We start from the raw sequence: 288,358 nt of genomic DNA on the forward strand, positions 1-288,358 counted from the left end.
TTTTAAAATAGGGCTCAATTGGCAATGTATGTTTTATAATAATAATCTTCATCTGTAAATTAACTAGAAACTAAAGATGTCAAATAATTGTAGTGGAGTAAAAACTATAGGCTAACTATAGGGGGTAGAAGTACAAAGTATAAAGGCATGACAAGTAAAAGTACCTCAAAATGTATTCAAGTTCAATACTTGAGTAAAAGTACTTTGTTTCTTTCCACCCCTACAAAGCGTTGTACTCGATCACCAACGCATCAATTTTGACAGCACAGGGCACGTTTGAAATGTGCAAATTCAGGAAACACACACACACACACACACACACACACACACACACACACACACACACACACACACACACACACACACACACACACACACACACACACACACACACACACACACACACACACACACACACACACACACACACACGTACGTTCTCTGTGGTGAAGAAGCTGTGTGTGTACACATGCTTTTTCACCACAACTTCCCCTTTTCTTCGTTCCACTTGCTCTTATGCTCAACTTCCTTTTCTTCTCCAACAGTCTCAGAAACACACACAGGCCCCTATACTTTGATTGAACTCAAAATGTTTGATTCTAGCTATAAAATACAATTGCTCATATATCTTATATGAGCGATTATTCATTTCTTAAATTATAATTAGTTAAAATGTAACACTTTTGTAGACTAAATGTCTCTGCAGTTTCACTCAATGAGTCATTGTAGCATTCAGTCACAACTCTCTTTTAACCATTATTTACCTACAGTGTAGCAACACACAAACACACACATTAAAAACTGGGAGTTGACCAGTGCAACAACAGTCTTAGAGTATTCTGTTGTACTGGGAGCTGACCAGTACAACCACAATCTGATGCTGTTGTGCTGGGAGCTGACCAGTACAACCACAGTATGTTACTGCTGTACTGGGAGCTGACCAGTACAACCACAGTCTGATGCTGTTGTACTGGGAGTTGACCAGTGCAACCACAGTCTGTTACTGTTGTACTGGGAGCTGGTCAATGTATAGGAAGGTACCTGTTGAAATGAATATCAAATATCTAAATACTGAATCAAGCAACTTAAAAACTGTCTAGGGTGCTCTCAGCCAGAGTAGACGTTAAAATTACGTGCTTGTTGCCGGAAGGTTCCCAGTTCGATTCCCTGGACCTGATCACATTTGAATATAAAGACAACTTTTAAGTGACATGACAAAACAGTGCAAGTGCAAGAATGTGTGTGTGTGTGTGTGTGTGTGCGTGCGTGCGTGCGTGCGTGCGTGCGTGTGTGCGTGTGTGCGTGTGTGTGTGTGTGTGTGTGTGTGTGGGGGCGGGCGGGCGGGCGGGCGGGCGTGTAATTTGCACATTTCAAACTGTAGCATGTGCTGTCACAGTTGATGCGTTGGTGATCGAGTACAGCGCTTTGTAGGGGTGGCGCATAAGAGCAAGCGGAACGAAGAAAAGGGGAAGTTGTGGTGACAACTGTGTGTGTGTGGGGGGGGGGGGGGGGGGGGGGGGGTCGGTGTGTGTTTCCTGAATTTGCACATTTCAAACTGTAGCATGTGCTGTCAAGATTGGTACGTTGGTGATTGAGTACAGCGCTTTGTAGGGGTGGAAAGTAACAAAGTACATTTACTCGAGTACTGTTTTTTTAATACATTATGAGTATAATACTTGAGTATTTTCATGCCTTTATACGTTATACATCTACCTCCTACATTTAAAAAGTAAATATTATAGTTTTTACTCCACCACAATTATTACAAAATGTCTTTAGTTTATAGTTAATTCTAGTTAATTTTAGTTAAGTTTACAGATGTAGATTAGTATTAAAGTGACAAGTTGAGCCCTTTTTAAAATTCTGTCCATTCCAAAATAGCCACTGTTTTAGAAAATGTTTTAACATTTTTGAAGCATCTGAGTTATTTTACTCTGGTACTTTAAATACATTTTGATAACAATACTTTTGTACTTCTAATCAATTACACTTTTGTATACCGGCCTTCTTGTTTAATTTAGGTTCATTTTCAGGTTTTTTGATAAGAGGAGAGTAATTGGGGCTCTCTCTGTCTTTACCCATCACCACTTTATGTGTATGCGTCATAGAGGTATAATATAATGGATGTGCGTTCCTGCCTAGTGCCTGTTTTTCCTTCGGTGTACAACAGTGTCGCGCAAGGAACACAGCTGACCTACAAGCCCACACCGCGTTGCATCAGCGACGCGTTGTGGGCTTGCAGATCGGCTGAGGCGGAGCTACATCGCACAGGGACAGAGAAGCAGACAGAGCTGAGCTCCTCTACATTACAGACGGACAATGCTACATAAAAACTTTCGCTGTTGCTGTCTTAAATGTAACTTTCAACTGAAGTTTTATGATGTTTCAACTTTATTATGTTTTAACATAAATAAAACTATAAAGTGACATCTAAAACATTCTGTTTAACTTGATTACATTTGAATATAATGAAAACTTTAAAGTGATATAAAAAACAGTAGGCCTACTACATACCTAGTGTGTGTGTGACTTTATTCCAGGTTTCTTGCATCAGCCTCTCTGGTAGATGTCTCTCTGTTCCTCCTCTGCACTGCTGGAAAAACTACTAATATAAATGCCACAATACTCTGTTAAAAGTCAAAGTCCCGTATTCAGAATTTCACTTGAGTATAAGTAGAAAGGTCCCGGCATCAGAGTATACTCATAGTACAAAAGTACTCTCTCTCTGATCTCTCTTCCTCCTCTGACACTGTTGAAAAGCTACGTAAATACAGACAATGATGTCAGTTCCTGATTGGTTAGGACAAGACCCGCCTCTAAAATGAACCTTTTTTCAACAGGCTTTGAGCTTGTAGATCGGCTATTTTCTACAATGATGGAGCTTGCACGAAAATAAATCCCATCCAATTCTTTACACCCGTAAACCTGTGATTTCACATTAAAATGCATTCTGATCTTCACACAAAAATAGGTGGTGACGTGGAATAGCATTAATGGTCTGTGTAGTTCATGAAGACACAAAATGTTTGGGATTCCAATTTTAACCAATCAGGAGAGAGATTTCATACAAGGATAAACAAGTCAAATTGGTAATGAAATAAATAAATGAGCATAATTTTTTTTATTGGAACACTATAAATGGGTACTCTCTCCTGGTTGGATGAAACTGGTGACCCAACTGCGGTGGTGGACAGTAGCTTGAGTAGTGTGCTCAAGTAAACCTTTTTTGAGTATCTGTAACTCACTTGGGTATTTATATGTTTTTGGATACTTTAAAAATTGTGCATTATGAATTAACCACTTATGCTGTATTTCGAAAATAGAGATGTGTTGTGAGCTTGTAGATCTGCTATTTTCACTATTATCTATTTGTTGAACATTACTGGAATATCTTTGAATTTCTTTTGAAAATGGGACAGTTTCTGTGTGTTATCAGTTAAACACCAAAAAAAAGTAAAGCTTATTGTGTAAAAGACAGGAAGTTGTTGGGAAGTACCCAAGTTATGAAATCCTAACTTGCACGTTGAACAGGAAACATCTGTCAGTTGTGTGGTGTGTGTGTGTGGTGTGTGTATGTGTATGTGTATGTGTATGTGTATGTGTATGTGTATGTGTATGTGTATGTGTATGTGTGTGCGCGTGTTAAACAGTCAATATTTTTCTCCCAATCTAGTCATTATGGCAGTGCTCTACTTCAGTGGCTCCCATTTTCCTCCCCCCTTGGAGTCCCCCTTCTTACATCTGACACAAGCTGAGACCCGCCACACGCACGCACGCACGCACGCACGCACGCACGCACGCACGCGCACACACACACACACACACACACACACACATATGCACACATACTATATACTTCTCATACACAGTACAATGAATAGTGAAAGTGCGTCGCATTGTGTAAAGAACTTCAATGCTAAACAACTACAAAAGAGGATCAGCTCATTGCCGTGTCCACAGACTCTTTCAAGAGGCACATGAAACACAGTCCCTTGTGAAGTACTGGATGAGTTGCCAGGCACAATTCCCAGATCTTACATTAAAAGCAAAATGTATTTGACCTTTTGTAACTATACGTATCTCTGTGACAGTAGTATGTTCATGCTGGCATAGGCTACCTGAAGAATGTGGTCCATGGACAGAAACAGTTCACTCAATGACCTGGTGACCTAAATATGACGCGTCAATGCAGTTGACAGCAGTTACTGGGAAGTAGGAGGTCAAGAAGTTCCACAGAAAAGGGAGTTAGAATCTCAAGAAGGGGAAGTGTACAGTGTCAATATTAGGAAATGTGCCCATGTAATAGCATGTGTCTGCTCACTCATACATAAGTTACAAATCAATATATCAGTTAACATGAGTTAGAAGGCTGGATAAAGTAAGATAATTTCACAAAAACACTCAAAAACGCTATGATCACTATATTTCAGTCATTATTTAAGAACATGTGTTCATGGACAATTGGTTGAGAAACACTAACTACCGAAAACACTAATCATATAGCCCAACAAAACAGTGGTCCCCTGGTTGATTCTTAGTCAGGGTGGTGGTCCCTGGCTCACAATCAGTTGAAAACCCCTGGGTTAGAGCGTTCAGACCGAGACACATCTTTAGAAATCAGATTTGAATCACATTTGAAACCACCTCTGAATGTGGCTCAAGTCGGATTTGTAAAAAAATAAACTCAAAGTCATAGGATTAACCGTTTTGGAGAAATCGAGGTCAGAGTCATGGTACTCAACAAGACACTTTGTTGTCAGGGAGACATCACGATAATCAACTCTGTCTGTCTGTCTGTCTGTCTGTCTGTCTGTTTCTCTGTCTCTCTGTCCATCTCTCTGTCTCTAAATCTTGAAGTATTTGTATTTGTATGGGGATCTTTTCAGATGAGGATCTGTGGGCAAATACATATCAATGAGACATGAAAAAGTTTGAGAACCTGTGGCAGTGGCTGCAGATTGTCTAAAGGCTGGCTGAGAGCCCTGGAACAGTCACAAGTCCAAGTTTGTTTCCTCAGAGCATTTGATTTAGTGTTAGAATCTAAAATAATCCCTTATCTAATCTAAAATCTCCCACTGAGATTGAACAGAGTTTGCAGAGTACAGAACTCAGCCCATCTGTATAAAACCCTGATGCACAACCTAAATTCCATCTGCTGTAATAAATAATAATACAATAGTGTATTTATGTAAAGTTATCCAAAAAGAGTAACTGTAGTTTCTGAATAGATCAAAGCATGGTAATTGGGGTCTTGTTTTTGTCTGTAGATAATCAATTTCCCAACATGTTGATGTTGGGATGAATACCATCAAAAGAAGCTCAATGTTCTCTCTCTCTCTCTCTCTCTCTCTCTCTCTCTCTCTCTCTCTCTCTCTCTCTCTCTCTCTCTCTCTCTCTCTCTCTCTCTCTCTCTCTCTCTCTCTCTCTCTCTCTCTCTCTCTCTCTCTCTCTCTCTCGTGCACACGCTCTCTCTCTCTCTCACGCACGCGCGCGCACACACAGAAATCTTTTATCATACTATAGTGACTTGTTTATCTTTAGTTCCTTATGCAGAGCCATGCTATCATTAGAGCACAGGTCTGTCTATTGACAGCCAGCCAGCTCTTAGATAAACAGACTTCAGATCACTCTTTCAGGGTAACTTTGCATACATATACATACACATTACACCCAAGGAGATGGCTCACTTTAGGCTTCTATCAGCCAAGCTCAGCTGGATAAAAGGAAATCGTTTCACCCGCCGCCCCTATTTACCTTTATTCTACAATCTTCCTGCACTTCCATGGGCATAATTGTACTGCGAGGTGGTCCTTTAAGCGTGACTGGGCTCAACAGCACCAATTGCACCATTAATGCACCATGGGGGTTCTGAGAAGAAATAGTAGAAATACTCTGTTACAAGTAAAAGTCCTGAAATTCTACTTGAGTAAAGAAAGGTATTTTCAAAGTACTCATTATGCAAAAAATACTTTCTAAAGGTTTTCAAATTTGGTCAAAATCTTTCAAAAATAGCTATTTACAAGCTCACATCACATCTCAACACATTGTGGGGTTGTAGATCGACTATTTTTTCATAATAGTTGTTACTGTAATAATAATCTAAATCTGCAAAGTAATAATAATAATATCTGGGATTCATATAGCGCTTTTCTAAGTACTCAGAGACGCTTTACATGTGTGTGGGGGCCAGGGGAGAGAAACATTTTTTTAGGAAAAATATAAGAATTAAAAGCAGTAGAACACTCAAAATAACAAGTTGAAATCAAAGTCAACTCGGGAAGGCTATTCTAAACAGGTGGGTTTTCAGGGCGGTTTTGAAGGTAGGTACCTGTCGCCCCAGGTACGGGGCCCGGTCTTGGGGCCCAGTCTTGGGGACCGGCGTCACTGGACCTGAGGGAGCGGGACGGGACATGTGACTCGAGGAGGGCATTGAGGGGGGGGGGGGGCAGTGCCATAGTTGCTGAGCAGTGGTGGAAAAATAACTCAAATGTTTTACTTAAGTAAAAGTATCAATACTGCAATGTAGAAGTACTCTGTTACAAGCAAAAGTCTGGTGTTCAAAGATTAAGTATTGGTATCAAAATGTACTTAAAGTACCAAAAGTAAAAGTACTAAAATGTTTGAAAATAGCAGATCTACAAGCTCACAACGCGTCGCGTTGTGAGACGCATTGTGAGACGCATTGTTAGTTTGTAGATCTGCTATTTTCAAATAGCCTATAGGTATAAAATAGGGCTAAAATGGTTAATGTGTGTTTTATAATATAATAATTTATATCTGCAAAGTAACTAATAACTAAAGTTGTCAAATAATTGGAATAGTGGAGTAAAAGTACAATATTAGCCTCTGAGATGTAATGGAGTAGAAGTAAAAGTACTGAAAATTGGAAATACTCCAGTAAAGTAAAAATTCCTCAAAATTGTACTTAAGTACAGTACTTGAGTAAATGTACTTAGTTAGTTTACACCACTGCTGGGAGCTGACCAACCACAGTCTGATATTGTTGTACTGAGAGCTGACCAAGTACATCTGATACTGTTGTACTGGGAGCTGACCAGTACAACCACAATCTGATGCTTGGTGTGAAGGACAAAGAGCCTTTGTGTGATGGGTTGTTATCAGTCCAAGGAGAAAAATAGTATACTTTAGTATATTAAAAATATAACGTAAGTGTACAAAGATTATTAAAAGTATACTTAAAGGTATATTTCACTTTCAAAAAAACGTTGGGTCATTTTACCTACCATGTTAGATTCATCAAAAACACCGTCCTTGGTTCTGGTGACTCACCCTGCCCTCCTAATACGCAAGGGGGCCGTGTTTTTTCGATAACTTTTTTCTTTTTTTTTATTTAATTTTTTTATCGTATTTAATTTTTTTAATTTTCAAAAAAATATTAAAAAGAAATGAAAAAAGTAATCGAAAAAACACGGCCCCCTCGCGTATTAGGAGGGCAGGATGAGTCACCAGAACCAAGGACGGGTGTTGTTGATGAATCTAACATGTTAAAAATGGAGTTTGAAGTTTTAATGGGTTTGTATAGGAAGGGGGCGTGTCTGATAAAATGAATATCAACTAGAAAAAGTGCTCCTCGGAGCACAACTCTCCGCTGTTGGGAATGTTGGGAATGTTCTATCTGTATAAGTGTCCTATCCGTCCTGTCTGTATAAGTGTCCTATCCCTCCTGTCTGTGTAAGTGTCCTATCCGTCCTGTCTGTGTAAGTGTCCTATCCAATTGTTACAGTATCCGCCATTTCTCAACCATTTCGTGATTGTTCCTGTCTTACCTCACTCTTACCAGACTTGTGTTGGGAATGTTGGGAATGTTCTAATTCTTATGTTCTAACTGTCCTATCCATCCTGTCTGTATAACTGTCCGATCCGTCCTGTCTGTATAAGTGTCCTATCCGTCTGTATAAGTGTCCTATCCGTCTTGTCTGTATAAGTGTCCTATCCGTCCTGTCTATGTAAGTGTCCTATCCCTCCTGTCTGTGTAAGTGTCCTATCCCTCCTGTCTGTATAAGTGTCCTATCCGTCCTGTCTGTATACTGTAAGTGTCCTATCCGTCCTGTCTGTATACTGTAAGTGTCCTATCCGTCCTGTCTGTGTAAGTGTCATATCCCTCCTGTCTATGTAAGTGTCCTATCCGTCCTGTCTGTGTAAGTGTTCTATCCGTCCTGTCTGTATAAGTGTCCTATCCGTCCTGTCTGTATAAGTGTCCTATCCGTCCTGTCTGTATAAGTGTCCTATCCGTCCTGTCTGTGTACTGTAAGTGTCCTATCCGTCTGTGTAAGTGTCATATCCCTCCTGTCTATATAAGTGTCCTATCTGTCCTATCTGCCAATTATGTATCAGCCATGCAGCCATTTCGTGATGGTTCCTGTCTTACCTCACTTTGACAGTGGCAAAGACACTGTCAAAGTGATGCCATGTATTTATACAGTATTTCACCGTATTGTCACGTGTCACGTGAGGTTTGACCAATCGGTGTGTCATATTTAGAAAGTGAAAACAAAACTCTCCTACGGAGAGTAACTACGGAGAGTAAATATCTAAATAATGAATCAAGCAACTTATAAACGGTCTGGGGGGCTCACAAAAGCCTGAGTAGAAGATAAAATGACCCAACGTTTTTTTGAAAGTGAAATATGCCTTTAACATTTATGTGCTTAATTTAAAGTATATTTAACCACATGAGGCCCCAGCATCCATATTCTGGTTGGAACATTAGCCAGAAATAGCAGATCTACAAGCTCACAGCGTTCTTCAAAACGCATAATTTAAGCATGATTGTTTTCAACTGGGAGTGTACACGAAAAGGTGAATTGTGTAAAACAGGGGTTTCCCAACTTTTTTTCCATGGAGTCCTCCTCCCACATCGCACACACGCACGCACGCACACACACACACACACACATGCACTTGTGTTTTTCAGGGCATGATTTATGATTTTGTGAAACATGTTTAAAGCCTTGGACCACCTCCAAACAGACAGGGCTTCACGCTGCCGCCCCTGTGGTCTTTGGCGTGCCGCCCGGACGGGAAACACTGCCTTTGTGTAATGGGTGGTGTTGTGTTATCGGTTATACACTGAACACAGGGGAATTGTGTAAAAAGACAGTTTGTTGGGAAGTAAGTACCCGAGTTCTGAAATCTTAACCGAAAGGAAACACCTTCAGGGGTCTATGGATGTCTTTCTCCCACTCTAGTCATTATGTCAGGGGCTCTGCTTAAGTGGTTCACAGCCTGTTTCACTTGGAGGCCCCTTCTTACATCTGACACACACACACGCGCGCGTGCGCACGCGCACACACACACACACACACACACACACACACACACACACACACACACACACACACACACACACACACACACACACACACACACACACACACACACACACACATAAAATACTTCTATACAGTATGACGAATAGCAGAACAGCAATGCGATGCAACATGTTGCGGCTATTTTAGCAAATTATATATATAATTAATGTAATATTTTGTATCATTTGACAGTATAATGCATTGGTTCTCAAAGTGGAGTCCTTGGGGGGTACCAGGGGTGTCCAGCAACATTTGTTAATAAAGTGTCACAATCATTTTAACCCCTTTATCGATATCTTATAGTTTGCTATTCAAAAATAGCAGATATACAAGCTTGAGCTTTTTGATCTGCTATTTTTGAAAAATCATGAAAATGTGTGCAAATCTTTAAATCTGTATTTTTTTTTTATCCCACGATTTTGTAACCCTTTTTTCACCTGATCCTGGGCGCTACACTCCCCTCACCAGCCTAGGGAGCCCAGGGCCGAGCTCATGCCTCCTTCAATGCATGAGAGCCAACTGACCTTCTTGTCACCTGACAGGGGGGAGGTTACCCGGTAGGACATAGCGCGTGGAAGGAACACGTTATTCCAACCAGTTCCCTTCCCCTCCATCAGGCGCCCCGGCTCAAGCTGTCATGGGGGAGGCGTTATAGCGACCAGGATTACTACATGTTTTTGTGAGGGTATTAAACTACCCTAGGAGACACAGAGAGAAATCTTTTTTTTTTAAAACAACACAAATCTTTGCTTCTGGGGGTCCCTGGCTCAAAACATTTTAAGATCGCGGCCAAATATATATACATTTGGGGGTCCTTGACACAAAAAAGTTTGAGAACCACTGGATATAATGACATGCCCAAAATAGGGATGACAGGTTGAAAGTGACAGCACCAGACAGGCAGAGAGGGGAGGCCGTCACAGTGGAAGAAATGAAGTTATGTGGAAGGAAGTAACCCAGGGCAGGGACGTCACAGGCTCTCAGAAGGTGGGGGGGATGGACTTTCGGTGGACTATACTCCTTATTTTACACTTTGGCTATTCAAAAATAGCAGATATACAAGCTCATAGCTCGGCACTCGGTGCCGCGCTATGAGCACAGTGAATGAGCACAGTGAATGGCCGTGACGGAGGCCCGGAGTTTGGGAAACACTGTATACAGTGTATAGGCTCCGTCACTGCTGGCCCCTTGCTGAACGGTCTTGGGGAGGCTGTAGTCCAATGTTTCCCACCTCGTGAAGGAGGGGGGATGGGGTTGAGGCCTGTTTGTCTTTTTTTTGCAGACTCAAAAATAGCCACAAAAAAAAAGCAGTACAAGTTCATAATGTGTCGAATCACAATGTAAGAGCTTGTAGATCTGCTATTTTTGCTTTCGTTGAACAACAAGAACTGTACAGGGGTCTAAGTGGTTAATAGTTACTTTTACTTTTGGTACTTTAGTATATTTTGATGCCAACACTTTTGTACTTTTACTCAAGTAACATTTTGAACACAGGCCTTTTACTTGTAACAGAGTATTTTTATATTGTGGTATTGCTACTTTTACTTAAAGGAGGGGTTCACCCAAAAAATGACTTATTTTCTATCAATTGCACACCCCATGAAGCCTTCAATTCAGGGATTTATTTATGTTTTTGTGATATTCCTAAGCCAATAATTTGATGACCATGTGTATTTCCGGTAGGAGACACAAATAATCTACTTTGTGTCTCCTACCGGATACATTAGCTGGTAGGAGACGGGAATCAAATTATTAGCTTAGGAATGCGACAAAAACAAAAATAAATCCCTGAATTGAAGGCTTGGGTGTGCAATTGATAGAAAATAAGTCATTTTTTGGGTGAACTCCTCCTTTAAGTCAAAATGTTCCAACCCACTGCAAATGAAAGCAACGAAAAGTATTAGCAAGAGCGTGTGACTAAATAACTAATACATTGGATCCATTGGAACACATGTTTTTAGTTTTTTTGGCCAACGTTTCCACCCGACAGCGACGATAATAGAGAGAGAGACGGCACGTCCGTGTTTATTTCCTCTGTGGCTCTTAGCTCTTGGCAATGGACACGGACTGTGTAATCATGAATGATAATGGCACTCTCGGCTTTGCATAATGTGAAAGGTAATGCTAATAGAAACTCACTGTGAAGGGGTTGAGACTGAGAGCGCCCCATTCGTTGCCAAGTTTGTTGAACAAAATCATCACATATTGACAAAAAATAAGTAAATAAAGTACACGAACCCTTCACAGTTCATCCAAAATAAAATGTATTCTGGCGCAACTGGTCCGGCCCTCGTTAACCCATTCAACCCGGAAACGCGTACTGTGTCATTTTAGATTTTTTTTTGCTATGACCATTATTTTATACTTTGGGCTATTAAAAAATAGCAGACCTACAAGCTCGTAGCTTGTAGATCTGCTATTTATTTAGAAAATTCATCACAATGAGTGAAAATCTTTGAATATATGTTTGTTTGTTCTTTTTTTTTTTTTTTTACGTCTGTTGCTATAATATCAATGGTACTCACACTTTTTTCATGTCAAGTTCCCCCAAAATGATATGTATGTGTCCATGGACCCCCCCCATCTCAAAATATTTTGTTCCAGGGACCCCTAGAAGCAAAGATTTGAGTAAAACATTGATATATTCAAAGATTTGCACACATTTTCACAATCAAAAATAGCAGATCTACAAGCTCAGTGCCGCACTATGAGCTTGTATATCTGCTATTTTTGAACAGCCAAAGAAATCTAAAATGCGTTCCCGGATTGAATGGGTTAAATCATGTTTTGCCCAATGTGGCCCTCGCCCCTCCGTATGAGTTTGACAGCCCTGGCAACACAGGGCTCAGGCACAGCCTGAGTGATACTTGACAGAGTGACACCCCTGTCACCAACCCTGTCAACGGCTTTTCAATCTCCGGGGGAGGTTTTCAAAGCCCTCTGACCCTGTAGCTGAAGTTACTGTTCTGATTTATTTCTGTCTATAGCGCAACATGTGAGGAAACCCAATTATTCTGTTATAGAACGCCACTGGAACTAACTCTCTCACCTACGGATGAGAAACACTAAATGTGGTTTGTTTCTCAATCACAGTGATCTGTCCAACGATATCTTTATGTAGAACAGTGGTTCCCAAACTTGCGGTCGGGACCCCCAGGGGGGTCCCCAAAGTATGTTGGGGGGTCTCCAGATGAGTAGCTTAATGTGCAACATTGTTCTCTCACTATACAGTAACCAACATACAGTATAAGGGCATACAGGGTATCTGCACACAATTTAAGGACCTTTAAGACCTTTTGAATACCAAATTGGCCAAATTGACAAATATTACGTAAGAATGAGGCAAACATTGAGACAGATAAATATTGTGAAAATAGCCGAACACACGCACACACACACACACACACACACACACGCGATAAGAAAGGGAGTTCCACCGTGCATCAGCTATAAAGGCATATTCGAAGCGCTCGAGTGGCGCAGTGGTAAAGTCCCTGTATTTAAACCCACCACCAGGGAGGTTGTTGGTTTGAATCCATCATGGTGCATCCGGCTGTCGAGCGTCTACACGAACAGAATTGGCCCGTGTTCGGGGGAGGGAAGCTGGGCGGGGAGGAGGGTGATATTGGTCATTGCATGTACTCCTATGGGCTGGGGCGGCACCTGTCAGCAGGGAATGTTAGGCGGGAGGAGTAGGACATAGGCTCTACGTCCTCCTGGTGGGGGCTCCTCACTGGCAGGTGAGTCAGTAGGATACGACATCAGTGACAACACAGAAATGTGTGGGGAGGAATCAATTAGCATAACGACTAAAATTGGGGAGAAAAAGGGGTCAAAATAATTGGCTACTAAAAAGGCATGTTCGGTGTTTCACAGTAGCACATCAGCAGAGGCAAGAAAAAGACATCACTGAAGCAGCTTGGATTTCAAGAAAATATGATGTTTTAATAATGCTCTACTGCCTTCTTTGCCTCTACACACACAATCGTTTTCATATAGCGTTGGTCACAGAAAGAGGTATATAGACGTAATGACCCGTGAGCCCTCATGACCCGTTGGGGAGTGATCAGCCTGCAGATCGTGAAGGCGGCCCGTGGACAAAAAGGATTACACCGTACGACAGAATGAATGACACCACAAGACATTAGAGATTACGCCCCTTATCTTCCATTCCAGCCCGTAGCAAGACAAGTGTCCATCCAGTGCACTCTGGTGTTGAAATAGCCTACTGACATGATGACTACTTAGCAAATACATGCCAATTCAGGGGTCTGCAACATTTTCCAGGCCAAGGACCCCTTAGCTGAGAGAGATGAAGCAGGGACCCCCCACTGCATATTATTGTATAATTTATGTCGCAGATTAAACCTTTTCATAGATTTCATAGATAGTGTCATACTTATTCGACTGCAGTATGATCAGTGTTGTGTAAATTCATGTTGTTTGTTTATTTACACATTATATAATGTGGATTTTCAGACATTTACCATTTAAACTCTAAATACTTAGTAAATTTCACCTTTGGTTCTGTACTTGGTGCGGCCTTTTTTCCCTGTACACCAAATCTCTTTCCCGAAAATATATACTCTACACTATAGCAATGATTACTATCAGAATATGGTTTTAACCTTATAACTTTTTTTTAAACAGTTCCTATCACACAAACATTTGGTGCCCCTCTAGCTCCTATAGTAAATATGGACCCTGTTGAAGACTCATGTTCTAATTTATAAATAGGTGGCCAAAGTTCAAGGGCACTGTGACCTGACAAAACATGTCCATTCCTTCAGTCTTCATTCACTAGATATACTTGTTGGTGGAGGCGTACAAACACACGTTTCTAGTTCTAAATAAAGATAGAGTTATTGCCTGCAATAGCATCAGCTGAGAGAACATAAAAACAGATAATAGAGAGGATGGATAACTTGCTTCATGCAATAGGCCGATGCTCCGAGTGGTGGTTTATGGATTCTATATTTCAGACAGTCAAACACTAGTCTTTATGGAAATGCCATAAAATTGATGCTCGAACAATGTACAAGTAAACAACGGGTCATTGTTTATGTTAGTCATAATTCAAACCATAAATTAATGGATGTTTACAAGTACTCTGCACAGAGCTTGTTTTTTTAATGGCTAGGGAGAAATGAATATAACACTAGCTTGTATCAAATAAAAGTCTGCCAAGTGTGACATCAAATAAATCACATCCCACTTTAGATTTTAGCACACAGTCCAGTAGACTTTCTAACTGTAACATTGACAAAAAAAAGCTAAAATGAAAATTGAAAGGGAAAGCATTCCCTTGGCAACAAACAACTCCAGAGACCATGAAAGGCCAGAGACCATGAAATGAACAACCCTGGAACAAATAGTAAGAGCGAGTACACGTTGGTGAGTGCTGATTTAAGCTTTCAGCTTCTTTCCACTTAAACTAAGAGCGGAGCGAAAGCAGCAGGTAGGAGGACTGGCTCATTCACCACCTTAACTCATTAACTGCCAGAGTAAAACATTTTTACTAACCTTTCAAGAGCCACAGAATATTTCGCTCCAGGGCGATCGTCACAAAAGACGGAGGAGTGTCTCTGCTTCCATCGGGGGGAAAAAGCGTGTCACCGGGTCTCTCCGTTCGTCAGTTATTGCCTGTTGAATATAGCTTGTTCTCGAAAAAAACGCAGGAAAAAAACAAGAAAGCAGAGAAAAATGTAATTGGACGGGGCTGAGTTTGTTGTGATGGCGTTATTTCCGGGTATACTCTTCTCCGGAAGTCATAGGATCACAGGTTGGCGAAGAGCGCCCTCTAGCGTTAACACTGACGTCAAACACGTCATTGGCGGTGCGGGCGTTGGACAACCTTTTTTGAACGTGGGGTTCAAGTTGAACCGTTCAACACTACCAGACAATTTACAGTGCAATTCATCCTCCAATCCACAAGTGAGTGCATCGCCGTGTCCTCTAGGGCAGTGGTTCAAACTGGGGGTCCCCCATTTATTTTGGGGGTCCCCAGATGATTAGCTTAATGTGCGACATTGTATAAGCGTATACAGGGTGTCTGCACATTTCTAAAGTTACAATTGAATGACTTTTACACCTTTTTAATACCAAATTGGCCAACATTACAGTACGTAAGAAAGAGGCAAAGATTGTGAAAATAGCCGATCTACAAGCTCACAACGCCTCGCACTGCGAGGCGCTGTGAGCTTGTAGTTTAGCTATTTTCACAATATTTATCTGTGGAACTAACTAAATGTAATGCCTACAATTCCAAGCGCTTGTCAGGGTGGGGGGGGGGTGGGGGGTCCCCAGTACAAATATGATTATTTTTGGGGGGTCGCGGCCTGAGAAGTTTGGAAACCCTTGCTCTAGGGCAGCGATTCCCAACCCACTTACACTTACCTTTAATGTCGCAGGGATGTTGTTGCTCTACTACGGACAGGAGCGGGCGGTCAGCTCACCATAACACCGGCCATTCAAAAAATGAACACACTTTGAATAAATACAAATTTAGCAAACTGCTTTTTGGTGACGTGGATCAATATTACTCCCCACAACGACACTTCGGTAAAAATATTTATTTTAATGTATTTATTTATGTATTTTTTTACATAGCTCTTTTCACGTAGCAAACCTCACTGAAGCGGACTGGCTCACGGACTGTGACGCGACACGTAACGACCGGCATGCAGGGCGATGCTGAAAGTGGTCCCCGTTGTTCACACTCACACAAACAGAATGATTTGGCACACTGAAGAAAGACGACATCTAGAAACTTATTTACACAAATAATAAATAAAAACATAAATAAAGTCCCAAGTAGGGATGCACCAATATGGCAATTCCTGGACCGATACCTTTTTTTTTTTTCATAACATTTTCGCAGATAGGCCTACCGATATTTTTGTTTGTTTGTTGATATTCATTCCCCCCTTCTGTGCCAGGGAAACAAATCTGTTGGAAAGTGTTCCTGAATCCGCACCAAGATAGCCAGCGCAGAATTGATGCATCACAACAACAGCTAAACATCGGCTAACTGCCATCGGTGAATGTCAACTTATTAGCCGATATGCCAATGAAAGTCAACGAGGCAAATATCGTCCGATATACGGCCGATATATTGGTGCATGCCTAGTCCCAAGACAACTCTGCTGTACAAGTACATACAGGATGTGACAAACTTCAAATCAATTATCTGCGAACGTTGACCCCGGTCGAGTGGCCGGAAGTCTCTCCCCCCAGCCGGTGTCACCGAAGATCCCGTTCAAGATTCAGTACGACATGGGGTCTTCACCGGCCGTTTTCTCAACCTTGTTCACTTCAAGGACCCCCAGCATTTGATCTTTTTTTTTTAAATTATCTCTGGGACCCCAATCCGCACTGTGAACCACATGTTTTACAGGTTTTTTTTATTTTGTTTTTTTTTTACTCTGAGTGTGTACAAATTGAACCGATTTGTTTCCATTTGTACACTCTCAGAGTTACAGACCCGTAAGGGTCCATTTGGACCCCTGGTGGTCCCTGGACATGACATTGAGAAACAGTAGAATACACAATTTACAGAGATGTACATACATGACATCTGACCTCTGCACACTTTCCTGATCTTTCCCTGTAAAGTATTGTTTCCCCCGACCGTCATGCCTGATTTGCCTCTTTGCCTCCACTGAATTGCCACCCAGGTGTGAAATGACACCAATTCATTTTCATTTTCTCCATGACAAGGCTTGGACTTTCCACTGAAGTGCTAAAGGCAGACACTATAGAAATTCTCAGATGTTGCATCTGTACAAAACAGAGAACAACAAGGTCACCCAGTGGCTGGTTACGACCGTAGTTCCTTTTCTCTGTGTCTGTTCGTAGTAAGGCAGGAATGCAGCGTCGCACGGCGGATTAGATCCCACACGATCAAACGTTTACCACCGGTACGATGGCAATGACCAGTAAAAAAAATGAAAACGGGACGGTTTCGACTCCCATTTCCTGCCAAAATGTTCCACTGGTATTGGCAGGTGTTTAGTGGCACCAAAGCGTACAGGTTGCAGAGAAAAAGAAGGGTGTCATCAGTAAAGAAGGTTATCGTCAGTAAAGAGGGTTATCATCAGTAAAGAAGGGTATCATCAGTAAAGAAGGGTATCATCAGATCAGTCTAGCGTTTTACGAGGCTGTCCAGTGAGTATTGTTCTCTGTGTCATTAAAGGAGCACTTCACCCATTTTCAATGTTATCTTCATATCATTGGGTCCTCACTACATTATAAGATGGGATACTTTCTGTCTACTCACTGTACGGACAGTTCAGAAACCTGCCTACCAATGGCATCATCGGTGGAAATTCCAAACTAATGGAAAGTACAGTCCTTCTCTTTATGGATGCAGTTGCCTACCGATGATGCCACTGGTAAACAGGTTTCTGAACTGTCCACAGTCCTCCTCTGAGACAGAGTGAGTAGACAGAAATGGTGTCATCTTATAATGAGCATTAGTGAGGATCAATTATACGAAGACAAGGTTTGAAATCTGTGAAGTGTTCCTTTAATGAAGAGGTCATGTTTGATCCAGGCATTGAAAAGACGACATCCAGAGCTGTGTACAAGGACTGAGGAGCAGAGGGCTCAAGTCCCACCGACCCGGGACACGAGACCAAGGAGCCAGACTGTGTGTTAGACACTGTAGTACCCTCTAGTGGTGTGGATCAATGCTATCTGACCTCCAGGCAGTCCAGGTACTCCTGGGCCAGTTCATAACAGAATCGATACTGCTCCTGAAACAAACACACACGACAAACAACCCAAATGTCACTCTGTGTACAAATGCTACATTCATAATTTAATGTTTACTTTTGTATTACATTTTTATTTAACCAGGTTAGTCTAATTGAGACAAAGCATAGAGTAGCAGTCAAACTTACAGCCAGGAAAATGCAAAAATAATAACATAAAAATATAGCTGCAAGCAGCGATAATACGGGGCCAGTGAGAGAGAGACAGACAGACATGGAAACTGGAGAGAGAGAGAGAGAGAGAGAGAGAGAGAGAGAGAGAGAGAGAGAGAGAGAGATGGAAACTGGAGAGAGAGAGAGAGAGAGAGAGAGAGAGAGAGAGAGAGAGAGAGAGAGCCATGGAAACGGAATAGATTGAAGAGAGACATGGAAACGGAATAGATTGATGAGAGAGAGAGAGATGGAAACAGAATGGATAGATTGGACATCTCAACCTATTGCCATTAACAGGAATCGAACTCTCAACCTTCGGACTAGGATAAGGATAATTCCTTTTAACAGGTCGTTCATGAAAGTCCTTGTGGTCTTGTTTCCAATGAGAACCTGTGAGCAATTAGGGGTTAAGAGTCTTGCTCAGGGACAAATTTCATTTCATCGACGCATATGCTGGGATGGCCTGGAATCGAACCTGGGGCAACCAGAGCCTCTGGTTCCCTAGGCGTGCTCACTAACCACCCAGCTATGGCCGCCCCATGATAGGCTAATAGGCTGCAACACTACCTGGGGCCTGTTCCTCAAAAGGGAATTAGAGCTTAAGCCTGGCTTTAACACCTATCCTGGCTTAATTTAGCCAGGATTAGGGCTGAATCGGTTCCTCAAAAGCTGAATTAGCTTGAAGATTAGTTTAGCCAGTTCACCCTGTCTAAGTTTAGCCTTGACCCGATTCCTCAAAAGAGAATTGAAGCAAGCCTACCTTAGTTACCATGGCAATTTAGCTGTGAAGTTAGCCTGGTCAGGAGCAGGCTAACAGCCAAGTTTACTTAATCCAGTGCCTTTGTTCTTCAAGTTTGTCCACAGTTAATTCAACACATGTGTTATATGGACTCATTTGAATGACCCTGCATTCAAATAAAATGAAATAAATACAATAAGATATAATCAAACTAATTATATTACTGAAATAGTGTGTGACCATGAATCATAATTGTTTCACAATGACTCATGTGATATGTCATTGTCACTCTGTTAACACTATAGTTCTATTGTTCATATTGTTGTTAGATGTTTGATAATATAACAGATTTTTTTTTCACTGAATGTAAGTCAATGAGGAGCATATTTTAAATTATCAATTTAGTCAATGGAGAAATTATTTTTTATTTCTTGTCCACCTTTGGAGTTACATCATGATGGCAAGGTAACTACACAACCCAAACCTCTACCAAAGTGGTCTTGCAAATGTGGGGTTATTGCGTGTCCCGCCCCCCCGTCGCCGTCCCCGTCGCCGTCCCCATCCCCGTCCCCCGTGTCCCGCTCATCCCGTCGCGGCCCCCAGTCGCGGTCAACCCGTCCCCCTCCCGTCCCGTGCGTCCCGTCGCGGCCCCCGTCGCGGTATACCCCCGGCCCGTCCCGTGCGTCCCGTCGCGGTACACCCCCAGTCCCGTGCGTCCCGTTGTCGTCCCGTCCCGTCGCGCGCGCACACACACACACACACACACACACACACACACACACACACACACACACACACACACACACACACACACACACACACACACACACACACACACTGTGTGTGCTTGCAATACTTTGCCACGCTTTCTCCCTGGATCTATTTATTGCGGTCGCGTTTCTCGCTTATAATACATTTTACTTCCTTGTATGATTTCATGAGCTGCTGCAATGCTGCTGTTCAGCCACAGAGAGGAACGCCGCTCTGGTTTTGGACTCCATGATTGGTCAAGTTCAAGGATTCTGCTATCGACTTTCATGGTCTTTTATAGAAATACGTGAAGCCTGGCTTCATTATCCTGGCTGGACATAGCCTGGCTTGACAAGGCCTAGCTCGACAAAGTCGCTCCTTTTCAGCCTGGCTTTGCTTCGAGGAACGGAATAAACGAGGCTTATATGGACCCGACTTTGTCAAGTCTGGATTTGGCTTAAGTCCAGGCTTAGTTTATTCACCTTTTGAGGAACAGGCCCCTATAGTGCTATAGCTTTGTCCAGGCTGATGTTGTCTGTTGAAGATCATAAACTCTTGCCTTCTGTCATGAACCAAGCCAACACTAAGATCACTCGTTCACAAACCATTTACCAATAGAGAAATTGTATGTCTCCTCGCTACCGAAAACAGTGAAAGCAGCCGATCTACAAGCTCAGAAACACATTGCTATCTGAAAAGTTTTGAGATTGTAGATCGGCTATTTTCAGAATGAAGTATGTCATACATTGAGAAATCGTACTCTCAAATAAGCATTTCAGGTTATCTTTACCATTTGCACATGTATTCATTGATACAGTCATGTTGTTTGCAATTCAACTTAAATTAAGTCTGCATCAAGTGAGGCTTGAACTGGCGACCTTGAGATTGTGAGGCACTCATTTAAGGGAGACGCCATTGGACCAACAGACAAGGAACTATGAAAAAGGAGATTACACAGATGATACAGTTTCACGCCAATAGCTGAAAAATCCTGGGTTTAAGTGTTTTTCAAACTGCTCAAAATTGCGGACAATCTACGGGCGGAGCTTACTGGTCAAAGCGATAGATGTGTTCCTCATGAGTCAAGGCACATGTGTAAGCAAGTTTCACGACTTTCGGCCAAACGAGGCATGACTTATGCCTGTTTAAAGTCTGCCTTTTCAAAAAATTGCTATAGCGCCCCCTTTTGGCCAATTGGAGTGAGATTGGTTTCAGTGATATTTGGAATGACCCTGTACATTTCTGCAAAGTTTCAAAGAAATGTGAGTCTGCATGTATGTTTTAGGCACAGATGAATAATTTTCATAAAACTGTAATAGTTAAAATCTATCTCCTCCTGGGATTTTTGAGCAATCTGCACGAAACATTTTACACATGAACTTTGGACCACTGCCTACAAAAATTTCCAACGGATTTTCCATAAGTGAAAAAATGCAGAAGTTAGGAGCCAATGACTGTTTTTCATATAATTCAAAATGGTGGGAGATCTAAAGGTCAGAGGTCAAAAGTCAGACCACGAAAGTTGTCGGGCATGAAGAGACGCATGTGTGTATCGAAGTTTCATGGTTGTAGGTCAAACAGGGCATGAGTTGTACCTGTTCAAAGTTGGCACTTTCAATTGAGTGCTATAGCGCCACCCTTTGACGAATGAGTGTGAGAATTATTTCTTGGTAGTTTTTCATGAGCATCTACCATATGGCCGAGTTTCGTAAAAAGCGTATGCACGGTTAAGCCAGAACTGGCAAAAACAAGTATTTTTCAAACTGCTCAAAATTGCGGAAAATCTAAGGGCGGAGCTTAATGGTCAAATCGATACGTGTGTTCCTCATGAGTCAAGGCACATGTGTAAGCAAGTTTCACGACTTTCGGCCAAACGAGGCATGACTTATGCCTGTTTAAAGTCTGCCTTTTCAAAAAATTGCTATAGCGCCCCCTTTTGGCCAATTGGAGTAAGATTGGTTTCAGTGATATTTGGAATGACCCTGTACATTTCTGCAAAGTTTCAAAGAAATGTGAGTCTGCATGTATGTTTTAGGCACAGATGAATAATTTTCATAAAACTGCAATAGTTAAAATCTATGGAATCCTGGGATTTTTTAGCAATTTGCACGAAACCTTTTACACATGAACGTTGGACCTCTGCCGACAAAACGATAGGAGTGGATTTTTTCTAAGTGAAAAAATGCAGAAGTTAGGAGCCAATGACTGTTTTTCATATAATTCAAAATGGTGGGAGATCTAAAGGTCAGAGGTCAAAAGTCAGAGTGTGAAAGTTGTTAAGCATGAGGAGACGCATATGTGTATCCAAGTTTCATGGCTGTAGGTCAAACAGGGCATGAATTGTACCTGGTCAAAGTTGGCATTTTCAATTGAGTGCTATAGCGCCACCTTTGGACGAAAGATTGTGAGAATTATTTTTTGATCGTTTTTCATGACCATCTACCATATGGCCGAGTTTCGTAAAAACCGACAGCGCGGTTCAGCCAGAACTGCGAAAAGTGGCAGAAGTGACAGAATAATGCGAATAACAATACGTGTCCAGAGCAGAGCTCTGGCCCCGTAAATAAACAAGCAACAGTGATCCTAGTTTCACGTGTAGTTACAAAAGAAAAGTGTGCGTGAAGCCAGCCAGTAATATTAATTCCGCTGGACAAATTAATAAATAAGATGGTAACTGTTTCTGTAGTTCCTCATGAATAAACATACAGTTACTCAGCCTACAAAGTGCTAACGAGGGCCAGTCCGCTCTCCTACAGAGAGCACAGATAGGTTCAGACTGTCTCGCACAATGCTTCAAATGCTTGCGTCTGTGCAACTTAAGCGCTGAAAATGACTTGGGAATAAAGCACATTTGTCCTTATGTAAATCAAATTAATTGAAGCATATACAATACTGTATACTGTATATAGCTTGCTGCTTAGCAGAAATGAAAATTCAAACATATATTTTAAAGATATTTAGAATGGAAATGGCAAACATGAAAACCTCCTGTTGTTAGCTTTCAGGAGACGTAGTTCCAGCCTCTATGTCGCATTCAGAGATTGTGGAATGGTTTGCGTGTGGAAACAGGATGTGACATGTATAGTAACAACCCGGTAGTACACTGCGGTTACATGGACATGACGCATGCACACCTGGCTACATTTTCAGCAGGATAATAATATTTTTTTACTCACCGTGTTTTCCACCATGTTTGGCTTTGAGTTGCGCAGCGTTTTGGCAGCGAAGAACACATCGACCACTCTGTGATGGCGAATCATTTCCAGGATCATGGTGCAGGCACAGAAAGTACCAGTTCTACCACCTCCGTTCCTGTTCCCAAACACACAAACAGAAAGGTCTGACTGACATGATACACATTCCATCCATGAGTAAGACGGCTCTTTCAGCTACACAGTGAAATGTCACACATTGACTGAGCTTTTATCAAACGCTGTCAGAAAAAGGCCAACTGTTCGACTTTAAAGATGAGTATATGAGCAATCTTGCTACCATAATTGACGGCCACAGTCATGGAGTGTACACGAGTGTATGGGCTCAATGGCCAAGCAGACACATGGCCCAACTAACTCCACATTTTCCCCCAAAATTCCTCAATATTCTGCCTGTCAAACCAGCTGCTTCGCATCCCATCACTGTACTTGCAGGATGTACAATTAATATCAAACGCATTATGCTCCAATACTTATGCAAATCACTTCGCCAACTCAAAATTCACGTCCGGGTGTTTCTTTTCACCAGCCAATCATCATGCACCTTCGTTGCCGAGCCCCAACAGCGCACCTCCCCCACACAGCACAAAGAACGACACAACAGATCTACAAGCTAACAACGCCTTGCGCGTCTACGTGTTGTTGCCTTGCAAATCCACAAGTGACCACCCTTTCACGTTGCCACGTCGCGCTGACGTACGCTAAACAAGCGCTGCCGTGCGCACTATGCGAACGACCCCAAAGGCGCGCAAAAATAAGCCGACCATTGCTTAGACACAAAGTCAGACCTGGCAACGCAGCCTACGCCAATCATGTGTGAGAGATCTACAAGCTATGGGGTAGAGACGCCGTGTGCCATGCACCGTATCTTACCAATAACGAAAGCGCTCACTCTGGTCCTGTCACGCTAAGAGCAGTTTCCAGACAATGGCATCGCAGAGAGCTTGCTGTAGTGTTTACATATATCTATGGCTGTAGCCATCAGTCAGTCGCAGCGACGACGGACAGGGCGCTGTGATAGTTGCCATGTAGCTAACGCTAACGTGGTTGTCATACCTGCAGCGGCTGTGCAATCACTTTGTCAACAATATTCGTGTGGTGAATGTTATTATTGCTGCTCCGTTAGTCCATTGTAGATGATGTATGTTGTGGTATGTAACGTAATGGCAGGACCGCCCCGTGCAACGCACGTTTAGGCTGCATTATGTAATTTCAGATAATTTCGGTCCGATTAGGGCAGTGGCTATCCCCCGCCCCCCCCCCCCCCCCCCCATTTTGTTTGACTCCGTTCCACAAGTCAATATTGTGAAAATAGCAGATCTACAAGCTCACAACCCTCACGTTGAGAGGCGTTGTGAGCTTGCAGATCGGCTATTTTCAACATGTTTGCCTCTTTCTTATATTATTTGACAATGTGCCCAATGTTTTATAGTATAGTTTGTTGACTACTTTTGTTGCAGTAATGGTCTTTTCCTTTACTTTAGCTTTTTCATTGTCTCCGCCAGGCCGAAAGCCATGGCGCCAGAGTATGTTTTACCCCCTGTCCGTCCGTCTGTGGATAGCTAATCTCCCGCATCGTTGGCTTGCTCGAAACTATGCACACACTCCCTGGATGCCAATTCAGAACCTCTGCCCCCATTTCAATACACGCCGTCTCCGTTTGTAGGTGTGTGTGTGCGCGCGCACACGGAAATTACTTCAACGCGCGTGTGTGTGTGTGTGTGTGTGTGTGTGTGTGTGTGTGTGTGTGTGTGTGCAGTACTGTGCGTCTTCTGATTATTAACACATTGCCTGCCAGAGTTTTTTCAGATTTTTAGCTGTTGTCTGCCAGGGTTTTGCCATGATTTTGGTACCTGTTCGCGTAGCCACAGATTTTTTTCCTCCAGTATGATTGATCCCCAGATGGTTTCTAATCACAGATGAGATTCAGGTGTGGTTTCACAAATGTCAACGAGGTCATTTTGACCTCGTTGACATGTGTTGTTTGATGTTTCAATATAGCTCAAAACCAGTAGTTTTAAACCAAAAAACAAAGTGAATTGTTTGTCCGTTTGAATTTTAACATTGAAGTGAATGGAGCAGCAAATCTTCGAACATTTTTAGCTCCTAATCTGTTCGTAATTCGACAAGGGTTGAAATTATAAAAAAATTAAAAAAAAAAAAAAAAAAAAAAAATTGAAAAAAAAATTTTTTTTTTTCCTTTTTTTCCATGACGTATATATACGTCTTTGGCGGACAACAGCTGATAATTAAAAGGCAGCCATTGTGTTAAAAGACGCATCCAACTCACCATTCGTGTGTCCACATGCACTGTTGTGCAAACACACAAAAACAGCCGCCATCTCCACACACATTCCTTGTGTGTGTGTGTGTGTACGCGCGCAACAACACACAAACGGCCGCCATTTTGACCAGATTGTACAGGGTCACACATTTCCGTATAACACCCGCCACCGAAAAGATGTATGATGACTCATTGTATTATTATTTGATTATTAGATAATGATTATACATGCCCCATGATTATTATAAGATCATATATCTTAATCAAATATTATAATCATATGATATAATTAATCATCATAACTTATTAATACTCATAATAAAATAACAATATTAAATAACAATATATTGCCCATTTCCCCCCAGCCATTTCGCCATTTAGATATGTATATATATATAGAGAGAGAGATAGATAGAGATAGAGATAGAGATAGAGATAGAGAGATAGACAGATAGATAGATAGATAGATAGATAGATAGATAGATAGATAGATAGATAGATAGATAGATATCCAGTAAAGTGCAGTACTTGAGCACATGTAGTTATTTACTCACCTCTGTAATTTCATTCATGACTCCCAGGATCCATTCTCTTTTGGACTCCTCTTAGGACATGCTTATGTCTCCTACAGACTACGATAGGCTACTTTACAGGTCACACTTGGACCATTGATAGGCAGGAGTAGGCAGCTTTAGCTTTGTAAAAGGTGTGAATGGGCCAGCCAATGTATCACTTCAGTAACGTCACTGGCGGCCGGCGGCTGTGTCTATTGTTGTCGGAGCAGAATTCATTTTCCTGGCAAATCTTCACTGACCGGGCCATGGCCCCACTAGCCCTCATGACGCTACGCCAGTGATCGGCGCTGCCAAGTGGTCTCTACGTGGGCGTGGGCGCTACGTGGGCGTGGACGCTACGTGGGCGTGGGCGCTAGATGTGAGGCCGGCGCAGCCGGCCGAACTTCTAGTATCTACAATACAGGAGTGGGGACTTCTAATACAGCGTGAGATGATGTCCCACAAACAGCCTCACTCCTGGACATTAAAGGTTCTCCACCTCCAGATATGGAACTGCAGACCGGTGGAACATGCATGTCTAGAGCCTAAAGATACTTATGAAACGATTAAAACCACAGCTTTGCGCTAACGGAAAGACATCCGAAAGACATTACCGTCAAAGTTGAACTAACACTACAGATTTAGCTGGGTAAAGGGGTAGGCTCTCCAATCTTAGATTGTTATATTGTCTACCAATGAAATGCACTGATAGAAAGCCTTTTTCAAAAGCAGTTTCTGGATTCCAAATGTAAGTGTGATTTATGGCATTAGAAAAATAACACAATGCTAGAGTCTGACGCCTTCTCAAACCATGTCAGCAGACCATTCAGGAGTTAAAGCCATGGTGCTGGTATCACTGTATGGGTGGTGGTGGTATCACTGTGTTTGTAGTGCTGGTATCACTGTATGGGTGGTGCTGGTATCATTGAGTGTTTGTGGTATCAGTGTATGGACTCACAGGCAGTGGACGATGGTGCGTCCCTCTCCACATTCCTCCTGCCAGTTGTGCACCTGGGCCAGCAGGCTGAGGAAGGCCTTCTTGGAGTCGGGAACGTCACGGTACGGTGACCAGCGCAGGAACTGGAAGTGACGCACCACCAGCTGACCTTCTTGCAGCTGGGGGACATTTCATTGATTAAACGGTGGACTTGCGGCTTCCATAAAACACATTAGACGCATTTCCAATGAATGCACATACCCGTGTGATGTTCTGAATGCGGAACAGGCGTATAATGACGTCATCGTCGGCCGTTCTGGACAGAAGCTCCACCGTCATCGGCCCAAACTGCTCAAGTCCTGGTTCAGGCCAGTACTGAAGACATGGCTGAGAGAGAGAGAGAGAGAGAGAGAGAGAGAGAGAGAGAGAGAGAGAGAGAGAGAGAGAGCAGCTCATCAGTGCTGAACACATGGCAGTGAAGAACAGAACAGAGGGATGAACAAACCAGAGGGTAAGGAGGACAAATCATGATGTCACACAGCTTGAGGGGGGACACAATGATGTCACAGCCAGCCATGAGGCACAGTAAAGACACCCGAGTATTGTGACAATTAGCTTAAATGACAGTGATTGCTTTCAAATGGCGGCGTGATTTAAATGAGCAAAACAACACTTGCCCCTAGTTTTTACTTATTCAACAGCATTACCATTAGCTCATTATAAATTAATGCGGTAGGGGAACCTTGGCTGTGGCTTGGAGGTGATGGAAACGGTTAGTCGGGTTGTGCCAGTGATGGAAAGAAACTAAACACCTTTACTTTAAGTAAAAATCTGAGTACTTATTCCATCACTTGAGGTTGGTGCACAACAAGACCACAGACTCCATTAAAGACAACTGTTAAGGGCTCCGTCTCCGGCCAGCCAATGGGAGGAACTCAGGGGGGAGCATTGACGTTGACATGCTAACAACGTTAGCGGTGACAGCCAGGAGAGGTGGGGGGTAGAGTACTTTGTCCACCACTGACGCAATGCGATGCTCTAGGGAGAGGAGCGCTCCAGAGTGTCTTTACAGTGTCTTCGAAATGCATGCATTATTCAATGTGTCATTTCTTTGTATAATATAAGGAATTTGTCTCATATGCCCTGTGCAATTTTGGTTTTAAGTCTAAAATAAACATTTTTTATTAATACGTTCCAATGTTCAATGCCAAAAACACAATTAAATTGTTAATCCCAATCATTTGTATGAAAATGTATCATCTATTAAAATGCCATGTTCGTGACAGTCGGAGTCCATAGAGAAGCAGTGGTGTGTTTGTGTCTCACCCAGGCAGAGTTGGACTGGTTGAGCTGGTTCAACATGACCACCGAGGTGCAGCCGTAGTCGAACACCAGCCTCCAGAAGTCTGTGGTGGTCCCTGGCAGGGGGTGGGGCGTCACCACGAAGGCGGCAGCTCGGTGGAAGCTGTCGGCGAGTGCGGCGTTGATGTAGTCGTTGCCTTCGCCCTCGGTGGCGACCAGAAAGGCCAGCGAGCGGTCGGGCGGCAGAACGTCCATGCTGCGGTTCTTCTCGCGGTTCCTGGGCATCAGAGAGACGCTGCACTCTTCCATGTCCAGGTGAGGAGTCACCGAGTTCAGCGTCTGACGCACGAAAACAGAGATCACGGTTAGTATGCCGCGTGCACACTGGCACCAACAAAGCTACAGGCTACCATTCATTTTCAATGGAAACTCACAACGCATCATGTTGCAACATGTGCGTGTGTTACCTGGAACTCTTCTCTGAGCTGTGTGGTGTTGCTCTGTGAATCCACCTTCAGCATGTCTTTATAGGTCAGAGCAAAGTCATTAACAGGGATGGCCGTCTCTCCACACAGACACGCCTCCAGGATGGCATCATGGATGAACACATACTGCTCCTAAAAGCACACAATCACAAACTTAATACATTCGTTTTTGCTATTCTAAATGCATAATTATTGTTAAAGGTAGGGTAAGGGATGTGCTTTGGTTCTGATAGTAATCATTGCTATAGATAGAGTGTTTGTTCAGTCACGCATGGGGTCTCACTGTCTCGCCAGCCCTTTAATTAACTGAAAAAACACATTTTCAGGTAGGCGACAACATTTCACCCAATCAGGAGAGAATATCCATTTATCAGCCTCATTGTCTCCGCCAGGAGACTATGTTTTCGTTCTCGTCCTTCCGTGTGTCCACCAAGCTAACATTGGTCAAGCTTCACGTGACACGTGACAATATGTTGAAAGGGTGTGCTTTGATTGGCTAGCGAGACGCATGATGAAATAGAGACCTAAAGATCATTTATATCTTTTGAAGTGAGGTAAGACAGGATTAATCAGGAACAGTACTGGCGGAGACCTGTGCTCCGAGGAGCACATTTTCTAGTTTTTATAGTGTTGCAGTTTCAATTTTGTCTGCTCATTTATTTGTGTCATCACTTCCAATTTAACTTGTTTAATCTGTATCCTGACTGAGTTCTCCATCCTGATTGTATAAAATTGGTATTTAATAAACATAACATTTATTTTCTGTTCATTAAAGAGCTGGAGAGACATGGAGACTGCTGTTACTGAACAAACACTCTATAGCAATGAGTACTATCAGAATACAGAGCTATTTCACACTTATTGTAACCAAAGAAAATCCCTTACCCTACATTTAACTGCCAATTTGGGAGGAGACATTTTCACAACTATATGCTGCGGCCCAAAAAGTCCAGTTTCAATGACCTGACCCCCCCTTGTGGCACGAAGCATTGGACTGGGTCACATATGGGCATGTTACGTCTGTGACGTAAGACAAACAATGTCACGTTTTGGACAATTCGCCCTGTTAACTTTGAAACGCGAAAGCACCAGAAGCACCATGACAATGGTAAAAACTATTAAAAAACAGCCAATGTACAAATTCACGACGCATCGCAACGTGGTAGGTCATAACAGCCAAAGAACATCCTGTAAATAAGCTGTTTTCGGCTAAGGGATGTGGCCTAGAGGGAAAAAAGGAGTGGCCCAAGTACAGACAACTGGGGGACAAGTATATAGTGTTTAAGTGGTTGATAAAGAAATATTGGGTCCTACACTCCAACGTCAATGCCAAATGAGGCCACCAGTGTTCTGAAAACAGTTGTCTGGTACAAACTAGAAAGGAAGGGAGACTTTATAGTTAGTCCTGCGGAGGAAATTCAGTTTCAGCTCCACCCACCTGGTGGCTGCTCAGATGGTTATGATGAGCGCCCGGGGGGAGCAGTCAGGGGTTTGCAAGCGCCTTGGTCAGGGACAATTTGACACACAGTTCCCTGACGCGAACCGGTGACCTACTGTTTCCCAGACAACCTCTCTTGGAGAGCAAACCTCCACCAGGAGTACTTACAGTGTACTGTCTGGCGCAGTAGTGTCAAACCGTCTCTCCCTCTCTCCATATCAATTGTCTATATGGCTATGTCATCATCAGTACTCCGGTCGGAAATATCAGGCTCCATAGCCCAGCGAGATGTTCATCCCATAGCCTGGAGGGGCGATGCATCTATTTCACTCTACTCACATTTGAATATCTGACCTTCTCCATGTTCTTTCTCTCTTCTTCCCTTTCCTGAAAACTACAAATTAATTTCACCCACTTCATTACATCTGTAAACATGTGATTTGACAATACGATTTAAGTAGATCTGACATGAATTCACAAAAAAAAGAAGGAAAAAAAAATGTTGGTGGTCACAGTCTGACATGTATAGCTAATGTTGTCACTGGTAGGAACACTTCTGCCAGCAGTGGCAGAAGTGTTACAGGAAGAGGACATGGGAATTGCCCTACTTGGGTCATTAGATGATGGCCCGGAGGAGCCAAGGGTCGTCCATCAGCCAGTGTGGCCACAACACTAACTTTACACGAGCTGATGCACATGACTGTGATTCCAGAATGTCTGTACCAAGTCCTGCACTCGTCTTGATTCTCTCTTCTGATGCAGATCCTCGACTAAGTGCACGACCATGTAAATGAGGCTATGGTTCTTTTCTCAGCTGAACCTGTTTCAAATCCGACATGCATGTCACCCCTCTTCTCTTTGGTCTTTCCTGTATCTATCTGAAATAAAGCATAAAAAACATTTATGTCAAGGATGTGTTTGCATCCTTGACTCTGACTCAACTTGGGACAAAGCGATGGGAGAGTCCTGGAAACAAATTATATTATTTTAGTTTTTTGTTTGCGTAGAATATGTGCCACTTCAGATCCACCTCTTTAACCCCTTCTCTCTCTCTTTCTCTAGGTCATCTTCGGGCGAGCCCTCCAGTGGCATATCCTGTCATCTCGATCCTTCATACATCTGGCCAGCTCACCAGTACTTTCCACCCCCATATTTTCAGTACACCCTCGCAATCGATGCCTGTGTGTTGGCTCCCATGGCACAGGCTTGCTGGCTGGGAGCTCCCTATACAGATACCCGTTTGTTAAGTGCTCATTCCAGTTGATGTTTAGTACCGCACGCAACGTTTTATGTAGCACCCATCCAGGGACGTCTGTAGGGAAGACTTCAGGGTCCATCATTTACAGCCGTATAGAACAGTCTCTACAGTCGCAGAGAAGCTGAGCTTAATATGGCGGGGGAGATTGGATTTCCACACACTGGCCACTTTCCTCACTTTTAGGTTTTGCTCTGTCGCCATGATAGTCTGGTCTTTAAGGGTGGGGGGTCTTGGGTTAGAACAGGCAGCTATCGTGGTCATATTTAGCCATAGCAGCAAAGGCACTAACATAATAACACATGTCCCCTGGAGGTTGTCTTGGGTTAGCAGTGTTTGACCTGCTTTACTTCTTCCTGCGGTTCTTGCGGGGCTGCAGCTTCCTCCGGTCGCCCTGTAAGGGCTTGGAACGTGCAGAGAAAGGAGTGGTTGATGATCCAAAGGGGCAAGGTGCAACAGTGCCGAAGGTTTCTGGGCTGCCAAAGTTAATGGGACCTGTGCCAGCACTCTGTCCAAAGGCAGGAGTAAACATCCCGCTAGCAGCAGCTCCAAAGTTAAAGCCGCCTGTCTGTGGTGGTGGGTTATTAGAAAGCGCCGTTTGAAACTGTGTGCCTGGAATGGAACCACTGAAGTTAAATCCGGAGGCTGGGCCAGCAGGGGTCTGTTGCGTCATAGCATTACTAAAGGAGAAGGGGTTTGTCTGTGCAGTCTGCGTTTGTGTGGCGGAGGCTGTAGTCGTCTGGGTGGACCCAAATATAAAGGGAGTTGGAGTCAGAACAGTGGTCGTCGTGGATGCTTCAGAAGATGACGTTCCACAAATGAAGTTGGGCTGGAGGGCAGGGGCTGTGGCTGCGATGGTTGTGGGGTTTTGATTGCCATTATCCACCTGGCTGAAGGTAAAGTGCTTCTGGGTGGCGGCAGTAAGAGCAGGCTGGAAGGTGCTGGTGGTGTTGGAAGAGGCACCAAATGTAAAGCTGTTACCGGGAAATGTTTGGGCAGCAGGGGCCATAGTGGCAGCAGGGACAGCTCCAAACTGAAAAGTACCACTGGTGACAGAGGGAGTTGCCAGAGTTGAGGTGCTGCTTGTCATGGATGGGGAGCCCCAGTTCCCAAACGGAGGTCTGACTGTGGGTTGAGGGACAGCGGTGGTCCTGGAGGTGGATGTTCCGCTGGTACCAGTCACTAAACCAGGGAACCCACCTAATACGGAGGCTGTACTGGCAGAAGTGGTTGTCGGGGCTGAAGCCACTGCAGATAGTCCAATGCCACTACTAGCTGGAGCACTGCCAAACAAGGGCTTGAAGGTTGGAACAGAGGGCTTGATGTTGGTGCCCACGAATGCCGGGGGGGCGCTAGTGGTGGCTCCAAAGTTAATCTTGTCACCAGCGGCCTGTAGAGGGTTAGTGGCAGTTGTTGCTGAGTCAGTGTTTGTAACTATGGGAGCAGTGGGAGGTTTGGAGTGGCCAGACACTCCAAACAGGCTTTTTGTTGCTATGGTGGGGTTGCTGCTGCTGGGAGTCTTGGTGGGCAGGCCCAGCACCGGGCTGAAAGTGAGGGCTGGCAGGGTGGGCTGAGAGGTGGAGGCCGAGCTGGGCTGTGGGGCATCCATGGTAGAGTAAGTGTTGGTAACTATGGGAGCAGTGGGAGGTGATGATGTGCAGGAGGCTGAAGAGGAGGTGGGTGTACTTAGATGGCTGCCCAATCTGATGAGGTTGCTGCTGCTGGGAATCTTCGTGGTCAGGCCCTGCACCTGGCCCAAAGCAGAACTCGGGCTGCTAGACGGCTGGCCGGGGCCAGACAGGGTGGGCTGGCTGAGGCCTGGCAGGATGAGCTGAGAGGTGGAAGCCGGTCTTGGCTGTGAGGCTTCCATGGTATTAGAGGTAGACTGTAGTATGGAACTACTCGGCTGTACATGGGTTGTAAATACAGGACCTGCTGTGGTGTTGACCACTGCAGTTGAGCTGGATGGAGTAAGGCTTTGCATCCGCAGAGCCTGTTGTCCCTGCAAGAGGAGATCAGCTGCAGGGGAGTTGGGGGCAGCCATAGTGTGAGCTGCGGCAGGGACAGCTATGAAGGGCAGGGCCGTGCTCAAACTGGTGGCTGGGCTGGGGTCTAGGTTGATGACTGGCATGGCTGCTGGGTTGATGACGGGTATGGGTGCTGCCACGTTGCTCAGGATGGAGGCTGTGGGCAGAGGGGTCGCCAGAAAGCTCGCCAGGGTGGTGCTGGCTTCTGCGGAGGAGGTAGTCTGAGAGGAGGGGACTGTCACGGCCGCGAGAGGCTTATTCTTCTTTGGTTCTGGAGCAGCTTCTTCCAGGTCTTTCTGGATCTTGCTGAAGGCAGCTCTCTTCTCCTGGTCCCAGTCTTCGTTGGTGATGCTGTATCCCAGCTCTGGGGGTGGAAGCAGAGAGATATGCTCCTCACCATGGCTGGCCACCAGCTGGACCTTGCGCTTCCGTCTGCCTTCACAGCTGGTCGGGCTTGACGGGACAGCAGCAAGAACCTGGGTGGCAGTGGCCACTTTGGAAATAGTGGGTTCAGTGTCTGTGGCCATTCTGCCTGACGTCTCTAAGGAAAGAGAGCTGGGAGAGGCTCTCTCAGGAGTTTGAGAGCAAATCGACACAGGGCTGGAGAGAGGGGAGGTGTGCGGCGAGACTCTCTTCAAAAGGAAGCCTTTAGAAGAGCTGTAGGAGCTGTGTATGGGGTTGCGGACTGAGCCATGGCCGACGGAGGAGATGCAAGATCTCTTCATGGCTGGCTTCTCCTCCTCTGCTGTGTAGTTTTTAAATTGAGATTGTACTTCATTAGACAGAAATGGCTCAAGGTCCGAATAATGTGCTCTTTCGTCCTCATCGTCAACCGCCTCTCTCTTGCGGCTTTCTTTGAGCCAGGCGTGCCGGACTGAGCCAGATGCACACCTGCTGATGATGGAGGATGTGCGAGGTCTCTTCATGGTGGGATTCTCCGGCATGTAGTCCAAGCCTCGCTTAAGCGTTCCCAGCTTGGAGATGAATTGGGATTGTACTATGTTGGGCAGAAAGGAAGAATGTGCGATTCCTTCACTGTCATTGCGTATTCTTTTGCTTTTCGTCTCCACTGTAAAGGTTTCACCATCGTCATCAACTGCCTCCCTCTTGCGCCTCTTTTCTTTGAGCACCATGAGGACTGTCTCCTTGGAGCAGGGATCTGAGGGGGCCATCAAGCCGTGGGAGGGGCTGTGGTCTGGCCTACAGATCTTCACCGTAACTGGGCTATTACTGGCATTGCGTATTCTTTTGCTTTTCGTCTCCACTTTAAAGGTTTCGTCATGGTCATCGACCGCTTCTCTCTTGCGGCTCTTCTCTGTGAGCACAGTTGGAACTGTCTCGTTGGAGCAGGGGTCTGAGGGAGAGGTGCCGTGGTCGGGCCTACTGATCTTCACTGTAACTGGGCTAGGGAGCACCGGGGAGCTGGGAGAACCGTGAATGAAGCTGTACCACTCGGCCGGAGGCAGGAGCCATGCAAATATGTTCCTTACAAGTCCCGCTGAGGAAGTGCCCGTTGTCTTCAGAGGATACTGGCGCTGAGGGGTGACGGGGATTTTTCTTGCAGTGCCGACATGTCCCCCAGACAATGACCGTTTTCTGTTGGGAGTTGGGACTACATGGTTCTGTTGGCTCACACTCTCTTGGGGTTGATCTCGATGGTGAACAGATCCGGAACTTCGACCGGTACCAGGACCTTCAGGTTTACTGATGTAGCTCCCCATGAGGATATCCCAAGGACTAAACAATAAAGGCTTTGTCGATATACACCGGTGGTCTCTCGAGGACTTGTACTCCTGAATCCGGGACAATGTGGGCCGCTTTGTTGCCACGCTTCTGGTTCTCCTTGGTGGTGGTGTGGGAAACGGGACTCCGTCCGCGGCCCCGACAGTCGACCAGCTCCGGAGCACGGCTGCAACGGTCAGTCCACGCCGTGGATCAGGGTTTAACCTGGCATACAGCGATGTGTCCGTTATGATGATAACACTCCCGAGGATAAAGCTGATGTAAAGAACTATATAGAAATATAATTCAAAGCTAGATAGAAAGTAATATGAAGTGCTTCTCTCAGGCAGAGAACAGACTGACAGAATTTGTACGTTGTGACCTTATTTGTACAATGTGACATCATTTGATGGCTCTGTGTGACAACATAGATGGCAAAGGATTACGTCACGCAAATGATTACATCACTTAAAGGAAAGGGAGGGGATTACTGTCTCCCCCCACCCACTAACCACTGGGGCGATCAGCGCAACATTAATTGTACATGCGTGCTGCCAGTAGGCCAAGGAAGTAGCTAGCAAAATAAAATAAAAATCTTAATGTTTATGGGGGTGGGGGGCAAGAAGCTTAAAGGACGACTTCACCCATTTTCCACCTACAATTGGTCCTATGCTCATTATAATATGGCACCATTTTTGTCTACTCACTCTGTATCTTAGAGGAGGGTCGTGGACAGTTCAGAAACAACGCCTACCAGTGACATCATCGATGTGGAATCCAAGCTGTGAAATGTGATCTTGTTTGAAAAAAGAAAATCTGCCTAACCACTATCACTGGTAGGCGGGTCTTAAGTGTCCACAGCCCTCCTCTGAGAACAAATAGATTTAGTTTTTTTTACCATTTTATCATGAACATTAGTTAGTTAGTAAGTTACCAATTATATGAATATATATTGAAAATGGGTGACGTTGTCCTTTAACCACTTCAACCCCAAATGGGTAACCAGAGTCCCTCAGGGCTCAATACTAGTGTCTTTTCTGTGCTCACAATGCGACGCATTGCGTCACATTGTGAGCTTTTCGATTGGCTATTTCTAGTGAAAGCTTTCCCCACAATACCGATGCTGGGGTTTAAGTCGTTAAGCTTGTATTAATTGTTCCATTTTGTGCACAGGTACAAGAGTAAAACTTATGTTTGTGTGGCTTCCATGAGACAATGTAGCAGCATGGGCAAGAATAATGAAGGTGAAGAAAACTAAAGGGCAAACAAAGATTCAGTAGTTTTATGCTAATAGGATAATAAAAAAAATAGCAGCGTAATGTATGTACAATGTACGTATAAGCTTGGCATATTATATATACCATAAGCATTTATCAGTAGCTACCACAGTACCTTATATAAACACCTTCACAGTACCTTCTATATGCAACAGTTTAGGTAGGAACAGTCAAGCGTTTTAAGGTGTAAAATAAAAGACATGAGAGGCAGTAGGTGTGAGAGACCCAGGGGGTTAGCGGTTTCTTCTCGCCTGGTTTTATTTTTATTCTTGTCAGATCATTCATGAATCATGTGCCTGATTGTACGCGGGAAGAAGCTTTTCAGCAGTCTGCTGCCAGTGGCCCCGAGGCTTCGTAGCTATTTTCCATGCGGCATCATCTGGAACAGTCCATGGTTGGGGTGGCTTAGGTCTTTGACAGTTCCGCAGGCTTTTGCTTGTCGTATAGCGCTTAGATGGAGGGAAGGTGCGCACTGATGCGCTCGACTGTGTGCACGACCCTTTGCATTGCCTTTCGGTCGAGGTCGGTACAGTTACCATACCAGGCAGTGAAGCTGAAGTGAATGCTCTCGACACAAAGTTCAGACATCTATCTGGACATGTGTGCTGGACTTCCTGTCAGACCGTCACCAGGCGGTGAAAATAGGCAGCATTACATGAGACATCTCTGAGCCTCAACGCGGGAGCCCCTCAGTGCTGCGTGCCGAGTCTCCTCTATGTACGCACACGACTGTGTGGCCACGCACAGCTCCAACATTGTCATCGAGTATGCTAATGGCACGATGGTGATGGGTCTGATCGTTGATGACGAAGAGTCGCTCCTACAGGGACGAGGTCAGATGACACAATGGTGTCAAGATAACAACCTCACCCTTAACAAGACTAAGTAGCGGACTGTGGCCTATACAGGAAGCTTGGCCAAGTCATTATAGGCAAATTCTAAAAATAGCCGATCTACAAGCTTGTTGACTGGCTATTTTGTAACTGACCCAAGACACACTTTTATCACCATTGTATAATAGTACCACTGTACTATTTGCAAACTGTTAATAAAGTATTCAATCAATCAATCCACACACACTCTCTCACACACACACACACACACACGCACGCACGCACGCACGCGCGCACGCGTGCACACACGTCAAGCTTCTAATCCATTAATAGCTGCTGCATTCAGAACAAACTGGAGGTTTACAAAGGACTTGTTACCAGTGCCAGACTAGTGCACACAGCTTTTACAGTTAGTCTCTAAGTTAGGAAGTCATGTAGAAAGGAAAGCTTTCATCTCTGTTATTTTCCTAAGCTGGTGTAAACAAATCTGCACAACTGTTCTAACGTGCATATCGTTGCTCAATTTATTCATTTTTTAAAAAACCCTTCTTCGTCATACGACCCAAAAGTAGCAAACATAGCCAATCTACAAGCTCACAATGCGTTGCATCGTGGCGCGTTGTGAGCTTGTAGATCGGCTATTTTTGCTATTTATTTTTGGGGCGGTGTAACCGCCCCCTATAAGTGAGGTTTGGACACTGACCAATCCTGCACCGTGATTGGCCAATAGTCTACAACGCAGTCTACAACGCTAACCCTTCCACAGTCAATGCATATCTATACTTTTGCAAAGTCAGCCAATCACATTACAGCTAGTGTCATCACCACTAGCTGTAATGTGATTGGCTGACTTTGCAAATTCAGGACTGTGATTGGCTAGCGAAACACATGACACATGTGCAGCCCTATGAATAGCAGTATGGACTTTAAAAAAACATTTAATGTTTTTTTTTAAGTGAATCACTTCCATCACTGTGATGACCACTGTGACCACACCGCCCACTTCACACTGGGTGTGATTTTTTAAGTGAAAGTGAAAGCCCAGAGGCAGCACAGCAGTTAAGAGTTACAGATTTACAGGTACAGAGTAGGGAAAGTACTGTCGTATACAGCAATACAATGGCAAGAAAAACAATAAGAAGCACCATCATTACAGAAGAACAGTATACAAGAGTATACACCTATATTCGTTGCTGTCCGGCAGAAACCAGCTAACTCCATTTTTTCCCTTTTGCATTTTTTTTCCATAAATCAGTGCTATTGAACACCCTTTACGTCTGTGTGTTGATTAAACACATTATTGAACTAATTGTGGAGTCTCGCCACGAGACCGCCTGACAGGTAAGCCCATAACCATGGGGAGGCAGGGAGAGAGAGACAGAGAGAGGACCAAAAGGCAGCACCACAGTCTAGGCTGCGTCATCGAGGGGCGGTACCTGCCACTCTACCTCCTCGATCAACTACAACTCGGCGCACCTGTGTGATGAGCAGGGCGTTGGCTACAAATACTCTCTGCTCTCTCACCCTCACTAGTATCAACCTCTCCATGGTGAAGGACGGGCAGCCAGGCGATAAGAAAAAGACTCCACTATTTCCCTTCCAAAGCTTGTGTGTTTGATAGTGAAAAGTCCGCTAAAATGTTGTCTCTTATATGTTGTAGGCACCGTATGGATCTTACTCAAGCCTCGCATGCAAAGGCAGAGCGAGGCCTATTGAAAGGGGAGAGGACTGCCCCTCTAAAGAAGTGATCCACTGTTTAAACAATGCTCTCTGAGCCTGAGGTGTGAGACAGAGCTCACTGCCCCCCCCCCCCCCCCCCTCTTGAATCTGTGTCGCACCATGCTGAATGATTGTTGCCCAAACTGAGCCCCAACCCTGGGAAGAACTTTTGTTGAACAATTATTCACAGTGCTAGATATTCACCTTATTATGATTTGAACGTTATGCAGTAACTCTGTGCCTTGTTATTTGAATAAAAACCCATGCTTGGGCTTGTACCACCACTGTCTGACTCTTGGCTTTGATCGATACCCCACACAATGAAAAGTATTAAAAAGTGCTTCTGACAAAACCAGCTAACTCCATTGGATCCTCAAACTTTCTGCTAAACCAGCTAAGTCCACCAAAGGGGGGTGGAGTTAGCTGGTTTAGCTGACTCCAGGCTCCACCCCCTTTTGAACTCCAACCTCATTGTGAGCTTGGAGGTCCATTCAGCAGCTCTTATCAATGATGAACAAAACCTCCTAACTCCACTTTTTGTTTTGTTTTTGTAATTTCCTGAAAAATTAAAAAAACATTTTGGAGTTGGTTTCTGCCGGACAGCAGAGATATACAACTATCCGGCACTATGCAGAAAAACAACAACAGCACAGTGTCCTCAGCGTTTCCCGCCCCAAAAGACATAAAGTGTCCATTACAATCAGTGCAATGGCAATCAAGTAAACTGTCCATTTCAATCAGTGCAATGCGGAAGAAAAGTGACAGTGTTCACCGTGCAATCAGTACAATAATCATACCCTAAAGGTGTCATTAGAAGTCCTTGATACGTTGATGATATCTAATGCTGACAATGACATCACTGGTTTCTGCAATGTTTGACAACGCTTTGGGGTAGTGGCAGTGGTGGAAAAAGTACTAAAATGTTTTACTTAACACATTGGGTGCCAGCATTTTTTCATAACAACTTACGTTGGGTGCCAGCATTCTCCCCATTGACTGCGCTTTGCTGTTTAAAGCTCTAGACTCCACGACCAGCAAATCCACGTAAAAAAAAGCATCCATTCATGTACAGCGCGAGGACCCTGGCTACAGCCTGGAACCATAACATTTCACTCGCGAGTTACAATGGGGGGGGGGGGTCGGGCATCGCGCATGACCGGTTTTCGCCACCGGAAACAGATTCGGAGATATAGGCGTTTTAAAGAAGGAAATAGAGAGGAAGCGGATGGGAGCCATGTTTTTGTTTCCGGTGATCCATTTGGCCTATCCTTCTTAGGATCACAATGGGTACTTCCAGAGCTGCTCCAGCCCCGCCCGTGTGGAGAAAAACGGAAAAAACAAAAAGACAGCAAAACCGAATACGCTTCGGTTTTGGCACTCCGCGTAATTGTTAGCAAAACCGAATACCCTTCGGTTTTGGCACCCCATGTGTTAAGTAAAAGTATCAATACTGCAATATAGAAATACTCTGTTACCAGTAAAAGTCCGGAATTCAAAATGTAGTTGAGTAAAAGTACAGAAGTATTGGCATCAACATGTACTTAAAGTACCAAAAGTAAAAGTAATCATTATGCAGAATGTCTCATTTCAAGTTTTCAAATGCATAAAAATCTTTTGAAAATAGCAGATCTACAAGCTCACAATGCGTCGCATCGCGACACATTGTGAACTTGTAGATCGGCTATATTCAAATGGCCGAAATGTATCTAGGGCTGAATTGGTTAATGTATGTTTTGTAATAATAATACAAATCTACAAAGTAACTACTAACTAACGTTTTCAAATAATTGTAGTGGAGTAAAAGTACAATATTTGCCTCTGAGATGTAGTGCTAGTGGGGTAGAAGTAAAAGTACAGAAAATTGGAAATACTCAAGTAAAGTACAAATGCCTCAACATTATACTGAAGCACAGTACTTGAGTACATGTACTTAATTACTTTCCGGTTGGATTATGGTGATTTTGGATGCGGGGACACAGCTTCAAAACGGTGTCTTATTGCAGCCCAGGAACAGGTGGAAGAGAGCAGTCCCATGAAATAATTAATTTGCCATCGCCGCAGGCTTACTAGGATTTTACACGATAGCTTTTGTAAAGGTTAGTCACATATCATTATAATACAAAACGCCATAAACGTGGGACTGAGGACTGTACATTGTCCTGCAAGTTGAACGAAGAAGTATGTCTGCAATGCATGAGACCATTACAGTACAATGAGAATTTTGGTATTAAAGCTCAATTATGTAATTTATTTTTAGTGACTAAAATGTTATCTTGTCCAATCTGTATGGTAGAGTATGTTAATGCAATATAAGTTATATAATTGCAGTGGTTGTATTTGGTCTCCCTGCTCTGCTATTGGGGCTTTCAGATCCTGTGTCTGGATTGGACACAACCTTGTTTCAGGTTTTAAAGATTACATTTCTCAGGCAGCAGGCAGGCTCTATTAGTTCAGTGGTAAAAAAAGAATCTGCGCTTGCACAGGAGACCAGGGTTCAAATCTAGGGTAGAAAAGGAAAGTACAGCTTTGACCTTTCACTCCCACATTCATTTTTCACTTCCAAATAAGTGATAATTGATAGATAGATAATTGTTAAACTGGACTTGTTTAAAACCAGTCTAGGCTCATGTTCTGAGGTCCCAATAGATGCCATTCTAAAACTTTGTCTAGCAGTGTTCCCCAGTCCAAAATCTCTGCAATCGATATGGCGAGTAAAATGCTGTTTGCACGTTTGACAAGAAATAAGTTAATGTCCTTATGAACAGACACTAATACATTGTACAGATTTTCAAAATACAAAATTATAGTCAGGAGAAAATACATGGACAAAAATATATTTGAGTAGCCAAAACAATATAAATATATAGTATACTGTATCTGTTACATAATTAAAATGCATCTTTTACCATGTTTTAATATTATTGTTATTGTTGTTATGTTGTGTTCGCACAGTATTGTGGACCTAACCACACCTTAATGTTACTGCCTATACCTGTATGCGTAGTGATAAATAAAACGTATCGATTCTTGATTTATTTTATTATCTCTAGGGGTGCAGTACGTTAGTCCGACAGCGCATTCCTCCGACAGCGCAGCGCTCCGACGTTTCCAATACTAAACCCGAACCAAACCCGCACCCTAACCCTAACCGCACGCGGATGCCACATAGTCGGAGAAAAGGTCTGTCGGATTAACGCATGCCTCCCATCTCTAGGGGCGGGGCTCTAAGGATTGCAGTGTCAGTCAGTCTGTCAAATACTTTGGTTCCAAACATGATCTCTCAAAATCTATGTGTGGATTTACATGAAACTTACTGAACACGTTCATGAAGCCTGGAGGATGAACCCTAACCATTTGAATACCCCATGACCTTTCCTCTAGCAGGTTTTTTTTTTTTTTACGGTACTTCATTTAATTTCAAGTTAAGCTCTGTGTAAATATACAGTCTATGGTAGTGGACACTGACCTCTGTCTGGATCATGTTGATGCGTCGGGAACAGAGGGTTTTGACACAGTTGTAGATGTCCACCACGCCTTCACATTCAGCCATGTCCAGCATGACGTCCAGAACGATGTAGCAGCCTGTCCGCCCCGCCCCCATGCTGGAGAGAACACAAAACGTTGACATGGTTCCATCGAGTGCTGGTCACCTCTTACATTCAGCCACACTACAATGGCTACGTTTGGAAATACTTGGGGCGAGGGGACCGGCTTTATCAATGATAAAAACAAAAAATAAACTGTGGTGGTTCTCAAAGTGTCCGTTAGTTGATATAGCATCAAAATAAGTTCAACCACTTTAACCCTATTTCATACTTTGGCTATTCAAAAATAGAAGTTCTATAAACTCACAGATTGCAAAAAAAATTTTTTTTAATAGTTTTGAATTGTTTTGATTATTTGTAACCACACAAATCTTCTCTTATCAAGGTCCCTGGCACAAACTATTTTCAGAAGGGGTTCCACAGCTAAGTATATCAATTTGGGCGTCTTTGACATAAACATGTTTGAGAACCACTGCACTACAATAAGTACAACTGCACTACAACTTTTCCAGTAACATCATTTTGTGAGATGGGGACCAGTATGGTCAACCGGCCCCCCAGAGAGACAGGGTGGTAGTGTGTGTGTGGTCAGGTACCAGAGAGACAGGGTGGTAGTGTGTGTGTGTGTGTGTGTGTGTGTGTGTGTGTGTGTGTGTGTGTGTGTGTGTGTGTGTGTGTGTGTGTGTGTGTGTGTGTGTGTGTGTGTGTGTGTGGTCAGGTACCAGAGAGACAGGGTGGGTGTGTGTGTGTGTGTGTGGTCAGGTACCAGAGAGACAGGGTGAGAGTGTGTGAATGAATGAATGAATGAATGAATGAATGAATTTTTATTTCCGTGTCTTGTCAAAAAGACCCATCCCTTACGGGATTATTAGACACCAAAACATAAATAAACAATATCAAATTCTCTTCATAGAAGACTGCACAAAGGGAAACGTTTGGCAAACACCCAAAACAAAACAAAAATAAATAAAATAAATTACACTTCACATGTATGTTCTTTTAGCCCGTCTGTCCCAGGCCCCTTCCAAATACTCTGCAAGTGCAAATACCCTGTGCTCAAAAATCCATGTAAGTCTCTGTGCGTCATCCAACCAAATCAAGTCCGGGTTTCTACACCTCTTAAATAATTTTTGACGCAAGTCATGATACAAAGGGCAATAAAAAACAAAATGGAACTCACTCTCAATATCCGCAATGTCACAATAAATAATGGTCAGGTAGCAGAGAGACAGGGTGGGAGTGTGTGTGTGGTCAGGTAGCAGAGAGACAGGGTGGGAGTGTGTGTGTGGTCAGGTACCAGAGAGACAGGGTGGGAGTGTGTGTGTGTGTGTGTGGTCAGGTAGCAGAGAGACAGGGTGGGAGTGTGTGTGTGGTCAGGTACCAGAGAGACAGGGTGGGAGTGTGTGTGTGGTCAGGTACCAGAGAGACAGGGTGGGAGTGTGTGTGTGGTCAGGTACCAGAGAGACAGGGTGGGAGTGTGTGTGTGGTCAGGTACCTGCAGTGCACCACCACAGGTCCGGCGTCGGGGGGCATGGAGCTCTTAACGCGCCGCAGGAAGGCCAGCAGTCCCGTGGCGTGGTAGGGAACGCCGTGCTCCGGCCAGGAGGTGAAATGGAACTGGCACACCTCGTGTTTGGCAGGGTAGCCTCTCTACACAAACAATTAAGAATGTCTCACTGAGATGCTATCATCAGGACAGGCTCAACAAATTAAAATGATATACCTAACAATGGCTGTTCGCTGAAAGAATGCCTCAAAATCCTGTTAAGTTGCCAAGTGGGACGCGCCTAAAATATTTAACTGCGACAAATTTTTACTCTCCATGTTACATAATAGAAATACCGGCAATGAATTCAGTTGCAGCTGCTTGCATGCTGTGTTTTGGAGGAGGAAAGTTGTACAGAGGGCACAGCTGGTGTAGTTGGCATTAGAACTGAGAGGTGGGTGGCATGGTCTAGGTTTAACAATACAGTGTGTGTGTGTGTGTGTGTGTGTGTGTGTGTGTGTGTGTGTGTGTGTGTCTCACCCTCTCCATAGCAAAGGTGCGGACGGTGTATTCTGCTAGAGTTTCAGTCTTCAGCAGCGTAATCTTGATGTCTCCATACAGTTCACTGTCATCAGGCCAGTACTTGCAGCACTTCATCTGGACACACACACACACACACACACACACACACACACACACACACACACACACACACACACACACACACACACACACACACACACACACACACACACACACACAGTATATTTGTGTGGACTTGTATTACTATACTTTTAAAGACCAAACATATTGTACAATTTGAGAAACAGAGATTGTGACCGTTTTCCTAGTCCTCAAAAGGAAAGGGGTTGTGTTGTGGTTAAAAAAAAAAGATTTTTCCGGTTAGGCTTACAATTAGGAGAGGTTTCAGGTTGGGGTTAAGGTTAGGATTAGACATTTAGACGTTAGGTCTTGGGGTTGGTGTTGGGGTTAGAGTTTTATACTTTGTTGTGCAGCTGATCTACAAACCTGTAGATCTGCTATCGGCAATTTTCCTCTATTTTCAATTACGTCCTCCCAAGTATAGTAATAAAAACCTGTGCGTGCGTGTGTGCGTGCAAGTGTGCGTGTGTGTGCGTGTGTATGTGCGTGGCTTGTCGAATAACGGGTTAAACAATGCTATTTTGATTTCACGTGTGAAAGACAAACAAACTACTTTCTGCTAAATCCAAAACTGATTTTGCTTTTCCGAGGGGAGCAGAGGTCTGGGGAGAGACTCCGGCACCACGGACAGCACCTAGCTCTTGGCCAACTGCTTGAAGGGACGTAAGTGCCAATTCGCCCACTGAATTGGCTCCAAGTGTTGACATCTGTGGTTTCATTTGATTGGAGATTGCTGTCATCTGCGCTCTGATCAGCCTTGGGTTATAAAAGCTGCTGCTTTCTCCTCAGAAAGAGCTCACCCTCCTCGGTGGAGTATAGATAAGGGGGCGTGCATCAGGGCTCTGACCTTGGAGCACCGTCATCAAAGTAACTGGTGATTACTCATGGCTCTCTGCTGGGACCGGAAAGACACTGTACCATCCACCAAGGAGAGCTACAACCGCTGCTCTGATATATCTACTGCATATAACAAATGATAAAGGGCAGCTCCATAAATACATGTTGCCTCCATCTATCTTCCCAGATGGGAGGTTTAGGTCAGAGGTACGTACCCTGCCCACCTCCACCAGCTTGGTGATCATGACGATGCTGAAGCAGTTCTCCTGCCACACCATTCTCCAGAAGTCATAGATCATCTCCTGCTTGGGACCTGTGGAGGAGGTGAAGGGGAAGGGGGAAGAACAGATAGAGGCGGAGATGCAGAAAGAAATGAAGGCAAAGAACGAGATGCAGACGAAGAAGGAGGCAGAGGCACAGGTAGACATGCAGGTGAAGAAATAGAGGTACAGAAGGAGGTGGAGGAACAGAAACCGAAGCAGATTCAGAAAGAGGAGGATGAAAATAAAGAGAAGGAGCAGACAGAGGAGAGGATGTGGGGGGTGGAGAGATGAGCCATAAGTCAGGGAAAATAGCAGCAATAACCATCAACACAGACACGCTGTAATCCATGCCAGAGAATAGAGTAACAAAGTGTCATTTGTGAACTATTGTCCATTCTGTGTTCTTCTCCTACTGGGAGAAATGTCATTTCAATATACCCACAAATCCTGAGATGTTGCGTAAACAAAGCCCTGCGTTGGCTCACCGAGGCGCGGTTCGCTGACACAAATCACAGTCCCCGGGGCAGATGACACTTTCATTGATTTCATTACACTGTGCCTCTGATAATATCACAAGGCTCTATCTCATACTGGCTGCTGAGCTGGTTATGCTATGTCTTTTTAATGATCAACATGTCCCTTCATTTTTAACACTTTTTGACACCCACACAGCTTCATAGGAACACTGTGTGACATCGCCTGGAACAGATTCACATGACCTTCACTGAAGGTCACACCTTATCAGTCCTGCTACATGATTGATGCTGACACGATGGGATCAATTCGTATTCTCTCACAAATGCACATCTTCCAACACACAGTGGCTTTGTTCCTATTAAAAGGAAGATAGTGGCCTGGACGGTTGGCATAATCGTCTGGGCACCTAGGCTGGTAATCCAGCTTTACGGCGCATCGCGGGTTCGACTCCCGATCCCGACGACCTTTGCTGCGTGTCAACCGCCCCATCTCTGTCCCCATTTCCAGTCAGCCTACTGTCCTGTCAAATAAAGGTATAAAACCCCAAAGATAAATCATAGAAAAAAATAAATGGAGGATAGTATCCTTCTTTATGACAATAAAAATAATAACTGCTAAAAATATCGGTCACTTTTTTTTTCACCAAAGTCTGTTCGGTTTCACAAAAGATTGTTCAGATTTACTTGTTATTTTCATCATTCAAAGAACCTCTTGGATGGTTATGATTATTAAGTTATGGCGTATAATAAAATCCTCTATACATACAGACTTTGAATGGCATTTTTACTGCCAAAATCTATTTTATGCTCTATTCTGAAGGGCTTCTTCAAACGGTGCTATTGCATCACAAAAAAAAACAAAGCTGGTGGAACAGTGAGGAGTAGCGGTGCCACACATTTACATTTACAGCTTAAATAACATCTGACAGCGAATCCAACCCAAAAACAGACACATCTGATTCACCGAAACACCCACAAGTAAAGCAACATTTGGGCCAACGGAGGGCTTTGATCTTAACAGTCTAAATCACTGTCAGAGAATCAAATTAGAGCAGCACTTGTTCTTCCTTGCATCATAATTATTTTCTACCTTTGTCTTAACAAGGCATGTGTTTGTGCCCCAGGCGAACCTTACAACGCTCTGTGAAGGCTGAGAGAGACACGGTGAAACAATCATAGCTGCCTTTTTAAAAGACTATAATACAATAGTATCAACATGGCAGCTACAGCTACAGTTTTGCCTATATGTGACCCAGTACAGTGGTTTTAGACACAAGTAGCCCATGGCCATTTTTCAGCTTTTTACAGATCATGTAAGTACATAATGTAAGCTTTCAAATGATTCATTCATTTAAATTGGAACACATTTGAATAAGATAATGCTCATTTGAATCTTGTTAAACCAGAATAGTCCAAGCTGAAAAAAATCCCTTCTAAAGAATTAGCACTTTTAGCACCTCTCAGGGCCTAGTAATGGGCGTGAACAATGGGTAATTTATTCAACCCCTAACCCCTCCTCTAATCACTCCCATGTTATCACCTTTCAGTCAGCTGTCAACTCGATAGAAACTTGATGCAACACAATAAAATATTGTCCACTGTTACAACACATAATTTTCACAAAATACTGCCATGGTTAGAAAACAGAATAGCCTAAAGACCAGACCAACTGAGGGCCCTTGAAATGTAAACGTTTGAGCACCAGACCCCCATAACTCTGAGAGTGTATAAATGGAACCAAATGGACCGTTAATGGTCCAAATGAACCCCTACGCCTCAAAATACGTAGGGGGGTCTCGGAGAATCGGGGGGGAAAAGCATGCCGTCGGGAGAATCCATTCCATTGTTGAGGGCAGTTGAATGTGGCTTGTTTTTGCCAAAAAGCAACAGAAAGAAGAGAACATTGATTTTTCTAAATCCTTTAACGTTAGATCGGACGGTGCTGGGTTTGTTGTGATCACGTTATTTCCGGGTCTACTGTCCTCCAGAAGTCATACGATCACTCATAGGTTGGCGAACAGCGCCCTCTAGCGTAAGCCATTGAAAACACCGCACACTCGTCAACTCGTCATTGGCAGTCGATGAGTTAAGCTCATTTGTGGCTTTTCATTACCCACGAATTGTGTCTCCATCTGTTGGAAGGGGACACATAATTAGCCTGGTTCCAAACCATAGACCCCGCCCACTCTCTGAGTGGACTGCCTCTTGGTCTGGTGTTGAAATGTGAGCCTGGGACTTTCTTCCATACCAAAAAGTACCGTCCAATGACAGTCGGAGGAGGGGGTGGGGTCTCACGACGAGCCAATCAGCGAATATCTGCTAAAACAAGCTGTGCGATGACGTCAGATGTTAGGCGGATCCGTGGATCTCTTGTGATTGGTTTAGGGAAATTCGAATCCCCGCCTTCCCCCTGGTAATCGCCGACACTGCAGCCAATGTCAGACTGAAGCTCCACGCAGGCTCAGGCTGATAATCAGGCTAGACACATATAACGGCGTAGTCTGGGGCTGTACCGTGGGCAAACGGCGAAGAGAGCAGACAGCAGGCTCCATGGATCAGTGTGCTCAAACACCATGACTGACTACTCCTTCTCTCCATGGGAAGTGTTCGTGGCGCACTCTCCTGTTTGGTAAATCACTGATATCACACATTATGTTCATTTCTTCGGCTGCAGCCGGGCCCGTCGTCGATACGTCACCAGAGGCTCCAAAGGAGAAACGGGACACTGATTGATCCCGGCGTCTGAGTCGATCCGTATGCATGGCACACCGCGCCGCTCCTTCAGACGCCGCAGCGCGCAAGGCTCTCGGGGCGAGGAGTGAAATTGGCGTTTCGCTGCCTCCTCGTTCCGTCTCCCTTCCTCGTCCAACTCTCTCCCACACCTTCATCCTGGACAGAATACAGAACGGGGCCCATGCAGAGCACCTGCTGCTCTCCTACACAGGAACATGTGGCTCCAGGCTCAACTCGTTGGATCGGCTTCTATGGGCCTTCTGCAGCAAGCAGCCCACAGAGAGGCAGACTATTCATATGCAAACACCCACCGTTGATGCATTTCACTGAAGACTGTACGACTTATGTTTAATAGTGTGCAGTGTGTGCGTGCGTGCGTTTGTGTGCAGTGCACGCACACATGACAAAGTAATACAGACAGATGGTGTGAGAGACAGAGGGAGAGGGGGGGTGATGTGTGAAAGTGTGTGTGAGAGAAAAGGAGACAATTTCATGACTACACGTTTTTTTTGTGAAGCAGCGAGGTTGCAACCAAAGACAAAAGACAGACAGAAATCAGAGGGGGATTACGCACTGAAGAAACACACCAACTGAATAAACAGAAGACTTCTTTAGCTGTGTTTATTTGTGTTTGGGAAATGTGTGTTCGTGCCTGTGGTTTGCGGGCGACATAATATAATACTTTATATAACTTTATAGACGCACCGCCGTCTCTCCTCTGCAGAAGAAAGACACCAAAGTAACCACTTCACACAGAGATGGTGTAACAGTGTTGGAACCAAGGGCCCAGCTTCCTGTTTTGAAATTGAGTCCATATAGGAAGTAAAAGTTCATATGACTATGAATGTATTGAATACCAAGGACCTCAATGGAAAGACCGCAAGGTCTTTTTTGGACGGACCTTTTAGACAAAGTATTTTAAATGTAATTGTGCTGTTTCAATTTCTTTTGCCTAATAAAATATTAAACTCAAATCAAATGAATGGCCTCGCCTGTAGGTTCGAAAGAATCTTTCTCCATTCAAGTGGGTGGGTTTTTGACGAACTTTAGACTTGATTTTTATACCTCAAAAACCAACAGCATTCATTCCCCGCCCCCGCTCTTGATTGACAAGCTACCCAACCAATAGCATTCTTTCCGGTTGCGCAGGATATGACGCAATATGATGCGATATAGAAACATGGCGGATTTGAAATTCCTGAACAATCGGTTTCATTTACGGTCTGTAGAAACCAATGGCGTCACTTTGTCCATTCATTTTTACAGTCTATGTTCGGAACTGACTGACAGTTGTCATCAGTTTTAACGTCTGGAAGACTCCCGCCCAGGACAGGCTTCAGACACGCCTCCTGCAGAAGACTTGGGTCCAGCTCTGAACCCATTTGATATGGCAAGTGGATAGCAGAGTTCAAAGCACAACTATAAACCAGTTCCGACCCCATAAGACCCCCCCCCCCCCCACCCGGGGGGGGGGGGGGGGGGGGGGGGGAGGGACCTTCCGCATGAAAGGGGAATGCTCCAGCCGCTACACTAGGGCAGACTGACTGACAGTTACAGTGAGTTATTACCGGACCGTTTCATGGGGGATGGAATAACGTGGCGGTAGTCAGGAGACAGTCAGGCGGAGTGTGACGAAACGTCGGCTCCCATGTTGTTTACATATTTATTATTCAAACGGCTCATTTCAATATCGACAGCCAGGGATTCGTGTGGAGAAGCAAGACGTGTCCACAAAAATACGAACAGTGGTGAAAAGAGTACTCGAATGTTTTACTAAAAGTACCAATACTGCAATGCAGGAATACTCTGTTACAAGTAAAAGTCCGGTATTCAAAATGTACTTGAGTAAAAAGTACAAAAGTATGGTCATCAAAATATACTTAAAGTACCAAAAGTAAAAGTACTCGTTATGCAGAATGTCCCGTTTGACAAATGTTTTGAAAATAGCAGATCTACAAGCTCTCAACGCGTCGCATCTACAATAGCCAAAGTTTAAATAGGGCCGAAGTGGTACATGTACTGTATGTTTTGTAATTATAAACCAAATCTACAAAGTAACTAGTAAAGTTTTCAGATTACTGTAGTAGTAAATGGGGGTCCGTGGCCTAATGCATATCAAACTGGGGGTCGTTGAAATGAATAAGGTTGGAAATCGATGTGTTATAATGTCCACATTCCGTGCGTGAGACTCACCTTGGGTGGCGATGAAGTGGTTGGATCGCTGGTAGCCCTGTATAAACGTTGACAGGAGGAGAGAGGAGAGAGGTTGGAGAGAACAGAATGAGCTTGTCAATAATGATAAAAAATCACAATATGAACACGGAGTCTGGGGCCTCTGACACTCATTCAGCATCAAGTCATGCCTCATTGGTCTAAGAGCTTCGGGGTCGGTGGAAGCATAATGTCTGCTGCACTTTTTTTAATAAAGAAAAAAAAAGTACAGCCCACAGAAACTAATCTGTGCTCTGCCATCGATGATTGCTTTTTTATCGAGCAGCCAAATGGTTTCCTTTTGTTGTGGTATCACACTTAAAATCATGAAAAGATGATCTTTGTCCCCGTCTGCGTCTGTGTGAGCCGGGGTCGTTATGAACAGAGTGAGAGAAGCTGCATGCCAATGCTGGCCTGGCGGTCAGCTCCCAGCATGCATCTGTGGCTCCCTGGTCAACCGTAAATAGACAGTGAGTGATCTGTTATTGTACCTGAGTGACTGACTGATTTGGCTGAACGTCAGTCCTTTCTCCTCAGCTCTGCTTAATCCATTCAATTCGGGAACGCATCTCTGTCATTTTAGATGTCTTTGGGCTGTTCAAAAAATAGCAGATCTACAAGCTCATAGCGCGGCACCGAGTGCCGCGCTATGAGCTTGCATATCTGCTATTTTTGAAAAATCGTGAATTTCTTTGGGGGTCCCTGGAACATAATGTTTTACAAATGTTTGCTTTAAAAATATATATACATTCAAAGGTTTGCAAAGAAATTCACGATTTTTAGAAAATAGCAGATCTACAAGCTCATAGCGCGGCAATTTTTGAATAGCCAAATAAATCTATTGATCTATATTGAATGGGTTAACAGCAGCTATGATGCAGTGTGATTTGTCCTTATTTGTGGCGACATAACCCTCTTCCAGGCAAAGCCTTGTGTAGTAAAATGTAAAGAAGTGCAGCAAGATTCATTCCTAGGCTAAAGCTCTGCATCGCTTTCCTGTGACGTGACTCCTGCATAGGCCTACACATAATACACACGTGTACCACAGACACAACATACGTCACACACTGACTATACTTATTTCATTACTGTACATATTCAGCCAGGCAGCCAACAAAAATGTCATTCTATAACTGTCATGGATATCAGAATAAAGTTGAGATGGACAGCCATTGCTATGGAAAAGTGCAGTGACCATGATTCCCATAAGCCTTTTGGTGCCGAACTCCCACAGACCAACGCGTTTTATGTGTGTTACCTTGGCAACCACGGTGCCAAACAGGAGGCAAGCGAGGACACAGAAAAAAATGATGGAAATGAAAAAGATAACATGCACAAGGCCACTGTACGCACTTGACACCACACAAGCAAATCAATTACATTCTAAGAAAGAAAGAATGTCTTCCAAAATGCTTTTTTTTCTCCTCCTTCCTTTATCTGCCAACACCCGCAGAATATAGAGTCAAAGAAAATCTATATTCACTTTGACACAAAAAAAATGTTTCAAATCTCCCAAAGGACTTAAACAAATACTTCACTGTTCTTCCAAGTTTATCTCAACTTATACCGTAGTCCTTCTTATATAGTAGGAGGAACTTTGATTGGATCAAACAAATAGTGCAATACCCAGAATGCTTCACTTAAGGGCCATTCACACTGAGCACTATAAATATAACTATACAAATATAGTTTTAAAAATCATTCTAAGTCAAGTGGATGGCAGAGTCCATGCCACAACTATAAAAAATACAATGGGGAACAATATAGTTATAGTGCTCAGTGTGAATGGCCCTTTAGAATAGGTCAGATTCTCAGTCACTGGTGGTCTCTCGCTTGGCCCAGGCAGTGTTGACGGCTGCCTGCGATTCCGCCTCTCGTTGCCATATTTTATGGGGAAATGTATTCTTGTGGAAAAAAACCAACAAAATCTGCACACCAGACTGCTGCTCCCATCGTGGATTTATTTATTGGCAACGCTTCGAGTCATGAGGCTCTTCCTCAGACCTTACTCACTTTGTTTATGTGTTCTAGTTCATACGAGACAAGGAAGTCGGGCTCCGTAGTTCACTTATACTCCAGTGACGTCACTAGCCATGGGACTTTAAAGCCAGTGGTGGAGTCACAGGGCGAACTTTCCGCCATACAGTATGTATTTCAATCATTACTCACACCCTCAGATACAGAGATTGAGTTGAGAAAACGGCAGAGTGCTCCTTTAAGTCAACCATATAAAGGTTTGTGCTAGCATGCGCCACTTTTGAATTGTGGTTACATGTCCGGCGATAACTTGCGACAGAACGCCTGCCCTGCTGTGCAGTTTATCGCCATTGGCTTTGAGCGAACTCGTCCTCTTATGCATGATGTGACCTAGTGGATTCTTCTACAGATGTATAGTGTGACCTAGTGGGTTCTTCTGTGTGGAGTCTCTCTGATTTATTCATTTGATTTATTTGGTTTATTTGATTTGCACAACATTTTGTGTATACATATACAGGACGTGTTCATTCTTTCCAAGGGACAGTTTAAGATTTAGTTGTTGTGCCGATGAGGTAGGAAACCCTAGGGGGGCTTATGTGAGAACCTCACCGTTTACATTACATATCATTTGATTTGTTTAAGATTAAAAGCATGCTCCCTAGGGTAGGTACCCTCACAAAAAACATGCAGTAATCCTGGTCACTATACTGCCTCCCCCCCTATACTGCCTCCCCAGGGTAGGTACCCTCACAAAAACATGCAGTAATCCTGGTCACTATACTGCCTCCCCCCTGATGGAGGGGAAAGGAACTGGTTGGAATAACGTGTTCCTTCCACGCGCTACGTCCAACCAGGGAAACTCCCCCCTGTCAGGTGACAAGAAGGTCAGTTGGCTCTCATGCATTGAAGGAGGCATGAGCTCAGCCCTGGCCTCCCTAGGTTGGCAGAGGGAAGGTAGTGCCCAGGATTACATAGACAAATTGGCACTGGGTGTAAAAAATGGGGTTACAAAATTGTGGGATAAAAATGTATAAAGAAAAAATATTAAAAGCAAAAGACAAACAAAAAAAACAAACAAAAAAAACAACAAAACAAAAAAAAGAAAAAAATATATAGACCAATTATTTGTTTACCAACATTGAGACTGAACACACAGGTGATTGTTTCATGCAATCAATTCCCAACATAGGGTGCGTTATGAAATACAGCAATGAGCGCAGTGGCCAATACCAACTAATAGGCGAGTGTGCTCCGGTGCGTCGTCTGTTAAGGGGTCTATATATACATATATATAGAAACATGATAAAGGGTCAAATGATAAATATAAAAGTACAAAACTGGGCATAAGAGACAAAAACTATGCCAGGCCTGATTCAGGATGCAACAACATCAACAACTAACTCCAGGTGAGGAGATAGATGTCCCCCATTAGAGCTGACGCACATGAAAGAAGGGAGGTAGAGAGCAGCCACAGCCAGTTCGTCTCAATTAAACTATTAAAGAATAGCAATGATCCAGAAGGCTCAGCAGCTCATATATAGCAGGAGGGAGGAAAGGACGGCGTGGAGAGCTGGCAGGGATACAGAGGGAGGCAATAGATGATCAGGGGGTAGATGGAGAGAGAAGAGAAGCCAAGTACTTACTTCCCTGTTTATCCGAATCTAAGAGACGCCAAAAGATGAGAACGGGGGAGGGGAGAGAAGAGAAAGAGAGAGAAGAGGGAAGGAGGGGGAGGAAACAAGAGCTAGTTAATGTGATCACAGAGCAGTGGGAGTTTTTTTCCCCGAACAGTGGCGTGAAGGGTCGCTGGGCGGCACGTGGACAAGCACGTCCACGTGCCGCCCAGCGACCCTTCACGCCACTGTTCGGGAAAAAAAAACATATTTTGTAATGCATCCGGGTCCCCATGGTTAACCCGTAGCGGATTCCCAACCGGCAGACTAGACCTGTTGTTGTCGAGGCCAGAGGTGGAAAGTAACTAAGTACATGTACTCAAGTACTGTACTTTCAAAATTCTTTCAAACATTTTAGTACTTTTAGTTTTGGTACTTTAACTTTATTTTGATGCCAATACTTTTGTACTGTAATATTTTGAACACAGGCCTTTTACTTGTAATAGAGCATTTTATACTGTGGTATTGGTACTTTTACTTAAGTAAAATATCTGAGTACTTCTTCCACCACTGGTCGAGGCACAATGGACCAGGAGAGATCGAAATAGAGAACCATCAAGAGCTACAGTGTATGACACACAATCCCATCATTATAAAAAACCTTCCCAAAAAGAGAATGCCTGGTGAGTCATAGCCCTAGAGCAGGGGTGGGCTATATTTCCACACTCACTCCAGAGGGTCACATTACCGTCGGGCAGACACCTCTTATCTCCATATCCTACCTTTTTTCGTAAATTAATGCCGTTACCATTCTATGTCCCACAAAAGTAGCAAAAGTAGCCGATCTACAAGTTCAAAACGCGTCGCAGTGCGACTCGTTTTGAGCTTGTAGATCGGCTATTTTTGTTATTTTTTAATTGGAATCCTGAAAAGTAACATTTTTATTTAATTTCACAAATGCATTTAGTTATACTTATGTTAACTTTATGAACTTAAATACAAATACATTGGACATAAAAAGACAATATAATTTTAATACTAGTCATTAAGCTACTAATGTAGACTGAAGTAATTAAAGTGGGTCATGTTTGCATCTTTGGAATTGTAACAGCTGAAATCAATAATGTATCAGTGTTCCCATATTAACCTGCGTTACCCGCATTAAGTGAAGGCGGGGGCCGCATGTGGACCCCGGGCCACCAGTTGCCCATGTATGCTCTATGAGTTTGGCTATTCAGGTGAGGAATCAAGTTGCCTGGAATACTCAGCAACGACAAATGTCCCACACTGTGTGTGTGTGTGTGTTCTCATTTGTTTTCTGCATGCAGCGAGGGCAAGGCTTCGCGCGTGCCTATTAGGGCACTGTTGCACTGGCAGCGCGCTTTGCACTTCACAGAGAGAGCTGATAAGAGAAGCAACAAGCCACCTGTGGAGAGAATCGTGTTCAAAAAGAGTCATGAATGTCACAGAGTTCTATGGTGAAGACAAACATCAACTCTCTTTCTTTAAGGTCACTGGAGGCTTTTATTTTCAAACATTTTCTGAATATATTAACGAGTGGTGTTTAGTGTTGAGTGGTTATTCATACATGCATAAACTATACCACACACTGCTACATAAACTATACCACACACTGCTACATAAACTATACCACACACTGCTACATAAACTATACCACACACTGCTACATAAACTAAACCACACACTGCTACATAAACTATACCACACACTGCTACATAAACTATACCAATGCTAACATCAGGCTAGGATGTTGAGACGAGAATGTTTTGTCTTTTGACTTGAGTCACGCATGTCTCGAATTTACATGTCTTGGGAAGGGCCAGCACCTGCCTACAAAATGTCCGACAATGTCCCAGTTTGGTCACAGCCGGAGACCCGAGTTACAGTTTCTTTCCTCTTAACATTTGGGAAATGGCAATGGTCTATCTACTGGGACCTAGGCAGCTTCCATTTTAGAGAATCATTGTGATGTAAGGTGGCAAACAAGTGTCCTACCTGCCATGACATGCAGGCAACGCTGTAGACAGCACGCTTAATGACGCCAGAGAGCTTTCATTCTAATGGATTGTCTCACTCTAAAGAGAGCGGGCACTGAACTGTTAAATAGCTCCTCTTCAAACCCTCTCCACCCACATAACGCTGCTACATCAGGCAACCAATCCAGTCCTCATTGTCCACCTTCCATCTGCTTTTGTCAAAGACACAATGGTGAAACTAAAGGCCCTAATACAGTATTCAGAGAGTAGAACAAGCCCTATCGAACCCCTTCGCTTTCACATCTATTATAAGCACTTGACTTGATGCATGCAGTGCTAAAACAGAGCAAGAGTTCTTAAAGAGAGGCTTTTCAGTGCCAACTCTGAATGACCTTTACTTTATGAGCTAACAGCAGATCTCAAAGTAAAAAAAGTGCTTGTTCTTCAGAACCTTTATAGGTCCAATCTGCTACGAAGCTGCTGTTATGTGACAGGTGCTACGCTCTGCCGCTGGGATTGGAGAGGCTTGCCGAGATCCTCACTGCGGTCGAACCGCTGGTGTGATCAAAACCAACAAAAGATGAGAGGATCAAGCCTGTTTTATTGGAGCCGAAGGTGGTGCCATGTGGCGTCGCGGCGCCTTAACAGAAGCGTTTTTGGTCACAAGGCATGGTTCTCCAAGCTTATTGGAACTTGAAGGATTTCCGGCCATCACTGAGAGGAATATGTATGTGCTAGCACATTTAAATTTGCTAGTAAGTTGGGTTAAAAAAAGTGTTTTTATTAGAAAAAAAAGTTAAAGCTCTATTATTCTGATCATTGCCATATGGAGAGTTTGTTCAGTAACAGGGGTCATTTTTGCTTTTGTTTTATCACTTCCAATTGTTTATCCTGTATGAGTTCTCTCCCCTGATTGGATGAAATTGGCATTGTGACCTGAAAATGTAAACTTATTTTCTGTTAACTTGTTACTGAATAAAAACTCTATAGCTATGGAAATAAATAACTTTGTATAACTTATGTGTAACAACAACTCTAGAACAATGCTGTGATGTGAAATCGTGAAATGACAACCCAGTGTGAGTGCTCTAATCAGGGTCTAGTAGAGACTGGGTCAATCACAGCTCTAATGGGGGTCTAGTAGAGACTGGGTCAATCACAGCTCTAATGGGGGTCTAGTAGAGACTGGGTCAAACACACCTCTAATGGGGGTCTAGTAGAGACTGGGTCAAACACAGCTCTAATGGGGGTCTAGTAGAGACTGGGTCAATCACAGCTCTAATGGGGGTCTAGTAGAGACTGGGTCAATCAGCTCTAATGGGGGTCTAGTAGAGACTGGGTCAAACACAGCTCTGACAGGGGTCTAGTAGAGACTGGGTCAATCACAGCTCTAATGGGGGTCTAGTAGAGACTGGGTCAAACACAGCTCTAATGGGGGTCTAGTAGAGACTGGGTCAAACACAGCTCTAATGGGGGTCTAGTAGAGACTGGGTCAAACACAGCTCTAATGGGGGTCTAGTAGAGACTGGGTCAATCAGCTCTAATGGGGGTCTAGTAGAGACTGGGTCAAACACAGCTCTAATGGGGGTCTAGTAGAGACTGGGTCAATCACAGCTCTGACAGGGGTCTAGTAGAGACTGGGTCAAACACAGCTCTGACAGGGGTCTAGTAGAGACTGGGTCAAACACAGCTCTGACAGGGGTCTAGTAGAGACTGGGTCAATCACAGCTCTAACGGGGGTCTAGTAGAGACTGGGTCAATCAGCTCTAATGGGGGTCTAGTAGAGACTGGGTCAAACACACCTCTAATGGGGGTCTAGTAGAGACTGGGTCAAACACAGCTCTAATGGGGGTCTAGTAGAGACTGGGTCAATCACAGCTCTAATGGGGGTCTAGTAGAGACTGGGTCAATCAGCTCTAATGGGGGTCTAGTAGAGACTGGGTCAAACACAGCTCTGACAGGGGTCTAGTAGAGACTGGGTCAATCACAGCTCTAATGGGGGTCTAGTAGAGACTGGGTCAAACACAGCTCTAATGGGGTCTAGTAGAGACTGGGTCAATCAGCTCTAATGGGGGTCTAGTAGAGACTGGGTCAAACACAGCTCTAATGGGGGTCTAGTAGAGACTGGGTCAAACACAGCTCTAATGGGGGGGGTCTAGTAGAGAATGGGTCAAACACAGCTCTAATGGGGGGGGTCTAGTAGAGACTGGGTCAAACACAGCTCTAATGGGGGTCAAGTAGGGGCCGTTGTTTGTTTTGGACACAGCAGACATGGATAAAGAACAAAGTGAAGGAGGTGGAGGTTAAAGAGACTTACATCGATGTAGTTGGCATTGACGTAGTCAGAGTCAGAGTTGGGGTCTGCCAGCAAAGAGTGCAGTTTGACTCGATGACGATCGTCTGAAATGCATGAAGAAAGAACACGTTAGCGCTCATGGATAACTTAATAGACGACTTCACCCATTTTCAACCTATCTTCATATAATTGGTCCCCACTAATGCTCCTTATAATATGGCACCATGTTTGTCTATTCAGTCTGTGTCTCAGAGGAGGGCTATGGACAGTTCAGAGACCCGCCGACCAGTGACATCGATGGGGAATCCAAGCTCATAGAAACTGCAGGCTTTCTTTTCCTGGAAAGTTAGCATGCTATAATGGAGGCCATTGTTCTTGCGTAAAAACAAATCTAAATAAAACATTGGAAATCTAAAAAACAAAACATGCCTAACGATGATGTCACTGGTAGGCGGGTTTCTGAAGTGTCTACAACCCTCAGGTCAAATAGAATTTCTTTTTACCATTTTATCGAGTGCATTAATTAGTGAGGACCAATTATATGAAGATAGGTTGAAAATGGGTGAAGTCGTCCTCTAATTTATCAATTATTCAATGAAGTTAATTGATAAGTTAATTGACAACTTAATTGCATTTAGAATGAACGCTCCACTGTCAAATGTGTGTATGTTTGGTTGATTTGTGACATAAAAACATTTTGATTACATGCAATACCGGGCGAGAGATTTAGATTTTTATCTACCATGGCAATATGCTCTCTGATCCTACAATATCCAGCATTCACTGTGACAGCTTGGTTATCAAGCAGTTCTCCAGAACACTGCCTCTAGTGGCAGAGGGGAGAATGGTTGTAGTTCGTCAACACTCAGTGACAATGAGTGTTGACACGACCATGTTTTGATCATTAGTATTTTTACTGATAAAGATATGGACATACCGTATGTATGAAAAACTGCGGAGCATCCCTTTAATAACAGGCATGCAATAATAATGAGCAACTATGATTGACATGGTGGATTATATGAAAATATAAGACAGCAAAACTGCCATTCTTATGCCAATTAAAAGCACCAGACTTCTACTTGTTTTTCAATGGAGGTGTCTTCTTTCTAAACTGTGTAAGATGTTGCTAATTATGACTTACGGCTGAGTAAACTATCATGTCTTCCTTTAGTCTTGTCCTTCTTCTTTGTCACATCCCAGCCATCGAAAAAACTCTGGAAAGAAAAAGCAGCAAAATAATATGAATTACTAATTATAAGCATAGTTAGGCAAAGACGTACCCTGATATTTCAACAATACAGTAACCCAGTGTTTCTCCGTTGGATGTTTGAGGAACGTCACCACGATGTCATCAGCAGACATCTGCCACTGCATTGTGCTGAGAGATGCTAAGCAGCAGTAATAATAATAATAATACAATCATCATCATATTAACCCATTAAGGCCTGAGGTTCCGATTCTACAAAATGTCTTCTAAATCCTATGTTGCTATATCAGTGGTTCTCAAACCTTTTCATGTCAAGGACCCCAAAATGTATACGTATTTGGCCGCGGACCCCCATCTCAAAATATTTTCTTCCAGGGACCCCCAGAAGCAAAGATTTGAGTTACAAATGTTCGCTTTAAAACATATATATTCAAAGATTTGCACACATTTTCTCGATGTTTCAAAAATAGCAGATCTACAAGCTAAAGTGTAAAATATTTTTTACATCTTTATTGCTCAAATCTATAAATGGCACAGATGCGTTCCAGGTCTTAATGGGTTAATAATGATAATAATACAATCCTATAATGCCATGCGTAATGATATCCACGCCAGGTTGAAAGTGGTTAAAATCAGGACCCATCGGCTGCAAAATTGCCAATACCGATGTTGTTAAAAAAAAAGAGTCAAATAATGGCTGATATATCGGCCAAACAGATCTATCGGCCTGGCTAAAACAATGAATTAAAAAACCCAGATGTGCTTGGTCGAGAGTTAACGCAAGGCCGGTGGCTCCAGTCGCTCCACGTTCCGCCTCACGATAATTCACCCTGATCTCCTCGCTCCGTCTGTGGGCACATTCCCACACTTGTGAGGCATGCTAAGTACCTCATCAAAGGTGGTCCATTCCCCTGTGGGGGAGGGGGACGGGGAGGGGGGGTGGGGGGGGGTCAAATTGGGACCAACCTGAGGCCCGGGACAAACCAGGGACAGAATTATGATCAGGGGATTACTTCAGCCACTGGATGGAACACAGGTAATACCTGATCTAATCCCACTTAAGAAGCTGCTCTCATCCACCTCTGTCCATCTCCACGCTCTCCTTGGAAACCTGCTGATATCCAGCACACTTCTACACAGAGCCCTACGTCCTTCACCCCAGTTCACATCAGTTACTGCCAGTGGTGGACAGTAACAAAGTACATTGACTTGAGTACTGTACTTAAGTACATTTTGTGTGTATCTGCACTTTTTTACTTGAGTATTTTCGTTGTTTTTGAAAGCGTACGACTTTCACTCTACTAAAGTTCTCTTTTTTCTTCTTTTTCCCCCCCAAAAATGTCATGTTAAATTCATCTAGGTTATTGGAGTAAAGTTTGACCAGGAATATCTATACATTGACTCAAGTACTTGGGTTGCCAGCACCCGCTAAATGTGTGTGTCTGTTTAATCTGAATCCTTGTGGAGGAAAATCAGTCCAGATGTTGCCCTCTCACCCTCCACCCCCACCCCAACACCCACAATGCCGTGCAAAAAAAAAGGCAAGATCAATGGCAATGGCGCTGCCCCGGTGGGAAATAAGCGTTATGAAGTGTGACAGCGGTGTGCACGCTGATCCTCTTCATCTTGTTTATATCTCCAGGCAATGAGGGTGAGGAGCCAGACTGAAAAAGCGACCATCGTATTGATTTTTGGGAGGTGAATTTGTTGAGCCCCCAGGGAATAATTAAATGAATCTAAAAATGTGTTCCTGGATTCCTGCAGGTGGATGTGCAGAAGAAGATGAAGGGGTAAAAAGGCTTATCGCCACTGGCAGAAGTGAGCAACTTTGTATCAAAGTTCAAAAAGAAATAAATGGGACTTTATTTGTAAAAGGCCTAATTACAGTGCCCGGAATACTGTCTAGTCTGCCATGGGGCTGAATTGAAACTAGACTTTATTGCACGCTGATGAATATTTAAAAAATGCTCAGTGCAGCCTTCATAAAGTAATCAGAAGATGCAGTATTATGTATGCAATGTATGACATTGCCCTAGTCTCGGTCACAGCAGAGAAGAACTATTACTATATAGAATGGATTGCAGGAAGATTGGCCTCAAGCTCAATGCTAAGAAAACTAAAGTTAGACATTCAACACGGAGACAGAACCATTGCTATTGCCAGCGGTATGGCGCTCGAGGTAGTGAAGGACTTCAAATATCTCGGTTGCCTGGGACTGCCTCAACGGAAGAGTTCCGGAGGACACTTGCCTGGAACACTTTGTACGGGATGAGGAGAGGGCGGAAATCTGAGATGGGAGATGGCCTCAAGAGGCGGCTGTTCGTAGCTACAGTGGAGTCAGTGCTGCTGTGCGGGGCCGAGACATGGACGCTCACAGTACAGCAGGAAAAAGGCCCTGGACGGCGTCTATACAAGAATGCCATGAATGGCACTTAATGTCAAATGGGAGGACCACGTCAGAAATGTGGACCTTGTCACAGACAAAGTCAGCGATAGAATGATGAGGCTGGCAGGGCAATGTGTCAGGCACCTGCAACTGATGGCGAGCAAAAATGACAACGGGCCCAAGTGGGTTCAGTGGCTGTGGGGCCGAAGAGGGCAGAAAAGGGTGCCAATGTTGGCCCCACTCTAAGATGGTCTGAGCTAGGCCAAACAGGGCCAAACCGGTGATGTGTATTGGAGTGGTGCAGTGCTCATTGCACCAAGGCGTACAGCCAGTCTTTTCAGGAGCACACGCGCGCACATGCACGGATGTGCACGTGCATGCCCGTGAGAGTGCAACCCTTCACACCTCTAAACAAAGCTTACGAAAGCTGCCGACTGCCGAGTATCGACAGCGTGAATTAACATAGGAATGACCCTGGATGCATATCAATGGTCCATTGTGTGACCTGCTAAATCCTGTAGTGTAGGTGTAAGCAACGTGCACGTGACGTCATTAAAATAGCGTACCACCAGTTAAAAAAGTCACCACTACACCACTGTGTAATGCTTCTTGCTACTGACTGGCAGTGGTCATGATGTTTCGGACTAAAGTGAGGACTGTATTTTCTCTCCCCCTGGACTTCAGAACATGCAGTTTGCTGTGAGTTTTGTTTTTATTTGTATATATTTGGCACTGGTTTTGTTGTGATTTGTTGTTAAAAATGTTTTTTATTAACAACATCCATTTAGTTCAATCTTTACACTCCGAGTTTACAGACCTGTAAGAGTCCATTTGGTTCTTACCGATAGCTGGAATACTCCTACACAGGTGATTTGCATTTGTATGCAGGACAGTTGGCCACTTGTCTACAATTGTTAGGGAAGAAGCAATGACCTCCACCTATGTACTTACATAACAATAATAAAGCGTTATTTATATAGGACCTTTCGAAACAAAGTTACAAAGTGCTTCACAGAGATAAAAACACACCATACAGCAAAAGATAGAGCAAAAAACTTTGAAACATTAAAAACAAAAAGACATTACGCAGCAATGCAGTAGGACACAATGGGTAAAAACATTTGGGGAATAAAAGCAACTTTATAAAAGTGAGTTTTCAGGAGGGATTTGAACCGGGGCACAGACTCTGCGAGGCTGATCTCCAGAGAGGCGGCGCTCCGAAAGCAAAGGCCCGATCACCTTTTGTTTACAAAGGAGTGTCAATGACCGGACTCTGCTACGCATACCAGTAGATTTGAGAGGCTATACTACTGTGCTATGGAAACAGGAGATATTTTGGGAGGCCGTGCGAGGCCATAAGGCAGGCCCGGGGCCAGGATGAAATGACTAAGGGTGCAGTTGAAATTTGTGAGGGTGCAGTGCACACCAGTGGCGTGTGTCCCGACCCGGGCGCGAATCGGTTATTGAGTGGATTTTGGCCGTTTTTGGGCGTTCTTTTGCTACTTTAATTCGGTTTTAGGGTTAGGGTTAGGCTAGGCTCATGTTATTTAATTCTTATTTTTGCCTGATTTTACCGATATTTTTATCAAAAAAAAAATTATAAAAAAATTAAATTTCCATTTTTTAAAACATTTTAAAACATAAACTGAGGGGGCACAATTTGAAACTGAGGGTGCAAGGCACCCCCGTGGCGCCGGGCCTGCCATAAGGTGTGGTGCGGTGTGGTGCTGGGCTGCAATGTGGAAACCCAGCATATGTGGACACACTGCGGGCGTGACAGTGGAGCCAGGAACGCCGCAGAGCTCCAGACCCTGATGCTGGGTAGGATGGAGTGGAGGGTGGCGATATTGGAAAGAAATTGGGTCTCTTCTTACCGCCTTCACAGGTGTTACCAATGATACTAATGAAGGCTCTGTTCCATTCTGGTCAAACAGAGTCAGGGTGCTGATATTGTGCATGTTGGCCCACTGGAAACACTCTGCTGCACCAGTGGGTCTTAAAGTGTGGTCCAGGGGCCCTCATGGTTCCTTGACGGGGTTCCAAATGGACCCGTGAGTGTCCATTTGTACACTCTCAGAGTTATGGGGGTACTTGAAATTAAAAGGTTTGAGAACCACTGTGCTACACTAAATGGAAGAGAGCCTTCATTAGAATCATTGGTAACACCTGTGAAGGGAGTAAGGAAGAGGCCCAATTTCTTTCCAATATGGCTGCTATTTATAGAGCCTATTCAGGCAACCAGAGTCGCATCATGTATGCAAACCCTCTTACCTCGTACTCCTGCTTGAAGCCGTATCCCTCGCCCGTCTTCATCTGGTTGATGTGTTGGAGGAGGTCAGCCACGCGTACCGCTGGGTGGAGCTGACCCGTGTGATAGGGCGAGCTCTTCCTCCGACAGAGGCGATGAGGGGAGGAGCCTCCGAGCAGGCTGCTCGACTCGTTCACAGAGGAACGCTGTTCATCTGGGCACGCGGTGAACTCTTGTGTTAGCAAACATTTCAAACTCAATGCACACGCCATGACAATGTATAGGCATAGTTCAAGGCATACACATTTAAATAAAAAAGGAAATATTTCTACGCGTTGGCCAACTGGCATTGAGGTGTCTTAGATACAAAGAGTTTCTATGTCGTTAGGAGACATAATTTATATGAACGCTAATTCCATGTCAATAAAAGCACTGATAATTTGATTTTTTTGACAGATGGTTTTCAGAGAGCGGTCGCAAAGTTGTGTCTCTCTTACTTCGAGCGCTGCAGCCCTGGGTGTCCATGAAAGAGTGTGCCATCTTCTCGTCTTGCTGCAGGGTACTCTGGTCCGTCATGCTGCAATCCAGAGAGCTCAGCTTACGACCTTTCTCCTGACGATACGCAATGGCCGCCTTGTTGATGCTCACCTTCTTCCTACTGCACAGGTAGAGATAGAGACATGGAGGGGCAGAGAGCAAGGATAGAAGAGAGAGAGAGAGTCAGGAAAAAGAAGCAGAGAGAGAGAGAGAGAGAGAGAGAGAGAGAGAGAGAGAGAGAGAGAGAGAGACATGAGGAACGGGAAGTAAGTGAGTGAGTGAGGGAGGTAGGGTATGATTGAAGAGATGAGAAATTGGATGTAATGGAAAAAAGTGAGATTTGGTGATACCAAGAGAGGTGTTAACGGAGAAAGGGGGGCTTGAAATAGAAAGAAAGAAAGAAAGAAAGAAAGAAAGAAAGAAAGAATGAAAGAAAGAAAGAAAGAGAAAGTAAAGATGAGGTGGATTTGGTGCTAGAGAGGACTACAGGGTTGAGAGTGATGTCAGTATGAAACGGGATTGAAAAGTCACTTACGGGTAGTAAGGGTAAGTATAGAAGTCCCTTCTGATTAGCATGAAGAAAGAGAGGGGAGAGAGAGAGAGAGAGAGAGAGAGAGAGAGAGAGAGAGAGAGAGAGAGAGAGAGAGAGAAAACATAGGTATGATCATGGTTTGTCAAGATGGCCAACACGGAGACACATGAAGATACTCAGAGTGTTGGAGTATTACTGGAAACTTTGAACATTAGTAGATACCACCAAAGCCCCCAGGACCTTAAAAGTTAAAGCTTGACTGTTCCAACCCAAACTGTTGTAAGGTTCTGTGCTGTAGTTTATAAGGTACTGTGGCATGTGTATATAATATGCCAAGCTTATACATGCATTCCATCTATGCTTAAATACATTTTATTACTGCAAATGGTCGTGATTTAAATAAATGATGATGATGATGATGACATTGTGTGCGGATCTATTGTATTATCCTATAAGTATACAACTACTGACTCTTTTTTTTCACTCTTTCCCTTTCTGTGTGCATCTACAATATATGAAGGAAGACTAGCAAAAATAAATGTTATGCTTATGTACTTTTACACGATTTAAAGGTGTAGTTCACCCCCAAAATGACTTATTTTCTATCAATTACACACCCCATGAAGAATTGAATTCATGGAGATTGTTTTGTTTTTGTCGCATTCCTGAGCCAATAGTTTGATGACCGGGTCATTGGTCAATAGGAGACTCACCGGAGACTCCGCCGGTCATCAATTTATTGACTTAGGAATGCGACAAAAACACAAGAATATCCATGAATTCAAGGCGTTATGGGGTGTGTAATTGATAGAAAATAAGTCATGTTTTGGGTGATTTACTCCTTTAACAATAAAGTGCAATCTCGAACCTTGAACAGAGAGGGCTGGTTGAAGCAAAAGTTGTCAAGTGGCCAACTATGGCACTGCAAGTTTGGTGCCAAGACGGGCTTGACCAATGGGGCTTGTGTAAGGAGGTAGTTTGTGACATAGACGCACAGAGGACACTAATGAGACTAATGACACTAATGCTTATGGGCCCATGATGTCATCAAACCCCGTAAGGAGAGAGAGATACTCCCGGAGGGGCGGGGGGGGGGGGGGGATTTGCGCTAGGTGAGCAAGTTTCATTTAAACGAGTGGGCGGGGATTTTCTGTGCCCTCTGCAGATAATAAATAGCTCAATGAGACGACCACAAGAGAGCACAACATCGCTGGCTAATTATAAACGCACGCCCAGAGAGATTATTTTTCTCTCTCCGGAAAGCATGTGGTCACGTAGCAGGCTAGGCTTGCGGGCTCGTGAATGTTATCAATCACTTCCCTCTTCCACAAAATCCCATTCATTCTGCCTCTATGCGACTGGAGAAGAAAATACGGGTGTATATAAAAAAAAAAAAACATCCTTCCTAACCAATTACCAGCTGATCTAGTGGCACCTCACAGCAGCTGGCCTCGTGTAATTGAGTGGCCAATGGAATAACACACGCCTTGATGAAATATTTCACACTCAGATGAGTGTCAAGACATTGCCTAGTGAGAGGAGGCAGAATACATCGCAGGTGCAGTTGACGGCGGAGGTAATTTGCAGGTGGAAAGCAGCCAATGATTCAAATGCGACCGGAGTGCATTTCACATTCACTTTTCTTTTTTGGGGGGGGGTGCTCAGCCAGCACACAGACCTTGAAATTAAAAGATGAGATGAAACACGAAAGGTTGGCTGAAGCGCCAGAGAATGTAGGATTAATGCTCTGCTGTTTCACTAACTCCACTTGTAAATTCATTCTCATTGTCAAATGTATTTCTCAGTCGAGCACAGCTGCCACAGTGGAATACAGATAAATGTACTACTCTGGATGGGTAACTTAGGACAGTGGGTCTCAGGGGGTCCCCAGCATTGTTTTTTTAATTATTAAAACAATCTGGTTAACCACTTTAACCCTATTTTGTACTTTGGCGATTCAAAAATAGCCGATCTCTAAGCAAATTTAGAAGTTGGACGTTTTTTCAGATGAGGGTCTCTGACCAAATACATATACATTTTGGGGGTCCTTGACATCAAAGTGTTGGAGAACCACTGACTTAAGAGCACCAACAACTCACATTGTAAAAGAGTGTAAACAGCAGTATCATGGATCATGGCTCCGACGTCAAATATGCAGTATAACTCACTTGAGACCGACCATCAACACTTTCACATGTACTCACCCCTTCTTGACAACGATGACAATGGCCCCCAGAAGCAGGATGAGGACCACCAGACCTCCAGCACAGGCTCCCAGGATCAAGCCCATGTCCTCTGCATGCTGGGATACCTCCAGAGCCCGCTTGGAGTCCTTACATGCAGCTGCACAGAGGAACAAAGACACAGTGGATTTGATTAATTCTGATTCATTTAACACAACAAAGACAACTCATGAATCTTATAAAGTTTACATTTAAGCAATAATACACTTGAGGCCGTGCAGATTATACAATTACTTTTTGCCAACGACATATGAAGCCGTTGTATAATGACCTAACACAGTCTCAAGAGCATGGCTTTTGTAACACAGTTGCCAGCAATAGGCTCTATGCACAGCAGCCATATTGGGAAAGAAATTGGGCCTCTTCTTACTTCCTTCACAGGTGTTACCAATGATACTAATGAAGGCTCTGTTCCATTCTGGTCAGGGTGCTGATATTGTGCATGTTGGCTCACTAGAAACACTCCATTTTGGTTCCCAAATGACCCCTTATGGTGGGTGTATAACTCTGAGAGTGTACAAATGGAACCAAATGGACCCTTACGGGTCCATTTGGTTCCATTTGTACACTCTCAGAGTTATGGGGGTCCTTGAAAATAAGACAACCACTATGCCACACTAAATGGAACAGAGCCTTAATTAGTATCATTGGTAACACCGGTGAAGGAAGTAAGGAAGGGGCCCAATTCATTCCCAATATGGCTGCTGTGCATACAGGCTATTAGCAAGATTAAATACCAACTAGGGGCGGCCATAGCTGAATGGTTAGTGAGCCCGCCTAGGGAGCCAGAGGCCCCGGTTGCCCCAGGTTCGATTCCAGGCCATGTCGGCATATGTGTCGATGAAATGAAATTTGTCCCTGAGCAAGACTCTTAACCCCTAATTGCTCACAGGTTCTCATTGGAAACAAGACCGCAAGGACTTTCATGAACGACCTGTTAAAAGGAATTATCCTTATCCTAACGTTATCAAGACTCAACCACAATTTTAACCAACAGCTATTATTTAAACAGTTAAATTGGATGTCTATGGTTGCTAATCCATACCTCACACATAGCGCAGCAGTGGATTATCATGATTAAACAACAGAGAACTTCAATGCATTACAAAGAGGAGATCCAGTTCCACTGAGTTATAATAGTTGATTTTATTCATTATCTTAGGCCCCGTTTAGCCGACAATGGTATCTAGAGAAAACGACAAAGTCAAATATCAGATGTTAACGGCGTTATCGGGGTTGAAACCACGATAAAGTGAAAACCCCTTCCAGAGGCATGTCCTTTGTGCCAGTAGCTATGAGGATGTACAGGACTCTGACCCACTGGTGGAATAGATATTTTACTTAAGTAAAAGTAGCAATACCACAATATAAAAAATACTCTGTTAGAAGTAAAAGGCATGTGTTCCAAATGTTACTTGAGTAAAAGTACAAAAGTATCAAAGTACCAAAAGTAAAAGTACTACAATGTTTGAAAATAGCAGATCTACAAGCTCACAACGCGGCGCAGCGTTGCGACGCGTTGTGAGCTTGTAGATCAGCTATTTTCAAATAGCCTATGTATGAAATAGGGCGTAAGTGGTTGTATGTTTCATAATATAATAATTTATATCTGCAAACTAACTAGTCACTAAAGTCAAATAATTGTAGTGGAGTAAAAGCACAATATCTGACTCTGAGATGTACTGTAGTGGAGTAGAAGTAAAACTATTGAACATTGGAAATACTCCAATAAAGAAGAAGTACCTCAAAATTGTACTTAAGTACAGTACTTGAGTAAATGTACTTAGTTGCTTTACACCACTGCTCTGACCTCTAATGACACTTTTAGGGTATGGCTATTGTACTGATTGCACTTTTAGGATATGGTTATTGTACTGATTGCACTGTGAACACTGTTCCTTTCTTTCCCAGTGCACTGATTGAAATGGACAGTTTATTTGATTGCCATTGAACTGATTGTAATGGACACTTTATTGTTTTGGGGATACGGTGAGGACGCTGTGACCTTGTGTTGTTGTTTTTCTCTATCCATCTATCTATCTATCTATCTATCTACTGTATCTATCTATCTATCTATCTATCTATCTATCTATCTATCTATCTATCTATCCATCTATCCATCTATCTATTTGTTATAACACTTTCATTAACCAGACTAAACAATCAGCAGCACTCTCTTTTGTCAATGACATGATCTGCACCATCTTCAACATTATATATAACACGTTGACTTACTATCTGACATGTTTTTATTCTAAAACATACAGGCCAAACATTTACAAAAGATCAGTTCAGTTGAGCTGCCACGGTCATACTGTGTTTGTAAAGGAGGTTGCAGTCAGTCCAACACAGAGCATGGCTGTTGATGCTATATTCATATTGACGGTGAATCAACATGTCTCAGCACAAAACACACGCACGCACGCACGCACGCACGCACGCACGCACACACACACACACACACACACACACACACACACACACACACACACACACACACACACACACACACACACACACACACACACACACACACACACACACACACACACACACACACACACACACACACACTCACACACCTCTCTCTGTGATTTCATCTTCCAATTGAAATCATTTAATTGGTTTTGTTCTTCTTTTCATTTTTACACTGTTTTTCTCCACTGCGACATCTTTTGTTTCTGCCTGCAATCCAAATCACTTGTGTCTTGAATTGATTTATAATTTTGTTGTTTCTTTTGTCCGCCTGTCTTGACAAAAGAAGTGTTTATGAGCCACTTGGGTTCTCCTCCCTCTGTATTGTACAAATTAGTTTCTGGTTGTAATTGGTTGTTTTTGTGCCATTGTCATTTTCTCACAAAGTTTCATCGCGTCTATGTTCTGGCAAACTAAGTTTGATCACGTCCGTGTTCAAAACAAACTAACTTAAAGTAACCTAAACTGACCTAGCTGACGCATAAGTTACTAATTTTAAATGAGTTTTAAATGGATGCTGAGACCATTTTTAACAAGCTATTCTCACAGGGCAAAGGTCAATGTTTCTACTGGGAGGATGTGCTGTCGTTTAGTGCTTGTCTGCAAGCCACATTTCCAATCTTCAAATGTTTTTTATCCACTAATCTTAGTCGTTATGCCAACACCCCAGTGATGTTGACATACTCTTCCAGGGACAAATGACCACGAACAATACATACAACACACAACAACAGAACCTCCTGGGCGGTTTGGAAGATCATAGTGCCAGCGAACACTGAAATGAATCGCATTAACCGACTCCTTACCCGAATCTAATTGATAAAGCAGAAGATAAAAGCAGAAGATAAAAAACAGCTGCTAGTTGAAGCTGCAAGCTTAATCCTAGCGAGCTTCTTTTTTACCGCCGCAAGAGCACAGAGGGGAGGTTTATCAGTGTAAAGGAGCCTATCATCCTCCTCAACCTACAGATATTATATCCACCTGAGAGAGAGCAGGAGCGAGAGCGAGAACGAGAGAGAGAACGAGGCAGAAGTAGTATGGTCAGGGCCGGAGTGGGACTCCAAATCTGGCCGGGAGATACATGCCCACCCAGGCCACCCTGCGCGCGCGCAGCGCGCGCCGATTTTTTTTTGGGGGGCCCTTTTTTTGGGGGGGCCTTATTTTTGGGGGGCCTTACAAAAGGGGGGCCTTTTTGGGGGTTAAAGGTAGGGGGGAGGCCCGCAGCTGCACTGAGCTGAAAAGCAACACTGACTGCATTGAATTGAAATTGACTGTGGTTGGCCTGGCCTGAGCTTAGGAGAGATTTTTTTTTGCTGCATCACTTAAGCGCCGCGCTGGCTGTGGAAAAATTTTTTTTTTTTTTTTTTTTTTTTTTTCAGGCAGGCCACTAGAGGGCAGGCCACCGGGAATAGTCCCGGTCCTCCCGACGGCCAATCCGGGCCTGAGTATGGTGCAGGATTTGTCACAATAGACCACCGATCCAGTTCGTGTTCGTATTGGATGGCGCTGCCAACTCGAGGAGTCAGTAGCCAAGTGTATTACCACACACACACGCTCCGCTACACTTATTCCCTACATTCCCTTCATACTCTCAATTCCTCGCTGCAATGAAGAGCTTCTCCACACATCATGTGAAAATACTGTGAAATACTATTCCCTGTGTTCTGATATTCTGGACGAGACAGAGAGATAACAGAGAGAGAGAGAGAGAGAGAGAGAGAGAGAGAGAGAGAGAGAGAGAGAGAGAGAGAGATAGTATGGTGCACAATTTGTGGCAATAGACCATTGATCCCGAGTGTTTTGGCAGAGTTGATTTTGACAGCAAATTATGTCTTAGTTTTAGTCATCTTGAATACAATTCCATTTTGTTTTAGTCATCTTGAATACAATTCCATTTTGTTTTAGTCATATTTTAGTCATCTGAAATGTTTTAGTTTTTGTCTACTAAATATCATAAGATTATAGTTGACAGTACAGTTGATTTAGTCGACTAAGGCGGTGCCTTGATGGCGTCGTAATGGCTGATTTGACACATGGTTGCATGCTGAAAATAGCCGATCTACAAGCTCACAACGGTGTTCACTCTCCATTCCGACATCTCACCACTCCGACTAGTGGCTTCCGCGTGCGGTTAGGGTTAGGGTTAGGGTTAGGTATAGGGTTCGTCAACGTCGGAAAGGCGACATGTCGGAAAGGAGAAATGCACCCGCTCACAACGCGTCGCAGCACGACGCGTTGTGAGCTTGTAGATCTGCTATTTTCAGAGTGCAACACCCGAGCGCAACCAAACATACAATGTCTTAGTTCTACTGGATCTCTTCCCCACTAGTCCCCTCTTTAACATTTTAGTCTAGTTTTTATTTGTTGATGAAATTGTCACTGTATTTAGTCATAGTTTTGGTCATCGTAGCTTAGTCTTTATTTCGTTTTTATTTCGTTTTCGTCAGTGAAAAAAGGTAGTCAACGAACATTTTTCGTCATAGTTTTAGTCGACGAAATCAACACTGGCGTTTGGCACAAAAGATAGAACATGTCGCTGTGGTTGTCTCAGTTAATGGATGCTTTCTCTAATTCAGGAAGGCTATTTTCCATGGCAGACTCTGAGCCATATGTCACCATATGCCACCGTCTCTACGCATCGCTTGTCCCCAAATTTCCATCACACCCAGCCAGGAGCTTAAAATCCCTCTCTCAATGAATCATCATTTGGGCTTCCCTGGTGTTTCTCCAAAGGCAGAGCAGTGCTACTTGGTTGCGCTGATGAGCAAAACACTAAAGCTATAAATGAGACATTGCACATTAAAAGGCAGACACAGAGCCTTACCCGTTTCATGAGGGATTTATGCCGTTTCACCTCACACCAAAAACATTTCACAGGAAAATAGAATACAGAGTTCCTGTGCAAATGGATCACTTTATAGTATACATATCAAGGCAAGCTAGCTAAGCTAGTTTACCTAATGCCTGCCCTTTTCTTTCTTTTCTTTTCTCTTCTGCACTGTGACTGTATCTTATAATTTTTACTCATTTTGTTTTATGCATTCTAATGTGTTTCCTTTACGTGATGTTCTGTGTAAAACACATTCAATGGCCTTGTTGTAATGTGCTATACAAATAAAACTACATTGCCTTGACTCGCACATCAACCAGCGCCGTCAAGAGTTGGCAAGTCATGGAGGCCAAAATAGGTTATTAGGTGAACCAAAACGAGTGCCCCCTCTGCATGTCTCAGCCGATCACAGCGATTGGGGGGTGACAATTTTGAAGCTCGAGAACTGGGTTGAGAATCGCTTTGAAGGACGTCAGGAAATACCTGGATATAACGTGATCACAACAAACCAAGCCCGTCCGATCTAATGTCAAAGGATTTAGAAAAATAAAAATGTCTCTGCTTTCTTATTTTCTTTCTGCGTTTTTGGCGAGGACAAGCTATATTCAACAGCCAATAGCTAAAGAATGGAGGGTTGCGGTGACGCGCTTTTTTTCCCGATGGAAGTAGAGACACTCCTCCGTCTTTTGCGACACTCGTGTGTCGATCGTCCTGGAGCGAAATATTCTGTGGCTCTTGAAAGGTTCGTAAAAATGCTCAAAAACGCTGGCAAGGTCGGCTATAGACAATGTTTTATTCTGGCAGTTAATGAGTTAAGGAACCATGTGGATCCTGGTTTGGCTTGCTGGTCAGTGGACTGGTGATGGTTATAATGTCTTGCAAAATTGCATCAATGCAGCTCCACGGACATGCTGCTATCTCACAACATGGGCCAGATGAGTCACTCTGCTCTTAGCCCCGTATTCAGAGCAAAGCCATTCAATGCAGCAAGCATCCAGCTGTGGGAATGCAGGAAATGAGAAAGGGTTTGTAAGACGAAAACGCAAGCAGTGTTTATATCTCAATTTCCTTGCATTAGCCTGTAATTAATCAGATAGTGTCCTTCCTGTCATCTGTGAGTATAATCCTTTCATAATGAACACAAACAGAGGAGAGAACATGAGAGGCATGTATGGAGGCCGAGACAGAACAACAGGAGACGTGTTCACGCCACCACTAATAAGTGGACAGGAAATGGAACAACGTCAACGCGTCCTCGGGGCCACGATCATATACAGGACCAAAGGATGTTTCATATAACCCATTAAGACCAGGAACGCATCTGTGTCATGAGCTTGTAGATCTGCTATTTTTGAAAAATCGTGGAAAAATATATTTTTATATTTTTTTCAAAAAACTGTTAGGATTTAGAAAACATTTTTAGAATCGGCCTCAGGTCTTAATGGGATAAATATGCCTGCAACCGCACCTCCTCTGCTTTTATGTCGCAGCGCCAGACAATGGAGAGGCGGGAACCTTTGATGTCACCGTGCTTCAGATAAGAAAGGGAGAGTTCGGGCCAGGGATAGGAATCCAATTTAACACGGCCCTTTCTCAAGAGTACTATGAGATTCTGACACTATCTGATAGGGAGGGGAAGAAGAAGGGCTATAATTCAGCACCTTCCCTTCATCTGCTTACTCTCCATCTCTCTCTGTCTCTATCAGTCTCTCTCTCTGTCTCTCTCTCTGTCTCTATGCCCACTGTTTGAATTATAGGCTTCTATCTCTCTCTTCCGCTCTGTCTCAAGGCGTCTCTCTCTCTCTCTCTCTTCCCCTCTCAAGCAGCAGAATATGGCGCTGCGTTCGGATCCAAAAGCAACTCCCGAGTCCTCAATGTCAAAGCCCTGGAGCATCAGCCTGATCTGAGGACAGCTCTGTCACACACTGGGACACGCAGCCTTAGTACAAAATACTTAAAAGACACTTCAATAAGAAACTGTGAATTCAAACAGGTAACAGATCTGCAGAACACAGAATAATGTGTTGAAGTGTTAAATTAACAATGGATTGTATTGTCTTCGGAATGGAATGGAATCAAAGCTACCTTTGCGAGCGATCCGGATGCAGTTGATTCTCGTCTCCTGTGAGGGGAGAAAAAGAGAAGAAACAAGTTTGAGTTAAAGTCGTGCTTGTTTATTTGTTTATTTTTGTTAGGATCACCCGTTAGCTGTGCCCTAAAGCACAGCTAATGCCGCACTTGAATACTGTGTAATGCACCCCTCCCCCCCAACCCCACTGCTCCGCTTCCATGGTGTTGAGGTTCACAAATCCAGGTCTTCTAATTGGCTCCCCCCTCTGCCTAACCAAGCCCTACTCGTCCATGTCTCCGTGGGGAACATTATCAAATTAAGATTTAAAGATGCTAAATCACACTTTATGTGCAATTATGCTAATCTGCGCTCCGAGAGTGGAGTCGGAACCTTTTCACCTAAAGCGGCGCCAAACTGCCTTTTTTAATTGAAAACCTCTTCCAAATAGACTTTCATCTTGTCTCTGGAAGTGACAGATAAGTTCTACTTACCTCCCATCAAGAGGTTATTAAAGCAGCTGCTGCTTAAATGCAGTGGTGTGAAGTAACTATAAGTGCACTTACTCAAGTACTGTACTTAAGTAACATTTTAAAGTACTTATACTTTACTAGCATTGCATTTTTGGTTACTTTATACTTCTACTCCACTACATCTAAGAGGCAAATACTATTTACTCCAGTACAAATATTTGAAAACCTTAGTTACTTTGTAGATTTAGATTATCATTACAAAACATACATTAACCTCTATTCTATAATTGGGCTATAAAAAATACAGCCAATCTACAAGCTCTTACAACACGTCACATCGCAACACAATTTTTTAAACATTTTTTAAACATTTTTTAGTACTTTAACTTTGTTACTTGAAGACTATTTGATGCCAATAGTTGTATACTTTTACTCATGTAAAATTTAAGTAAAACATTGAATACAGGACTTTTACTTTGACCGAGTATTTCTACATTGTGGTATTGCTACTTTTACTTCAGTAAGAAATCTGAGAACTTCTTCCACAACTGCTAATATGTCCTCCTGGCCTAAACACTGTCCAGCGGCCTGCATGAGATGCAATAGATCCAGCTTAATGTGACAGGGAGCTACAGGTGAAGAATTCTGATGAACACAAACTGAAAAAGAGGTTTTTGAGGGGAAAAACCAGAATGTAGAGCACCGATGGTACAGCCGAGCTAATTCATTAATCCATTCATCCATTTGTACGTTATGTTTTGTCTGACTGTACCTCGTGCTGTTTACATTTTTGAATAATAAAGTATACAATCAATCATTCATCCATCCATCCAATAATTAGTTTGTTCATTCATTCATGCATTGATTGTTTTCGATTGATTGTTTATTTATTTCGAACACTGCTAAAAGACAAAAACAAATACATAAAATACACATACTACACTTAAAATAAGAAATATAAAAATATGAAAACAAAAACACTCTGGGGTGTTCGAAAAGGGCATAGGATGAAGTTAAAAACGTATCTAGTCCTATCCTTATTGCTTATTCAAATACTACATATTATTATATTATATATTATTAACACATTGAGTGCCAAAACCGTAATATTACGGTTTTGCAAATACACCCGCGGAGTGCCAACAATCCTAAAAAACGTAAATATACGTTTGTTTTACCTTTTTGTTTTTTTCCATCTGTTCCTTACTCTAAGAAGTAAGGGACAGATGGATCACCGTGACAACAAATCTCGCTCCCATCCGCTTCCATTCTATCTCCTTGCTAGAAACCTCTGTATCTCCTTAACTTTTTACAGTGGGCAAAACGATGCGTGATCGCTCTGCGTTGTTAGTCGGGAGCATCGCACATCCTACACGCATGCATTTTTTTTCATGGATCGCTCGTCGTGGAGTCTACAGATTTAAACAGCACAACGCAGCGCAACGGTGAGATTTCTGGTACCGAGCGTAATCTGTTATTATAAAATTCTGGCACCCAATGTGTTAATAAATAATATGCATGCATGCATACATTCATTCATCCATTACTTCATTAATTTATCCATTAATTCACACACCAATTCATCCATTGCTTCATTCATTTGTGTCCAATAATTTGTAAATGTATTCTTTCATTGAACCATCCATCCACCCATCCATTGGTTTGTTTGTTCATTCAGTGATTGGTCCAGGTGGGTCAGATTAACAGGCAGCAATCATGTGTCTTTCAGGCTCCACTGGAGGCGTCGGTCACAATAATCACTCTTTCAAAGGCAAAGGCAGCACATCATGTCCACAGTACTGTACCTACGTATGATATTTACCCAGCACAATTCTCACTATGTGTGTCACATACGCAATGTTTGTTATAGTTGTTGTCATTTCCGTTTGTGACATGATACTCAACACCCACAATGTAATTCACACTCATTTGAATGACAGCGAGGACGGAGTGCTTCAACAAAGCATCGGTTCCAACACCGCCTTTCATTTTGAGTCTCATTTGGGAGGAGAGCTCTTGATGTGAGGCTTACTGGTGCCTCTGGATCAATAGGGAGAGATTTCAATCACATTTCACAGCACAGAGACACAGGGAGGCCTTGACCTTCAGCTCTCATTCATGAGAGTTATGCCCAAAAGCAACTCCATAAAACACCCACACAGAGGGAAATGGCTCTTCGTTCCCTGAGAGGTACAACCTATTGTTCTGTAGATGGGACACCAGTCAAACGGCTTTTAATTTCAATGCATGCTGGTCAGGACTCTCCTTATTCATGCAAGTGGTAGCAACGTGGCTTAGAGCCCCTGCCTCAAGACCAGAGGACCTAATTAATATCTCCCCTGGTCAAGGGGGAATTCCCCTTTAGGGCTAGCGGACAAGATGCTTGGCTCTAGTGTCCCTTCCTGTGCGGGAGGCCTTGGTTCAAATCCTGGGCGTTGTATTTGCGCCGTTACCCGGATTGGGTTTCCTGGTGAAAGGAAGGTGAGTAACAGAGTTACTCAGAGCCTCTGCCAGAAGACTAGAAGCCCAGTGGTGGAAAAAGGTACTCAAATGTTTTACTTAAGTATAAGTATCACTACTGCAATGTAGAAGTACTCTGTTACTAGTAAAAGTCCGGAATTCAAAATTTACTTGAATAAACGTACAAAAGTATTGGTATCAAAATGTACTTAAAGTATCAAAAGTAAAAGTTTGTATGAAAATGGCAGATCTACAAGCTCACAACGTGTCACGATGCGACGCGTTGTGAGCTTCTAGATTGGCTATTTTCAAATAGCCTAGGTATAAAATAGGGCTAAAGTGGTTAATGTATGTTTTATAATGTAATATTTTATATCTGCAAAGTAACTAGTAGCCTAACTAATGTTTTCAAATAATTGTAGTGGAGTAAAAGTACAATATTTGCCTGAGATGTAGTGGAGTGGAAGTAAAAGCATTGAAAGTTGGAAATACTCACAGTACTTGAGTAAATGTACTTTGTTACTTTTACACCACTGCAGAAGCCTAATATCTCCCCTGGTCAAGGGGGATTCCCCCTTTAGGCTAGTGGATAAGATATTGGCTTTAGCGTCCCTTCCTGCGCGGGTCAGACAGGGTTAGAATCCCGGGCGTTACACTTGACCCTCCATGCAGTTTCTTTGTAGACTTTTTTAAAAGACTTACATGTTGCATCACTTTTTTTTCAAGCTGAACATGAATATACACCCCCCCCCGCCCCCCATAAGGTGCTGCAGCATGATGTAATGAAATTGTTAATACCAGTAACACCTATAGCGCTGATGTAGCCTACAAAGCTGCTAAACTATACTGTAAAAATAAAAATATAAAAATTGGGTATGGCACTCACTCGGGTCAGTTCGGGTTGGGTTTACATTGTCAGACCCATTGAGAACGTAATAGTGAACTAAATGTTCCACAAGCTGATGGTATCAGTTTGATAATAGGCTCTATGCACAGCAGCCATTTTGGAGAAAAATTGGGCCTCTTCTGACTTCCTTCACATGTGTTACCAATGATACTAATGAAGGCTCTGTTCCATTCTGGTCAAATAGAGTCAGGGTGCTGATATTGTGCATGTTGGCTCACTAGAAATACTAGTGGGTCTCAAAGTGTGGTCCAGGGACCCTCATGGTTCCTTGAGAGGGTGTAACTCTGAGAGTGTACAAATGGAACCAAATGGACCCTCCCGGGTCCATTTGGTTCCATTTGTACACTCTCAGAGTTATGGGGGTCCTTGAAATTAAAAAGTTTGAGAACAACTGTGCTACACTAAATGGAACAGAGCCTTCATTAGTGTCATTGGTAACACCTGTGAAGGAAGCGAGGAAGGGGACCAATTTCTGTCCAATATGGCTGCTGTGCATAGAGCCTATTCTGCTTGCAGGATATTTAATTTAGTCTCTCTCCACTCCTTCTGGGTATTTTTTTGTCACAGTACATTTGCACACACGTGAAATTTGTCCTCTGCATTTTCCCATCCCATCTATTCAGCAGTGGACAATATTTATACAGTGCCCGGGAAGCTAGTTCGGGGTTAAGTGTCTTGCTCATCGACACTTCGCCACATAGACCACGGCCGGAGGGTGAACCTTGGACCTTCTGACTCTCTAACTACTTTGTGTTTAGTGCCTTCAAAACAGATTACCTCTGAATGTGTTTCTGACAAGCAGTGAACACATCTAAAGTGACTGTCCAGGTTGCTAAAGCATAAAGGTGCTGCGTCTACACTCTGGAAACAGCAGTCCTGTCAGGTTGTCTAAATAGCTCTTACTAGAGTTCTCAACGGGCCTGCAAATTAAGGCCCGGCCCTAATCGGCCCCGGCCCGAACAATTATCTTAATTGTATGCCCAAAAAACTGAAAAAAACGTTGGGTCGGGTAGGGTCGGGTTCAGGCAGAATTTAAGAACTCTATAGCTCTTACTCACCCCTCTGAAGTTGCTGGTAGCCTGAAAGTACACCAGGTAGTTCTTGGTGGGGTCTAAGGGAGCGTTCCAGTAGCCGTTGTAGGTGTGGTTGTCCCCCACGGTGAAGGGCGTGGCCTCCGGCAGACTGCTGGGGGCCAGCTCGGCCGTGTAGTAATGGGGTGCTCCTTTAGCCTGGGCCTGGCTGTGCGAGTTGGGAGTAGGAAAACAATCGACGGTGCCCAGCTCTCTCTTCTTCACCTGCCTGGATCCATCCTCTTCCACCACCACCACCTGGTACGCACTGAAGGCAAGCAGACACGCGTTATTTACTAGCCTCGATCTCCAGGCTTTTATCGTTTCGTTTTGCTAAAAAATAAAAGCCTGAACCAGCACGTCGGTGTACCCGATATAGGAAGTGTTTCATTTCCCCAACCAAACAGAGTGGGCGTCGCTCGTAACGTTGTGTTGACGGGGCGGGGGCTGACGGACAGATCGGTGAACCAATGGGATCACACGCATTCTCTCGCCGGAGATGTTAAACCCGCCCCTCTAGGTACGAAAACAGGAGGGCTAGTGCAGCCTAGTTATTTACTAATACCAAGAAAGTGGAGCATATCACTCCGGTTCTTAAATCCTTACACTGGCTCCCAGTGTGTTAAATAATTGATTTCAAAATACTACTGTTGGTCTGTAAAAAGCTTTGAATGGTTCAGGTCCAAAATACATTTCTGATATTGTGCGATATTATGAACCATCCAGATATCTCAGGTCATCTGGGAAAAGGTCTGCTTTTGGCCCCTAAAGCCAAACATAAACGTGGGGAAGCAGCATTTAAGTTTTTATGTACCACATATCTTGAGAAAAAAAACTCTCCGAAAACGGCAGGTCTGCTGCCACTCTGATTTGTTTTAAAACACAACTAAAGATCGTTCTGTTTGCCACTGGCTTTGATAGAGTTGCTTTTCTTTCTCTTCTGCACTGTAATTGTGGGGCGGGGGAAAGAAGAAGAGTATGTGGTTGTGTCTGAAGAATCACACCAATGCATTGTCATCAGTGGTGGAAAGTACATTTACTTAAGGACTGTACTTAAGTACAATTTTGAGGTATTTGTACTTGAGTATTTCCAATTTCCAATACTTTTACTCCACTACAACTATTTGAAAACTTTAGTTACTAGTTACTTTTCAGATATAAATTATGATATTATGAAACATACATTAACCACTTCAGTCCTATTTTATACATAGGTTATTTGAAAATAGCCGATCTACAAGCTCACAACGCGTCGTATCACGACGCGTTGTGAGCTTGTAGATCGGCTATTTTCAAACATTTTAGTACTTTTACTTTTGGTACTTTAAGTACATTTTGATGCCAATACTTTTGTATTTTTACTCAAGTAAGTTTTGAATTCTGGACTTTTACTTGTTACAAGAGTATTTCTATATTGCAGTATTGGCACTTTTACTTAAGTAAAGCATTTGAGTACTTTTTCCACCACTGGTTGTCATAAGTCTCTGGTCTGCTTCTTGTTGTCTCCGCCAGGCCGTAAGGCATGGTGAGAGAGTATGTTTTACCCTCCGTCCGTGTGTCCGTGTGTCCGTGTGTCCGTGTGTTACCACCAAATCTCCGGCACCGTTGGCCCGGTCGCTGTGAAACTGTGCACACACACTCCCTGGATGCCAATTCAGAACCTCTGCCTCAAATTTTTCACATGGGCCTGTTATAGCACCACCAGGAGGCCGATTTGTGCAAAACCCATTTTTTTCACATTATTCCTACAGTTTTTAACCAAACATCATGCAAATCGGTACACAGTATCTCTATAGTCATGTGATCAACCCTGATCTGTCCGATTTCCCATATTCCATCCTTATTGGTTAAGGTTGCCATCCAAAGTTTGCAGGATTGGTCCGTTTTGAACAAACTGCCTCAAACCATGAACGCAGCGTGCGATTTCCGTGAAATTTCACACGCACATTCCCACTAGGCCGAGGAAGAAATGCCACCCTTTTCACATTGGCCTGTTATAGCGCCACCAGCAGGTCTAATTTAGCAAAACACATTTTTGGAACAAAATGCTTCAAATCATGAATGCAGTGTCCGATTGCCGTGAACGACCTAAGAATAAATGGCACCCTTTTCACATTGGCCTATTATAGCGCCACCAGGAGGCCACAATAACGTATCTGACCTGGCGGAGACCTGTGCTCCGAGGAGCACTTTATCTAGTTTGTCATGATGTCACACCAAACCCTGACCAGGAAGTACCGAAGTAGAATATTATTTGTTGTCTCGTTTCCTAATACCATCTTTGCAGCCGTCTTTTATTTCTCTGTTTTATTTACCAAGCCTCACCAGGAAGTAGGTCATAGTACTATGTCTTGTTCTCACCAAGGACTAGTTAGAAGGTGAATGCAATTAACGGTCTGGTAGGATGGAAAAACATCAGTTCCAGTGTTCTCTGAGGATAAAAAAGACGTTGTCCGTTTCTTTGGATACTCAAACATACTTGGCAGCTGCAATAATAATCATGTGAACACAGGAAGGGAGGATAAGTACTTTCCAATATAGCCACTTCTTTTCTCCTATTAATGCACAGCAATTACAACAAACATTCCCTTTTATTCTAAAAACGTCAATGGCTTAGAAATTCACATTTACCTGGCAATTTCTACAATTAGAATATCATTATACTGTATAGGAAGAAAGGTCTAGTACCCAGCGGCGGACTGGCCATTTTGCGTACCGGCCCAATTATTAGTTACGTTAAATGTTTTTAATGTTTGGGCTGGGATGCTTCCAGCAGGCGCCTCAGTGCGGCTGCAGAGTTCATGTGCAGGGCTGGGCTATTGAAGCAGTGAACCCCCCCCCGTTGACAAAACGGCCCGGGGGGTGGTGGGCCGGTTCGGACCAAAATGCCAGGGCTGAATTTTGGTCCCAGTCCGGCCCTGCTAGTACCCCACGTGCCACACTTCTCACATCATCACTAATGGAAAGAAACTGGAAAAACTTTTTAAAAGTTTTAAGTCTTAGTAAATAAAGTCCTTTTGCACACCTCCTTACAAGGACATGTGGGTGCGTAATAGAGAACAGCAAACTTAGAGAAAAGAAGTGGTCCGACACACTTTTGCATTTAAAGAGGAACAATGTTTCATTCTACTGACCTTCATGGGGTACTGTATGTGATTCCTGTTTTAATAGATATCTCTAAGTGAAGACAGTGTGCGGGAAACACTTCTTTTCTCTAAGTTTCAAGACTTAAATCTACAGGCTGCAGGACATGCAGCAGCGTAGCTGTAAACACTGCAGTGTGGTTGGTGGGTCTTTGAACGTGCGGCAGCTTGTACAATACATCAGTAACAAGGTGTACCTGACAGGAGCTCCTCTGCCCACCGCAGGGCGAAGCACAACTGTGATGGTGCTCTCTGACTCGCTCAGCGGAGAGGGAATATCTCCGTAGTCAAACACAGGAGCTGGAGAGAGAGAGAGAGAGAGAGAGAGAGAGAGAGAGAGAGAGAGAGAGAGAGAGAGAGAGAGAGAGAGAGAGAGAGAGAGAGAGAGAGAGAGAGAAGTATTTAGTTCAAGGGGCTGTCAAAACAATGTGGCGAACAGAAAGGAAAAAAAACCTAAAACATATAGTAGGTATTTATGCAAAACACTGTGAGAAATGAAACCATCCTAGCCTCTTTGCTTACACACCATCCTTATTCATTACTGTATGTCCCTACATCCACAGCCACCCACACACACACACAATGCCACTGATTGATGAGAGCCGGGTGCGCCTGGTGACCAACCACACAGAAAACAAGTGGCCCTTATAATTAGGGTTCATCTTACAGCACAACAAGCTCAGCACAGCTCTGGGGAACAATAAGGTGGAGAGTTCCCACATCTGTTTTCTATAGAGACAGAATTAACTGCAGTGTTGTACTGTTTCCTATAGGGACATAATTAACTGCAATTACTGTATGTTCAGGGCTGGGCGATATAACTTCAAATCAATATCAATATCATAAAATGAAAATAGCACATCTACAAGCTCACAACACATCACATTGTGACACTTTGTTTCATTCTTTTTGCACCCCACACTGTAGCCTGACACTCTGAATTTTCATTTTGTTTCACTCCATTATTCAATCCTCAGATTTAAAAAGAAAATTGTTTATGGGCGTGTCTAGCGATTCAGGGGCTAGAGCCAGGCTACCCCCACTGTACAACAAAGTATAATACAGGTTGATCGGATTTCATGTCGATTCGTTTATGATAAGTGTAATAAGTGTTGTACTAAGAATGAACTGCAGTGTTCTGCTGTTGCAAGAGATCATTGTAAACCAGATCAGATGAAAGCAGTTAGCCAGAACAGGAAATATACTTTTGCTTTTTGTTTTTTACATCAGAGGAAGGACATTGATACTACAGTATAAAAACTACAACAATGTGCAGGTGTGGTTAGATGTCCATGTTGAAGGCCTTTCATTGCCATTGTCTTTCTCATGACAGCCTGTAGGCCTACAGTATACGCATGTGCAATATGTTATGTAGATGTATTTCTTCTTCACTCTCCTTGCTCTTCTTTCTACCTCTATTCTTCTTCTAGTGCAGCAGATAACGGCAATATTTTGGGAGAATTGTTCAAATGGTGATACAAGCGTGACATTTGGTACAATCATCTTTGGAGGCCACTCTTCGATTTAAGAAACTGGGCCACTCGTAAATCAAAGATGGCCGCCAATATTAGACTGTTTTTGCATGTCAGAATATCTTTGCCTATACTTTTGTGATGTCAATCACCAAATAGCACTCCCATAGTATGTTTCTGAGCATTTTCAAACATACATACGTGTGTGTGCGTGTGTACGTGCGTGCGTGCGTGCGTGTATATATACATACACACCTCTGATGTCACGCTCATGTCACCATGACTCAGATATAACCATATACTGTAAAGACTTCCCAATGCAACTATGCCCAAATATGGAGTGTGTTGTCTAACCTCTATGTGTCATCATGGCATCAGGCGCAAACAAATCAGTCAGCTCCATATACCACAGTATATTTACTGATGACATCTGTGATCTCAATGTATGGGCATAAAAGGGACAAGGACCGACAGATACAGAGATCTCCATAGATGGGCATATCAGTGAGATCGGCGGTGCGACGTAAGTGTGAGGACTGCGTAGCGGCCCGAACCTCTAGTAAGTTTATATTCCCTTTCGTATGTAAGTGTTTTTCTTGCAATGTATTATGTTTTGTTGCCTGTTTCAAGGTTCAATGATGTGTTTTATCGTTGTGTACAGGCACATAATAGTATAACTAATTTCTTCCTTCAGGCAATGCAGCAGCATAGGTAATGATAATAATAATAATAATAATAATAATTGAAGAACAAAAAAGAAAGAGAAAGAGTGAACATGTTATACTGGAAAATAATATAATTTCTTTGTGGGAACTACGGATGAAAATTAGCATCTTTGTTATTTACATTACATTGTTATGTAGGCCTACTGTTCATTAATATGCAGCATGCACGGTCCCGTCTAAATACACAAATAAATTAAAGTAAAGTAAACTAGCTAACAACTAATCCCTGACATAGTTATCATAGATGAAAGTCACCCATAGAAGAAGCAAAATGTAGTTCGACACACCACAACGGTGTGCACCATGTATGTTGATTTATGAAACTTTCGCTTCGTTGCGACTTTCTTGGTGGGTTGAGTCATTACTGAATCATTAATACACACCTTTATAATTCCCATAAGAAACATGTGGTCTTTTGACACTGCTGCTGTGTACATTTGAGTCTCATAGATCGAATCTGGAGGCAATGTTTGACTGCAAAACACTGAATTCTGCTTTATTGCCATTTACAATCAAAGTTTCTTCTCTTTTCCATTTCTGCTGGATGATCAGTGCCGACTGCTACATTATCAACTGATGATGATCATTAAAATAGGTCCGATAGCGACAGTTACTACACCGGCAACAGTCGCTCCGCTGGACTCAGTGCCTTTATCCTCCTCATTAGCCTCATCATCAGAACACGAACGGTCGTTGATTTCATCCAACTCAAAGTCGTCTTCATCTTCCTCTTATAGACAACCACTCAAATCCCCTTCACTTGGAAATTGTGGGAAGGTTTGGCAGCAGGATAGATTCATCTTCCCAAGCATTAAGAATTGTTCAAGTGCAGCTCCAAGTTAGTAAAATAATAACGTAAATATCCGTTATATAATAATACAGTAAGAGTATAAAAAAGCAGTGCAACATCAACTGAAGCGTTCAAAATACAAAATAATTGATGGCTGTAAATGTCATCATCATGTGATGAATTACATGGTATCTGATTGGTCGATACAGATACTAGCATTTTAGGCCGTACCGGCAGCTTTTACGATCCAGTTCAGTATGGTATGTCACTATTAGACATGCTTACTGTGCGTTCTCTTGTATTTTGCCTTTGCCTTGCACTATGCTAGCACTGCTGAGGGTGTATAGTGGTGTATACTGTATATTGCTTAATGTTGCATAATCTTATTTATATTTTTTGCCAACTTAGCAAGGGTGTTGCTTTGACTGTGATCTTTTACCATCACGCTGTATCTACTTTCTTCTTGCCCTGTAATCTGTATTCTTAACTGCTGCCTTTGGCAACTGAATTTCCCTCCTTATCTTAAATCAGTCATTGCTACCGTGCAAGAAATCCAATAGATACGCATTCAGCACATAATTATCTGCCGTTATCGACCAGCTGAATGATTGTGTAAGCAGTAGCAATCTTTTGCGTCATTCATCCTGGTAGCCATTGTAAGAAGCTACGGTAGACACTATTATACACCATGATCAGTGGAACAGGTGCATTGGCCAACCAAACCCAACGCACACAAAAACACAGATGTGTCTGCAACCTAATTTAAACTTTTTTCTCTAAGGTTCTTATGCTGTGTTCACACTGGCAGTTACAAAAACAGCACAAAAACAGCTACAAAGCTACAAAAAACGTTGAGCTGGTTTCAACTTCAGATACAAAGCTACACATATGCTGTGTAACTTTATATCTTTTGTACAGTAGGTGGCCAGTGACTTTGACCAGTTTCACTTTCAAACCCTTTGCATCATGCAACAGAATTGCACCATTGGTTTTGATAATGTGGATTGTGGAAGTTAAATGGTGGATTTGTGGATAGGACTCTATATGAACAAACCTGTCATATCAACAAAACGCATCGCATTCTGTTTGTGTGACATGCATGAAGCAAAGGTTTTGAAAGTGAAACTGGTCAATTTCGGCCAGAATAGGGGAAAACACGTTTTTTCACACGGTATAAAAAACAAACGGAGAGGTCCACTTCTATTCTCTTTAGTCTGGGTGACGAACAGTCATCGTAGTCGTGTATCACATCGTAATTTAGCCCGATCAGCGATTGTTGAAAACGTCACATCCGGATGATGACGTATACTGTTTGAACCTGTTTGGGGGGGGGTAGAGCGAGTCAGCGAGTGATTGAGGTGTCAATCTACTGCTCTCTGCTGGTCGATTTGTCGTATTGTTTAAAACCGCAGCTAGACAAGCTATTTAAAAATTAAATTACAAAATAACAAAAAAAAATAAACACGAAAATCGCTGGCACTGGGGGAGTACTTTATGAAATACTCTGGCAGTCAAAGAGTTGATTTGAAAAAAAAAGAGAAGAAAAAACAGACCTATTTTCTTAATTTCCGCAATTTCAGAATCCCCGAAATGAGTCATATTCTACCAGTCCCATTCACATACTGTATATCTATTCCAAATCTGTTTCAGTCATTATTCCAGATCCCTTCCAGCTGTTCCACGCGGCTACATATTTGGTCAAGAAGACTGATGTCTAATTGAGGATGCCATATTATCTGGTAGAGTATGCTCTCCACTGACTGAGCACCACTTTCTAGATATTTGGCTTATGGTCTTTCATCTGGGATGTCTGGCAGTGTTTCAGAACGTGTTTCTTCAAATGCTCTGGAGGACAACGTTGTGACGTGTGGTACGCTGGTGTCTCTTCAGCCCACTTGACACAGTGAAACTCTTGTCACACTGCGTACAATGGAAAGGTTTTTCTCCGGTGTGGACACGCTGGTGTGCCTTCAGGTCACCTAAATGACTGAAACTCCTGTCACACTGCATACAGTGGAAAGGTTTCTCTCCTGTATGGATACGCTGGTGTGCCTTCAGGTTTCCTAACTGAGTGAAACTCCTGTTACACTGCATACAGTGGAAAGGTTTTTCTCCGGTATGGATACGCTGGTGTTTCTTCAGGTCACCCGACCGATTGAAACTCTTGTCACACTGTTTACAATAGAAAGGGTTTTCCCCAGTGTGGACAAGCTGGTGCATCTTCAGGTTAGCCGACACAGTAAAACTCTTGTCACACTTGGTACAGTGGAAAGGTTTTTCCCCGGTGTGGATCCGCTGGTGTATCTTCAGGCTAGTTGACACAGTAAAACTCTTGTTACACTGCGTACAGTGGAAAGGTTTTTCTCCGGTGTGGACATGCTGGTGTCTCTTCAGTTCAATTAACTGTTTGAAACTCCTGTCACAACGTTTACAGTGGAAAGGTTTTTCTCCAGTATGGACAAGCTGGTGTCTCTTCAGGTTACCTAACCGACTGAAACTCATATCACAATGTTTCCACTTACATTGGAAAGGTTTTTCCCCAGTGTGGACACTCTGGTGTCTCTCCAGGGTAGTGAACTGACTGAAACTCTTGTCACATTGATTACATATGTGATGTTTCTTTCCTGTGTCAGTCAGCTGACGTCTCTTTACCTCGGATTGAGTTAAAATCTTCGTAAACGGTTGATTATCTGTAGATCTGGGTTCTTCCGTGTCTCTGTGCTGCTTGCTCATTGTTGGGAGCAGCGGTTCAGGAAAGGTTCCTCTTATAGTTGGTAAAGACTTACTTGATGTCTCTCTCCATTCACGCTGTGTCGTCTGCTTTTATGCCAAGCTGATTCAACGCTTGTGTAGTCACTATGATGTCAGTCCAAATATGGAGTTCCATGGCATCCTATAAATTGACTACTGGGTGGGTGGTTGGGTGGGTTGGTCGGTCGGTCGGTGGACCACGGTCCTTGAGGTAGGTGCCCCCCGGCAAATGCACATATATGGAGATCAACATGCACTAATTTCTACATTTTTATCCCACGATTTTGTAACCACATTCTTTTACACCCAGTGCCAATTGTCTATGTAATCCTGGGCACTACCTTCCCTCTGCCAACCTAGGGAGGCCAGGGCCGAGCTCATGCCTCCTGCAATGCATGAGAGCCAACTGACCTTCTTATCACCTGACAGGGGAGAGTTTCCCTGGTTGGACGTAGTGCGTGGAAGGAACACGTTATTCCAACCAGTTCCTTTCCCCTCCATCAGGCGTCACTATACTTTACTGCATGTTTTTGTGACGGTATCTACCCTAGGAGACACGGGGAGAACATGCAAACTCCACGCAGAAAGGCCCTTTCGCCAACCTTTCGCCAACCATCTAGGGTATGGGCACTGATGACGCGGAGGAGAGAACACACCCCCAGTGCCCACAGCGTCCCCTGCGGGAATCGAAACCAGGACCTTCTAGCTGTGAGGCGACAGCGCTACCGACTGCGCCACCGTGCCCCGAGATCAGCATGCACTGATGTCAGACAAAACATAAAGAAAATGCTCATGGAGATTTGATCTTCAAATGCATTGATGTCAGACACAACATAAAGCATATCGTTGCTGTCTGGCAGAAACCAGCTAACTACATTTTTGTGCTTTTGCATTTTTGTCTCCGCCAGGCCGTAAGGCATGGCGAGAGAGTATGTTTTACCCTCCGTCCGTGTGTCCGTCCGTGTGTCCGTGTGTCCGTCCGTGTGTCCGTGTGTTACCACCAAATCTCCGGCACCGTTGGCCCGGTCGCTGCGAAACTGTGCACACACACTCCCTGGATGCCAATTCAGAACCTCTGCCTCAATTTTTTCACATGGGCCTGTTATAGCGCCACCAGGAGGCCGATTTGTGCAAAACCCATTTTTTTCACATTATTCCTACAGTTTTTAACCAAACGTCATGCAAATCGGTACACAGTATCTCTATAGTCATGTGATCAACCCTGATCTGTCCGATTTCCCATATTCCATCCTTATTGGTTAAGGTTGCCATCCAAAGTTTGCAGGATTGGTCCGTTTTGAACAAACTGCCTCAAACCATGAACGCAGCGTGCGATTTCCGTGAAATTTCACACGCACATTCCCACTAGGCCGAGGAAGAAATGCCACCCTTTTCACATTGGCCTGTTATAGCGCCACCAGCAGGTCTAATTTAGCAAAACACATTTTTGGAACAAAATGCTTCAAATCATGAATGCAGTGTCCGATTGCCGTGAACGACCTAAGAATAAATGGCACCCTTTTCACATTGGCCTATTATAGCGCCACCAGGAGGCCACAATAACGTATCTGACCTGGCGGAGACCTGTGCTCCGAGGAGCACTTTATCTAGTTCTCCATGAATCAGGGCCATTGAACACCCTTTACGTCTGTGTGTTGGTAAAAAAATATTGAACCAATGAAAAGCATTAAAAAGCGCTTCTGACAAAACCAGCTAACTCCATTGGATCCTCAAACTCCAGGCTCCACCCCCTTTTGACCTCCAACCTCATTGTGAGCTTGGAGGTCAATTCAGCTGTTCGTATCAATGATGAACAAAACCTCCACTTTTTTTCATTTCCTGAAAAATGAACATTTTGGAGTTAGCTGGTTTCTGCCGGACAGCAGAGATATGCACACATGGAGATTTGATCTTCAAATGCACTGATGACAGACACAACAGAAACCTTTCAACGTGCACTGATGTCAGACTCAACAGAAATCCCATGGTCCCCAGTCAAATGCACATACTGTACATAGACTCAAATGCCCCCGTGTTGTGTCATTTAAAAATAATTATACAATGGTGTGCAGATCTAGCCTGGTAAAGCCCCTCCCTCCGGAATTCTCATTTCCATTTGATTTCAGGAATAAAATACAAATTTCAGATTTCTGGAGGGAGGGTTTACCAGGCTAGTGTAGATCGACTAATCCTGAAAACTTGACTCTGATTAAGCTTAAGCAGCGCACGCACGCACGCACGCACGCACGCACGCACGCACGCACGCACGCACGCACGCACGCACGCACGCACGCACGCACGCACGCACGCACGCACGCACGCACGCACACACACACACACACACACACACACACACACACACACACACACACACACACACACACACACACACACACACACACACATCTAACCCCATCTAACTTGCTCTATAAAGCAGATGGAACAGAGCAGTTTATGGCGCTGGGTCTCATATTGACATGACAGCCAGTGGTAGATTCAACAAAGCTTTTTATCCACAGAACCAACCAAGCCAAACATTTACCATTTATGCCTTCTGTTGTTTCGTTGTATGAAGACAGATGTTTAAAATAAGATAAGATGTAGAATACGAAAGTATACACACTGCACAGCCAAATGTTTTTCAACGAGTGAATAACAAGAATGTTCTTTTTTTCTTTTTTATGTTTTGACAGCTTTGTGTAACAGCAAACTTCTGTTTAGATAAACTGGACCCTCGTTCTTTGAAACAGTGTAGTCAGATGTAAAAAAAAAAATCAGAGAACTCAAGATCAGAACCCCAAACCACAAACTTTACAGATCTGTAAAGCAGAGTGAACAAATGAATGAATGACCACCCTCCAAGTCCAAAGCCTTCCTCAACTCAGCTGCCGTGAATACACCTCTGTCTGCATGTTAGTCCAAGTGTATCCATCTATAGAATTCCAGGAATCTCTGCATGTGTGTCTGTCGTTTCTCGAGAACTGTTCATCCAATCAGCTTTACACATGTTGGATATACTGCTGAGGACCCAAGGAAGTGCAGTGTCGAGTGTGAACTCTTTAAGTTCACTAGTTAATTTGCACAAAATAATTTGTTATTTAAAATCACACCCTGTGTGAAGGAAGCGGTGCCTTTGGGGCGGGCCTTAACTCATTTCAGTTCGTCCCTATTGGTGGTCTGAGTCCACTTACCAAATTTGTACTTGGTAGCATGCTGCAAACTGGAATGATGGCTGTTTAAAGCCCAGCCAATGGGCAGACAGAGGGGGCAGGGCTTAAGTAATGACAGTTAGTCCCTATTGCTGGCTTTAGTCCATGTGCAAAATTTGTACTCCATAGCATGCTGCGAACTTGAGTTATGGCTGTTTGAAGGCCAGCCAATGGGAAGACAGAGGGGGCGGGGCTTCAGCAATTCATGCTGGTCCCTATTGGTGGTCTAAGTCCACATACCAAATGTGGACTTGGTGACATGCTGCAAACTGGAGTTATAGCTGTTTAAAATCCCGTGCTCATCCCGTGCTCATATGGGCGCTGGGGGTCCCTGGACCCCTCTTTGATAACGTCATCAATTCATGCTCGTGCCTATTGGTGGTCTAAGTTCACATACCAAATGTGGACTTGGTGGCATGCTGCAAACTGGAGTTATAGCTGTTTAAAACCCCGTGCTCATCCCGTGCTCATATGGGCGCTGGGGGTCCCTGGACCCCTCTTTGATAACGTCATCAATTCATGCTCGTCCCTATTGGTGGTCTAAGTCCACATACCAAATTTGGACTTGGTGGCATGCTGCAAACTGAAGTTATAGCTGTTTGCTTCTTTGCCGTGCTCATTCCGTGCTCACACAAACGGACCCACGGACCCACGGACACACGGACACACACGCAGACAGAGTCAAACGTAGAGCGGTTGGCACCGCTAAAAATAATCTCCTCCTTGCTCTGTAACAGCTTGTGTCAGTAAGACCAGCTCTATCTAACATGTCTGCTACTCAACAGCATGTGTCAGCTTATAGGACATAAAGACCAGCTCTATGGCCAGCAGGTCCGCTAGTCGAGCAAACCAGCTCACCAGAAATGTTGGTGGTGATCTCGGTGAGGGCCGTCTGGCCGAAGCCCTTGGCGGTGCGGGCGCGGACAGACACCAGGTAGGTGGTTCCTGGGTGCAGGCCTGAGAACATGTGGTAGGTCTCATTCCTCAGCTTGGAGACTGTTCGTCTGGGCCCCGGCACGTTGATGCTGGGGTCAGACGACTCGATGCTCTGGTAGGAGATCTGACAATGGGAAACAAAAACACACCCACGGGATTAACACCTTTATGGGTTTTTTACTTTGCTGCCGTGGCAGTTTGATACGGAGCTGAGAGGAATGCTAACACAACAAGGATTTAATAGCTGTTTACTGTCGTTTTATGAGAACAGGCTTTAACAAATTCATCTTTAGCTTATCCAGTAAATCTTTTGCTGATGTAAGCTAACAGGGTATAGAGATCCTCACTTTGCTGAATATTTGGACACACTTCACACACAGGATTATGGATTTCTTGAGATTTTAGTTCCGTTTTCCCTGCTCTTTGCAGGGAAAACTTTCAGCTGTAAACAGTTTATAAGTCAACGGATATGAAAACAGCCTATACACTCATAGCGACGTTGTTGGCATGGAGCAGCGCTTCAACGCACTGCCGTGGGAGAACATCTGGCAAATGTGACGATGAGAACAACATGACAACGTTATTTCAACCCTAGAGGATGAGAACAACATGGCATCGATGTTATTTTTGGGCTGAGCCTGCGACAGTGGTGAGGTGTTGGTAGATTTGTGCTGTTCAGGCGTTGTTGTGCCTACTTACGCCCTCGCCACCCACAGACCTGATGTCTCGGCCTGCGTGGCACTCTTGCCAGCTGCCCAACGAACTCTGGCTTACCTCTTCATCCCCCGGATGGACGGAGCTATAGTAACCACTGTCCCTCTCTGTCTGTTATTTTAAGGCTATTAGACAGCTGTCTATCTGTCAGTCTGTCTGTTGTGTGCGAGACACAGGTGGAACTGTCCACCTTCCCTTTCTGTCATGTCTGTCTGTCTGTCTGTCTGTCTGTCTGTCTGTCCACCATCGCTCTGTGTCTCCACACGTTTTCATTTCAACTCCTACAATTCACTGTCTTTCCTGTGTTTGTCACAGCCTGATTGTTCTACAACACATTTCAAACTATTCCAGTCACCTTCTCTTTAGCTTGGCATCTCTGAGTGTGTGTGTGTGTGTGTGTGTGTGTGTGTGTGTGTGTGTGTGTGTGTGTGTGTGTGTGCGCGCGCGTCCTTCACAGCAACACACCAGACAGTATCCCCTCACCCCACACCCATGTGCTGACTACAAACAATGCTTAATTTGAGAACTTACAACTACAATGTGTTCTAATATACAGCCTCTTATGCAGCCCACGCTGTGCGTGATATGAGCCCATCAATAATTAATTAGAAACATTTAAAGTTGCCCCCTTGTGGAGGCATCTCTTAGGCAAATAAGTAATTATAATGCTTGTCCCCCATGTAATTACAGCCTGGAGTTTGGGGTTATATCTCATTACCATAAGAATGTATAAATCTTATGGACTGTGAAGAAGGATCCTTCCTTATCTATTGGTTGGGGACTCCTGTGTATTGCTGGCTGCTACCAACTGTTGGACACACTAACTAACAAAAACAAGACAGAGTCTAATAATGGTGTTGCTTCACTGTGCAATTGAAAAGGCTTTCAGACAGTCAGCTAAGGGAATTAGCAGTTGTGTGGCTACCTGGCTTGAATACTCCCACATATAATAGCCGTATATCTTAAAATGTAAATTGAAAACATTTCTTCAGAGAATCACTTGCATTCATCCTTTTACATTGGGCTACAATCTTGAACAATGCCTATGTGCTAACGAACGTGCTATGGTGAGCCTTGCGCTAACATTGGTATCGTTGCCTATGGAGCATGGTCTTGTTTTCTAGTTGTAGACTGGTATGCCTCTACAGCAACAACAAGTCAAGCTAGTGTGTGTTTAATCAAAGGGAGAAACACGATTAAAGCACACAGAGAGAGAGAGAGAGAGCTATCTTTGAAAGTGAAGACATATTTCTTCATTTAGTCATTACACTGACTGTGAACAAAATACATTTGTTACACAGTTTTTAGCCAGACTAAAACCTGTTCTGATACCTCATATTGTGAGATGAGGCCATTAGGCTCCACAGGCTCCTCCCACTTGAGGAAGATCATATCGTCCAATGGGGTGAAGGTCAGCGATTCTGGAGCGATGCCACCGGGAACTACAGAGAGAAAGAAACAAAACAGCGTTCTCAGTAACAAACAACATTAATGAACTACAGAGAGAGAGAGAGAACACAAACAACAACGTGGACTCAACGTTAATGAACTACAGCAAGAAACAAAACAGCGTTCTCACTAACAAACAGCAGTGTGGACTCAACATTAATGGACTCTTGTGCCTGTAGGCCAGATAATAAAAACACATTGGGCGGAGAGGAAAAGGCAGTGAACCAAGAGAGGAATGGGGGGAAATGAAAGGGGAAACAGCAAGATGTTTCAGGAATGGAAGTGATGAAGGGGCGTGCAGCGTGCGCAGACAGGTCCCGCTGCATGAATTGGGATTGTGTGTGCCTGCGCTGCAGGCTTCCCTCCACTGTCTGATAACAGAGCACCAAGTCTTAGAGGATGACACGCCATTTTTCTTCTTTAGCGCCATGCTGACTGAAGAAAAAAAGAAAACAGGGAACTGAGCCAAAACAGCCACAAACAGGACTTTTGTTTTATATCCTGAGAAAAAATAAGCCTGTATTTCTGCCTCCATGAAGTGCATGTTCCAAACAGCATGGAAGGAAATTCCCATCAGAAAGAGTAATGTTCAAAAAAGACAGAAAGGAAAATTGTGATCATTTACAATGAATAGTATTTCTCCATCTGTCTGTATTGCTTTCTCCCTCTGTGCACGCACACACGCACGCACACACGCGCACACACACACACACACACACACACACACACACACACACACACACACACACACACACACACACACACACACGCACGCACACGTGCACACGCACACGCACACGCACGCACACGCGTCTGTCTGTCCATGTGTGAAACTGTGTAATTGCATGCCAGTTCCTTGCAAAGTAAAAAAAAAACAGAAAAACGTTTGTGTCGTGACTCTGTGAGTCAGGCAGAGGACACTTGAGACAAATCCCGTTGCCTCCGTGGATCATTGACAGTCAAATCTGCTCCCTGTGCAGCACAAATCATTGCAGCCATGTTTGACTGTGGAGCCCAACACGAAATAGACACAGGGGAAACTTTCACCAGCTGGGTTTCAATTACTGTTATCTCCAAGTCTGACAGTGGTTCCTGTACTGGCAGAGGGACTGGAGAACTGTCAGATCTGTTCAAAGGAAAACTATTCACAGAAAAATCAAGAAAAGGCGTAGGGGGACTGGGGGGTCAGGGTGAATTATGGCTTGACACATTTCATGAGTGAGTTAACCGAACCAGTCAGAGCAAATACAACTAATTTGATAACCTGTTGCATTTATCACTGCAGGCATTGGAGTAAAACCCGTCAGTGTTTTGAACATAACTGTTTCCTCTCGCCTGGAAGCAGGTGCAGATAATTAAGAGCGCTCTCGCTTTTCTCCGTATCTCTTCCGCTGTTCGGCAGTTTCAGCAGTGTTGTGCTGTTCAACGGAGCATGAAAGTACATTACGTTCCCAGCGGAAACTGAAAACGTACGAGAGAGCCGTGTGTTATGACGACGGCCATCGTCCAATGTCGCAAAATTCATCACAATCATCATAATGTTCCACTGCGGCCCTTACTGCATGTCACCAAGTGTCATTCCATTAGTGAGCAACGTGTTGTTTATTCTACACAAGAATACACATCTGACCTTCTGTTCCTCCAGTGAATTTGCATAAGAATGCGTGCAATCTGCTGATGTACACAGGAAAATATTAATACAAAGATAAGCAAAATCATTTTTTATCATTTTGCTGGTGGCCATGGCTTTCCTGATTAATTTTTCACTTGGCTCCGTTTAAACGGCTGATCTTCTATTTAGTTATGCTGATCCAGCGCATTTTATGAGTCAATATTTGTGTGTGTGTGTGTGTGTGTGTGTGTGTGTGTGTGTGTGTGTGTGTGTGTGTGTGTGTGTGTGTGTGTGTGTGTGTGTGTGTGTGTGTGTGTGTGCGCGTGTGTGTGTGTGTGTTAAGGCCAGAAGGCAGGATTTTGTGTACACATTGCACAATCGTTATGTGAGAATGCACAGCAGACTAACAGCATCCCAAAGTGGCTGTAAAGTAGTTTCCTTAAACAGATATCATCTGTTCAACACAGAAATAAATGCATCTGGGGCGTCTGGGGGCCACCACCGTGGAGACAGAGGTTCGATCCCTCCACGGTGCATGTGGCATGCCCGGGGGCTTCAGTGAACAAAATGACTAAATTGGAGAGAAAATAAATAAACAAATGTATTCCAACTTTTCCTCACTAGGATAAAGGTTGTAGTAAAAGTAAGTGGCCAAATAACTTCATTCGGCCACCCGTGTGTTCTTGATGCAGGTTGAACACTCACTGTCTTCCTCCGTCTGGAAGGTGACCTCTCGGCTCTCCTTCTTGCCCTCGGGGTTGGCCAGCGCCAGGCGGACGTGGACGGAGCGGAAGGGCGGCAGGTCTCTCAGCGTGAAGCGAGACGTGTTGCCCTCCACCGACAGGCACTCTCTGACCGTGGCGTTGTTCCCGCCGCCGCCCCCTGTTGGCGTGGAGTAGCGGTAGCACAGGGACAGCGAGTAGGTGTGGCAGCGGGTCAGGTTGTAGCCCAGGGGCTCCCACTGCAAGGCCAGCTGCCGGGGCTCGATCTCTGTGGCTGTCAGGCCCCGCAAGGCCCGCATGGGTTCTGGTGGAGACACAGAGACAAAGGGTTGAATTAAAATGGATGGGCTGGCCTGGACCGCTGGCGTATAGCGGTCCAGGCACCTAGGCTCAGTGTAGCCTGACAGCGTGTCGCGATCCCGAGGGCATTTGCTGCATGTCACTCCCCATCTCTCTCTCTCCCCATTTCCTGTCAGCCTGTTCAATAAAAGGCATAAAAGGCCAAAAATAAATCGTATTATTATTCATTTTTTTTGATGCATGGGCTCTGGTGGATACGGCTTTGTTGAGCGTCTATACCAGTGGTTCTCAAACCTTTTCATGTGAAGGACCCCCTAATTAACACGTATTTGACCGCGGACCCCCATCTGAAAACATTTTGTGCCAGGGACCCCCCTCCCCCCGTTACAAGATTGGTGTTGTAAAAAATGTTTCAGAAATATTCTACACTTTTTCCACATTTTATGAAGATTCTTTGAAAATATCCGATGTATAATATAGGGGTTAGCCCATTGATACCTGTCTTTGGCTATTCAAAAATAGCAGATATACAAGGGCGGCACCTGTCAGCAAGGAGTGTTGGGCGGGAGGAGTAGGACGGAGGCTCCTTCACGTCCTCCCGGTGGGGGCTCCTCACTGGCAGGTGAGTCAGTAGGATACAACAGCAGTGACAACACACAAATGGGTGTGGGGGGGAATTAATTGGCATAACAACCAAAAAATGACATCCAATCACACGGACGGAGACAAGAAAGAGTCAGATAATGAGTGATGCTTTTTCCACTACATGGTACTGGCTCAAATCAACTCGCCTTTTTTTGGTTTTCCACTGGGAAAAAGTACCTGGTACGTTTTTTTTTGGTATCATCTCTGTCGAGGTTCCAAACGAGATGAGGAAATCCCAAAAGGTGACGTGAAAACCCTGCAGACTACTGATTGGTCAGAGAGAATCGCTACCATCCTCGTTGCATCACTCCGGAGTCCCCTGCATGGAAGCCAGCGGCGGACTGGCCATTTGGCGTACCGGGCAAATGCCCGGTGGGCCGCTGGGCCAGTGGGCCACTGAAAAATATATTTTTTAAAATGTTTTAGGGTTATTACGGTCATATCCGAGTCGCGCGGCCCAATTATTAGTTACGTTAATGTTTGGGCTGGGATGCTTTCCAGCAGGCGCCTCAGTGCGGCCGCAGAGTTCATGTGCAGGGCTGGGCTGAAACAGTGAAACGCCCCCCCCCCCCGTTGACAAAATCGGGGGGGGGGGGGGGGGGGGGGGGGGGGGCGGGCCGGACCAAAATGCCAGGGCTGAATTTTGGTCCCAGTCCGGCCCTGATGGAAGCTCCTGACTACAGTTAACACACTTTTAAACTAGACATTGTAAATGTCTAGTGACAACTAGACATTTAGGGACAACTAGCGCAATGAATCAACATTGAGCAACTGCATTTGCCACCTAAAATATAAATGTTTTTTTGTTTCTTTTTATTAACAGGTGAAATGGAGGCTGTTTCCTGACAGCAGAGAAACATGCTGAGAAACAAAGCATTACATTTAGATTTAGACATTTCTGTCCCAGAGGAACATTTGTTTTCACAGCCAGTTCAATACAGAAACACACAGATACAAACACAGCAGCATAACGGATAAATAGAGTCTCCATGAATATATTCATAGCCTACATCCCAGCACACAGCATTGTCAGCTAGGCAGTTTGTTCAACAATGGCAGACAGGACACATCTGCTGAAGTGAACTCTCCTCCATTTTAAACAACCCTATATACTATGTTGAAGGTCAATAGCGAAAATAGCCCGTTACAAGATCTGCTATTCTCTCAGAATGTTGGCTTATTTTTGCTGAATGTTCACCAATATCATGACATGCCCAGAATCAGGACGGTATACAGTATGTGGTGAAGGCCTTGCATCTCCGTCTAGATGGCAGTAATGTAAAGTGATGATCAGTGCAATTTGTTATTGTGAGCAGTGTTGCCAGATAATGCGAGAGAAACAAGCAATTTATGAAAACAAGCCCAATAAGCAACTAGGCCACATGAGGCCTTTAAACCTATATACATCAGCTATTTGAAAATAGCCGATCTACTGTACAAGCTCACAACGTGTGTCCGTGTGAGCTTGTAGATCTGCTATTTTCAACAAAAAAAAATAGGAAAAAAGTGCAAAAATGTGGAACATTCTGGAAACGTTTTAACAACACAAATCCGGTACGGGGGTCCATGGCACAAAATAATTTCAGATAAGGGGGTCCGTGGACAAATGCATATTAATTTGGGGGTCCTTGACATGAAAATGTTGAGAACCACTGGTTTAAACAATAATCAATACATTTGGAAGCAAGCCCAAAAAAACCCGCAACTATCAGTATTTTACAAGCGACTTCACAGAAAAACAAGCCCAAAGTCGCTTATAATAAGCAGACATGGCAACACTGATTGTGAGCACTAGTTGTGTGACGGCTCTGTCCTTCCATTTGTTTGGGTGTGTGAAACATGTATGATGTGTGATGCTGCTGAGTTTGTTTAGTTTTTTGACTGGTGTTGATGAAGCAGGGCCAACGGTATAACAGGATGGGTTGATTATTAACAGTTCTATCATTAATCCCTTTATTCACCAGGACCCAAGAGTCCCAAAATTTGAATCCCTATCGGATTGGAAAATATTTTGATTCTGGATGTTAAAGATATTCCTTGATTAATCAAACTTATATCTCTTTATTGACATAATGTTTGCTGAGATAATTATATGATATCAAAGTGATCCCAATCTGTTTTTTGGTTTTGAACTACCAACATTCTAATCTGATCAACTCAGGTTTTTTAACTCTTGAGCCCAGGGGACTACGGTAAATTAATTGAACAAATCAATGATTGGATTAAAATAAATAAAGCTGAAGTAAGGAAGTAAGATCAATTAAAAGTTTGACTGCAGCTTCAATGATTAAAGGTTGACTTATATTATTATTATTAAATTAGCTGTGCCTTATGTCCCAGGAAGATTTCCAGCATCTTTTTCAGACTGGACTATTGTAACTACTACTGTGTTTACTACTGTGTCTTTACAGGTCTCCTCAGCCCTCCACTTCCGGCGGTGCGCCTATGTTTTCATTCCCACTAACAACATTTCTCCACGGAACACTAATTCGTGGCTAACATTCCGTTGTTTTGTCGGCTCCGAGGACACTATTGTTAAATGAGTGTTTCCAGTGGGAAGCGAACGCACAGATGTAAATCCCGCCCACTACATTTGTTTGGGTAAAGCGCAGCCTGCTTCCTGATCTGAAGGCATGCCCACTTGTAGGCCAATGCTCATACGTTCTGATTCAGTAGCGCAGCTCTGAATCTGTTCTTGAGAGATTATTCACACAGAAACTAGGAAGTCAATATACAAAGAATAGTGTCCAGCAAACTGTCGAAGCCAGAATATGCAGCATTCAGTTTTTAGGCACCACATTATCTTGTGGTGCAGAAAACAGTGTTTAACACATCGCGTGCCAGTCGCGTAGATCTACGCCAAACGATTTAAAGCCGCAGTGTGCCAGTCGCGTAGATCTACGCGACTCGCATTTCCCATGTTAAATCGAAAAAGTGCACATTCCGGAATTTTTTTCGACCCATGTCCGGTTCCGGGGCCGACCGGAAACGGAATAAAACTGGTTCAGTTTTTTTCGCTCGCATCCGTTTCCTGTCTGGGCGTTAGCTTAGAATCGATTTATCTCCCTTGTTGTTTTCCTCACCGCATCGTCCTGTCTAACGTTCTCGCCTGTAACTTCAAAATGGCGGCACGGATCGGCTCGGATTTTTTTGTATTTGTTTTTCACGGATCCCGTGTTTGTGTCGAACCAAATGAACGCGGATTTTAAACGGATTTAGCGGGGGCTATGACGACATGAAAAAAACAAAAAAACAACAAAAAGAGCTTGGCACTGGTAGGTACATTATGAGATTAACCTCTGGCGTCCAATGTGTTAAAAAAGACTTTGAATTGCCTTAATGAAATGTGCCGTTAGAGCATACGTCGTCGTGGGTCATGGGTTCAAACCCTGCCAGGTGTCCACATCAGCAAGGGCATACGGTCTCAACACCTTCCAACGCTGCAACGCCATATCAAATGGGTTCAAGTCTCCTGCAGGAGGCGTGTCTGAAGCCTGTGCAGGACAGATTGAATCGTGGCCCAGTGCTCTGAGGCGTTCCAGCAGAGGAGGGTGGCTGTCGTGCCACATGGAAAACAACCAGTCAGTCACAGGGAACAACAGGTTGTCCTCGTGAAGCTTGATGAGGGCATAATGCAGATCCGGGCCTTTGCCCATGGCCCGCGCAAAAGCATCCGCCTGGAACTCGAACCTGCGGCACAGCGCCAACAGACAGAACGACAGGAGCTGGACGCTTGGGGAAGAAACATACAGGATGATCACCAAGCCAATTAAGGTGGGCAGGCTGTCGTGGAAGCCAAAGGCTAGGAACAGCTCCTTCCGTCTGATCAGAGCAGCGCAGAGGACAAAGTACAGAAAGAAGTACACCTGAATGATGACCATGGTCTTGACAACATGGCCGAGCTTCCAGTGGCCAAGCTCGTGAGCCAGAACTGCTAGGACCTCATGATTGTTGCAGCCTTGCTTCTTGTACTGTGCTCCTTCTCCAGGCTTGTTCAGAGGAGAGTAATCCTCCAGCAATGTGTCGCACAGCACAATGTGCTTGTTCTTGTAGAAGCCATAGAAATAGGCGTCGCTGTGTGCGGTACGCTTGGAACCTTCTACCACGTAAATCCTATCGAGGGGGAAGCCAATAGACTTGGCCATGGTTTCGACCATCGTTTTCAGTTCTCCATCCGGCAGCGGAGTGAATTTAGCAATCAGACAAGCGACATAGGGAGAGATGGTTGCAAGCATCAGATAAACACAGAGGGTAAAGAGCCAGGCGTAGATGAAGAAGTAGTCTCCACCAACCCTGATGATGTAGAGGAGCAGAGCTGTCACAAGCAGCAGTATACACTGGAAGTCAACAAACCTCTTGACAGCGTCCCACAGGAAAAAGGCCAGCGTCTGCTTGTTGAAGCCATGCCTCTCCTCAATGACAAACATGTTGTAGATGCACCAGGGAAGAGTGGTGAAGGCATTGAAAATGGTGGCCAAGCTCACAAAGACAAGGGACTGGCTGATCTCGTAGTCTGGACCGAATCCAAAGTGAGCCGTCACAGAACCTGCCACACTCCACAGGAAGGGGATTAGTCCCGGAGTAGAGTCCAGACCAGAGGGTGAAGTTGCTCTGGTCCAGCCGGTAAAGCCGTGACTTCTCATACGTTTCGTCGTCCATAATGTCCTCCAGTTCCAGAGGAATGCGTGTGACTGTTCTGCATACCTTCGTCTGTCTGTACGCAAGGTATGCCCGCCAAAGGTATATCGTCCATGAAAAGCCCAGCACAGCGTAAAATATCAGTTTCTCTACCGGTAGGCCAGGTGCAGTTACAGTCATCTTTCCTCTGTTCTGAGCCTTATGTTACTCAATCTGTGTTGGTTTGGCTTTGCCAGCTAACGCTAGCTAGCTTGACTGTTTATTAGTTAGCAGCTAATAACCAGTCGCTTTCCCACTTGACTTGTTAGATTTACGATGTGGCAAAACATTGTCTTCTACACTTTATACAAGCATACACCTGGTCCAATGACGTCATCATACAGTATAAGTCATCTGTGTTCTTCTTCATATTTGGACAATCCGAGCCCCACTGACTTCTGTAAAATGTTTAAGGTTAAAGTTAACTAGAAAAAGTGCTCCTCGGAGCACAACTCTCCGCCGGCAGACTTGTGTTGGGAATGTTGGGAGTGTTCTACTTCTAGGAATATTATACTTCTTATGCCGTCCTGTATCCCTCCTGTCTGTATAAGTGTCCTATCCGTCCTGTCTGTATAAGTGAGGGAGGAGCTGTTGAGAGTGGTCGAGGATACACTTGATGCACACACACTCGACTCAATGCGGAAGTGGAGAGCCTCCTCGCCTCCTCCAACAACTGTCCTATCCATCCTGTCTGTATAAGTGTCCGATCAAACACTTACACAGGTCCGTGTCCGCCATATTCGTCCTGTCTGTATAAGTGTCCTATCCGTCTGTATAAGTGTCCTATCCGTCTTGTCTGTATAAGTGTCCTATCCGTCCTGTCTATGTAAGTGTCCTATCCCTCCTGTCTGTGTAAGTGTCCTATCCCTCCTGTCTGTATAAGTGTCCTATCCGTCCTGTCTGTATACTGTAAGTGTCCTATCCGTCCTGTCTGTATACTGTAAGTGTCCTATCCGTCCTGTCTGTGTAAGTGTCATATCCCTCCTGTCTATGTAAGTGTCCTATCCGTCCTGTCTGTATAAGTGTCCTATCCGTCCTGTCTGTATACTGTAAGTGTTCTATCCGTCCTGTCTGTATAAGTGTCCTATCCGTCCTGTCTGTATAAGTCTCCTATCCGTCCTGTCTGTATAAGTGTCCTATCCGTCCTGTCTGTGTACTATAAGTGTCCTATCCGTCTGTGTAAGTGTCATATCCCTCCTGTCTATATTAGTGTCCTATCTGTCCTATTTGCCAATTATGTATCAGCCATGCAGCCATTTCGTGATGGTTCCTGTCTTACGTCACTTTGGCAGTGGCAAAGACACTGCCAAAGTGACGCCATGTATTTATACAATATTTCACCGTATTGTCACGTGTCACGTGAGGCTTGACCAATCGGTGTGTCATATTTAGAAAGTGAAAACAAAACTCTCCTACGGAGAGTAAATATCTCAAAGAGTATAAATATACTGCATATGTACTGTAGAATAAATAGTGGGGTTCTAGGTTAACTGGCAGTGTGCAAAATAACTTTGGCACTGATATGTCCAACGGTTTGCAAGATTACCTGCGGACGGACGGACGGACGGACGGACAGACGGACAGACAGACAGACAGACAGGGCACATCACTCGCTCGGGGAGTGATGTGTAAAAATGTCCTTGAGCAAGACATGCTTTGGATTAAGGTGCTATATATATAAATGCACCATTTACCTAACATTTCTTACCCTTGAAATATGATTATAAAGACTGACGTAAAGACAAGACACATTACCTCATTGCATAATGTCCATAGTTGCAAAAGTAAAACCGGAAAATGTTTTATGGCCAAGTCTTGAATATACCATCCACTTTAAAAGGTATGAATTCCAGCCCCCTGGAAAATAAAGTGTGACAGGCTGAGCCACCAGACACCCCAAAATGTTTTATATTTGAACAGAATCTTTTGGTTTGCCTCCAACTGTAGAATGAGGTCATCATGTTTCTTTTCTGTTTTACAGGAAATAACAAACTGCATTGAAAATGTCAACAAAAACTATTTGTCGTATATTCTTTTGTGCCCATCAACACACTAAAAGCACTGCAACATCGATTCTTTTTATTTCAGGAGGACATTAAGAATGCCAAGAAATCCACTTGTTGTGGTATTCTGTTTTACGACTCCAGCTATATCTATGATTAAAATCAGGAGCAGCCATTTAGATTAACAATGAACCGAACAGTACCGAAAACGAACTAAAAAGTGATTAAAATGGTGCAGTATTATCAGATAAACCAGCTCAGACAATGGCTTTTCATACAAAGAAAAGGCTTTCTATAGAGAAAAAAAAGAAGTTTTCCTTTGCAAACACATCAGCAGTGCCAGACAAGGCAGACATTTGCGTTGTGGATCACAGTCCCTCTTGTCTTGTGCTGTCACCCAGGGGCACAGAGTGTCCCGTCCAGGTGAAGGGAGTTGACACAGGAGGTGTGCGGCTGGAGGGCAACGATGACAGTGGATCAAAGAGTGTAACAAGTGAGAAGGACGTCATGCAACGTACTTGACAGACCGGGGTGGGGTGGGGGGGGGGGGGGGGGGGGGGTGCTCTTTCACACAAAAGTGAAACACTGTGGCCAAGTGTCCACAGCTACGAGGAACCAGGCCTCAAGCAGTTATATTAGTGCTGATAAAACAATAAATAAATGCAATAAAACCAAGCTCCCATTATCAGAGAATCGGATCAGAGTCATCTGCTGGATTTCTCAGTGACCGACTCTAGCCAGAAAATCAGAGATCTTGGTGTTCCTCATCTGCTGATGTTTGGGAATGAGCTTCCGTGTTAAAATATGTTTTTATGCGTTTCCGTGTGTGTACGGAGATATTTTTTTTAACTTCTTTTTAATGTGGACAAGATTTTTTTTTTTTAGAACATTGAGAAAAGAAATATCCATTTAGCAATATATGTAAGCTGGGAGATTGTCCTCAGTGTGTAGCTGATCGAAGCATTTAGAGGCTGACGTTGTGAGTCTACAGTAGAGAATTCACGAATAGTGATTTTTAATATTCGAATTATTCGACCTATAAGTATTCGAATAATCGATTTGAATATAAAAAATACAATTATTATTATTATTTTATTTTATTTTTTTCAATGGCATTGATGATCGACTCAATGAATGCGAGTTGACATCACACCAGAGCTCACAGCTGCGTGTCTGCTGTAGAAAAGCCACTAAAAAAAAAAGTTTTTATTTTTTTAATAGAATAATCGAATAGTGGTTTGATAGTCGAATAGTCGGTTTGATAGTCGAATATTCGAACATTCGATTATTCTGTTAATGCCCTAGTCTACAGACTCCGTGGTTGAACCCCTCACCTGCACACTTGGTCCTGCTGATGAGGGGGGGTCCGGGTGCCCCTGTGCCTCCCTCTCCGGGCCGGGTCAGCAGAACACTGATACGGTACTCTGTGTCCGGCTCCAGGTGCCACACCTTGTAGGTGAGTGAACCCACTCCGTGGGTTTCTGTCCAAGGTGACTGGCTGGCTCTGTACTGGATCTCCCGTCGAATGACAGGCCCGTCCCCCACTATAGAGTTGGTGTTGAGCTGGATGATCAGGTAGGTGGGCCCCGCCCGCAGGAGCTGAGGGGGGGCGATGGGTGTGGGGGGCACTGCAGATGAAGAGACAGGGAAGGGTCACATGCAATGCATTTCTGAGGAGATAAATACAACAGGAGAACGTGCAAGAATGGCTATATTCGCTGTTTCACTGTTATATCTATACTGTACCTTCAGTAATGGAATTCTGGATCAAATGACAGACCATATTGGACCAATTTATGTCTAACAATAAAAATGTTCTTAGACTGGGGTCCCAGAGACAGATCTTATTAAATGGGAGTCCGTGGCCTCAAATTGCATATCTTTTAAATTAAAAAAAGGTTGAGAATCACTAGTTTAATGAGACCAGAACCACTGTGTCGCCACCCTGACACTGGCTACATTAGGCTTTGGCTTCTGTCTTGTTAAAAAAAACAACTAAAGAGAACTTTGAATTTGAAACCGAAGCATAAAGTGCAGTTGATAAACAGATAAGAAAATGTGAGAAGAAAGGAAGAGTTAAGAGTTAAGTGAACAAAAGATTTCAAGATCCTTTTTTTTTTTAGTAACATTATTTCTGCTCTGCTAGAGCATCGAATCATAAAAATATTTTAATCACCGGGACCGCGAGAGGCCCTTGAACGGAGAAAATCTTAATTTTCATCATAATGAAGCTGAATAATGGCTTTTTTTGCATGAACAATTGCATGACTAATTCTGTCCTTTCCCCATAAAAGAACCCTGATGGATAACATGACTCTCTATCAGACGGGGGGAATCTAATTAATGAAACACATAATGTGCAATTCTACACTTACAGGAGCATGTGTGTTGTCTGAACCAACCCATGTAAACTGCTGCTGCCTACACACATTGCTGGAGAACACACTGTAGTTAATGTATTGACTATAGGACACACTCTAATGTGGCGGTTCTCAAACTATGGGTCGCGACCCAAAGTGGGGTCGCCGGAAGGTGCCGTTGGGGTCGCGCAGCGGCATCCAAAAAATACGACTTTTTTGTTTTTAAATCAAGAAACGATAAAAAAAAAAAAAAAAAAAAAAAGGGAGGTCGTCACCATCAAACAAACTATTAGCTTGACTCCTCATACATACACACACTCACACACACACACACACACACACACACACACACACACACACACACACACACACACACACTCCGCCTCCAACAGCGGCCCAGAACAAGCAACAACAAGACATTGACGACACACACAAGCCCTTACTGATGCACACAAACTGATTCAGCGGATTATAAACGATTTACTTCGGAATTATGTTCAATATGAGCGGGTGGCTTAAAAGAGCCATTTTGGCTGTTTTTGTTAGTCCGAGAGCGAGAGGGTACAGGACCACGGGTCCATTTGGTACCATCTGTACCCTTTGCGGAGTTACATTTAGATTGCAATGTTAACGTTACCGTGCGGGGACGCCGGGGGGGTTCATTCGCTCACAGATAGACAACCAGACCAGTTACCAACAGTTGCCGCGATGGAGAAAAAAACGCCACCGTCGGTGGCCAAAGATAAGCGGGCAAAGTGTGTGGGCGGATGAAACGGGTTTAAGGGTCAGTTAACACAGAATGGATATGCCATGCAATCATAATGTCTTTTATTTACTCTATATGGGGGTGCGTTGCGACAGATTTTGAAAGGAGGGAGACTATGCATCGTACGTGCGTCCGTGGGAGCATGTGAGCGAGAACATTTGGATGCATTTCCCACGAGAGAAATGTTTGGAGGCGGAGCATCCTGGGGCCATTTGATGAGACAAGTTGGCAGGTGCCTTCTGCAAGCTCATTTGCATAGATGCGTTTACATGACATTCCTATACGGGTATCCGCAAGGCAGTTGCGTAGGCGGGCGAGTGTACTCTATGCAGTGGTGGAAAGTAACTAAGTACATGTACTCAAGTACTGTACTTAAGTAAAGTCTTGAGGTATTTGTACTTTCAAATTTACAATACTTTTACTCCACTACATCTCAGAGGCAAATATTGTACTTTTACTCCATTACAATTATTTGAAAGCTTTAGTTACTAGTTACTTCAGCCCTATTTTATACCTAGGCTGTGTATGAAAATAGCCGATCTACAAGCTCACAACGCGTTGTGAGCTTGTAGATCGGCTATTTTCAAACATTGTAGTACTTTTTCTTTTGGTACTCTAAGTACATTTTCATGCCAGCACTTTTGTACTTTTACTCAAGTACTTTTATACTGTGGTATTGGTACTTTTACTTAAGTAAAATATCTGAGTACTTCTTCCACCACTGACTCTATGTATCACATCGGCGTGTGTGTGTGTGTGTGTGTGTGTGTGTGTGCACGCCAGTGTGCTCGCTCGTGTGCTCGCTCGTGCCCATGTAGCTCTAGTGAAAACTAAAGCACTCGTAGAACAGTATATCTGCTAGTTTTTTTAACAGCCAAAGAAATCTAAAAAATGACACAGGTGCGTTCCCATCTCCCACAGCTTTACCTCTGACGATGAGCTCGCCGAAGTTGGAGACGGCGGCTCCGCGGGAGGACAGAGTGACGCAGCGGTACAGGTCCTGCTCGCCGCGCTGCGCTTCCACCTGGAACGTCGCCATCAGCCTCTTGTGGCTCAGCCTGGAGAGCGAGGCCGTGTCCAGCAGCACGCCGTTACGCCGCTATCACACACACACACACACACACACACACACACACACACACACACACACACACACACACACACACACACACACATAAAGACACAACACACACCGTTACACCGCTGTCACACACACACACACAAAGACACAACACTATATATAGAAATACTCTGAAATAATAATGTACTTGAGTAAAAGTACAAAAGTATTGGCATCAAAATTACTTAAAGTTCCAAAAGTAAAAGTAATAAAACGTTTTAATACTTTTACTTTTGGTACTTTAAGTACATTTGGATACCGAAACGTTTGTACTTTTACTGAAGTAAATTTTGAATTCCAGACTTTTACTTCTAACAGAGTCCTTCAACATTGCATTATTGATACTTTTACTTAAGTAAAACATTTGAGTACTCTTTCTACCACTGGACGCCACACACAGAGGGAAGACAGCCGTGAGCAAAAGCCAGATGAGCCGTACGTCAGGCAGGCGATAGTGTTTATCCGAGCGGCTTGAAAAGTCCATTCCACTGATTCTTAGTGTGTGTAGTGGCATGTGAGGCGGAAAAATGAACACGGAGGAAAGCGGTTGGAAGGAGGTTGCACTGAAGCTACATGTGTGGGAGAGGGGGTGTTTAGCCACGTTGGTGGATAATAAAGATGCGATAAATGTCACAGTTAACAACTGGATGTCGTCGTGTTGAGGCCGGGCGACAGAGGCGAGCGTGACACGGTCCTCCCAGGTGCTGTGTCTAACAGAAGGTGTGAGCTGACAGCTCCTCATCTCTCCATGCTAATGTGTCGGCGCTCCGGGGCGAACGGTCAATAGGTTCAACGAGCGGCACAGGAAAATCAGAAGGCCGAGCTGCTGAAGGCGCGGGCTCTGCGATGCTCGCGCACACGCACACGGCAGAAGCAGGATATTATGTAAGCTGTCGGCAGCTACTGCTCCTCGAACGTAAGTGGTTTGACATCTGAATGTTTGAAGTATGTGGCACATTTTAGAAAATAGCTTATTGTGCCAAAAGGTGGAGATATGTGCTTGTTTTAAAGTTTATTTTCCCTTTCTATTTGATTGTGCAACGGCCTTCTCTTTTGTGGGAGCCTCAAAAGGGTTTATTTTTTTCTTTAACTTCATATTTTCCTTACACCAAAGTAGTTTGCATTCATAGCATTCTTAGTATTCGGGCCTGCATTGAGCCAGTTCTCCAGGGCATTCATCCATTGTGTATGTATTAGAAGGCTCACTGCTGCTGCATCGGAATTACATCCAGCATTAAAGGGTAAGGACCTTTTAGATGCTTTATCAGGCTTTGTGTTGTTTGGCCCTCATCAGTTTGCAATGGACGTCTGTGTAGAGCTGTGTCTCAGCTCTATGCTGAAAACAACCTTACACAGTATGTTTAACCCTGCAACTAAGGCTGCATTTACACGGCAACGCTCCCAGCGGAAAACGGCAAAGTGCCTTCGTGTTATGTGATTAAAAAAACGTGGTGTGCAGACGAAGACGGAAAGAATATTGAAAACGCTGCAGTGTGCATGATGGCTATAGGTGGCAGTGTGATGCTGCCGCGGACAGTGTTGGGAAAGTTCACTTAAAATATGAACTAGTTCAAAGTTCAGTTCACAAATTTTAAAATGAACTAGTTCAAAGTTCAGTTCATAATTCAAAATTTTGAACTAAAGTTCATGGTTCAAAAAATGAACTAGTTCAGTTCTTTTTCGTTCTTTTTTTTCAATATATATTAGTGCTGTCAGGCGATTACATTTTTTAATCGATTAATCGCATGATTTGTGTAGTTAATCGCGCGATTAATCGCTTATTAATCGCATATTTTTATTGTCTCAAACTTGAATGATTAACTGAAAAGCAGTGCATTGTATTGTATTGTATATGGAGCAGGATGCATCCGAATCTATTATTTATTATTATTACTATACTTTTATTTTTTATCCAATACATTATAAAACCAATGTTATTTATTTAATTTTCTTATACATTATATCCTCTCTGGTGTACATACACAAAGCACCCTATATTTATTATTTCCAGTGGTGTAAAGTGACTAAGTACATTTATTCAAGTACTGTACTTAAGTACAATTTTGAGGTACTTTTACTTTACTAGAGTATTAGCAGTTTTCAGTACTTACTTACTTCTACTCTACATCTCAGAGGCAAATATTGTACTTATTTTTAATTATTTGAAAACTGAAGTTACTAGTTACTATGTAGATTTTGCAAATACATGAATCACTTCAGCCCTATTTAAGTTTTGGCTATTGGAAAATAGCCGATCTACAAGCTCACAACCAGGTCACGGTGCGACACAGTGAGCTTGTAGATCTGCTATTTTCTAAAGATTTTCATTCATCTTGGTGGGAGGCCTACTTTTCTTGGACGCTTTTTTTCTCTCTGCCAAAAATAGCAGATCTACAAGCTCACAACGCGTCGCGCTGCAACACGTTGTGAGCTTGTAGATCGGCTATTTTTGGCTTATGTTCCCCCCATCTGGGGTTCATGTGGTTAATACTAATGTAATGCATAATAATGTAATGGTGTTTTAATTTTTCATTCATCTTGGCGGGGGGGCTGGGGGCTTGTCAAAGTGAGTGTATGACACTGTTAACATCAAAAGCCAGGTGCAGAAGTCCACTTTTAATGCCAAAATAAAGTCGGGTCGGACGTCCAGACTACAATACGTTCATTCAGAGGTTCGGGGGCCGGGGCTACCGTCCTAAAGTCGGCTGTAGGCTACGGTGCACGACGCATCAGCCACGGTCCGGACATGTTGTTGTAACATCCCAAACTCATCTCGCCGTTCCGCGGTGTTTACTTTATTAATTCAGCCCAGCTTCAAGTTAATTTTGTCGGCAGTGAAGCCAAGGAAACAACACCGATACTTTGGAAGAGACACAATTCAACTTCCAAATGCTTGTGGCCGGGAAATGAGCTTCGCAGAGCGGATAAAGTGTCAGCTCTTCGCCCTGGCCGAGTGGCCGTAACTGTCTGTGCTGTTCACTAGCTGTCACTGCAATGAGACTGTTCACTCGGAGTCGGTCTCCGCGCTGCGCACATGAATGTAAGACGCCGCCTTGCTTTTCTCTTTTTTTGGCTGATGGTGCGTTCAAGACGCCTCGGAAACACAGAATAGGATGAAATACAACATGACAAACCGATTTAACCATGGAATTTTGGGACACTCTTGAACGAAGTTTGAACGAAGAGAGAACGCCGTTCACAAACGCCGGAATGAACGCGTTCACAAAAACGTTCATCTAGCGGATATACAGTACGTTCAGTTCACGTTCGCCCAAAATACGAACGAGTTCATGAACGATCGTTCATTGAACGCGTTCAGGCACAACACTGGCCGCGGAACACCACAGATAGACCACTTCCTTCTATTTTCTTAACTCATAAGACCAGAGGCCAATTCTATAGACCAATTATTTGTTTACTAACATTGAGCCTGGACGCACAGGTGATTGTTTCACGCAATCAATTCCCAACCTGTTTCGGGGTGCACTGGTTTCAGCACACCCCAACCCCCTCTTGTGTGTGTTGGCTAGTGAGACGCGTCCTAACGAGACCTGATATAATGGGTTTCGTTGCGCGCATACTGGCTGCGTGCAGCCAGTGTGACGTCGTCTGTTAAGGGGTCTATAGTAACAGTTTTCAGAAAAATCAGTGGTGCTCAAACTTTTTCATGTCAAGGACCCCCACAATTATATGTATTTGGCCACGGATCCCCATCCAGGGACCCCCAGAAGCAAAGATTTGAGTTACAAATGTTAGCTTTAAGATATATAGATAGATTTTTTTGTCTGGATGGACGAAGAGGTGGAGTTGTTATGGATTATACTTCAAAAATAGTCCTCCGTTTCGCAAGGATTGAAGAGCCAGTTATTGGAAATGTGAGTAATAGAGTACGTGAAGTGAACCAACATGAGCTGTATCGTCAAACATTTTGCGTTTTGCCCCATTTTGAATGTTTACACGGAGACGCTAGGCAGAGCGTTTTCAAAGATTTCCACTCTGAGAGGTAGTTTCACTTTTTTTGCGTTTTCAACCCCCAAAAACGCTGTTGCCATGTAAATGGAAGGCACGTCTGGTAAAATGTGTTTGTGTTTTTCTGCAGGAACCTAATTACATAGCAGCCTGTCTAAACAAAATAAATACTCCTCTGTTCTCCAGTGTCTAGCACTAAGCGCAATATCATTCTCTAATTACCCGTTTGTGTGTTAATTAATTCAGGATCAGATTGAGAGCAAACATGTTGACGTGGATGATCTTAATGCTCGACATAACTAACGCTGCGTTTTGGGGCCTAAACTCACTGGAGGAGAATACAGTACTAAATGAGAAGGAAGCATTATGCAAATACTTTGTTTTAAACTTCCTACAGAGGCAGGAGTTGAGCGGAACCGATCCAATCTGGCCCAGAGAGAACTTCTATAGTGCCAGGTAGATCAAAGAGAGAGCGGCAATTAGCTGGCTCACACCACACAGCATCAACGATCAAACAGACCCCCCACACAACACATGGAGAAACAGAAGGAAATAATGGGTTGTAAGAAATCTCTATTTTCGATTGTTTTTCTTCCTAATGAGAAAAAGTAGTTGGAGCAGGTACTGTGGGTGACAAGCAATGAGGCTGTGCATTGTTAGTGTCTATCAAAGACTAGGTTAAATCAAGTGCATCGTAGCATACTTTCAAATTACAAACATGGAGGCACACATTATGTTTTTATGTGCATCTAGAATGAGAGTTTTTAAATATTTCGACTTTGTGTTTGAGACTACTTTAGCAGTACGGTAGCCCACGCACAGGTGACACACAACAAAAGCAAAAACATAACAATAAAAACACATGAGCACAGCCATGAGAAGATTTTACTTCACTTTTGAACAATAATTAGGTGCAGAATAACAGCTCTTATTCCACTGAAGTGCTGTAACATGTCATTAGGGCTGGCACCGTCATGACATTCTAGTTTTCACAAATAATTTGTGAATTAATTGGGGTTTTGACACTGGAACATTGAAAAGAAAGAAACAACAACATGTCTTTGTGTCTGATAAAATGAATATCAAATAAATTAATATTGAAACAAGCAACTTAAAAACTGGGGTCTGGGGTGCACACAAAAGCCAGAAAAGCTAACATTTTTTTACTCAAATAAATACAAAAATAAATACACTTCTTTTAACTGTTTCACGGGCCACTCCCAGAATCCATTGAGTGCACCCTTTGGATCTTAAAGGTGCTGTAAGTGGTTTGTTGGTTAAAACAAAACGTTTTTTTGTTAAAAAGGAGAGGAGAGGAGGCATCGGTTAAATTATCCACCATGGTGTGTAAGCTTGCAGAGATGTCTAATGATTTGTTAAAAGGTTTACTTTGGATTAAGGTGAAAAGAGATAGGAAGGATATGATTCTTTTTTTTTTAAAGCTTCCCCATTCAGCAGTCTTACCTCCAGTAAGAAGGGCTCTGTTTCAGCAGTCTTACCTCCAGTAAGAAGGGCTCAGTTTCAGCAGTCTTACCTCCAGTAAGAAGGGCTCTGTTTCAGCAGTCTTACCTCCAGTAAGAAGGGCTCTGTTTCAGCAGTCTTGCCTGTAGCCACACACTGGAAGGTGGCGTTCTGCCCAGCGTTGACCTCCACATCACCCAGTCGAGAAAAGTGTGGCACCTTGTCTGTGAAAGAATGACAAACACAACACCATGAACATGAAAGCTCTGCTGAACTGTTGGTAAGTTTGGAGCTCCCAATAACTTCATTGTCTCTATATGTTATGCATGTTGCACATGTCATCTATTCAATGGGCCGTATCACTGTTAACTGAATAATGACTTATCTGCTGTACTTTTTTTGTTTTGTATGTTTTCACTAGCAGAAAGCAACTTTCAGGAAGTTGCAATACCCTCCATTCATGAAACAGAGAAGTTTCAAGAATGTTGAGTGAAATCCCTCAATGTCCTGTGTACCATCTGTTCCGAAAGTTCACATAATTGTATAGGACATTGACTGATTTAAAACAAACGCTCCCCAACTGTAACACTTAATAATTATGGCAGCACAGTTTATTGACTGAAAGTTGCTCATAACATGTCATGGTGGATTTTTTTTCTTATTTTTTACCAAAGACTTGACAGAGACCATTAAGGTGCAATATTTATCATTGTTTAATACAAACCATCAAAAGAAGTCCACATAATGAGACTGAAGCAAAAATGTCAAATATATATGTATATAATACACATATGTCTCAATGTATTAAATATATATATGTGTGTGTGTGTGTGTGTGTGTGTGTGTGTGTGTGTGTGTGTGTGTGTGTGTGTGTGTGTGTGTGTGTGTGTGTGTGTGTGTGTGTGTGTGTGTGTGTGTGTGTGTGTGTCACTTATCAACAGCCCAGACAGACATAGACAGACAGAAACACTTAGTTACATAAATCTATTATGTCTGACAGGGAGACACACTCCATTTTTTGTTTCTCAGCAGTAGCCTACCAAATGTTTTACTCTCCAGGCATCACACACTACTTCGGATTTCAGCCTCAATTACTTTTACATCCCTATTAAAAAATAACACTAAATCCTTATTCTGAGCTTTTAGCCCAGACCTCCCATCTCCATATAACAGCTCAAAGCTCTGTTGGATGTTATCCAACAGGATGTATACTAATGATTGATACTCAGATGCAGAACAAGGTTCATTTTCCTAAGTACCGGCACTCTGTTTCACACAGTGAAAGTGCTAAAACAAAGGGGTGCATTTATTACACATGGAATAGTTGTTAAAACAGACCTGTACATGGGCGAGAAGGATAAGGTCTGGGGTTGTAGATGTGCTATTTTGGAAATTCTTCAAATTTTATTTTAAATGTTCCGTATAATGACAAGCCCATATTAGGGCCAGGTAAAGTGTCAACTGTCCATGGCCGGAGAGAAACCATCACTCTGTCTCAATGTATTAAATATTGTTGTGAATGTTGGTTAGTTACTCTGTCACTTGTTCAGCTTTTATAGAGGCAAAGTAGGGCTTACTGGCACATATCCTACATGCATGGAGAAGGGAAACAAGTCTAAAGAGGTCAAACCTCTAGCATTGTGTGTTTTGACTGGAGTTTAGACCTCTTGTTGGGGTTTTTCATGCAGCTTGGCTGGTGGTGCTGAGGTAAAAAGTTACTCATCATGGGAGTTGGGCCCAGCTCCGCTCTATCTGAAGGGGCATCGGGTCATGCCAAGGTCAAACTAAAGCTTGAGTTATACTTGGATGTGTGCGAGTGTCATGCAACTAAGTATAAATCAGGTATGAGTTCTTTGTGAGTTTTACACCGTCTCCACAGACGTTATTGTTTGAAGCAATAAATCACACTACACCTGCCTATTAAACTCAATTGTTTTACAGTTGACTCTTTCCAATAGTTACAAAGAAGCTCCATTTCCAGTCCGTTGGCTGACAGATATGTTTATTAAAGCCACCAGAATTGACAACATCTCAAGCCGCATCCTCAAAGTTTGTGCAGACCAGCTGGCAGGAGTATTATTTCCAACCTCTTCCTCTCCCAAGCAGTGGTCCCCACAGGCTTTAAGATGACATTGAACCAAGGTTTTGGTTCAAACCTGCTGTTGGGGACATTTTCAATCTGCATCTAAATCCTAAGAGATTAAGTATTAAGTTGTCAACTTGTCACCAATAGCTTCCATGCCTATGGGTGCATTTCGCCTTTCCGACATGTCGCCTTTCCGACATGTCGCCTTTCCGACATGTCGCCTTTCCGACGTTAACGTTACGAACCCTATACCTAACCCTAATCCTAACCCTAACCGCACGCGGACGCAACTAGTCGGAGTGGCGAGATGTCGGAATGGAAGGAACCCCCCCATGCCTATGTAGGAAATATGTGAGTGCTTTGTAAACAGAATCTCGAGAACCATGTGATCGACTGACTTGAAACTCGGCCCATCACGGACGACCCAAGAAAGTGCCATACCCGGCGTTCAGTCGGTTGGATAGGCGGTTGTCCAGAACCACCAATCCGACCAATACACCCATATACTGTATAGGAATATATGGAGATCCGGCACATATGGGCATGCCCAAATATGGGACCAACCGACTTCAAACTTGGCGCACGCATCGGCGAGGACATAAGCTGTAAGAAAAAGAATGGACAAAGTGACACCATTGGTTTCAACAGACCAGTTTTGAAGCCTGTTTCTCAGCGATTTCAAATCCGGCATCTTTCTATATCTGGTCCGTAATGCTACCAGAAACTACTGCTATTGGCTGCAACAGCTCAAACTATTCATAAATAAAATACCCATTCAGCAAGTAAAGGAAACTAAGCTCCTGGGCATCACCCGTGACAACAAACTGTCTTGGTCACAAGATTCTGTTGTAAAGAAAATTTGGAAGGTTATTAGCAGGGGTAAGGCGTTGCAGAACATATTTTACACCTGATCTAATTAAACTGGTACTAAACACACTTGTTCTTTCAAAGCTTGATTACTGCCAAATAATATGGTTGAATGCCACAAAGAAAGATTTAAGCAAACTCCAATTAGTGCAGAACAAGGCAGCACGGCATGCTCTCCAATGTCCATTTAGAACTAACCTCAACACCACGCACTTCCATTTAGACTAAAATGGCTAAAAGTTCAAGAAAACATTACTGCTGCACTGCTACTTTCAACATGGAAGGTTTAACAATCCAAAACCCCATCATTTTGGTACAGTCAGCTGAAACATAATTTAGAGTCAGATGCCACCAGACAGGCAACACAAGGCCGGTTTTCACTTCCCAAGGCAAAAACAAATTATTTGAAGCGCACAGTAGAATACAGAGAAATGGAAACATGGAACTCTTTACCACTGTTAATGACCAAACTGACACAGAAATCACCATTCAAAAAGCTAGTGAAAGGCCTCCATTTCCCTTCTTTTAAAGAAAGGCAAAGACCCTCTTGAGTGTACCTCCTATCGCCCAATAAGCTTATTGAACGTGGACTTTAAATTACTGTCAAAATTGCTGGCATCGCGCCTGGAATCTATTCTCCCATCAATTATTTCTCCAGATCAAACAGGGTTTATTTGTAACAGGCATTCATTCTCTAACCTCAGGCAGTTGTTTAACACCATATATAACCCCTCCCCCCCCAACACTCAAGAGGCTTTGATATCATTGGACGCAGAGAAGGCATTTGATAGGGTGGAGTGGAACTATCTATTTCATACCCTGGGGCAGTTTGGTTTTGGTGAACGTTTTATTTCCTGGGTTAAGTTGCTTTATTCATCTCCGCTAGCTTCAGTTAGGACAAACAATGTTCAATCTGAGTATTTCCGTCTTCACCGCTCCACCAGACAGGGCTGTCCCCTGAGTCCATTGTTATTCGCAATCGCCATCGAACCACTTTCGATAGCACTTAGGGCTAACCCGCTCATCACTGGTATAGTTAGATATGGTTGCGAGTTGAAGGTTTCACTCTATGCTGATGATCTCCTCTTGTATATTTCTAACTTACCTGTTTCGGTCCCTGCTGCCCTGGCTACTCTTAAATCTTTTGGTCAAATATCAGGGTACAAATTGAACCTGGACAAAAGTGAAATATTTCCCATCAATATTGAGGCTAGGAACTACTCACTACATGACTTTCCCTTTAAAATTGCTCAGGATGGGTTTACCTATCTTGGAATCCATGTCTCGCGGGAATATGAGGATCTCCATAAGACAAATTTTGCTCCCTTACTGACAAGAGTCAAAGCGGACTTCGATCGGTGGTCCTTACTTAATCTATCTCTTGCGGCACGGATCAATTCGGTTAAGATGAATATTCTCCCTCGGTTCTCCTATCTGTTTCAATGTATTCCCCTTTTTCTCCCCCAGACCTTCTTCAGTAAATTGGATGGCATGATCTCCGAGTTTATCTGGGATAAGAAAGTGCCAAGGTTGCGTAAACAATACCTGCAAAGACCCAAGTATCTTGGAGGAATGGCTCTACCCAATTTCGGGGTGTATTATTGGTCTGCCAATATCAGAATTCTCAAATATTGGATCCAATATGAAGCCTTTGATCCCCCCCCAATGTGGCTAGTCATGGAGTCAAACTCGGCTGGACCTGTAACATTGTGTGCTTTAGCACATTCCCCTATTCTTTCCTCTACCTCTCCATACACTAAGAGTGTTATTGTTAAAAAATCTTTAAAAATTTGGCTCCAATTTAGACGCCACTTTGGTCTACAGTCTTTCTCTACTCATTCCCCAGTGGCAGCAAACCATGTTTTTCATCCCTCTCTGGTGGACGGTGCTTTTTCAAAGTGGTCAGGCTTGGGCATTCGTGCTTTCAAAGACTTATATGTTGATAATGTTTTTGCATCCTTCCAGCAACTTTTGGACAAATATTCAATTCCCAGACAACATTTTTTCAGATATTTGCAGGTCCGTAGCTTTGTGCAAAGAACATTTCCCACATTTCCCAATCTACCTGATAACTCTGTTTTAGACATTTTTTTGGCTCCGTTACCATCTTTGAAGGGTGCGATCTCATGTATTTATGATGACATTTGTTGTCTACGACCTGAAAACTTGAACTCTATAAAAGCTCGTTGGGAGGGGGACCTGGGGGAGGAAATAACAGATGAGGTTTGGGATGCGATTCTGCTACGAGTACATGGGTCTTCTATTTGTGCGAGAACATGCTCTCATTCAATGTAAGCTTTTACACCGTGTCTATTATACCAAAGAACGATTGTCAAGGATCTATAATACTGTATCTCCTGATTGTGATAGATGTCATCAATCTCCGGCAGACCTCATCCATATGTTCTGGCTTTGCCCATCTATACACAAGTATTGGACAGAGGTCTTCCAGTCCTTATCTGGGATAGTGGGGAGAACGGTGGAGCCTACTCCTTTAGGTGCGCTGTTTGGGGTTTTCCCCTCACTGCCCTCCCTCTCTAAATTGGAGAAGGATGCTCTGGCCTTTGTTACTTTATTGGCTCGGAGACTCATTCTAACTAATTGGAAATCACCTACTTCCCCCTCTCACACTCATTGGATGAGAGACATCTTGTATTGTCTAAAACTAGAAAAAATAAGACTCTCATTGAATGGCTCCTCTAGATTTGAGAAAGTATGGGGTCCATTCTTTCAATTTGTCCGGAATTTGAATCCATCTTTGATCAGAGATACGGATATATGAGGTCTGGTGGAGCATTTATGTCGGGTTTGCTGTGGCGGAGGTGTGGTGCTGTAAAACGGATTTTGGATGTGATATGGATATGTATTGTTTGACTGGTGTTTTTTGTTCTAGTTCTGTTTGTTTTTGTTTTTGCCTTGTTCGGTCTGTGTTTGTTTATATATCCTTTTATATGTATATATATGTTGTATTAATTTTGTGTCTTTAATTTTATGTCTTCATGTCTTGGGGTGATAATGTAATCCGTATTGAGCTTTTTTATTTTATTGGTTGCCTTAAAAAGCTTTTCTGTACCTTCTTATATGCCTTTCATGCTGAACACTGCTATGGAAAAACCCAATAAAAAAAGTTAAAAAAAAAAAAAAAAAGCTAGTGAAGAGACACCTGGGAAAATATTTGTTGTAGGATGTTCTAGATTGTTTTTAATGCATTTGAATTAGTCTTGTATGTTTTCTTAAAATTATTTTGTATATGGACTAAAACGTGTAATGTACTTTATTCTTTATGTTTTATCTTTTTAAATTTAAATGCATGTACTGTTTTCATATGTGGACCCCAGGAAGACTTGCGGTGCTTTAGGGCAGAGGTTCCCAACCACCGGTCCGCGGACCGGTGCCGGTCCGCGGGACATGTCCCGCCGGTCCGTGAGAAGACACCCAGGAAATTCAGGAATTCCTAGTTCAGTCGTGTTTTTTTTTTTTTTATCATTAAAGTTATTATTTTAAACAAAGCCCAATAATCATTTCAACCCAGCTGCGCATCTATCATTAACATGTCACAAACAATACAAATATGTGTATAAAACAAATAGTGCTTGTAGACGTAGATCGATTATTTTCGTTGCGCGAGGCGGCGCCCAAGGACACTGAGGTATAATGTCTTCAGCAGCAGCGTAGTAGAAAGAACAGATCTGCAAGCTCACAACGCATTGCATCAGGGGGCGTTGTTTACAGCTGTTTAGCTTGTAGATTTGTTCTCCGCCCGACGCGTGCTCCGTAACGTCACTTAACAGCGCCAGACCAGTGTTGCCATGTCCGTTTATTATAAGCGACTTAAAACTCAAAATATCGCCACACGTGTCAGTGGCACGCCTCGCCTTAGCGGAGTAACCAACAAAGAGTGAAGTTGCTTGTAAATATTAATAGGTTGAAGTTTTTTTTAAACAGCCCATGTAGCCCAGGTTTAAAGTATGTGGCCGGCTGGCCGCTTCTTTTGGCCTTGTTTTTCTTAGACCTGGTTGCTTATTTCTCTTTCAATCTCTGGCAACACTGCGACTGACCACAATGCGTTATCATAATAGTTGGAGTAATTATCAAAAAAGATGCAAAAGCAGTCAACACTAACAAACTTCTTCACTGGGCCCACCAAGGCAGATAAAAGGCCAAATGAAGGCGAAAAAGAGGATGAAGGAGCTAAGAAAAAGAAAAAGTCCACGTTCAATCGCAAATATAACAGCTCCTACATCCAATACGGATTCACCGCAACAGGTGATGAAGATGCACCGGAGCCATTGTGTGTGTTATGCGGGAATACGTTGGCTAATTCGGCTATGAAGCCATCAAACCTGAGTCGGCACCTCCAAAAAAATCACCCGGAACACAAAGATAAGACAGTGGCATTTTTTGAGGAAAAAAAACGAGGACAAATAAGCCAGCAGCAGACAATTAAAAAGACAACTTCAGTCAATGTAACTGCTTTGAAATGTTCATATTTGGTGGCAAATAGAATTGCTAAATTAAAGAAGCCTTTCGACATTGGAGAGAGCTTGATACTTCCATCCACAAAGGACATTTGTCGAGAAATGTTTGGGGAATCTTTTGCTAAGAAAGTTGGGCACATTCCTCTCTCTGATAACACAGTAAAAAGGAGAATTGATGATATGGCTGAGGATGTTGAGACGCAGTTATTTGAAAGGATTCGTGCATCTCCATGGTATGCTATTCAAGTTGATGAGTCAACTGACGTGGAAAATAAGGCAATATTACTTGCTTATGTCCGTTATATATATATAAAGATGACTTGCAAGAGGATGTACTGTGTGTTTTGTCACTCCCAACAAAAACGACTGGAGAAGAAATCTTCAAAGCCTTGCATGAATATGCTACTGATAAACTGGACTGGGCTTTCTGTGTTGGTGTGTGCACTGACGGTGCTGCGGCGATGACTGGCCGCCTGTCTGGCTTCACAACTAGACTGAAGCAGGTTGCCCCGAATTGTGAAGCCACTCACTGCATCATTCATCGGGAGATGCTGGCAAGTAAAAAAATGTCCCCCGAGTTGAACACTGTATTGAGTGAAGTGATCAAGGTAATCAACTTCATAAAAGCGCACGCGCTTAACACTCGTTTATTTGAGCAAATATGTGAAGAGATGGATGCAGACCACAAGCGGCTCCTTCTACACACAGAGGTTCGATGGCTATCCAGGGGTAAGGCCCTTAACAGAGTGTATGAACTACGACAGCCGCTGCAGGTGTTTCTTACCGAGAAGGGCTCTGACCTGGCCAAGCACTTCGCAGATGAAGACTGGGTTGCAAAACTGGCGTATTTGTGTGATATATTTACACATCTGAACGAACTGAATCTGTCGCTCCAGGGGAAAATGACAACAGTCTTTAAAGTGGCCGACAAAGTGTCTGCTTTTAAATCCAAATTAGATTCATGGGCAAAACGAGTTGACAAAGGTGTCTATGATATGTTCCATACATTTGCCGATTGTGTGGGAGAAAGACAACGCAGACCCCTATCAAAACTGCTGAGCAACCACCTACGTTCGCTGTCAGCGGAGTTCCAGCGCTATTTCCCCCCCCAAAAGGACCCGAGGACTGGGAATGAATGGATACGTGATCCCTTTGCCTCCGACGCGTCAACTCTAACAATTGAACAAGAGGACAAACTGCTGGAGCTAAAGAATGACGGAGGATTAAAAACTTTTTTCACGTCGCATTCTGTCCCATCCTTCTGGATTAAAGTGAAGACGGAATACCCCGAACTATCCACACTAGCACTAAAGACCTTGTTACCTTTCCCGTCTACGTACTTGTGTGAGGCTGGCTTTTCAGCCATGACAGCCACCAAGACCAAGTTTAGAAGCCGATTGGATTGTACAAATACACTTCGTTTGTCTTTGACCTCAATCACACCACGCTACGAACTGCTTGTATCAGGGAAGCAGGCTCAGGTCTCCCACTAGTGGTGAGTTATTATTATGACCAAAGTTGTTTCTGCCTGCCTGTGTATGTGATACTGTTTTTCAACATGATGTCAAATCACTAATTAATTACTACTACTATGCAATGATGTGATGTTGCTATACTGTTTTTCAACGTGATGTCAAATCACTAATTAATTACTACTACTATGCAATGATGTGATGTTGCTATACTGTTTTTCAACGTGGTGTCAAATCACTAATTAATTACTACTACTATGCAATGATGTGATGTTGCTATACTGTTTTTCAACGTGATGTCAAATCACTAATTAATTACTGCTACTATGCAATGATGTGATGTTGCTATACTGTTTTTCAACGTGATGTCAAATCACTAATTAATTACTGCTACTATGCAATGTTGTTTGTATTGGCGAGTGTGTCGTCTCTCTGCTTTTAAGCTGTGCTGTATTTTTTTGCTATTGGTGTTGCGTGCAGTATGTGACGTTGCAAGACAGACTGTATTGACATGAGCGTGTCAAAGCTTATCCTCGCCGGGCCTACCGACAGCGGTAAATGTTGTGTTGTTGTTCGCGATTGTGGCTTGTGTCTCTGCATCAGTTGTACATGTTTTGTATTTTCATACTGTTGGAGTAAAAGTCTGTTATACACTCTCAGACCGTGTCTTTCTTACATTAATAATTTAGCCCCAACTGGCAGTGTATAATACGTGTCTAGATAGAAAATGTAATTGTAGCCCACCCATCATATATGTGACATATATGTGACATATATTTCCTTGCCGGTCCGCGAAATTTTCAAGAACTGGCAGCCGGTCCCTGGTATCAGAAAGGTTGGGAACCCCTGCTTTAGGGCACAGCTAATGGGGATCCTAACAAATAAACAAATAAACAAACAACTTTATCATTCATTTTAAAATGAATGGGACCATAATTTACTAAACGCATATCATGATGATTTTAAAAATCACACCCTGTGTGAAGGAAGCGGTGCCTTTGGGGCGGGGCTTAACTCATTTCAGTTCGTCCCTATTGGTGGTGTGAGTCCACTTACCAACTTGGTACTTGGTAGCATGCTGCAAACTGGAATGATGGCTGTTTAAAGCCCAGCCAATGGGCAGACAGAGGGGGCGGGGCTTAAGTAATTACAGTTCGTCCCTATTGCTGGTTTTAGTGCATGTACAAAATTTGTACTCCGTAGCATGCTGCGAACTTGAGTTATGGCTGTTTGAAGGCCAGCCAATGGGAAGACAGAGGGGGCGGGGCTTCAACAATTCATGCTGGTCCCTATTGGTGGTCTAAGTCCACATACCAAATGTGGACTTGGTGGCATGCTGCAAACTGGAGTTATAGCTGTTTAAAATCCCGTGCTCATACGGGCGGACGGACATAACATACGCTGGGGGTCCCTGGACCCCGCTTTGATAACTTCATCAATTCATGCTCGTCCCTATTGGTGGTCTAAGTCCACATACTGAATTTGGACTTGGTGGCATGCTGCAAACTGGAGTTATAGCTGTTTAAAATCCCGTGCTCATCCCGTGCTCATACGGGCGCTGGGGGTCCCTGGACCCCTCTTTGATAACTTCATCAATGCATGCTCGTGCCTATTGGTGGTCTAAGTCCACATACCAAATGTGGACTTGGTGGCATGCTGCAAACTGGAGTTATAGCAGTTTAAAATCCCGTGCTCATTCATCCCAGGCTCAAACGGACACGCAGACAGAGTCAAACGTAGAGCGGTTGGCACCGCTAAAAAGTCTTTAAATGATTGAAAACATAAAGCTTTTATGGAAAGGTTTACTACTAGGTAATAAAATCAAATGTAAAGTTAGCCCCAAAACCTCATTGACTTGTATTGACATTATAATGTATTGCGACCGGTAGATGGTGAAATAGCAACATCAGCTGGGCAATTAACTAATTCCCTGCCAATGACGTATTTTGACGGCTGTTTTTAGTAAGCCCACACTGCCAATGACGTCTTTTGACGTCTCTTAAAAAAATAATATTAATAATAATAAGTATTATTATTTTAATTATTTTTCCCGTTTATCACAAAGAACCAGGAGATAACGCGATCCAAAGATTTGGAGTGAAACCCTCCGTGATTAGCAACCATCAGGGGATCGATCATACTAGAGATAAATATTCTGTGACTACTTGAAAAGGTAAGAAAATCGCAAAATCCTGGCAGTGGGACCACACAGCCAGAAATAAGTCGGGCAGTGAATGAGGTAATAGGAACGGCAGGCTGAACAAGAAGTGAGCTTCAATTCCAGTGAGCGAGGACCCGAGAGAGTGCAATGGCCGACGTTGAGTGGGTCGGTTAGGCGGCTGACCAGAACCGCGATCCAACCGATATGCCCATATATAGGCATCACCATATATGGGCATATACAGATGACATCAGGGATCTCCTCACATATGTGCATAAAAGGGACACAGACAGACAAACGGGTAAAACAGGTACAATGGATTTACATAAACAGGTGGGGCATTAATTCCCAATTGCATTGTTCCCAACTTGCATCGTTGCTGACTTGCATCGTTCCCAAATAGACAAAGGTATACCAGCTCAAATATTTAGCTATAATCAAACAGGAGTTAAACGCTGCAATTTCTCAAAACAATATATGCATATTCCATTTCGATTGACTACGATTGGCTTCCAAAATTGGCCCGTTTTGCTAAAATAATTCCGATCTACCCCAAATTTGAATCACACATTGAGAGGCCTCTAAACAACGCAGAGCCAAAAGTGTTTTCAATTACGCTCATAAGCTGTGGCACAAATGCTAAAAATATATGACTTCTGCATGAAATTAGGCACCAAAGGTTTTGTGAGCCATGTGGCAACGACCATCAAACAGGGTTTTGATACGCCATACCATTTGCCTGCCATTTGCCACACAAACATGTGTGGGTGGGCCAGGTCAGGGGTCATCGGCCTCTATGAGGTGTGCCTGATGTTTAGGATCATTCAGGCCAATCTGAGGAGCCGAATAGTGACAAAGCCCTGAACCGGACTTTTACGGAATGCACTGGAGTCTAGGAGGAGCGTTTGTCACTATTTCGGGTTTACATGAACCATGCCACCGGTGCCGTTTATGCCCCCTCACTGACGCAACTCTCCCAAGTACTATCCGTTTCACTTTTATTCCCATATATGGAAATCTCTGTATATATCCAGTCTGAACTCCATATTTGGGCGAGTCTGACATCATATTGATGACACGAGCATCTAGGCAGCTCTACTTTAAAGCAAAGCACACAGAGTTGCAACAGCCATTATCGAGAGAGTGATCGTGATTGTTAGTGACTTTTCACCGTCTGTACACTGACTGCCAAGTGCCGTGGAAGGAGTGAGAGATCAAATCAAACTAGACCAATGTCTTCTGTTCTGGGCGTACACAAGCCCTTCTCTCTCCATAAACACATGGAGAGGAGCCACCACTGCCAAATGATGAGGAATGGACAGATCCCCTCGGCAGCCTGTCAGCAAACGATCAACTCTGTACCCAGCCGGAAACAAGGAGACACGGATCAACCCAGATTGTCCAGCCATCAACAGCTTACCAAGACCTTAACGCCACCAGGAGAAGTGACGTCAGTTGCCTTGCACGCAGCAAAGAGAATTCACATATGCAAACAGTGTCACAAGTGTTTCAGTCAGCTCAGTCACCTGAACAGACACCAGCTCATCCACACTGGAGTAAAGCCTTTCCACTGCAAACAGTGTGTCAAGCGTTTCAAAGAGTTGGATAGTTTAAAGAGACACCATCGTATCCACACTGGAGAAAAACCTTTCGACTGTAAGCTTTGCGACAAGAGTTTCAGTCAGCTCTCTGACCTGAGGAGACACCAGATTATCCACACTGGAGAAAAACCTTTCCACTGTAAACTGTGTGACAAGAGTTTCAGTTTCGCATATACCCTCAAGAGACACCAGCGTCTCCACACCGGAGAGAGACCTCACCCCTGCAAGCACTGCGAAAAGCGTTTCATTCAGCTGTGTGACCTGCAGTCACACGAACGTCTCCACACCGGAGAAAAACCCTTCCACTGTAAACAGTGCAAGAAGAATTTCAGTCGGCTAAGCGCTTTGAAGGGTCACCTGCGCATCCACACCGGAGAGAAACCTTTCCATTGCGAACGGTGCGGCAAGAGTTTCACTATGCTATCTAGTCTGACGTCACACCAGCGTGTCCACAGGGGGAAAAACCTTGCCACTGTAAACAGTGTCACAAGACGTAACCCACAATAGTTTCACCAGCAGGTAAAGAGATAAATTAAAAAAAGAGACTAACTGATGTTCATGTGGGGGGCGCTATAGAGTCTTAGATCCCCATTCCAAGAACAGAGAGCAAGAGACCAGCAGAGCAGAACTCTGATTCTATGGGCGCATAGGTGAATGGTGAGAGAGCCCCTTGTGGGCAGTGATCAGCTGGGTGGAGCTGAAACCAAATTTCCCCTGTGGGAGCAAGTAGGTCAATATACACAGACAGGCACCGCATGTATAAAGATCCAGGTTCATATAAGTTGCAGAAGTTTGTTTTAGTCTTCTGACGAAGAACATTTCTGTTGATTGACTGTCATTTTTGGGGCGGTGTAGCCGCCCCCTATAAGTGAGTTTTGGACACCGACCAAAAAAATTGTGTACCCCCTAACCCTTCCATTGTTAATGCAAATCGATACTTTTTCATATCAGCCAATCACAATACAGCTAGTGTCATCACCACTAACTGTAATGTGATTGGCTGACTTTGCAAATTCAGGACTGTGATTGGCTAGCGAAACACATGACACATGTGCAGCCCTATGAATAGCAGTATGGACTTTAAAAAAAGTCACTTATCCTTTTTTTAAAGTAAGTCATGTTGTGATGACCACACACCGCCCACTTCACACTGGGTGTGATTTTTACTTTTACACAAGTACTTTTGTGATATCTGAGTTGTGTTTTTTGGGGCGGTGTAGCCGCCCCCTATAAGTGAGTTTTGGACACCGACCAAAAAATGTGTGTACCCCCTAACCCTTCCATTGTTAATGCAAATCGATACTTTTTTCATATCAGCCAATCACATTACAGCTAGTGTCATCACCACTAACTGAAATGTGATTGGCTGACTTTGCAAATTCAGGACTGTGATTGGCTAGCGAAACACATGACACATGTGCAGCCCTATGAATAGCAGTATGGACTTTAAAAAAAGTCATTTATCCTTTTTTTAAAGTGAGTCATGTTGTGATGACCACACCGCCCACTTCACACTGGGTGTGATTTTTTCTTTTTTGTTCAAGTTTCAAAGCTTAGGGTTAGTCTATTGAGGTGTGCACAGGTGGCCTCGTGCTACTGATTAGCCAAAAAAAATCCATTGTGTCTAATGTAATCTAAGAATGCCATCGACTCACCTTGGCTAAAAAGGGAAACATACCCTGTGTTTCATTCAAAAGCCCTTCCACTGTAAACAATGTGACAAGACTTTCAACGAGTTATGTCATTTAAAGAGACACCAGAGTATCCACACTGGAGCAAAACCTTTCCATTGTAAACAGTGTGATGAGTTTCAGTCATTTAGCTGCTCTGAAGACAAACCAGGGTGTCCACATTCCACATCGCTGTCCAACAGGAGGTGCTAAACACACCAAAACAAACGTGGTCTCTGAAATATCCCGACGATGAGCCAAGCGATGTAAATGTAGATTGCCTTGTTGGTAATGGATTCATGTTTGACTCGTGATCATTTGCTCGGCCAGTAAGTTAAGCGTCCTACATGCTTTAAAAATATTCCATCCGACGTGTTTTTTGTTATTCTTATTTATCAAATTTTAGAGAGCATTGTGTCTGTCTGACTTGAAATTGTAATTGAGCTGAAGCCAACCACTTCCATTTCATATCTTTATTACAACAACCAATCCGTCTATAAATGTGCAAAATCTCTCTGTCCGTCTGTTGTTCACGTATCTCAAGAACCACCTGACTGACCGACTTGAAACTCGGTGCTCCCATCACAGATGATCCAAGGGAGGTGCCATGCCCGGCATCAAGTCAATCGGATATGCAGGTTGCATAGAACCGCCAATCTGACCGATATGCCCATATACAGGCATAAATGGAGTTCCGGCAAATACAGTATGCATGCCCATATATGGGACCAACCGACTTCACACTCGGCACATGCATTGGTGAGGACCCGAAGGAGTGCACTCAGGGTTGCCAGATCTGCTTATTATAATACATCAGCTATTTTTCAAATAGCTGATGTATATGTTAAAGTGCGCATGTGGCCCATAGTCGCTTGTTTTGGGCTGGTTTTCCTATACCTGGTTGCTTGTTTCTCTCACAGAATCTGGCAACACTGAGTGCAATGCCTAGCGTTGAGTCGTTGGATAGGCGGCTGTCCAGAACCGCCGATCCCATATATGGGCATATATACTGATGACATCAGGAATATCCATGTATGGGCATAAACAGGATACAGGCATACAGACAGATATAGATGCAGAGATCTCCAGATACAGTATGTCCACAAAATGGACACAGACGGGTACAAAGGGTTTGCATAACCGAGTAGGGCATTAATTCTCAACTTGCATTGTTCCCGACTTGCATCGTTGCTGACTTGCATCGTTCCCGATTAGACAGGTGCCCGGTCTAGTAATTATAACTATAATAATATAATATATTAACACATTACCCGCCAAGGACGCAGATATGCGTTCTATTAAATGCATCAATTGCTCACCAAGAGCGCAGATATGCCTTCTATTTTCAAATAATTATTTTCTAGAAAATTCCACAAGAGGGCGCTCTAACACAGCTTAGGAATGATCCCTCGTCACTCAGAGAAGCAATAGACAGATGTGACGTCATTCCAAAAAAATGGACGTATGTCCGCCCCAACGTTAGGATTTTTAGAAAAACACTTCTAACTCCCACCATTCTCTTTTTTTTTTGTGATGAAAACCACCCGTTTCCAACGGGCCATAGCTCCAAAATGGCTACTCGCGGTAGAAATGTTATTGTTCCAGTGGATACACGGATCCCTCCCCCAACCCACGGACACAAATATCGTCTATTTAAGGTAATAAACGCTGGCAAGGGGATAAAAAAACAGTGTTTTAATATCAGGCAGTCAATGTGTTAAAGACGTCATGAAATGCTTTATTGCTAACCTTTTTTGTTAAGTTTAGCTCAGAAACAGGGGTGTGTTTTCGTTTAAACAATCACAGTGTCAGCTGACAGTCCCATCCCCTACGGACTATGGGATCTCTGGACTTTACACACTGCACTGATCAAAGCGTACTGCGCAGTTGAGGCAGGCAGAGAGAAAGAGGGAGAGGGGAGCAAATGTTGCGCCACCTTTGTGTACTGCATTGCTTATTTCTCACCTCCAATGTTTTCAGATTGAAAATTTATTTGAACAGATACCTATTTTTTATGTACTGGTTTAAGTTTAAAACGAGTAATGTGTGCACTGTCTGCATCATAATGAAATCGTCATATAAATATATATAATTAATGTAACAACATTCTTTATACTTAAAGTAATACTAGGTAACTTTTTCAATAAAACTAAAGTTAAATTGTATATCTTTTGTGAGTGGCAAATGTTTCACAACACCCACTCCATGAATTTCACCCCCGAAAGCCTTTTATTTATATATTTTCTATTGAACGGTGTCGGGGGGACTTTCCCGCGAAAATGACGTCATCTGTCCGGAAAACGGAAGCGGAAATGCACCGGTTTCCTGTTTGGCCAGGAACTACCACACCGGTTTCCTGTTTGGCCAGGAACTACCACGCTAATAACAAAAGGGGAACTCACGCTGATTTTAAGAGATTGTATGATTTGAAGATCGAAAAACAACAGAAAAAGAAAACACAACTCACGGTAACTAAAGCTCCACTGGCTAAGAGAAACGATCCACATATCGCATAAAACAATTAAAAGAACGCTTTTTGAAACGCTTCCGTCTTCCGGTGAAAACAAATGGAATTCTGGGTAACAGAGGAATAAACGAACGGCCTGCAGTGATGGTAATGACCAGCAGAGGCTGCTAAAAATCGTTATTTGTGGACCTGCATTGTATAACTTTAAAGCATAATATACAGTAAGTGTTCATTTTTACTAAAAAATATAAAAATAAACGGGATGTATTTTATTCTCCTTAAGTTCTCCTTAACCACTTGCAACCCAGCAAACCTATTCTGGGGGAACATTCAGCAAAAATAGCCTAGGCGTAAAGTGAAAAAAAGATCATACAGTTGTAAGGTGAGTTTTACTAATTAAACTATTATGTTTCCTAAATAATATTGAATAGCATGCTTTGAAAAATAAAATAAAAGGACAAATGATAAAGCTCTGAAGATCAATCCTAGTTTTGTATTAATCTATTTGAATAGATCATTCCGCATGCACAGTACCAAACACAGTTCATTAAATGCAAGTGGCATCTCCGCCACGCTCAATATTGTACTTGCTGTAATGCACACATCTCCACACGTTCATAAGTCAATCCAAACAAACAAAAGTAATCCAATAACTTGTCAGGATAGATCAATAAAAAGAATCCATAGCAATGAAGTATTGCCAATAATCTGACAGAAGCTAATCAACAACTCGGCAGCGAAAATAAAAATCTCTCTGGTATAAAGACTCATTGATAGATATTTCTGTGCGTAATCTCCAGTGATGGTGGCATGCAGTTATATATTCCACAAATAGGCCCAGGCCGAGCAAAAATAGATCGCCCATAAAGCGATAAAATATGGTCTACCATACCGGTAGTCTGACTTCACAAATAATTAGCATAAAAAATTATAATGGTCATTATATTTAATAGCATCTTTAGATTTTTCCTAAATGTTTTTTAAAGCAAAAATAGCCGATCTACAAGCTCTCAAGCTATCATGATGAGGTTGTGCAGCCTATATATTGTTGTTATTTGACGTACAATGAAGTATAAGGTCTGAAGTGGACATTTAATGGCAATGTGTGCCTATGCTATTTTAATGCAGGCTAATAAAAATAAGGCAACATAAACACACACAAATGGAATAACAGTAAAGGCACCAGGATGAGTTAAACCTGGCTGTTAGCCTCTTGACAGAATAAATCTCTACGGTAACTAACTAACATTCATGAAACCGTGTCAACAGGGGTAGTACAGTAGAACGGGGGGTACTTACACCAGGGGTACTTTAACAGGGGGTGGGGGGTACTTACAACAGGGGTAGTTAAACAGGGGGTGGGGGGGTACTTACAACAGGGGTAGTTTAACAGCACAATGTCGTCCAGAGCCATGTAGCCCTGGCGCTCCTCCGAAACAGTCGCCTCAAACACAACCTGTGAAGAGAAATGAGAAAATTAAATATGTAATTAATATGATTACATGGTGAGTAGTTTGGTAGAGGACACAGTAATGATTTAGACTTCATGCCATTTTCAAAAAGCTTTGATAACATTGACCCCACTTGTGAAACACCTGCAACACATGTGCAGATGTTTTGGTCATGTGCATCTTTGCGTACATATTGGATTGAGATTTCAGAGACAACTGGGACACTTATCGAGCCGAGTTTTGCATTTCTCAGTTGCCTTTGGCTAACTCTCAAGCAAAACTGATAGCTTTTGTAACATTATTGGCAAGACGTCTAATACGCATGAAACTTAGGTTATCCCTGTTACTTTTCTTTCTTATTATTTTACCCTCCACTATACTTGCAGTATTCATTAGGATGGAAATGGTTATAATCATATTCTGACGTAACTACTATAGTCTACATTTGAAGTTTAATCAATAATTATACTACACTCAATGACACATAATAAAACAAAGTCATTTTCTTTCTCTCTCTCAAAACGTCCACAGTAGCCACATGAATCAAGTGTGCCCTCGTTCAACCAGCAGAGCCAGCAGACACATGCAGTGCATCAAAGTGAATGAGGCCCCCACTGAGTCAATCTACAAGCTGTCATTAAATTCAGCAGAGGAAAAATCCTCATTTCCTCCCAAATTATCAGGTTTCAGCGAATCCACACAACCAATGAAATACAATAAATGTGGCCCAGCTTGACAAACTTTTACTTTTAACTTTTAAGTCTATTTCTGCTTTTTCTTATTTGACAGTCATTTGCACTTTCAGGATATCTGTTCACCATGCAAAACAAAGTTTTGATTGATTGATTGATTGATTGATTGATTGAATACTTTATCGATGCCAAAACGCGCCAAATGGATGAGGCTTGTTTCCATTGTGGTCCATTTAACATTCAACACTCAAACAACTGGACAAAACAACAATGCAACAACAGCAAGCACACAACAATATAGAAAATCTAAATATACAGATTAAATTAATGATAGTGACATAAAAAGGGGGTGGGGCCCCGGTTACAACCCTAGGGGGGTTGTGCAGTAAACGGCCAGCAAGAATTTAAGTCCAATTTGAATGGGGAAGTTAACACTTTCAGGGCTGTTAGTAGAGCGTTCCACTGTGTTGTGGCTGCATAGTAAAAATGCTTTTTTTACCATTACACAAATTGAACTTGGAGGGGACGAGGTCAGAGGAACTCCCCCTGGTGGAGTAGCTACTGTATGAACATCCCCTACTCTGGAAAAGTAGTTCGAAGTCCTTGGGGAACTGCTCCTTTGAGTATCTTGAAAACCAGACCCACTGAGAACTGGGAAACTTCCACCTTGAGCCATCCTAGCCTAATGAAGTGGACTGGGGTTAGGTGAGACCTGGGGTGCAAGTTGAAAAACAATCTCACAAGCTTATTTTTGGGAGGTCTGCTGTTTAGTCTTCAGGGGTTTGGCGATGCTTGGTGTACCATGACGTGCAAGCATTTTCAAAATAACAATGGATGGAGGGCTCTGAGAGTCCTCAGAGCACTCCTGTTGATAAACAAGGAGATCCTGCCCAAAGATCTTGTTCTTTGATAGACTTTTGTGATGCCACTTTTTCACCGGAAAGTTTGTTATGCAAAATACAACCCAAATAGGTAACCTCAACTTTGCTTGGGACTACATTGTGACCAACACTCATCGTAAGCCCCGGAGACGTACCGATATTGGACCCAAATTATATGGATTCGTTTTTTCCCAGGTGTAATGACAGTTTGTTATCAGAAAGCCAAGTGGAAATATTGCTGAGCTCTGTGCTGAGGGCATTTTCGACCTGCAATGAGTCCCCTGTCTGAGACCAGGAGCGCTGAGTCAGCGAACAGGAACAAATTGCAGTTACATGCTAATTTCATGTCGTTAACGTATATTCAGGGCTAACGCTAGCGCAGGGCTAGAGCTAATCCTAAATGCTGTAGAGGAAAATATTACGGTTATACATTTATTTCATATTTACATGTCGATTTACGCTTTGCCATTTGTGTGAATCATACCCTGGTATTTCAGGATTGTGACAGTGGCATATTAGCACCCCCTTGCAGGAGTACTCTGCCTGGGTCAAATCTAGCCCCAAATGAGGAAGGAGCTTAGTCTAGTGAAAGCCACATTGTGCCATCATGTGCTCAGGCGAGCAACGCACTGTATTGCATTTGTAGACAATACAGCAGCGCCAGAGGGCCAATCAATAACATACAAGGCCGCGGCAAGATGGATACAGACCGAAGCTGTCTCCCGTCCTAAGTGATGTGTATTTTTCATTCTCATGTGGCGGCCATTAGAGACGACCGCCCGCTTAGCTCCTCAATAAATCACGAGTCACGGACCCCGCTGCCATCGATTCCCCCGTCTCCGAGCCTTGACCCACCCTCGTTAAGCCCCTCTGTGTCGGCGCTCACTTGTGGAAAAGTGCCATCGAGTGTGACTGTGTGTCACAGGAGGAATATCAGAGCGCACGTACTGTACGGGCCGGGAAAACTGCTTGTTCGCTGCATGTGAAAGACTAAGCAGGATGACACAGAACACAGAGTGGGAGAATGATGCGGAAAACATAGATGGGAGAAAGAGAGAGAGATGTGTGTGCGTGGGACGAGATACTGGAGAGTTATCTGGCATGGCAGAAGGAGAGAGAAGTGGAGGTAGTGGAGATGGAGTGGGTGTCTAAGCTGCATTGATTATTCGTGAGACCAGATAGGATCTTTAATATTCGATTGCAAAGTTCCCCCCAATTCCAATCCCCATCACCAGAAGGCGAGGAGCTACATATATTGCTGTGAAGAAAGTGGGAGGTAGTTTCATCCAAACTGAGAATATGCGACATTCATAGTGATGTCATGAGGTTCATAGTGATGTCATACTCCATCCTTCGCTCTGCAGCACCACCTCTGTATGCTGCAACAGGATGACCAATGAAAGTGGGCGGGACTCCATAACACTCCCAGACACGACTGTGATCGACAAATCAAAGCTCAGTTTATTGGGGCGCCGCTGGCCTAGCGGTTAAGGTGCATACCACGTATAGGCTCTAATGCATGTGCCGAGCTCGACGACCATTGCTGTGTGTCACTCCCCGTTTCTCTCTCTCTCTCTCTCTCTCTCTCTCTCTCTCTCTCTCTCTACTGTGTACTATCAATAAAGGCAGAAAGGCCATACAAAATATATATTTTAAAGTTTCCCATCAGTTTATTGAAACTGGTGGGAGAGAGAAACCATGTTATTATCATCAATGGAGGAAGGGGAGGGAAAAAATCCATCAAACTCCAAATCAGTCTGTCAGATCCACCACCTTCTGGTATGGGGAGAGTTTCTATACCGAGGGAATGGCGAGATAGAGGGATCGGAGCATGGGATATGAAGTAAAAAAAAAAAAAAGGAGGGATTTTAATAGCAGCGGAATGACAAACTCCACACTGTGTCCTCTCATGTTCTCCAAGCGCCCGAAGGAAAAATACAGAAAACCGGCGTTGGCTGGCAGCAGCAGAGACGCCGCAATAAAAGGAGGATTTGTACGGTAATGAATATTTATGGCTTCTGGTTTTCATTATATCTGCATGCGCTGTAACGATAGCGCTTTCAATTTGTACATGGAGACCACTGATCTAACCCAACAGTTTAATTAATTTAACGACTTGCACGCAAACATTTGAGGAACAGAGCCGAGCAAAGATTGCAACAGTTTTCTGTCAATTGATCGGTTGGGTTAGAACAAGACAACCTGTATTGATCTGTATTGGTGCCATGGTTGTGAAATACGTGAAGTATAGTGCAGCTAGGCTGGCCTCACATACATACTGTACTGTAGCTTCTACAGTATGTAATATTAAAGAACAGCAGGCAGAGGAATGTAGAGAATAGTTAAATAATACACTATTCAGCACAATACTAGAGATTTAGAGTGAACAGTGTGATCAGTGTAAAAGAAAAGTAATAAAATATAGTGAAATAATATGTAAAATGAAATGGATGAGAGTATCAGTCAGTGAGCCACCCATGTCTCCTAAACCAGTGATTCTCAACGAGGGTTCCAGGGACCCCCAGGGGTGCTTGAGGGGCTTCCAGGGGGCCCTGAGCTAAATGGTTGATTATGGCTATGTAACTCAGAGAGTTAAATTAACACTGAGGATTTTGGGTCCCAGAGATTAAAATGGGGGTCCATGGCCTAACGCATATCAAACTGGGGGTCCTTGAAAACATTTTTTGAAAAGAGATTGATCCAGAGCTGCTCAAACACCTGCTGAGACCAGAGATCATGAATATTCTACTGAAGAACATGACACTTCACTGGAGACCATGAATATTCTACTGAAGAACATGACACTTCACTGGAGACCATGAATATTCCTCTTGGTTAAGCAGAAAGAGAAAGAATGAGACAGTTCAGAGAGAGAGAGAGAGAGAGAGAGAGAGAGAGAGAGAGAGAGAGAGAGAGAGAGAGAGAGAGAGAGAGAGAGAGAGAGAGAGAGAGAGAGAGAGAGGCCCATAACTTGGCTGCTTTGTTTAATAAAGTTCAGAGTCAAACAGCTTTCCTTCCAGCTCTCTTTACTGTGACCTCACTTTATCTTCAGATAAGAAGCCAAACAGTTGAGAGGTGAGTTGAACGCAGACCAGAGAGAACACACCCACTCATTGACCTGCAGTCATCACACTCTGGCCTGCATCAAGACCTCCTGACCTGCAATGTGATGCTACAGTATATGTGCATGATGTGTGTGTGTGTGTGTGTGTGTGTGTGTGTGTGTGTGTGTGTGTGTGTGTGTGTGTGTGTGTGTGTGTGTGTGTGTGTGTGTGTGTGTGTGTGTGTGTGTGTGACAAAGACTAACTAAAGAGACGTTCTCTCTAATTGTTGTTAGTTTTTGTAGATGTACCAAAACAGCTACATGGTGAAAGAAATGTTGTTGGTGTTTACAATATAGCAAGATTATATGCACATGTACATTTGATGATGCTCTATTTTATTCTCTTTTTGCTCCTTTTCGCACTCTTTCTTTTCTTTAAATCTTTTTACGAATGTTATAATTATTCTGTTATTACCAATGGTGCTGCATTGTCTGAAGGACGCCAAACCAATAAAGTACAACCTTGAACCCTTGAACCTTGAACAGTATCAGTTAGTTAGAGTATTGTTGTAACGCCTAATTTTTTTTGTTGTTGATTCCAGTTACCTCAGGAGGCCATTCTCTCTGCTTCTCTGCACTTGTGTAAATGTAAACTATCCAGCAGCACCTCTGATCTCTGTCCAACATCAATTATCTCTCTGGCCGTCTGCTTGCCCTGCAGGAGACACCGATAGTCTCGGATTACTAAGTGTACTTGTTCTTTCATCTAAAACTACATCCACCTCACCACCACCACCACCACCACCCAACGAGTGGTACTGTATGTGAAAGCCTCACACACAGACAAACGCAGACGGACTCACACACACACCATCGCCTGTCCTCTCTAATCTGAGAGATCGGTTGATATCAGCCTACTTAAAATATGGGTACGGGCCTTGAAACATCCATATGGGAAAACCTCTAGAGGGGTCATAGAGGAGACGCACTTGGTCCCCGCAGGGACAGGATTTATGAGCACAGCTCGCACTGACATAGATCCTCACACAGACGCACCACTTTAGCTGCTTCACGAAGCCTTAAAGGGCAAACAGAAATTACATTTGTATTCATATGTTCAATGCCAAAAACACAATGCAATTATTTGTGTGACAATTAATTGTCAACTTAAATGTAATCTTGACAGCAGAGGACAGGGCTAAGGTGTTTCCGTCACAGATGGGACACACTTCCATCGCTAAACCCGACTCTCCGATTTACAATTTAGGCATTTAGCAAAAGCTCTCATCCAGAGCGATTTACAAGAGCAACATTTGAATGAGCAGAGTAAGTATGGGCTCTAGTCATTAAGCAACAAGGAAAATCGTCACATAGAAAAAGAGTGCAGAGAGAGAACAGTGTAATGCCAGGTAAACAATGAACCCAGCATCTGTCTAAACAACATGCCACCTAAATAACATTATTAACATGTGGTCAATGGTTTTTTTAAATCTTGAAACAAACAAAAGATCGAGTAACCATGCTATATTATCTGCATAGTAAACTATCATCAAGAAGGACTACAAGGAGAGTGAAGTGCAGTGGACTCCTCAGACAACGGCAGCAAAAAAGGGAGTGACTTCCGCACCAAGCAGCCTGGATTTGTCTGAGAGATCTCCTAATGATCGCGTTCCTCTCCTGAGAGAGCCCGCGCCTCTGCCCGCCGCTTCTTCTACAGCTGCAAGGTGGCGGCTAAACTTCTGTAGTGAAGAAAATCATTACTTTTAAATCATGTTGGTTGTTTGTGAGGCTTCTCGCATGCGCGGCACAAGAGAGCGGAGGATAGTAAAAGAGGCGGCTGTCTGCATCGATCCATGCAGCCCTCTAATCTCATTAACTGCTCCTTGATTTATTGAGATGAGGCCCAGAGTGCGCCGAGGTTATGGAAGCAAACGTTCAACGCACTGAGCCCCCCACCCACACAACCCTCACAAGAGAGTCGCGTGAAATTGAGGTCAATTGACTGATCAGCAAACCCACACTCCCACACCTCAGTCGTTGCCTCCTCATTAATGCTTGCTTGAGGTGTGGTGGGGGGGGGTGGCATTGTACATGAGTCAACCAGGGGCGCTAGGAGATAAATTATTGGCCGTAATGAGGGGAGTCAAGGCTCCATCCAGCCATCACGGTCCTACAAGCTACATTATAGCGCTAATAAATGTGACACGCATTGAACAAAGTGGTATATTGATCACACTGCAGCACGCAAGTAAATGGAGCCGTAAATAAAGATAGACCGAAAACACGTCATCCACGGTAGTTGTGCAATTATTGAGTCGTTATGACAAACTACGTCGCGACGTGGGAGGAACTGTGACCGGTGGTGTAACGTAACTAAGTACATTTACTCAAGTACTGTACTAAAGTATAATTTTTAGGTACTTTTACTTTACTGGAGTATTTCCAATTGTCAGTACTTTTACTTCTACTCCACTACATCTCAGAGGCAAATATTACACTTTTACTCCACTACAATTATTTGAAAACTTTAGTTACTAGTTACTTTGCAGATATAAATGATTACGTTATAAAACATACTGTACATTAAACACTTTAGCCCTATTGTATACATAGGCTATTTGAAAATAGCCGATACACAAGCTCACAACGCGTCGCGATGCGACGCGTTGTGAGCTTGTAGATCTGCTATGTTCAAACATTTTAGTACTTTTACTTTTGGTACTTTAAGTACATTTTGATATCAATACTTTTGTACTTTTACTCAAGTACATTTTTTATTCCAGACTTGTACCTGTAACAGAGTACTTCTACATTGCAGTATTGATACTTCTACTTAAGCAAAACATTTTGAGTACTTTCTCCACCACTGACTGTGACACATACACACCATGCCGTAGCGTGGGAGGTGATTTATTTCCACTAGTAAAGAAAAAAAGAAACTTGTGGGAGGAACTGTGTGGGAGGAACTGTGGCACGGCTCTCACCTGATATTCGCTGGGCCAGAAGGTGCTGACAGCCAGCTCCACCTGATGCCACTGGCGTCCCTGGGAGCCGGAGATGTTCCACACGGCGCTGCCTCTCGGACCGCCGTTGACGCGCACGTAGACCTGCAGGTCCCCGGGACTGTGGCCGTCGCGGCTGTACAGGAAGTAGCTGAACTGAATGCAGTGGGTGTCGTTCTCGCTGAGCGGGCGCAGGAGCAACTGAGCGCGCTGCCCCGCGGCATGCTGGGAGGAGTTGACCATCAGGAAGGAGCCTGCAGGGAGAGAGAGAGAAGTAGTAAAGGGTGAGATGAGTCACCGTGCACTTGCCCAGAATGGTTAAGTGCATTATATATAAATATATACACAAAATAAAACCAATAGAAAATGTAACTGTGGATGCTGCTTACAGCCTCTCAGTTCTAGTCTTGTTAGCATTCTTCCATTAAACAACACTTTTCTAAAACAACCCTGCAAGAAAAAAGGTTGGCTCCACATTTTCATCCAAGATACAGGAGCGCTCTGATTGGAGCAGGGCTTCAGCAGTTTGTCTCTATTTGGCTGGTCTCTGTCTCGTCCTGCAACACACCCTGTCAGGGTTCAAACAAATCTCCTTTCGTTTGTTTTCCTGCCCTGTTCAAAGCTCCAGAGCTGAGTAGTGGCTTTCATCTGGACTGAGACTCAAACAGTTCACGACTTTATGATCCAGCCTGTACAACAACACACACTGACCTGGATCACTAAACAGCATCACAACAGAGAGAGCGAGAGAGACAGACAGAGATATAGAGAAACCAAGAGAGAGAGAGAGACAAAAATAAAGACAGACAAAGAGATGAAAGACTAGCGTTGCAGACATTTACCCTTGGGGATTTGTAACCTGCTCCTAGAAGGCACAGCTACTAAAATAATGAAGAGAAGAAGCGAGAAATAAAAGGAATTACAGTACAAAGTCTGAATTTATTACCAAGGATTGGATCAGGCGCTTATGGCGAATCACATCATTCCAGCCCTAAAGTTACCTTTGCAAGCCCTCTAACCCATTTAGACCTGAAGCCGATTCTACAAATGTCTTCTAAATCCCAACAGTTTTCTGAAAAATATGTTTCTATATCAGTGTTGCTCAATCTTTTTCATGTCAAGGACCCCCAGAATTATATGTATTTTGGCCGCGGACCCCCATCTGAAAATATTTTGTTCCAGGGACCCTCAGAAGCAAAGATTTGAGTTAAAAATGTTGGCTTTAAAAAATATTATATTCAAAGATTTGCACTCATTTTCAAAAATAGCCAAAAGTGTAAAATATGGCTTTTTAGCTCAAATCTAAAAAAAAAATCATAATGGGTTAAATATAATCATTACAAATCAAAGTGTTTGATTCTGCTGGAGAGGGAGAGAGAGAGAGAGAGAGAGAGAGAGAGAGAGAGAGAGAGAGAGAGAGAGAGAGAGAGAGAGAGAGAGAGAGAGAGAGAGAGAGACACAGAGAGACACAGAGAGACGGACAGATTATATCGAATGTTTGGTGCTATTTTTTATGTTGATGAATTGACTGTACTCGTGCAGTTTTTACATTTCTGTTCTAATACAATATTCAATCAATCAAACTCATAATTCATAATCAAAATAATAGGACAAAGACAGAAATATACCATAATGCACACATACATAAATGCATCAAGTGCATTGAAGTGGGCTGGCCAGTGGCCACAGCAGAGTGGATGAACAAGGCAGAGGGATGGTGGGCCAGCAGCGTACTGTAGCTGAATGGAAATGTAGTTGAATAAATGTGCAATCAGAGCCCTGCAACGTGCTTCCATTAATCACACTGACATAGTTATTAGGCTGTAATGGTGACCTGGGGAATAGTTAGAGCACAGTGGGATACTTCCATACACACATGTAGGGATCAAGTATGCAGAGTCACACATTCTGAGACATAACATCTAAGTGCGTTCACACACAAGCGTGCAGACGCACACGCACACGCACGCCTGCACGCACACCCACGCACGCACACACACATAATACGTTTCACTGCTGGACTCGCTTTCAAATCCTCCCGACCTTCCCAGAAGTGAGAAATGGTCCCCCCCCACCCCCTTCCTCCTTCTTGGCAAGGGAGGTGATTAACATACTAATGTACTATATAAAAAATTGGCCTCTGGCGCTCGTGGCACAAGAAAATATGGCTCATATAACTAAGTCTAGCTCATACTGTAGCTTTCATTCACAGTCACACCCCAGGAATAACCATCCAACCATTCATTACCTGTTTCCCAGGAAATAGATAACCGGTAAATAAAAATACAGTATTTTTTTAAGATACATTTTAGGGAATTAAAGTGTTTGATGGACGGACGGACAGACCAACAGCCTTCCTTATAGCCCTGCTGCTAGCGGAGCCAATCAGCCTAAAAATGTACGTGAGAGTAAAAGTATTGGTATCAAAATGTACTTAAAGTACCAAAAGTACAAGTACAAAAATGTTTGAAAATAGCCTAGGTATAAAATAGGGCTAAAGTGGTTAATGTATGTTTTATAATGTAATATATGTATATCTGCAAAGTAACTAGTAACTAAAGTTGTCAAATAATTGTAGTGGAGTAAAAGTACAATATTTGCCTCCGAGGTGTAGTGAAGTAGAAGTAAAAGTATAGACAATTGGAAATACTCCAGTAAAGTGGATGGTACTTAAGTACAGTACTTGAATAAATGTACCCAGTTACTTTACATCACTGCCTATGGGCCACATGGCTCAGAAGCCGTTGGTTTCCCACTTACGGCTAATTACTTTACTGACTCATTCCTATCCAAATATCAGGGACACTCTGTCACGTCAGACCCGTGACAGAGCCTGATATGGACAGTCACATGTTGAACAAACATCACCACATTATTATAACATAAACACATAACACAAATTTGATGTGTTCATATACAACAGATCTCAGTCATTAAATGCTAGTTTTAAAAAAAGGCTAAAACACATTAACAGATGGTGTACATTTATTTTCATTAGGGAGGCAAAAACCTACCATACGGCCTGTAAACAAGAATTGATGGCGGTGCTAAATTTAGATTTGGCATTTCTAGTCTCTTAAAGGATAACATATTAGTCTTTCTCTGCCTGCAGGACCGCAATAGACATTTCGACCTGTATTATTATTTATCCTTTATTTAACAAGGGTAAATCACATTGAGAGTTCCATTTCTGTTTTGACAACCTGGAAACAGGCCTATGAAAGTTTTTTTTCTTCATATAAGGCTAATGCAAAGTAACTTGGCTGGATAAATGTGACTTGTGTTAGGACAGGATAGATAACTGGTAAATCATATATATATATATAGGCTATACTGTATATATAGACACACATACTGTATATCCCTGGTCCCCAAACACATGTAAAGCGTATTTGAGTACTTAGAAAAGTGTTACATAAATTCAAGATATTATTGTTATACACATACTGCACGCACGCACACACACACACACACACACACACACACACACACACACACACACACACACACACACACACACACACACACACACACACACACACACACACACACACACACACACACACACACATACTTCTGAATTATTCCATGATGACATTTTGCCAGATTGAGAAAAAAATTATCAAACCTGAAAACTACCTGAGGCAGATCAGAAGAGCCAACATGACCCAACATGAATGTCACGACCCCTCCCTATCCAGCGTCCAATCCAATCTTCTCTCTCCACCAAAATGGACAAAGTGTCAAGTTGACAGAAGCGGCATCACATGATAAAAAAGGCTACAGACATTCTCACTTCTCTGTGTTCTTACAAAACACAGATTTTCATCTTCTTTCTTTTCCAGTTTCTCACCTGCACCCAAGCGAAGCTGGACAGGCTCTGACTTAGAACCTGTCAGCCTCCCACACCACTCCTTTGATGTGTGGGCCCTTCGGGGCCACATAACAGGGACTAAATTGCTTTCCTTCACTTCGGGGGCCACTGGACACTGTGGCTGTCTGAGAGCAAAGAGCCTGACTGTCCTGGTGACAGGGGGTCATTTGGGAAAAAGCTTGAGTCACTACCTAACCCGTCTTCTGCATTCTTCACTTTGGTTTTTCTACACCAGTAATTCTCAAACTTTTGAGTTTCAAGGCCCCCCAGTTTAACATATTCAGTGCCAAAAACGCAATATTAAGTTTTTGCAAATACACCCTTTGAGTGCCGTAAACATAATATTACGTTTTTTTTAATATATTTTTTCCACAACAGGTACTAGGACCCTTTAAAAAGGAATAGACGGATGTGACGTCATCCCAAAAAAACGGACGTGCATCCGCCCCAATGATGGGATCTTGAAAAAAAGGTCCATATATCTCCATATCTTTTTACAGTGGTCAAAACCAGCCATTTTCGACGGGCGATCTCTCTGCAATGGTGGATCGCGGTAGGAATTTTATTGTTCCAGTTGTTAGACGGGACCCTTGGCCATCGCCCTGACACTGTTTGTTTACATCCGGGTCCCCAATAAACGGTAAAAAAACGCTGGCACTGGCTGTAAACCTGTTTTAAAAAACCTCTGGCACTCAATGTGTTAATATGTGTACCCCCATTTGACCACCTTTTTTAATTTGTTTTAGCTCTGGGACCCCAATCCTCAGTTTTAATATAACTGTAAATGTAACTTTTTCCATTGTTACAGACACGTAACAATGGAATAGTCCATTTGGAATGGACCACTGGTGGTCCCTGGGCCCGATGTTGAGAACCCCTGTTCTACACCAGGGTATCAGTAAGATCAAGCCTGTAGCAACCTATAACTGGATATAGTCAGAGATCAAACACTTTTTATAGTTTAAATAGCTAATTCACACCCCGGAGACTGTTAAATAAATCAATAAAGATTTAGCTCCGAGAGAGATCTCCTGGATTCAACTGTAGCCCCCTGTTGGTCACAAGGGGATGGAACAAGCTATTTCTACATTAACATTGGGGGGTGTTGGCTTCTTCAACAGAAAAACATGTAGCTAAACATACTATAGCAGCAGAAAACATTTCTATAAACTATAGCAGCAATAGTAACAGTACCTAGCATTCTATACTAAAGCAGTACTAGTCCACACCTTGTATCTAGTATATCTCTGGTGTTGGGCAGAACCCAGCTAACTCCAAAATGTAAGTTTTTCAGGAAAAAAAAAAAGTGGAGTTAGGAGGTTTTGCTAATCATTGATAAGAACAGCTGAATGGACCTCCAAGCACACACTAAGGTTGGAGGTCAAAAGGGGGTGGAGCCTGGAGTCAGCAAAACCAGCTAACTCCACCCCCCTTTGGTGGACTTAGCTGGTTTAGCAGAAAGTTTGAGGATCCAATGGAGTTAGCTGGTTTTGTCAGAAGCACTTTTTAATACTTTTCATCGGTTCAATATTTTTTTTACCAACACAAAGATGTAAAGGGTGTTCAATAGCACTGATTTATGGAGGGAAAAAAAGCAAAAGCGTCAAAATGGAGTTGGCTGGTTTCTGCCGGACAGCAGAGATATATTATATTGGCAATCGATACAAATTGATGATCAAAAATATTTGTTTCAATTGAGTCAAGTGAGTGAGAGTTAAATGTATATGAGGGAGTTCAGAGGTAAATAAACACCAGCAGTACTTTTCCCCGTGACGCAGGAGGGAGCGAGTTTTTTTTTTTGAAGGAATGGTGCCCGAAAACAGGTTGCTTTATTGGGATACAATATGCGGAACTTCCCGCCCTGCTGGTTCTCTGAATTTTTATTTTTAAATAGGCTCTTTCATGATAAATTGACCACATATATGAAGTTAAACAACTAAATTCTATCCACACGCTATCTTAAAAGTAAATTCTGTGCCTCAAAAACGAAGTTTGAGAGCGTTTTAAAACCGAAAGTAAATGTTCACACAGACGCGCACATGCGTGCGTTAATTTACGTCCCGGACATAAACATAGAACACATAAACATTAGGGAAAATACGTTTTTCAGAAGGAGGACTGTGTTTCAATAAAGGAAAACACCCCAGCATCATTATATAGTGGCTGATAGAGGGGAAAAAATGCAAAAAATATATATATAAAATGTTTTTAAATTTAGGCTTAATGTTCCCTACAATGCCTTTAAGAAATGCAGCTCGATGCTGATGGTTGTTAGCATCATGCCACAAACTCTTTATTAGCCAAACATGCCTCCATTCTCTTCCACTTCAGCTTGACAGAGTAAGTCAACGTGATTAATGCAATAATTAAGGCTGTGATAAAAATGTGTGTGATATGACTAGCCACCTGGTAACCTCACGTGATATCTCTGACATGCACACGCACACGCACCCCTTGCTGTAAAAACGAAGGGAAAAAAATCTCCATAAATCCATAGAGGCTGATAAGGCTCCATCTATTTCCCCTGTGACCCTGCCAAGGACGAGGGAACAGCATTAAGAGATTAGGGAACGACTTCAGCTCACTGAATTCATATCAGAATGTGGGTTGGAACCTGAGTCAGAGGTCTACACACTTTTATCATACTTACACCCATAAAAACAGGTGGGTGCGCTATGGAAGAGAGGGGTCAAGATAGAGACTATCTTTATCTTTCTGTTTCTCGGTTTCCTCTAATGTATTTTATAACTCTGACACTGCCCTTGTCTGACACCCTGACAAGGAAACCTTCCACAGCAACCGAATGCATTTTAATTTACAATGTTTATCATCCACGTTATATTATTTACCACCATGGAATTAATTTAGGGGAGCAGAAAACAAACTACAGTAATAGTCCATTTTCCAACCACAGGATTTGAAAAAGGTCATCCAGGATTTTCAATTTTGGACCGTTTGCTGAAACTGGGATTTTGTTTGTTGATTTTGTTTTGTTTTGTTTGTTGTCCAAATAGTGCAAAACCCCGGAGCGACGTTCACCTCTGATGATACAACGGGAAGGGCAGCCACGTCGACTGGGAACGCACAGATTGGTCTCGCTGTTTGCTTTCCCTTTGTGTCTCTGGCTGTAGCAGTGTGATCTGTGCGGCTGGCAGTGACAGAGGGGGCGGGTTTGTTTATTGGAGCCAAAAGGCGATTTTGCCATTTACAAAGTGACACGACGCTGTACGCCATGCAAATGGGAAAATCTGCGAACAACGCCAGCTGGTCATGAATGAGACACTGACAGAGCCTATAACCTCTGATGCAAACAATACAAGGCTGTCTGCTGCAGACAACTGGCACTAATTAATTAATTGAGGTGAGAGTCCAAAAGTCCAAACGCAACCTGGAGGCCGTTCAAAACAACACACGGTTTCTCCAAAAATCCTCCACACTGATTTAGGGCATTAAATACTGTATGTCAACCTCTTCTGTCTAGACATCTCCTAACAAGTCCTGCCGGAATATTCTTGTTTTACACTCTGTGATTACACACTGTGTTGTCACGCGCACGCACATGCACATGCATGCACACGCACACACGCACACACACACACACACACACACACACACACACACACACACACACACACACACACACACACACACACACACACACACACACACACACACACACACACAAATAAACATTTCATCAAATGACAAAGAAGTTACTGGATTTGCAGAGTGCATCTCTGGATGCCAGGGAACCTTCTCTTGTGGCAGAAATCAATAGTGCATTACCAGCCATCCAGTGACAGCGTGCAGGTGGGCTGACAAGCCAATACTCCACTCCCTCATACCTCCCATCGCCCCATCACTGCATCTTGATGTATACCAGCCGTCAATGCCTTTCCCTTCATCTGACACCCTAGGGGCTTTTTGGGGAGTGTGTGTGTGTGTCTGTCTGTGTGTGTGTGTGCCCCCATTTCTTCTCACTTTCTCTGGCCACTTGGCAAGCGGAACACGTCATCCTCCCCCTCTTTGCTCGTCTCTTGTCATTAAGTAGTAAGGACCCTCTGGGGACGTGTAAGTAGTCTAACAGGTGGCAGGGAACTCTCTCTCTGATGCCTCTCTTGAGTCACTGGCTCCGCTAAAGAGAAATCAGCAGACAAAAGCACGACGTGCTGCGATCAAGACATTACATGATGAAGTCTTAAGTGGAATGTGTGTTTGTGCATGTCCCTCTTAAGGTGCTGAGTGTTTAAAACAGGGAGAAGACATGAGGGGAACGAACGTTCTGGCACACTGTCAGCAGACGTTGGTCTTTCATAGTCGAGGGCACTCGAATCATACTCAAAACATTCCACCTCCAACATTTCCCATAGACAGGTCGCAGGGTTGCAGAAAATGACAACTGAACGTAATATGTCCTAGGTGGAGGGAACACTTTCGGTCAGCTCTGTGACTCAAGGACCTGCAGACATCTGTCAGCATATTCTTTAAACCACTAGGACTATGAATGGCTTCAGATGCGAGACATGAGACAAATGCCTTTCACCAGAAGGACAGTCAGAAGGCATCCAGTTTGCAGTTTGCTGCCGCTGCTGTCTGGTAGTTCAGTGTCAGGGTTTCAATAGGGGACCAAACATTTAAGCACCATACCACACTGCTGCACCCAAATATGAGATAGAATAGTGTATAAATGAAATGTCACATGGCTGAAGTTGAATGTTACACGTTTAGGAAAGATCCCAAATACGTAGGATGTAATAGTAACATATAGGACAGACAAATTACATCCTTCTTCATAGCACTTAATGGATGCCTTTCTGTGCCTTCAGGGGAACAAAAACCTCTTTCAACACAAGTCTGTTGAGAGACATTATTACTGTTTTGCCCTTACTTCCTAATGGTTGTGTTTGTTTGTATATTGAAAATCCAACAACACAGGCAGCAGCAACTAGCAGATTCTGTCATTATGGACTAGGGAAATAGTTCACCCACGGTGCAACCAGAGAACCTGGTTAAGAAGTTTTGTGTCTGTTTTTCTTAGGGGGTTCAATAACCTGCGAAGTCGTCCTGAATCTCTCTCTCTCTCTCTCTCTCTCTCTCTCTCTCTCTCTCTCTCTCTCTCTCTCTCTCTCTCTCTCTCTCTCTCTCTCTCTCTCTCTCTCTCTCTCTCTCTCTCTCTCTCTCTCTCTCTCTCTCTCTCTCTCTCTCTCTCTCTCTCTCTCTCTCTCTCTCTCTCTCTCTTTGCAGCGTGGCACGAAGTGATGCACTGTGAACTTGTATATCTGCTATTTTTGAATAGCCAACGCAAATAAACTAAAACTGACCCCAGTAACACTGGCCTTCACCCTGATCGTTTGGAGTGCATGGTCACAGTATGATGAAAGGCTGGATGTAGGTTGGGGACAGGGCCTTTCGGGCGCCCTGCCCCTCTAGCCGCGCACGGGGCTCTAGTAGCCAAGCGAATTGTGTGTGTGCATTGCTTGTTAGTCGCGCGATACCTGGAAGTCTGGCAACCCGGTGGCTGTGTCGCTGCTCCGTTGCAGACAGGCAGAGGCACAGGCACGGTTTTAACTCGACAGACACGGGCGCGAGGCTCTCGTGTAGTAGGCTGTCCACGTTTTGATACGCAAACCAAAAGCGAAAGCAACAGCGGTGTTTGTTTCGAGACGCAAACCGGAAGTGAAAGAAAACCGAGAGTCTGACACATTTCAATGGCCGCCGCTTCGTTTTCGCTCGGCTGTAGTCACCTGCACTCCCAAATGTAAGATAGGATAAGACCACAGGGGAAATTCATCTTTACTGCTGTGTAACTCAACTCGCCAGTACACCAGTCAGGCCATAGCTCTACTGAAATAAATGTAATAAAGTCGATTTGTCACATAATCTACATCTCACAAAACTAAAATAGTAGGCCGTGGCGCCAAGAGCAGGTTTCAGGAAGTAGGAGGCGCATTTAGGCTGTTTTCCAAGTCTCCCCCCACACAACAACGGAACTGTGTGGGTCCCCAATGTGACTATAAAACACATGGCAGGCCGTTGGATTAAAAACAGGGTGGTTTAAATTGTAAATGTGATACTGAAAGAGGAGCCAGCATCTGAGAGCAGGAACCAACTGCCAAAAGAGCCACACACAAAGATGAGACTGGGACTTTTTCAAACCGACCCACGCTGGACACCCATTGGCTGGCACTGACACAATGCCAGCCAATAGGCCTGAAGCGGTATTCAAAAAACAAAAACAAAAGGCAGGCAGTTGCTTGAAGCTCATTTGCTTTCATAGACACGCGTACTGTAGCTCATTCAGAGGAAAACAATAGTCAGAAACAATTGAAAGACATTTGTAATCCCCAGGACCTCAATTCATATCCTGCAAGGCTGCCGTTTTAATGGCATGGCTTCCAGCGAATAAAGCCCTGGAAACTGAGATCAATATCAATAAATCAGCATAATAAGCATCTCAACAGAAAACAGAGCCAAAAATGCACGCTGTTCTCTGACATTTACAAGCACAACTCTTAATCATCAGATGCGTTAACTACGGTATCCAAATAACTGGAAATCAACAGAGGAAAACTGACAAATGCCCACAAAAGTGCTGCACAGTTCCTTCTTATGCTCACAACAGCACTCTGTCTTTAATTAGAAACAAAAGCAGAGAAGCAAATAATAATGAAAGTCCACAGGGAAACTTGCAGCCACAGACACACAAGTTATATTTATTATTGCCCTACACAAGAGGTCTTTGTTGTGAGAACAAAGAAGCAGTAGGCAACCTGGCCTGGCAGAGATCTGTGCTCTGAGGAGCGCCACTTTTCTGACTGCCAAGGGGGACAGAGGGGTCTTAACAGACTGGGAGTGACATGCAGTAGGGGGACAGCACCGAATCGTCTTTAGTGCACACATTCATGCACGTGTGTGTGTGTGTGTGTGTGTGTGTGTGTGTGTGTGTGTGTGTGTGTGTGTGTGTGTGTGTGTGTGTGTGTGTGTGTGTGTGTGTGTGTGTGTGTGTGTGTGTGTGTGTGAGAGCATGCGTGTCCAATTACAATGTTGAGGTATTTCTACTTTGGAGTATTTCCAATGTTCTGTACTTTTACTCCACTACATCTCAAATATTAATAAGGCAAATATTGTACTTTTACTCTACTCTATAATTATTTGAAAACTTTAGTTACTAGTTACTTTGTCGATTTGTATCATTACAAAACATACATTACGGTCCACTTCAGCCCTATATACATTTCGGCCATTTGAAAATAGCCGTTCTACAAGCTCACAATGTGTCGCATTGTATATGTGTGGTATATCACTGCAGGGCAAATGAGCCGTGGCAACATGGTGACAAGACGTCAGCGAGTCACGCTGGGCCTCCCTGGAGATAGATCATGTAAAAGAAAGACAGGACAAGAGAGAGAGTGAAAAAGGAGTGAGAAAAAGGGACGAGAGAGAGGGAAGGTGAGAGGATCAACACTGTCACTTCCAGTTGTAAGCCAGGTTTCTGTGTCAACGCTGTGTAAGTGTCACTGCTGTCTGTGAACTCCTGTGGGTGGGGATTCCAGTCACAGCAATCAGCAGTCACTGACAGGGCTGTCGGGGATTACAAATTTAAGTTGGCGATTAATTGTCACACAAAAAAATGCGATTTAATTGTGATTTTGGCATTGAACTTTGGAACATATGAATAAAAATGTAATTTCTGTTGGCCTTATAGGCTTCGTAATGCAATATTGCACAGGCAGATAAGAAATTACTAATATTTTAATACTTTAAAAATATATTTATAGCAGAAATAGCTGATCTACAAGCTTACAACGTGTCACGAAGTTGCGATAATTGCGATTATCTCAAATAATTGTGCCTAGGCAATGATGTCATAATTGTGACGGGCCTAGTCACTGACTAGTCACACAGCATGCAGCAATCACTGACTTGTCAGCAATCACTGACCAGCCACACCCTGGTAAAAGCAGTCAGCCCGCAGTGAGTGAGGTGAATGGCGTTCCCATCACACAGGAGATGCTGCAGGTCTGTATAGACAAACAATTGCTTACATTCTTACCAACATCACAGTTGGTAAGAATGTAAGCAATTGTTTTGTCTATATTGTACACTCATCTACATTGTACGCTCAACTAAAACTAGCTGTGATGCTGGCTTTTTAAGATTTACACCAGCTACACGTATTGCTGGTTGAAATTCATAGCACTGTGACTGAGATCAAATTGACGATCTAGTTTTTCACCTGACCATGAGTGATTCAAATGTTCTACACTACTCTGGATCCCAGCTCTTTTGTCCTGCCAGGGCTGGTATAGGACAATCTGCAGCAGCCATACACCATTCACCCGATTTCCCCATCACACACACGCACACGCACACACACACACACACACACACACACACACACACACACACACACACACACACACACACACACACACAGAGACCCTTGTGCGTTAAGCAAAGATGTGACGCACACAGGGGCCACACAGGGCCACATGGTGGCTCCTTAACTGAGGGCCAGCGATGTGATCCTGCACTCTGCAGTACAGGGTGATCAATCAGAGAGCTGTTGGCCCAACGCTGGGCCTCGGCACAGATGGTCCACACACGTACACACACACACACACACACACACACACACACACACACATACAAGCACAGAGGGTGACAGTGATGAATTAGGAAACGCTCAAAATGTTTAGGAGTCTCCCACTCTCCTCATCTGCATAATAAACTGTCGCATGCTCTTATCTCACTTTGCTATCCCGTTCTCCTTTTCTGTCCTGTGTCTTGTCTCCTCCACACACACACACACACACACACACACACACACACACACACACACACACACACACACACACACACACACACACACAGGACTGACCCAAACCAAGACTCAGAGACAGGAGTTTTATTTATTTTATTTATTTTCAGAATGTATTTACAGAGTTGGGAGCGGGGAATAATATATCAACAAAGGTAAGTATAATCAAATAATAGTTCATCCCGGTCCGGGGGTTAATCCACGCACATTTCATCCGTGTTTCCTTCAGTATCCTATAGTGATGAGCGGGTCGGGTTTTTTCATGACTCGGCCCGCCCCGCCCCGCGACGGAACCCAACCCGCCTCAACCTGCCCCGCGAACCCATATATAAATCTATGGCTCAACCCGCCCCGCGACCCGCGATTTTTTTTTTATTCTGTAAAATCATGGTTAGAAAATAATCCCCAAGTGTATTCAAACTGTTTTATTGTTATTATTCTTATTCTTATTAGGAATAAAGACAAAACAAGAGCATGTGATCATTTTATTTTTTTTTGCGTGTGAGAGAGCGGCTGACCCGCTGACCCACAGCCCGCATAATTGCCTCTGAAATTCTGACTCGACCCACCCGCGCCGCGGGTTGACCCGCGGGTCCCGCGGGTTACGGGTCGACCCGCTCATCACTAGTATCCTAGGTTTGCCTACAAAGCTGGTCGGGGCACCACATGTTTGAGCATGCCCGGCCGGTCGCGCGGACAAAAATAAATCCTCAACACTGCAACAGAAGTGCACAGCGCACGTCCCTGATGCCTGATCAGATTTCATTCAAATTTCTCCGTAATCCACAGTATGTATGTTTATAAATAATTTGTGTCTGTTAAAGGACGACTTCACCACTTTTCAACATATCTTCATATACTGTAATAGGTCCTCACTAATGCTCACGATAAAATGGTACAATTTTTTTCTAATCAGTCTGTGTCTCAGAGGAGGGCTGTAGACAGTTCAGAAACCCGTCTACCAGTGACATCATCGATGGGGAATCCAAGCTAATAGAAACTGCAGGCCTTGTATTCCTGGAAAGTTGCAATGCAATAATAGATCCCATTGTTCTCGCCTTAATAAAAATCTAAATAAAAAAATTGTAATCTTTTTGGGAAAAAAAATCCTGCCTAACGATGATGTCACTGGTAGACGGGTTTCTGGACTGTCCACAGCCCTCCTATGAGACACAGACCAAGTAGAAAAAAATGGTATCATTTTATCATGAGCATTAGTGAGGACCTATTATATGAAGATATGTTGAAAAGTGGTGAAGACGTCCTTTAAGTTATATCACCAGCCGATCAAAGGATAGGATTTGAAACAAAAGTGAAGGGTTTTGGCTGAACCACACTCGTTTTGCAACTCTCACTCGAACCTGGTGATTAATCATTAACCCACAGGATTTAATACTGTACGTCTTACTAAAAAATACATAAAAAGTAAACTTGGATGGCATCTTTTGCAACATAGTAGCTTTACATCTAGGTACATAGGGACACAGATAAAGACAAAACAAATTACACATTTTTTCCCCTCTTTTTTTGGCTGCTGAGCGGCGGGTCTGAGCGGAGCGCAGAACGACCGGTGCGCAAATCACGACGGCACATTATTTTGGATGTAAACGGCGCAGCTTTTTTTTAAACTAATCGGATTTCCGTATGAGGGAATTTGGCGACGGCCGATCGAGTCATTTGGAGCTAAAATCGTCCAATTTAAATCGGCGACCAATCGATCGGAGCAACTCTACTGGGAGACCACTTTGATCTGCTGCCCCCTAGAGAGCAGACCTGTAGGCTAACGGCACGCCGGTGACCCGGGCCATCTCCACGTACTGTAGTTGACGACACACATCAGCTTGTGCAGCAGATGCAGCCAGGCGCCGGCGAGTCCACTCGTCACCGTTCTGCAGATCGGCGATGACCGAACGTCGGACGTCTTCCTTCTGCTCCTGCAGGAAGTGGAAACTGACCACGTTCAGCGTGTGCGAACGGAGTCTGTAGCCCCTGATGAGCACCTGCAGCAGGTCCAGCTGAACTCGACCTTCCATGTTCTCCCGGCGGCCCGTCTGTTTGCTACAAACTTTGCTGAGCGCCTACAATACCAGCGCAGGACCGCAGGGCGAACACCGTGTGAACAAAGGGCTCCTTCTCCCCCCCCCCCCCCCGTCTCTACACCACGGAAGCTGAATCTGTATCTCTCCTTTGGGCAGCTCCACCCAGCTGCACCCAACGACATCGCGGTCCATCATGAACCTGAGTTCAAAGTCGACGTTGACCTCAACCCTCAAAGTTCCTCTTCAAAGCCGGAACGAGACGATCTCCTGCCATTCACCTGCCACTTTGGAGCGGTTGGCTGCGACGGGGGCCTGATGAAAGGTGGATGTCTGCCGAAGCTGAGGCCTACATGGCTCTGACAGTCGGAGGTTCGTCTGCATCCGTTGCTGTCCCTACGTCCCATGACCCCAATTCTGTTTCTTACTGCTGTACTGCCATTGGCAACTGAATTTCCCGGACAGGATCAATAAAGGTCTGTATATCCGTCCCGTCTGTCTGCAAATAGTGATCTTTTTTTACAGACGTCTATTAATGTAGGAAATTATATACATCTGATGATCTGCATATAAATGGCAGTGGCTCTGACGTGGATCTCGGACGCGTGTGTGATGACTGTCGTCTATGCCGTATCGATGGCGTATGACTCCAAACTTGGAAAAGGTTTCAGTGTGGTCGTCAGTCGGTCAGTCTGTCACAAAATCTCATGTGTCTGAACTGTGTCCTCAGCATACCTCGAGCACTGTCTAAACGATTGTTTTCATTGATATCTACAGTAGTGTATCACTTGTCTACAATGAGAAGATTAACGTGTGTGTGTGTGTGTGTGTGTGTGTGTGTGTGTGTGTGTGTGTGTGTGTGTGTGTGTGTGTGTGTGTGTGTGTGTGTGTGTGTGTGTGTGTCTGTTTGCATGCCTGACTCAGTCTGGCCAATTGTGTCACTCTATTTTTGTACAGAGAATACAGACTGTCACAGTTGATATGCAAGCTCTCTCTCTCTCACACACACACACACACACACACACACACACACACACACACACACACACACACACAGTGTCTGACAAGCCTGTCTGACTTGCCTCACCTCTGCTAGCTCTAAAGAAGCCAGCTGTCTGGTGAAAATGCCAGCACTGACATCACACTACTGTAGGAAGTGACATCACACTACGAAGTGGCATCACACCAGGAAGTGCAAACACACTAGGAGGTGGTGTCACGCTCAGTGCCCTGAGTGGACTCTCTCGCTACAATACTCTACTTAACACAATATAAGACCGGTTAGTGTTTCCACAGTAGAAGGAACTGGGGCACCTTGAAAATAATGAGTTCCCATTGGAAAGACTCCCTCGCAGCATCCACTCAAGCATTCCTGACATCCAACAAGGTCTAAAAGAACTCAGGAGAGAACACACAAATTGCACAGATTTGCTCAACAATAACCAGATAGCAGATAGTCGTTGGAGAAAGTGCTCTTGTATGCCCGACAGGGTTTCATGCTCTCGAGTGGCAACACAACAACAAGGAGGCTTGTGATTTGAAGTGTTGGCCTTCACAGGGTGTTTAATGTCGGGAAGAGAAGACAACAATCACAGCGTTTGCTGTACATCCGTCTCTGTATTGACAGCATAGCACACTTTTTAATATTTATTTATACAGGTGAAAATCCGTTGAGATCAAGATCTCTTTTACGAGGGAGCCCTGTTCAGGGTAGCAGCAGTACAAAGCTGCAACATAGACAACTTAGAACATGACAATCACATACAAAAAAAAGTGCAAACCGAGTCATAAGGCGGGAGAAATAATTAGTAATATCTTGGGTTCTGAAAATTATTTTCCAAAAAATAAATAAGTAAATCTTTTTTTTTATTATTTTTTCTCGTTCTTGGCACTGAGGGCACTGAGGGCACACATGAAGGCTTGTTTGCCAAGTTCAATTTGAGCTTTAGAGACAGTAAAGTACTAAGTAGCAGGGAGTTGCTTGAACGTAAACTGTAGTTGCTGGTTTTGTATGTAATATGCCTACAAAAGGTAAGAGGGAAGCAAACCGAGGATGGATTTATAGACATTGTGGCTCACATGAGAGCTTCTGTGCATTCACAGTAATGTACAGTATGTTTTTTCCTTGAACTTAATTAATACTTCATTGCATGATGGTGTATATAAATTAGGGCAGAAACAGTTAATCAAACTAATTGATTTAACCGATTATAGAAAAAAAATATTGATCATTTTATAATATAATTGAACAGTAAACAATCCCTGTTTTGCGCATGTCATCTTAGGCGAAAACATTTTAAAACATTTTTAAAAATAGTGAAAATAGCATATCTACAAGCTCACAACGCAGAGTAGATCAACTATTTTCACTATTTTTTACACAAAACCAATTAACCAAGAGGTTAATTGATTATGTGATATATATATTAAAAATCTAGGGGTGCCCCGTGGCCTAGCGGTTCAGGCGCATACCACATATGCTGGTAATCCAGCGTGACAGCGTGTCGCGGGTTCGACTCCCAATCCTGACGACCTTTGCTGTGTGTCACCCCCCCCCCATATCTCTCCCAATTTCTGTTGCTAATAAAATAAGCAACAGTTGCAGTCGTAGTATAAATGAGTCTTTAACAGCTCGTCTGTACGCTGTGAGCAAAGACTCTCTCGTACTGGACTGTGTGCAGTAATGGACTCGTCTTGCCAGATTACCACGACAGCCAGAAAATGTACTTGGAATTTCACTCCGTGTTAATGCCAATGGATCCTCTGAGCATAGAGGAATCCATTGGAAAAGGCTTTTCCGTCAACAGCATGTCCTTCATGTCTAACATGCTTAGCTGTGGGTGTGTAAACTGTGATTAGAACATGACCTACTCTATATACTGCAGTTTTTTAAACATTATCAGCATTGCTATGCTTTGTTTCAACCCATTCAATCCGTGAACGCATCTGTGTCATTTTAGATTTTAGCTATCGTCATTATTTCATACTTTGGCTATTAAAAAATAGCAGATATACAAGCTCATAGCGCTAAATGTGTGCAAATCTTTGAATATATATATGTTCTTAAAGCGAAAACTTGTGACTCAAATCTTTGCTTCTGGGGTATTTTGAGATGGGGGTCGGCCACCAAATGCATATCATTTTGGGGGTCCTTGACATGAAAAAGTTGGAGAACCACTGATATTATAGCAACATACGGTTTTCAGAAAAATGTCAGGATTTAGTAAACATTTGTAGATGTGTTCCCGGATTGAATGGGTTAACATTCTATTGCTGATGTCTGTATGTCTTTCTGTATTGTATCCTGGTTATTTCTACACAGTGTCCTCTGTTTTAGTTTAGTTTGTGTACTACTGTGGATTCTGCTGCCGAAAAAAGTACAATTTCCCTGGGGATGAATGAATAGTTTTCTATCCATCTATTCTCCTTGTCAGGAGAGAAACCCTCGGCTTTCACCTCCTGTGTCTTTAGCTGACAGCTGTACAAAAAACAAACATTGTCCCAGTAGCAGAGACGTACCTGCAGGTACAGGGATCATACATTACCATTATTTTATTATAATAATCAACACGAAATATTCCGTAAAGATTCTTTTTTTAATAATCGACTTCATTGTTTATTCTGAATAACCACTCAGCCCTGTATACTTCAATGTTCGTAATACGTGTTCAGTAATCATAATCTAGGCAAAGGTTTGAAATGCCCCCCCCCCCCCCCCCCCCCCCCCAACCCAACCCCCTCCATCCAAACACACTACATTCTACTGGTCCTACCACCCCCCCCCCCCCCCTCCTCACACAATTATCAAACACCAACACCTAAACAAAATGAGAAGGGAGTACAGCGGACGCCTCTCCTCCCTGCTACCTGAAATGAGTCTGAAATGAGAGTTCAAAATGATATGTTGAATATATTTTCAAATACATTTTCATGAACTGCAGACGACAGCTTCCGTTGTTGGCATTCAGACGGCGTAGGTATAGACTGTGTGTAGCATTCAGAGATGGAGTGGAGGTGGAGTTGTCTGGCTTAAGAGACTAAGATAGAACTAATGCAGCACTCAGACCTCTTGAAGACAAAAGTCACAAAAACAACAAACTCATTCAATCTGCAGAACGTCACAGAGAGGAACTTTTTTAGAATATTAATTTCTGTATCATTCTCATTTTACTCCATATATACTGCAGAGCTTTAAAGTGCATGAGAGAGAAAACAGGGGACAGACAGAGTCAGAGTCATGGAAACGCGAGGTGGGGGGGGGGGGGTTTCTCAAGTGTCACTCAGGGGTGGAAAATAACTAAGTAGATTTACTCGAGAACCATCTATCATAGCCTTGGTGTAGGTCATCAACTGTGAGTGTGTAAAAATGAGCACTCTCCTAGCACTCTCCTCTTCAGATGTCTGTAAGGGATTTTACTCTGTAAAACTTCTCAGCAAGGGCCAGAGAGGGAGCCAGAGAGCACACACACGCACGCACGCACGCACGCACGCACACACACACACACACACACACACACACACACACACACACACACACACACACACACACACACACACACACACACACACACACACACACACACACACACACACACACACACACACACACACACACACACACACACAATCTAAACAGAGGCCGGCTCTCAGGGTGTTGAACTTGATAGCATGAAGAGCGCAGAGCAACAATCACACTAGAATAAAGCCTCTAGCAAGGTCCAGAACATTGAGCAAAGCGTAGGCGGCCAATCGAAGTGCATGTGTGTGTGTGTGTGTGTGTCTGTGTGTGCGTGCACATGCATGTGTGTGCGCGTGGTTCTCTCTCTTTCCCTCCAGCAGCTATATGTTCCTGTCAGTTCACGTCAGCATTACGATGAGCTAAAGGAAGATTTCAGAGTCTTCCGCTATCGGAGCAAAGAGACCCTGAAGGTTTGAGAGTTCAGCTCCGAGGAACACTCAGTGCGGTCAGCGGGGGTCACTTATAGACAGGCAGCAGTACAGCACAGTGCACAGAGCATAACAATTACAAAGTTAGCACAAGAGAAGAAGTCTGTATAGGAACTCTTCTGGTTTGAACCCCAGCTCCATTCTGGCCGCATGTGAAAGTGTCCTTGAGCAAGACAGTGAACCCCTAACCTCTGCTGATCAGTGGTGGAAAAAGTACTCAAATCTTTAACTTAAGTAAAAGTATCAATACTGCAATGTAGAAGTGTCTCTGTTACAAGTAAACTAGACCATACCCGTCGGGGGATGAGCACCCAAAGTGTGAAGTTTGGCTTATGCGCTGTGAACAGACATTATATCAGGGATGGAAAGTGAGTTTGTACTCTGTAGTGTGTACAACACACACGCACATGCCGTCGCCGCATCGTGGAGCCACAGAACACACAGAAACACCCGCGCATATACAGATCTAACAGCTGGAGCCGCCCTGAGATTGAGTGATATCGAAAAACTGGCTTCCCAGTCCCATGCACATGGTAATGGTCAACGGCTGTGTGCAATTTGAGATCAATAGCTCCAGGCACTGAGGGCAGAACAATTTTTGGTCTCAGAGGTTTGGGCTCAGAGGTTTGGGCTCAGAGGTTTGGGCTCAGAGGTTTGTGGAATTATTCAAATTCAATTCAAAATTGACTTGAGTACAAGCACAAAAGTATTGGTATCAAAATGTAATTAAAGTACCAAAAGTAAAAGTACTAAAATGTTTGAAAATAGCAGATCTACAAGTTCACAATGCGTCGCGATGCGACGCGTTGTGAGCTTGTAGATCGGCTATTTTCAAATAGCCTAGGTATAGATAGGGCTAAAGTGGTTAATTGTGTGTTTTATCATATAATAATTTATATCTGTAAAGTAACTGGTAACTAGACGCGTCGCAATTCAGGGCAATTGCAGAGTGTGGTTGCGCCGACGCGAGTCGCGGGTCGCTGCCGCCGGGACTCGAGGAATACGCTGGGAGGAATACCGTCTACCGAGACTGCGCCAATTACATTGTCACATAACTCCTGAGATCACTTGCGTTTCATTTTGAGAGGATTGATCCCCCCAAAATCATGTTTTTGCGTCAAACGGTTACGTTTTGAGCATTTGTGGCGCCCCCTATGGATCAAAGTCAAAATGCTTTTGGGGATTTGTTGAGTAAACTACCCTTGACAGGTGATTGAAATTTGGCATTGACTGGACGTTTCGTTTGTGATTTGTGGCCTTTTTTGTAAAACGGGCCCCTTCCGCTAACTTTGGAAGCCATTTACGGACGAACGGTAATGACTGTCAAAATTCCGCTTGGAGATGTTTATCGCATGGGTCCAGAGATCATGTGTACCGATTCTTGTGAAATTTGGACAACATATGTGGGAGGAGGAGCTAAAAGTGTGTTTTGAAGAAAATTCAAAATGGCGGAAAATCTATCCAGACGCAAATGGGCGTGGCCTATATAGGGAGTTGCGTAATAACCCAAGACATCTAGGGATAAAAAATGTATTTTACGACCAACGGTTCAAGAGTTATAGGCCAAAATGTAAAGGTTTTTTTTATAGCGCTACCATGAGGCCGACTAGTGTAATATTTTTTTTTATAATTTTGGACTAAATTATGAACCTCTCCTCTAAGTGTTGTAACTCTAGCCCTTACAGTTTCTGAGAAAATATACTATAAATGTAATTCACTAATAAATTAATATCAATTAAACTATGCAACCAATCTCTTAGCAAAATACAAGCACACGATTCCCGGTGAGACCGGTCATTTTGACATATGGCACTAAATTGGGAAAAATAAACTGTGGGAGGAGTAGCGCGGCAACGTTTTTTTTCACTAAAACAATAGTCTGGTAACTAAAGACCACAACCACACTAACTAAAGATTTCAAACTAGACGCGTCGCAATTCTGGGAAATTGCAAAGTGTGGTTGCGCCGACGCCGGTCGCGGGTCTCGGACGCCGGGACTCGAGGGATACGCCGGGAGGCATACCGTCGGAGGCCGCACGACGTGCCATTCGAATCGGGTGCCGATCGGATCCTGCCTTTGTGATACGTGTTAAATCAAACGGTTACGTTTTGTGCATTTGTGGCGCCCCCTATGGGTCAAAGTGGAAATGCTTTTGGGAATTCGTTGAGTAAACCACCCTCGACATGTGATTTAAATTTGGGATTGACCGGACGTTTCGTTTGTGATTTCTGGCATTTTTGGTAAAACAGGCCCCTCCCACTAACTTTGGAAGCCATTTACGGACGAACAGTTAGGACTATCAAAATGCCGTTTGGATATGTTTATCGCATGGGCCCAGAGATCATGTGTACCGATTTTAGACGTAGAAAATTTCGACTCAAAACGTGGGAGGAGGAGCTAAAAGTGTGTTTTGAAGAAAATTCCAAATGGCGGAAAATCTATCCTGACACAAATGCGTCATGACCCAAGGAATCTAGGGGAAAAAAGATTTTTATTTTACGACCTACGGTTCAAGAGTTAAAGGCCAAAACGTAAAGTGGGCTGTTATAGCGCCACCATGAGGCCGACTGGTGTAATTCTTTTTTTAATCATTTTGGACTAAATCATGAACCATCCCTCCAAGTCTTGAAACTCTAGCCCTTACGGTTTATGAGCAATAAATACTTCAATGGGAGTTTTTTCATTTTCCCATTGAAGTGGATGGGGAAATTTAATGCACAAATAAATCAATATCAATTAAACTATGAAACCAATGTCTTAGCAAAATGATAGCACACAATTCCCGGTGAGACCAGTCATTTTGACATAGGGCACTAAATTGGGAAAAATAAACTGTGGGAGGAGTAGGGTGCCAAAATAAAGCGTTTTTCAGTTTATCAAGAACAATAGTCTGGTTACCCTGTTAGGGCAACCACACTAATAATTGTAGTGGCGTAAAAGTACAATATTTTCATCTGAGATGTAGTGAAGTAGAAGTAAAAGTACAGTACTTGAGTAAATGTACTTAGTTGTTTTCCACCACTGCTGCTGATGAGCAGGTTGGTGCCTTGCAAATGGGTGAATGGCACCCATTATAACCAGTTGATAGATGATAACCAGTTGAAGATGACTTAATTATGTTTAACAGAAAAAATAAATGAAGTCAAACTGCGCGCCCCCCCCGCACTCGCTGCCCTTATATAACTCGTCTGTTGGCGCTTCAGACAGCTAGAGTGCAAAGACGTTCAAGCACCGCAATTAATTCATATTCTTAATCCAGATGAGAATGAAAGATGAGAACGATGAGAGTCCAGAGAGAGGGAACAGCAGAGACAGTTGGTAAGAAGGAAAGAGAGAGAGATAGAGAGAGAAAGAAAGAAATTAAAATGAAAGTCAGAGAGACAGAAGGAAAAGAGGAGAGATAAAGAACGAACTAGAGAGAAAGAGAGAGAGAGAGAGAGAGAATCACCCATCAGTGGGCAGGGAGCAGAACAGGAAGCCAATTACCCCGTGTTTGGAGCCCCACAGTGGGGTGTGGAGGGGGGGGAGCAGGGGCTGCCTGGCTCGCCTCTGATAACCGTAACCGTGTCACCATGTCATCCCTCCGTGTCATGCATGTCACGCATTGGCTCTGAGACGGACGCGGAAGCCACCACACACACACACACACACACACACACACACAACAACACTAGCAACCTGCAGCTCTGAGAGCTGCATGGCGCGCACGGAGACAGTCAGGGAGCTGCATGAGCAACTGTTATGGGGAGCGTACTCAAGTTCCCTCAACCCTATGTTCCCTCAGCCCTATGTTCCCTCAGCCCTATGTTCCCTCATCCCAAATTAGACCCTATGTTCCCTCAACCCTATGTTCCCTCATCCCAAAACAGACCCTATGTTCCCTCAGCCCTATGTTCCCTCATCCCAAAATAGACCCTATGTTCCCTCAGCCCTATGTTCCCTCATCCCTATGTTCCTTCAGCCTTATGTTCCATCAGCCCATGTAATATTCTAATGTTTTGTCTTGTCTGTCTTGTCTTGTCTGTCTGTCTGTCTGTCTGTCTGTCTGTCTGTCTGTCTGTCTGTCTGTCTGTCTGTCTGTCTGTCTGTCTGTCTGTCTGTCTGTCTGTCTGTCAGTATCATGTCAGTATCATGGTCAGTATCATGTCAGTATCATGTCAGTATCATGGCCAGTATCATGGTCAGTATTATGTCAGTAAATATCAGTGAGTGGTTATTTGCTTCAGTCATCAAAACGATTTCTATAAGTTTAGGTTGAAATGGATAAAATAAAATCATTTACCCATAATTTTCCTATGACTGATAAAAGTATCAAACTCCCTTTTTAATACAGTATCTACTGTGTCAAAAAGTGTCTGGGGGAGGACCCCCCGCCATATATGTCCAACCCGTATTCATTTGACTGTATAATGTTCATGTCTGTATATCAGAACTTTTTTTACTCATTTAAATCCCCCTTTCATTTATTTTTATTTTTATAATAAGCTAAGTTTTATATGGCTTATTATACCTTTAAACTCATTTTTTTGGTAATATAGTTGTTTTGGATATCTACAAAAGCTCTATATTAGTATAGACATGTATTATTGTCTCCGCCAGGAGAGTTTGTTTTCACTTTCCGTCAGCCAAGCAAACATTGGTCGAGCCTCACGTGACACTTGACAATACGGTGAAATAGTGTGATCTGATTGGCTAGTGACATATAACGGGCTATAAATACATGTGTCACTTTGAAAGAGGCTTTGCCTCTTTCAAAGTGAGGTAAGACAGGAATAATCACGAAATGGCTGAGAAATGGCGGATACTGTAACAATTGGATAGGACACTTACACAGACAGGACAGATAGGACACTTACACAGACAGGACGGATAGGACACTTACATAGACAGGACGGATAGGACACTTATACAGACAGGACGGATAGGACACTTATACAGGCAGGACGGATAGGACACTTATACAGACGGGACGGATAGGACAGTTATACAGACGGATAGGACACTTGTGTCATGTTACTATGACACAGTAATATGTTCTATTTTTTGTAAGAATTAGAACATAAGAATTAGAACATTCCCAACATTATTGTTGTTATTGTCTCCGCCAGGACACATTGTTTTCACTTTCCGCCAGGAGACATAACATTGGTCAAGCCTCACGTGACACGTGACAATACGGTGAAATAGTGTGATCTGATTGGCTAGTGACGTATAGCGGCCTATAAATACATGTGTCACTTTGAAAGAGTCTTAGCCTCTTTCAAAGTGAGGTAAGACAGGAATAATCACGAAATGGCTGAGAAATGGCGGATACTGTAACAATTGGATAGGACACTTACACAGACAGGACGGATAGGACACTTACATAGACAGGACGGATAGGACACTTATACAGACAGGACGGATAGGACACTTATACGGACAGGACGGATAGGACAGTTATACAGACGGATAGGACACTTGCGTCATGTTACTATGACACAGTAACATGTTCTATTTTTTGTAAGAATTAGAACATTCCCAACATTCCCAACACAAGTCTGCTGGCGGAGACTTGTGCTCCGAGGAGCACTTTTTCTAGTTATTATTATTAATATTTTACTTTATTAGCTGTGATAAAAGTTCAATAGTTAAATAGTTCACTGCAATGATCAGTAATTCTTTGCAGCTGTTGTTATAGGTACCTATAGGTTTCACAGCTGTTTGAATTTGAATTGATGAGAAATTATCCATATAATTTAGCATCAGTCAGTTTCACAGCTGTCTGAATTTGAATTGATGAGAGAAACTATACATATAGTTTAATGTGTCTTAGCTGACCAGGTCAAAGCAATTAAGTTTGGCCAATCATGTTGCCCAAGCATCATGGTCAGCATCATGGTCAGTATCATGGTCAGTAGCATGGTCAGCATCATGGTCAGTCATGGTCATGGTCATCATGGTCAAGTTTTCCTTGTGACATAATGTACACGTATACGTACTCCCAGAACATATGCTTCCAACACGTACAATTTAAGGTTATGTGGCGCGGTTACGACGCCCCGCGGGTCCGAAATCCGGGCTCAAAAAAGGTGGAAAAAGAGCAGATCCACAAGCTTGTAAAAGCCTGTAAAAGCCTGTTGTCGTGGGGCGCAATACCACCGGCCCCGGTCCATGGTCCCTCAGGGGTCCATGGACCACCTCAGTGTCCGGGACGGTGTCTCCCGGGGCGGGTAGAGCGGGCGAGTGTGAACCCGGCAGTCTGCCGGGAGGCCCAGGCTCCTGGCCTCTCCCCTGCTGGAAGGGGGAAGCCAGGGAGAAGGGCCGACTCGTGCCATTGGATAGCTAGGGATCATGCCCAGGAAGAGGCACCTTCCTGGGGTAGTGACCCCCAAAATCATGGTTCTTTGAAAAAAAAATATTTTTTTTGTAAGTGTCCGCATGGGCTCCAGAGGTCCCCGGGGACCCCCTGGAGGACCCCCGGCCTAAAATTCAAACTTTTTTCGGCTTGTCGATCTGCGCTTTTTCGGGCTAAAGCGGCCGGTACCTCTCGGTCCGTGGGTCGCCCGGGGCCGACGGAGGGCTTGTTGGATCCGGGCCGGGGGTGCACACGCGTCGGTGCCCCCCCCCCGGGCCCCTGGGTGGCTTCCCGGGCAAACGGCGGACGAAAAAACAGAAAAAAGCTCCGGAAGGCTCAGGAGCTTTAGGGCTCGCGGCCTCTCCCATGCGTGAAATTTTGCATGGGGGGGAAAGTGGCCACTTGTGCCATAGGGTAGCTAGGGACCATGGCCGGACATGGTGCACCATATTCGGGGGCGTCCCCATGCCTTGCAGGCCCATGAATCCTGGAGGTTGCAGCCTCAGGTCGCCCTGGGCTCCCTGGCTCTCCCCTGGTGGAGAGGGGGAAGCTACGGACAAGGGCCGACTGGTGCCATAGGATAGCTAGGGCGACGGAGCCTCGTCTGGGGCTTGCCCTGGGTCTCCGCGTCGTACCTCCCTGACCCCTCCCCGTGGCCCAGAGGCGTCCCGCTCGTCCCTGCCTCCCTCCTGTGAAAAAGTCTCCCGGTCGGGACGCCCACTCGCTCTAGAACGTACCTGTGGAGCTTGGCCGTGGCGATGCCCGACGTGAGGCTCCGTCTGGGGCGGCCCGGGTGGGCCGAGCGGCGATGGCCATGGGTCCCTTCCCCCCTCCCCGACAGGGGGGAAAGAGCCATGAAATTGGAGGCCACGGTGGCCATCGGGCTTATGGGAAGACAGAGGCCTCCGCTCGGGCGCGGACGGGCGCCCTGAAGGTTCTGGGGTCCACCATGGCCCCCTCTTTTGAAATTCTCTCCCGGTACAATCGGCAACTTTTCCCAGACCGGATATGTTGATCCGGCGTGCGGATGCTCGGGACGGATGGCAGGCCTGCCCGAATGCAGGGCCCGCCGTCGGCCACGGTGGCCACTCTAGTCAAAGCACTGTGTTCCGGGAACCACGCCGCCTGCAAGGGCCGTGGAACCCACAATTGATTCTGACCGATTGGCAATCGTAGCCCGCCTCTTGCAAGGGCCTCGCTGGCACCTCTGGTTGCTCGGCGGACGCTTCCGAGGTGCGGAGGGACCACGTGCAGAGAGGCCCCGGCCTCCTCCGCACTCCTCCGCGGCCCACCCCGGCCTAGCGAGACCGAGACGCCCCGTCTGCCCTAGATGTCCTGCCATGGACCGCCCGAGGTCCCCTCAAAGGCGCCCAAAGGCGCGCTCCGGAGACTCCGTTTCTCAAACCCTGCTTGCATCGCGTACTCCGGCGACCGACCAAGCAGCTGCGTACCACGGGCACCGATCCCCCGTAACATGCCGTCGACCTGGCTAGGGGGCAAAGGAAGATGTGGTGACTGTCGCAGTGCGGGCCACCGGGAGCTCCCGCCGCCCCTCTCACGGGGGGCCTTGGCGGTCTCCGCGGACCGGCAACACCACGGTGCGCGCCTCACCTGGGCGTGCTGTCTCCGTGGCGGAACAGGAGGCCTACCTAGTTGATCCTGCCAGTAGCATATGCTTGTCTTAAAGGGCGCTGCAGACTCGTCTGAGTTGGGCGTGCAGTCACTGCCAAGTGACCACGCCGGGACAGTAACTGATATGGGTGTAGACAACATAGGTGGCGCACGCAGGAGTTGAGTAAACCAAAGTTCACGATTGTAGACCCACAAGGCAAGTTACCTTGATGGGGTTGGGGGCGGGCGAACTTGACATGAACCTGCGAGCAGCTACATATCTATGTGGGTTGTGCCCGGCGCCGCGGTTGTCCCGCAACTCAGCAGTGGCTGCGCCCGAGTTAATCGAACAAGATTCCCACTGTCCCACTGCTTGGGCCGCGGTCTGTCACTTCACTTAACGCCCGCTGAGGGGTACCCGGGGGGTCCCCGGGGGTCCCTGGCTGGAGAGGCCTGACCCGACCGACAGACCGGTCGTGTTAAGCCTCCGGAGCCAGGGACCTCCGGGGGTCCCCGGTCCACCTCCGCGCCCAGGGACGCGGAGGTGGACCACAATTTAATGTTGTGGTCACCATCCTCATCGGTGTAAAGAAAAGTTTATGAAGTCTTATAACTTACTAGTAATATATCTATATATAGTCTTATACCTTTGGGGGATACCTTGGGGAGCCCGGGGGAACCCAACAGGTGACCCTAACAGCACATTATGGAAGGGCCATATGTGACGCTGAAGGAACATAGGGCTGAGGGAAGATAGGGTCTAATTTGGGATGAGGGAACATATGGCTGAGGGAACATAGGGTCTAATTTGGGATGAGGGAACATAGGGCTGAGGGAACATAGGGTCTAATTTGGGATGAGGGAACATAGGGTTGAGGGAACATAGGGCTGAGGGAACATAGGGACTAATTTGGATAAAATAAAATTGTTAGGGATTGAGGGAACATAAGGCTGAGGGAACATAGGGCTGAGGGAACATAGGCATGACCCCCTGTTGGGAACACACACTCGCACACTCGCACAACACACAACACACACACACACACACACACACACACACACACACACACACACACACACACACACACACACACACACACACACACACACACAGAGTGAAAAGCGTAGGGAGGAAATGATAAAGCAGGGAAAGGAATTCAAACCATGTCCTGTCCTCTATCAAGAGAAAAAACGGTGTGGTGAGTTGAAATATTTCTGTGTGTGTGTGTGCACGTGCATGCAGCTGCGCGTGTGCGTGCGTGTGTGCGTGTGTATAGTACAGGACTCCGTCTGGAAAGCACTGGTGGAAAATGTACCAACCTGCTCTTTAGCTCTCAATCTGAACAGCCGTGGATAATGAACAAGTATAATTTCTACGGCTACATTGTTGCGAGGGGAACGAAACAATCCGTTCCACATTAGCCTCTGATTCATGCTCACTTCACCTGGACTGGTTCCCCCGAGGACACTGGAAAATAAATCGTATGGATCCACTTGTTTACCACAATGCAGATGGAGTCGTGTTCTTCTAGAAACCTCTGATCCACAAACAAATGAATAACAAATTAATCAATTAATACAATTGTATTGAATTGAAATGCTAGCCTTTTGTAAACGGAAGCATATCTAGCCTGCCCTATATCTGTTGCCACAACGTTAATTTAAAATAATAAAATATACATGCATTTAAATTGTTTCATGTGTCAATGTGTGACCCCACCGTTAACTTCCTGTGACTCCACCAGGGGACCCTACCCATAGTTTGAGAACATTTGGTCTAAATGACAAACTTGCATTCACTTGACTTCATAAATCAGACTGTTATGGTGAGTCAGACCAACATGGTTATAGCATAACATCAAGTGGTATGATATATAATGTTCAGGATGCTCTGAATATGTGCTGCGTGGAGATAAGGATACGGCACACAGAAGTGAAGATTTGGGCGACTTGTTCAATGTTGTGACTTTGTCTTCAACCTGTCTTGAACCTGAGTTGAATGTCAACCAGCTCAAAAAAGGTTTTAAATCCCTTCTTTTACATTATTTAACCCATTAAGACCGGGAAAAGCATCTGTCATTTTAAATTTTAACCACTTTAGCCATTATTGTATACTTTGGCTATTCAAACATAGCAGATATACAAGCATATACAAGCTCACGTGGTGCCGCGCTATGAGCTCGTAGATCTGCTTTTTTTTTTTAAATCATGAACATTTTTGCAAATCTTTGAATATATACAGTATATATGTTTTAAAGCGAACATTTCTAACTCAAATCTTTGAATATATACAGTATATATGTTTTAAAGCGAACATTTCTAACTCAAATCTTTGCTTCTGGGGGTCCCTGGAACAAAATATTTTTGGATGGGGTCGGCGGTCAAATACATATAATTGTTGTTGTTTGGTTGCTATATAAGTGGCAAAAATATATATATATTCAAAGATTTGCACTTTTTCTTGATCTTTTTGAATAGCCAAAGTATAAAATAATGCTCACTTATAATGTACTTATAAATAATGCTAAAAATCAAAAATAACAAGAGATGCGTTCCTGGATTGAATGGGTTAAATGTTGATCTGTCTGGCTTGTCCTTCCCGCTGAAGGCCTCTGGGCTTTCATTATTATGCCAGCCCATTATGTGCAAATGGCTCAGTCATCCTACCGGTGGCATTGATAATAAAGATATAATATATCAATTACACTGACAGGTTATGTGGACGTGGAAATGTCTCCTAAAAATAGACTGAGTGCACCTGGGAGGGGCAGAGCATGAGATGAGAGGAGTGCATGGAAGGAAAGAAGGCATTGCATCAGAAAGTAAGTTATTTTCTAATGTTAGAGTAGGGATGCAAATGATCAATTAACTCATTGATAGTTGATAACTTTATCGGTCGATTAAGCGATTAATTGATTAAGCGGCGTTTTTGGGACCAAAAGAAAAATTCTTCTCCGAAACCGAAACATAATTGTCTTGATGTATATAACATTAACGAGCGTTAACTAGCACCAGCTGGACACAGACACACACACACACACACACACACACACACACACACACACACACACACACACACACACACACACACACACACACACACACACACACACACACACACACACACACACACACACACACACACACACACACACACACACACACACACACACACACACCTCCCCTCTGCAGTGCTCTATGGAGTCTGTCTCATTTCTGTCCAAAAGCCCTTGAATATGATGGAATATGATTAAGGATTACTGTGATTATGATAAACTCACATTCGATATCACACGCACCATACCTGTAACTTTCACTTTTTCAATAAAGTTTTCAAAAAAAGAAATAATATTTATTTTCATTTTTCAATTAATTGAAAATCGATACATTTAATCGAGTAAATGCTTAATGGCAATTAATCGATTCTAGATTAATTGTTAACATCCCTATGTTAGAGTTAGACAGGGAGTGAAACAATGAGGGTTCTTAACAAGAGTAACAGAGAAACAAGTGCTGTTCTTATTGGTGGTGTAAGAAAATATCCATACACGTGAGTGTCGCAATGTTTTGTCACCATACAAAACAGCCAAGAACAGCTGATCTACAAGATCACTTGTGGGCTTGTACTAGCCTGGTTCCTGACCATAGACCCCGCCCACTCTCTGAGTGAGCTCCTCTTGGTCTGGCATTATAATGTCAGCCTATGGCTTTTCGCGATCGAAGAGATACCTGACAAATCAGAGTCGGAGGTGGGAGTGGTCTAACGACAAGCCAATCAGTGAATATCTGCTAAAACAAGCTGTACGATGACGTCAGATGTAGGCGGATCCGTTAATCTCTTGTGATTGGTTTAGGGAAATTCGAATCCCCTCCCTCTGGTAATCGCGGACACTGCAGCCAATGTCAGACTGAAGCTCCACGCAGCTTCTGTCTGATAATCAGGCTAGGCTTGTACTGAAGATGGGCTATTTTTTAGATGTGATAGTAGCCAGGACAATGAAGCAACTTAATTCACTGTTGTTTTTAGTGGTGTGAGTGTCAGTGATTGCCAAACTGGCCACTAGTGGTCCATGAGAATATTGAAAGTGGGCTCTCAAATAAAAGGAAAAAACACTACGATTGTATTGATAATATAATTTAAAAAAGATGAATATAAACACAAAACGTTTTTTTTCTTCTTTAAAACGTTGAAAAATGTTACCGTTTTTGTATTGTGTTACCCATTAATAGGAACTTAAAGTATACTATTTTAGTTCCTTTTGATCCCAGCCGGAACACAATTGATTGATTTATCATTACAAAAAACAATGCACATGAATAAATGGTTGGACCACAAACGGTTTCAAGATTTTCAAGTGGGCCCTGGCCCCTGATTCAGAAAAGGTTGGGAACCACTGTTCTGTGTAAGTGCTATTAACACGGTAGTGTTCAGAATGACTGTGTTGTTAATCCACCCATACAGAGATATTAAAAACACATAAGCACAGACCACCTTCATCAGGATAAGGTCTATTAGCCAAAACACTGTTTGGATTAACACTGTAAATGTGTGCATTTATACGGAAAATGATACGATAAGAGACAACTGGAGGACTGGGATGCGAGAGAGAGAGGAACAGAGCAGAGGAGTAAGAAGGCATTAACATATAAATAATGACTTAATCATATTCCTCCAGTCAGAATAGCATAGCCTGACTTAAACTGTACAAAGATCTCTATTTACATTATGCTAGAAAATATGAGCATTTGCTGGCCATTGATTTCTGTTCCAACTAGGGCTGGAATTTAATTGAATTCAGTTGGTTGATTTGAATTCAGGCTTTTGCACCGTGTAAAAACAATGCACAATTAAGATGTGCAATACAATGAACACCCCCCCACCCACACCATCACCACCACCACCACAACACACAGACACACACATACACGCACACACAAACGCATACCTTGAAAGACAAGTCAATTTTATTTTAGATCAGAGCGGGAAAAACTGACACCTTTAGTATATGCATTTTTAGATTATCAATGAAGCAAGTCCGTTCGAGACGTAAACACTGATTCATCTGTTGTATCCATTTCGTTGCGATTTAATTCTGTTTTGTTTGCTTGACTGTAATAATGAGTCACGTCAATGTCTGTCTGCCTCTGAAGTCAACAGATGATAAAACCGTGAGTGTCTACAGTACAGTCCTTGCAGACATACCTGCATGACTGCGTGTGTCAATCCAAATGAAGAAATCATAATCCGTCTCACCACAGCACAAATGTAATCATAGATGTCAATCCTCAAAGACAACTATATTGGATGGAATGGAAGATCATATCTACAATCTACCAACAGTCAGGGGAGAGAGAGAGAGGGACACACACACACACAGAGAGAGAGACCATGTCACAAACCACTACGACCAGTTTGTTGTCACTGCAGTGCAACATGCTGTTTATACCAGTTCTCAAAAGCTACAGTAAATATTAAGTGCAAAGCAAATAAATAATGCAAATCCACTCTTAAGTGCCATAAACCAGAGACAGACCAGGGAGGGCATCACAATTGACCCCCTTGTTTGCATAATGTCACAGAGGGCACACGAGCAGAACTAAAACGGAAGTAGGAATGGCGGCATGGGGATAATTGGAGTGTGTCATTCATAAGTGGAAGTAAACAACAGTAATCACTGTTATCCTGACAGAATGATTCAGGTGACTATAGAGGTGTCTTCATGGGGTCGTCACTGATAGAATGCCGCTCTCTGTTTCCTGTGATAAACTGTCCTCCACGGGTCTGTCATTAGAGAGAGGTTAATTACAGCGGGTCAAATTATTGTCCTGCCAACAGAAACAAAGAGAGGATGTGAGTACATGATCCTCATCCTTTGTCACAGACAGACAGGGTGTTGAATGAAGAAATATGGCTGCTATGCGCAGGGACACTCCTACAGTGCTCAAACTCTCCAACTTGGAATACGATCAAACTTCACAAAGGCCCTTTTTCCCCTTGTGTTTGGAATCCATGAATGTGGCTTTATTACGAGATCAATCATCTGAAAATGTGTGAATAAACTGATTAGAGCGGACAGCAAGAGTTCTTCAAAGACAATGCAGAATCAGACTCAACCTGCCCAATCATATTTTCCTTGTTTATTCTCACAATGAGACAATCAAATTATGTCGTCAGAATTTAATTCCCGTTGACACATTGATTTGAGCTAGCACTCCAGATAAACCAGGCTAGCAGTTAACTTAAAACATCAGCAGGGGCACACAGCTCTAAACAGATCAGTGATAAGAGACGATTGATCTTCATTTATTTAGTGCCCAAGAACATCTAGACAAGTCTTCTAGCTTGCCAAAAGAAATGCCCCCCCCCAATGTTTTCCTGTAAATACACTGTTACTGTTCCTAGTATTGATGATCTCTTGTATAGTATTCCTATGTCTTTATATGTTGATGAATTGAATACATAGGACCACAATGGAAACAAGCCCTCAGGGTTTTTGCTGTTATCCTTTTAGCATGATTGTATAACTGTACCTCTGTACCTTTTGCAGACTGTTCATAAAGTATTAAATCAATCAATCAATCTGGAGGATAACAAGCCGTCTGGCTGGCTGCCTATCCCTTCCGAATGTTCCCTTATGTCTGGACATTTGCCCCAAAAAATCCTATTCTCTTTTTTTCATTATCTCTTTTCACTTTCTACTTCAGTACATGGGCTGTTCTTGGTTTTTAATAAGGTTTCACTCATCCAATTCACCCCCCACACACGCACGCACGGTATGCGTTCACCCCTTGACTCTCCCCAGAGGCTCATCAAGCGAGATCGTTCTTCTGTCAAATGACCACTCGCCTCAAAAGCTCAGAGGAGTTTCTAAGCAAACCAATCAAACTGACACGTACATGTTCTTACTTCCTCTGGGGGAATAAGATACTACACTCAATGTGATTTCAGAACAGTTTGAGGTAATGTCACTAATGCATGATATCCGTGGCATTGACAAATGGAGAGCTTTAGCCCTCTTATGATGGTAATTGAACCCTGAATCAAAAATAAAAAGTGTTTGTCTGATCAACGAACAGGCCCATCTGCTTCACAGGGAGCAAATCTTTTCATCCGAGCTGTGAGCAAGGAGAGAAATTCAGAGCGTTGCTGTTTCATTACACCTCCACATCACACACCATTGTTCTTTCATTACACCTCCTTAACAGACACTATTAGCCCTCACCCAATGAGAGATGGAATGCTGGAATATGAACCAACTGCTCTGGGTTAATATGACATCGACACGTAAAGAGTCATTCTGTTTCTGCAGGTTAGTTCTAAACTGCCATCAAACACCCAGTACAAACTGGTCACAGCTTATCGCGGATTACCCACTGGTTCCTGTTCAGCTGCCTGAATCATCAGCGCAGTTCACAGAGAAATCCCACCTCTGAACCCATGAACGAAGGATGGGTATCTCACCACTCCTTTTGAAGTTCTGCAGAGGAAAATAAGCCCCGGGACTGGGAGAGACGTTAAGGAGAAGATCCTCATGAGGAGGAGATATTCATAGATTGAAGCAGTCTTAGACTGACTTACAGTAGTGCTGGTACATGAGCCTTTACAATGCAGTTCAATCTGGAGGCGAATACAACCACAGCTCATCTATCTATGGAACATGTCCATTGTCCAGACAAACAGACTTCATTCGTGTCTGTCATTTTAAGGTCAAGGCCACTTGGCCTTTGGTGTTTTTTAGGGCGCAAAGGCCAAATGCCAGGGCAGGAAGGCCATCAAATAAAACGAGATTTGGCCGCCAAGAACGAGTTATAACAAATGTTTTTCTTTTTTTTTTCTTGGTTAACTTATTACTTAAAAAGGCTGTATCTCTGCACTTTTTTTACTGGTCTGATTATTATGTATTTTTGGCCCAGACATGTTATTTTCAAAGGCAGACAATTAATGTCAACGAGGTCGCGAGGACCTCGTTGACTTTTGTGAAACCACACAGTATAACCCTCAGTGATTAGCAACCATCAGGGGATCGATCATACTGGAGATAAATATTCTGTGATTACTTGAAAAGGGTAAGAAAATCGAAACATCGCTGGCAGTGGGCAAACACAGCCAGAAATAAGTCTGGCAGTGAGAGAGTTAATAGAATTTAAGGGTTAAGGATGATTTTAAATGTAATCTGTAGACTGCAGTGAAATTAATAAATAATGGTATTTACAATCTGATCCATGCTCAGCCCTGCACCAATCAAAGACACTGGACTGGTTTAACGATGGGGACTCAGGGGAGTTAAGAATTCAGAATCTCAACAAAAGATGTCTACACGACAAGAAAGAGACACTGGTGTCTACATATTGATAAGACAGAGGGGAAAGTGGTACAGTCAGCTGGGGCATTAAGGCCATTTGTTTGAGGGGCACAAGGCCAAACTGAGGGGCAACGACGGCCATGGCCTTCGTGGCCTCCCTGAAATTCCTGCCCTGGTGTCCTATATAGGAGCACACTGCAAAAAGAGCAAGTCTCAGGCACTCAAAAAAGTATCAGGGGGAGGAATGTGAATAACATTTAAAAAGCCTTTATTGTGGCATGGCTGTACAGATAAAAAAATGCTAACACGTTTGGACCTAGCCGGTCTGCTTCAGATTATGCAGTTTGTTTTCCCCTGTCACAGCAGCAGTGCTCATATACAATGTCTGTCTGTGTTCTAATGATGATCCAAATGCTACATAGATACCTGAACTAGGTTTGGTTGCTAAAAAGAAAATACAGATTATGGACACATGAAAATATTGCAACACATAACTTTATTTTGAAATGATTTCTTCCGGCTACAAAATCTGTTTATTAGGCTATAGCCAGTGGTGGAAAAAATACGAAAAAGTTTCACTTAAGTAAAAGTATCAATACTACAATGTAGAAGTACTCCATTACAAGTAATAGTCCGGAATTCAAAATTTACTTGAGTAAAAGTGCAAAAATATTGGTATCAAAATGTACTTAAAGTACCAAAAGTAAGAGTACTAAAATGTTTGAAAATATCAGATCTACAAGCTCACACATAGGGCTAAAGTGGTTAATGTATGTTTTATAATGTAATAATGTATACCTGCAAAGTAACTGGTAACTAAAGTCTTCAAATAATTGTAGTGGAGTAAAAGTAAAGTAAATATTTGCCTCTGAGATGTAGTGGAGTGGAAGTAAAAGTATAGACAATTGGAAATACTCCGGTAAAGTAAAAGTACCTAAAGATTGTACTTAAGTACAGTACTTTGAGTAGATGTACTTAGTTACTTTACACCACTGGGCTAGCCACATGATCTTATTCAACTATCAGTCTGTCCCCCCTGCCCCCATCATCATCTCTGTTCAGCCAACTGATGTGTCCATATTGCCACGGCAACACGTGTCCTCATGTCCTCCAGCAAGGCACTGAATCTATGGAAGAAGGGTTCTTTATGTCCTATCTATTAATTAAAAAGTATTAATACAAAATTATTTAAACCCAGCCAGACTTGTCTAAGTAGGTTAATTGCATATTAGACACACATCATTGTAGGCTAGACCAGTGGTTCTCAAACTTTTTCATGTCAAGGACCCCCACAATGACTGGGTTTGGCCGCGGACCCCCATCTCAAAACATTTTGTTCCAGGGACCCCTCAGAAGCAAAGGTTTGACTTGAAAAATGTTTTAAAAATGTGCCGCGCTATGAGCTTGTATATCTGCTATTTTTGAATAGCCAAAGTATAAAAGGTTGAAGTTGTTAAAATGTATGTGATGCTATAGCATTAATACATTTAGCTGGGGACCCCCTGGAACCCCCCAGGGACCCCTCGGGGTCGGACCCCACTTTGAGAATAAACGGGCTAGACAATGTCATACATGCTACAATGACTTCTACCACCAGAAGCTCAGCGTTTCATCTTATATACCCCACTGAAATGTCAGGAAGGTATGAAATTAGATAGGGGCCCAACCCTAACCTGAACCTCCCATGGTCTCAACAGTGGCCAGACTAAAGTAGAAGGCTGAGATCATCAAGTGTTCCTTTTCAGCTGCACTGGTTCATGTCATTGGTATTCAGCGTTGGTCTGTGGGCGCAAATCAATACTATTGATCCGTTGGAGCCCAATAAACTAAGCTGTTGTCTCAATTGCAGTGGCTTTAGCAGCTCTGGAGGAATTAAAACATTCTGGGCGAGATCTATGCATCTACAGTACAATGACATTGTACAGCAGCTGTGACGTGTTTGACCTTGCGTGTTATCACTATGCTACAAGGTTTATTGCTATAGAGACGCAGTTAATGTTTGGATATGTATTTCCAGTGTATGAGGCTATTTTCTTTCTTTTTTTTTACACAAATACTTCACATTTAGCTACAGCAATTAACCCGTTAAGACCGGGAACGCATCTGTGTGTGTCATTTAAACATTTCTTTGGCTATTAAAAAATAGCAGATATACAAGCTCATAGCACGGCACCGAGTGCCGCGCAATGAGCTTTTAGATCTGCTATTTGTTTTAAAGAATCGTGAACACTTTTGCAAATCTTTTAATAATTGTGTATATTGTTTTAAAGGGAACAAAATATTTTGAGATGGGGGTCCGTGGCCAAATACATATCATTTTGGGGGTCCTTGACATGAGAAAAGTTTAAGAACCACTGATATTATAGGAGCATAAGTTTTTTCAAAAAACTGTTTGCTTTTAGAAGACATTTGTAGAATCCCCCAGAAGCAAAGATTCGAGTTAAAAATGTTTGCTTTAAAAATATATATATTCAAAGATTTGCAAAGATTTTCAAGATTTTTCAAAAAAAAAATTGCAGATCTTCAAGTTTGTAGATCTACAAGCACTTGGTGCTTGTAGATCTGCTATTTTTGAATAGCCAAAGAAATCTAAAAATGACACATTCTTTCCCGGTCTAAATGGGTTAAATGTAGGCGAGAAATTAATGGATCCACTAAATTCATAATATTTAAATATGAATATCAACCTTTTGGGGGGGTCACATTAATTCAGTTAGGAAGAAGAGGCTGCATCACTTACGACAAAACAATTACCTATTATTTTACAGTAATGATATATCCGTGCAATGTCTCGTTACGGAAAATGAAATGTTTAATATATAATAGGCCTAGTATCTCAACAGTCCATAATCCTCCTGCAGTGTTGATTAATTCACCATTAACGTAGTAAATCAAAGATTATCATCAATTTGTTCCCAATTAATCCTTCCACCACCATGACTCAGTAAACTCTCAGCCATTCGATGAATAATTGAGAACCACTTGTTTCTTGATGTAATGTTGTAAGTCTAATATTTCCTACTTTAAGTGGACCACACAACAAGTGGTGGTGGTCACACGGCTGTACACTTCATGTTAAGTTGGTATCAGTGGTGTAAAGTAAATAAGTACATTTACTCAAGTTTTGTATTGTTAACACATCGGGTGCCAGCATTTTATAATAACAGATTACGTCCGGTGCCGAAATCTCACCGTTGAGCTGCGCAGCGCTGTTTAAGCTGTAGACTCCACGACGTGCATTCCATGAGAAAAAAAAGCATGCCTCCATTTTGCCCGATGGTACTGGCTAACGCCTGGAACGATAACATCTCTCACGCGAGTAACAATGGCGGAGCGATCGTGCACACAAAATGAGTCGTTTTCCCCAGAGTAAAAAGTTTCGGAGTTATAGGGGTTTTAGAGAAGGAAATAGAACGGAAGCGGATGTGTGGCATGTTTTTTGACACGATGATGCATCTGGCCCATCCTTCTCAGATTCACCGTGGGTGATCCCAAAGCTGCTCCAGCCCCTCCCGTATGGAAAAAACCAAAAAAAAACAAAAAGACACCAAACACGGTTCGGACCGTGATCGGCACCAGAGCGCTACTATGTGAAAACACGGTCCATACCGTGTTCGGCACCCGATGTGTTAAGTATAATTGTGTGGTACTTTTACTTTACCGGAGTATTTCCAATTGTCTAAACTTTTACTTCTACTCCACTACTTCTCAGAGGTAGATATTGTACTTTTACTCCACTACAATTATTTGAAAAGCTAGTTACTAGTTACTTTGCAGATATAAATACATAACATTATAAAACATACACTAACCAATTAAGCCCTATTTTATACTTATAGATCTAGATCTACAAGCTCACAACGCATCACAATGCGACACATTGTGAGCTTGTAGATCTGCTAGTTTCAAACATTTTAGTACTTACACTTTTAGTACTTTAAGTACACTCATGCACTCAAGCTATATTCAAATGGCAAATCTTCCTAAGATCTCAAATGCTCAGCGGGCAGAAATATCATATGAATGGTCACATTTAAGAATATAGGTCCTAAACTGACTTTTGTCAAAAAAACATACTGTGGCAGAATGAGGTCTGGTGGCGCTATAACAGGCCGAGCAGGGGCGCAGAGATCGGTGAACCAATTGTTTTCACCGGTTGTAAGGATAAGGATAATTCCTTTTAACAGGTTGTTCATGAAAGTCCTTGCGGTCTTGTTTCCAATGAGAACCTGTGAGCAATTAGGGGTTAAGAGTCTTGCTCAGGGACAAATTTCATTTCATCGACACATATGCTGGTCTGGCCTGGAATCGAACCTGGGGCAACCAGGGCCTCTGGCTCCCTAGGCGGGCTCACTAACCACTCAGCTATGGCCGCCCCCACCGGATATTTTTAATCCGCTATTCTAGACCAGATATCACACACGCTAGGGCAGGCTAGTTGCTCATAGACGGACGGACACGCGGACGGACACACGGACGGACGGAAGGGCAGGGGCGAAAACATAACAAGCCACGCCTTCGGACTGACAAAAATGAGGACCTGTCTTATACATCAGATATTTGAAATAGCAGAAATATTAAATGGAAATGCAAATAGATGGTCCGTGTGTCCATCTGTCTGCGACCAGCTAATCTCCGGCACCATTGGCCCGCTCGCTGCGAAACTGTGCACACACACTCCCTGGATGCAATTCAGAACCTCTGCCCCACATTTTTCACATGGGCCTTTTATAGAGCCTCCAGGAGGCAGATTTGTGCAAAACCCATTTTTTATATTAATCCTACAGATTTTATCCAAACATCACGCAAATCGGTACACAGTATCGATATAGTCATGTGATCAAGACGGGTCTGTCCAATATTTCATATTCCATCCTGATTGGCTAAGGTTGGCTTCCAAAGTTTGCAGGATTGGTCCGTTTTGAACAAAATGTCTCAAATCATCAACGCAGCATGCGATTTCAGTGTTAATTTTGTTGACTAAGACTAAGACTAAAAGAGTATGATTTTTATATTTAGTCGACTAAGACTAGAGTAAACAATTTCAGATGAATAAAACAGGACTAAAACTAAATGATGCGTTATTCAAAAGACTAAGACTAAATCAGAATTTCCTGTCAAAATTAACACTGGGTCTAACAAAGTTAAAAAGAAACACTTCTCCAGACAGCGTAGGAACGCTGCATTGCGCAGAAGTTGATGACGGAAGATAAAAAAGTGTTGCCGTTCTGTTTTGAGCTGCCGGGGGCCCTGAGGACAACCAGGAAGTGTAATCAGCAGTGACCTCTGACCTACAGTGTCCCTCCACCAATCCCAGGGAGTTTTGTTAACGTACCAATGTGCCTCCAGAGGCGGGGCTGTGTGCATACCAGCGGAACAAGCACTTGATAACAGACAATGAATTATGCAGAATTATGCTGAACATCTACAGAGAGCATGCTTCCTGTGGCATTCACATATTTAAATTGGTTCTTGTGCACGGCGTTTTCATCGTGTGTGCGTGCGTGTGTGTGTGTGCGTGTGCGCGCGCACGTACAATGCAGAATATGTCTAGATAAAGACACAGTGGGAGGATATTTGAGTCAATCAAAAGCCAGCAGAAGCTCTCTGTTCTTGTCACTGTGGGGAAAGTCAAAGGTTTAAAAAGGACCCGTGCACCCAAGTTCAATCATATTCTCCAGGCACTTCCAGTTAGAATTCCACTTCAACATTTCAAACGATTCCATAAGCTTTGTAACAGATTTCTCTGAAATAACATCTATCTACTAAAACAAAAAATGGGCCAGTGTACCAGTATGTAAATTGTGTACTGGTGTCTGCCAGAGTAGACAAGTTACCGCAGTAGACAATGATCCTCAATGATCATGTTGCTCCGTAAAAACAGCACAGACGCGGTGCGAGGGCCCAGTCATTGCTGCGTGCGGCTCTAATTGTACATGTTTTCATAACATACCTGGTAGAAGGTCAGGAGTGGAGTGCGGCCAGTTGTAGGTTCTGATCAGCTGCCAGTCAAAGTCGTCTTCCTGTCCCTGGCGGTACTCACAGGAGCTGGACTCAGAGTCCTCGTCAAACGTGCAGCCAGCTGGAGAGAGGGATAGAGAAACGCACGGGTAAATGGTAAAAAACGTTTTTTTTATGTGCATTATCATAGCACCTTTCTCCAAAGTGCATCCACGTTCACCCATTAATCCATTAAGACCGGGAAAGTATCGGTGTCATTTTTTAGATGTCTTTGGGTGCCGCACTGTGAGATTGTAGATCTGCTATTAATCATGAACATTTTGGGCAAATCGTTTGAATATTCTGGGGGGGGGGGGGGGGGGTTCCTGGAACAACATATTTCGAGATGGAGGGGGGTCCCAAAATGATATGTTTTTGGCCGCCGACCCCCATCAAAATATTTGGTTCCAGGGACCTCCCCAGAAGCAAAGATGAGATTTAAAAATGTGGTTTAAAAAAATACATGCAAGATTTTTCTAAAAATATAAAAGCTTGTAGATCTGCTATTTTTGAATAGCCAAAGTATAAAAAATCTAAAATGACACCAATGCTCATCAAGGAGCAGTTAGGACGAGTTGCAGTGTCTTGCACACAAGACACTTCCAACAGTAAACCAGGGACTATACCTCCTGAGCCAAGCTATAGCTTATTAGTTAAGATCTGTGTCTTGTCTCATGGTACCAGGAGAAAATAAGCTCTATTCACAGCAGCCATATTGTGAAGAAATTTACAGGTGTTACCAATGATACTAATGAAGGCTCTGTTCCATTCTGGTCAAACAGAGTCAGGATGTTGATATTGTGCATGTTGGCTCACTCTGCTACACCAGTGGGTCTAAAATGTGGGTCCAGGGAACCTCATGGCTCCTTAAGGGGTTTCGAAATGGCCCCTTACGGGTGTGTAACTCTGAGAGTGTACAAATGGAACCAAATGGACCCGTAAGGGTCCATTTGGTTCCACGTGTACACTCTCAGAGTTATGGGGGTCGTGGAAATTGAAACATCTGAGAACCACTGTGCTACACTAAATGGAACAGAGCCTTCATTAGTATCATTGGTAACACCTGTGAAGGAAGTGATGATATGGCTGCTGTGCATAGAGCCTATTGCTGTAAGAGAGAGACCAGATGATAACCATCATTAACAGCGGCACAGGATGGAACAACTGACAATCGCCACAGGCCCCTCGGTAAGTCACCTCCATACATCACATCCTACACAAGCCTTCCAGCTAAAAGCTAAATCACATGTAATGGTCAGAGCCAGGCTGTTGGCTCCGTTAGTTCCATCCATTCCATTTGGTTCAATTAGCCCTGTGGTGAGGAAATGACAGCGACTTGTACAGATGACAGAAGCCAGAGGAGGAGGACAGTGAACGCAGCAGGACTCAAGTCTGTCAAGGTGACCCAGCTCCATGTACCTCGTCGCTGGGTGTTCATTCCAACCTGTCATCATAATGGGCGCTCAATGGGTGGCCATAGTAACGCCTTGTAATCGGGAGGTCACCGGTTCGCCTCCCGGCTCCGGTCGAAGTGTTCCTGAGCAAGACACTCCCGCCCATCCCCCTGAATTTCCCCTACGTAAGTAACAAGGGTCTCCCTTTCACATCACTCAAACCACAGGCTGTTAACCTTGTTGTCCAAGAGTAGAACCCTTTTTTTTTTTGTCAAATCAGCGTATATTAAAATTAATTCAGTGGAAGAGAGAGTGGGCCAAATCTTTACATATTTTCAAAGGAAAACACATCAGCCATCCGGTAATGATATACATCCCGATAATATGAGTACGTTCGGTATAGTATGGCCTCGATTTAACCTGTTACACAGGCAAACCTGACTAATCTTTTCTCCAGTCTTCCCATAATGTCATTTGCTATGTATATTCCTGATGTATATCAGTGCAGGGACAGTATCAGGTGAACACCCCCTGGCAAGGATTGGCACCGTGATATCAGACACACACACACACACACACACACACACACACACACACACACACACACACACACACACACACACACACACACACACACACACACACACACACACACACACACACACACACACACACACACACACACTATGACCTTGGCAGGGTGTTCAGGCCTAACGGTCTAAGTCCCTGTGCCCCCGGGCTGCTCATATAGTCCCAGGACCCTGTTCTGTTCTCTAAGTGATCACATTAAGTACTTGGCAGCAGCTCTGCTGGTGTTAAAGACTTTCTCTGACTCCGTGCCAGACTCCACTTTAAACATACAGCACCCCATCAGGGGATACACACACCTTCTCCTCTGACGTTGACCTCCGTGTTGTCGGGGCTTTTTTTTTTGTTCAGACTCTCTACCTGTTTTGAAGGTGAAGTTTTCACTTTGAAAACATAAATACATAAAAACAATAGGAAACGTGTTTCAGGCCTGCGTTCCCTTTGCGATAAACAATCGCGTTCCTTCCTGCATCAGCTAATTTCGGATGCCACCACTTCCACCATTCCTGCTGACAAACGCAAAACACACACATACTTCCTCCATGCCTGAAGCAGGTGTTTGTTTCAGAGTATTTAATTGGCTGTAGTGGCGGTGCTCTGTCCATGCAGCTGTGTGAGGGGGAAATGGGGTGAGTGGTGGAACAGGGCTCTGTGGCGAGAGACCTCCTTCTCTGCATGGAGAGAGAGAGAGAGAGAGAGAGAGAGAGAGAGAGAGAGAGAGAGAGAGAGAGAGAGAGAGAGAGAGAGAGAGAGAGAGAAAGAGAAAGAGAGAGAGAGAAGAAATGAAATGCCACCATCAGACACGTTCCACTGGTTTCCCTCATTAAGACCCATCCTCCTTACCCATCATGCTCCTCTGCTTTCAGGAGGCGCCATGTTCTCGTCTCATTCCCCAAATTAGCTTCTCTGGCGATGGGAGGGACAAGCCCATGTAATTAGAAATGCCTCATGCATTGTGTGCACGCGCGTGTGTGTGTGTGTGTGTGTGTGTGTGTGTGTGTGTGTGTGCGTGCGAGCGAGCGCGTACGTGTTTTTTTCCGTTTGGAGTGGTGCTGAGTGGCCGTTGTTTGGCGTTAACTTAAAAATGCATAAAATGATAATGAATATGTCACTTCCCCACAAAGTGAAGTGCTAATGACTTTGGCAGTGAATTATTTGTGCTTTTCACAACAACAGAGAACATGACTAACATCCAGCAACCACCACAGTAAAAATAAATACCACTTTTAGAGTGGTAGGTAATTGCTCATCACAAGAGATAACAAGAGGATGAGTACAGTTCCAAAGCAATGTTCTGCAACACAGACACACAATCCACCCACAGATGGGTTCACCTCTGGACCCACAGACCCAAAATAACATCAGTGAGAGAAACTGTCACGGCTGACAAGTCTCTCGGGACCAGAGAGGGGATAAATAAATCTGTGTGAGCAAATCGATTGTTCTCCCACTATAAAAAGGTACAGTAGGCGAGGCAATTTGTGGAACAAGAACTCCAGCTAGCAGGGACACTTCCAGGCCTTGGATATTGTTGATTTCGGGGAAGAGACCTCGTATCTCCATAGTTCATGTTTCTCGTGCATTTCATTACGTTTCTTCGTAAATCAATGCCGTACTTTGTCATGCTCCAGTCTCACACTAAAGAAGCGAAAACAACTTGCCGCGATGCAACGCGTTGTACAAATATGTAACCAATGAAAATTATTAACAAGTATAATAACTACATCGGAGCCATGGAGCAACAGGTTATTTTGTTCCATTTCCTGGTTATTTTGTTCCATTTCCTGAAGAGTAACAGTTTTTGGACATACAAGGTTTCCACCTGACAGCGAGGATATGTGGAGAGCTTCTCTGCTTTGATGTCAGCGCCACGCCACGCTCAGACGCTCCCCAAACATCTCAACTTCCACACAGCTTAAGAGTCTCTCTCTCTCTCTCTGTCTCTCTTTTATCTAGCGAGCATAAATCCAATATTAACCCATTCAATCCGGGAACGCATCTGTGTCATTTTAGATTTGAGCTATAGTCATTATTTAATACTTTGGCTATTCAAAAATAGCAGATCTACAAGCTCATAGCGCCGCACCGAGTACCGAGTGTCGCGCTATGAGCTTGTAGATCTGCTTTTTTTTTGTTTTTATCGTGAAACTGTGTGCAAATCTTTGAATATATATATATATCTTTTAAAGCGAACATTTGTAACCCAAATCTTTGCTTCTGGGGGTCGCTGGAACAACATATTTTATATCAGTGGTTCAAAAACTTTTTCATGTCAAGGACCTCCCAAAGTGATATGTATTCGGCTGTAGACCCCCCCATCTCTAAATATGTTGGCCGTGGACCCCCCACCCCCCCATCTCTAAATATGTTGTTCCAGGGACCACCAGACGCAAATGATTTGAGTAAAAATGTTGTTTCCAAAAATACATATATTGCAAAATTTGCACAAAACGTTCGAGATTTTTTTTAAATAGCAGATCTACAAGCTCGAGCTTGTAGATCTGCTATTTTTTAATAGCCCAAAGTATAAAATAATGGTTAAAGCTAAAACAAATCTAAAATGACACAATATGCATTCCCGGAAGGAATGGGTTAAGCTTTCTTTCTTTCTTAGCCGTTATCGTTTTTTTTTTTATGTCCTTCCTCTGTCTCTCAACCCAACCAGTCAAAACACACAGAACCAGGGTTCTGTTCCAGGTTTCTCCCTGTTACAGCAGACAGGATTTGTCATCTGAGTGACGTCTGAATTCAGACTTTGTTACTCTCAAAGAATAAGGCATTTTCAACTTGAGAATATGTCATTTTGTTGGTATAAATCACGGCTAAAACAGGCAGAAGAGGCCCTGGAGGGTGAGTAAAAGAAGAAGCAAGGGGCTGAAGTCTCCATGATGGGCCCCCCAGATGCAGCTGTCCAGCTCCAACCTGCTTTTACACTGAACATCAACCTGACTGATAGCTTACAGGCTTTATCTCATTCAATTCGGGAACACATCTGTGTCACTTTAGATTTCTTTGATTTTATTCAAAAATAGCAGATCTACAAGCTCATAGCGCGGCACCGAGTGCCGCGCTATGAGCTTGTAGATCTGCTATTTTTGAGGGGGAAAAAAACATGCAAATCTTTGAATATATAATTTATGTATACATTGTTAACTCAAATCTTTGCTTCTGGGCCCTGGAACAAAATATTTTGAGATGTGGGGGTCCGCGGACAATTACATATCATTTTGGGTGGTCCGACATGAAAAAGTTTGAGAACCACTGATGTATACAGCAACATAAGTAAAATAAAAAATGTTTTAGGATTTAGAAGACATTTGTAGAATCCCCAGAAGCAAAGATCCGAGTAATAAATGTTCGCTTTGAAAAATAAAGAAAGGTTTGCACACATTTTCACGATAAAAAAAATAATAATAATGCAGATATACAAGCTTGTGAGCTTGTATATCTGCTATTTTTGAATAGCCCAAAGTATAAAATAAAGCTAAAAAAAATCTGAAATGACAGTATGCGTTCCTGGATTGAATGGGTTAACGCTGAACCTCACTAACCTGACTGATAGTCTTTAACACTGAACCTCACTAACCTGACTGATAGTCTTTAACACTGAACCTCACTAACCTGACTGATAGTCTATAGTCTTTAACACTGAACCTCACTAACCTGACTGATAGCCTATACAGATACATCATAAAATACTCCCATATTGAGAGGGAGAGAGAACACAGTCCACCATACACTATTTATCCTAGAGTGTGAGATATATAGATTATATACAAAAGCATTTAACCTAGTGGGTGGGGTATATATATTATATCTCTGCTGTTGGGCAGAAACCAGCTAAATGTAAATGTTTCCGTAAATGAAAAAAATAAATATTTTTTTTCCGGAAAAGAAGAAGACCTTTGACTTTATACATTGTCAGATACTTGCATGTGTCATTATATTATCACCACTTTACCCAAATGCAGCTCAAGTGGAGTTAGGAGGTTTTGTACATCATCGATAAGAACAGCTGACAATGGATCTCCAAGCTCACAATGCATAACAACACGTGAATGAATGCCCTGATGCTTCATGACACCGCTTAATGAGCAGGACTTTAAATATTACAATCACTTCTGCAAAGAGGGATTCACAGAGTTGCATTTTCAGTAGAACTAGCGAGAGAAATGCTACATGTATATGAACTCGTTTCTTGTCACATTGCTCTCCTCAGAAAACACTACATAGATTTTAGATATAGAATTAATTGTTTTCATAACATTTCATAACAAAAGTTTGATAAACGGGTACACTGCATAGTTACTTTTAACAGACTAATGGGGAAAAAACCTTGCCTCGTTAAAGTTTGTTTTTCTTCTAAATCCCAACAGTTTTCTGAAAAACGTATGTTTCTATATCAGTGGTGCTCAAACTTTTTCATGTCAAGGACCCCCAAAATGTGTTTGGCCTCGGACCCCAATCTCAAAATGTGTTGTTCCAGGGACCCCCGGAAGCAAAGATTTGAGTTAAAAATGTTCGCTTTAAAATAATATATATATTCAAAGATTTCCACACATTTTCACGATCTTTCAAAAATAGCAGATCTACAAGCTCGTAGCGCGGCACTCGGTGCCGCGCTACGAGCTTGTAGATCTGCTATTTTTGAATAGCCCAAAGTGTAAAACAAATGCTTTCTTAGCTCAAATCAAAAAAATGACTTATGAATAATGATTGTATACAGCAGCATTATTCTGGAGGGAGGGATATATCAATTAGAAGCTGTGAGCTGTGTGAAGGGCTGCCTAACAGGAGGAGTAGAGGTATGCGGGCGGATTGAAGTAATGGTTGGATACCAGGACGAGACGTCACGCGAAAGACGTTCTTTTCAAACACAAGAGAGCTTGAGAGAAGTAATCAAAGAGCTACCGGGAGGGGGGACGGGTTTCTGGTCATGTTTCTTTCAGTTTCATCATGTGTACAGATGTTAGTGTAGAATGTGGCGGAACACTGATCACAGAGCACAGAATGTGAACAGCACAGTAAAAATAGATACTCGGATATAATGAACCCAACCTGCCTTCAGCTCTGTCTGTCTGGATGCCTGCAATTCTCCCAGAGATTGTCTTTCATTATGAGCGATATGGATATGAACGATTAATGCTGAGCAGAATTATCTGCTAAGTACCGTTAGTCCACTATGGATTTCTGCTCTGTACTCACATTATTTTCAGTGTAGATGCCTATTATTTTTTGTTTTACTTCAGTGGTTCAAGGTAGAACCCGCCCTCATTCCTCTGATTATTTTTGCTTTGAAAACGGGAGCCGTTCATAATAATGAATAATAATTGGCCGGTGAGGATATAAAAATAACATTGAGTGTAAAAATAACATTGAGTGTTGTCACCTAAACTAACCCATCTTAGCTTATTATTGCAAAAATAATGATTGATTAAAGTTTGGTGCAAACTTTAGCTTGGCTGAAGTTTCCTTTTTTTTGTCCCTTAAAGTGCAGCCTTCAAGAAAGCTCAGTGAAGTTATTAGTCTCCATTTACTTAAAACACAGTACAGGCAATAAAGGTACTTGAAGGATTATAATTACAATGCACCCAAATACCAAAGGAATTAGCTCGAACCAGTGGTAGGGGGGGGTCTCTGCTCTCTATCACCTGAGTGACCATTTTCATTCTCAACTCACACGGATCCGGAGATCACGTCATCCGAAGATGTCCGCCTCCGTCCCCGTCCATTTTGAACATGCTGTTAAATGGTAAATGGTGCATTTATATAGCGCTTTAATCCAAATCGCTTTACACAGATTGTGTACACATTAGACACATTACATTCACCCATTCACACACACACACACACACACACACACACACACACACACACACACACACACACACACACACACACACACACACACACACACACACACACATTCACACACCGATGGCGGAGGAAACGATGCAAGGCACCAACCTGCTCATCGGGAGCAATTAGGGGTTCAGCTCAGCGTCTTGCTCAAGGACACTTTGACACTAACTCTTCTTGGGGAGCCCGGGATCGAACTGGGAACCTCACGGCTTCCATCCAGGCCGCTCTACCGGCCACTCTACCCCTGAGCCAGTGCCGACCCGTTACAAGGGTGCTGTTACAAGGCAAGGGGCCGTCGCGGTTGGATATTTATTTTCTCTGGGCGACGCACACTGATACCGTTTGTGTTTACAATACAAAAGGTCGGACGATCAATCATAATGCATATACATTTTCTGTGACCAGTTGAAAAGGTTAGAAAAACAAAAAAAAATGCTGGCAGTGGGCAAACGCAGCCAGAAATAAGTATGGCAGTGAACGAGTTAAATGGTCGTCTCATCTCACGACTGTTTGACTGTTTAAACTCGACTTGAGTGAAACCTGGGGGGAGATCTCTTGTTCTTTTGATGAACGATAGTACTGTTCCCCCTCAGGCAAACCAGCAGAACGTAGGAGCAGCACAGCTCACTGGCATCGGTTTAATCACAGCTTTCCAGACCTCACAGCAGCCAGGTCTGATGGGACCCAGAAACCAGAATGTTCTGACTGAGTCTTCTGTTTGGTTGCAGATAAAGCGCGGTTGCGGTGTGATTTGCATTGAGGCGAGTGCAGGCACATGCATCAGCTTCTTGACAAGTTTACTTATTACGAGGCGGAGGCACTATGCGGTATAGGAGGAGAGAGCGCGCCGCACGCCTCATCAGTATGCAGAACTGCAGGAGCAGCCACATCCAATGTCTGACTCTATAAAGACCATTAATAACAAACGCCACACTTCTGCTATTTCCATAAACCTTTGAGAGCAGGAGGACAGCGGGAGGAGAGAACAGTGTGACAGCAAGAGGATGACAGCAAAAAAAAACTGCATTTGAATCTGCATGTTCAATAAAATAACCTGTTGTACATGCAGTACAGCATCAGAACTATATTCATATGCAATGCAAAGTGCACTGACTGGCCGGCTCAGCTGAAACAGCACATACCGTATTGTCTCATGTGGGAAAACCTAGTATGTCCCGAACTGTTACTTTTCAGGAAATGGAAAAAAGAACCTGTGTTCCAATGGATCTAATGTAGTAGTTATTTCGGCACAAGCAAGCATTGGTTCAATATTATTAATCTGATCAATCTGATTTTGATATGAAACAATCAAACAAATAGCAGAGCAGATACATGGATAATTTGCCGCAACACCCCACAGAAAAACATTCACTTTCATTGAGGCAATCAATGGTCACACAATAACCTGCATGAATGAAAGGACACTGGGGAGATTAAAATCGTTTTTTTTTAAAGAGCTACAGATACAACAATTTATCATAATTGAAGCGTTTTGATTGCATATAGTATCTGTACTTGTGTTGCGATTGATGGGAAACATCTCCTGACCTTTATCACAAAGTAAATGTACAGTAACTATTACTGCTCAACATTTGTCTTCATAAAATGGTCATTAACAAGGAAATATGTGTCTCTGACATGATGCAGCCCCTTGCTTTCTTATTAATCCATCTATCTATCTATCTATCTATCTAATGTATCCATCTACCCATCTATCTATCTATCTATCTATCTATCTATCTATCTATCTACCCATCTATATCTATCTATCTACCCATCTATCTATCTACCAATCTATGTGTGTGCCTGAATAACTGTATCTATCCCGTCTCTCTGTCTGTCAATCTATCCAAAAGACATACTGTAGATGTTTATGTATACTTGTATTTCATTTTTTTGTTACTTTGTTATCCTCATCTGTCAGCTTTGTGTCCTGTCTCACCTAGACTCACAGAAGTGTGTAATGTATTGTACATCTATCAATCAATCAATCAAAATCTATTTATAGCACAGTTCATACAGCAAGTGCAACACAATACACTTCAGAGGAAGGAATAACTACAATGAAAGGAAACAGATTAAAAAAAACAGTTAAAAAGTACATTAAAAAATTAATAAAAAACATATGGTGACAAAATCTCATTTCCTTTCTAACCGTACGTGGCACCGTTCCAATTCTGAGTTGGAGCATGAGGCAAGATTGTCACCGTGGGGCATAGGGTGCCGGCTGTGTGAAATGGTTTCATTACTGTCAGTATCATTCCCTATACCCCAGCAGTTTAGCCCAGCACACAGACAAACTGGCCCACATGGACTTGGGAGTGTGAATTTGTGGCACTGTGAAAACACTTTGAAAAAGTTTTGAGACGGGTGAAGTGAGGTTGTAATCTGACCTGGAAAAAAACGAGAAAAAAAAGAAGCAACACGGCAGGAAGATTCATCAATTATCAGCCTAAAATGTGTTGAGGTGGAAAAGGGGAGCAGCCACTGTGTCCGGTGCAGATACTTCTCATTAGTGGAGCCTCTATCTGTTCATTTATCATTCCATCTTTCACATTCTGCCTCCTCTAGAGACATCAATTACGTTGCCCTCACCTCCCACTACTCCGAAGGCTCTAAAAACCCACCAGAACTGCTTAACCAGTGAATACTATTGTTAGATACGTTGACAGGAGAGGGACCTTTGAATGGAGGCTGATGAATAAAAACAGACCCTTGTCCTGCACGGCTAAAATCAGCCTAACAATCTTCTACAGCTGCACAATTACTACCAATTTACGGTTTAGGCATTTTAGCCGCTACACTCTTATCCGGAGTGACTGACAAACTGCAAGACCGGGATGGCATGCACCTTGGTTCAGCTCACAACTCATGAATGGATAAAATATGTTTTATTGAATAAAGTGGTGGAAATAGTACTCGGATGTTTTACTTAAGTAAAAGTATCAATACTGCAATATAGAAATGCTCTGTTACAAGCAAAAGTCTGGAATTCAAATTTACTTGAGTAAAAGTACAAACGTATTGGTATCAAAATGTACTTAAGGTACCAAAAGTAAAAGTACTAAAATGCTTGAAAATAGCAGATCTACAAGCTCACAACGCGTTGCGATGCAATGCGTTGTGAGCCATCGCTATTTTCAAATAGCCTATGTATAAAATAGGGCTAAAGTGGTTAAAGTATGTTTTATAATTAATAATTGAAAAGGAACTAGTAACTACAGTAACATTTTCAAATAATTGTAGTGGAGTAAAATTACAATATTTGCCTCTGAGATGTAGTGGAGTAGGAGTAAAAGTACAGAAAATTGGAAGCAGCAACTCTATAAACCCATTAGAACTTAACCGATGAATGCTATTAGAGGTTATTAGAGGCTATTAGAGGAATGGAAGTTGATTAATAAAAACAGACCCTTGTCCGGCGAGGCTAAACTCAGCCCAATCAAGAACATGACAATGGCCTAATCGTTTACACCTATATTACTTAACACATGCAGAAAAGCAGCACAATTACTATGAATGTATACGATAGCACACGCTCTTATCCAGAGTGACGTACTGTACAATCTGGCATGAACATTAATCAGTAAATATAGAGTGCAATGAAAAACCCATCAAAAGTAGCATCTGTCTAAACGACATGCTTTCTAAATAACATTGTTAGCATTGTAGCAAGCAAACAGTATGTCTTTCTAAATAACATACATACATGAAGAAGTAACCAACACATCTGGTAGTATCCTAAATCAACATTGCCAAGAGGGTGGGTCGACACTAGTGGACCACTGACCGCGGACGTCACACACGTTAACATCCGGACTTGCGCGGCACACCGTGGCTCCGAACCGCACCGTTTCTATATCAATGGTGCTCAAACTTTTTCATGTCAAGGACCCCCAAAATGATATGTATTTGGCCGCAGACCCCCCATCTCAAAATATGTTGTTCCAGGGACCCCCAGAAGCAAAGATTTGAGTTAAAATGTTTGCTTTAAAACAATATATATTCAAAGATTTGCACACATTTTCACGATTTTTCAAAAATAGCAGATCTAGAAGCTCGTAGCGCGGCACCGAGTGCCACGCTACGAGCTTGTAGATCTGCTATTTTTGAATAGCCAAAGTGTGAAATAATGCTTTTTTAGCTCAAATCAAAAAGTGACACAGATGCGTTCCAGGTCTTAATGGGTTATGGTGACTGCCATCAGAGTAGCCACACCAGGGACCACGTGTGGCCCCCCGGGGGCCCCCATCAGGGGGCCCAATGAGGGAGCACCTGGGTGCCACAGGCTCCGCACCAAACGTGGCACACACGCTGTTCAGGGTCCCTACAATGAAAATAAGTCAGGGGTGTCGTATGGACAGACATAAGCTGATCTATGTGTACGGGAAGGGGAGTAGGGGTGGATCATGTCCTCAAGGTATTCAGTGGTGTAAAGTAACTAAGTACATTTACTCAAGTACAATGTTGAGGTACTTTTACTTTGCCGGAGAATTTCCAATTGTCTATACTTTTACTTCTACTCCACTACATCTCAGAGGCAAACATTGTACTTTTACTCCACTACAATTATTTGAAAACTTTAGTTACTAATTACTTTGCAGATATAAATGATCATGGTCGGCATTAACCACTTTAGCCCTATTTTATACCGAGGCTATTTGAAAATAGCAGATCTACAAGCTCACAATGCGTCGCATCGCAACGTGTTGTGAGCTTGTAGATCGGCTATTTTCAAACATTTTAGTACTTTTACTTTTGGTACTTTAAGTATATTTTGATACCAATACCTTTGTACTTTTACTCAAGTGAATTTTTAATTCCGGACTTTTACTTTTAACAGAGTACTTCTATATTTGAGTATTGATATTTTATTATTTTTACTTAAGTAAAACATTTGAGTGCCTTTTTCCACCACTGACGGTATTGCATATATATATATATGAACATACGCATGACGCATTTTGCCCACCATGTGGAAGGCTGCTTTAGCTAGAGGTCCTTAAGGGGAGTATTCATATAAGGGCTGACCTAAATGCATTACTTGAAAGCTTGGTCTCATTTTTTAGCGGTTACACATTCACATTAGCTACGTCAATACGGATTCCAGGCATGAACGTTTTTTTTTAACGTCATCATTTTACACAAGGTTACACAATATTATGCAATGCATGGTCTTTCATAATGATTTTGTGTAATTGTGTGCAGAATTAGTCAAGTCGAGCAATCTAAATAAATAAAACCTGACATATTCATAGCTGGTCACATTTAAAAAAAATCATTTACAGTATGGTAAAGGCTTCACATTGATTTTGTGATTGCACATTGTGTGATTGCATGATGTCACATCAGCCAGACAGCCCAGGGGTCCGATGTCGATTTCCATATAATCAAATGGTGAAAACAAACATTGAGAGTTGCTCAAAGCAGAACTGAAGTCAATTCTGTGTGAAATGAGTGCATGTCATCAGGAAGGATGCTGACGTGTATTCCTTCAAGGGAATTCTATCATGTTCTAGCGTTGCAGCGTCTGGTACACAGTGTGCTTTTCACTGCGTCCAACACTCCGGGTGGCCTCTGCACTGCCTGTCCTGGACACAGATTTTGTTGTTGTTTGTATTTATGTATTTGCAAAATAAAGCATGCAGCGATGGAGGGGAAGTGCATGGAATAACAAGTGGCCACCACAGACTCAGGGAGTGAATACCCCTCCACTCCACACCTGAGTTCTGTAGCCCTCACAGCACAGCAGACACCTGCTGCTCAAGCTCTCACCGAGGGGTCTCCTCCGCCCAGCAGCAGGGGCCCGACCTGCATTACTGAGAAATGGTCCTGAGTCTTACACTGTAAAGACCCTCATTGGGCAAACACAGCAATAAGACAGATAGATAAAAACCTCTATGTGCCACCTCAGAGGAGATCAGTGAAACGTAAAAACGAGACACACAAGCTCAGCAGCAACAATATATCAAAATGTCAAAAAAGACACCCAGGTAACAGCATGCATGTGCATATGTGCACACACACGCACACAGACAAAGTCAGCTAAAGGCTCTTATTAGGGTGGGTGATAAGCATATAAATAGAACCATGCTGTGAGAACGATCAGTGCCCCCTAGAGAGAGTTGCACTTGTCTTTACTGAGATTTAATTACAGACCCGACACGCACACGCACGCGCACGCACGCACGCACGCACGCACGCACGCACGCACGCACGCACACACGCACACACGCACACACGCACACACGCACACACACACACACACACACACACACACACACACACACACACGTCCCAAATATGCTGATAGCAGTCCCAAGTGGCTTAAACTTTAACGTTGATGAAGAAGACAGCCATGTCTTGAAATATGTAATTACAGTCATGTAGCACGGTGGGAAGTGCTAGATATGAAAATAATTTTACAAATGCTTGGGTGATTAATTGGTTGTTTTGGTGGCATATTTGTTTATATTTAGTTGTCCCGCCATAACGCAATATGTTGGGCTCTCTACACTTAAAACATTGGATTGGATTTTGCTCAGAGTCAATGTTTACAGAGAGCAGAGTGGACATTCCAATCCTGGAAGAGTACATACAGAGAGAGTGTGTGTGTGTGTGTGTGTGTGTGTGTGTGTGTGTGTGTGTGTGTGTGTGTGTGTGTGTGTGTGTGTGTGTGTGTGTGTGTGTGTGTGAGAAAGAGAGTGTGTATAAGGGTTGTGTGTGTGTGTGTATGAGACTGAGAGTGTGTGTAAGGGTTGTGTGCGTGCGTGCGTGCGTGCGTGCGTGCGTGCGTGCGTGCGTGCGTGCGTGCGTGCGTGCTCTTCTGGGTGTTCATAGTAGTATGAAATGAACCAATCACAGTGCTGAGCTTTCTGACACCGCATTTACATGTGCACCTGCTCCACCCCTTTACTGTGTAGACAAACGGTTCAAAGTCACAGTCACACAGACCAATATGGATAAAAATATATGAAACAGTTTGATTTACCAAAAATGCTAAGAATGTTATTTAGATGCATTTCGTTACAGTAAAGATGCTAGGTTTGACATTTTCCTGGTATCATAGTTACTTTGAAACACGTGTCTTGCACTTAACCAATTTACGCTGTTGTTTGATTAGCAGAGTGCATGCCATTTACTCTGAACGTGCACAATGGAAGTTGCTTTAAATACTTAAATTATAAATTAAAAGTAATTCAGGGTAAACAAAAGTCTCCATCTTGTTAAGATGTTTGGATCTTTGAGTTGTTCTGGATAAGAGCATCTGCTAAATACCTCATTTATAAATTAGGAAGAGATGGTTAAACTTTATGAACTTCCATAAATATCCCAATGTCTGCCGTCGTTTGTTTGACTCTCAAACATGTGTAGGACTATGTTAAGCTATCAGTGGTACCGTACACTCAGTAAAAATCTGTTCCAGCTGTTATTATAAATGTCGTTATCCACTTGATCCATTTTATCGAAAAAGAATGACTAGCAGATGCTCTTGATTAGCAAAAGTGCACAGCTGGAGAGAGTGACATGGACATTTGTCAAACAAGTGGTGGTAAACAATATAGAGTGATATAAAAAAGCTCCAAATGTGAATCCAAAGAAAGTTGTGTAGGCAGTGCAACAAAGCAGATCTGAAAACTATGATTTAATTACAAATTTCCCAAACTGCAGTGTCACAGTGATACCAGTATCACTGCCCATGACATCCATTCAAATGATAAGAAACCGAAACCATACCTTTATTTCCAATACAAAAAAGTACTATTAAGAACCTTAATTTTACATAGTATGACATTGTATTGTGAGTCCAGAATTGCATATCCAACTGATTATAATTGTTAGAGCATACATTGTTAAAAACCTAACTGGTCGTGGTCAGACCTCACCACATATACAGTAGCACTTAGACGCACAGTTTTGTATGTATGTTCTGTATGTCAATATCAATACTAGAAAAGTGCACTCCTTAGAGTGCATATCACCACCAGGCCGCGTTGCCTACCCAAGGATGTCAGTCATGGAGTAGCCATTTACGCCCAACTCGATTTTCTGCCATTTTCTTCAAAACACGCAGTTTGCCACTACTACAGATTTAGCCTAAAAGAACCGATGCATGTCATACAGTACATTCCGATTGGCTTTCAAATGTTGTGGGAGGGGTTTGTTTTGATAGAAATGCTGCAAATCACGGACGCAGTGTCCAATCTGCCCCAAACTGTAATCACACATTGAGGGGGCTCTAAACAACGCAGAGAGCACCACAAATGTTACAAATATCACTGTTTGATGGAGAAACGTACTTATTTCCACCAAATTAGGCACCAATGGTCTTGTGAGTCATGTGACAATGACAAGGTTTTGATACTCCATACCGTTTGGCTGTAATTGCCTTTGTGGGCCTTTTTCTTACAAATTGTAGTCATATTTCTTGCACACATAAAAAAAAACACCATATACCCAACATATAATCATACCCAAATTGGAATTACATGTTGAGGGAGAATACACCTCCAACACCGCTTTAACCTCAAATGCGAACAGTTGTCGTCGAACACTGTCTGTCGTACAAACTCTATTTCTCCCCGCAGCTTCCTTGTGTCCTGACGACTGCACTCCATGACTGACACAGCCATGGCAACCAGGCCTGGCAGAGATCTGCGCTCAGAGGAGCACACTTTTTACTTTCATTTATAAATTAAGAAGCACTCACACTGGAGACGCATACAACGATGCCAAGTAACAACAGTGGAAAGAGGGTCAGAGGTTAAAATTGTCTCAAGGAAGGTCAGCCAGTAGAATAACAGGCGTAGCTTTTTATTTCTCATATTGTCTATATATACTATTTACTGAAAGAGATGCAAACGGGTACAAAGACGAGACAGGGTTGTGGCTCTTTCGGAGCGGGAACTTTGGGGGATGGGAGGGGTAACATGCACTGTTTTTGTATGCTTTTGTCTTATTCACCTGTATGTGAATTGGAAAATACCAAATGCCCCAAAAAAGTATGTGTAGGCCTAAAGTATAAACAGAAAGAGTTGCAATTGCGTTTGTGTGCCCCTCTCTCCGCCCACAGTCGAGTCCACGTTGACACTGTGCCCAGCGCTGGTGCACGCTGGCATTCAAAATGCAGACATCAGCTACAGTAGTGCTTGAGCTAAACAAAACAAAAAAAGGATGAAAAGAAAAAAGGTATCACAGCACATTGTCAAGATTCATATAGCGTACTCGCAGTGGCGTGCTTTTTGTTTGGTGTCATAATCAGGGAGCTTGTCGGTGCGGATGATTCCAGGTTGACGAGGAAGCGAGGAAGTGCCGCCACTGACAGGGGGTTGTTTTGCGAGATTACGGATCTAATGAACAACTTTGCATTCACATACTGTAGTCAAGAAAGAAGTTATTCTGTCTTTCAGGACCCACTGCTGAATGACATAGTATAAATTATGTTTCACCACACCGCGTGGATAGTGTGGGTGCAAGACACAGCTTAAAGGCCTTACAGGAGGTACAGGGAGAAATGGAGAGATGGAGAGATTGGGACATTGAGATTGGGACAGTAAACTGTATTAATTAAGAAGAGCTGTATTGGGGAGCAGACCGCAAAACATTCCTAACTCAAATGGAAACGAATATGATAGCGCTTGCCCAGAGTTAGAAAGAGCTGAGACGGCCACCTTGGGAACATAGATAGCCAAGTAGCCAATAATATAATAGTAGCCAATTAGTAGCCAATAAACAGCCCTGCACTAGGATGAATGAGAAGAAGAGAACAGGAGGGGGCATGAGAAATAAGAGAATTGATTGAGCAATAAGGTGAAGTCAGGGTGATCTCGGGACTTACGGGAAAGAGCCTGACAATAACATGTTGTGTTCTCCTCTGGTGTCCGCTGAGACAACAGAGGAGAACAAATATTGGGCAATAATAACTTAGATCATCATTAGAAACAGTTGTCCTACTGAGAGGAGGAGGTGGGAAACACTAAAAGATATATATGGATTGAAGGGAGGAGAAGAGGGGGCACGGTGGCGCAGTCGGTAGCGCTGTCGCCTCACAGCTAGAAGGTCCTGGGTTCAATTCCCGCCGGGGACGCTGTGGGCGCTGGGGGCGTGTTCTCTCCTCCGCGTCATCAGTGCCCACACCCTAGGTGGGGTTGGTGAAAGGGCCTTTCTGTGTGGAGTTTGCATGTTCTCCCCGTGTCTACCTGGGTAGTTAATACCCTCACAAAAACATGCAGTAATCCTGGTCACTATACTGCCTCCCCCTGGTCAGCCAGGGCGCCTGATGGAGGGGAAAGGAACTGGTTGGAATAACGTGTTCCTTCCACGCGCTATGTCTAACCAGGGAACCTCCCCCCTGTCGGGTGATAAGAAGCGGCCTGCTTGCTCCTCATGCATTGAAGGAGGCATGAGCTTCAGCTTGGGCTCTCCCTAGGCTGGCAGAGGGAGAGTAGCGCCCAGGATTACATAGGCAATTGGCACTGGGTGAAAAAATATGGGTTACAAAATCGTGGGATAAAAATTATTTAAAAAAAAAAGAAGGGAGGAGAAGTTAGAGAATATCGCGACAACATTGTTTGCTGTATCGCTGGAGCTTGCTGTATTGCTGTAATAAACCGTTCCTATTATAACTTAAAGGACGACTTCACCGATTTTCAACCGATCTTCATATAATTGGTCCTCACTAATACTCATGATAAAATGGTACAATCTTTTTCTACTCGGTCTGTGTCTCAGAGGAGGGCTGTGGACAGTTCAGAGTCCCATCTACCAGTGACATCATCAATGGGGAATCCAAGCTTATAGAAACTGCAGGCTTTCTATTCCTGGAAAGTTGCAATGCAATAAAAGAAGCCATTGTTCTCCTGTTAATAAAAATCTAAATAAAAAAATGTGAAATCTTGTTGGAAAAAAAAATCATGCCTAACGATGATGTCACTGGTAGATGGGTTTCTGAACTGTCCACAGCCCTCCTATGAGACACAGACCAAGTAGAAAAAATGGAACCATTTTATCATGAGTATTAGTGAGGACCAATTATATGAAGATAGGTTGAAAATTGGTGAAGTCGTCCTTTAACTTCGAGTTTGAGAGTGCCTTCATTCTACCAATCTACTATACTACTGGAGACCAAGGACCCCCTATTATCCCCATCAATAGCTTGTGAGTGAGATAGCTTGTGAGTGAGTGAGTGAGTGAGTGAGTGAGTGAGTGAGTGAGTGAGTGAGTGTTTGTAAAGTGAGAGGAGGGGGGACAAATTCAAGTGGTCCTGGGGCACCACAATGTGTAAAGGTCCCTGCATGCTACCAAATGAGGTGGTCACCGTATCACCACTGTTTGTGACCACCGAAATGGGGGTTTGGAATACTAGGCACTCATAGTCCGGTGATTTCGGTTGGTAAAAACAGAGAGATGTGTTGAGGTGAGCGGTGAGTCGCTTATCACCGCGGCTCAGTGACGTCATGTTGTAGTTTTCAAACCACCGCGGTGAGAGGGGGATCATCAAAAATTGTATCATGCGCTCCCCTTTAATCTCCGGGCATGAGAGGGGACATTCCTGGAAGTGTACAGGCTGTGTGTGTGTGTGCGTGTGTGTGAGAGAGAGCTGCAGCCTTGGACACAATGCTCTGGGGGACATCAAACCCCTGGCAAAAAATCAACAACAACACTGTGCTATTGCATGTCACAGCGCCAAAATGTTGTCCTACGTCTGCTGAATTAGCGCTACAACGGTGTCGAAACGCTGTCAGCAATACCCGTCACCCCGCTAACAAAAAAACGGTCGTGTGGGAGACCAAAGTGAGTCGTAGCCCCGGGCACCACGAAGGGTTAATCCGGCTCTGCCCTATAAGTGTTGAACAAGAACAAATGACATAAGTAATGTTGTCACATTGTGACTGGGATACCGGGTTGTAATTGAATTAATAAATAAACACCATCATACGATTACATTGTTTCTGCATTAAAACATATCTTATATTTTCAGATAGTGAATGGTACAACCAAGTATTAAGAGAGGTTATACTTGTAAAAACAAGTATTAGGAGAGGTTATACTTGTTTTTACAAGTATCAAGAGAGGTTATACTTGTAAAAACAAGTATTAGGAGAGTATAGAGGCTATGCGTGTGACATCATCGACTTTCTGGCCTTGACAGCCCATACAACAAAACAGAAAAGTCCTATCTGATCTGTATTAAACAAGGTTAAACTCACCAACATGGCAGCTGTACGGAAAGCTTGAATTATCCTCTTTCTATCTGCAAAAAGTTTCATAAAAATCCACCGTAGACATGTTATGAGATACTTTCTGTCAATAAATTCTGTGCAGGTGATTATTTTGGCCAAGTTTGGAAGCGCTCGTTTTCAATAACGCAACGTCCTGCTGCCTCCTGCATTAAGCAACTTAGAAACAGGTGGTACGCAGGACTGTTGAGTGATTTCCAACGAGCGCTTCCAAACTCCAACTCTCCATGCTGCAAAATGGTTAAACTCACCAACATGGCAGCTGTACGGAAAGCTTGAATTATCCTCTTTCTATCTGCAAAAAGTTTCATAAAAATCCACCGTAGACATGTTATGAGATACTTTCTGTCAATAAATTCTGTGCAGGTGATTATTTTGGCCAAGTTTGGAAGCGCTCGTTTTCAATAACGCAACGTCCTGCTGCCTCCTGCATTAAGCAACTTAGAAACAGGTGGTACGCAGGACTGTTGAGTGATTTCCAACGAGCGCTTCCAAACTCCAACTCTCCATGCTGCAAAATGTTTTGCCACTCAGTCTGGATGAGGGGGGGGGGGATAGAGTCCAGATCTCACACAGAAGCAGGCCTTCTGGGAAACCTTTGAAAGAGGCCTTCTGGGAAACTTTTGAAAGATTGGCACACAACTCATGACCTTGCGCTGAAGTATATAAAGAGAAACACCCTGTCTGCTACATTCTCACAGATCACAAGACCAGGCGAGATTTAGGGATGAAGGCTGCCGTTACTCTGCTGGTGGTGCTGTCGTCGTGTTTGTCTAGGACAGTGGTTCAGGGACAGGATGGAACGGTCACCCCTGACGAGTCAGATGTTAAAGACCTGGAGCATGAACTGGAGAACCTGGTGGCGGCGCTGAGAAACGCCACCAGCAGGATTGTAACACTGGAGACATGGAATGCAGGTAGCATTAAAGGTAGGGTAAGTGATTTACTTGGGTTAGAATAAGTGTTAAATTGCTCTATATTCTGATAGTACTCATTGCTATAGAGTGTTTGTTCAGTAAAAGGAGTCTCCCGTGTCTCTCAAGCTCTTTATTAAACAGAAAATGCGTTTTCAGTGCTCTCTCCTGATTGGCTTAAATTGTGTCACCTACCTGAAAATGTACTACATTCTGTTTACTAAAGAGCTGGAGAGACCCTTGCGAGTGAACAAACACTCCGTAGCAATGATTACTATTACTTTATCCTTTTTAACGAAAACTAAATAAATACCAAAAAAAATCAATTACCCAGTATTTCTCCAGTATTATTGATCCCCTGATGGTTGCTAATCACTGAGGAGATTCAGGTGTGGTTTCACAAATGTCAACAAGGTCATTGTGACCTCGTTGACATGTGTTGTTTGATGTTTGAAATATCCTCCACGTCATCGGCACCCATACCCTAGGTGGGGTTGGCGAAAGGGCCTACTCTGTGTGGAGTTTGCATGTTCTCCCCGTGTCTCCTAGGGTAGTTAATACCCTCACAAAAACATGTAGTAATCCTGGTCACTATACTGCCTCCCCCTGGTCAGCCGGGGCGCCTGATGGAGGAGAAGGGAACTGGTTGGAATAACGTGTTCCTTCCACGCGCTATGTCCAACCAGGGAAACTCCCCCCTGTCGGGTGATAAGAAGCGGCCTGCTTGCTCCTCATGCATTGAAGGAGGCATGAGCTTCAGCTTGGGCTCTCCCTAGGCTGGCAGAGGGTAGGTAGTGCCCAGGATTACATAGGCAATTGGCACTGGGTGAAAAAATGTGGGTTACAAAATCGTGGGATAAAAATTATAAAAAAAAAAAAAAAGAAAATAGCTCAAAACCAATAGTTTTAAACCAAAAAACAATGTGAATTTGTCCGTTTATTTTTTAACATTGAAGTGAATGGAGCAGAAAATCTTTGGAAATTGTTATCTCCTAATTTGTTGTGAATAACGAAAACATTTAAAAACTAAAAAATTAGAGAATATTTTTAGAAATGATGCGTTCTTGGCAGGCAATATTGGTTAACAGATGGTACCGCTGAGAATCATATTATGTCTTTATAATTTCTCTGTTTGACATGTGACCTCGCTCTGTTTATGTTTACAATATAAACACATTATCCAAATGAATATAATAATGTCAATACATGTGTGTTTATAGCGTTACAGAATAACGTGGCGGCCCTGCAGAGAGCTGGTGAGCTTGTTTTGTTTGTTAATCTGAACAGCGTTTCTTCCACGGTCCAGAAGTTTGAAACATGGTGAACACAATCACTTAGAACAAACATGTTGTTCTCCCGTGTTCACAGAGAGACAAAAGGTGGCTTTCTATGCTGGACTGACGAGCGCAGGACACGTGGGACCCTTCGATACTGATACCACACTGGTTTTCAAAAGTGTACTCACCAACATTGGCCAGGCGTACAACCTAGATACAGGTACTGACTACTGACGATCCTCATCTAATACAAAAATCATTAACGTACAGTTCTCTGAAGACGGCATGTACGTTATATTTGTTGCTAAATCAAATTGTTTTGCATACTGTAGGTTTGGCAAGTTTTCAGATCGTTAGATTTGTAATATTATTTATTATTTAATAGTATTTCTATTTGTTTCATGTGTTGGAGTATTTTCAGGCTATCAGTGGTACCGTGCACTCAGTAAACATCAGCTCCAGATGTTATCATAAATGTTGTTATCCACTAAATCCAGTGGTCACTAATCTCTGGTCGCTCTGCTCCGATGCAGGTATCTTCACAGCTCCAGTCAGAGGGGTCTATTACTTCAGATTCACTGCTATGGACATCCGCCAGTATCAGAAGGTGGCTGTGAGACTGATCCATAACAGCAGGCATATTGTCTGGAATGAAGGACAGAATGATGATACTGGCTTTGTTTCCCTATCTCATGGAGTGCCCTTAGAGGTACAGGAAGGTGACGTGGTCTACATGCAACTTCCTAAAGGTTATGGGGTGTTTGATGATGGTGGGTAAATACACCACATTTAGTGGATTCCTGATCTATCCCATGTGAGCAGAATGTCACTGCAAAATACATGTATACCTGTATGTATACCTGTATGGACAATGACATGGACAATGTATGGACAATGAATCATGAAGTTACAAAACAATGCAACTTCATGTTTTTTGTAATATAAACAAAAAATTCCCAATAGATAAATCTGGATTTTGATTAATGGTACAGAAATCTGTCAGGTTTCACATAAAAAAAAATGTGGGCGTCATTATAAATGATCATTTAAATTGGAAACAACAGATTGATACTGTATCTAAACTAAGATACAGTATCAGTACAGTACTAAACTACTTATCATTCAAAAGAGGTTTTTGAGAATGATTTCAAACTCAAATAGACACGAGCCACCCTCTCTTTAATACATATTCTTTATTGCCTATTGATAAGGTTCATGTTTTTCAAACCTGCTTATTTACGTTCAAATTTAAAAAATGTAAACAAGACCTTCCTTATTCTTTTCATATTTTGTTTCATGTTACTTCTGATTTTCACTCTTACCCCTAGGCAAAGACATGATTTTAATTTACCTTTTTGTCGTACATCAATATGTCATCACATTTAGAGGCCCTCAGTTGTGGAGCTCTCATGCATCACTCAAGTCTTCACTATCCTTCCCAATATTTAAGAAACATTTCAAACAATATCTCATTTCTTCCTTACTATAGTCCATTGATTTAGTAATATTTACAAAATTTTTTTTGTGTCTTTTTCATCTTTTGAGCAGTTTTTGTGTTTTTATTTCTTTATTTGCACCACTGCTCCTTTGGAAACTTGTATTATTTTGTATTGTTCTTATTGAACTTCTAATCCTGTTGTTTAATGACTTCTCCCATGAAGGAAAGGATTCCAAATTAGCCAGCCGGCTTATTCCTTTCCTTGGACAGCAATTTGTCATTTAATATGTATTGTTTCTATATTTGTTACAATGTGCTAATAAACTAAACTAAACTAAATGAATGAATGTCCATATCAAATAATAATATAAACAGTTCTTGGGTCTGTCCTATAACCTTATCGACCCCATCAATAAATGAACATTAATTGAAAGCCTGATGACTATAGCAGATGCTCTTCTCCAGAGATGCTCATAGGCCTGCGTCCTGCGTCGCTGACGCACAATATTGCGAAAGGACGCATTCATGACACCGTCGTGGCGTCCATGGGACGCACTAGAGTTGTCACCAACAACAGAGAAAAATATAAAAATAATTTGCGGTATATTTTTTTACCGCGAATATTTTACAAATCCACGGGACACCACCATTTTGCATGGCCACGTCCTACTTTATCCTACTTTATAAACAATAAAATCCATGTAGAAATCGTCTTAGAAAGACGATACAAATATCAATAATAATCCACGGGAGCCGCCATTTTGCGCATGCTCAGACCGAATTCTTTAGGTAACGCGTTTGCGCAGTTGAAACGTGGCGCTTGTAGATCTGCTATTTTCGGCTGCTATAGGGTTCAAGTGATTAATGTAAAAAAAGAAAAAATCATATCACACAATGATTTGGCGGACCCCCTGTAGTAACTCTGAGGACCCCCTGTTGAAGACCCCTGCTCTACTTTATTTAATCTAAATTAATGGATAAGTTATAGAAGTGCCCCTGTATTGTCATTACAGCATTTCCCTTAAATCAGTGGTTCCTTGAGGGGGTTCCAGGGGGTCCCCAGCAAAAGGTGTTAATACATTTTCACCCCTTTATCCATATTGTATACGTTGGCTATTCAAAAATAGCAGATATACAATAAATAAAAATACAAGATTAATGTTAGTGGTGTAAAATGGCACCCAAAAAGATTCTGAGGGAAACACAAAACCCCCCGTTGACAAAACCGTCCCAGGGGGCACCGAACCGGGTCCAAGCACCGGGTTTCACGTAGGGTGTGAATTTTGGTGGGACTCATAAAATGTCCCTGGGACTCATCTAAAAGACCACCTTTGGGTCCCAGGACCCATTACATTGAAAACCTAGCAACATCACTGCTTCGCCAAATTGTTTTGTAAAACTGCATGGCTGGAGCGGCATGAACATTTTGTCAAACAAATGGGTGGTAAACAATATATTGTTATATAAAAAGCTCAACATATGAAACGCTCACAAGAGACTCATGAAACGAGTCAAACGACGCCTAGAAACAACAGTGGAAAGAGGTCAGGGGTTAAAGGTGAAGCCTTTAAAGTTGGAGAATGGCTCAAGGAAGGTCAGCCAGTAACAGGCGTAGCTTTTTATTCGCCGAGCGTGTCCAAACCGAGGAGGCTCAGAGACACTTTTAAAACCTCCCTGAAGGTGCAAGAATGTCAGAACGCTCAACCTCACCCACACACACATCCACCTCCAGTTTTAGGGAGTTTCCAGCGATGCTGCAGGAAAGCACTTTACACTCCAGTCATTACAGCTCTTCAGCAGAGCAGGCCCACAGCCGTGAAGGCATCGGCTATGCAAATGTGTGACTGCTGAGCCAAGCAGGGATGAAGCAACACCACCATCTCTTAAATACACATCTCCATAACGGTAAAAGTATGCCGGTATACCATTTAAAACTTTTTTTCTTCCTACGATTGTTTCATTAGAGAGAAAATACGTCCAATTAACCCTTTAAGACCGGGAACGGATCTGTGTGTCCTTTTGTTTTTTCTTCAGATTTCTTTAGGCTATTCAAACATTTTTTGAAAAAAATTGAAAATGTGTGCAAATCTTTTTTTAAACTGTTTATTTAGAAGACATTCTTAGAATCCCCCAGAAGCAAAGATTTGAGTTAAAAATGTTGGCTTTAAAAAACATATATATTCAAAGATTTGCACAAACTTTCACGATTTAAAAAAAAAAAAAAGCAGATATACAAGCTCATAGCGCGGCACTCGGTGCCACGCTACGAGCTTGTATATCTGCTATTTGAATAGCCAAAGAAATCGACAAATGACACAGATGTGTTCCCGGTCTTAATGAGTTAAATTCATATCTCCATAACGGTAAAAGTATACCAGTATATTTAAAACTTTTTCTTCCCACGATTGTTTCATTAGAGAGAAAATACGTCCAATTAAGCATATTTTCACTGGTCAGAGGGTGTGCATTCAGAGGAGAAAGCTCAGACATATCTCTCAACTCTTATTAGCCTATAATCCTATTCTGACACCAACCGTAACACTGGAGACATACAGGACAGTACCCTTAGCCAATGGTCCAGGGACCTCCAGGGGTCTGACAGAGGGGCTATAGTGCCTGGTCCCCAGTCAAATGAGCAGTAGCTTTACCCATTGAGAGCTGAAGCCGATTCTACAAATGTCTCCATAAATCCCAACAGTTTTCTGAAAAACGTATGTTTCTGTATCAGTGGTGCTCAAACTTTTTCATGTCAAGGACCACCCAAACTTATATGTATTTGGCAGCGGACCCCTATCTCAAAATATGTTGTTCCAGACACCCCCCAGAAGCAAGGATTTGAGTTAAACATTTTCGCTTTAAAATAATACAAATATATTAATGTGCACACATTTTCTTGATTTTTCAAAAATAGCAGATCTACAAGCTCGAAGCGCGGCCGCGCTATGAGCTTGTATATCTGCTATTTTTGAATAGCCAAAGTGTAAAATAATGCTTGTTTAGCTCAAATCAAAATGTGACACAGATGCGTACCAGGTCTTAATGGGTTAATTTCATTTTGATTCCATTCACTTAAAAATTATTACGATGCAAAGCCAGTACAGAGTTCACTAACACTGACCAAATGGACCGAGTCAGAGGGCAACCACAACTCCACAGTGGTTATATATACATAGACTTTGTGTGCGTGCGTGTGTGCGTGCGTAGAAGCGTATGTGTGCATCTTCAGAACATTAACCAAGAAATAAAAGTTTATGATGGGGTAATATATTCATGATGACACTTAAGCTGCTGTACTGATAATATTTTAATGTTCTCTATCTGTCATGCCAGCGAGACTCATGCCAATACTCTCTGTAGAGCTGCCAGTATTTTATAAGAACTGGCAACAGGAACGTGGGTCACACAGTAAACACATCAGCTTGTTCTTTTGCTTAGCACCACTTGGCACCTGGCCGCCACAACACATTCAAAAAGAGTGAATTTAATAGGTATATAATGTATGTAATAAGATCACTCCTTAACCCATTGAGACCTGAATTCTGTAGCTATTCAAAAATCGTGAACAAATATTTTCCACATTATTTTCAAAAAACTGTTAGGATTTAGACTTTTTTTTTTAACCGGTCTCAGGTCTTAATGGGTTAAACCGACTTCAAATGAAAACGCGTGTTGTGTGTACATGCGTATGTGTGTGTGTGTGTGTATATGTGTGTGTGTGTGTGTGTGTGTGTGTGTGTGTGTGTGTGTGTGTGTGTGTGTGTGTGTGTGTGTGTGTGTGTGTGTGTGTGTGTGTGTGTGTGTGTGCATGCATTCTCAGACAGACCGACCGTTCAGGGTGAGGTACTGGGCTCCATGACAAACCTCTTCTCCCCTCTGGGGTCAGAGAAGGCTAGGGTGCATCTCTGCCAGTGGTGTAAAAAGTACACACTTATTTTACTTGAGTAAAAGTATCAATGTAGAAATACTCTGTTATAAGAAAAAGTCCGGAATTAAAAATGTACTTGAGTAAAAGTAAAAAAGTATTGGTATCAAAATATATGTAAAGTACAAAAGTAAAAGTGCTCATTATGCATTTAAAATGTATAAAATGTGTAAAAAAGAATAAAATAGTAGCAGATCTACAAGTTCACGATGCGTTTCATCGCGACTTGTAGATCGGCTATTTTCAGATGGCCAAAATGTATATAGGGCTGAAGTGGGTAATGTTTTGTAATAATAAAAATCTACAAAGTAACTAGTAACTCAGGTTTTCAAATAATTGTGGTGGAGTGCCTCTGAGATGTAGTGGAGTCGAAGTAAAAGTACGGAAAATTGGAAATACTCTGGTAAAGTAAAAGTACCTCAAAATTGAGGTACTTTTCAAAGTACAGTACTTCTCTGCACTATGTCTCTCGTCTTGTTCCGAGTGGCCAGTGTGTCGAGGGCAACGAGTGGAAAAGATGTGACCTTGAAGATAATTACAGCAGCTTTTCAAGTGAGCATCAAACTTCTGACGGAGGTCAGCCTCTCAGCGGACGACCTGGAGATTCAAAGTGACAAAACGAGCCATGTAGCCACTATAGCAGATGGCTGGAGCCAGGCAGCGGTGCACAGAGCGTGACAAGAAGGACCCGTGTCGCTAGTCTGCCCCTCAAAGCCCAGCGGAGGAGCAGCACTCATATGGGTGATAATGACCACAGGCCTCCTGTGTAGCAGCAGAACAAGCAGCCGGGGAGGAGAAATGAACCGTGGAGGAAATCACCGTCGCAGGGCGGAAAACTTGTATCTCTATACTTCAACTTTGTATGTTTTTTTTTTGTTTTGTTTTTCCATATAGTGAGTTAATGCCCTATAGTATACTTTGCATGTTTTTTTTGTTTTCTTTTCATACAGTAAATTAATGCCCTATAGCAGGGGTCTTCAACAGGGGGGCTGGGACCCCTAGGGGGTCCTCAAAGGTACTACAGGGGGTCCACCAAATCGTTGTGTGATAGGAACATAGTTGTTTACATTTGAACTTTAACCCTAGCATCCCTATTCTAAAAGGACAACTTTAGCCGAAAATAGCCGATCTACAAGCTCACAACGCATGCGAGGCGTTGTGAGCTTGTAGAGCGGCTATTTTTGGCGAAGAGAGGGGGGAAAAGAGCAGACTAAGTACAGATTAAAAGTTTTCTAAGTTTAAGTGGTTAAATGTCTGAAAATACACATTAACATGAATCCAACATCTATGAAAAGCTATCTGCAACACAATGTTATGCAATATATAGTGGGGGGGGTCCCTGCTTCATCTCTCCCTCAGAGAGGGGGTCCTTGGGCTGAAAACGTTGAAAGACCCCTGCCCTATAGTATACTTCGTCGTACCAGAGTGTCTCGCAAACGTAGCGAAAATAGCCAATCCACAAGCTCACGCCGCGTCGCGATGCGACACGTTGTGAGCTTGTAGATCGCCTACAGTATGTTCACTAGTTTAGAAACATTTGGAAAGTGAAAGTGGTTAAGTGTGTCTGTGGGTTTTTATAAATATTGAACCAATGAAAGTTATTAACAAGAGTTTTGGACTAAATAATAACTACCGTGGGTCTTTTTTTTGTCCATTTCCTGAAAGCAACGGTTTTGGACATGCGAGGGTTCCACCCGACAGCGCCGAAATGAGCCAGGACGAGGGGGGATTGGAGCGCCGTCAATCTGGCCTTGATCCTGGGTCTCACACCACTAACTCCCACACCTCTCTCTCTCTCTCTCTCTCTCTCTCTCTCTCTCTCTCTCTCTCTCTCTCTCTCTCCTGGGCCCTCTTAACCCGTTTAGACCGGGGAACGCATACTGTGTCATTTTTCGATTTGTAGCCTATAACCGTTATTTCATACTTTAAAAAAAGTAGAAGATCTACAAGCTCGTAGCTACGAGCTTGTAGATCAAGCTATTTTTTTTTAAATCTTGAACATTTGTAACTCAAATCTTCTGGCGGTCCCTGGAACAAAATATTTGACAAATGTTCGTTTTAAAAAATATATATATATTCAAAGATTTGCACATATGATTTGTCAAAAATAGCAGATCTACAAGCTCATAGCGCTGCACTCGGTGCCGCGCTATGAGCTTGTAGATCTGCTATTTTTCCCGGTGTAAATGGATTAAGCATGAAACACAAAAAGGATATTACACGTCTTTACGTTTTGCTTCAAGAGCGGCGGATTCCTCCCCCCCCCCCCCCCCCGCTTTCATCTCTCTCATCCTTCCATGTCCTTCTCATGAGGCTTGGGTGGCAAAGCCTACATTTCTTCATACCTTCCTGACATTCCACCGGGGCATAGGGTAAATGGTAACCGCCTTCCATACCGACATCTCGCCACTCCGACTAGTGGCTTCCGCGTGCGGTTAAGGTTAGGGTTAGGGTTAGGTATAGGGTTCGTTAACGTCGGAAAGGCGACATGTCGGAAAGGCAACATGTAACCAGGGTAAATGACGGTATTTAAACGCTGAACTGCTGGCGATAGAAGTCATTGCAGCATGTATATGACATTGTCTAGCCTGCAAACGATGTGCGTCTAATATGCAATTAACCTACTTATAGAGGATATGCCGTCGTCTTTCGAAGTGTGTCTCCTGAAGGCGGACGGCCTCTGCTCCGTTGGGAGTCGGCGAGGTGGCGAGCGACTTCTGAGTTTGGCGGTGGTGGGGTGGCGGTGGTGGGGCCCTCTACTATTAAGCTGGAGCAAGCTGGGTGACGACTGTTTGGCGGCATTCGTTTCACAAGCTGGTCTTGCACCATTTCTTTTTTTTTTGTGCCACAATTTTGTAACCCAATTTTTTTTCACCCAGTGCCAATTGCCAATGTGATCCTGGGCGCTACACTCCCTCTGGCACCCTAGGGAGAGCCCAGAACTGAGCTCAAGCCTCCTTCAATGCATGAGGAGCTAGCAAGCCGCTTCTTATCACCAGACAGGTTGAGTTACCCCGGTTGGACATTAGCGCGTGGAAGGAACACGTTATTCCAACCAGTTCCTTTCCCCTCCATCAGTCGCCGCTGCGAGTGCGTAGAGCTTGAGCAGACTGTCGAAAACATAATAATTACCACCTGTCCCCAGCACAGAACACCTTGAAAGGCCCGGCGTCTTTGATGTGGGATCAAAGACGAGGGTGTGGCTGCGCGAAACGAAACTGGACTTCTGGTGATGATGTACAAGAGGAGAAGAATCTACTTAGACAAGTCTAATTGGGTTTAGATACTTATGGTCCATAGAATAATTGATAGTGAGGAAATAGCAAGAATTCTTCCATAGAACCTTACTGACTGACTGTTGAATAAAATCAAGTGGATAACTAGAAAAAGTGCTCCTCGGAGCACAGGTCTCCGCCAGGTCAGGTGCGTTATTGTGGCCTCCTGGTGGCGCTATAATAGGCCATGGTGAAGAGGGTGCCATTTATTCTTAGGCCTTTCATGGCAATCTGACACTGCATTCATGATTTGAGGCATTTTGTTCCAAACATGTGTTTTGCTAAATCAAACCTGCTGGTGGCGCTATAACAAGCCATTGTGAAAAGGGTGGCATGTCTTCCTCGGCCTAGTGGGAATGAGCGTGTGAAATTTCACGGAAATCGCAAGCTGTGTGCAGAATTTGAGGCATTTGGTTCCAAATGGACCAATCCTGCAAACTTTGGAAGCCAACCTTAGCCAATGAGGATGGAATATGGGAAATCGGACAGATCCCTGTTGATCACATGACTATAGAGATACTGTGTACCGATTTGCATGACGTTTGGATAAAATCTGTAGGAGTGATATATATATATTTTTTTTTTTTGCACGAATCCGCCTCCTGGTGGCGCTATAACAGGCCCATGTGAAAAAATTGGGGCAGAGATTCTGAATAGGCTCTATGCACAGCAGCCATTTTGGAGAGAAATTGGGCCTTTTCTTCACTTCCTTCACAGGTGTTACCAATGATACTAATGAAGGCTCTGTTCCATTCTGGTCAAACAGAGTCAGGGTGCTGATATTGTGCATGTTGGCTCACTAGAAACACTAGTGGGTCTCAAAGTGTGGTCCAGGGACCCTCATGGTTCCTTGAGGGGGTCTAACTCTGAGACCCTTACGGGTCCATTTGGTTCCATTTGTACACTCTCAGAGTTATGGGGGTCCTTGAAATTTAAAAGTTTGAGAACCACTAAATGGAACAGATCCTTCATTAGTATCATTGGTAACACCTGTGAAGGAAGTAAGGAAGAGGCCCAATTTCTGTCCAATATGGCTGCTGTGCATAGAGCCTATTGGCATCCAGGGAGTGTGTGTGCACAGTTTCGCAGCGACCGCGCCAACGCTGCCGGAGATTAGCTGTTAAAGGAGAATTCCGGTCATTTTAAGTGTTATGTTTGATGTGTGTCAAATCACTTACCAACGTAGAAATGAAAATCGCGTTACTCCACTGATCCCCCTATCGACCCCCACCGTTGGCATTATAGGAGGATATAGGATAGCCCAAATTCGCCTATTTTAACCAATGCAAAGTCTGTTTTTTTGCTTCTAGTACTCATTGTTGAGTCCCATGATAATGTAACAGGCGCTAAAACTCCCGACAAGCTAACGGCTAATAACAGAACGAGCTAATGCTGGTTGCTGGTTTCTCTCCCGACCTGGCAACCTGGGGCTGCCATGCAGAGAGATAAGCAGCCCCAGCGTTAGCTCGTTTGTTATTAGCCGTTAGCTTGTCGGGAGTTTTAGCGCCTGTTACATTATCATGGGACTCAACAATGAGTACTAGAAGCAAAAAAACAGACTTTGCATTGGTTAAAATAGGCGAATTTGGGCTATCCTATATCCTCCTATAATGCCAACGGTGGGGGTCGATAGGGGGATCAGTGGAGTAACGCGATTTTCATTTCTACGTTGGTAAGTGATTTGACACACATCAAACATAACACTTAAAATGACCGGAATTCTCCTTTAACGGACGGACAGGACACACGGACGGACGGACTGACGGGGGGTAAAACATACTCTCTCGCCATGCATTTTGGCCTGGCGGAGACAATAAACTGATTTTGAAGTTGGAAGAAGTCACCTCAAGATAAGGTGATATGAGGAAATATTTTCATGAATCCATGTGTGTATTTTTCATGTTATTGAAAATCATACCTTCTGCTATAATCGTAATACCTTGATACCACCTGAGACTATTTCTCATCTTTGAGTCATGACAGAGTCGGTCCAGGCTTGCACATCCATTGGGTGTCTGCGCGTGCACATTCATGCAGTTGGTGTGTGTGTGTGTGTGTGTGTGTGTGTGTGTGTGTGTGTGTGTGTGTGTGTGTGTGTGTGTGTGTGTGTGTGTGTGTGTGTGTGTGTGTGTGCCAGTCAGACGTATACAGTGGAATATAAACAAACATGCTTGGAGGAGTGTAGCGTTTCATCATCTTGGAGTGTAATGAAAAGCAACATTACCAGGAAGTCTCCGGGGGTCTAATCAGCACAAAGCCCCCCCAGCACTGCTGCCTTCCACACAAACCACTGACCACATTTCTGGCTCCAATAAAAAGCGAATGGTTAGGGGGGAAACTAAATGAAATAAAACAATGAAAAGCTAATGGTTTAGGGGGGAAACTGAACAATACAATAAAACAACCAATGTAAAGCAAATGGTTAGGGGAGAACAAAAAAAGGGGTTGTGACGCTGGAGTGTGCACAAAATGTGGGTGAAAAGCAGTGGTGTAAAGTAACTAAGTACGTTTACTCAAGTACTGTACCTAAGTAAAATGTTTTGGTATTTCCAATTTGCTGGAGTATTTCCAATTTTCTATATTTTTACTTCTACTCCACTACATCTCACAGGCATTGTTTTTACTTTTACTTCACTTGAAAACTTTAGTTACTAGTTACTTGCAGATATACATTATTATATTATAAAACATACATTAACCACTTTAGGCCCATTTTATATCTAGGTTATTTGAAAATATTCAAACATTTTAGTACTGTACTTTTACTTTTGGTACTTTAAGTACATTTTGATACCAATACTTTTGTACTTTTACTCAAGTGAATTTTGAATTCCGGACTTTTACTTGTAACAGAGTACTTCTACATTGCAGTATTACTTTCACTTAAGTAAAACATTTGAGTACTTTTTCCACTGGTGAAAAGCAAACAAGAGAATATGACTTTATCGTCGTGGGCAAATATTCCTCACATGCCTTTCATATCTCACTGTCTGATGTTTATGAATTTCAATATAAGAACACTTTACATTTCAATTTCACCCCTAAAGAAGCAATAACATTAAAGCTCAGCTGAAGATAAACATTACCCTGAGGGCTGCTCATTCCATATTCAGGATAAATAATACTTTTATTTCCTCTATCTTAACAATCTCTCTCTCTCTCTCTCTCTCTCTCTCTCTCTCTCTCTCTCTCTCTCTCTCTCTCTCAATGGGTTTTCATGAAGCAATCATTTATACGCTCTTCTCCTCCAGGCGTTACGTAAATGACATGAAATAGCAGAGCTTAATGCAGCAGTCAAGCCCGCTACAAAACCACACAAAATAAAAAATGCACATAAACGTGTTTGTGAGAGCACACATGCACGTCAAGAGCATTAAAATAAGAGTGGTTGCGCCATTTCTGCACCTTAGCAACACATTTGCATAATGAGGGCCCAAGGATCCCCACAGAGCAAGGGGGAAGTAAATTGGTGACATTATTATAATTTGCGCTTATTTGAGTGACAAATAAATAGTCCAATAAAATGACATACAGTAGCACCATTAAATTACACAGCACGCAGCACGTCACACGAGCTCCCAACATACGAAACCGCTGAAAAACAACCTAAAGTCCCTAACAAATATCGAACCAGAAAAACACGGTGCATTACTAACCCGTAGCTTTTTCTATAAACAGTGCGAGCATAGCAACCGTCTATTCATAAGCAACGCAATCAACGCTTCCTTTGTGTACAGTGTAGAATGGAGGCAGATGTTTTCATAAAGGGGAGAGAGAGAGAGAGAGAGAGAGAGAGAGAGAGACAGAGAGAGAGAGAGAGAGAGAGAGAGAGAGAGAGAGAGAGAGAGAGAGAGAGAGAGAGAGAGAGAGAGAGAGACAGAGAGACAGAGAGACAGAGAGAGAGAGAGAGAGAGAGACAGAGAGACAGGAGAGAGAGAGAGAGAGAGAGAGAGACAGAGAGACAGAGAGAGAGAGAGAGAGAAGTGACGAGAAAGAATCAGAGAGAAGAAAAGAGAGGAAAAAAGAGAGAGAGAGTAACAGCAATCAGCCATGGCCATCATGCACAGGAAGAATGAACAGATTGGCTGTCGAGGAGACAAATGAACTGTATTGATGTCTGTCTGATGCGTTCACACACCGGCATGCGGGTCATTTGTGTTCAATTCCATTTAGTTTCAGTTAGTTATCTCCTGCACCACGCCGAAAGGCAGCCGCAGGACGGAGGTCGTTTTCACCCCATATAGAGGTGATTCTGTCACGGCAGGTCCTCTACAGCCAACTTCAATCCGGCCAGAGGTCTGCTGCATGTGGGCAGTGGTGGAAAAAGTACTCAAATGCTTTACCTATGTAAAAGTATCAATACTGCCATGCAGAAGTACTCTGTTACAAGTAAAAGTCCGGAATTCAAAATGGTACTTGAGTAAAAGTACAAAAGTATTGGCATCAAAACGTACTTAAATTACCAAAAGTTAAAGTACTTGAATGTTTGAAAATAGCCGATCTACAAGCAATCTCGGTGCGACGCGTTGTGAGCTTGTAGATCTGCTATTTTCATAGCCTCCGTATAAAATAGGGCTTAAGTGGTTAGTGTATGTTTCATAATATCATCATTTATATCTACAAAGTAACTAGTAACTACATTTTTCAAATAATTGTAGTGGAGTAAAAGTACAATATTTGCCTCTGAGATGTAGTGGAGTAGAAGTAAAAGTATTGGAAATTGAAAGTAAAGAAGTAAAGTACAAATACCTAAATTGTACTTAAATGCAGTATTCAAGTAAATGCACTTAGTTACTTTCCACCACTGGCTGTGGGTCAACAAAACCGTTACAAAGACCACATGAAGGAACTACTCAACGACTGCAACAAAACCCTCAAACCTGGAACAGCAGCATATGGAAACACCTGTCGCTCTTCATAGGGATGCCACCGATTATTCGAATTTTCGAATATTCGTTACAGTCTCCATAATCGAAAATGATTTTTAAAATTCGATTTTAATTATATATATTTTTTATTATTATTTAAAAAAAAAAATTTTTTTTACTTTTTACTTTTTTTTTTTTTTACTTTTTACTTTTGTATGCCTTAGTTTCAATCAAAATATATGCTAATACTAATAATAGTAATATTATAGTCTTAATAATTGTAAATGGCCACAGTTTCAGAGCGTTTCACTGTTTCAGCCCAGCCCAAACATGAACTCTGCAGCCGCACTGAGGCCCCTGCTGGAAAGCATCCCAGCCCAAACATTAACGTAACTAATAATTGGGCCGCGCAACCCGGAAATGACCGTAATAATGCTAAAACAGGAGCGAAAATATTTAAAAAAAAAAAAAAAAAAAAAAAAAAAGTTTTTTTTTTTGAAAAATATTTTTCAAAAAACGGCGCCGTCGAATATTCGAAAAATATTCGCCAGGGCTGTCCGAATTTCGAATTTGCTGAAGGTCAGATTGTGGCATCCCTAGCTCTTCATGCCCCAGGTGTCTCTCACCTGGAGGAGAAGACCTCCTTGACACTTGAAAATGAGTGGAGACGATGGATAAAATGATGAGTGCACCGCCAGGTTCAACACACACACCTGTCCCACGTGTGGGAAAGACATGGTCTACACAGCCACATGAGGGAGCGTACCAAGAGCTGAAACACCCAATGCCCCAGGGAGATATGAAGTCGTCATCATCAACAACAATGAACTGCCAAAAGCAAGTGAGTGTGTGTGTGTGTGTGTGTGTGTGTGTGTGTGTGTGTGTGTGTGTGTGTGTGTGTGTGTGTGTGTGTGTGTGTGTGTGTGTGTGTGTGTGTGTGTGTGTGTGTGTGTGTGTGTGTAGTGTAACATTTCTAATGCACGATGCTGCCAGAAGGATTGCGTGCGCCAAACACCACACCACACCTCATCAATGCCGAGCCCAATTTTGAAGACTCCATAGACCACCAATTACAGATGTTTTGGCCAATATTTTGTCAATAACAAAAAAAAATCTAATGTATAAAAAAAAACATGTTAAAATAAATAAAATACAGACCACTTAAGCCCTATTCAAACTTCAAAAGATCTAAAAGCTCACAACACAGAGCAGTTTGTAGATTGGCTATTATTTTTTGAAAGATTTCGCCTCTACTGACATCAGGTTGAAAGTGTTTCAAAGTCAGGACAAATTGGCTGCATAATTGCCAACACTGAAAAAAGTCAAATAATGGCAGATATATCGGCCAAACAAATGACCAATATATTGGTGTAGCTCTATCTAGAACCCCAGAACCCCCACACACACACACAGGCGGCTGCTCATCAGAAGGTAAATTAGAGTGAAATTACAGGAAGAGAGAGAGAGCAGAGAGAGGAAGTGGAGATGAGCTTCACAAGTCACCAGGAGTGATGAAATCCAAGGTGTTTTTCATGCAAGGATGTGTCACATCTTTGTGTACTTGCTGTAATTTAACCCTTTAGGACCGGGAAAGCATCATTTGTGTCATTTTAAGATTTCTTTGGCTATTAAAAAATAGCAGATATACAAGCTCATAGTGCGGCTATGAGCTTGTAGATCTGCTATTTGTTTTTATCGTGAAAATGTGTGCAAATATTAGGAAACATTTTTTAAAGCGAACATTTGTAAAATATTTCGTTCCAGGGACTCCCAGAAACAAAGATTTGAGTTACAAATGTCTGCCCAAAAGGCGCGGCACTCGGTGCTCGCTTGTATATCTGCTATTTTTGAATAGCCAAATAAACCTTTAAAAATGACACACAAATGCGTTCCCGGTCTTACCGGGTTAACAAGAGTGTCACAGAAGGCTGTGAGGTTTAATAGCGCCACAGTTTTCTCGAGCTCCTGCAGGGCTGGGAAGGAACAATAGGTCTTTTGATGTTGTTCACGGCTCAAACATTTATGGGAAACTGTTTGAAAGAGCATCCTTCATCCACACATAAACACACACTGCATGAAAGAGAGGAGAGAGAGAGAGAGATAGAGACAGAGAGAGCGGGGGTCCTTGTGTGAAGAGTAACAAGCACCAAACAGATAATAAAAAGGAACAGAAAATACACTGAGTTCTAATTTTCACTGTGGCCTTTTGGTGTTTTTAAACAGTAACACAATGCTTGACGTTGTAATTCCCTGGCCATTTGTAAGACAAATAAAGATGGTATGGATAAAGTCAGTTGGTGTTAAGCTCTTTGAAACCTTGTTGACAAAATATTTAAAAAGTGTTTCTGTCCAAACAATGTACATTTTTACACTTACAATTTAGGCATCCAAGAGCGACTACGAGGTGGGAATAAGCTAGTGTAAGCATGAACTCTATAGTCAATAAACAACCAGGTAAATAGTCACATAGACCCCTTAACAGACGACGTCACACGGATGAGAACCAATATGCGTGCAACCAGTATGCACGCAATGAAACCCATTCTATCAGCTCTCGCTAGGACGCGCCTCACTAGCCAACACACAAGAGGGGGTTGGGGTGTGCTGAAACCAGCGCACCCCGAAACAACAGGTTGGAAATTGATTGTGTGAAACAATCACCTGTGCGTCCAGTCTAAATGTTAGTAAACAAATAATTGGTCTATACGTAGAGTGCAGAGAGAACAATGTACTGTAGTGTAGTGCAGTGGTTCCCAAGTTTGGGGTCCCTACCCCAAAATTATTTTGGGGGGTCTCCAGATGAGTAGCTTAATGTGCAACATTGTTTTCTCACTAAACAGTAACCAACATACAGTAAAAGTGTATACATATATCTGCACATAATTTAAGGACCTTTTTAAGGACCTTTTTAATACCAAATTGGCCAAATTGTCAAATACTAAGCAAGACTGAGGCAAACATTGAGACAGAGACAGATAAATATTGTGAAAATAGCCGATCTACAAGCTCACAACGCCTCGCAAACGCAATGTAATGCCTACAATTCCAAGTGCTTTCCAGGGTGGGGGGTCCCCTGTTCTAATAGGATTATTTTGGGGGGTCATAGCCTGAAAAGTTTGGGAACCCTTGGTGTAGTACATCCTGTAGTGCATCCTAGTCAAAGAAACTAGGATACCAGGTAAACATTATACTAAATAACATTCTTACCATTTGTGGTCAAGAAAAAAAAAATGTACGTATCAAAAAACATGAGAACAAGTGATCAAGTAATACTCACAAATGACATTGGATTCCTACAGGTGTATACTATCATGATGATTATGTACATCCTCAAAAAGAGCATTGCATTCAACATGATGTGATTCACAACAAACTCACAAGTCACTCTCTAAACCAGTAAACTTTTTCAATTATTTCATAGATAGCTTCATAGACTTCATAGACCTTTTACCAGACTTTTTACCAGACTTTTTACGTGTATTTTCAGATATTTAACCATTTTAACCATCAGTGCTTAGTGAACCTGACCTTTGGCTCTGTACTTGGTCTGCTCTTTTTTCCATCTTCATCAAAACTCTTTTCTCACAATGTGTCGTGCATTGTGTGCTTCTGAATCGGCTATGTTCAGGAAATGTTTCCACCAGAATAGGTATGCAGTTCCTTATAAACATAAAGACTTGGCAGCCCCCTGCTGTAACTCTGAGGAGTCCTGGACCCCCTGTTGAAGATCAATTCTCTAAAAACACTTAGATGAGACTGAGGACAATCTCCCAGCTAGAGATGCACCGATCAACCGGCCGCCGATCAAAATAAAGTCTGTTTATTATGCCGGTTGTGTTAAATTGATACTGCATGGGCACTGCACGTCACGATGGACAAGTCTTGCGACTCAGTAAACATTAGCAAGTAGCCTAGTGCCTACATATGGTGCTGATAACCTTTATAATGTAAGGATACATATATTGAATACTGTATATATATATATATATATATATATATATATATATATATCATGGAATATATTATATTCCATAATCCTGCGCGCAGCATTATCAATGGAGTAACTGTCGGTCCGTCAATCACGGAGAATTTAACCCATTAAGACCTGAAACAAATCTGTGTCACTTTAGATTTCTTTAGCTATTCAGAAATAGCAGATATACAAGCTTATAGTGGCACCAAGTGCCGCGCTATGAACTTGTAGATCTGCTATTTTTGAAAAATCTTGAAAAACATTGTTTTCGATTTTTTTTTCAAAAAACTGTTAAGATTTAGAAAACATTTTTAAGAATCGCCTCAGGCCTTTAAAGGCAGTAACATTGCATCACCAGGCTTTCCTGAGGTCCATGCTGTTGAAGTTACTTTCCCTTTCATTGACAGAATGCAACAGTATTGCAAAAGCTGTTGCAGGCTACAGCAAAAGCCAGCCAATAAACATCCCTTTATTTTAGCCAGTTTCAAAAGGAAAATCACCCCCGTTTCTCTGTGCATTATGTTGTTGAAAGACGGTTCAACTTTGGCACGGACGGGTGGTGTGTGCAAACACTTCTCCCATACAGACAGGGAGGTAACAGATTTGTGGATATTACTCCTACAGATTTTGTCCAAACATCACACAAATCGGTACACAGTATCTCTACAGTCATGTGATCAACACGGATCTGTCCAATTTCCCATATTCCATCCTGATTGCCTAAGTTTGGCTTCCAAAGTTTGCAGGATTGATTCGTTTTGAACAAAATGCCTCAAATCATGAACGCAGCGTGCAATTTCCGTGAAAGTTTGCACGCACATTCGCACTAGGCTGAGGAAGAAATGCCACCCTTTTCACATTGGCCTGTTATAGCCCACCAGCAGGTCTAATTTAGCAAAACACATTTTTTTTGGGCTGACTTTAGGGCGATCCTTCATATTGGGGTATAGTGACATGATTGGTTTCCCGGGCTGGTATTGTGAGGCTGTGCACACACACACACACACACACACAACTCTGAAATAAGAGGTTGGTGACTCAAAACCAGCCATCTTGTTTTAAAGTCCTGCTACATGACTTGTATCCACAAGCTGAAAAAAAAAGAAACATGTCACTTGCATTTGTCTAAGAATGACAAGTTGTTATTAACCCATTAAGACCGAGAACGCATCTGTGTCATTTTAAGATTTCTTTGGCTATTAAAAAATAGCAGAGATCTAAAAGCTCATAGCGCGGCACCGAGTGCCGCGCTATGAGCTTGTAGATCTGCTATTTTTTTTTTATTGTGAAAATTTGAGCAAATCTTTGAATACATATATATTTTTAAAGCAAACATTTTTAACTCAAATTTTTGCTTCTGGGGGTTCTACAAACGTCTTCTAAATCCTAGTTTTGTGGGGGAAAAAATGCTGTTATAATCAGTGGTTCTCAAACTTTTTCATGTCAAGGACCCCCAAAATGATATGAATTTTGGCCGCGGACCCCCATCTCAAAATATTTTGTTCCAGGGACCCCCCAGAAGTTGTAACAGAGTTAAAAATGTTCGCTACGGTAAAACAGATATTCAAAGATTTGCACACATTTTCACGATAAAAAAAAAAAATAGCCAAAGAAATCTTAAAATGACACGGATGCGTTCTCGGTCTGAAAGGGTTAACAGAGGGCGAATTGAAAGAAATCAAACGTGAAAAGGAAAACCCGGCTAGCATCCAACATTACAGTTTGATGTTGTGTCTCATTTTCCAGCACAGCCATCTGTGACTACATTAAAATGTGTTTTTTTCCTGTTTCATAATAGAGTTTTTCCCGGTACCAGTCAGAGCAGACTTAGCACTTGGTTCGTCTCAGCCGTGCAGATTGCCAAGTCTGTGGACGCTGTTGGCTGAGGGAAACCAATCTACAATCCCTCTCTACTATGTCAGATCTGAGGCCCTTAGCCGTCACGTCCAAATCGGCAGCAGCTTCTTTGAAATCCCCTTGGTTCATGAAATATTCACCTGTTACTGTCGGCAAGGCAGCGGGTACTCTGAGGTTATTTAAGGTCAGAGAGGCACCGAGAGGCCCCCCCGGGGGCCACATCAAAGGGCCACATCGGCACACAAAATCACACGGCCTCAATTAATCTCTGTCAGCACTTGGACAATGTGACCTATACCTGTCCCCTTTTTCAGGGTTGAGTTTAATGGGAGCAGGTGCCTTCGACTGAGCCGCCATCCTGCACTCAATTTATAGATATTCTATGGCAGGGGCCCCTGTAGTAAGCCTGACGGGTGGAGAGCATTATTGATTTAACACTGAGAAACACATGCATTTATTCAGCCATACAATGAGCACGCTTTACAATTCCATCGCTCTCTGCCTCTCTGTCCTGCCTTCATGCAGTGTTCTGTCGATGTGGATCACAGGCACAACGACGAACGGGCCATAATTGTATTATCTGAAATTCACAATGTCGACATTTCGCGCGATCGAATTTGATTGCAATCACTCATTTGCATGTCACAGCACTGTTGTTGGTCAATTAACCTAGTAAGAGTGGGCACCCTGAATCGAATACTAGCTTGACATATATACAAGCTAGTAAAGATAACCACTGAAATGATCTTTTAACCCATTAAGACCTGAGACGATTCTTAAAAATGTTTTCTAAATCCTGACAGTTTTTTGAAAACAATCTAAAAAAACTTTTTTCCCCAAGATTTTTCAAAAGTAGCAGGTCTAAAAGCTCATAGCGCGGCACTCGGTGCCGTGCTATGAGCTTGTATATCTGCTATTTTTGAATAGCCCAAAGAAAAGCTAAAGTGACACAGATGCGTTCCAGGTCTTAATGGATTCTCTCACTCGCTCTGCCTCAACGTCCACACCTTGGAGCACGTCGTAGCCATTAGGTTGCTCTGTCCCAGCCAGGATGAGAAACTCACCTGGGAGGTACAGTACGTGTACAGTGACCAAGTGGTGAGGAAGGCACAGCAACACCTCTACCTGTTCTACATCTAAGGGTGGTATGGTCCCTGAGGTCCTTTTTACAGAGGTATAGCACATACCTGTAGAGCAAGGGTCTTCGAAGTGTTTTCAGCCCAATACAAGGAGTCCTTTGCTGACAGAGAGATGAAGCAGGGACCAACCGAACCACTACATATTGTATAAAAGTGTGAAAAAAATGTACTTTTTCAGACGCCTCAGAGCCGGAGGAGGCGTCTACCTTTATATGTCTATGATTCTGACTGGCTGCTTCACTGCCTGGTATGGGAACTGTCCCGCCCTCAACCACAAAGCATTGCAGAGGGTCATGTGGACAGCTGAGCACATTAGTGGATGTGAGCTTCCCTCCAGCCAGGACATAATCAATCTGGGAACCCATCGCCAAATAAAAAGGAAAAACAACGACCTCCGCTGTTTTTTACTCTTTCGCTTGGCTCTGGGAGGAGCTCAACGTAGCACCCGTACGCAAGGAAACCGGGGTTTTTGGTCTACCCTCAGCGTTCCGGTGGTGCGCTTATGTTTTCATTCCCACTAACAATATTTCGACACGGAACACTAACACCACTTCTCCCAGAGAACATGGATCGTTTTGGTTATAAGCCCACTTGTTTCTATGATGAAAGAGCAAGTTAAAATGTGAATATCTTTCCGTGGTTTTGTCTGCTCCGAGGACGCTATTGTTAAATGAGTTTCGGTTTGTTTTCAGTGGGAAGCACAGTGGCGAGAGCACACACAGTAAATCCCGCCCACTACATTTAATTGGGTAAAGCGCGGCCTGCTTCCTGATCTGATAGTACGCCCAATTGTAGGCCAGTGCGTACACGTTATGACGAACCCCCCCCCCCGACAGATTCAAGCGGAGAGCAGAATCTGTTCTTGAGAGATTAGGACATAATAAACCATATGATGGATGGACATAGTGTCAGCAGAGCTTGCAAGCTTATTATATCAAAGATCAGAGCCATACCAACCAGGGACTGTTTCAGATGCTACCATGTGGCAAGTGGCTTCGTCACCACTAGTGTCCCTATTCTACTCGGTTCTTCATTTGGTGAAAACAGCTGATCTACGAGCTCTCGAGTTCCGTTGTGTGAGACGTTGTGAGCTCGTAGATCGGCTATTTTTGCGGTGAAGAGAGTAGAGAGAAATACTGGCAGAGCCAGTATAGAGCCCTGGGGGACCCCAGTCAACCAAGTATGTAGTGTTTAAGTGGTTTTGGCTCTGGGTGGAATACAAGTGTTATCTAACGGCTGCAGCCACCCTGAGGACTCACAGGACACCCGCTGGAAACTTTGCTAAAGGAAGAGGAGACATATTGGGGGCTGTAATGGTGCGCTTAAACGTTTGGTACACAACACAACTACAGTACATCATTATTTTCCAAATAGAGATGCAGTAGAATGCTGCAGAATCTAATCATTTGTCACTTCAAGAGCGAGATGGACGCGCTCACATTCTGCTAATGACCTGCCCTGTGGAACAGCCGACGAGGAGAGGCAGCATTAACAAAAATAAGGGACAAAAACTAAACAAAACCCTCCTCGGTTAAAACAAAAAATGTCCCAGGAGAGGATCATTATCTCTGGGTCTTTTCCCCTGGCAGCTGTGCTCCAGGTTTGTACAGTATACTAGGACAGCACAATATATCATCACGATGTACACATGTGCAATGGTTACATTTCAAAGCCTAGCTGAGGCTTCTTGATAGAAAACTAAATGTAGCAAGGTTCGCATTTTTCATAACTAATATGGGAGACAAGCAGTACAGTGACAGTCCATACGACAAGTAAATAACCTACTGGTTTAGTCTTCTTAGACTTCTTAGTAACTTAGTAAGACTTGCAGGCATGCAAGTATATATTTCAATCCTTGTTCTTTCTCTCTAGCTCTATTCTTCTTCTGTTTGTATGAAAAACTATTTCACCCACTTTTTTGAACCTGTAAACCTATGATGTGACTCAAGTTGACCTGTGTTTAAAAAAAACTGCCTTTATCTCACCCTCTAAAACCACCATATAAGCATTGTTAGAGTGATACATTCTTTCCAAATGGAGCCATTAAAATGCCCTGACATATTGCAAGTGTCAGACGCGCATTTTCAAACGTACCCATTGTTTTACAACAGCTGTAGCCACACTAGAGCTGTCAGAATTGGCCAAAAAGGACTTTCGGTTATTCCTTTAAAAACACCCACCAGTGGGATCGATCCATTCGAACCTGCAAATTATTTTTAATATAAAATATTGTATGCAGTAAAACTTGATTCAAACAGAGCAGAAGTCTCTTTCTTCTAGATATTCGCCGAACACGGTTGATGCTGAGAAACGCACTCTCTTGCTAGATGATGAATGATTACTTCATACACATTTTATTCTACAGCCAATAAAGCTGTAATGGTTTAGATATATATAAGCCCGGACTTATCTGGGGAACGGAGACGCATCGCTCCAAGGCTGTGCTCATTGTGCAGTGATGGAAGTTGGAACAATCTTTTACCTCGAAATTAAACCGGGAAATTATAATCAAAGCAATCTATTCGTTTTTTGTTTATATCAAATTAAGGTAGGCTACAAGAGAAATGTGACAATTAAGGGGATTTTACCGTGAGGGACAATCCATACATAGTTTTTACATCGCTTTTTCGGTCAAGTCTCGTTGTAAACGGTCTGCCATCACTACCAAATTAATCAGCTTGACCTGTTATCATTTTGAATGAATTAAAGTGAGGTTATGTGATGATTAAACTGTGTGCTTTCTAGTACCGACTACCGAGCAAGTCTGGTTACTGTGTGTGTGTCTGCGCTTTATAGCGAGGCAGCTGATTTATCCTTTGTTGTATGACAGTGTCGCGTGGCAAACACAGCTAATCTACAAGCCCACAACGCGATGCATTGTGGACTTGTAGATCGTCTCGCGGTGTGACACCGCCATATGATGAAGTAAAGAAGTATAGACGGCTCTTTGATCTGGCGACACCAGCTGCCTTTAGGTTACATACGGCCAGAGTCTCGGGAGAACTTGTGCGGCAGATTATTATTTTATTTTAATTCAAACATCATTTTTTATTTTTTATATTCGAAAGGAATATTTGAATATGGAATATTCGTTGACGGCTTTAAGCCATCATCGTGCACGTGCACAATGACTTGGAGGAGCAGTAAGGTGACGTCTTTTTGTTTCTCAAAGCACGTCCTTTCAGTGTGTCACGGCCTTGAGTGTATGCCGTTATGTTGAAAATGCAATTCCCCCCCCCCCCCAATATGGTGCACACGCACGCACGCACGCACGCACGCACGCACGCACGCACACACACACACACACACACACACACACACACACACACACACACACACACACACACACACACACACACACACACACACACACACACACACACACACACACACACACACACACACACACACACACACACACACACACACACACACACACAAGCTCATTCAGGGTGTTCTGCATCAGATTACACTCCTGGATCAAAATCTTGAAAATCTTTTCCAGGGGTCTGAGCCGGGAGGAGGGAGAACGTGAGACGAGCCAAGAGATAATGGAGTGTCAGCGCCCACGGGCTAATTAACTGGACGCTAATTAACTGGACTCTTAACTGCTCCATCTGGCCACCTGGGAGTGATTTGAGTTCAACCACTTAAAGCCCTCTGTTCTTAATGAAACGGACCTGAGTTGCGACTGCACTTGGCTTGCGCTTCTCTCTTTCTACACCAAATCTCTTCGCCAGACATAGACGATCTACAACATACATGGGCAACTGGCGGCCCGGGGGCCACATGCGGCCCCCATCTTCACTTAATGTGGCTCGCAGGTTAATATCGGAATACTGATATATTATTGATTTCAGCTGTTACAATTCCTAACATGCAAACATGACCCGCTTTAATTGCTTCAGTCTATTTTAGTAGCTTAATTACTAGTTAAATTAAAATTCTATTGTCTTTTTTATGTCCAATGCATTTGTATTTAAGTTCATAAAGTTAACATAAGTATAACTAAATGCCTTTGAAATAAAAAAAGGTTACTTTTCAGGATTCCAATAAAAAAATCTAAAACAAAATGAAATCTGAATTCCAATTAAAAAATCTACAAGATCAAAACGTGTCACACTGCGACGCGTTTTGAGCTTGTAGATCTGCTATTGTTGCTACTTTTGTGTGACAGAATGGCCCGACATTATATGCAATGTGGCCCTCTGGAGTGAGTGTGTAAATATAGCGGCCCTCTCCATCATCAAAGTTGCCCACACCTGATCTACAAGCTCACAACAAGCTTGTGGATTGTCTATTTCTGCCAAATGTTCCCCCCAGAATAGGGGACGTTGGGCTTCAAGTGGTTAAGACTTCACGCTCAATGGTGATTAACGAACCTAAGCCCCTTCACTCCGACTGACACCAGTCGTGCACCCTGACGTGAAAGACACCGTCTTCTGTCTGTCCCCATTAGGGGAGGGGGGGATAATTCATTGTCCAGTCAATCGAAACACAGGTGTCACTGTTGTGAGTCAATCGATGATAGCATCTGGTCGCCGGAGTTTTCCACTTTGTAACCGGTGGTTATTCTAATGGACATTTCTGTGCGAGTGTGTGTGGATGTGTGTGTGTGTAGGGTAGGGTATATGATGCAATTGAAAATGCATTCATTTTTTTTTTTTTATATATTTTTATAGGTATAGTGGAGACAGGAATCAGGGAGAGAGAAGGGGAGAAACATGCAGTAAAGCTCGGGGACTCGAACCCGCGGGACTCGAACCCGGAATTGGAGCCTTGGGGCTCAGACCACTAGGCCAGCGGTCCGGGCCCAAAATGCATTCATTTTATTACAATCAAACAAAATACTGGGATACGCAGCTATGCATCCCGATATTCAGTATTTTCAGCAGAGCCCTAATTCCTGGCATCCAAGCTACATCTAGACAACAAAGAGAGAGTGCAGATAAAAAAGACCGGTCACTTCTGTACCAGAGGAACAAAAGACTAGGTCAGTCCTTTGTGCCAGTTGTCCTGAGGCTATACAATGGCGAGCATGGTCGCTCTGCTCAGCTCTTGGACTAATGCCCCTGGCTCACGCCCAGGAGCTTCAGCGTTTGTCTCGCTCTTGGACTATTTGGGGTTTGACGGGGTTCCGTGCTGTCTAAACCTTTTTCTGTAACAATAACACTGTATTTTAAGTACGTAGTCCAGGTGCAGAGTATAAGCCCAGTCATTTCTGGTCTGTAATAAACCTGCTATCTAGTTCTCCTTTCCTATTACCAGTATGCTGCTACCTGCTGACACTTTTCTTCTTGTGTCTTTTGCTTACTATCACTGCAATTAGTATCTAGCAAGGGCCCAGCTTCCTGCTTTGAAATCGAATCACAAGTTCAAGTGACAGTTCATATGAATGGCCTGTAGTTTCGCTGTTTTACCCCTGCTGGTGTCAGAAAGAATTTATCTCAATGCAAGCGGATGGGTTTTTGACAAACTTTAGACTTGATTTTCTTACCTTAATAAACATTGTCATGAATACTATATGCTTCCAGTCGCTAGTTTAAAGACTCCTTGTAATCATCATGATATGTGTTTTGGTAAATGATGGTCCCATTTATTTTAAAATTGACGATAAAGTAGGCTATGCTCTTGATTGACAAGCTACCCAACCAATACGGGTCTGGTTGCATTCTGCAGGATATGACGCGATATGACGCGATATTGACAGATGGCGGATCTGAAATTCCTGAACAATCGGCTTCATTTACGGTCTGTAGAAACCAATGGCGTAGCTTCGTCCATTTCTTTTTTACAGTCTATGGTATCTACTAGTACCTATTGGTTGCTAGCCTTAGCTGCATTTCCTCTTTTTCTGTATCTGCCCTGTTTTCTTACTGCTTTACTGCCTTTAGCAACTCCACTGCAGGTTCAATAATGGTCTATATATCAATCTATTTCTGAGTTCTAATGAGGTAGAGGACACATGCAGCCAAGTGGATCTCCATGTGTCTGAAGAGACAGGGAAACAAAGATCATCTCCAGCCTCTGGCCAGATTCTCTGATAAAACGGCTAAATTGGATTTCTGAAGACAAATAGATGCTTTTAATGTATTTTGTCACTGCTGAACTCAACTCAGCCAGGAGACCATGACTTTATCTCAGACAGAAATTGTGATGATTTCACAAATTACACTAACAATGAAACAACATGGTTTAATTCATTTAGAATGTGGACCTTAAATAAGGAGACAATGGGTTGCCATAGCCTTGTCCTCAACAATGTGCTGCATAAGGAAGAATGGCTGTCAGAGTCATGTAAAATGCCAGTTTGATTTAGAGGCGGCTCGGCCGTTGATTTTTTAATCTAACGTTTATAAAACATGGCAGACAGTTCTAAGCTCTACCTGCAGAGAGAAGAGCAGCTACTGTGTTAACCTCTTAAATGCTATACCTTGTTGACCAGTGTCCCCCAGTGGTCTATGCTACCTCCACTACTACTATGGTTCTCTTCTCATACAGTATTGCATGTTCTCACTCGTATTACCAATATGTATGCGCACGTGTGTGTGTGTGTGTGTGTGTGTGTGTGTGTGTGTGTGTGTGTGTGTGTGTGTGTGTGTGTGTGTGTGTGTGTGAGATACATGTTATGTTATTTAGGCAGGCATGTACTGTTTGCTTGACCACAAATGTTACGATGCCTCGTAGATACATTGTTGTTAAGTTTGAATGTTGTCTAACATCCTACAGCAGTTACTTAGTGGCACTTCATTGTTTGCTGAGCTTTCTGTTTACTAGACCATTTACCCTGTTGTTTGTTGTCCAGGGTTCATGACATTTACTCTTTATTCTTTCACTTTGTACTCTGGATCACAGTAAGTGTATATACATATTGTAATATGTATGCACAAGTTTCTCTGCTAATGAATATTTCCATAAAACTTCCTCTCTCTCTCTCTCTCTGTGTCAGAACTTTGTGTTGTCATAGTCGTGCTGAAAGGACAGTTACTGTAATATCACAGTGTGTTTGCATGGTGTCTGTCCCCCTCATCACACTGTCACTGTCACTCTAGCTCAGCATGGACTTGGACTAATGCCCCTGGCTCACGCCCAGGAGCTTCAGCGTTTGTCTCGCTCTTGGACTATTTGGGGTTTGACGGGGTTCCGTGCTGTCTAAACCTTTTTCTGTAACAATAACACTGTATTTTAAGTACGTAGTCCAGGTGCAGAGTATAAGCCAAGTCATTTCTGGTCTGTAATAAACCTGCTATCTAGTTCTCCTTTCCTATTACCAGTATGCTGCTACCTGCTGACACTTTTCTTCTTGTGTCTTTTGCTTACTATCACTGCAATTAGTATCTAGCAAGGGCCCAGCTTCCTGCTTTGAAATCAAATCACAAGTTCAAGTGACAGTTCATATGAGTGGCCTGTAGTTTTGCTGTTTTACCCCTGCTGGTGTCAGAAAGAGTTTCTCTCAATGCAAGCGGATGGGTTTTTGACAAACTTTAGACTTGATTTTCTTACCTTAATAAACATTGTCATAAATACTATATGCTTCCAGTCGCTAGTTTAAAGACTCCTTGTAATCATCATGATATGTGTTTTGGTAAATTATGGTCCCATTTATTTTAAAATTGACGATAAAGTAGGCTATGCTCTTGATTGACAAGCTACCCAACCAATACGGGTCTGGTTGCATTCTGCAGGATATGACGCGATATGACGCGATATTGACAGATGGCGGATCTGAAATTCCTGAACAATCGGCTTCATTTACGGTCTGTAGAAACCAATGGCGTAGCTTCGTCCATTTCTTTTTTACAGTCTATGGTATCTACTAGTACCTATTGGTTGCTAGCCTTAGCTGCATTTCCTCTTTTTCTGTATCTGCCCTGTTTTCTTACTGCTTTACTGCCTTTAGCAACTCCACTGCAGGTTCAATAATGGTCTATATATCAATCTATTTCTGAGTTCTAATGAGGTAGAGGACACATGCAGCCAAGTGGATCTCCATGTGTCTGAAGAGACAGGGAAACAAAGATCATCTCCAGCCTCTGGCCAGATTCTCTGATAAAACGGCTAAATTGGATTTCTGAAGACAAATAGATGCTTTTAATGTATTTTGTCACTGCTGAACTCAACTCAGACAGGAGACCATGACTTTATCTCAGACAGAAATTGTGATGATTTCACAAATTACACTAACAATGAAACAACATGGTTTAATTCATTTAGAATGTGGACCTTAAATAAGGAGACAATGGGTTGCCATAGCCTTGTCCTCAACAATGTGCTGCATAAGGAAGAATGGCTGTCAGAGTCATGTAAAATGCCAGTTTGATTTAGAGGCGGCTCGGCCGTTGATTTTTTAATCTAACGTTTATAAAACATGGCAGACAGTTCTAAGCTCTACCTGCAGAGAGAAGAGCAGCTACTGTGTTAACCTCTTAAATGCTATACCTTGTTGACCAGTGTCCCCCAGTGGTCTATGCTACCTCCACTACTACTATGGTTCTCTTCTCATACAGTATTGCATGTTCTCACTCGTAATACCAATATGTATGCGCACGTGTGTGTGTGTGTGTGTGTGTGTGTGTGTGTGTGTGTGTGTGTGTGTGTGTGAGATACATGTTATGTTATTTAGGCAGGCATATACTGTTTGCTTGACCACAAATGTTACGATGCCTCGTAGATACATTGTTGTTAAGTTTGAATGTTGTCTAACATCCTACAGCAGTTACTTAGTGGCACTTCATTGTTTGCTGAGCTTTCTGTTTACTAGACCATTTACCCTGTTGTTTGTTGTCCAGGGTTCATGACATTTACTCTTTATTCTTTCACTTTGTACTCTGGATCAGAGTGCCTGCTAAATGCTTAAATTGTACATTGTTATGTGTGTGTGCGCGTGCGTGCGTGCGTGTAACAACCACATTTTAAAGTTTTCTTTGTAGCCGCTGTGTGCCGGCTGCAGCCGGTAAGGGAATGAAGGTTGACAGGACAATAATGGTACCGGTCCAGGGCTGATGGAGGTAGAGGCACTGAGACACGTTTCTCTGCATCAAACGTCCTGTTTAAACACTCGGGCACATCATGCCAAGTCATGCATGGGAGACAATAAGGTCCCACGCATCTAATCCTCACCACAAACTGTGTAAATATAACTCAGTAGAGTTCAGACAGGGGTTAAGGTAAAAATCACATACAGGGTAGGATATGGGTATGGGCTCTACTGTATGTAGACGAGCTGGTATTCACGTCACATACACATGTCACACAAAGAACAAATATTGTCTGTCATATATTATCATGAATTATACAGTACGTGTATATACATATTGTAATATGTATGCACAAAGTTTCTCTGCTAATGAATATTTCCATAAAACTTCCTCTCTCTCTCTGTGTCAGAACTTTGTGTTGTCATAGTCGTGCTGAAAGGACAGTTACTGTAATATCACAGTGTGTATGCATGGTGTCTGTCCCCCTCATCACACTGTCACTGTCACTCTGGCTCAGCATCACAGCTCCTTACACATTCATCCTCTGTCACTTCATGGCCACAGCACAGCAGTGGGGACGCTGACTGATGGCCACTATAGAGGTGTAAGGTAGTGTCTGGGGGTCGGGATTACAGCACAGCTGATATGTGTGATTATGTGTGGCTCTAAAGCAGTGTCTCTCACACACACACACACACACACACACACACACACACACACACACACACACACACACACACACACACACACACACACACACACACACACACACACACACACACACACACACACACACACACACACACACACACACACACACACAGCTTTATCTGTGTGGTGTGTGTCTTCAGGCAAAGTATGCATGCGTGAGTGGGTGCATTACATACAAAAGCATAGGTTTTGAGGGGATAGGGTGGGTGGGTGAGACAGAATGTATGCATGTTTTTGAAGAGATGGTGGGTCAGTGTGTGAGACAGTTCCTATTCCGATGGGTCAGATGTTTTTTTTTTACTCGGCGATTAAGTGTCACGCAAATAATTGCGATTAATGATTTAATTGATACCACCCAGCATAGATGATGGCTTTCTCAGTCAGGCCCACCAGCAACACAGATCAATGGACACAAACACAGTTCTATTAATAATGAACTGATCCTAGAGGAGTGAGTGAGTGAGTGAGTGAGTGAGTGAGTGAGACTCAGTCAGTCAGTCAGTCAGTCTGTCGGTCGAAGTAAACAGCAGTGCTACTGCTATTGTGCACACTGTAGTCACAGCGTGAGGACTCTGGTTATCAGGACAAAAAGAAGACCAGCTTCCAAAATTATGCTCTCCTTTTATAAAACAACACTGCTAGTCCTCATCTGTTATTTATGCTCCCAGAAGTTGCTTTTTGTGTTTTGTTTTGTTTCGCAAATGTGAAATAACACAGCACACTTTCAGCTAATTTCACGTTTTAGTGTGAGTGAATGAGGAATTCTCAGATTCAATGCCTAATCAGCGCATTTGTAAATAAAATAAATAAATTATGATCGCTTTGATTTAGCATGACCTTTTTTATTAGAAGCATGACGGTATGATTTTCCACTGTGTCTAGCATGATGCTCTGGTACGACAGCATGTGTACAAATGCACTGCATAAACACAAACACTGTCAACACACATGCACAAAGACACACACATGAATCCACTACAGAAACTAGAGAACTAAATCCACTACAGACAAGGAGGGACTCAGGGTCATTTAAGCACTCAGGATAATTAGAGGACAACACCACTTGTCTTCGTTCATTTAGGAGGTAAACGAGAGAGTAGACACTCAGGAGACATTCTTCAAGTGAAGAGATAGCTTCCACAAATACACCTACTGTACTGGTCCCCTGTGGGAAACTCATTCCTCAGAGAAAGTAGTTCTCTCAGGACAAATTCACCTGAGAGAGAAAGGAGGTTCGCCCCCTTCAGGCAGAAACAGGAATTGGTGGGATGCATAGCTATTAACCAATCAATTAACAAAATCAATTAACCAATCATACTTCATCATAGTTAGGAATGCACAATTAGTCTAAAACAGGGGTCTTCAACAGGGGGTCCATGACTCCTAGGGGGTCCTTGAATCCTCAGCCTCAGAGTTACTACAAGGGGGCTTGCCAAATCTTTGTGTGATATAAACTTTTACATTAACTGCTTGAATCCTAGTTTCCCTATTATGAGGGGAACAATAGCTGAAAATAGCAGATCTACAAGCTCGCGAGGCCTTTTTCAAAAGGTTTGAGCCTAAATCAAGCCTCAGATATACACATTCCAACTTCTCTCTGGCTTATAAAGCACTTTCACCTGCAATACCACATTGTCCTTATTTAGCATGTGGCGCCTTTCATTGTTTTTGCTTTGTAGGTGCTTTGTAAGTATCGCATGTGACGTCACAGCCGGGGGCAAATCATTTGGCCTGTTTTGAGACCAATAGGCTCTATGCACAGCAGCCATTTTGGAGAAAAATTGGGCCTCTTCTGACTTCCTTCACAAGTGTTACCAATGATACTAATGAAGGCTCTGTTCCATTCTGGTCAAACAGAGTCAGGGTGCTGATATTGTGCATGTTGGCTCACTAGAAATACTAGTGGGTCTCAAAGTGTGGCCTAGGGACCCTCATGGTTCCTTGAGAGGGTGTAACTCTGAGAGTGTACAAATGGAACCAAATGGACCCTCCCGGGTCCATTTGGTTCCATTTGTACACTCTCAGAGTTATGGGGGTCCTTGAAATGAAAAAGTTTGAGAACCACTGTGCTACACTAAATGGAACAGAGCCTTAATTAATGACTATTAGTCATTGGTAACACCTGTAAAGGAAGCAAGGAAGGGGCCCAATTTCTGTCCAATATGGCTGCTGTGCATAGAGCCTATTTACATAAAACCCCAGATATGCTGTGAAAGCCAGAGTGCTCAAACTTGTGTATTTTTTGGGATAGAAGAGAGGTAGGGGAGACCAAAAACACACAAAAAAGAAGGAACATTCAAATTCATGGTGCAGCTCCTTTAACATGAATCCAACACTCCAACTCTACACAATGACAGTGCTGTCAAACAAATGAAGCTATCTACGAAATATATGAAAAAGTTTAATCTGCAACAAAATTTTATTCAATAGGTAGTCGGGGTCCCTGCTTCATCTCTCTCTCAGCTAAGGGGTCCTTGGCCGGAAAAAGGTTGAAGACCCCTGATCTAAAGTCATTTCAAAATGATGTAATCGTGGAACTTGGCAATTAATTCAAACATTACCCTCGTCTCCTCTCACAGAGGTATGGTAAGGTATATGGCATTACATTCATAAGCACTAAAAATCATCATTATCAATAATTGTGGTCAGGGTTATCCCTTTAGCCATAATTGCACAGCTACAGTCAAGAGTGTTGTCGGTAACTGGTCTTGCACACATTAATTGCATTTATGCACAGTAGCACTTTAATAGCCTGCAGACCGCTCAAAGCTCTTTACAATGTATGCCTCCCATTCACCCATTCACATTCAAGTTGGGAGTTTGCCCAACGACACTTGAGCAAGACATTGGCTCTGGGTTTTAAGCCTGAATGAAGCAACCTCCCTCCACACTCTTGTGAGAGATAATTATTAGTAGCCATTGGGAAAAGTTAAGTAGGTAATGCAATGTAAATGTGTGAGTGCGCTGGTATGCCTACTAGCATAAAGGCTGACAACATTCAACTCACCCAACACTGCTTTTAATACAAAACGGCTAATGATTGATTTGTTAACTACATTTAAATGACTGCTTGTGCAATTCTTCAGTTTGGGTTGAAAGACGTCAAACTAACTACGAGCAATTTTCTCATTTGCCACTCACCACTCAGCAAAGTGAAGGACACGATCTGCCAAGGCAGTCCTGTAATTATAACATCCTTTAAAATCACAACAATTATCTGATACTCAGCAATCAGCTACAGACAACGAGAATACTTTAGTTCAGTTAAATATTCATAATTACTATTAGTGTATGCCTGGAACGCATCTGTGTCACTTAAGATTTCTTTGGCTATTCAAAAATAGCAGATATACAAGCTCATAGCGCGGCACCGAGTGCCGCGCTATGAGCTTGTAGATCTGCTATTTTTGAAAAATCTTGAAAACATTTTTTTTTTTTGATTTTTTTCAAAAAACTGTTAGGATTTAGAAACTTTTTAAGAATCGCCTCAGGTCTTAATGGGTTAAAAAAAAATGTGGTCTTTGCAATTAAGCCTATTCATCCCGTGCTGTAGGCTTGAAATCATAGATCCGTTTAGATGTGTTGTGATTGGCTATGGATTGACTTCAATGAGCTGTAGTCCAACCATAGTTTGAGTGTGGTTTCTGTTTTTTTTTTATGTAATCCTCAGATTGTTGGACTGCTCAGTTGAAGTGTAGTATATAGTGGGCTGGGCCCACTCTGAGCCACGGGTGGCTGCCTGGGGTGGTGGTACCACACTGATGCAACAAGATGTAACCATAATACCAAGTTAGGTCATCCTAGGGCTAGTGATATAAGAGATATGCTCCAGAAATATAATTATGATATGCTTCAGACGGACAGATGGAAGGACGAGACGCAAACCTATAGAGTCCCACATCCACCCCGGCAAATCCCCACCCACTGAGGTCCAGCACGCCAGCATGGGACCACTAAATGCCACGTTTGTTCCACCTTAACCAGTGGTGGAAGAAGTACTCACATGTTGTACTTAAGTAAAAGTAGCAATACCACAATGTAGAAAATCTGTTACAAGTAAAAGAACCAGTATTCCAAAATGTACTTAAGTAAAAGTACAAAAGTATTGGCATCAAAATATACTTAAGTACTAAAAGTAAAAGTACTCATTATGCACAATGTCCCATTTCACAAGTTTTCAAATGTATAAAATGTCTAAAACTCTTTTGAAAATAGCAGATCTGCAAGCTCACAATGTGTGGCATCGCAACACATTGTGAACTTGTAGAAAAAAATCTACAAAGTAACTAAAGTTTTCAAATAATTGCAGTGGAGTAAAAGTACAATATTTGCCTCTGAGATGTAGTGGAGTAAAAGTAAAAGTACTGAAAATTGGAAATACTCCAGTAAAGTAAAAAAAATACCTCAACATTGTACTTAAGCACAGTACTTGAGTAAATGTACTTAGTTACTTTACACTACTGACCTTTACACGCACACAGAGAAAAGACCTCTGCCACATTTCAGAACATGAAATTGAGCTACATGAAAGTTAACAGAGACACACACTAGTGACTGAACTGGACAATTAATCAAAAACACATCGAAACCAATAACCGACATAATCTCATGTAAGTTAATTGAATAATTTAGGAGCAGGGTTTTGTTTTTCTTATATATGAAAAAATCAGCGCAAAAAGCTTTTAATAGATTTACCTTTTTTAATCGACTATATCGATTAGTCTGATTCACCCTACATTATATTTTGTTGTATATTGGTGGCGTGCAAAAATAGCCGATCAATGTGTTGTGAGCTTGTAGATCGCTTATTTTCTATAATCGTTCATTAATCGTTATTAAAAGGCAAACGTTTTAAATAATTGTGATATTGAATTTAAGTTATATCGGCCTACAGTACTAGCGACTGAGGTCAGCTGCAACGTTCAACACGCCGCTGCAGCCCACTGTGTCCTGAGGTGAGGGTTCAGAACCACAACACATCAATCAGGCTACAACTCTCTGCTGCTCGCCGCAAGGTCATCATATAGCTCTGGAAAACTCTCAGTTCTCCTGACTTCCTCCATTCATCATGACTAACCCTGGAGCGGGACAGCGGACGTGGATGATGTCCCCTCCATGCACCGCCTGCCACTGTGTCAAGAGGAGATTTTCAGGACACTGATGTCCCAGAATAGGAGCTGAGCTGATCCCAGAATCACAAGAGGGGCCATTAACTGAACATATAGACACATAGTAACAGTGCACACACACACACACACACACACACACACACACACACACACACACACACACACACACACACACACACACACACACACACACACACACACACACACACACACACACACACACACACACACACACACACACGCACACACACACACACACACACACACACACACACACACACACACACACACACACACACGGTTAAGAAAAGTGAACTGCCTCCCTAGAGTATTTCTGTGTTGAGAAAGAACATCAAGACGACGGGCTATGAAAATAAATAGGTTGCTCTCTCGCTCTCTCTCACTCACGTGTTCTCTTTCTTCTCTGCCTCTCTCTATCCTCGTAAAAAACAATTGTCAGCATCAGATATTTTCACACAGGGAGTATTTCAGTCCCTATTAAAAGTATGTTTGGGCACCAAACTTGACTTCACATCAACAGAGAGAGGTAATAAACAAAGGCAAATCAAAAGGTGATGTGTGCATTACCTTGGAAAAATGAGCCGTTCTCAGTGGGATCTAAAGGCCTGTGAAACACTACCTTGTGTCGTATCGCACATTAATGAGGAAGTGGCTGTCTCTCTCTCTGTGTGTGTGTGTGTGTGTGTGTGTGTGTCTGTCTCAATCTCTCTCCCTCTCTCTGTGCGCTGATACAGATAGTCTCACAGACGGAGCACTGCCACACCATGCAGCTGGGGACAGTGATACAGATTGCCACCTCCCGTTCCCTCAGGTTAGGTGATGCCATCCTCCTGGAGGACACCAGGATAAAGCGCCGAACCTGGGGTGACAGGGCCTTTTCAGTTGCCTCCCCCCTCCCTCTGGAACTCACTCCCAGCTCACATCAAAGCTGGCCCGCATCCTTTCCTCGTTTAAAACTGCCCTCAAAACCCACCTCTCCAGACATGCCTTATATTTGAACTTTTTAGCATTTTTTTTTGCTTAGTAAAGTTGTTTAATTTATTTTGTTTTGTAAAGCGACTTTGGGCATCTTGATAATAAATGCCACGTATCATTAGTCCCACAGACGGAGCTCTGCCACAGGGACCATGCAGCTGGGGACAGTGGTTCCCCTGTGTTCACACTGCAGGACAACTAGCTCTCTATGCTTCACTCCCCATAACCCCCCCCCCATCCCAGACACCCACAACCCTGCCCCCTCCCCCCCCCCACACACACACTCACACACCTGACTAATTTTCCTTCCTCTCCCCCCACATCCTTCACAGCTTCCAGTCCCTCCAGTCTCCATCACAACTTTTCGCTCCGTCATATCTTCCTCTCCATGTTGTCCGTTCAACTCTTTTTTTCATCTCTGTGATAATGAGGGGGAGTGGGACGGTGGGGGGGGGTGGTCTTGCTTCCCTGCTCTCGTCTCGCTATGAAAGCTGACACGGTTTAAATCCTGCGGCGTAGCCCCGGCACCGGAGTAGATAGTCACTGTACCGGAATTAATCCGGGAGCTGGCAGGTCTCCTTCAATGGACCCACACCCTGAAACCAGAACCAGAACCACAAAACCAACACTGATGAACCCAGAAGCCTTCCCTCAACAGGCCTTCACAAAGGATGATTTCAGCTGCCTAATCGGCTAGAAAGAAACCCCCCCCCCCCCTTCCAAGTTCCTGCTACAACACTCACCCACCCCCCCCACCGCATTATGCAGGATTTCACATGCCACTGATTATGTTTTTCATAAGATGAGACATGAGGACAATGGCTTCAAATAGCGTGTTCTCTGCAGCATATTTGAAATGTCAACATCATTAAGGTCAACTGTCAAAATCAGCCACAGCGGGAGCAAAAAAAAAGAAAACGAGAACAGGTGAAAGCTAGTAAGACCATGGACAGTGTGTGAAATTGGGGGCAATTTGTTCCGAAGCATAGTCAGTGGTAGTGTCTTGGATATGAAATGTTTCGGTTTGTGTTGAGCAAAAACAGGAATACATAATGTGTTTCTGTAGTGGTTCTGGTCATATTTGTTGTTAAAAGTCTACGGAAGTAGTATAATTCATAATCACAAATTATGATCATCACAACATCCACGATTTATGCCAGTAGAATATTACATCCTGTCCCTCAGTAGAATGCCAGTGTGTTCAAGGTACCCTGTACTCCATTAGGATGCCAGTGTTCAAGGTACCCTGTACTCCAGGGGTCTTCAACGTTTTCAGGCCAAGGACCCCCTAGCTGAGAGAGAGATGAAGCAGGGACCCCCTCTATATTGTATAAAATTGTGTTTCAGATTAAACTTTGTTTTTTACTTGGTCTGCTCCATTTTCCCTCGACAACTATATCCCTGTGCCAAAAATAGCAGATCTACAAGCTCACAACGCCTCGCGCTGCGAGGCGTTGTGAGCTTGTAGATCTGCTATTTTTGGCTAAAGTTCTCCCCAGAATATGGATGCTAGGGTTCAAGTGGTTAATGTAAAAAAAAAAAATCATATCACACAAAGATTTGGCGGCCCCCCTGTAGTAACTCTGAGGACCCCCTAGGGGTCCCGTACCCCCTGTTGAAGACCCCTGCTGTACTACATTAGAATGCCAGTGTGTTCAAGGTACCCTGTACTCCATTAGGATGCATCATGCCAGTGTGTTCAAGGTACCCTAGCAGAGGTGCTGCAGTAAGCAGTCCGTGTGTCTCCAACGCAATTAAGCTCAAACGAATCAACTAAATTAAGCAGTAGAGTGCTGAGGTCAGGATTTACTGTAAAAAGAAATATCACCCACTAAGTTCACCCTCTAACAACAGCATGTTGGCGTGGGTCACCCCTCTGGCCGACTGTAAGAACATGATTCTGCCCCCTGCTGGGCTCTGTGAGCATTGACACGATAAGCCTCCTCTCTCCTGTCATGATGACTGTGCCTCAGACTGTAATCCCTCTCCAGTGGTTTCTTAATTAAACATGGACGACACATGGGGCTCAAGACGCTGGCCATGGGCCCAACGGGGGAAAGGACATGAATACTGATGTCTGACTGGATTAAGAAGCGTGTTACTCAACCACTGTTCCTCCTGCTGAGGACAGACAGAGAACGAACGAACGAACGAACAAACGAACGAACAAACGAACGAACGGAAAGACGTCACTTTTGACACACATACAAACAGTTGCACTCAAATCAAGCTTTATTTATAGAGCACATTTAAAACGATCGAGGTTGACCAAAGTGCTGTACAAAGTCAAATCAAAGCACAGACAAAAACATTATGCATATGCACCCACATAGCATCAAAAACACAATTAAAAGGAAATAAGTACAATAACTTCAGGTGTGATCAAAGGCCATTGAAAATAAATTAGTTGTGAGAAGAGACTTAAAAGCCTCAATAGACTGGGCACTTCTAATGGCTGGCGCGCGAGTATACAGACAGACAGACAGACAGAGAGACAGACAGACAGACAGACAGACAGAGAGACAGACAGACAGAGAGACAGACAGACAGACAGACAGACAGACAGACATAGACAGTTTGCATGCTCTGAAATGAATATTTAACCCAAAGGTAAAGTGAATTGCTTTGTAAAGCAGGAAAAAATATTTCCTATACCCAACCTATATATTCCTATAGCCTCTAGCCTGGAATATTTTATACTTGGCTTAATCTGAATTAATGTTTCATGTGTGTGTCTGTGTTGTCTCTGTCCAAATGCAGAACGTGTAAACATGCCTAGTAGCACAATAAAGATGTATTCAATCTGTCTATTAAGCCATCGGTTTCTCTTTGTTTCCGTCTGTATGAACATTAATGGGGGTGTTGATATGAAAACAATACATAAGCTACTTTCTCCTGCAAGTCATTATAGAAGTCTGGAATGGATCTCAGAAATAATAGACCAGTGGGGCCCAAAGTGGGGTCTAGGGGGGGGGGTTAAAGGGGGTCCTCAGCAAAATGTGTAAATATAGCACCTTATAGCAGTTTAACTGCTTTAATATACATCGGCTAATTGAAAATAGCTGATCTACATCTGCTATTTTCAAAACATTATAACTGGAACAAAGATATTACCCCTGCTTTGGCATAACTGCATTGGTTACCAGTAAACATTTGAATTGAGCTTTGCTTTTCGTTTTTAAAGCTCTCAATAGTCTAGCCCCTCCATACATTTCCTCCCTTAACCCCACCTCCTGTCACCAGGTTACTTAGATCATCCACTCAGAAACTCCCCAAACACACCTCAAAAGAAACGGTGACCGGGCCTTCTCCGTAGCCTCACCTGACCTTTTGGAATAATCACGCATTCCACATTAGGGCAAGATATCATAACATCATAGAAAAGGTAAGAAAAACTTAGTCCAAAATTCTCCTTTAAGGATTTTAAATGCAATCTAAAGACCCACCCTTTCTCTCTTGCTTTTGACACGATTTGTTGTTGCCTTTTTTGTTTGTGTTCTCTGATTATGTTATAGGCTGCATTATTCATTTGTAAATGGACTGCGGCCTGTGTGTTGCTATTGTCTCTTGGAAGGTACTTTGGGTCAACTGCTGTTGTTTATATGTGCTATATAAATACAATTCACTTGACTTATTTGTAAAGTACATGACATACAGTAAGAACAGTAAGCCATGGATAGGGTTGAGTAAACCTTTGCGGATCCCTCCTCTTCTCTCCTCTCCTCTCCTAACCTCTGCTCTCCTCCTGTCTTCTTTCTCCTCTCTAACTCTAAGCCAATGAGGCTTCTGGAGTGTGTGTGTGTGTGTGTGTGTGTGTGTGTGTGTGTGTGTGTGTGTGTGTGTGTGTGTGTGTGTGTCTGTGTGTGTGTGTGTGTGTGTGTGTGTGTGTGTCTGTGTGCGCGTGCGCGCGCGTGTCAAAGAACTTGCCAACACAGTCTCTATGGAGCTGCTTTTTCCACTGCAGAGGAAGGATTTCTTTTCAGCTTCATAAATGCACATAAATAGCGGAAAACGAATGCTGAGCGCAAAATACTAAATAAACGAGAGAGGAGGATGAACAAAAAAAAGCAACCAATGCAATCTTTTGATTGAGTTAGCAGGAAGCTTTCTGCTGCTCTCATCACTTTTCTAGGTCAACGTTCCAGAGCCTGTGCTTAAAGATCTCACACAACAACATATGCCAACTGGACAGGTTTTTACACAAGGGCACCAAAGTAGACCCGCCTGCTGTTGTTAATGCCTGCTGGGGTTATCCCTGCATCATCATCTCTGTCTGGGCTCATTCCCTCTCTCTATCTCTCTCGATCTCTCTGTCAAGTCTCTCTCTCACATATAAGAGATATCGCCAGACCAGTTCAGTCTACCACCGAGACTGAATTTGTCAGCACCCAGACTAAAAGTCTTGAAATAATATACCACTATGGCACTGTGATACGCAGTTTTTTGAATAATGATTAGTTTACACTGTTGCTACACTTAAAATATAAAATAAGTGTGAACCCGTAGTGATATTGTATCGCTATTGAGATATTTGGCATATAGCATGAATACTGTCCATACTGTGTCTGCATGCAGCCCCCCCACCCTAACCCCCATAGCACTTAGACTACATGTTTTTGTCCTGCAGGACACCCTGCTTGTATCTCTCTGCATTGCGTAGGTCTCTCTCGCTCATATCTCTTTGCATTGCGTAAGTCTCTTTCTCTCTCTCTCATATCTCTCAGCATTGTGTACGGTCTCACAGACCTGGGTCACAACACCATCTGCTCAGCCTCTATTGATGCTGAGATTAAAGTTGCAGAGCCAGGAGACCACAGGACCACAACATGTTAAGAAGAAGGCTGATCTGGAGACCAAGATTCACTTTCAGCTCAGAATGAAACTCTGACATCAGTGGTGGAGCGGGGGGAAGTGGTGTGGAAAAGAGGAAAAAGCGAAACAGGGAGTTGCGGAAAGGTGTGGAGGGGGGGGTAGGACCACCAGCCGATTTCCATGCCGTTTCCTGACGGCTTCCTCTAATGAAATCGATAGCCCTAAAGCCCACCCTACCCATACTCTCTCTCTCTCTCTCTCTCTCTCTCTCTCTCTCTCTCTCTCTCTCTCTCTCTCTCTCTCTCTCTCTCTCTCTCTCTCTCTCTCTCTCTCTCTCTCTCTCTCTCTCTCTCTCTCTCTCTCTCTCTCTCTCTCTCTCTCTCTCTCTCTCTCTCTCTCTCTCTCTCTCTCTCTCTCTCTCTCTCTCTCTCTCTCTCCTTATTGAATCAATGATTCAGGGGGGCTCCTACAACCACAAGCTTATAAAAACCACAACATCACACCCAGCACCTGGTGGTTATACGTCTCATAAAAACAAAATGAGGCCTTTAGAGGCATATGGTAAATGATGTCCAATCATCCAAGTATATTCTACCGTGAATGCAAACACCGCTGTGGCCGCCGGTGGCTCATTCATTACCCATGCAGGAGATGATGTGTGCCGGTTCCCTGCTCATGAATGTGAGCCTTTTTGCATTTATATGTCCGGGTTCGCAGGCCATGAGGGCTCCAACCTCTGCAGATGCTAGTCCAGGTGCTATGGCTCACATACCTGCCAAAATGCCCGTCTAAATTCCAGACGAGGCAGCACCGCTGAACGGAATGGAGAACAGAAGGGAGGGAGGGTTCGAGATTGTAAGGGATGATGCGTGTCCGTACAATCAGGATTCATCCCTCAAACTTCACTCTCCACTCGTTTGTCTATGAGACCAAAGGGCAAACACGTGCAAGGGGTTGTGGGAAGGGAGGCGGTGCAAAGCAGAGTGGTGTAAAAAGATACATTGGAGCGAATGAGCACCTTGCCCGTGTCTCGAGAACCAACCACATTCATCAAAACATGAGGCTGGCGCCATTTGTCTGTTCTTCAGTGAATCTCAACCAACATTGTTCTTGTGTTGCAGTTTAGTATTTTCGTGTGGGCTATTGATGAAGATCACCATTTCCATTCGGCCACAATGGAGACAAGCCGCCTGTAAACCAAAGACGTAGCACTCATACCACGCCCATCGACACGCCTGCAAGTAGCCGACAGGTGAGCGCGTCAGCAAGCCTATAGAAGTGGAGCCACAACCAGAGAGACTAAAAAAAACTAAGCTGTAAAAACTGCATGTACCCCGCCCCTTCCCCTGCTGTGCACAGAGGAGGATCACGAGTCACGACTCCCCTTGACAAGGCAGGGCGGGCATGAGGCACCACAGAGACCTTGCAGAATCTGTTGAGGGACGTAAAGACCCTATTAAATATATATGCTTTCCGTTCCATTTTTTTTACTTTCAAGTTCCCCAGCTCAGAACTTTTAATATCTCTAGTGCACCATGGAGACGCTCTGAGGCTCACAGGTTTGATAACTTTAAACACCTGCTTATTAAAGTGTGATATCTACAGCTGCAAAGGGACCTAGACAGCCAGGGTGTGACTCCATATTGCTGATGTGTTTTATAAAACCTCATCACAGTGGGCAGAACTCAGTGTCTATAACAGGAGTTTGCCTCACTACACTGATGACCTTCTGTGTTAACGACACTGGGGAGTTTGGTAAAAAAAACTTGCTGTGGGCTTGGTGAGAGAAATACCAGAGAGGCAGAACAGAGAGGAAGGAGGGAGAAGGACTGAAAAGAAAGAAATCGCTTCTGGCATGAAATTATTTACCCCCGAAGCTGTGGAAGGGGATGGGAAGTGAAAGAAATGTTATTCCTTGTTATTATTCCATGTTATGTCATCATACACCAAAGTGACACTTGCTGACAGCACTGCCCAAAATCATCAAGTCAGTGACCCGGCCCCGTGCAGAATTCCGTCCCTACGGTCTTTGCCCCGCCGGGTGAAGTTTTACGGACCGGACGCGGTAGTCTCTACGTTGCCGGCGTCTCGACTCGGCACTGTTGGCAGTCATCCCTCACACGATACAGGCCTGACCATGCGTTTCACGCCCGGGGAAATAGCCGGGACAATTGGCTAAGCTCAGGAGAGTAAACAGAACATCCGGTGGAGCGGGAAAAGAATGAGGAATATTCATAAAGATTATTCATGGCTGCCTGTCAGCGAGGTGACAAATCTGGGAGGTAATGGTTGCAGCGGATGACAGAGTGAGCCCTGAGCTCCACTAAATGGACAGGCAGGCATCACAGCAGAGCAAACCTGAGCCTGCATATGTCACCGCCGTTTCCATCTCGTCCATAATAAACAAGCCTGCATTTAGGCGTTACAATAAAACAGGATTCAACATCGTCAATCCTAACTGACGTTCCCCACAAGGGGATAATCTGAACGGTGACGGAGATGATTACAATCGCAAAGGCTAAAATATCCTTCAAATAGGTTATAGAATGAGCAGTGTTTTCTGTCCAGCATTCTCTCTGTTGAGAATGCTTGAAATAAGGCAGAGTATTGAAAATCAAACTGAAACCCACCGCATTCAAACTTTAAGAGCCATATACAGTATACGGTATGTATTTCTGTGGTTTGACTGCATTGGGGCCAGCTGCTGGTACAGTTTCTCTCAAAGAGGCATTGCCACGAAGAGCTAGTGCTATGTGGAGAATGTGTGACAGCCAGGTGGTACGATGAAGCAGAGAGCCATGCAGGGGAGGAACGTTTGATCTCCTGTTCTGTCTGGGGACTTCCTAAAAAAAGAATAGAACTTGGTGGAAAGTGAAGCTTTGGCTGTCTGATGTCTACACACACACACACACACATATCTCACACAGTTCAAAAGTCTGGACACTTTTCAGCTCCCCGTTCTTTTGTTGCTGCTGCAGCAAGTGTAGCCCAGCCAGCGCTCTGCGTTCATACGTTTAGCAGCGCTCTGCATATCTGTCACGGACGCCAACCACAGAAGAGGGATAAGCCTGTGCTTTTAGAGCAGTTGACTTCAGAGGCGGTTGATTTGTGCCTCCTCCAGGGAGGTTTTTAGCCTCCTCCACAATTCAGCAAATCTTTTATATATTTCTGCACTCAGTAGCGGGTCATTATTATACATTATGCCTTGGCCTGTCACAATTATTACATAATTGCCTGATAGCAATTATTTGAGATAATTGCAATTATTTTTGCATTATCATCAGAATAGTTGCCATTAATCTAATTTATATTAATCCATCTGTTGAAAAAAAAAAAAATTATGTTTGAAAATGTCATGGAAACTATTGTGACGATTATGCCGATTATGCAAATAATTGTGATTATCTAAAAAATGACCAGGCGATTATGTAATAACTGTGACAGGCCAATATCGGTGACGCCTGCCAGGCCAGGCAGCAGGTGCCTCTTGATTACCAACGGCGTGTTAAGTGAGCATGTCTAAAACACAGCAAATTAACTAAAGTGTCTAAAAAACGCCGAGAGACCTTCTGACAGGCAGACTGTTGCCTGCTGGCGCAATTCCATCTGCTCAATAATGATTTGTTGCTGTTGAGTGAAGAAGCAACACATTTGCACCACCTGGAGCTGTGAAGTGACAGCTGACGGATCCCAAGAGGCCCGATAGGGCCCCCTAGGTACAGGCCAAGGTGATCTGGCAACGCTGTCAGGTCCATTAATAACGTGCAGTGGTGACAGGTAAGACACGACGCCACTGTGTGACACGACGGGCAAGTAGCGGTCCAGGCTAATCAGTATCATCAGCAGAATGTTGTGAAGACGTGCTCATTGTTGCCAGTACCAGGTTTCTAATACAGCCTCTGCCCATGTACAGTACAGTATGTATGTATGGTATGGTATCTGCAACCAATTTCTCTATAGCATTACCAACTGTGACTGGCTCCATACACATACGCTTGACAGCGCATTCACACATGTAGGCAGGCATACAGACAGTACGCATGCAAACACACGTATACTGCACGCACGCACACACACACCCACCCACCCACATACCTTGTTTAGAACAAGGTTTGTCTACAACAGTAGACAAACCACGGCTCATGTCACTATGTGACTTAACAGTGCCCGGTATAATCGGGCAGCCCTGTTGCAGAGAACGGGCACAACACTAAAAAGGCACTGAAGTTCACGATTCGTTCAGCACTTTGTGATTTGTACGGCTTCGTTCATAAACTGCACGCCTGACATGCTATTAACCGCTAATTAATGGCCAGGGAGACCAAGCCGTAATTAGGCTATGTTTACTCAACAATGCACATTACAACTACCACACGTTGAACTGAAAACAGCATTTTTGGTTTGTAAAACCAGGACATCCCATTGGTCCGTCTCTCTCCACTATGTCACTGTGTGGATCTAGGGACATGTCACTGAGGCTCCTGTAAAGTAGCAGGACTCAGCTTTGACAGAGACAATGCAGCCTGTCAGAAGCATTTCTCCATGTTCCTGACCACACTGACAGTCTGGTTCTCTCCCAGGAAATAGACTTTAGTAGCAAAACATCCACTGTCATGGCCCCAGACTCGACCCACATTGATAAGAGAAAATCATTTTTCGATATATAGAAACAGAAATGTACAAAAGCAGTGAAGCTTGCCAAGTGCATTGGCTACTTGCAGAACTGGGAACTTCTGAAGTCTCCAGAATCAGCACCAATGATTAATGTAATTCCCCATTTTGTATTATTTTGGATGCCCTGACATATTTGCGAATGCCGCTTGCCTGGCCAGCAAACGTATCGGGCCAAATGTAAAGAACAAACTCATAACTGGGGCCTAACAGTCAAGGCAATTAAAATTCCTTAAAAGCCATCAAAGAAGCATAATAGAAGAGATTTATTGACTCCCACCTCTGCCAGGCTGCTTTAATCATACCGACTCTATCACTCAAACTGGATGAATGAATAATGTTTGTGTGAGTGTGTGAGTGTGTGAGTGTGTGTGTGTGTGTGTGTGTGTGTGTGTGTGTGTGTGTGTGTGTGTGTGTGTGTGTGTGTGTGTGTGTGTGTGTGTGTGTGTGTGTGTGTGTGTGTGTGTGTGTGTGTGTGTGTGTGTATGTGTGTGTGTGTGTGTGTGTGTGTGTGTGTGTGTGTGTGTGTGTGTGTGTGTGTGTGTGTGTGTGTTGCTGACCCAAACACAGAATGAAGAATGTGCACTTCAGCAAACACAAACTGTCTGGAGAAAACATTATGCAATCCATCTAATGGAGGTATGCTAATGTGAGAGGTTTGAATTCAAACTTTGGTGGTTGATCATTTTACTCGATTTGAGTTTAATTGTAACGGTTTTTCCTTTAGCATAATGCAGGACAGCATTAACTAACAGAAGTGGTTTTGTTAATTACATTATTCCAGGGGGATATAGACAATCGTTTTGAGATTGTACCGGTATTTGAATTGAGTTAGATAGATAGATTATAGTCATTTTTTGCATTTACAAAGATGGATGCAGGCTATTTAAGGGCGCTTGTTCCTTAAATAACAAATGATCAGGCACTGTAATTCCAAAGCATTTCTGTTTTCATGAACATAATGACTAATAACCATAATGATTAATAAGCATGATCCTCAATAGTTCTATGAAACAATCATGTCCTTTTTCCTCTAAAACAGCCATCTTCCATCATGTACTTTAATAATACATAATTTACAGCCTTAGTTGTAACACAGTGGAGAGAGTGTGCGTGCGTGCACGTGTGTGTGTGGCTGTTTTCTCTTGACACACAGCACACAGCAGACCAGATTTAAGTCTGACTATAAACCAAATGGACAGTTTACAGATTCATTTGATTTGACAGTGTACAGTACCAACCACTGTGTGGTCTTTTCTCTCACACAGCCTCCAATCTCGCCATGTTTCACATTGCATGCGAGTGCTGTTCTGAGTGGGGGACGAGGGTTCAATCTTAGATTAAATTACCTTCTTTCCACAGGTCCTCACAGGCAGCCAGACTAACAGGGCTGCATGGACACACACACACACACACACACACACACACACACACACACACACACACACACACACACACACACACACACACACACACACACACACACACACACACACACACACACACACACACACACACACACACACACACACACACACACACACACACACACACACAGAGCTGCTGCACTTCATCAAACACACTGGATTTCACTCCAGCAAAGCAACTCAGTCAGTGTGGAGGTCAAACTATGGACTTGAGCTACGCAACATTATGTGTGCAAAAACAGTCAAATACACAACGCTACAAAACCAGTTATAACATTACCAACACGACTCCTACATTACTGAAGCATTTGCCTCCATACAAGAAGCCCATAGGTGCATTAACCATATGAACCCTAGCGTCCCTATTCTGGGACAGAACCTTCAGTGAAATAAATAGCCGATCTACAAGCTAATAACGCTGCGCAACGCAACATGTTGTGAGCTTAGCCTTGTAGGCTTGGCTATTGTCTGCAAGGAAAGATCTCTTTGCAGATCTTGTAGATGTCAAATACAGAACGCTCCAAAACCAGTTATAACATTCCCAGCATGACTTTTACATTACAGAAGCATTTGCCTCCATACAAATAGGGGAGGGGGTGGGTCTTCCCATCTGCTGTCCTCATCAGGTGTATTAACACGAACATCTAACTTGATCTCAGAAAGCAGGGAGTGGTTCTGTGGTCTGTTGACAACTGCTCTCAGTTTAACCCATTAAGATCGGGAACGCAACGCATCTGTGTGTCCTTTTAAGATGTATTTGGGCTGTTCAAAAATAGCAGATATACAAGCTTGTAGTGCGGCACTGAGTGCCGCGCTACGAGCTTGTAGATCTGATATTTTTGAATAGCCCAGAGAAATTTAAAAATGACACAGATGCGTTCCCTTCCCGGTCTTAATGGGTTAATGATGGTGTTGGTAGCAGCAGTGTAATAGATACCCCATGAAGAGTATTTATATCATAGCGACGACGTTCGTGGAAGTCCCCAAACATTCTTGAGATAAGCGAAAGCTGTGTCTGTGCTCCGTCTTTTTTTTTCACTCAAGATAACTTGACAGGGTGTGACTGGAGGCCAAAAAATATAAGTTTTCCAATCATACTGTATTCCACAAAAGAACTGATGCATTTCTCAAAAGACAAAGCTTTTAGTTTCAGCCCTAAAGCTGTTTCAGTAAAATGATATTCTAGACTGCATTATTTGCCACGGGCAAAGTAAGGATAATTCTTACTTGTATTAAAGTTGGGTCTATGAATTTTAGGGATTACTGTATGCAGTAGCCTGGAGCTGTAACATTATATGTTTTCTTCTCTGATAACAATTTCAATCCATTCACCAAAATGTGTTTCCATCTATGCCTCCATCTTACATTCCAACAGAGTTACATGAACACTATTTGGATCCAAAACCGATGAAAATGTCTTCTATTGTTTTATGGTATGTTATTGTGCTATTCCCTCAACATGTTATCTGAACAAAAATCATTGTTTCCATATCAATTAACCTAACCCAGTGTCCAAGTTAATACTATACACGGCCAAAATACATATTCATCTGGGGGTCCTTGACATGAAAATGTGTTTCAGAACCACTGCTATAGCACATATAGGTGGCAAGACAATGGCTCACAGCTTGGTATGAAAGATGCTGCACACACAACCGCAAGTCAAGGCTCTACAGAGGATGGTTAAAACATCACAGCACATCACCAGGACTGAGCCTTAGTTTATACCCAGACTGTTAGCAGAATGAAGATTGTGTCCTGCTGGCTTTCTCAATCACCATCATCAAAGGTCAGGGACAGGAGAATGAATGAGTTGGCATCTACCTTCCTCAAGGCCAGAGCTGCACTGCCTTCCCCAGGGGAAAGAGAACCAGCAGGCTGGACATTTTTAATGAGGGCCAGCCATGAGGAGGGAATCACTGACAACATTATTTATAAGGAGCTGTTGATAATAAAAAAAATAACATGCTATGAACGACCATGGCATTAATGGCTCTCAAAGTGGGGGTCCAGGGGCCCTCTGGGTTCCTTGAGGGGGTTCCAAGTGGAGTTATGGGGTCCTTGAAGTTGATGATCAGGCGTGTGTGTGTGTGTGTGTGTGTGTGTGTGTGTGTGTGTGTGTGTGTGTGTGTGTGTGTGTGTGTGTGTGTGTGTGTGTGTGTGTGTGTGTGTGTGTGTGTGTGTGTGGTTCAGATAGGAAGGGGGCAAACACCCGAGGGGTGCTTTTCTCTAGAACCTCACTGTCACTGCTTCTCAAAGTGAGGTCCGGAGACCCCCAGGGGTCCTTAGGGGGGTTTCAGGGGGTCCCCAGCTAAATAAGGAACAGTTAAAACAACTAGCTGAACTAGAAGCTCACAGTCACATTAAAATCAGCCCCTAAATGACGTCAACACACCAAAAACATACAACACTTGTGTGATGTCACCTAAAACTGTCATTCTGGACTGTAAACTAAGTTTACACCTCAAGCACCTGCTCTTGAAAATTGGTCACATACACACATTTGACCCCAACATAATGGTAGGGTAGTGGCTATTAAAGAAAAGTAGCAAGTAAGTAGGCTACTTAGCCTATGTAACTTGCCCTACATCTAACAACTAACTAGTGGTGTAAAGTAACTAAGTACATTTACTCAACTACTGTACTTAAGTACAATTTTGAGGTATTTTTACTTTACAGGAGTATTTCAAATTGCCAGGCAAATATTGTACTTTTACTCCACTACAATTATATGAAAACTTGAGTTAGGCCTACTAGTTACTTTGTAGATTTGTATTACTATTATTATTATTTGAAAATAATACACATTTGAAAACTGGGACAGTCTGCATAATGAGCACTTTCTACTTTTGGTAATTTCAGTACATTTTGATACCAGTACTTTTACTCAAGTAAATTTTGAACACCGGACTTTTACTTGTAACAGAATATTTCTACATGGTACACGGTATGGGGCACACAACTGACAGGTGTCATAATTGCCCCGCATCGACAGCAACGCAGTGTGTAAGTATGTAGTTAACACAATGACACAGCAGGTGTCATTAATATAAGCCTAATTACCGACCGCACCAACACAACAGTCTGTAGAACAACGTTTACACCACAAAAACATACGCTCCAAACTTTAACAACAAATACAATTAACACGTGCCATGATACATAATACTGTCGTTTTATTTAACATTGTTACAACGACAGCATTATTTATTATATACTCCATCGTACGACCATCGCATATCATGTCGTAATTTAAAGCCTTATTGACGATAAGAACGAACAAGAACTCAGTTCTCGTCAGCAAGCGACACCAGGGAGCGTAGCCCTGTTTGGAATCTCACTCTCAATGATAGCTCCCGAGATGAGGTCCCTCTGCCTCGCGTCCCGGCAGAGGTAGAGTCCGTCCAAAAGCAGTGAAGATCACCCTTTTCGCAACATCGTATCCAAAACATAAAGGTAGTCAAAGACACCTGCAGAGGTTTGCAATTTGGCCGGAAAGTAAAATCTAACCAACGGGGTTGAAAAAACGTTTAAAACGCTTATTTAGTCAGCCAGTGCCATGTTTTCCCATTGTAGAGTCGGGAGCAGTACTGGCACCTGCCGTAGGGGGTTCTACCGGGTTGAATGGGAAAACATGGCACAGGCTGAAAAAATAAGCGATTTAAACGGGGTTTTCAACCCCGTCGGTTCAATTTGACCTTCCGGCGAAATGTCAAACATCTATAGATGTCTCGGACTACCTTTACTTTTTGGATACGATGTTGCGAAAAAGGTGATCTTCACTGCATCAGGACGGACTCTACCTCTGCCGGGACGCGAGACAGCGGGGACCTCATCTCGTAGCTATGGTGGGAGAGTGAGGTTCCAAACGGGGTTTAGGGAGTGTATGGTGAAGATATAGTTTACCTGTCGGAGCCTCCATGGTGTCAGCTTGGATCCTCAGCACGTACAGTAACAGTAACAGGGTCTCCACCCGCAGGAAGGAGGCTGAATACATGTTGAGATGTTTATGGAACATTCAATAAGTTCCACCTCGTCCAAAAATACAAGTTCTGCCGCTGCTCTCAACGTCCATTCATTGTTATAAATCCCTCCACATACAGTCCGGTACGGCTCGGCTCAATCCCGGGTCCACTCCACTCCACACACACACTCACAAGGTGGACGTTTGTCTCCAGTCTCTCCAGGACGAAGAATTCAAAAAGAGCTTTATTTTGCTCCTCCTGCGACAGAGACAGGATCCACTACTTTCACACCGTCAAGCAGGAGCCGCTCCAAAGCGGGCTTACGACGCCCCCATGTGGCCGCTGAAAATAATTAATCAGATAACGTATTAGGAGAGCAGACATTCTAAAATCCTTGGAGTTGGTGAATTAAATGATTTAACGAGCTAATAATGCTCACTGATATGATTTTTTTTTGTCATTCCATTGTAGTGTGTTCTTTGGCGCTTATGATATTACAAAATAGCTTTAGTGGTGGTGAAAGCTTTTGGGACTGCGCTCCCCACTGCTATCATGGAGGGAGTTATTCTATGTTATTATGTGGTTAGATGGTTATGGTGAGCTCTCTGGGGGCAGCTATAGACCATATTCACACGGCGGCCATGTTTCTATGAGGTCAATGAAAGTTGCCACCCCGGGTGGCGGCACTTTCAATGTTAAATTCCAATATGGCCGCCGTGTGAATATGGTCTATTAGGGGTTTAGTGACGCCACTTTGACACACAAACCGGTGCCTGGAGCAGGGTTGCCAGATCTGCTTATTATAATTTCCCCGCAAGATTTTATTTGAAAATAGCAGATCTACAAGCTCACAACGCGTCGTATCGCGACGCGTTGTGAGCTTGTAGATCTGCTATTTTCAAATAGCTGATGTATATCTTAAAGTGCACATGTGGCCCATAGTCGCTTCTTTTGGGCTGGTTTTCCTTGACCTGGTTGCTTGTTTCTCTCACAGAATCTGGCAACACTGGCCTGGAGGCGAACCGGTGACCTTCTCATTACCGGACGACCTCTCTAACCGCTACTAAGGTACAACTGTGCCCAAGATTATGGACAGGGCCAATGGGGCCAGTGCCCAGGGGCCCTTAGGGGCCATATGTATTTACATTAATTATATGTTTACACTCCAATGAGCCTACAGTACACGGCCCCTCCTATATATACCCGTAGCTGTGTGAGTAACAGGATTAAAGGACGACTTCACCGATTTTCAACCTATCTTCATATAATTGGCCCTCACTAATACTCATGATAAAATGGTACCATTTTGTTCTACTCTGTCTGTGTCTCAGAGGAGGGCTGTGGACAGTTCAGAGTCCCGTCTACCAGTGACATCATCAATGGGGAATCCAATGCAATAAAATAAGCCATTGTTCTCCTGTTAATAAAAATCTAAATAAAAAATGTGAAATCTTGTTGGAAAAAATCATGCCTAACGATGATGTCACTGGTAGACGGGTTTCTGGACTGTCCACAGCCCTCCTATGAGACACAGACCAAGTAGAAAAAAATGGTACCATTTTATCATGAGTATTAGTGAGGACCAATTATATGAAGATAGGTTGAAAATCGGTGAAGTTGTCCTTTAAGGTCTGACTAAAACAGCTGACAATTATTTTTAAGATTTATATATTTTTTCACATGCAAAAAAATATCATAGTGTATGTTATAGACTGTAAATCCTGTACATTTGTTTTTTTCATATTTTTGTTAATGTTGTTTTCACAGATTAATGCCCCACTTCGTCATACAAGAGTGCCACCCAAAAGTAGCCGATCTACAAGCTCACAATGCGTTGTGATGTGTGAGCTCGTAGATCCGCAAATATTAGACAAATCAAGAGCAAATATGTATTCAAAAAATCTATTAAACAGATATTAATGAGAGAGATCACACAATTAGAATGATCAATATGTTTTTGTACATGATGTTTAACCAATGTTCCTGTAGTGTCTATATCATTGGCATTTTAATGTAGCTTAGATTTGGACTGACGAGTCTCAGTTGTTGTTTGTATGTATATTGTATGATGTTTTATGTGGACCCCAGGAAGACTAGCGACCGTGGCAGTGGAAGCTAATGGGGATCCGAATAAAGAATAAAGATCGGCTATTATCACTATTTCCGGAAAAAAAATAAAAGTGAAACTGAAATTGTTTAAGTATGTCTGTGGGTTTATATTGAACCAATGAAAAGTATTAACATAGAGCTTGTGGCTAAATAATAACTACATTGGATACATTTTTAAACACAGGTTCTTCCTTCCATTTCTTGAAAAGCAACAGTTTTGGACTCAATGTACAAGGTTTCTGCCCGACAACAATGAGGTGCTTCCTTACAACTGGAGTAATGTGTTTGCCAGCCCACCTGACCGCCCGCTCTAGGTAGCACGGTGTGTCAGGGTGGTGGGGGCCCTAAAGGATTATTGGCCTGGAGTCTTTTTAAGTCCTAATCAGCCTGTGATGTAGATAAGAGAACAGAATTGACAAGGATTGGTTTATTGTGGGTGTGTGCAATTTAGTAGTGCTAACTTTTTCATGATTTATTCGCATGGACGTTTTAAACTGGCAGAGCACAGGCGTTGAGGAATAAACAGCCATGCCTTCACATACAGTACAACATTCTGTCAGTTGTTTGGAAAGCAATAAACACAATTCTCTGGCCTATAGAGGCGTCTAGGGCCGCCTTGCCAAACGGGTATGAATATATGAATAGTTTATGTACAGCATATCATATAGTAGTATTGTTTGTGGTGATGTTTATTCCAATGAATGGTACGGAAGGTGGTGAGCTTATTACCTTAAGTAAGTCCATTGCTACATTTGCTAGGCTGCTTTTGTAAAAAAAAAAAAAAAAAAAAAAGTAGTTAATATGAACAGAAGGCTCGATGTTGAAGGCAGGCACACAATATGTTCTTGCAATTGTGCGGCAGCAGTGGCACAAAGCTATACAGCCTCTAGGAACTGTTATCTAATCTGCATGGTGCTCTCTACATGGATACAAGACACAGGTGCACTTTTAAACCTTATTGTGACAGGAGCTTGTGAAACGCTCGATGAAAATGCCCGATTGTCTGTTGGACCTGATTAGCTGTTAGGGCCCCAGTTTATGCATCATTCATGGCAGCAGAGAAGCTGTAAACCACTGTTCCTTCTGTTTAATAACACAGGATCTTGCATTTATCACCGTTTTTTTCTCCTGCTATTTTTCTACAGCAGTTTCCTCTCTTTATTGACGTGGTGGGATGTCTGTAATCTAGCATAAAAAAGTGAGACATAGATGTTGTCCAAGATTTTGCTCTAGGAAGAATATTATTCTCAAGTGAAAGCGTTGATATCTTCGGTGATTGTGTTCAGTTGCATAATGGAGGTGGTGGAGGGACTGATATTTTCCCCCTCCATGCTGGTTATTGCACTGGTCGAATTCAGCTCAGTGCCCATGCTGGCTGAAAAACAGGGAAGTTGAGTCTGACTTGCAGGTCACTAAGGTCTGTCTGGACCACAGTTTTGAAGTTTTCAAGCCTTCAGGCCCATTTGTTATGGACCTGCTCTGGAACCACAAAAGCACATGTTAGGATGAATTTGACAGGGAGAGATGCTTGCCAAACAATCTAAAGAAATATCAAGTAAACTACGGTAAATAGAAAAGCCACCAAACAAAGCATGGTGCTGGGGTACTGTAGGTTTTATACTCACTGGAGACAATGACCAGCTGCCTCTGATCTCCTGATTGCTTCGAACTCCAACCAAGACCCAGCGACACTGAAAGACACAACACATACACGCACGCACGCACGTGCAGAGGCCCTGTGTCTGGGTGCAAAACCACAGAACAAGCAGAGCAGAAGGAAGGAAGGATAGTTTAGCAGTTTTGGCAGGTTTACAAGTATCCCATTAGTTGCGACACTGTGACACTTGAGAGTAAATACATCAGCGATCAAATTAATTTCAGGGGTGATATTTGGAAAAATATTGATTACGCAAAAGATGTAATTATTTGCTGACTTTCCTGAAGCCTGCAGAATAATTAATGAGCTGAATGTTCAGCAACACAATATATGAAGTGTTTATTTCACATTCCACTGTGTCAGCCAAGAGAGGAAGTGGATTCAGGACATTCACTAAAACGTGGCTTCAGTTATAGAACTCATGTTATTATTTTTAAGCAAAATGCAAAGAAGCTCCAAACTATATTTGTTTTGTGAAGGGACTGAGCTAATTTGTCATACAATGCATGTCACTACACATGGGTATATACAGTACAAGGGTTAGCAATGGGCATATTAAGTTATGATACTGACAAAATATTAAAATGTATTTTTCCTTGTTCAGTCCATGTTGGAAACAGTCCAGCTGTTTTTATATTTATGTTTATATTGAACCAACAGCGTAATTACAGACTTTGGTCCGTGCCGTTTTATTTAACACACATCAATTTCCCAATAAACCTGAGATGTCGAGGGTAATTTAATCAGTGTGAAAAGGAAAAGAAATAGCCTACAGCCGGTCTCTTCAGAGAAACCGTGTGAGCAAACATTAAATAACGTATATGTTTTATAATTACTGTGCACAAATGTGTAAGCATTGACATTATAATACATCAAAATGTAACACATGCTTCGCATGTGTTACATTGTGATTGAACAGCAACACTTAATTAAGAAAGAAAAAATATATATTTTTGATATGACAAAGGCAGTTGGAAGACAGGAGGCAGTTTGTGAGAATTCAGTAATTTCAATGCCTTGAACTGATTTAGTCTTGAACCGATTCATGGTCCAACATCAACAAGCTAATTAACGATAGCCTGCCTGTAGTGTCTGTAAAGGTCACCATGTCATCAACATGTCGTCAGAGTGTTGCAGGATTTTAAGGGTGCACTATATGCACCATGCCATGGGCAAAAAAACAGCTGGCGCGGGGCCACTCCCCCCGAGAGTATTCTGTGAATGTGAGAGGATGTGAGAGAACAGCCGCAAGCAGAAAGTCAGAAGAAAGTGTCTGCAGTGACAGTGAAGCAACGAAACAGTGTGCAAGTTCTCCGAGGGGGCATGGGGATGAGACAGCAGGACAGCACTGCTCGACACCGGAATACAGATACCACATGCTGTGCTGTGGCATCAGCATTTGAGAGGGGGCAGCGAGACTGCAGCAAGGCTGCAGGGAAGGCAGGTCGGGGAGGTTGGAGAAAGCAAAGGGCTGTGTCATGCATCTCAATGCAAACCAGGCACTGTCGGGCCTGTCAGACCCCAAAATCCCATCTCTCTTCCTGCTGACACCCATGCAACCCAGACGCTTCCCCGCTCGTCAGCATTTATTTTCATAAGACAGCGAGCTGTCACAGTCTGGGCATGAAATCCACCAGAGCCACCCCCGTTTTCCCTTCTCCGAGGCAGGCTACAACACATGTACAGTGGCTCCGTGCCCTCGCTGCTACACATAGGCACACACATTATACTGTACGTGGGCACTCACATGCGGTTTACATGCAAAATCACATACGGTATAGTAGCCTATGTCACACTACCTCTGGCATACAGTCACACACAACCCAGAGAGAGATGGGGCAAATGAATTCATGCTTCTCAGTACAGCTTATTTTATAGCACATATGCAGTGGTTAGAGATGGTCTCCCTGCTGTTCCATTGAGACATTTCGACCCTGGTGTCAGGTAAGACCACGGGCGTATTATAATACAATGGGCCACTGGTCACAGACATGAAAAGGCCCCTCTTCTCTGGCAAGGCAGGTAAGCTGACTTGCAGCCAACATGACGAAATTCACCTGTAACCCAACAGGATTTGTTCTCCTCAGAAAAGGGATGCTAAGGTTCAAGTGGTTAATGTAAAAAAACAAAAAACACATCACACAAAGATCTGGCGGACCCCCTGTAGTAACTCTGAGGACCCTCTAGAGGTCCCAGACCGCCTGTTGAAGACCCCTGGACTAAGACATACAATCGCCTGCATCTCAACAGGATTTTCAGCACATGGTATTTTCACACACAGAGATGCATCTGGACTATTCAGTCCACACAACACAGAGAGAGATGGATGGGCAAATGAACACTGGATTTGCATCATTGTCTCAGAAAAGCTGAGAGGCGTTCTAACCACAGCTTGCACACATTCGCCTTGAAAAACCCTGCAACATAAAGGCTGCAAATGTCAGACATTCGTCTATTCTAAAATCATCTTCAGGCAGCTGGAAAAACTCTCGATCCCCAAGGAAACGACTGACTTTTAGGCTTCTATCATCCGAGCTCAGCTGGATAAAGGCAAAGTGTTTCACCCGCCGCCCCATCCTGGCTATTACCTTTATTTTAGCAATTTTCTTGCTACACTTCCATGGGCATAATTGTACTGAGGTGGTACTTTAAGCACGAGTGTGCTCATCAGCACCAATTACACAATGCCCCATGGGGCTGTGAGAGGAAGAAAAAAACACTCTCTAACACTGAGAATGAACTAAGCAGCAACAGGTGAAGGCAGGTGACTACAGCCGGTCCATATGAAACAGAACTGGACCAGAATACAGATCACAGCTCAGAACCACACGGGACAGAGGGCTTTCAGTGGTTCTAAAAAATGTATACGTATTATGCCACAGACTCCCATTTTAAAAGAGTTTATGCCAGGGACCCCCACAAAAGAAGATTTGTATTTCTATTCTCTAACTTCTAGCCAGCGAAATAAAAGTGAAATGAATCTGTTCTTCATTTTTCTGGGGAGTGGGGACCCCCTGGAACCCTCTCAAGGACCCCTGGGGGTCCCCGCCCAGACCCCACTTTGAGAACCACTGCCCTAATTAGTGCGATTGAACACACCTGTGCAAAGTTATTTCAGTTTATTTATTCAAGCTTATTATAAGTTATAGGAAATACATTTATAATCGAACCCGGGACTTGCTTTCAGGTATCAGCGCCAATATGGAACACACCTTAACTACTCGGCTATCGGCACCCCATGTCGTCTTTGTTATTGATGAAATAAAACAATGATATGTAGTTAGTCACCATGGTGTTGGACACGGGTTATGTTTACACTTCATTCCATGTTTGTTTGTTTGTCTGCAAACAGAATACCTTGATAACAGATGGGTGGAATTTCGTTAAACTTGTTGGTAAGGATCAGCAGGCTGCCCCAAAGACATGGTTCATTGTTGTGTAGAAAAGGTCAAAGAACAAGGTCACAATCAAGACCCAGGTCAAAAATATAATCACTCATATGAATTGGATAAACATGTATTGATCCGATCCCTATGGGGAAATTCAGGTGTCATAGCAGCAACAGCAATAAGCATGAAACACAGGTAAATGTAGTGTGATAAGCCATCTGCACTTGGTCTGACTGAGTTGACATAATGTATATTCTATCAATAAATATAAGAATAATGTACAATCTATCACCAGCAAATAATGTACATGCATGAATATACATCTATTGCTTATGAATGCTGATATATATACACAGAGCTGCTCTGTGTATATATACACAGAGCTGGCACATGTGTTGGTGGAGGCATGTGTTCTACTGTTTGCAATCTTTTCTAGTTTAGATAAATGCATTTGTCATTTTGAATATGGTGGGCCTACAATTGTCATGTATTACAGCACATGGACAGATAGTCAATGCAATACACAGTTTTATAATACACCGCATTCACAGCTGTGGTAATAGTGAAATGCTGGCACACATACAGTATATGTATTTCCTACCCGTCTCATCACTGGTAGTAGTTACAGGTGAAGTAACAGACACAGAAGAATGAATATAAATATTCTCACCTCACAATCACAGCATCTCTGACCAACAATACTATCAAATTGCATTTATAGAATTACATTTTCAGACCTAACCAGACTCTTTTCTTCTCCTCTTCTCTACTCTCTATCTTGCGTGAACGTCTTATCTTTCCAACCTCTGTGGCGACACACACATTTCAGTTATCTTTTTAATTTCAAATGGGAAGGCGCACGCCATTTAAAGATAATGCATTATCTATGGCTTTTTAACGAGAGGGAACGAGACAAGCCTGGGTCCTTCCGGCACTCATCAATTAGTTTCTCCACTTATGCATGGCACAATAGCAGTCATCAATTTATTCATATTTTCAGCCTATATGGGCCTTTAACTTTTCACCTCAGCTCTCTCTCTCTCTCTCTCTCTCTCTCTCTCTCTCTCTCCCTCTCCTCCTCTCCCTCCTCCTCTCTTTCCCACTCAGCCCTTGAAGTTCTATATTCTACACCCAGAATAACTGCCCATCGCCATAACAGCTCATTCACTGCCTCCTCACACCCTTAGGGTCTTTAAACTGTTCATATAGACTATGTGGCTCCTTCACTTTGTGTGTGGTTTGAACGTTTCCTATCAGCTTCTCTCTAAAACGCCATCTGTGACTGAGCTTTAATGTCATTATTCTCCAGAGACGATTATCTGCACACACAGTCTTATTAATAGCTTCACAATGTAGACTAATTTAAAAACCTCACAACAATACTGTATATCAGTCTCATATTCACTGTTGATGGTCTGTACTGTACATACAGTATATCAACATTAATAAGCGATAGATGCATATAATCATGCATATTTGCTGGTGATAGATTGTGCATTATGCGTATATTGATAGAATACATTATGTGAACTCAACCAAGTGCAGGTGGCATCATGTCTTCGGGCAGCTTACTGATCATTCCCTACAATACGAATATCCAATCATTTGTTGTCAAGGTATTTCTTTCCTATTTTTTATTTTCTTTACGTCTTTTATTCTTGCCTTTATTGATAGTCCGCAATGTAGAAAGACAGGAGAGTGTGTCGGGCAGTGACAAAGGTCCTTCCAGCCCGGAAATCAAACCCGGGGGGTCACTGTCAGGCATCAAAGACAGAGCCTATGTGGTACCTATGCCTTCCACTCAGCTATCGGCGTCTTAGACAAACAAAAAAGAAACATAATGGACTGGAGTGTAAACATAACCTCTGTTCACCTTTCCAGGGTGACTAAACAGTGAACTGCATATCATTGTTTTATTTCATCAATAAGACAAAGACATTTCACCGTCAACAAAGTTCTTCACAGTGTCTTCTCTGCTTAGAGTTCTGGATGTGTTTCTATTGGACAATACAAGTAAGACGCGCGAACGCTGGAAGCGAACGCAGTTCTATATTTCAGCCACACTGTAATAGTGAACTCTGGCGCACTCTAGCGGCTGCACACAGGTAGTGCAGCTGCTATATTTCAGTCACGGAGTTTTGAGTCACATGGGGGCACGAGCCAATGAGAGCGTGAGTCGCATGGGGGCGCGGCTGCACACATACTGCACACAGACACACAAGCCGAGCCGAGTTACATAGTAGAGGCTCCACTTGGGCGGAGTCGCGGCTTCGCCGCGCCTCCTTCCGCGTTCGCAATTATTTGGACTTGGCAGCACTCCACCTTCAGAAGCCTTTTGTTGAGGCACACTCTTCTTACCCATATTGATAAAAGTATCATATAACATAGCACATACAAAATAAATCAGTCCCTGAACAAAGTGAGTACATCTTTTAACCCAATACAAACCTCAGCCATTTCCAATGGCTGATTTGATTTCAGGCTGTCCCATCTAAGTAAGTAAGTAGAGGAGAGGGTTATTGTCAGTATCAGCCAGAGCGCGGGACTTATCTGTGTTGTAATGTGGTGCGAATACCAGTACTCGGTACTGTATTTTCTTTGCAATTAAAAAGATTAAAAGATTAACATTTTCTAAATTGAATGGGGAAAGACAGTTGGACTTGGAACAATATGTTGCAAGCTGGACTGTGACACTGTGCGGTGTGTGCTCAATCTAATTAGGGCAGTGGTTCTCAAAGTGGGGTCCGGGCGGGGACCCCCAGGGGTCCTGGAGGGGGTTCCAGGCCCCAGAAAAACAGATTTAACTTTTATTTCACTCACTAGAAGTTAGAGAATATATATGGGACATGATTCATAAACTGCAATCCAAAGAGAGAACAAGATATAAGACCTACCGAGCCATCAACCCAGATTCATCTGTTCATCCACTCTATACCAGCACCCGCTGTACACCTTACATTGAGGACTATTTGAGGATGGCCTTTACACGGTTTAGGTTGTCCTCTCATAGGCTGCGTGTGGAAATGGGGAGGTGGAGTCGCGTACCACCTGAGCAGCGTATTTGTCAATGTGAGACTGGTATACAAAACGAACAGCATATGCGGTATGTCCCCTCACACAAAACATCAGAGCGAAATATGGACATGAGTTTACTGATCTGAGCTCACTCTTTGTGGGCACTGATAACTTAGGAAAACCAGGTTTGGTACGCTTTCAAAAAGGATTACCGTAAAAAGAAGTAACACAGAGTCAGTCTCAAATAATAATCAGGTTTACTTATTATTTGCACAGGAGAGACAAGGTGGTACAGTGACAAAAATATTCTCTACTGGTAATACAAAATGTTCAGCATTATAACAGACAGTTTATCTCTTATTAAGCCCACCCCACAATAATAATAATCATCATGAACAGGGGCATAGGCTTATTGGGTGGCAAGGTAACCTGTTCTAAGGCATCATAGATAAACTGTAGCCACAACTTTCATGGTTAAGAAAGAGTAGGCCAGGGAGCAAGGACATCTTATCTTAGCAGTTAAGGAACTGTCCCTTCTGAGCAAATACATCATACTTTATGCAATTATCCAAAGTGATACAATACAATAATCATACAATAATTATAATCTAATAAACTATTGATTAGAAATTATCTATCAATCCCTCATCTTGTTTATCGGTTTGGATAGGGTCAAAGGGTGTCAGTCAACCAAGCATCATCAAGTTATCGACCCTGTGACTCTATTCAGAAATGACAACAATGGGGCAAGTCAAAATAGGCAGACTTTATCTCCTAACGAGTAAACGAAGTATAGAGGTGAAGGAGATGGGGGGAAGGGGGAGAGAACATAGGGAGCACAAGATAGACAAATTCAATAATGCAATACATTTTTTTTTTCTTATTTCGATTTGCTAAAGGACTGTATTATGGAATGTTAGAATGTTGATCTCGAAGTGGGTATAGCTCTGGAGAACAGGCGGTGCACAAACTGTTTGACCAGGGGGATGAGACAGCATTGTAAGACTAAGAGACATAGTACCAGAGGGATCAAGATGGGAAGTATCACTCCAGCAGTCCAGGTGAGCCACCCCCAGCCCAGATTTTGGAGGTACGAGGCGAAGTCGTCAGCAGGGAGGGGCTCACGGACTGCATCTTGCATCCTTCCTATGGCAGAAGAGACATTATCATAATTATTTTGAATATAAAAACAGCAACCCGTCCCAATTACTTTAGAAACGCCTCTGGCCTTCGCTTCCAGTGTATCTAGCAATTCTGTTCTGAAATTGTTCCGAATTAAGGGCCGCCAGACTGGCGGTCGTCATTGGTCAACGTGAGGAGCTCAACAGCAAGCTGGTTGATTTTCTGGAAAGCAGCTACCACTCCACCAAAGGGGAAAAGGCCCAATCCTACCGTCTCAGATTGAGATGTAAACGGATTGGCCAGAATGTACCCTAAGTACTTGTTCCCAGATCTCTTCGATCGGTGGGGGTTGTCTACACGAGGCCCGCGAGGGCGCTCCTCTGTCTCTGCAGCATACATCGTCACTGCAGGTTGTATTATGGCTGGATAACAGCAGCCTGACCATCCTGTGAGGGGGAGATTAGCGAAGGCATGTTTACCACAGACCCAAAACAGGCCGGGCGTTTGATGTCAATTTGGAAAATGGACAAGGGAATTTGTAAATAGTGGCGTTTTTCCAAGTAATAAGACAGGTTGAAGATGTCATATTCCTAACAATAATGTCAATGTCACACTGAATAACCAACATGGTGTCCCTCAATCCCACAAATGCATGTCTCAGCAGGGGACTATCCAAATAACGTGGATAAATTAATATTGTCATCAGAATACCTTGTGCTGTCTACTTGGGTAACAGGAGGGGGATACAATGTGTCTGTTTCGCACCAGAGAGTATGTGCATGATCAGTTTTACAGGGAAGAGTATCTTAGATTAGGAGCAAAACGCTTTAAGATTATGACTACCAACCAGGGTTTGAGACTATAGGGTGGAAATTTAACATGTATTCAAAATTATGGGTTGATCAAATAAACAAAAAGGTGGGATTCTGTTATGCCAAGAAATATGTTCTCGTCGCCATAAGCAGAAACCCCTCAGCTACCAAAACAAAGAATAAAATCTAAGACTAATCAATAACGAGAAAGGAATAAAACATTAGACTTTAAAACCAACCCAACAGAAACTGAACTAATGAATGTTAAATAATCAAATGGAATTAATAATCACGTTTTGCCAGATAATGTAATTCTAAGAAGTGAGTGTAGTGTCTTTGAAAGGCGGAGGAGAAAGTTTCACGTGTCAGACAGGGTCCAGCCTCCTCTCCCGAATACTTTGATGACGTGGGAGTCGGTGGGAGTCCCTTCGTCCTCACGGTTGGTTTAAGGAGGACCCAGTCTCCCGGAGAGATAGTGTGAGGTGGATCAGCAGACACAGCGGCAGATTGCCTAAGGGTAGAAGCAACAGGTTTTGAGGACAGAAATCTTTTCATTTCATAAGCGATGCGATTCATTGTATCGGGAAAGGTTTGGTCTTTCTGAGGTAATGAGAAAGGTTTTAGTGAGGGGACAACGTAAGGCCGCCCGAAAAGAATCTCATAAGGTGACAGCCCGTTCAGAGTGGGAGTCACATGCATAATCAACCTAGCTAAAGGTACACTTTTGGCAGGGGCCCTACAAAATCTAATTCAAGAGTTTGAAATGGCCGCGTGGGAGAAGGGAAGGTTCCAGGGGAAATCTTCATTCCCCCCTGAGGGTTGTATTGTCTGGAGATTAAGCACTCTCTACAAAAGGTTTGAAGAAAAGTTGTGATACCTGGTGCACAGAAGTTACGCTTAATTAAACCTCTCATGCCCTCTGCGGACACATGGCCAGGTCCATGGGTCAGAAGTGCGATGGGGTGAAACAGCGACTTGGGAAGAAAAGGTAGAGAAGGGGGAGAAGAGCAACGGCGGTAGCCCTCTCGATCAAAGGCACACCCCATACGGACCCATTTGAGCTTTTCCTTTTCAGGTGCGTTCTGCTGGGCCCGCAGGAGGACGTGCATATCTAGGGAATCAACAACAGAAGGGGTGACAAGAGACAGAGTTAGAGCATCAGAGGCTTCACACAGGGTGGCTTTCGCAGCGGCTTTCGCCGCATGATCAGCAAATGCATTGCCCAGAGAGACAGGGTCTCTCGATGTACAGTAGTGTGTGCAGCACATTTACATACCGCTAGCGCTGATGGGAGCATGACCGCATCTAAGAGAGATGAAATAAGAGAATAGTGGGCGATCTTCCCTCCAGAAGAGGTTGTGAAATTACGCAGCTTCCATTGAGCGGCGAAGACATGCAGTGTTGAATGCATACAAGCTATCGGTCCAGATGGTGGCGCTGTGATCCTAGGCCAGGATACAGGCCTGTGTCAAAGCCACCAGCTCTGCCATCTGACTAGAAAGCTAAGTGGGGGGGGGCAGGCGCTTGGCCTCTATGACGTGGCTGGCGGAGACCACAGAGTACGCGGAACACCGTTTGCCTAGAGAGTCAAGAGAACAAGAACCATCAACAAAATAAGTGAGATCACAATCAGAAATGGGTTCACTTTTTAAGTCAGGCCTGGGAAGAGTGTTTTGGGCAACTTCAGTAAGGCAATCACAAAAATGTGGGGTGCCGTCACATGGAAGTGGAATTAAGGTAGCAGGGTTAAGTGATGTGCAGCGCTCTACTGTGATGTGAGGGGAGCTCAGTAAGATGGCTATACAGGAAAGGTGTCGTGTAGGGGACATGAAACTACGCTTCTGTTCTAACAATAGGAGAGATACCGCATGAGTCACCAGCAAGGTAGTGGGATGGAAGAGAACCAGAGAGGAAGAATTCTTGACCGCCAGGGCAGCAGCGATGACATGTCTGTCGCAGACGGGCATGGCTGCGGCCACAGCGTCAAGGCGAGTAGAATAGTAGGCCACAGGCCTGGAAGAAGAGCCTAATTTCTGTAAGATAACAGAAGACATGTAAGAGGCATTATCACACAGGCGGCAGTCTACAGTTTGTAAGAACATCTTGCTATAGTCAGGGAACGCTAAGGGGTAGAGGCTAATTCTTTCTTGAGATCTGTGAATTGGAGTACTGCTTCATTCAGCTAAATCAAATCATATTTAAATCAAATATTCATCAAACTCCCCTCTATTTGACACCCATATATCTATAATATAGTGTGTGTCCGATGATGAATTTGTTGATGAGAAAGAAAATAAATCAATCAATCAAAAAAAATGTTTTTTTTTTTTTAAATGAAAATAAAATAAAATTACAAAAATGTTGAAGTTATAATTAAAATATTTAAAATTAAAATATAACAATGAAAAATAAGGAATTAACATCTTTGTTCTGAAGAGTAAATTAGAGTTAGATAAAGTATACCAAAATAAATCGAAATTAAAAAATTCAAAAAGTAGCAGATCTACAAGCTCAAAAACATCTTAAGTTAAAATGATAAAATATTTTCAAAACTTTTAAAAGAAATCAAAATGACTTTATAATATTCTTAATATTATAATGTTTTCCAATATTGATATTAGAACATATTGAATCTTATTAGGGTTAATTTAACCGATCTATGTTTTAAATGGAATTCACTTGAGACTCAGTAGCTAACACTTCCTGCTGAAGGAATTATGGGTCTAAGAGACCAGATAAGAGGTAATTTTGGAATGAGTGGCTATAGCAACGTGGCTGTTACAGAAACTGAAATCTCCACAAGGGATTGTGGACATTGAAGTTTGCCTAACATTAGTTTAAATTATATTGGAAATATATATATTTCTTTTAATGTAAAACGTATTATTAGAACAAAATGTATTGGTGGTTGGATGGTTTAGACTAGAGTGGTCAAAATAAAACTATGATAAATTAGAACAAACAACATTTGGACCAATATGTGTCCGATATTAATAATCAAATATGGTATCTAAATAGGGTAATATCTAACCTCTGTCCTTTGTGACCCATGACCTGCAGCTCAGTCAGAAACGGAGTTTGGCTAGTATTAGTGACTTTGGATTGATGTAAAAAAAATTAAATGAAAGTCTTAAGATGACAGTTGATGAAGTCACCTAGAAAAGTGTACAGCACATGTTTCTCTAACCATTTTTTTTAGGACTTTGTTATCTAGACTGCGCTGACATTATAGCAAAATAAAGGAAATAATATTAATAAGATAGGCTGACAGTAATAAAGATGTATTATATATATATATATATATATGTAGATAGATAGATAGATATACATATTATTATAAGGAACTCACACTGTTATAATTGGAAGGAATGGGTTCAAGTTATTTTGAGCAACTGAACGGGCCATTCCTACAGTAGCTAGTTTGATTTTACTATGGAATGTAAGCAGATAAGGGGAAGGCTGCATCTGGGAGAGAGAGACTACTCTGAGAACCTAGCAAAATATTTTAAGACAGTTAAATACCGATTATAAAAATAAAATGAAATGAATTTCCTTTTTAGGTAAATGGATATGAATTATTCAAAAAGAATGAGAAAATTGTACCAGGATTCATATTAATGTGTAAATCTTTTCTTTGGAGTTTCAGAGGAGCCCAGGAGGCTTAAGATGTTAAAATGTACACCTTACCTCTGTTGTGACCCCTCTGAAATCCACTGACCTCTGATCCCATAGGTCTTGGGTCAGCAAAAAAATCTTTACATCAGTAATTTGGATCTGAATGGATCTCGGCTGCCTTCTTTCGGGGTACAGTGATGCTGTAAGGTATAGAGCAGACATGGATAATGTTTTATAACAAATACTATATTGACACATATCATATTAGAACCTCTAATTTGAATTTCTCATATACAGATATATATATATATTTTTTTTTAATAGTAATGGGAGATAGGAAATAATCACCTTTTGTCTGTCAATGGTGAAACTTTTCAAAAATATCAGATCTACATGGTCAAAAAAAAATATATATAGTAATATTTTTCCACAACTGTAACACTGCATGGTCTATAATCTCGACGTGGAGCTTGACTTGTATTTTGTGAGCCCTGTGTAGAGAGACCAGGGGTGCTCTGGGTGTGGTGTGTAGTATTACCTTGATTTGGTCCTAGATGGCTCTGCTGTCGGCGTGCCCCGGCTCCCCAGGTGTGATGTAGATTCTTGTTATGTTGTGCAGTAAGTGATTGTGTATGGTGGGCTTTAGTGTAAACCCGACGTTCAGGTAAAGATTTGGATTTCTTACTAGTGGTTGTGTCAGATGGAGGAACGTCGGGCCGGGGTGAAAATCCTGAAGGCTCGCCGATAGCAGGTCCAACAGGCCGCATCTTGAGAACTTGGAGAAAGAGTACAACACCTCCTCATCATCCTTACTTTCAAAAATGTATGTATCAAATGAAGTTTGTATGCCAGGGTGAGTGGTGTGCTGTGTTTGGGTGTGTGGTGCTTTTTTTTTTTTTTTTTTTTTTTACCACTGGTGGGTCCCTGTCTGAACCTGGGCTGTCCAGGTTCCTGTGACGGGCAGAGGATATTTCCCATAACGCCAAAAATAATTATTCAGACTAAAACTTAAGAGGCTGTGTAAGGGGTAGAAAGTGAACAGAAATGAGAAATACAATAAATCAGAACCAATGGGACAGATATCAGATCATTTCAAAGTGGGTACTCATAAATACTACACATACATGTTGACCTCTATTTTGAATTTCAAGAAGTGAGTGGGCTTGTGTAGACAATTGACCTGTTTTACTATAATTATTATTAAATATCCCCTCTATTTGACACACACTGAATGTATCTGTGTGTCAAGGATTAAATGAGTCTGCAGACTGACCCATAGGGGGTCAGTCATCTACATGTTTTTGGAGTAGGGCCGGAACCCGTGTCCAACCCGTCAAAGGGATGCGACACATCTGGAGTGTCAGGTCCTGTTCCACACCATAGTGGGTGGGGTGGGGTGTAAATCTACCAGTGTTCACCGCGCGAGAAGCTAGCTCGCCAATGTCCTGCCATGTGGAGCGTGTTGGCCTAGCGATAGATATGTGTGGAACATAATCTGTGCGGTGAAACCGTGTCTGGGTGGCCGTCAGTTGCACAGTAGCAAATGCAGCGTTCCAATGGGATGACCAGTACAGATGTAACAGAGTAATATGCTGCTTGGTCGTTAGTGAGTGGAAGATATCTTCCTCGTGTGTAAAGTTGCCTACATTGTCATGATAAAGATACCACAGGTTGACATGTAGGTCAGAAGGAGAGTGATAAATCCTCTTACCTTCACGAGGGAGATACTGGTCAAGGGTTTTTACCAACTCTCCAGGGGTGAATGGGGGCTGCGAACTCAGCAGATCCAGGGAATAGAAGTGTTTTGACATGACGTCATCATTGTCCAACACCAGGATCCCAGGACCGCCATTGGGGGAACGGTGGACAGGTCTCATTATCCCCTCTATTTGACACACACTGAATGTATCTGTGTGTCGGATTAAATTACTTGCAGGGAGAGAGAGAGTGAGAGAAATGTCAGCCCTACCCAAGGTGAAATATTTCTGTCTGTGGCAAAGTAGAAGTGGGAAATGGTGTTTACCTGGGCGTGATTAAATGTTTAAAAAAACAAAAATCAAAAAATGAAATTAAAATAATTAAATGAAATGATATAAAAATAAAATAAAATCTAAGTGGATCTTAAAAAAAATAGTATTTCTATTCAGCACCAAAAATGAAAAGTAGTGATGGGGAATTAACACCAGAGGAGTAGAGATGAGAAGTGAGTCTGGCTGTGGGGGTGTTTCAAGTAGGGCTAGTGGAAGTTTTCCAAGGTCAGCTACACTACAGTGATGAGGCCAGAAGGAATGTGGGGGAGACAGAGAGAGAGAGATGATTACAGAATAAAATAAAATTCCACTACATGTTCTAAGTTGGCATACTGTGACAATGTGAATGACAAAAAAAACAAAAACAAAACAAAAACAAAACAATACCAACCAACAAAATGAATAGTAATAAAAAGTGAGAAGAGTTGCAACGTAAAAGATTGAAATCACAGCATGAGGGTCTGTGATGCGAGACGTCTCAATATCTATTTCCTTGGGCAGAACCACAGGCAATATATATTTCAAGAACTGCACACGGGCAGAACACAGTCAACTTAGTCTGATTAATCAGACGAATGTGGCTCTAGTGATTGATCCTGGTCAATAGTCTACGAGAACATAGTTCAAAAAATTACCCTGAGCATGTCAGTCAACAACTTGTCAACACATTAACAGCACAAAAGCAACCAGTGAAAATGACAGATTGATCGAGAGGTCAACTATTTTTCATATATACATATTATGCATGGCGAAACATCACATAGTTATCTATATAAATAAATAACAACAGTTAACCTGTTCATTAGCCTATGTAATCATAGCACTAGAGTAGCTGCTGGGCAGCATGAATTGAACCGCGGAGAAGGAAGATAAAAAGAGAGAGAGAGAGAGAGAGTATACTGATAAGCAGTGAAATATGGTACCATGGGAATGCACTTTAGAATTCAGTGATGGCAATTAAACATGTGTCCTGACAGACTATAGCCAGCTAGAGTCAGCAGGGCACATGCAAACTACCAATAAATTCTAGTTCCACCTTGCTGTGCAAATAATGTAAGAAAAAAAAATGCGTACTAACCCAAGCTGGTTTCTGGAAACGTCTCGAATCCGGGTTCCGGGGAGGAGGACAGGTTTGCGCGGACCGATATCCTCTCCCGAGGCGGAACCGGACCGATTGTTTCTTCGGCTCGTGGGACCACTGATAACTTAGGAAAACCAGGTTTGGTACGCTTTCAAAAAGGATTACCGTAAAAAGAAGTAACACGGAGTCAGTCTCAAATAATAATCAGGTTTACTTATTATTTGCACAGGAGAGACAAGGTGGTACAGTGACAAAAATATTCTCTACTGGTAATACAAAATGTTCAGCATTATAACAGACAGTTTATCTCTTATTAAGCCCACCCCACAATAATAATAATCATCATGAACAGGGGCATAGGCTTATTGGGTGGCAAGGTAACCTGTTCTAAGGCATCATAGATAAACTGTAGCCACAACTTTCATGGTTAAGAAAGAGTAGGCCAGGGAGCAAGGACATCTTATCTTAGCAGTTAAGGAACTGTCCCTTCTGAGCAAATACATCATACTTTATGCAATTATCCAAAGTGATACAATACAATAATCATACAATAATTATAATCTAATAAACTATTGATTAGAAATTATCTATCAGGCACTAACAGAGGAACTTTGCGTATGCCACATGCCTGCAATGTTGGAGCAACATAAAGCTCCTGGAGCCAGCCACTTAGCCTAGTTATAGCTTAAATGGCTTTTAAAAAGCCATTTAAGCTATAACTAGAAAATGTGCTCCTCGGAGCACAGGTCTCCGCCAGTACTGTTCCTGATTAATCCTGTCTTAAGTGTTACTTGATTAATCCTGTCTTAAGTGTTACTCCGCCATTTGTCTTACCTCACTTTGAAAAAGACCAAGACTCTTTCAAAGTGACACATCTATTTATAGGCCGCTATACGTCATGCGTCTCACTAGCCAATCAGAGCACACTCTTTCAACGTATTGTCACGTGTCACGTGAGGCTTGACCAATGTTAGCTTGGCCGAGGGGGGGGGGGGGGGGGGGGGGGAGTGAAAACATAGTCTCCTGGCGGAGACAATTAATATCTAACTCCCCTTGTAATTTTCTGACAGATACTTTTTCAGGCCAGTTTTGAAAGAAACCAGTGATTCACATCCATTAATGGATGGTGTCAGAGCATTCCACATTATGGTGGCATGTGGTAGAAAATGTATTTTAAAATATCTTCAATTTCTGCTGAGCAGCAAGCTAGATGGTGTTGACACATTTCATTTATAGTTGGACTTGCACATTATGTTATGTGAGAAAGAAGTGTGTGTGGGGCATTTATGCAAGCTGCCATTGCATAGACTATGACATAGGCTACTGTTTGCAACTTTGTCATATTAAGGTAGTTACATTCATAAACAAATTGGAGCTTTAAAGAGGTTTTCAGTGCATTATGTCACCTATTTAAATGTCTTATTCTTGCTTTTTTCAATATAAGTTCAAAGCAGCAGAGAAAGCAGCAGCAATCATACTCAACATGTATTCATTGTTTTCATGTCATAAACCTGTAACAAGTGGACGTTTTATAACAAGACCAAGACAATGACAGATATGGAGACGGACTGAACATTTAACTTTGTATCAGAAGAATATTTATTGTCAAATCACAGATTTACAAGTGGATGAAAGTATCATTATTGTCTCCGCCAGGCCGAAGGCATGGCGAGAGAGTATGTTTTACCCCCTGTCCGTCCGTCCGTGTGTCCGTGTGTCCGTGTGTCTGTGAACAGCTAATCTCTGGCACCGTTGGCTTGATCGCAGCGAAACTGTGCACACACACTCCCTGGATGCCAGAGCAGAACCTCTGCCCCAAATTTTTCACATGGGCCTTTTATAGCGCCACCAGGAGGCCGATTTGTGCAAAAGACATTTTTGGACAGTACTCCTACAGATTTTATCCAAACATCACGCAAAACGGTGCACAGTATCTCTATAGTCATGTGATCAACACGGATCTGCCTGATTTTCCATATTCCATCCTGATTGGCTAAGGTTGGCTTCCAAAGTTTGCAGGATTGGTCCATTTTGAACTAACTGCCTCAAATCATGAACGCAGCTTGCGATTTATGTGAAATTTAACACACATGTTCCCACTAGGCCGAGGAAGAAATGCCATTTGAAAATGTTCAAATCAGCCTCATGGTGGCGCTATAAAAGGCCGATTTGTATTTTTAACTATAACTGCACCGATCTGCGTGAAACTTTGCACACATACTCCCTAGAGGCCAAGGAAAAACATCTGCCCTGCATTTTTCACATTAGCCTTTTATAGCGCCACCAGGAGGCCGACTTATGTAAAACTTTTTTTTTTAGATTAAGCCTTCACATTTCATCCAAATTTCACGCAAATCGGTACACATGATCTCTATAGTCATGTGATCAAGATGCATCTGTTTGATATTTCATATTCCATCGTGATTGGCTAACATTGACATCTAAAGTTTGCAGGAGTGGCCCGTTTTGAACAAAATGCCGCAAATCATGAACACAGCGTCCAATTGTGGTGGAACTTTGCACGCACATTTGCACTACGTTGAGCAACAAACGCCACCATTTTAACATTGCCCTATTATAGCGCCACCAGGAGGCAGATGTTTCTTTTTTATATTACTTTTAATTTTGTCCAGACATGCAAATCAGTACACATGATCTCTATAGTCAAGTGATCAAGATGGATCTGTCAAATTTTTTATATTCCATCCTGATTGGCGAATTCCGAAAATTGCTGGCCCACAATAACCTACCTGACCTGGCGGAGACCTGTGCTCCGAGGAGCACTTTTTCTAGTTATTGTTGTTTTTCTCTGCACGCTGTTACGGTACATGCATGTATATATTAAACAATGACTCAAGCACATTACAGGGTGAAAATACAACAAGATGTTAACATACAGGCTTCATACTATAGGCTATATAATAAAATGTATCTATGGTATTCCTGGGGAGGTTCTTTTTCTTTTTCTCTTCCTTTTTAAAAAAAATATTTTGCACACATGGCCATAAAAAGCCCCTCCTCCAACATCTAGTTTGTATTCACCGACAGATGGAACTAAAAAGAAAGAAAGAAAAATACATATTCCCCCCCTTTTTTTGCCCCGTTTTCTTTCCAATTTAGTCGTTAGGCCAATTAATTCCTGTGTTGTCTCACCTGCCATTGAGGAGGCCCCACCGGGAGGACGCAGAGCCGTCGTCCTACTCCCTCCACCCAACACTCCCCGCTGACAGTTGCTGCCCCTCCAGGCTGTAGGAGTACATGCAGTGTAAATACCACCCTCCCCACCCGGCTTCTCTCCCCCGAACACGGGCCAAATTGTATGGATAGACGCGACCATTTTTTTAAAGAAAACAAAAGCATGAATATAGAAGTTATGCATCATTAATATCTGTTTTGTCATTAACATTTATCTATACATGCTGAATCAATAACCACAGATCATTGAAGCCTTACTTTGATCTTGAACTATACCTGATCAATCTCTGACCCTCTGACCTCACTGTCCTGACTAAATTAAATGCTGTTAAAATCATCTTTAAGGCTTTCAGTTACTCTGATGACAATGGATCAGTCTATAGACTTCATCAACAGGATGCTACATATCCTCAATGTAGTCTCCTCCCACGTTAATCATGTGTTTCAGTGCTTTCAGTACCAGAACATCAACGTCATTAACCAGGTCTTGTTCTTCATGGTAGTTCTTCACAGGAAAGATGCTGTTCATTGAGATGCCCACTGCTTGACTGAATTCCTGCATCTGTGTTGAGAGTATTGACAGGTCAGTAGAAGATTGTTAAAATAAAATGACTGTTAACTACAAAGCAAAATTGCATTTAACAAAAATGTCTAAGATGAACACTCTTATATAAAACATCCAGTAGTCTCACGTTTTCCATCACAACCTTCAGCTTGTAGACATTCTTTACATCCTCCTTCATCAAAGGATGCACCGTATCAATCTTGGTGATAATGCAGATCTGTGGAATGCCTGTAAAACATGCAGAAACATACTCAGCCCAACCAGTGGTAGAGAGTACTTAAGTACATTTACTTGAGTAATGTAAAAAAAAACAAAAAAAGTACATTATTAATTAACCACTTAAGCCTTAGTTCAATGCAGTTAAAATAGCCGATACACATTGCGATGTGATGCGTTGTGAGCCTGTAGATATTATATTACATTTGTTGAACATTTCTGGAAAATCTTTGAATGTCATATCAATACAACAATGCATTGATATGGAAAAAATAATTTGTAATTTGTACTTTTGAATACCAAAGTATTTAAAAAAGCGTGCACTTTTGTTTTTTTTTAAATAATTTTTTATCCCGCGATTTTTGTAACCCATTTTTTTCACCCGGTGCCAATTTCCTAAGTGATCCTGGGCGCTACACCAGCGCTACACCAGTCCCCCACAGCCAGGGAGGCCAGGGCCGAGCTCATGCTTCCTTCAGTGCATGAGAGCCAACTGACCTTCTTGTCACCTGACAGGGGGGAGTTTCCCTGGTTGGACGTAGCGCGTGGAAGGAACACGTTATTCCAACCAGTTCCCTTCCCCTCCATCAGGCGCCCCGGCTGTCATGGGGGAGGCGGTATAGCGACCAGGATTACTACATGTTTTTGTGAGGGTATTAACTACCCTAGGAGAGCAAAAAAGCGTGCACTTTTGAATACTCTTATAGGCAAATACTTTAGCTCCAGCAACCTTCCCTTACAGTGTAGTAATATTTGACCAGGAGTATTTAACTCAAGTACTGGAGTTGAGTACTTTGTCCAACACTGAACCCAACAGGTGAATATTTTTGTTTGGTTTTCCTTTCAATCTGCTGCATCTCGTGACGATTGATTAAATACTTGTAATGTAAATAGCAGAGCGGTACAGTTAGATATTAAGGCTAAAAGGATAGCACAAAAAAGTCCTGGGGACTTGTTTCCATTGTGGTCCTATATATTCAATTCATCAACAGAGCATAGAACATTAACACATTAATACCATGTCATCAACAAATAGCTATATTTACTGAGGAGAAAAAGGAAAAAACGGAAGCTGTGAATGACACCTCCTTTCAATGGGAATTAAAACTTCCTCAATAGTGACCTTCAGGCCAGTTTTAAAAGAAACCAATAATTCACATCCTTTAATGGATGATGTCAGGACATTCCACATCATGGTGGCAGAGCAGTAGAATGAGAATGTCCCCATGTTTGTGGGGAGAACCAGGTGTTCCCTCTTTATTACACACAATGCGCTCATACTGACAACACAACACACACCCGTTTCCTCTTACCACTAATCAACCCCCCCCCCCCCCCCCACACTCTCTTAAAGAGCCAATGGTGACCTTGAAGTTGCCTTACTCAGGGGATGTTTGGACCCAAAGAGAATGGATTCTTCTGTTTACCAATTACCTGAGGGCTTCCTCAACTTGCATTTTATTCTCACCGGAGACAAATGACTCTGAGACATAGTTATTCTTATTTAAATCTAAACAATACTAATAGGGTTTTTTAAGTTTTAGGAAGACAACATACCCAAGTCTCTGGCTAAAAGTCTGGTCCGCTTCATCTTCGCTTTGACCTCATCGTTTAAAATATTCACTTTGTCAGCAGGAACAACACAAACCAAAACATGGATTTGGTCCGCTGGAGTGGGGTTAGGGTTGTAGAGATCATCCTTATCTGACACCACTTTGTCAGATTTGAACTGAATAAAAATATGACATCAACACAATATCTTAATCATTTGTCATGAAATGTGTTTTGAATTATTAATTAGCATTAATGATCAAAATTATCAGGGTGTTACACATGCAGTCATTTTACCTTGTAACCATGCTTTACGTGGCCTTTCATTATCAAATGAATGTCTTTTACACAAATTCCAGCCTCGTGCTCATTCTCAAGGCCCATGATGTCGCTGAACGCGAAGGGCAAGCGGTTTTGTGCTTTCATTTTATAGGTTCTGTACTGTAAAAATACACAGAGATTTCCATGCAATTCAAATGTAGCCATGTTCAGGCTTCTAGGAACTTCATATAATATCTAAGTATTGATCATAATTAATGTTATGATATTGATGATATGGGGGGGGGGTTATTTTTAATTGTACTCTGATTCACATTCCTTGTCAATCTGTAATGGATTTGGATTGTGTCTATTATTGTAACCTCAGCTACATTGAAAATGAGGGCTTGCCCCTCAACTGTACTCTGAGTTTAAGTAAAGGTGATGATGATTTGTCTTAAGGTGCATGACACAGTACAGTATACTAAGCAAAAGCATACATTACTGATTATACTTCCACCAGTAGATATATTGGATCAAAATGTATTACTTACTTGTAAGGTGTGACTACCATCATCAGTATCCACAGAATCACGGTTGGCCAGTCTCCCCTGTAAGATGCTGCTGACAGAGTTGACAAAACTGGACTTGCCAGCTCCAACTGGTCCATAGAGCAAAATGTTGATGCGTTTGATGTCCTCATCTTCACGGTTGTATTCCCTCACACGTTGAAGCAGTGTTGCTTTGTTACTAAAGACATAAGATTATTAGAAATTGAATTGTGATTATAATTATACAATAATCATAACATTAAAGTTATCTACAAGCTTATCTACAAGCTCACTTCGTCACTTTGTGCCGTGCAGCGAGCTTGTACATCTGCTACTTTTTAACATTTTTGAAAAATCTTGATTTTTTGAAGAAATGTGAATAATTATTAACACAAATCTTCTCTTCTTCATTTATAAAGTTTCATGTTCATAATCATGAATAAAGACCACCGTTTTAACACATTATTTGTTATTTAGGAAATATGTTTTCTTACTTCCAGTCCACCTGGTTCCATGCTCCTGAGGGGAAAAAAGTGAAGAGAACAATTCACAAAATAGATTAAGTAACATCAAGTATTTGTCATTTTGCATTATAAATTATGTTATTTTTTTATTTTTTTTAAACAATATATTTATTTGGCATTTTCAGGTATATAACACATCAATATGGCAATTGTAGTAAATGTCTATAATAAAACAACAAACAAAAACAGAGCAAAAAGACAACACATAGCAATCATACATATACATAGCATCTGGCATCCAAAAACATTAAACAAAACGTTACAAAGACATAAAAACAAAACAAAAAAAACAACAACAACCAACAAACAAACAAAAATAATAAGATATGGTCATGAATTTTCCTCCCACAATACGAAGTAGCAGAACTATTAATGATGTTATTTAATCATAATTGAACATTGTAACATTCTTACTATCAAATACTTCTTCTGGAGGTGGTATGCTTTGTTCACCTCCCATAACTACAAAGCAAGATAATTATTGATTATAAAATTTTTCATACAATGTGCATAAAGTACAGGTTCCATGGGCTTCCCAGCAAAATGAGGAATAGTTTAACACTTAGTCCCATTTTATTTTTGTGTCTATTTGAACATTGCTGATATACTGTGCAAGGCATTGCATTGCAACACATTGTGAGCTTGTAGATCGGCAATGTTTGTGACACGTTGCTGAGCTTGTAAACAACTGCAAATAGTTTCAATTGGGGGTCCGAGGCAAAATAGATGCATATTACTGTAATTTGTGAGAACTATCAAGTTTGAGAACCACTGACCTACATAATATAGCTTGTGTCCCTAAAATCTGTACAACACTAAATCTAAATTCAATTCAATTCAATAAAACAAAATAAACTGTCTAAAGTTATTATTGAAATAAATGGAAAACATGTAACATCAGGAGGTATATCATACAACATTGCACATGATAAATATAGTTAGATTATTTTTAATTCATTACAAAACCTGTTAATATGTTAAGAAGATTTTTGGTAAGGAAACAAAAACACGTACCTACTCTGTCCAAGAATTAGAAGTGTAGGTTGATGCTGCAAATGGGGCAAAGATATGGCTCGCAACTCACTTTGATGCTCCAGGTTTTATCTCAAACAAACAGCTGATACTACCTTTTTCAAGTATAAACAAGAAAGCAGGAAATGACCTCTTTTTATACAGGAATGAATGATTTTGGTTACCAGCCCCACCTGTTGTCACAAGACAACTTATCAAAAGGACAACATTTCATCTTTTACATTTTACAAAATATTTTTAGAACATTTTCTTGATTTTTTACAGTTTGTTTTAGAAAAAAAGACTTTAGTAAAGATACAAGTTTTAAAAACAGTAGACTCAATTCATTTGATTCAACAGACAGGTAATAAAGTCTATGCTTACTACCTGCTGACAAATATTTCCCAAAAAATATTCCTCCAGAACATACATTTCAGAGCATGCATTTCTCAAGAAATACTCCTTAAAAACAATATATCTTTTGACCTGGTCCAGATCCTAGTCATTGTGCACCACAGGTTACAAGTTAAAAAACAACAAAAGGAAAAGAAAAGTTAAAGTTTTACAACCTACATAAACACAACTCCCTTCCTTGGCTTGTTTATAAATATGGCCTAATGTCAAAGTCCTCATTGAGTCCTGTTGGTGCCATAGTTTTAAGATAATGGATCCACCATACTTCCCTCCTCAGTAGGAGATTGTCTATATCTCCCCCTCGTCTCGGAAGATGCACTTTCTCTATTCCTAGCCTAGGTATCTTAAAGATGAGACATTGTGGTGTGCCTTTTTAAAATGTAAAGCTACTGTGATCTTTTCGTCCCCATTACATATTGTACTCCTGTGTTCAGCAATGCGTGTTTTTAATGCACGTGTTGTCTTACCCACATACGCTTTCCCACATGGACATCTAAGTAGATAGATTACATTATTCGTTGTACATGTTATTTTGCCTCTTATTTTTATCTCTTGCCCCGTTGACGGGTGATAGAAAACGTTGCATTTTTCTGTAAAATGACATTGGGCACACAAACCACAACGTCGATTACCATCTGGTAAGTCATCTAGGAAAGTGTGGGGTTTTTTAGGAGGTAGATCTGATTTCACCACAATGTCTCTGATATTATGTGCTCTCCTGTATAGTAGCTAAGGGGGGATCTGGAAAGATTTATCCAATGTTGGATCAGAACTAAGAAGATGCCAATGTTTTTTTATAGTTTTCTTAAAACAATTGCCTAAAGGTGAGTATTGTGTGACACACTGTATAGGTTGTACAGACGTGTTTTTATTTTTCGTAGATTGTAAACATTCTTCCTGGGTTTTATGGCATACCTTCAATGCTGCCTTGTCTACAATGTCCTCTGTGTATCCTCTGGTTTTAAACATGTTTTTTAAAATATCTGTCTGTGTCTGAAAAAACTTGTCTCTACTGCAGATTCTACGGATCCTATAGAACTGACTGATAGGTAAACTGTTTTTTAAGGGAGTGGGATGAAATGAGTCACTTCTCAATAAAGAATTTCTGTAACAGGGTTTCCTGTATACATCTGTTTGGAATGTACCCTTATCTCTTTTGATTACAATATCTAAAAAATGTACTTGGTGTTGGTCATGTTCCATAGTAAACTTTAGATGTTCATTTCTGACATTGAGAAAATCCAAGAGTTGTATTAGTGTCATTTCATCCCCTGTCCACAATATACAAATATCATCTATATATCTTTTCCACATCTTTATGTATGGCAAAATATATTTTCTGTTGAGTTGAATACATAGTTCTGTTCAAATAGACCCAAATAGATGTTTGCTATGGACGGGCTAGCTTTACTGCCCATACTCACACCTTTGATTTGTAGATAGTTCTCGTCCTGGAACATGAAATAGTTGTGTGTGTGAGCAGTGTCTGGAAAATGGAAATGGAAAATGGACTGAGATCAACTGAAGCCTTTAATGCACTTTTACTGCTGCGTTATTTATACGTGATTTCCACGCGTCTGTGTTGTCTGTGGTGTGTCAACTGTGGGAGGAGAATCGTACCAAAGGTCTTACAGCAGCCATATTTGGGCATCAGGGCGGGTGGCATTCATTTGTCAGGCTGTGGTATTACTAGGTTATCTTGTTATAACACATTGGTCTAAAAATAAGTAACTAGGTTAAAAAGATTGATGTCTCACTCAAAATCTACTGTGCCAGCAAAGAGGACGGAGGTTGCCTAACAAAGGACTAACTAGAAAATGTGCTCCTCGGAGCACAAGTCTCCGCCAGCAGAACCGTGCTATCAACTGTCATCAACTGTGATATCAGTTTGTACTGGAATGTACTGTTCTTGATTAATCCTGTCTAAGCTATTTATATTACGTATTGTGATGACACCAGTGTGTCTACATAATGTATTGCTCCGCCATTTCTCAGCCATTTCGTGATTATTCCTGTCTTACCTCACTTTGAAAGAGACCAAGACTCTTTCAAAGTGACACATCTATTTATAGGCCGCTATACGTCATGCGTCTCACTAGCCAATCCGAGCACACTCTTTCAACGTATTGTCACGTGTCACGTGAGGCTTGACCAATGTTAGCTTGGCCGAGGGGGGGGGACGGAAAGTGAAAACATAGTCTGCTGGCGGAGACAACTAGGCTAAGTTTGAACTTAGTGGGAGGTGGTGCAACTGGCTCCTGGTGTATGAGTAAAGGGATTTTGTGCGGTGCATTGTATATTTTAATGTATTGTACCTTTTTTAAGTTTTTTTATTCATGGGTTTTCGATTATCGTTTAGACCCAATGTTTTATACAATTGTGTCAATACAGTAACTAACTAACTATACGAATGACTATTCAGGTCACTGGTTTCACTCTGTCCACGGTTATCTCTCCACCTACAATAGACAGTTGCAGACTGCTGTACTAAATCTAATCTAACGATAAAAATCTTCTATTATGGGGTCCCTGGCACACAATCTTTTCAAATGGGAGTCTGTGGCCTAATACGTATCAAGTTTGGCTGTCCTTGGCATGAAAATGTTAAGAGCTCTACTGAATCACGGATCCATCGGTCGCTATCCAAGGTGCTGAAAACAGGATCTTTCTTTTTTCAACAAAGCTTTATCTCGCCAAACTATCTTCAACAACCTGGCTGTCTGGCTGATAAGCTGAAGACATTCCCCTTTCACAGGTCAGTGGGCTGACAAAGCCCTATAGTGTCCCACTGTGAATCCGGGGAGCTGGTGTGAGTCTGAGATGTGATCTGTATTCTCCTCCACTGTGCTGTGGTCTGGTCCTGTTTAATATGGGCCGGCTGTAGTCACCTGCCTTCACCTGAAGCTGCATGAGTTCATTCTCAGTGTGTGTGTTTTTTTTCTCAGAACCCCCATGGGACATTGTGTAATTGGTGCTGATGAGCCCAGTCACGCGCCGGCTCACAGCGCTATTATGCCCATGGAGGTGCAGCAAGAAAATTGCAAAATAATGGTAATAGGCAGAATGGGGAGGTGGGTGAAACACTTTCCTTTTATTCAGCTGAGCTTGGTTGGTAGAAGCCTAAAAGTCAGCCATCTCCTTTGGGATCAAGAGCTTTTCCAGCTGCTTGAAGATGATTTTAGTTGACTGTCTGACATTTGAAGCCTTTATGTTTGAGGGTTCCATCGTGAATGCATGAACTGTGAGCTATGTTAGAATAGCTCACAGCCTTTTTGGAACAATAATGCAAATGGAGTGTTCATTTGCCCCATCCATCTCTTGTTTTGTGGACTGTGTAGTTCAGATGCATACTCCACCTCACCCCCTACCACTCACCTCTTCAGACTCCACCTCACCCGCACCCACCTCTTCAGACTCCCTCTCACCCCTTAGCATTCACCTCTTCAGACTCAATTCTTGTCATCTTTGTTCGATAGATGCTAGTTTACTAGAATATTTGTATGACCACAAATGTCAAGGATGTTATTTAGATGAGTGTGTTGTTTAGACAGATTTAGGTGCATTGTTTACCTGGTACCCTATTTTTTTTTAGGCCCTACATGGTTTTCTCTGCACTCTACTTGTGTGATCATTTTTTACCTTGTTGTTTATTGACTAGAATTCATGCTTACTCCAATCTCACACTTGTAAGGCGCTTTGGATAAGAGCGTCTGCAAATGCATAAATTGTGAATTGTAAATTGAGGGCAAGGAGTGACTGTGAAGGAGTGAGTGGGAAATGTTGGTTCTTGTGCCCAGACTGTGACAGCTCGCTGTTTGCTGACGAGCGGGGAGCATCTGGGTTGGATGGGTGTGTCAGCGGGAAGAGAGATGGGTTTCTGGGGCTGACAGGCCGATGCGCCTGGTTTGCATCGAGATGCATGACACACTACTAGGCCTTTGCTTTCTCCAACCCCTGGCCTCCATGCAGTCTCGTGGCTGTCCTCTCTCATGGTGGGGTGCACGCCCCACGTGGATTTGTCAACATTTTTATCCCTTCATTTAAACCACTTCAAAAAGTTTCAATGTTTCAAATAGTTAAAGAGGTAAAGCCCACACACCGTCTTCCAGGTAAAGGATCACTTTAGGTTATACAACGTTTTGATCCTCACGGTATCTTCATCAGGTCAGTATAAAAATGCACACCTGTTCCATAATTGTTAACCCCTTGTCCCCCAAATTGTGTACCTCCCCCACTGTGTGCCACCCCCACACACAGCAGGTGAGATGTATATATATGTATATATATATTTATGTATATATGCCCAAAATAGAGACGTCAGGGTTCATGTGGTTTATCACTCCCTGTGCTTCTATTATTTGTGGTTTGAGAGCTGGTCCATAACAAAACAGACCTGAAGGCTTGAACCCTGCAAACTGTAGTCCAGAGTCCAGACAGACCTTAGTGACCGCAGTTAACTCTGCAAGGCACACTGTACTTCCCTGCATTTCAACCAGCCTGTAGGCACTTTGGATCACTTCAGCCCTCCTACACAACTGTCTGAAAACAGGCACTGAGCTGAATTCTCTATGCTTGCATAATTGAGGCTATCGTTTCCACCAGTGCAATAACCTGCATGGAAAGGACTATTCTCTGTCCCTCCACACCGCCTCCTTTATTCAACTGGAAACAGTCACCAGAAAATGTCAATGCTTTCACTTGAGAATAATATTCCTCCTCGTGTGAACAACATCCATGTCTCCCTTCTTTTACACACATATTGTAAAGAGAGGTACCACCACGCCAATAAAGAAAGGAAATTTATAGAAAAATAGCAGGAGACATTATATGCAGCAAAACAGTGATAAATGCCAA

General features: G+C 42.9%; 3 protein-coding genes and 1 pseudogene across 4 annotated transcripts; 1 reads left to right on the top strand and 3 right to left on the bottom strand.

Annotated features, from left to right (window-relative positions):
• Positions 1–17,809: 17,809 nt before the first annotated feature.
• LOC311061531 (receptor-type tyrosine-protein phosphatase U-like) lies at positions 17,810–183,033 on the bottom strand. Its single transcript, XM_084080189.1, has 30 exons — positions 182,908–183,033; positions 141,007–141,278; positions 133,330–133,411; positions 115,262–115,377; positions 109,531–109,702; positions 106,812–107,105; positions 97,836–98,156; positions 95,402–95,511; positions 93,278–93,479; positions 83,670–83,772; positions 80,318–80,597; positions 75,437–75,473; positions 68,008–68,146; positions 65,807–65,836; positions 65,232–65,392; positions 64,758–64,948; positions 60,035–60,107; positions 58,912–58,994; positions 54,628–54,645; positions 50,990–51,026; positions 45,540–45,637; positions 44,365–44,481; positions 43,834–43,988; positions 42,260–42,395; positions 28,505–28,654; positions 28,062–28,376; positions 26,997–27,122; positions 26,757–26,914; positions 22,925–23,060; positions 17,810–18,088 (listed from the first exon to the last, which is right to left on the bottom strand). The coding sequence occupies exons 2-30, from the start codon at positions 141,265–141,267 to the stop codon at positions 18,026–18,028; spliced, it is 4,164 nt and encodes a 1,387-aa protein (XP_083936315.1). The 5' UTR covers positions 141,268–141,278; positions 182,908–183,033; the 3' UTR covers positions 17,810–18,025.
• Positions 102,172–103,615, bottom strand: LOC311061184 (CAAX prenyl protease 1 homolog; annotated as a pseudogene). The gene has a single exon. The product of its transcript is annotated as a CAAX prenyl protease 1 homolog (transcript).
• Positions 183,034–203,763: 20,730 nt separating the features above from the next.
• LOC311061632 (uncharacterized protein) lies at positions 203,764–246,402 on the top strand (the record flags this gene model as incomplete). The annotated part of the gene is made up of 6 exons (XM_084080324.1): positions 203,764–203,966; positions 205,172–205,207; positions 205,320–205,448; positions 205,762–205,937; positions 241,274–241,403; positions 246,239–246,402. Exons 1-6 carry the CDS (start codon positions 203,765–203,767, stop codon positions 246,400–246,402), a joined length of 837 nt encoding a protein of 278 aa, XP_083936450.1. The 5' UTR covers position 203,764.
• Positions 246,403–278,791: 32,389 nt separating this feature from the next.
• Positions 278,792–281,079, bottom strand: LOC311061450 (interferon-induced protein 44-like). The gene is made up of 4 exons (XM_084080102.1): positions 281,044–281,079; positions 280,753–280,924; positions 279,107–279,207; positions 278,792–278,976 (listed from the first exon to the last, which is right to left on the bottom strand). Exons 1-4 carry the CDS (start codon positions 281,071–281,073, stop codon positions 278,815–278,817), a joined length of 465 nt encoding a protein of 154 aa, XP_083936228.1. The 5' UTR covers positions 281,074–281,079; the 3' UTR covers positions 278,792–278,814.
• Between the last annotated feature and the right edge of the window lie 7,279 nt (positions 281,080–288,358).

Source organism: Gymnoscopelus microlampas, assembly GCF_963454915.1.
Source record: "Gymnoscopelus microlampas genome assembly, chromosome: 15".
Classification (NCBI taxonomy): domain Eukaryota; kingdom Metazoa; phylum Chordata; class Actinopteri; order Myctophiformes; family Myctophidae; genus Gymnoscopelus; species Gymnoscopelus microlampas.

Coding starts and splice junctions, on each gene's coding strand:
- LOC311061531 (XM_084080189.1), bottom strand. CDS start 141,267: ATGGTCAACTCCTCCCAGCATGCCGCGGGGCAGCGCGCTCAGTTGCTC. Junction 98,157..106,811: donor CAGCAGGACCAAGTGTGCAG/GTGAGGGGTTCA, acceptor TGTCTCCACCAG/AACCCATGCGGGCCTTGCGG. Junction 65,837..68,007: donor GTCATCGTTGTCAAGAAGGG/GTGAGTACATGT, acceptor CATGCTAATCAG/AAGGGACTTCTATACTTACC.
- LOC311061450 (XM_084080102.1), bottom strand. CDS start 281,073: ATGAAAGGCCACGTAAAGCATGGTTACAAG. Junction 280,925..281,043: donor ACGTAAAGCATGGTTACAAG/GTAAAATGACTG, acceptor ATTTTTATTCAG/TTCAAATCTGACAAAGTGGT. Junction 279,208..280,752: donor ACTTTTAGCCAGAGACTTGG/GTATGTTGTCTT, acceptor CATGTTTTACAG/GCATTCCACAGATCTGCATT.